The following is a 288358-nucleotide window of genomic DNA, read 5'->3' on the forward strand; positions in this document are numbered from 1 at the left end:
AGCCCAGCTGCCTCAAGAGCAGTCCAGTGGCTCTCACTGACAGACAGTCCCTTCCCAGCTGGCTGGTAACTTGTCAACAGGGCTTATGAGCTCTGACCTGCTTCCTCACTGTGCACACTCCTCTTCCTCACACGGTTGGTACCTCTCTCTTGGAAAAGGAGCAGGCCGAAAAGTGCTAGGGAGAAAAGAGGGGGTCCTGACTGTGGAGCCCCTCAGGATTTTTCCTTTCCTTGAGAAGGGAGTGGGGCTGTTAATTTAAAAGGACACCTACATGTTCCAGAGGGAGTTTACAGAGAATTTAGCGTGGTCTGTGTGTCAGGGTGGCTGGTTCCCATATGTCAAGAGAACATGCTACCCACCTTCTGCAAATACAGCATAGGAATTTTTGTCTGCTCTGTATGTGTTGCTGCAGGACTGAATCCACTGCTCAACCACTAGACCCACAGTGGCCCACAAAAGTATTTTAATTCATTTTTTTTAGACCAGACTTTGCTGCATTACCCAGGCTGGCCTTGAACTCTGATCATCCTGGGATTACAGGCTTATACCACCTCACTTCATAATCAGTGGTGGTGGGGGCAGGGGGAGGGCATAGTTTGCCTTCTATTCATAATTATCATCAATATTTCTATAGTGAGGAAATTGATTGCAGGAAGAGTTAGAATGTATTAAATTGCTTTAGAACTTGAAGCTAAAGTTTTTGAAAATGCAAATTATCCAGAATTTAATTGATTTTAAAAGACTCTGTCAATCCTTAAAGTCCTCTATGACATACCCCCCACCCCTCATCCCCTACCCTATCTCCTCCCGCCCCCCGGGAGGGACTTACTGTGTTTGTAGACCAGGATGACCTTGAACTCATAATTCTCTTTCCTTAACCTCCTACATGCTGGGCCTACATAGTTGTGCCACCGTGTCCCATGACATTTACTCTAAAAAGGAAAATGACAGAAAGTAGTAAAATTTACAAGGTTAAGGGTAGAGCCCTGATTGTGTTTTTCTCAGTTTTGTTCCTGTTGATGACTTCAGCCACAATGACTTCAGTTGCATGCTTTCTTCTATTGCTCACATTATCCTAGCAGCCTCTCTCATTTAGGGGGGTGTCGGTAACCTAGTCATCTAGCCCACTTTATTAATCTTCCAAAAGCTGGCATTCGGCCTCACCTAAAAACAAAACAAAACAAACTTTCCAGTTTGTTGGCAACTCATTGAAGGTAATTGACTGCTTTTCAAGAGAGACTGTTTCCTTCCCCTATTGTCACCTTTACCCTGAGCGCGTACTCCTCAGAGCTCTGGCTGAGTCTTCCTGTGAGTGCCAGACAATGGTTTCCTTTGGGGAAAAAAAAAAAAAAAAAAAAAAAAAAGAAGTAGTCAGTTTTAGAGACTTGAGGTATTTACTGAATCAGCATTGCTCTCCAGTCAGCATCTGCATCATAAACACCACCACAGAAATGGGAGAGGCTACAGACTTAGTCTTCTCTGATATTATGCAGGAGAAACTGGGGGCATTCAAGTGTAGAGCAATACTTCTCCTTTCCTGCATCATGGCTCATCTCATCTGACCAGGAAAGCCTTCTGGGTTTCTCTGGAATACTATTTTTTAAGAGCATAATACGAAGCACTTGAGGCTGAACCCTTTTCTTGAACTCTACACAAAAGCTTTCTGTGCCTACATGTGAGAGTCCAAAGAATTTCTTAGGAGCAACAGGAATGAATCTTACATTGTGGATTGTATGGGTTTTTTTTATTGAAATATAATTTATATATCAAAAATGCATCCAATTGAAACATAGAGAGTTTTTTTTAAAAAAAATATATTTACAAAGCTGTACAACCAGCTCTACGATCAATTAAATATAACATAAGACATTTATTAGCTCATCTACAGTTTTATTATGCCATTTCTTAATTGAAACTCATCCATAAACTATCCGAACCATCCATTTAATAAACTATTTTGGTAGATTTTGACATAGTGCCACAGTTGTGTAACATTTATGTATGTAGGCTGGAGAGATGGCTCAGTGGTTTAAGAGCATTTATTGCTCTTCTAAAAGATCTGAGTTCAGTTCTCAGCATGCACATGGCAGCTCACAACTGTAATTCCAAGATCTGACAGTCTCATATAAACATACATGCAGGCAAAACACCAATGCACATAAAATAAAAATAAATTTTAAGAAAAAAGATACTGCATCAAAAGTTCTGTCAATAAAAGAAAAAGCTATCTCAAACTTTAAAACATCCTTATTTATTTATTATTTTTGTGTTTGAACGTGGGATACATGTGTCACCATTCAGAGGCTAGAGAAGGCCAGAGGAGAACAATGACTATCCCACTCCATCACTCCCTGCTTTGTCCCCTTGACAGGGTCTTACATTGAACCTGGAGTTAGGCTGGTGACCCACAAGCCCCAGCATCCTCTATCCACCTCAGTTCAGAGGTTACAGACTAATGCAGGGCTACATCCAGTTTTTTTGAACAATGTGCTAGGGATTTAAACTCAGGTACTCTTTTTTTTTTTTTTTTAATGCATATAGAGTATTTTTTTATTTAATTTTATATAACAAAGTCCAATTAAATGAAAACAAACATTTATACACAATATTTGGGAATTTGGGCGTCGTTCTTTCCAAACTACTTCCTGCTGGTAAGGGGCGCTGTCTTGGGGGATTCGAAGAAGATTCAGATATCCTAGCTGTAGTCTGTAGGGCTGTTTTGTCCAGCTGTTTGGAATGTAGGATCAGCTTGTACTCTGTTTCAGGCGGTCTGGTGTGATCAAACCACATTAGTCTGGAAGGAATCCACATCTTTTCATTTTCTGTGGAAACAAAAATAGAAATACTTTTCCCCAGTAACTTGTTCTTCAACTTAAATTTTGGAGTCAAAGCGTTTTTTTTTTTTTTTTTTTTTTTTTTTTTTTGTTTTTTTTTTTATTATTTTACATGTCGATCCCAGTTCCCTCTCCCTCCCTCCCTCCCTCCCCCCAAGCCCTCCCTCCCTCCTTCCCTCCCTTTTGCCCTCTCTACCCTCTCCCATGCACTCTAAACACCCTCCCCTCCCAACCCCCCACCACAATACAATATGTAGGGGAATGCCATCCAGTTGGGGTCATGTAGATCTGACAGGTCCTGTGAAGTAGGGACTAGGGCTTCTCTCCTATCTCTAGAATAAGGCAGTTATCCCTCCATGGGGGATATGTTTGCAAAGTCCTTTTGTGCACCAGGGATACATCCTGGCTCCACTGTCTGAGGTCTCTTAGACTGCTCAGACCTTCTGGCTGAGACCCATATTCAGGGGGGTCCGAGTCAGACCCCTGTTGGCTTCCCAGCTATCAGTCTAGTGGCCCTTAGCTCCTCCTTGTTCAGGTAAGCTGTCTCTATGTACTTCTATAAACTCAGGTACTCTTAAGCAAATGCTCTTACCCACTGAGCCATCTCCTCATCCCACAAATTAAACGTTTTGCCTTTTTTTTTTTTCCTTTTGAGATAGGATTTCACTATATAGTTGTCTTTGGCCTAGACCGTGCTATGACACCACTCACAATGGGCTGGACTCTTTTCCATCCATCACTAATTAAGAAAATTTCAACAGGCTTGTCTGCGTACAGCCCAAGTTATTTTCTCACTTGAGGTTCCTTCATCTCTTTGGTGAGGACTCTGCTAGGCTCTGGTCCCAGAATACTTTCAGGCAGAACAAACTGTAGGACGAAGGTTTTGTGGATGGGTTGGCATCCCAGTCCCTCCACTTGAGGACTTGCCTGGTTACAGATGATGTCTGGTTAAGGTTCCATGTTCCCCATCACTAGGAGTCTTTGCTAGGGTTATTCTCATAGATTGCGTGGAGTTGCCATTGCACTAGGTTTCCATCTCTCTTCCGAAATACAGTTCTTGTCATTTCTCCCAGCACTTTCTCCCTCCCCACAGTATATCCCTCCTGTTCCCAACTCCACCTGCCCCCAGTCCACCAACAAAATCTATTCTATTTCCTCTTCCCAGGGAGATCCTTCCATCCCCCACTTAATCCTTCCTGGTTACTTAGTTTCTCTGGATCTGTGGACTGTAGCATGATTATCTTTTACTTTACACTTTAGAGCTAATATTCAATTGTAAGTGAGTGAGGACAGACCATGCTTGTCTTTCTGGGTCTGGGTTACCTCACTCAGGATGATTTTTTTTTTTTTTTTACATTCTATCCATTTACTTGCAAATTTCATAGCATTTTCAAATAGTTGAGTGATACTCCACTGTGTAAAAGTATTACAGTTTCTTTATCCATTCTTCAGTTGAGGGACATCTAGGTTGTTTTAAGCTTCTGGCTATCATGAATAAAGCTTCTATGAACACTTGGGAGACTTTAGGGATACAAGGAACATACCTAAATATAATAAAGGAAATTTACAGCAAGCTTATAGCCAACATCAAATTAAATGGAGAGAAACTCAACACAATTCTACTAAAATCAAGAATAAGACAAGGCTGTTCCACTCTCTCTGTATCTGTATATAGTGCTTTAAGTTCTAGCTAGAGTAATAAGACAACTAAAGGAGATCAAGGGGATACAAATTGGGAAAGAAGAAGTCAAAGCATTGTTATTTGCAGATGATATTATACTATATGTAAGCGACTTCACCTCATGTTTTAAGGCAGAATCTCTCATTGGACCTGGAGCTTACCCATTCAAGTGGACTGGCTGGTCAGTGAGTGCTAGAGATCCCCCAATGCTTAGAATTACAGGAGCATTTCACTGTGCCAACTTTTGCATGGATACTGAGAATCTGAACTTAAGTTCCAATGCTTGCACGCCAAGCACTTCAGTTAGAGTAATCTCCCCAGTCCTGTAAGCACCCATTTAATGTTTTGTATGAATGATTAAACTGTCAAGAGGTGGTATTTGATAGGCCCTTCCCTTATGTTTGACACCCTTCAGTGTGAAACTGCTGACCAAGCATCTCTGTCATTAGAGCTATTCTAGATACATTACACTCACCTGGAGTGTGCTCCAGCAGCAGGAATTCCCTACAGTTACAGCTGAATACACACTCCAGTCATAACCCCTACTGACAGCCCACATTGTCTTCTGAAAGATGCCTGCTAAGCAAAAAAAAAAAAAAAAAAAAAAAAAAGCCTTGGTGAACTTCATGTGACCCCGTGGTGCTTTGCACTCAAGCAATAGCAGGATCATTTTCATTTCCCTTGGTCTGTGATTGGTACACATTGCATGAAAGACTGTGTCACGATGGGTGCAAATACCCTTTTCTCACGATTTAAGCAAGGTCTTTGGCTCACCTTTTGTGTTCTGTGCTTAGCACTGGGGTAGCAATTGTAGGTCTACTGAAAGCTCCTCTCCAGCAGTCTTTCTTTCCTGCACTAACCCTTTAACATTGGTAGGGTGGGCTGAATGGATAACACCAAGAGGAGGCAGTGGAGACCTAGCAGCAGCTGTGGTAGCAGAAGTGGCAAGGGGCCAGCTGAATGGTTCCACAAAGGGACAGGGTCTGAGGGTAGGTAGTGAGTAGGTGGCAGAGTGACCAAGGCAGTGGAGACATGGGAAAACCACTGGAAGAGTTACAGGGAGCTGGTAAGACTCACATAGAGTTTGAGCACCCAGGATGTGTGCTTGAACAGCTAAAAAGTAGAAAGAATCAAACTGTCAAATGATGTAGATAAATAAAACACAGTATCATCACATAGTGGATTATTGTTTGGCAATAAAGGGAACTAAAGCTCTAGAGAGTAGAGAATGAGTTCCAAGTAGCCGATAGTAGGTGTAGGTTTATTTTGCAGTGATGAAAATGTTCCAATTAAGATTATAGTGCTAATTACATAATTCTGTGAAAATAGTAAAGTCCTTGAATTGAACCCTTTGTGGGACTGGATGGTGGGGATCATGGCTCACTATGTATCCCTGGATGGTCTGGAACTTGTCACACAGCTCGGGCTTGTAGCAATCCTCTGGATTCTGCATCTGAGGTGCTGCTATTACCAGCATGTGCCACTAGGCTGACTTATACACTTTAAATGAGTGGATTTTATATATATGTTTTTTCAATAAAGATGTTTTTCAAAAAATAAAATATCCAAGGGTCCAAAGGAAGCAAATTCTATCGAAAGCAAATGACTATTAAAAGCAACACTGCATTAGAGCAGTGATTCTCAACCTGTGTGTCGTGACCTCTTTGGGTCAAATGACCCTTTCACAGGGGTTGCCAAAGACCATCAGAAAACACAGATATTTACATTATGATTCATAGCTGTAGCAAAATTACAGCTATGAAGTAGCAACGAAAATAATTTTATGGTTAGCCAGGTGATGGTAGTGCAAGCCTTTAATCCCAGCACTCAGAAGGCAGAGATGGTCAGATATCTGTAAGTTTGATGTCAGCCTGGTGGCTGCTGAGAGAGAGAGAGAGGAAGAGAGAGAGAGAGAGAAAGAGAGAGAGAGAGAGAGAGAGAGAGAGAGAGAGAGAGAACTTTATGGTTGGGTTGGGGTTACCACACATGAGGAACTGTATTAAAGGGTCACAGTATTGGGAAGGTTGAGAACACTGCATTATAGGAGTAAGTGTTTGTTATTGGACTATGAGATGTATCAGCGAGTCTATTAAAATATGACACATAGTAGTGATTAGAGAATATGATGTTTTGAGATATGCACAATGAATAAAAAAGCCTCAGGGAGACAGCTCTGATTTCTCCTGGTGAAATCTCTAAGGTCTGGGGACATAGCATCTGCATTAATAATAAGGGCCATATGCCAGTATAAACCTGTAGATGAGCAGGTAAGGGAGGCAGAGGTGGGGCAGATCCTGAAGGAATACTGACTGGGTTTTAGGCAGAGCTAAGTAAAGACAGGAGGCAATTTTGTTTTCTTTCCCTGAATTCTGTTTATAGATTCCTTGGGAATCATCAGTCTCGGTTTACAGACCTCTGTAGAGAGGGAATAAGATAGAGACAGAGTGAGGTAGAGAGATCTCTTGGGGTAGAAGAGCTGTTAGATCGTGGAGGCTTGGCATTTGGTCCTTAGCACTTCGTAAAGCCAGGCATGGTGGCGCACACTTGAAATTCCAGTACTTAATCTTTGGCTACATAGAAAGTTGAGGCTAGCCTGGACTATATGGGACCCAGTCTCAAAAAGCAAAAATCTTGTCTCTTGACTCAGTTTTCCACCTCTTTGAATAGAGGGTTGTGGTGATATAAGAATGAGTTTTATTTTAACTGCTAGACAGGGTCAACTTTTAAAATGGGGCAGCTGGGATTGTAGGTCAGTAGTCTAACACCCGGGTCCTGGATTCAATAATTCAGGACTCAAACAAACAAGCAGACAACCTTTGGACTGAAAAGATGGTGGGAGGATTGTTTCCGGGGGCTCTGAAGGAGACTGCCATGGCCCTGCCCTTTCCCTCCAGCCTGCCACTGGCCCAACTCCTGCACCCCAGGCACCATGACCACCAGTGATGTGAGGTGAGGCTTCCCCTTTCATCAGGGGATATTTTCTTAGAGAACCAATTGCTGTTTAGGGTTCTAGTAGAAATAGAGATTTTGAATTCTCCGTAGAAGAAATACGTTCTCAAATTTGCCTTTGAGCACCCGGTGAGATGGAAGAGCTGCCAGCAGAGAGGGAGTTGGGGGGAGCACGGAGAAGTTACACAAATAAACACAGAGGGGCCTTCCTGCTCCAAGCAAAGACTCCTGGGAAGAAATTACATCTACAAAGACTAATTGACTGATTAAAACTGCAGTGATGTGGAGAGGTTGTGATGTTGCAGGTCTAGAGGTTGATTATCTTATCCTGGGACAGCCTTGCCTCCCCATCCCCACTGCAATATTTTATTCCTGTTGGAGCTAACATCCTGCGAGTAGGAAATTAAAAACTTTTGGGAATGTACTAACTTAGCAGACCTGTAACATGAAAAATAAAAGACCTAGAGACAGATATTGGGGTTCAAGCTCAAGCTGAAGATCAGAGAAGCAAAGCAGCCAGGCCAATAGCTCTTACCTCTACCCAGCTGAAATGACAATCCTGTCTCCACAAATCCTCAGAGGCAAAATGTTCTGAATTCCTGTCTCCTCCTCCTTATATTCCTTTCTCCACCCAACTATATCATTCCTGTCTCCACCTCCCTAGTGCTGCGATTAAAGGCATGAACTCTGTTACTTTTTACTCTTGTGTAGGCCAGGGTGGCCTTCAACTCAGAGAGATCCATTTGCTTGTCTCCTGAGTCCTGGGATTAAAGGTGTGTGCCACCATTTCCTGGCTAGCTAGTATGGCTGCTGGGATTAAAGGTGTGTATCACCCCTGTAGCTTGTGGCTGGCTTTGCTTTCTGAATCCTCAGGCAAGCTTTAACAAATCATAATATATCGCCACACAGACCATTAGCTTCCACTAGCTCAAAAGCTGAATGTTACCAGGTAGCGTATGATGCTGAGAGAGAAGATCCCCATCCTCCTACAACCACCTCTCCCATGTATGCACTAATGTATTTTAAACGTCTTGACTTGGGATTTTCTTTGCTCTGTAAAACTATAAAATGTTATGAGACTGCTTCCACATGGAACATGGACTTTGGGGTAGCTTAAATTTGAGCTCCTATGGTGTGGTCACTCAAAACTGGCCCTAGAATAAACTATTTCTTGTTATGTTTATGGAGAGAGCTGTGTTTTTCTGTGATTTGAGAAGTAAGGCAGCCATGTTTCTGGAGGCTTCTCTGAACTTCCCCACCATGTGAGAGGAAAGTAGTCCTTAGACAGTAGAATATGGACTGTGGCTTACAATTAGGAACAGAGTTATGGCACCTCAGTCTTAGGACTTAAAAAAGGTCAGGCAAACCTTTTTAAAAAGAATAATTGTTCATAGTAAAAACAAAAGGACAGGGCAGAAAGTGTGACACACAGTAGAGCACCTGCTTAGTGTGAGTGAGATCATGAGTTCAACCCCCAACCAGGGAGCACAGAAAAGGTTGTACTTTCAGTGTGGGATTTTGTATTTATAAAGAATTCATGATAAGTAAGGTGGGTGGAGCACACCTGTAATCCTACTACTTGGAAGGATTGCTGTGAGTCTGATGACAGCCTGCGCTACACAGTGAGTTCTAGGCTAGCCTGGGCTAAAGAGTAATACTCTATCTCGAACAAGCACCCTTTTACTCCTCAGATTACCAAGCAACAAAAAGGAGAGTACTTTTTTAAAATAAAATTTCAGTGTAGAAAAAAATGATAATCCTGTTGGGCACCAGGGCTCACACCTCTAATCCCAGCACCCAGGAGGCTGAGGCAGGAGGATTGTTGTAGGTTTGGGATAAACTGGGTGACACAATGTTAGGAGGAACAGCTGGGGCTTCTTTGTGGAGAATTTAGAACAGGTCCCAGGCAGTCTTATTATGGGTTTTAATGTAATTTATATTTATTTTATGTTTTGAGACAGGTTTCTCTGTGTAGCCCTGGCTGTCCTGGAACTTCATCTGTAAATCAGGCAGGCCTCAAACTCACAAAGATCTACCTACCTCTCTCTCCCTAGTGCTGGGATTAAAGGTATGTGTCACCACCACCCTGTATTAATTTTTATTTAGTAAAACATACTCATTACATTGTCTGCTTCTAGACTTTAATAAAATGTGCCCATGGGTTGTTGAAATTTTTATGGAACATTTCCTGGGACCCCAGAATAAAGTCCTCCAGATGTAAATTAACTCCCTTGCTCAGTATTTATTGTTCTTTCATCTGTACCGAAATGGGAACAAGAAGCATTTTGATATGTGGGTTGAAATGCTCCTACATCTCACTGTAGACTCTCAGAGTGAGTCCTGTTGTGATCAGTAATCTGATTTTCTTGTTTCCTATAATGAAAACCACATCTAACGAGTCACTCTTGCCACCTCATAGTACATGACAACAGTAGGCAGCGCTCCTCACCCTTATGCCGCCTACTGCATCCTTCTGGCCAAGCGTCAGAGTGTGCTCAAGGCCAGAGTGCTGGCTGGGGCCATGAGAAGAAGAACAGATGCTCCACCTGCAAGAGGGCAGAGTGAGTGAGCAGCTAACAGTGAGTGGGGCTGGATCCCTTTTATCTCAGCAAAACAAAGCATGTTAACTCCTCTCAGCCCCTTGTCACCTTCACACATTGTGTCCTGTATTTAACAATATGTACCTTGGGTGAAGTGGTCTGTACAGACAGTAAGCACATGCTAAGAGACTAAAGCCATTATATAACTGTCCTTTGGAGCTATGACTGTATATCTTCATTGAAGAGGACAGAGCTAAATACAACCAGCTTATTATTATTATTATGTCAAGTTTACATAAATGAAAAGGGTCATTACAGATGTTAGAGGCAAGCAGAGCTCAAAGCAGTGGCTACAGTGTGTGTTGGAAGCTCCTCACATCCTGGTGGATCAGAAAGCAAAATCCTTGAGCCAGAAGTAGAGCTGGGTTATTAATCTCAAAATTCTGTATCCAGTTACCCACCTCTGCCAACCATACTTTCTGTTTCAAAGGTTCTGCAATCTTACCAAATAACATCACCAGCTGGGAACCTAACACTGAGACATACAGAGGGTTGTATTTTCCATTCAGACTTAACAGTGTGTGTGTGTGTGTGTGTGTGTGTGTGTGTGGTGTTGAATCTTGAACCCTGAGTTTCATGCATACTGGGAAATTACTCTACCATGATCTATAGTATATCTCCAGCCTGTAAGGTTTTTATATTTACTTGTATTGTTTTGTGTGTACATAAGCATGTTGTTCTGTGTAGTTCTATCTGGCACATGTAGACATCCATATAAACATTACTGATCTAGATACAGCACCATTTTGTTACCTCATGCTATCCTGCTATGGGCACACCTCTATTTCCATCTCTTGCACCTCTAATTTGTTCTCCACATGTGCAATTTCACCATTTTTAGAATGTTGTGTAGATGGAATAACATAGCATCTAATATTTGAGTCCTGGCTTTAAAATCGATCTGAGTTGTTGAATCCCACTGATTCATTTATTTTCATCAGTGAGTCCATGGCATTAGATACACTACAGCTTTTGCCAGCCACCTACTACAGGATTATTTGGGTTGTTTCCAACGCCAGGCAATCCAAGTAAAGCCACAATGAGTGTTCTTATCTTTGCCTTTTTTTTTGTCTGATTGCATACGTCCACATAAATATGGAGGCTAGTTACAGCTTCAGGGGTCATTCCTCGGGGGTTTTTCATAATTTTTGTAATTATCTTTGACACTTGGCCTCTTACTGGCCTGGAGTTCCCCAGGTAGACTAGACTGGCTGGCCAATGAGCTCTAGGGATTCTGCCTGTCTCCATCTACTCAGTAATGAGGTTAGCTTGAGCCACCTCAACACCCAGCATTCTCTCTCTCTCTCTCTCTCTCTCTCTCTCTCTCTCTCTCTCTCTCTCTCTCTCTCACTCTCTCTCTCTCTGTGCCAGTTTTTAAATTGAGCTACACATTTCCCCCCTCACCATTCCCCCTCCCTTCTCTTCTTCCACCACCCCTACCCTCCACTCTCCCAATTTACTCAGGAGATCTTGTCTTTTTCCCTGCCTAGACAGACCCATGTAGTCTCTCTTAGGGTCCTCTTTGTTACCTAGATTCTCTGGGGATGTGGCCTTTAGTCTAGTTGTCCTTTGCTTTATGTCTAATATCCACTGATGAGTAAGTACATATTATATTGGTTGTTCTGGGTCTGGGTTACTGCACTCAGGATGCTTTTTTTCTAGTTCTGTTTATTTGCTGCAAATTTCAAGATGGCATTGTTTTTTTTTTTTTTTCATGAGTAATATTTCATTGTGTAAATGTACCACATTTTCCTTATGCATTCTTCAGCTGAGGGGCATCCAGGTTGGTTCCAGTTTCTGGCTATTACAAATAATGCTGCTGCTATGTACATAGCTGAACAAATGTCCTTGTGGTATGATTGAGCATCCCGTGGGTATATGGCCAAAAGTGGTATTGCTGAATCTTGAGGTAGATTTATTCCCGATTTTCTGAGTAACTGGCATACTGATTTCCAAAGCTGATGTATAAGTTTGCACTCCCACCAGCAATGGAGGAGTGTTCCCCTTATTCCACATTCTTTCCAGCATAAGCTGTCATCAGAGTTTTTTGATCTTGGTCATTCTGACAGGTGTAAGATGTCATCTCAGAGTTGTTTGTTTTGATTTGCATTTCTCTGTTGACTAAGGATGTTGAGCATTTCCTTAAGTGTTTCTCGGCCATTTGAGATTCCTCTGTTGAGAGTTTTTTTTTTTTTTTTTTTTTTTTTTTAGATCTGTACCCCATTTTAAAAATTGGATTATTTTGATCTTTTGATGTCTAGTTTCTTGAGTCCTGCCTGTTTTTTTTGGAGATCAGTCCTCTGTCAGATGTGTGGGGTTGATGAAGATCTTTTTCCATTCTCTAGGCTGCCATTTTGTCTTGTTGACAATGCCTTTGCATTACAGAAACTTCTCAGTTTCGGGAGGTCCCATTTATTCATTGTTGTTCTTAGTGCTACTGGTGTTCTATTTAGGAAGTGGTCCCCTGTGCCCATGCATTCAAGGCTTCTTCCCATTTTCTCTTCTATGAGGTTCGGTGAGGTTAATTTTATGTTGAGGTTTTTGATCGATTTGAACTTGAGTTTTGTGCATGGTGATATATATGGATATATTTGCATTCTTCTACATGCTGCCATCCAGTTATGCCAGCACCTTTTTTTGAAGATGCTTTCTTTTTTTCATTTCACAGTTTTAGTATCTTTGTCCAAAATCAAGTATTCATATGTGTGTGAATTGATATCAGGGTCTTTAATTTGATTCTATTGATCCACCTGTCTGTTTTTATGCTCATACCAAGCTGTTTTCATTACTGTAATTCTACAGTAGAGTTTGAAGTCAGGTATGGTGATGCCTCCAGAACTTCCTTTATTGTATGGGACTGTTTTGGCTATCCTGGCACCTCTTTTATTTGAGTTCTGGGAATCAATCTCAGGTCTTCATGCTTACAAACAAGTAGTTTATCAACTGGGCTATTTCCTCAGTCTACACAGTGAATATTCATATATTGTTTTTGTGTGTGAACACTTCATTACTCTGAGTAAATGACTAGGAATGTAACTGGGTCATATGCTGGTAAGCATTGGATTAGTTTTTAAATCAATTGTCAAGGTATACTGTAGAGTTGCTATACTATTTCACATCACCACGAGTGGTATCTGGAATAGTCAGTTTTCTCCATGATCTCTGGCATCTCACTGCTTGGGCATTGAGACACGCCAGCGGAATCTCATGGTGGTTTTCATTTGTGTTTTCCTAAGAGCTAATGGTGGGGATGTATTTTTACTTGCTCATTTGCCTCCTTTGCAGAAATATTTCCTTATGGTTTTTGTCCATTTTCTGGATTGTTCATTACTGTTTGAAAGGTCTCTATGGTCTTTTGTCAGCTGTCTAGTTAACAATGTTTCTTGCCTAGTGTGGTGGAGCACACCTTTGAGCACTAGGGAGGCAGAGGCAGGTGGATCTCTGTGAGTTTTTGAGGCCAGTCTGGTTCCAGGACAGCCAGGACTACACAGAGAAACTCTGTTTCCAAAAACCAAACAACAAGACTAAACAATGTTTCTAATGAAACTACCTTCTCCTCGGGTCTTATTTTTTCATCTTAGGATCTTTTGTAGAGCTTGATTTTGTAGAGTTTTAAGCTTGATCAAGTCCAATTTACCAATTTTTCTCAGGCTTCATTTTTGGGCATCAAATGTAAGAACTCCATTGAGTCATAGTCCTGAAAGGTTTTCTTCTCTTTTAACCAAATATTTTTATTCCTTTATTTGTTTTTTGTTTGTTGACAGTGTTTCACACAAATCAGGCTAGTCTTGTTTTCACTCTGTAGCTGAGGATGACCTACTGCCTTCATCTCCTGAATGCTGGGATTATGGTATTGGTCACACAGCCTGGTTGATGTAGTGTAGGGACAGAATGTAAAGCTTTATGCATGCTAGAAAAACACTCTACCAACTGAGCAACATCACCAGCCCCTACAAATTTTATAATTTGGCATTTTCCTTCTAAATCTCTCTGGCATTTTGAGGTAATCTTTGTGTGAGGTATGTGTTTAGGCTGAAGTGAATTTCTTTGCTTATGGGGATCCCTACTGTTTGGCACTATTTGCTGAGAGACTATTTCCTCCATTACACTATGAAGCCAGCATTTCTGTAGAGATTACATCTTTATTATTCTATTTCATTGATCCGTGTCTATCCCTCCACCAATATGTTTTCTATTGTCTTAAATAGAACTGGCCTGTTAAAAATGCATGTCTGAGTAATGGAAATCTTTTCGATTCTTTTTGTTTTGTGTTCATCTGAGTCTCACTCTGCTGCCTGTGGTGATCTCAAACTCACAGGCTAAAATGACCTTTCTGAATTCTATCCTTGTATGCTAGAAACAGGCACTGCCCAGGACATCCAGTTTGAGTAATGAGTATCTTATTTTTAAAGTTCTATTGATCTTCATAAATTCCTAAGAAATGATTACATTTAGACCCATTTTATAGATAAGGACACTAAACACACAGAGTGGTTACGTGATTTGTTTGAAAGATTTGGAAGCTGGGCCTGCCCTCTAACCACTAGACTTTACAGTGAACATGTTTTCATCTCCTCTCAGAGCTGTTTTCAGTGGACTCAGTGTTGGCATTTTGCCCATCACCTATGCTGTCACCGTTACATTTACTGTAGGCAGGTTGAGGGTGTGGTTGACTATGTCACACAGTGTCCTTTTAGGTGGACAGATGGGAAAACTGTCTCTCAGCCTCAGTACCACAAATAGATCTGTTTCTCCTGAGTAAGTGGTTTGCTTCTGTCTCTTGGACAGATAATTGCATTTCCCACTTTGTGCTTGCTGTTGCAAGCTCAAAATTGAAAATTCAGCTTCCCAGATGCAAAAATGTACCCTGGACCTACATTCACTCCTGATTCAGCTTAGTATTTTCTACCCTAGTATTTTCATCTCTCTTATTTCCCACAACACAAGTTTTTAACTAACAAACAAATATAGGCATACAATTAAAAGTCCCATCTGTGGTTTTAATAACAAGAAGCCAGTGGTCCATTGGCCAAGGCTTCTGACCCCTGATTCTGCCTGCCACAGCCAACTGTTGCCACGCTTCAGCTGCTTTTTCCTGAGGCTTGCAGTATTTGTCTCTTGACTTTGCACTAGAGATTATCTCTTTATTTCCTAAGCAGGTTAAGATTTGATTCTTATAACACCATTAACAACACATCCTCCCTCACCCATTCTTGCCTTCTCATTATATCATAATTGTGCTTAAATCTCTTTTCAGGGATTAGACTATTTAGATTGTGAAAATATTTTCATAGGTGACTACCTTCTGTTCTCTTTATATTGGACAGCAACCATTTTGCTTTTCCTTTGATTAAGTTTTTTAAACTTCAGTTTCCATGCATGGGTTTCTTCTCCCCAATGCCTGTGTTAGTGCTGTCCCAGACTCTCGAAGACATTGCTTTTGGCAGTTAGTGTGGACTCTTTCACTGGTCCAGCTCTGGTTAGAGACGGCTGGTTTCTAGTCAGACATCCAGCTGTCTGAGAGTTCCTTTTATTTATTTTTTTTTTTTTGTGAATTCCTTCTGCACCAATTGCTGTATTGTATATTGTCTAAGATTTCCTCACTTTTATCTAGAAGATATTTTGTATTAGTTTTAAAATTCCTGCCAACATACTTTAATTTTTTCCCACCTCCCCTCCCCCAACCCGAATTCCCAATTCCTTTATTGGGTCTTGCACATTGATCATCTACTTTACTTGCCTCTTCTCCTTTAATCCCCCAAGCCCCTTCACCCTAGTAATTTCCTAAATTTTTCTTCTAATACTTCCATTACATTTAAGTTTCTACCATAATACTTTTATTTGAAAATGTTTATTTATTTATCTTTTTTTTAAAAGACAGAATCTCATTATGTAGCTCTGGTTGTCTTGGAACTATGTAGACCAGGCTGGCCTCAAACTCACAGAGATCCTTCTTCTCATGTCTTCCAAGTGCTGGGATTAAAGGTGTGAGCCACTGCTGTCCAGCTCTACTTTTATTTCACAACAGCCTTCTCTGGTTCTCTAAAACTTCCCTGATGTTCATTTGCCCTTAGTTTGCTTAAAATGGTGCCCTGTTCTCCTTCTTTTTTCTGTCAGTTCTTTTATTCTCCTTGAGTCACAGCAGAGGCAATGGGAGTGGAGGAATGCATTATGTGAAACCCAAACTTACACAAAAGAAGTTAAAATAACAGTAATAACCTAAAATTCATTGAGAATCCAAACCTGCCACTTGGGAGGTTTATAAAGAAGACCCAAACCCTGAACGTTTTGACCCACCAAACAACAGTTTTTTTTCGTGTTTTCTCATGGTTTGTAACAGGAACAGCAACGAGATGACTTCAACTGCCTTCTAGCTGCCCCTTATTTGGGGAAAATTGGAAGGTTTGAGGATTCCCACTTCCTGGTCAGCTTCCTCTGAGGCCACTGCATCTTAACACGAAAGTGTGTGGTGGCAAAGAGGTGGTGAGGTAGCCTGGAAGATGGACTGTTATCATCTGACTTTGCTGTGTTGAGAAGATCTGGGATCTAACCAACTACTATAAACACTTGCCAACAATCTCCTCCTCCCACACTCACCCCATGCCCTTCTTCAAAGGCAATTGGTGCCTCCAGTCAGACTTTTCCAGGGTTCTGTGGTAACATTTATCTTCTTTAGTTTAGCTTTTCATTTTTTGAAATTTATTTTGTCTGTGTGAACCTGTGTGTGTGTGTGTGTGTGTGTGTGTGTGTGTGTGTGTGTAGGCCACAAGATAACTTCAAGTACTGTTTGTCAAGATTGCCACCTACCTTATTGAGGCACATTCTGGTATTATACTTGTAGATTTAGGGTACCTGCTACATTCTGAAAGGTGCCACTCCATCTTTACTGAGTATCAACTATGCAGTAACACTTTAGCTGGACCTTGAAAAGGATATTACATCCTCACAATCAGGGTACAACTCTGACAACAGAAGCTGGATGGAAAAGAACAGTTAGCCCATTGCCATATACACTGATGGTTTACGCTGCTGTAGTTTTCTGAATCTGATAAAATATTTATGCAGATTTTTTGTGGTGATGGGTCAGAGACTCCATATTTGTTTAGATATGGTGTGGGCTAGGTCTCCAAGGGTAACCTGGGTATGATGGAGCACACTGGTAATCTCAGTCTGTGGGATGCTGAGGCAGAAAAGTCACTATGAATTTGAGGACAGCCTTAGCTACAAAGTGAGTTTGAAGCAAGCTTGAATGCCAGAGTGGGAACCTATCTCAGCAACATCTAAAACAAAACAAAATAGCAACAAAATGCAAACCCATCAGGGAAGAAAAAACAAACAACGAAACTATGATGGAGTGACTCCCAAGAGAAGAGGCTTTCACAGGAACTACTCTTCAGATCTCCCCTTCATGAGGCAAGAGAGCCTGCCTTACACCTGTTTCTCCTGTCATTGACCAGTCATTGGAAGTTGCTGAACTCCAGGAAGGGGTTGTAAACTTGGGCAGGGGAGCTTTTATCAGTGGAGGGGAAATCTTAGAAAGACATGGGGCCAGGAGTTGGCTGCCAACTCCCTTATCAGGTAAGAGAATAGGTGCTTCATTGAGATGGGGGCATCTAGGTCAAGCAGCATAGGTTTCACCGCAATAACTAAACAGTAGGAATTTCTTTTCCAAATTTCAGCAGTTCTAGAATGGAGATGATTTGGGGGAGAGTAAGTTGTGAGATGAACTTTATGAAATGAACTATATGCCAGTCACAGTTAGTTATATAGGAAAACTTATTATAAATAGTACAAATCTATGAGATTGATGACTACCTTAAATGCCATCAGAGAGCCTTCACCAAGTAGCTGATGGAAGCAGAAGCAGAGACCCACAGCTAAGCACTGAGCTGAATTCCTGGAATCCGTTGTAGAGGGAGAGTGATCAGCAAAGGGGTTAAGACCATGCTGGAGAAACCCATAGAAACAGCTGACCTTATCAAGTAGGAGTTCATAGACCTCAGTCTAACAAACAGCTAGGGAACCACCATAATACTGAAACAGGCCCCCTGAATGTGAGTGTCAGTTGGGGGGCCAGGGAAGTCTATGGACCTCTGGCAGTGGAACTAGTATTTATCCCTAGTGCATGAATGGGTTTTGGGAGTACATTCCCTATGGAGGGATACTCTCTCAGTCTAGTTATGCAGGGGAGGGCCTAGGTCGTGCCCCAAATGATGTGATAGACTTTGATGATCCCTCATCAGTGGGCTCACTTTCTCTGGGGAGTTAATGGGGGGCATTGGTGAGGAGAGGAAGCTGGGATTGATATGTAAAATAAGATTGTTTTTAATTAATAAAATACTGTTCAAAATTATTTCTAAATAGGTCAAAGAAATGAAGACTGTCTTTGTCATCAAATTCATGTTAATTCCAAGATTCTGCTTGTTTCCACTTTATTGTGGAAGGCATCATATTTATTGTATGGGTATTATTACTATATAAATACCTTTATTGTGTAAGTATCATATTAACATGGTCCTTCCTACTCAAGACTCAAGAGGTTTTTTTTTTTTTTTTTTTTTTTTTTTGACAGGGTTTCTCTGTAGCTTTGGAACTAGCTCTGTAGACCATGCTGGCCTCTAACTTCCCAAGTGCTGGGATGAAGGGCATGTGCCACCAAAGCATAGGCTTCAAGAAGCATTTTAATTTGTGCTTTTGCTTTGCATTAGTACATAATTTGTAGACATAGTAACACATTTCCAGGATTATTTATGCCCTCTCTTTGGAGTGTTTTACCTATGTGCCATTTTACTATAGTATGTGGCAAAGCTATGCAAGTCACTTTTCCATGTTTTTCTTTCATCCTCCCTAGGATGGAGCTGTCTGCTATACTCTTTCCAGAAAGGCTGTACTAATTCTGTATGAACACCATCTTGCTCAAGACTAGGCTGACAGTGTTTTTTCTCATTTTTACCTTTGATGTAGAGTGAATTCTCACCCCACTGTTGTTACAAATTCTGCCTCTGAGGCTGATAACATTTCCAGGATTTTCCTTTTTTGTCTTTTGTTTTTTATATCTTTTTACTAACTCTTTAGAGAGCAATGACTTTTCAAACTTTCATCACACCTTTCTGCAGTTTAGAGAGTGAACTTTGTCATTTTGTTATCCATGGTTTCTCATTCCACGGTTCCTCATTTATAATTTACTTTTAAAATTAAATACTTTATTATGTTTTATAGTGTAAAACTCACTGGCCTTGACATTCATGAAAGTCATGATTTCTTTAAATACTTATACTTATCAAATTTACATGTATATATGTCAGGAGGGTGCTGGGAATTGAACCTTGGGCTTCATGTTTGTTTGCCAAATGCTGTATCACTGAGCTACACCTCAAGTCTCTCTAAAATTGATAGCATATTATTTGTCAGGAATAGCAGATAATTGTATTACCTTCCACAGTTTACGATAAATACTTAAAATTTTAATCTTCAAATGAAAAAGATTTTAATTTGATGCCTCTTAATTTTTTGAAGCATACAGTATAAAGTGTGTCATATAATCTTTCTTTTACTTGTGCCTGCATAATTGGAGTGCATTTGATTTAAACGAATATGCACATGCCTCACATGAAATCACATGGATATTCAAACAAAGAAAAAATTGACAGTGGGTAATGCTGGGTGCTTGGGGTACAGAGGAACTTATATTTTCCACTTACCTATCTTAAGATATATTATGTTCACAATTGTTACCACCTGCTCCTTCTTTGCTTATAAAGAGAGACTCTTTAAATAAAATGAGGAAAATAAAAATACTAACTTAAAGAAAATAATAGTAAGAAGGGGAGGTTGGAAAATATGTTACATTAAAGTAATTTCAGATGATGGCATTTGCTTGCTTCCAAGTGCCTTCATGTCATTCAGCAGGACACCCTCCGGACGTCTGTGTGAGCAAATCTCTCAACAGTCATTCCTTGGTATCTTTAAAATGTCCTCTGCTGTCCCCATCTGTCTCAGTTCTGTTCTTGGAATAGATGCCATTTACCTCTGAGTGGGCTTCAGCTAAGACTTCTTCCTCAACATTTCCCTTTAACAGAATAATAAGAACAGCTCCTTCAATTCATCTCATCTTTTTATTTTTCAACTTTTTAACTGTTTCATACTTGTATACTATGCACTGTGATTATATTCTTTCTACTAACTACCCCCTCTCTCTTTCCAACTCATGCCCACTCCCTTCTTCCCAGCTAGTCCCTTTCCTACCTTTTATGTCCTTCATCCCTCCCTCTCTTCATCCCTCCCTCTCTCTTTTTCTCTCTCCCTTCATCTCTTCCTCCCTCCTTCCCTTCCTTCTTCCTTCCTACACCACCTCCCCTTTTTTGAGCAGGTCTTGGGCAAGCATTCACAGCTACTGTTTGTTCATGATTTTAATGGTCATGCAGTAAGCAGAATCACTTCGCAGCACTATCCCCAATCCTCCAGATCCCACAGACTTTCCACACCCCCTTCTGTGATATTCCCTGCTCCTTTGAGGGGTGATATCCCTTTAGGGATGAGAATATAACTTACTTGCAGGATTTTTTGACCAGTTATGAGTCCCTGTTTTGACTGTCCTCCAATGACAAAAGAGGCTTCTTTGACTAAAGCAGAGACTGCACTGGACCATGGGTATAAATGTAAATACCTGAAGTCTACCTACATATATCCACTTAGCAAACATCAGTAACAGATTCCTCTATAGGGCCTGTGACCTCCTAGCCACAGGCTTTTGCCTGGATCTACAGTGCCAAGCATGAATGAATTTCTTCCCACAGAGCACACCTCCACCCAATCAGGAAGTGGACAGTTTATGCAGAGCATTTATGACACTTTCATACCAGTATGTCATATTTTGCCAGGTAACCAGTATGACAGCATGCAAGCGAACTAAGACTTCTGAAGGTCATTTCTAATTGCATTAAAACATCACAATGTTTTAACATCCACAAAAAATTCTGTAACATATTTTTCTTCCTTGCATAACACTATTGATATAAAAATTATGATTGTTTTGTTTTCTGTCTTATAAAACTCTTAGAGTCGCATCAATCAGTGCTTCGTTTTTATTGGTTACTTCTCTCATTACTATGACAAATTACCTGACATATATACCATAGAGAAAAGACTTATTTTACTTAGCTCACAGTTCTGTTGATTCTAGCCGGGGCATGATAGAACAGAGTAGTTCATATCATGACAGCAAGGACGTAGAGGGGACTAGAAAGGAGCCAGGGCTTGGTACTCTTGAGGACCCAGTCTACTGTGATGCACTTTCTTCAGCTAGGCCATATTTATTGGAGCATCTGTAACCTCCCATGATAGTGCCACCAGTTCAGAAATAAACATTCAGAACATAAAAGCTTGTGGAGACATTTCATATACAAACCATAACAGCATTAAATATGTGAGTGAACATGAGATGTGTCATATCATTTGCTTAGGCTTCCCAGGCAATGCATAGCAACTACAACCCAGCTAGTCTGAGTTTCTTTGGTGTGTCATTAGGTTTTGGAGTTCTCTTAATAGTTCTTGCTAGGTTGGCCCCAAAATATTTAATGGAGTTCTCATTGTGAATGGGACTGCCTTTTACATTTTTATTTCTGGCTTCTAATGATAACATTATAGTGATGGCTTAAACATCTGTTTCCTGGTGACCACTTGAGATAGCCATTGTGCAATATGAGTAGCAATGCTTAGCAGAGCTGGATTTTCACTGCCTACTCCTTCCATGTTTGTGTCTTTTGTGGACATGTCTAACAGTGCTTGCCTCTGGGAGCCAGGTGGGTGGTGTACCTTTATCATTTCCCTTTGTCAATAAGCCAAGTTAACTGACCCATGTAGGAACTAAATGTGAGTCTCTAACCCCAGAGGCACAGCACTACAAGCCTTTGCTTTCACCAGCTCGAAATTTTAACAGCTGAAGCTGCCTGGTTACTTTGGGAGTTGTTGGTTTCTATAATATTGAGGGCATGACAAATTACTTGAGGTTTGGTTACAGATTTGCAATCAACAGATGGAGTTCTAAACCATGTATTAAAGTGTGGTGCACTTTGCAATTACATAAACAGTGTGTGTTCACTACAGGAAAGAGAGAGAGAGAGCTGGGTGTTGAGGAGGCTCAAGCTAGTATCTTTTCTTCTAATGTGTTTCTGTGGGATATGGACAACCACACAGACAAATTTGCATACTTAAGGTATTTCCTTGGACTGGGAGTGTCTTTCCATGGTAGAGGGGCTGGTTAGCATGCTCAAAACCTTGAGTATGCCCCACAGAAGCTTGAACCCTCTTCCAGAAACAGATGGAAGCAGATGCAGATATCCACAAGTAACCAATGGGCCAAGCTCCTGGGGTACAATCGAAGTGAGGGAATATCAATAATATGACCAAAAGAATCAAGACCATGATGGAGAAACCCACAGAATCAGTTGACCCGAGATCACTGTCTCAGGTCTGACAAATGGGGACCCTGCATAAGACCGAACTAGACTCCCTTAATTGGCAGTGGATCCAAGAGCTAACACTAATGCACAAACTGACTTAGTGGAGCCCATTCCACATGGAGAGATACCTTGCCCAGTCTAGACACAGGGGTGTGGGGGTGGAGGGGACCCTTGGTCCTGCCCCAACGAGATGATGAGATAGACTTAGTAGACTTCCCTGGGGAAGCCTTTACCCTCTCCATAGAACAGATGGGAGGGAGGGGAGTGGGAGGAGAGAAGGGAGGGGGAACTGGAATTGGAATGTAAAAAATAAATTAATGAAAAAGAAAAGTGAATTTAAAATATCTACAGTGTGTCCCCTCAGCACTGCATATCTATGTCTACCTATCAATCTGTCACCTAGTGTGAAAGGTATGTTTTTATACATTTTAACATTTCTAAAACCGAAAAGCAGTTTTAAAAAGAAGTGACTTATTTATTTAAAATTTAAAAATTATTATATGTGAATGGGTACTTTGGCTGGCTACATGTCCATGTACCACATTCTCCTGAAGAGACCAGGAGGAGAGTATCAGATCCCCTGGAACTGGAGTAACAGATGGCTGTGAGCTGCTTGCTATGTGGGGGCTGGGAACTGAACCTGGGTCCTCTGGAAGAGCAGCCAGTGTTCTTGATAGTCACTCTCCTTTAAATTTACTATTGGTTATAGTGGAATGATTGTGATGTGTGTGCGACATGTAAAGCAAAATAGCACTGTGTAACTCAGGCTTAAAAAAAATACATCTTAAAGTACAAAGTATACAAAGTGGTGGGTTTCATTGTGGTGTTCTGACAGACATAAGCCATTCTACATTTATTCATCCCCCGTCCCCATCTTCCTGATACATTGACTAGTCCCTTCCTCTTACAAACCATGCCCTTCTTCCTATTCTATATCACCTTTTTTTGTTTTGTTTTGTTTTGTTTGAGACAGGGTTTCTTTGTGTAGCTTTGGAGTCTGTCTTGGAACTCACTTTGTAGACCAGGCTGGGCTTGAACTCACAGAGATTCACCTGCCTGTGCCACCCTAGTGCTGGGACCAAAGGCATGTGCCACCACTGCCTGGCTCACATTGTATTTTTAAAGGGAGAGAAAAATTAAAGAATTTATTACATCATCTTATACAATGCACCTGAAAGGCTGAGAAACAGCAATCCCAATCTGGAGCCAAAAATCTGGAGGGATCTCAGAGAGCCACTGGTCCTCAGTCCATGGCAGAAATCGGAAGTGCTGTTTCTAACACCAGCGACAGAATCAGCAGCAGCAGAGGGAAGGGCAAGCCATTAACAGCTTAATAATCATTCTTCTCTTGTGTTCTTTGTTATCTGGGCTGCTACCAGAAGGTGCAGCCTATGCTTTGTGTGGGTCTCCCCAGAGCAATTAAGGCAATGAAGATAATTCTTCAAGTGAGGCTCTCTGCTCAGGTGATTCTAAAGTGTGTCAAGTTGACATTTAAACTACCACATATGTGTATTCCATTGGTCTCTCTGTTTTCATACCCCACTCAGTGCCCCCTTTTACTTTTATGACCTACACCACACACACACACACACACACACACACACACACCAGAGAGAGACAGAGAGAGAGAGAGAGAGAGAGAGAGAGAGAGAGAGAGAGAGAGAGAGAGAATGGTTTTAAGAAAGAAGTATTTGGGCAATTAGCTTGTTGAAATCCTTAAACATATGTGGCCACACACCACATGCATCCTCTGACCCTTCCGATTCTACCCCTTTGGAGACAGTGGTAGACCCTTATCTAGGGCAGTGGATCAGTAATTTAGAGGGTGTCCTGGCAAGAAAGTTCCACCCAAATATGTTGTGATTAACTGTGCTTAAGAGATTTTTCTTTTAAGCATCTGAACTGAAGAGGGAAAAAATGTGAGCAAAGTAATTTACACAGCCAGACACAGGCTAAAGTAAAATCTTCTTTTAAAATGATTGGTATGCTTTTATTTTAATGGTATATCATTACTAAAAATGAGTACAAATAAAAAAAAATGTGAGTGAAGAAGCAGTCAGTATTCAGACTTCATGAGTAAGCAGAAACCATGAACAAACAGGAGCTCTGAGCAAACAAAGCCATGAGGCAGCAGAAAGGTACACACAGCAATGACAGAAGCTACAGTGACTAACCAGGTCAGAACAGACTCCTAGAAGAGAGCCAGGGACCAACGCTGGCTGGAGGCCAACGCTGGAGCCAGAGTTCATCTGCTACAAGAAATGAGAGCGGTGATAGACAGGGCAACATGACAGGTGTGCAGGAGAGCCTGGCTCGACGAAATCAGTGCCACGGAAGCCAAAACCACATGAGAGCCGAGGTTAGGAAGGTGCAGCAAAGCCAGAGAAAGCAGAGGAAGCCTGTCTGCTGAGAGGGGCAGAAAGCACAGCAGCAGCCTCTCCCAAGCCCAGGAGTACATAGCCACAGAGGTGGGGCTGCTTCTGTTTTGTGTCAGTCCCACTCAGGATGGCCTGGATGTGACCCTGGCTCTTAGGTGTTCTCTAAAGGTTACTTCTTGTGTGTATTTAAATGCCACCACCTCCTTTTCCCCTGGGGCAGGAGCCCTGTCTGCCCTGGAATTCACTCTGTGGACCAGGCTGGCATTGAACTCACAGAGATCCAACAACCCCTGCTTTCTGAGTACATGTAAAGATATGGACCACTGTGCTCAGCAATAGCCTCTTTTTCTACCAGAGCCAGAAGGAGTAGGTTTTTGGTCTGTGCTCCACGGAAAAAGATGATATATTTGGCAGGAAATTTCTTGGTGTCTACTTACCTCTTGTTTGGAGCTTGGCAGATGAGGTGCAGAAAGTGAAAATGCTCCTCCTCCTCCTCCTCTTCTTCTTCCTCCTCCTCCTTCTTCTTTTCTTTTGGTCTATACAGTTACTTGGCATCACAGAGACATGTTATGTACTTTTCTACCTCACCTGTAGGATGTGGGAGTACCATAACCGAGGCCCACCAAGGTTTTTTGTTAACCTATCCTCATTATTTATATTTATTTATAACTCTATAACTGCAAATCTGTGCACTTGATGACCTTTGTCAGCCCAAATCAATCCTTTTGTGGATCTTCACAGACACGTGAAGAGAGTTAAACAAAAGTTGTTGTTCAATGTGCAGCAGAACTAGAGCAAAGCGATGGCTTCTTGCTTTGTTGCTGCTCTTGCAAGTAAACGAGATTCTTTTTGCAGCCTGCTTCCTGCCGGTTCTCCCATTTCTGTGCTTTTTTGGTGGTGGTTTCACGTTTTAAAATGGTCCTAATTGTGATGCTAATGTGCCATGTTCTGTTCTTAAGCACAAGAAGGCTGTCTGTGCCTTACAGAGAAAATAGCATGTATCACATAAGCATCATTCAGTCACATTTTATATGCTTTGGGTCTCAAGCTCATTGCTGAGTCAAACATACCCACACTCCCTCCTTTTCTCTGGAAGACAGGATCTTGCTATATAGCCCAGGTTGGCCCTAAATTTGTGATTTTCCTGTCTTAGCCCTGAGCATTGATATTACTGGTGCAGAGTTACAGTTTAATATTTTTAAATGAATGGGATGAGATTATGTATTGGCTACTGATGAAAATGTGACCAGTGGCTTGCAGGCACCAAATTTCTCTTTTCCTAGGACTGAGATCATTTGCAAACATTCATTCCAAATTTACAAAGACTTCAGAGAGAACAACTAGTGTGAAAAACCAGAATAAACTGGGACACATCCAGGCTCAGTCTGTGGGAGGGCATGGCACTTCCCTGAGTGGCACTTTGTGCTCTCTGTGTCCCACCAGACCTTCTTTCAGAAGAGTTCAGCCTCCAGCCCTCCCTCTGTCCTTCAGGTAATGCTGCCATTCCTAGAACTTAAGGCAACACTGAGAAGTGAATAGTCATAAAGCAATGGTGAAAATGAAAAATTTTCAACATAAACACTGAGACAGAAGTGTGTAGTACTCTCATCTTCTCCCTTCTCTTAAACTGACAAAAATTGCCAGTTTAGCTTAGCTCCTGTGGAGAGCACGTGGAGTTTTATGATTCTTCTCAGCATATGACCCAGGCAACCATGCCATGTTGATGAGAATTGACCATACAAGGTGAAGCATTCATTCTTTCTTGCATGGTGACTCATGACTTTAGAGATAAGGATATATTTGGGAGTTGGAGTTGTAAAGCAACATTACCAATCTGTTTCCAAACCTGAACCTCATAGTAGCTCAGGGCATTTCAGCATCTTCCAAACACTGCTTTGGAAGGGCCTCATGGAGCCCACTGCATAAGACTTGGCTCCTATAATAGTATGATAAGAACATCTTCCCTGTTGATCTCTGAATCACCAGTCCAGTGTGCAGTTGGTGTTCAACATGTTTGTTGAATTAATGACTAAATTGAAACCTTGGTAGCCATACTTTTCCTTGCTGTTGCCAAATACCTGAGATACCAAAGGAGGATATTGGTTCATGGTGTCAGAGGTCACAACCTGCAGCCATCTGGTTCCTGTGACAAGACAGAACATCATGGTGGATGAATTTGGTGGAATAGAGCAGTTGGGAAAGCAGAAAAGACAGAAGAAGAGTGCATGACACCAGGGCCCTACTTTGTCTAACTAGGACCCACCTTCGAAAGTTTCTACTTCTCAGTAATGCCATCAAATTATGAATCTGCCAATGGTCTGATTCATTGATTATGTCAGAGTCTACATGCTCCTCCATTCACTTCTCAGTGATTGAATATACCAGCTGGAGACCAAATCTTGAGACTTTGGTGGTGGGGAGGCACTTCATAGCTAAGCCACAACACCGCCTTCCTGCCTCAGGAAGAAAACACTGGTAAAGGTTGATAACAGAAAGGGAACTTCAGGGCACATAGTAAAGCCAAGAGAGCCAAGGGAAAGTAACTGAATTGGACAATTAATCTATCGATCATCTCGGTTTCCTTCCTTTTCATTTTCCTCTTTGGCTCACCTCTACTTCTTCTAGTAAGATGTACCTGGGTAGCCCATACAAGAGTTGGATGGAAGAACAGTAAAAGAGTCAGGAGGCATACTGCTTGGGATGTGATACTATCTTGACTCTGAGCTAATAACTGAGCTGCAGCTTCCATACTTTCTAGGTACACAGTGCTATGCATGTCATCTAGAACTCTGGATTCTTACCCTTTACCCTCCCTAGCCTAGTTCCTCTATGGCATCTCATCCTTCTCTCCACTTTCTGTTAGCTGCTAAGTGAGGCGGGTGCCTTAGTGGACAAACTGGCAGTGCCCTTTCCTTGCTTTTCTGCTAAAGCTTAATGATAGTAAGAATGCCTAGTGGCCTTTTCTGTAAACAGTTTCAATCTTTTAAACACATGAGCTAAGTATGCCCAAAATACATCTACTACTGTTCCTTCTTAAATTAGGAACTGAAACTGAGCATACTCAGGAATGGGTCAACACCTATAAAATACATATAAGTTCCCTGAATAAAATCCTATGCTGCTGCTACTCAAGGAGATCACTATGTTATAAATAACTTGCTAGTTTTTTTTTTGCTGCAGGAAATGACTTCCTTTCATTGGTATACATGTTTGTTCTGGGTCTTGCCTGTGCCAAGATGAATACCCATCATGTTATACTTTCCTCTATCTCTTACGGCAAATGAGATTTGAGAGAAATAGGGGGGAGAGAGGGAAGAGTACCCAGGATGAAATGGGTACATTTGTCTGGAAGCCTAAGGAAGGGATGCCTCTCAGGGGGCAATATTAGCAGGAAGTCAGGGCTGAAAAAATGTGATTGATTTCTGGATTGTTGTTTTATTACCATAGGTGACTTTCTGTCCAGCTCTGTGTGAGGGGTGCTCTGGGATCTGGAGGTTCCTAGTGGCTGGAAGTAGTGTGAACACGAGGCAGTGGGTTGTGTAGCATACACCGGATATGGACTCTGCAGTAAGACTGAACTGGGTTACCACTTGTATCATGAGGGATGAGCTTTTTGACTTCTGGATTTTCAATTCTTATATATATACTTTGTGGAATCATAGTGATTAAAAGAAAGACAGGTAGTCTATAAAGGTGTGTGTGTGTGTGTGTGTGTGTGTGTGTATGAACTGGGTATTATTGTTCACACTAGTAATACTCTCATGTCTGGTATTTCCTTGTAGGTGGTCATGGCTTTTCCTTCTGGTTTCAAGAAAGCAAGCAAGCAACATACACCAAGTTTGTTGGAATCTATGAGGAAGATGAGCACACACACATATGATAGACTCCCATCTTCGCCACCTGAAACAATCTTGGTAGCATGTCAGGAAGTCTGCAGTCTTCCCCATCAGGGACTAAACCTGGAGAGTGGGTGCTCTGTTAGTTTCCAAGAATATGGAGGGACTTACAAGGAAAATTCAGAGAGGCTGACTTTGGGAAAGTTTGTTTACATTGTCTACTGCCCTACCTCTGCAGGCCTGGAGCATAAAATGTGGTCCTCTCCAGTTAATACAAGAAATGAGACAATAGATCAGAAAGACTGGGATGGATTCACCTTCAGCACTGATGTGTTTACCTTCACCTCCCCAGCTTCCCTGACACAGATGCCCATATCTTGAATTTTTCCCACTAATACATACACCATCTTGCATAGGAAGCCAGTGTCTGACCACCATCCATTGCTACTATTTCTATTGCTACTATAACAAAATCTCATAAACTTCAGGCTTAAACCACATTTTTAAAAAAATTACTTATTTTTCTTATCAACCACAGTTCCCTCTCCCTCCTTCCTTCTCTCTCATGCCCCCTGACCACCCTAACCCATTCACCCCCCCCCCAACTCCACAGGGAGGGTAGTGCCTTCCAGGAGGGGGTCAACAAAATCTGTCAAGTCATTTGGATTAGGGTCTAGGCCCTCCCTCCTGCCTCTAGGCTAAGGGAGTATCCCTCCATGGGGAATGTGCTCCCAAAGCCCTTTTGTGCACCAGGGATACATTCCTGGTTCCACTGTCAGAGGTCCCTTAGACTGCCCAGGCCTTCTAACTGAGACCCATGCTCAGGGGGTCTGAGTTGGTCCAATGCTGGTTTCCCAGCTATCATTCTGGGGGGCCCATTAGCTCTTCCTTGTTCAGGTCAGCTGTCTCTGTGGGTTTCTGTAGCCTGGTCTTGTCTTCCCTGTCTGTATCCAGTTCTGCTCAGTGTTTAGCTGTGGGTGTCTGCTTCTGTTTCCATCAGCTGCTAGATGAGGGCTCTATGATGGTGGATAAGTTAGTCATCAGTCTCATTATCAGAGAAGGGCATTTAAGGTCGCCTCTCCACTGTTGCTCAGATTGTTAGTTGGGGTCAGTCTTGTAGGTCTCTGGACATTTCTCTAGAGTCAGTTTTCTCTTGAAACCTACAATGGCTCCCTCTTTTATGGTATCTCTCTCTCCCTACTCCCCCTCTCATCTATTCCTCCCCTGACTCAATCTTCCTAGTCCCAAGTTCTTTCCTCTCCTCCCCTTCTCTTTCTCCTAGCTCTCACTCCACTCACTGCCACCCCACCCAATATGCTCAGGATATCTTGCTCCTTTCCCCTTCTGTGAGGGACCTTGTATGAATCTCTTAGGTTCCTCCTTGTATCCTAGTTTCTCTGGTGTTGTGAATTACAGGCTGGCGATTCTTTGCTCTATGTCTAAAATACATATATGAGTGAGTACATACCATGTTCCTCCTTTTGTGCCTGGGTTACCTCATTCGGGATGTTTTATTCAAGTTCCATCTATTCGCCTGAGAATTTCAAGATTCCATTGTTTTTTTGTTTTTTTTTTTTCCTCAGAGTAGTATTCCATTCTTCAGTTGAGGGGCATCTAGGTTGCTTCCAGGTTCTTGCTATTACAAATAATGCTGCTACGAACATAGTTGAACAGATGTCTTTGTTGCATGGATATGGGTCATTTGGGTATATGCCAAAGAGTTGGATTGCCAGGTCCTGTGGTAGACTGATTCCCATTTTCCTGAGGAACCACCATATTGATCTCCAAAATGGTTGTACAAATTAAACCACATTAAAAAAAAAATCATTTTACTCTTTTGTAGGCCGGAAGATCAGAGAAGTTACGCAGATTAGAATTCAGTTGTTCCATAGGACTGGTCTTTTCTAGAGGCTCTGAAGGAAACAATATCCTCCCTGCTTTTTCTGTCTTCTAGAGGCCACTTAGGTTTCTTGGCCTTTAGCCCTCTTCCATCTTCAAAGTCAGCCTTTTTCTTTTTTGCCACCCCCTCTCCTCTCTCTCTCTCTCTCTCTCTCTCTCTCTCTCTCTCTCTCTCTCTCCCCTCTCTCTCTTTTGGATACATGGTTTTTCTGTAGCTTTGGAGGCTGTCCTGGAACTTCCTCTGTAGACCAGGCTGACCTTGAACTCAAAGAGATCTGCCTGCCTCTGCTTCCCAACTGCTGTGAATAAAGGCATGTGCATGACCATCGTGTTTTCTGTGTTGTGGTTTGAATAGGCCCTTCCAGAAATCATATTGAAACTTAAACCTCATTGTGGCAGAATTAAGAGACAGGGACCAGTCAGGCATGGTGGCACAAGCCTTTAAACCCAGCACTAAGGAGGAAGAGGCAGGTGGATCTCTGAGTTTGAGGCAGCCTGGTCTACATATCAAGTTCCAGAACTATACAGAGAAATTTTGTCTAAAAAGCAAAACAAAACAAACAAAAAAGGAGTCAGGAACTTTCTGGATAATTAAGTGTCTTAAAAGAGGTCTGAAGAGAACTAGCTTATGTCTTTTGGGGACTTCTATATTCTTCTATGTGATGACATATTTGGCTCCTCCAAAGCATGAAGTGACAAGACGCCATCTTAAATAGCATGGAATGGAACCTCACCAGATACCCATCATCTTGATCCTGTATCTCCCAGCCTCCAGAATGGTGAGGAATGTCTACGTTTTATTAATGATCCAGGTATTCTATCATGGCAACATTAATGGACTAAGACATCGTGATTCTTCTGTCTCTCTCTTCCTCATTTAAGTATGATTATACTGAATGTGCTCACATAATCTAGAATAATGTCCTTAATTTTAAATCAGCTGACTAGTTACTTTAACTCCATTCACAACCCTTTCCACAATTCTGCAGTTTACACTGGTATGTAACATGACATATTCTTAGATTCGAGGGGCTAGGTTGTAGATTTCTTTGGGAACAATCAGTCTGCTTTCTAAAACCATTATCTGCATTCCTCATTCTTTGATTCTAGCATTAAGACTGATGCTAATAAATGCCTCAGATATCAGGCTTGTTCCATCCCTCTATGATGTTTCTGCGAGTCCCTGACCTGAAGGACTAGTCTCTATTTGGCTTGACTTTTTATATAAAATGATACAGTGCATTACATTGAGCATGAAGGTACTTTGGACTGTCTGATGAGCAGGTGAGTAGAGAGAAGATATTGTTTTTTATTTCTTCAACAATACTTATATTCTTTATTGTGATAGACAGGTTAATATGTCCCAATTGTTTTTTTTTAAAGAAAAAAGGACAGTAAATCTGCCATTAGTTACTTTTCTATTGCTGTGATAAAATACCATGACCAAGGAAACTGATACAAGAAGGAGTTTATCTGGGCTTTTAGTTCCAGAGGGGTAAGTGTCCATCATGGTATGGAATTGTGGTACCAGGTGGCAGATACAGTGGCAGGAACAGTGAACAGAGAGCTCATATGTCAAATCACAAGCAAAAAGCAGAGCGAGTAATCTGGGAATGGCGCAAGTCTTTGAACTCTCAAAGTCCACCCATTGACATATTTCCTCTAGTGAGGTCACACCTTCTAAACCTACCCAAACAGCACCACCAACTGGGTGCTGGCCAGGTAGTGAGCCTCAGGGATTCACAGAGACACCTTTAGGCACTTGTCACACTGTAGTAAAGGATTTTGGCAATAAGCAAACTGATTGTATTGAGCTTAGACTCTTTTGTCTACAGGACCAGCAATTCTGTTACAAACATTAAACCTTGGGAAACAAGGTACGTATCAGTGTAAATGGTGTATTAAAAAGTGGGATAAAGTTCTACTAAACTAGCTTTATTTGGCTTAATACAAAAGATATTTATTAGTAATTGACAGTTCTTTCCATCACTTTTAAACTAATCTAATACAAACTTATTGAATTTTTCTAGTACAAGTTAATGGTCTAAATCCATGAGAATATAAACAGATATAAGTTATGACTTACAACACTCAGGAGAATGTAATTTTAGCAAGAGAGATAATAACACTTCCTTTCAAATAATATAGTTCTTATTACTACATGTGTCAAATGTGATTGGCAATGTATTTCCTTGTCACAGACTTTATGAGACTGAATTGTATACATAGATTTCTATTAATATCATTTAATATAAAATATACTGAAATTTGCAATTTTTCCAATAGTACAATCTGATTTCAAGATGGAACAAATTAGAATTCAACTTTGTACCACTTCTGATTTCAACACTAGACTTTGAATTTTCAAAATTACACATCATATTTTTACAAAACCCTGAGCTATCTTCTCTCTGGATAGTTTTTTTTCCCCATATACAGATTAAAAAAAAAAACTAGATTATATGGTCTACTTTATTTATCTTACTACAATTATATATATCATAAGAACACATCATCATGGAACTATTATTATAAACAATTGTCATGAATAAAAGCAAAGAGACTGTGTTCACTAGTTTTCTTTGGTTAAAATCTACCATGTCAAAGCAGAATGTCGTAATTTTGACATTAGACCATTAGACCGGAATCTGACCATCAGCCCTGTGATTTGGAGCATTCTGTCCTAGTTTTCCCTAGTCAATCAGTGCTTTCAAAGTCTGCTTTTTACCAGATGCTCATGAGGGGCTCTGAAAGGACAACGGTTTGTGGAACAAAAGAGAGTGTGCAGTGGATCTCATTCAATGAGTGAATAATGCGGGAATTATATAGAAGAAACTTGGTCCTCCAAACAGTCATCTGTACCACAGACAGAGTGTCATCAGAGGGGAAGTCAGAGTTCTGTTGGGAATGATGCTGACTGGGCCACACAGTGGAAGCCCTTACAGAAAAGGAAACCCTTGCCGTGATGGGGCTGAGGTGTGCAAAAGTACACAGTGCTTTTGAGAATCATTGCTTCCAAAGATGTAAGGAGTTAGGCTATTTTCTCAGAGTCTGCCTTACTAGGCTGTCTTGTTATGTGAATGCTTGGCTCAGAGACAATGCTACTCTCAGAGCAAACAAAACCCATATTTGAATCTGTAAAGGTAATAACAACTTTGAAAAAAATTAAGTTGTCATCTAATAGTTTACAGTGCCAGAGTGAATCACTATTCCAACAATGAGTGAAATAAAATGAAAGTTGAATCTGTTTTTTTTTTTTTTTGTTTTGTTTTCTGTTTTATGAGATGGTGTGTCTTGTTATGTTTCTCAGTCTAGCCTCAAATTCGTGAGCTCAAACTCCCCTCCTGTCTCAGCCTCTCAATAGCTGAGACAATAGGCATGTGGCCGATAACTCTTAATCCTGCCTCCCTAAAGTTCCCTTTGGGTAGTGCTCAAAGAAGGACATGTAAGACAACCATCATTGTCCCAGGAAGAAGGCTCGGTGGGTAAGAACATTTGCTGCTCAAGCATGAGGACCTGAATTCATGTATGCCACACCCATGTGAGAAGTTGGGCATGGCCACAGGTGACTGTAACCTTAGTGATAAGTGAGGACTGAGCTTAGTACTAATAGCTTGAAGGGGCTGGTACAAAAAGGGACAGATTTCTGCCTTTGTTACACCAGAAACAGGAAGACTAATGCTCATCTGACTCAGTTCAGTAGCCACAGCGGCTCAAGAAGCAGCTTGCTCTGAAAGACAAAAAAAAGTAAAGTTAAAGAACCCCCCACTCCCCACTTGAAATGAAGGACTAACCTGGAAACCAGTATCTGTTCCTTGGAATTTGCTAACTTCCCCTCACAAGGCCCTGAGATAACAAGATACCAAGAATTCACACTGCCTCTCCTTTCTTGTGAGTCAGCAGGTGGTAAATAGGGTCCTTAGGAAACAAAGAGATAGCTGCAACTCTGGTTTGCCCAGACAAAATTAATTAGCACACCCTGAGGCCCTAAGGTCTGTTGACCCTAACAGCAGACCATCCGGCCTCAAAAGGTCACGTACTCAAAGGACAGAGGGTCCCACACCCTCCCTAAGCTTGTGGGTTTGCCTTTAAAAACACCTGTGTGTGTGTGGGGGGGGGGCAGGAGAGAGGGGGGTTCTTTCTAGCCTGCCTGCTGGAGGAGCCCGTTTGCGCAAACATTTCCTGTTCATTAAAGCCTCTTGCGTGTTGCAGCAACTGGACTGGACATTGAGTTCTTGGGGTACCGACCGAAACTGGAAGACTCCTCATTCTGAGGGTCTTACAGCTCCTGGTTCATGTGGTGGCTTTGCTACAAGAATCAGAATAAAGTCAAGAAGGCATTCTTAGTTTAGGTCCAGGGGAAAGCCAGCCTGTCAGAAACTCTCCTGCTCCTGCCTGGGGGAAGCAGCAATCTACATAAACAGGAAGTAGAAAAGGTTGGGGGGAAGAGGGTGGTGGTTAGTTGGTGAGAAACAAGAGCTGACAGCAGATGGGTCTAAGTGGTCATATGCAAAAGAGTCAGATACAGACCCAGGGTTTTGCATGTTAGATTCCCCAGTGCAGGCCTTGGAGGCTTTTCCTCACAAAGGTGTCTGGGAGTGTGTGTTGCAAAAGGATAGATCTTTGAACACCAAACTTTTGCCAAATGTCTGCTGGGTAGTTAATTTTATTTCATTACCTTTGGAACTAGTAGAAAAGTTGAAAAAAGAAACTAACTCAGAAAGAGTAAGTTACTTTGTTTAACTTCATTTACATGCTATTTTACAGCACTTTGGAAAATTGTCTTTCCTGAAAACAGTTAAGCATGACCTATTGACAGATGTGTAGCCAGTGATGTGGCTCTGGGTAAGTTGTTACCCACACAAAGGAAGGAGGGAACTGATTTCTGTCTGTTGTTCTCAGACAGAGCTGTAGCATGCATGTGCTCTGTCCCCAGTAAAATAAGTAAATTTAAAAAATAAAAATAAAAATTACAGAAGATGTAGCACCCCTCCCCACTGCTCTGTGTGTGTGTGTGTATGTGTGTGACTAGTTAAATGGTTGGTTACCTCAAGATGAAGCTGAGTATCTTCTCAGTCACCAGCTGTCAGGAACTCATTGATCTGGAAGGAGTACATCATATTTTTTATGAGAAGTGAAGGGACACAGAAGTTGCTGTTGAGAGTGTCTTTTAAGTCAGAGTCCAGTAGAAAATAAGAGTCTTTAAGAGTATGAGAAGAGGACTCAGAGAAGAGGATCAAGAAGGGAGAGAAGAAAGGGTTATGGGTGGCATTATAGAAGATTGGTATGATCAAAATATATCATATGCACATATGAACATTTCACAATATTATTTTAAAAATACTTATTTTTAAATTACATGTATGTGTGTATGTGTCTATGTATTTATGCACTTGTGCATTTGTGTTTGGGTACTTGAAGAGGACAGAAGTAGTCTTATCTCCTGATCTGGAGTTACAGGTATTGTGAGCTGACCAACATGGATGCTGGGCATTGAACTTGGGTCCTCTGCAAGAGTGTACCCAGGTTTAACTACTGAACCATCTCTCTTGTTGTGGAATATTTGTTTAACTATTGAAAGTTGTGTCACATTTGTTTAATGATTCAAGATGTGCTATTTTTGTTTATATTGAGTAATATTTGTTTAATTATGTAAAGATGTATTGCTATTTTACTGTGCCTGCCTAAGACATCTGATTGATTTAATAAAAAGCTGAACAGCCAATAGTTAGGGTGGAGGTATAGGCTGGACTTCTGGGCAAGGAGAGTAAGTAGGAGGAAAAATTTAGGCACAGAAAAGAAAAAAAGAGACGCAAGAGATATGCCAGGGGCCAGATAGCCAAATTTGGGAGATGCAGGAAAGTAGGATATACAGATTGAAAGAAAGGTTAAAAAAAAAAAAAAAAAAAACCCCAAGGCAAAATGTAGGTGAATAGAAAGAGATTAAATTAAGTTAAAAGAGCTAGTGGGACAAGCCTAAGCTAAGGCTGAGCATCCATAGTTAATAATAAGTCTCCATATCTTTATTTAGAAAATGGTTGACAGTCAAAAGAAAATTCTAACAACACTTTCTAGCTCCTCACAATGATATTTCTAGTATGACTAATTAATATGCACAAAATAAAAAATGAACAACAACAAAAAGAGATTAGATTTCTAGGGGACAGCAAATTGCCACAAATCTTGTGGTTTAAGCTACAGCACAAATCTGAAGGCCAGAAGTCTGAAATCCATGTGTCATCAAGGCCACACTTCTGATGGCAACAGCAGAGACTCCTTCCATATCTTGACTAGCTTCTAGTGACTCCAAACATTCTTTGGCTTGTGGTAATATAACTGTACTCTTGGTTTCCATCTTCACATGGCCTTTTCCTATTTGTCTGTCTCCATTCTCTCTGTTTGTCTCTCTCTCTCATAAGGATGCTTGTTCTTGGCTTTAAGGCCTACCTGGATGAGCTCATCTCAAATCCTTAAAATATAATTGCAAGGACCTGTCATCCAAATAAGGAAGCATTTTCAGAGGATAAATATTAGGATATGGACATATTTTTGGAGCTAACATTCAACCAAATATAAGGAGGATCATTACCAAAATATAAATGCTAAAAAATATATGTATAAGTGCTGATTTTTTAGTATTTTAGAAACAACCTTGGAATTGAAAGAGATATTATCTGGATTAAAATTTGCATTTCCACATCCATGAATTTTATTAAAGAACTGTTTAAAGACAACTTATTAGAATAAAGTCAATGAGTCATCACTGTAGTAGAAAGAAAGTTTGGTGGAGTAAGCTTATAAAGACCAGAGACAAAGTAAAACAGCGACACTGTTGACATTTCATTATGTTTTAACAGATACTCATGTATGCTTGCTAACCTAAGTGATAATTCATAAGTTTAGGCAGTTGACAACATTTTTAGAAAGTAGATAACAACATTCAAATAAAGCATTATAGGAACTTTTACAAGGAACAAAATGTTCATTGTAATCCTTTTAAAAGGCTTAGTTCATTTTGAAAGATCAACAATGAATTTTTTAAAAATCAAAAGAAAATTCCCATTCCTAATCCTAAGTACATAAGAAGTGCTTGCTGGCATTTGTACTTTACATGTCTGAAATAAAATTGGTCAGTGTTTTAAACACTATACAAAGCTTGATTCTTTGATTTAGTACCCTGTAAAATAAACATATATCTCATGGAAGATGTAGTTGTTTTTTAGTTCCACCACTCATATTCGCCTGCTTTTGCTAGCCCACAATGTCTATATAAGGGTACATCCATGTCCCACTAGGGAATCTAAAATGATCAAGGTTTTAAAATGATGGCTCGGGCTAGCTCTGGTGGCCTACCCCTTACTTCCAGCTTTCAGGAGGTTGAAGCAGAAGGTCATGAATGTGAGGCCAGGCTAGGCCACCTAGTAACCTCAAAGGCCATTTGGGCTCCAAGGCAAGACCCTGTCTCAAAAACTGAGGGCTGGGGATGTAGCTCAGAAGTAGAATGCATGCCCAGCATCTGCAAGGCCCTGAGCTGTAACCCTAGCACTGCTTAAACGACACCAGAAGACTTCAATGATCTTAGCCCCTGAGGGAAGCTGAGTCATGGAATATTGAGTACAAGGCCTTTAACCTAGGAATAAAATGTTCCCCCCAAGAGAACTCAGTTACTTTCATGGTCCTTTTTAACTTACTGTGAATTCCTTTTATTACTATACCTGTTTACTAATTAATTGGTATTTATGTTAAAGGACAACATGTTTTTTGGAATGCCTGATTTATTTCTTTTTCCTTAATGATAAACTGTCTACACAGCACCATGGGTGTGTTCTTATGCTTTTTTTTCCCCCATACCTTATTTATGAAAGCATGTTATATATTTGGATCAAAAAGAGAACTTGGTAAATCTGAAAACATGCTTCTGTCTCTCTCTCTCTCTCTCATTTTTTGAGACAGTTTCTCTGTATAGTCCTGGCTGTCCTGGAACTCACTCTGTAGAGCAGGCTGGCCTCAAACTCACAGAGATCCATCTGCCTCTGTGTCCTGAGTGCTGGGATCTCTGTGAGTACCAAAGTAACATCTGAAAATCCAAGTATTGATTACACTGACTGATGAAATTAACTCGGTGTTTTTCTAAAAATGTACAAAGTCAATTTTTAACATAAATCATACCATTCATGTAACTTGGAAGAAAACTAGCCATATATTTTTAAAGGATTTGTTAATTCATTATGTGTCTTTGTCAGTGTGTATGTTTATCACATTTCACCTGTGTGCAGGGGCTTATAGAGGTGAGAAGAGGTCATATGATCTCCTGGAAATGGAGTTATAATTGGTTGTGAACTGTCTGACTTGTGTGTTGGGAGACAGATTGGGGTCCTTTAAAGATCAACAAGTACTCTTAACTGTTGAATCATCTCTCTAGTTCCCCAAACAAGTCATATTCTCATACACACACACACACACACACACACACACACACACACACACATATATATATATATATAGTTTTTCAAGACAGGGTTTCTCTGTATTGCTTTAGGGGTTGTCCTGGAACTGGCTCTGTAGACCAGGCTGACCTCAAACTCACAGAGATCCACCTGCTTCTATCCCCTCCCCCCAGTCCTGGGATTAAAGGCATGAACCACCAACGCCTGGCAACAAGTCATATTTTAAATATAGTGATGGACTCATTTTTTTAAAATAGCAAATTGAAAATTCTGGTAAATTGGAGATCTGTCTAATGACAAATGCAATTTACATGTCTGCCTTACATGGTTTTTGGTATAAAAGAAGCAGTCACTGTACAGCTGTAGTATCTCCCCAAAAGATTGGGGGATTCTCTTATGCAAAAACCTCTAATTAGATATTTGCTCCAAGTGATATGTAATTGTATAACTTTTCCAGGAAAATATGAAAATTTTATTAATCATTTTTATGATTGGATAGAAGGCTAGATTACTTCCAACTGGTATTTTACTTTTGCTCTAAGAGATTAAAAAATTAGCAACTCTGATTTTTTAATTGAATATATATAGGAGACAAATGGATACAATATACTAGATGATTTTAACAAATTAGTCTTAGTTTCTAATTTAGCACATCCTTCATAATATCTGAAACAAAATCAGTAAAAATAAATAATATTTTTCAAACAATTCATACAATGTTGAGTCTTAGGAAAGAGGTGCTAAATGCAGAAAAGGAACTCCTGCTCATCCTATTAGCTATTGCCTCAGGGAGTAAGAGGGGCTTTCTGTACTGTTTGCCTATAAGAAAGCACTTTCAGGGCTGGAGAGGTGGATTAGCAGTGGAGAGAACTTGTTCTTGCAGAGGCCCAGGGGTTGTGTTCCAAGCACTGGTCATTTCTAAGTTCAGTTCCAGGGGATCTGATGCTCTCTTTGGATCTCTGTGGCTGCCAAACACACATGTGGTACACACACATACATTCATGCAAGACATTCATACACATAAGTGAATCTTTAAAAACATGAAAAAGGAAAGCAGAGGGTTTGATTGAGTTGGTTTGTGTTGTAAGTTTACCAGTCTCTTGATGGCAATCTCTGATTGTCTTCCTCAGATTAAGTCTGATGTCCTCCATCAAGTCAAATCATCACTGCCTAAGGTTCTGGGAGGGTTGAATCCCATGTTGCATACTTGGCCACTAACTGGACGGGTCTGCTGAGCAGTGAAGCGTTCCTTAATGATCTCAAAGGGCACATTCAGGCTTTCCACTTGTCTGGCAAGCTCTATGTGGGACTTGTGCTTGTGGACCCATCTTGGGGAAAGCATCCAACAGCCAGTCTCATAGGGAGAGGGTTTTCAGCTGAGTCATGAGTAAAGTCATACAATCACGTCTTGGCTTTTTTTTTTTTTTCTTAAATCTCAGTCCAGATTCCTTTTTTGCTATTTGTATTATCAGGCAGCTTCCTGATGTCTTTTGGCAGTGTCAAACTTACATTCCCATAATTTTTAAATCTGAACCTGGTAGAAGATCTAGCAAGAAGTTTGGCCCACAATTCTCACTAGCACAAACTGGATCATATGTTTATGAGTCAGTCTCTGTCCCCCTGATTGGGTAGACCTGGATCATGTGTCCAACCCTGGGTAGACAGAAGGATCTTATGACAAAGGCAAATCAAGGTACAGTTACCAGGGGAAAAGGCAGCAGAGGCAGATAGGGATAGAGTCAGATTGTGTAGAACTTAAAACTTTGTAATTCTGGTGTCTAATAAAAAATAATTTAGAAGTTTAAAAACAGGTATAAGAGTGAGTTTTATTTAGAACCAAAAAATACATTCTAACAAATGATCAGAATCTTGGTGATTTGGGTTATTGTCTCCTAAGGTTTAGTTATGCATTTTACCAGAAATGCTAGAATACTCACTCACTTTTGGTGACTGTGATCCCTTCATCTCACCTCACTTAAATGGTTCAGGACTCCAAGGACCCAGGCAAAGGAAGGACTCTGTGGTTGAAATCTTTTGAGCTTCACAGTTTATTCTTTTCTGGACACAGAGCAAATCATATGGGAGGTGTTCATTTCTTGGTTGCAGATTGCTTGCTTTAAAGAATGGAGGTGTGGATGTGTACCCTAGCAAGTCTGTCCTGGTCACCACATCTGGGAAACTCAGGTGTCGGCAGGAGTGTGATTATTATCTTTTACTTTGTGGGACTGGCCAAACCCAGTTGGATTTTTGCTACATTGGTTTTAGCAGCACTGCACTCATGTAACTCAATGCTGTAATAGGCCGTGTTTTACTTGGCACTGATGCTCCAGTAAACTTGTAGGCACCACTGGCCTTAGAAGCCAAATGCTGAACCTGTTCCAGCACAGCTCCTGGTTGGGTCCTGATCTCCTCTTCTTCTTTTCTGCCACCTCGTCTTTTCTTCCTCCTGTTTTTTTCCCACCTCATTTCTTCCTCTTTTCTTACTCCCTGATTGTTTTGACAGATCATTTAGTTCAGACAGTACATCACACATGAGGCCTAAATTATGAGTAAATTCCATTGACGTCAGGCCATTTGTACATCCAGTGAATTTGGCTCGGTTTTTGGCATCTCTAAGCTGTGTCCATTGCAGTCCCAGACAAGTGCCTTTGGGGCAACAGAGGCATTCCAGATGGTAGTACTCAGCCGTGAATACTCCCCAGCACACAGCCTCCCATCTGGACCAGCACTCAGCATGCCATAGGCCACTGTGGGCACATCCCTGCAGCTGCTGTTGACTCTTGGAAGGAGCACAGCAAACACACTGTGACTTATCAGGGGAAGCCTGCAGATGATTAACTCTGGGTTCATTATAGGGTGCATTTCCACCCAAGTGGACTCTAGGCTGGGGGGTAAAAGCAGAGCAGCAGAGAGGGCAGGGATAGAGTACCAGGAGTTTGATGGTGATTTTAAACCTATTCCTTAGCAAAGGAGACATAACAGTAGGGAAAAAAAATCTGAAGATCTACACAAATGGTTTTAACTTCTCCCTGTGTGAACCTGATGGCAGTTATCTGACCATTATCATTTTTTCCCCCTACGGTTTTCTGAAAATAGCAGTCCCTTGCCTTGGGGACACTCTTTTCCTGTTCCTCTTGACTGTAGGGCTCTCCCCTTCAACCCAAAAGCCCTTCTTTCCTACAGAAGTAGTGCCCCTCCCCCAATAGGTCAAGGGCAGCAACAGAGCATTTAGACACAGTGAATAGGTTGAGGGTTCATGCCAGCCCACTATACTCCTTTCCTGAAAGTTCTCTCAATTTTCATATTGTATCAGAGCTCCATAGGAATGTTGAAATGCCTTACCAACAGCAAAATAAGGGAGAGAGGAAAATGGCAGCCTCTGCAGCTGGGAGAAGTAGGGACACCCAAAGTCAAAGGCATGCTTCTCTTCTGAGTCATGCCAACACTGTCGAGATTTGTGGAGACAGTGAGTGCAGGTGTGAAGGGATTATACACATGTGAAGCTACCATTCCAGGGGCAACAGGACCTCATTAAGAACAAAACAAAACTGTGGTATTTGCAAAGTTTTCTAAAATATTGCACATATATCCCTTACCCTTAAAATTGATGACACCAGTTTTAACCTTTTCTGGATGGTTCAGGGCCATCAACTAATATGCTGCATGATAATAGGGCTTGGTTAGGGCCCTCCCTCCCTCCTTCCCTTCCTCTATTTCTCATTTCCTTTCTTCATTTGCTGAGGTCGGGGTCTATGGAAGGGCAGGTTTAATTATGGCTTCTGGGGCCATAATTAAGTTTGCTGGAAGCCTCACTGCCAAAATAAAATAAGGCCTTCCATGTCCGAGGGTACAACTCTCCTTCCTTCTTCCCTCTTCTCCCCTTCCCCATCCTCTAACTGTCCCATCCTGAACTTGCTAACTCTGGCCTTCTTACCTAAGCACACTGTAGGGCAATCTCCCAAGCAGAATGATCTTGATGTCCCTGGTCCCACATGTCCCTTCCTATCTTGAATCTCCCCTTCCTGAGGTACTCCTGGACTTCTGCATACATTCTGCTATTAAGTGGGCATCTCACCTGGGACTGGCCTTTGGTCCTTTTCCTTTTTGTACTTGGGCACAGTTTTACCTCCAGTTGTCAATTGTATTGAGCTAAGCAGGAGTCTCATTACAAGGGAACAGATGCTGGTGTTTCTGGTTCCTTTCACATATTTTCCTGGACTGGGATTATTCATTGCAGGAATGATAACCTTAGAGTACTCCAGAAGCCTCTAGGGTAAAACTGAATATATGTGGAACAGGAAAGGGTTATAGAAGATAATAGTATGGGAACATCAGTTATACCTTTTAATTGATTAACTCAATTACAGTTGCATTTCTGGAACTGTCAAATTTCAAATCCCCTCAGTGAAGATGACTACTGGCCCCAATTCTCTCCAGGCCTCACTTTCATTTGTTCACTCGCTGTTGATTCATGAACTAAAGGCTCCTGAGGTAAGAACATTTTCTCTTTCAATAGGTTAATCTCTCTCCTTACCTCCGAAAAGATGGCATAACAATAGTAAAACATAAATGTATTGGTATATGTGTTAAAATTGCATCTTAACACATCCCAAGACTTAAGGAATGCTAATATAGTCAAAATATCTTAATACATGGATATTCTTGTTTAAAACCACAGGAAGCATGCAAAGGATGGATGAACTATTCTGAATGAAAAGCTTAAACTATCAACATCTTAACATGGGGATTGAACTCCTGCTTACATGCCATTCCCCCAGGCATTGTGCAGTTAGTTCTCATCCCTGGATACACACTGGATCTTGTCTTGGGGGGGGGGGAGACAGACTATGAGTGCTGCCAAGGGTGGGCAACCCAACCCCTTTGGGGAAGCCAGAGGACCATGAGTGAATCCCAGATACTGGCAATAGAGTTGCTTGCACTGTTGGATTTTGGTTTTCCCTTGTCCAGACTGTGGCTGTGTTCTGTTTCTTCCTTCTTGAAGTAATAAGGTACTTAATTTATTTTTTGATATTGAGAGGTTTTATACTTTTTTTTTTTTTTTTTTGGAAAAGAAAATTTTGGAATTTTACAGAAAATTTCAATTTAAAAAGAAAATTTCAATTTTCTTTTAAAGGAACAGCCTTTAAAGTTTTAAATTTGATTATGGCTGCTCCTCCCCTGGGGCTACCGCCACTCAGGCTGACCTGATGAGAACCAGAAACTATGGATGGTTGTAAGCCTGGGATTCAGCCCTGACCATCCAACCCATAACAGGTTTGGAGTCTTTATGGCTGTCAAGTTGTGGCAGACGAGAGAATTCTCCCAGGAGGCCCTGTCCCACTTCTCCTGGTGTTTCACTTGTCTCTCAAGGATGTGGCAGTGACATTCTCTGGTATTATACTAGGAGACAGACTCAATGTTCTGGATTTTAGTGGACTATATCTGGATTGGCTACATAGAGCAAATGGCCCTAAAGCTGGAGGTTTGCATCGACTTTCTCTCAGAATTAAAAATAATAATAATAATAAAGTTTTAAATCTGTAAGACTATGGGATGCTTTAAGTTCATAAAAATGTTTTGTATGTCTTTATTAGTATGTAAGCGAACAGAACAAAACAAAACAAGGCTAAAGAGTCAGGGCCACAACTATGAGCACCAAACACTAACCACTAGAAACTGGGATATCCCTACCTTGGGATGCATCAAGACAATGACTTAAGCAGTCTGGCAAAGAGCCTATTGCCTTCTCATTCCCAAAGGCCTGTTGAGATCAGCAGAGACTGACTTAGGAGTGTATGTCTAGTCTCCATGTATTTGCTAACTTTGTTAAGCTTTAGATACTTTGATAAACTGAGTCATATAAGAAATTGTGATATACTATAATGGAGCAGTATGTAAGGACCAGGAAAGTTCGAAGTTCCCAGCCTCCTTATGGACTATATTCATAATTTAAAGTTTTATTTTGATATTAAAAAAGCTTTAATTAAAAATTGTTATTTTTAAGGCTAAATATAACAGGAATAAAATGCAAATTTTAATCTTATAAAAGTAAAAAAAAAAATCTTTTTTTTTTTTTTTTTTGAGATAGGGTGTCTGTGTAGCCTTGCCTTGGCTTTCCTAGAACTATAAACTAGTCTGGCTTCAAACTCACAGAGATCTGCCTGCCTCTGCCTCCTGAGTGTGCTGGGATCAAAGACAAGAGCCACCACCACTTGGTCAAATTCTTTAATGTGTTCAGAATTATACTGTAGTCATGCTAAATTCAAATGTAACGAATTACAGGAATAAGCTTTATTTAGCTTCCTGTATATGCTTTCATGGTTAAATCTAAAGCAAGTAAGTAAAACAAGTAAAGTTTATGTAAAATTAGGTATATTTAATAGAATATGGTTCTCAAACTCTTCAGAGATCTGCTGAATATGGCATTTACAATGTTTAATGGAAAAGCTTTTTGTGATAGAAATTACAGCTCCTAGTGTTGACCCTAAGGTCTCCAAAGAAGACTCTGGGTCACAGATGATGCCACCTGGATTGTGGTAATGGTAACCACTGAGAAAAACAGCCTCAGGCCTTGCCTGCTACCAGGATCCTGCCCAAACTGTGGATAAGCAAGGCACTGCAGATTGATTGCTCCATTTTGCCTAGACAAAATAAGGCCAGTACCCCAAGTTCCTCCTTTACAAGAAAATCTCTCAGCTCTGGACTTGGCAACTGAAGACTGCTGCTGCCCAACAAAAGCCAATAGAGACTACAGGAGCCCAGGGTAACTGTCTAGGTGGTGGGTAATTCTCTGCCATTTTAATTAATTCATAGACAATTTGGATTACACTTCCTGCTCAGATCTCTGATAATGTTGACAGCTAATTGTAGCTTTGTCAGTTTGGACAGCAGGCACCCAGTTTCTCCAAGGCTGCAGCTTGTTAGTTAATTTTATATGTAAAAAGCAGACCTTGATTTTTTTTTTTTCCTGCTGAGAAAAGCAGACATGTTTGCCTTGCTAAACGGGCTTCATATTAAGGACAAGCAGTTTTCATTTGTAATTTTACTATTCCTTTATTTAAAAGAACTTGCTTTGCAATGACTTTTCTCACTAATAACTACTCATGTCTCTGGTAATAGATTAGATGGAAAGAAAAAGGTTTAACGTTTAAACAAATTCTGAGGATCTAAGGAAGTGTTCGGAGGCTAATATAAGTTGTAAAACTCTGAGGATGTGAAAGCTTAAGTAATTTGTGAGGGTCTAAATGTGTAAATGCAAGTTATAAAAGTCTAAGGAAGTGATTTAAGGGGTGTAAAAAAATTAAAAATCTTTCAGATTTCTTTTCCCCTCTATGTTATTGTTATACTAAGATTTCAAAGGTTCTGAATTTTAACATTAATCAATGGAGTTCTGGTAAATTGGTAAAGCACTGAGTACTATTTTTAGTCACAAGCTCAATCTTTAAATTTTCTTTGGTTGTCTTCTAAGTATAAATTTACATGTACTTATCATCATGCTAAAAGCATCTCTGTCTACTCTATATATCCAGCTTTCTGGACAGAGGAAATAATGTTCCTGTTTTAAAGCCCAAAGCAATGGCTTTTGCTATGATTCAAAATCCATTCGCTGCTTTTTTCTACAATGTATATTTCAGTACAGATTATAAATGGTGGTAATGTTAATATATTTAAAATTTTTATATACTTGTGAACTAAAATATTCATGTAAGTATCAGGGAGTCAGGGGAGTTCTAAGAGTCGAATCCATCTGTCACAGGTCAAATGGACTTCAGATAAGTACTCCTGTAATGTCAACCAACAGCTTAAATTTCCTTACCTATTTTCTCTCTCTGAGGTGGAAGCTCCAAATGTAAGATTTTCCTTTACATTCCTAAACTTTAACTGTTAACCGTAGTCTGTATCTGTCCCAGCAGATTTCCAACTTGGCTGACAGACCCCACAAGGAAATCACTTTGAACTAACTACAAACTGCTCCTGGGCTTGGTGAAAACTGAGGTGAACCATTCTAGCTGCCGGGATTGCTCTGTTTCTTTAGCTGAGTCAGCAAACCAGATCCTTCTGAGAATGTCTCATTGCCTGAATCCCCTCCCAGCCCTGAGTGATATTCCAGGTCCCTGGTCCCTGACAATGACATTATAATTTCAGCATGAAATAGTTACAGAAGACAGCACATTACTCCTTATTCTCAACAGGCTGGAATGTTAGGTCAAAAAACAAACAGACAAACAACAATGGTCCCTGGCATATGGGAACAAAATGGTTACCTTATAGTGCTAACTGGCATACCAGGAAAGGTACCTGTTAAAACCAAATAGGCCAAGATCTATCAAAGGTAGATTCATTATCTGAAGTAGTTCTGTAATATGACAGTGCACTCAACCTACTTTATGTAGAATAAGGATGTTATTGTGTGGCTTTAAGAAAAACAATGCTGTTTCTATATAAATCAGTCATAATCTTTAGAAATAATTTGGCTGTATTAAAAATATTGCAAGTAAAGGGGGGGAAACCAGAGATAAAATAAAAATAATATGACTGGTCTCTATTCTCATTTCAGGCTCTTCCTAGATAATAACTTTGATGTCAGACATTACAGAGCTTTTGACCCATCTGTTTCTGATAATTACTATTGACCTTTGCAACACTGATGCCCTAACTAGGTACATAAATTCCCATCTGGGTGTCATTAAGCTGATGGTTATTAGATTCCAATATAAACAGATACTTACCACTGAGTCAAAGATTTGACACAGGATACAGCTCAAGGGGGAATGTGAGAACTAAAGTTACATTTTAAGCTTAAATTATTGTGCATAAGAGATATATAAAACAAAAATGCTTCTAATTACAAACAAAAACTTGCCCAAGGACAGATAACTTCCTGGAGTTCTGGGGGTTATTGTTCATATAAGGTAACAAGCCATGGTTTTTTTTTTTTTTTTTTTTTTTTTTGCTTTTGTAAAAAAGCTTCATTGTCCCAACTGCACAGGATGTGCTTGATCACCCATAGGCAGGAAGTAAGTACATCAGGATGTATGCTTGCCCCTGATTGGACATAGGTCGGAAGTATATACTCTTGTGGGTTTTGCCTTCATAAGCCTCTGACTAATGTAATTTGATACCATACTCTGTGAATCTTGGGTATGGACTTGGCCAGTGTAATAAAGGTTGCTTCAAATTTGGCTCAAAAATTGTGGTAGTGGTCTTTTCACCTGGTAAGATTAACACACGTCAGTTTCACATATATTTTTAATCAACAATTTCTTTCTGTAAAGTAAACAAAGATAATCATTCCTGTGCCTTGATAGCTATATGGTTGTTTTTCATTACTCTCTATACTGTGCACATATTATTATAGATACTTCATTTTATCTATGGAATAAAGACACTTAAAATGACTGAATATGTCCATGGGAAAATATTTAAGATGGTTTCTGTCATGAGCATTCTATCAGGTACTTTTTGTTGCTGTGATCAAAATATCTTACTGAGACAATTTAATGGTGAGAGATTTTGGCTTACAGTTTTAGGTTTTAGTTCATCCTGGTGGGGAAGGCATGACAATGTAGTTTATGGCAGCAGGAGTGTGGCTAAAGCTACTCACATCATGGCAGAACAGGAAGGAGAGTTGTGGAAGAAGAAACCAGAGGGTAATAACTTACTTCAGTCAGCTAGGCTCTGCTTCCTAAAGGTTCCCATTTCCCCAAATAATATCACTAGTCTAAGAACAAGTATCCTAAGCAGGAGGCTGTGGGAGATACTTCAGATTCAAGCCACAGTAAGCACTTACTTTTATTTACTCACAGGTCTTCTTTTCTGTGGAACTCAACATTGCTTTCTGCTCTCCTGCTACTGTTGCTGCTTCCCAAATTTACTCCTTTTGAATTTATATAGTATCTTTGTCATTCATCTGTTTCATTTGATAGTTCTTATTTCAACAACAGAGGGAGCATATGACTATTTGCTACTGATCCTGATTGTCTCCCACCATCCACTGCGCTCTGTGTTATTACATTCTACATGCTCTTTCTTCTTTGCTCCTTAACCCACCTAAGTAGTAAGAAGCACAATAAGGACACTGGCAGCAGAGAAGTGGGAAGCCAGGGTATTTCTTACTCTCTTTTTTTCTACTTTTTGTGGAGTATGGCCTTTTGAGTAGTTACCCTGAAGTTTTGTTTTGTCTGTACTGTGGGAACACCCTCTTTTCCTAGTGTCACCCATGCAACAAAAGGAATGACTTCCTGATTTCATTGATCTGTAGATTGCGTCATTGTTTTAGATTTGACTTCATAATGCTTCCATTCATCTGTAAAGAAAAAAGTAATTCCTGACAGACCTGTTTCTTTTTCTGGATAGATATTGTTTGGGCCGTGAACAGTGAAAAGAGCACAGGCTCAGAAGCTGGGAAACATAAGTATAAATACTATTCTATCTGGTTTATTGATTTATTTCCAGAATCTAGAAAAAATGTAAGTACTTAGTAAACATTTGTTTGGTAAATGAATGAATGGTTGATAATAGCCTCTGACTACATAGGTGTAGGATAAATTTTTTTCTCAGAAATGACATTCTATGATTCCTGTCTAAAACATCTATGGTGGTTTGAAAGAAAATGGCCCCCATAAGGTCATAGGAAGTGGCACTCACAGGAGGTGTAGTCTTTGTAGGAATAGATGTGGTATTGTGGGAGGAAGTGTGTCACTGGGGATGGGTATTGAGGTCTTAGAAGCTCAAGCTAGGCCTAGTGGCTCACTGCCTATTCTTGCTTCCTGTGGATCCAAATACAGAACCCTGATCTCCTTCTCTAGAAGCATGTATGCCTGCATGCCACCATGTTTCCTATCAAAGTTGCCATGGTCATGGTATCTCTTCACAGCAATAAAACCCAAACTAAAACAGAAGTTGATCCCAGGGAATGGGGTATTGCTATAATAGGCTACCATGGTTTTGTTTGAAGGAATGTGGGCTTTGGATTAGAAAAGCAATTGAACTCTTTAAATGCTGCTTAATGGGCCATACTAGTAGGAACATAGTAGACAGTGATGCTGAGGGTAATTTGAACTGTGTGGGCCTGGCTCAAGAGGTTTCAGAGGAGAATAACTATATGTGGCCTAGAGACATTTTTGTGGTATTTTGGCAAAGAATGTGGTTGCTTTCTGCCCTTGTCTGAAAAGTCTGACTGAGGCTAAATTGAAGAGATTTGTATTAGTTTTGGCAGAGGAAATCTCAAAACAGCCTAGTATTGACTGTCATGTGGTAGTTACTGTTCACTCTTAGGTAGATCTTTAATGAAAAGGCACAAGCCAAGTAAGGAAAAATACAAAATGTAAAGTTTGAGGAGAAAAGGGGCACCAGGAAGTGGAATGGAGCTAAGTCCTGTGTTCAGGTGATAAACATATTAAAGAAAAGCCTGACGCTAAGTGGAATAAAGGGAGTGGTGATCTCAGGGGAGACCCCACTCAGCAAAGCTTCCAACTCATGAAAAGGAATTAAAGGAAAGCTTAGACATGTAACCCCAGCTCTCCAGAGATAGAGGCAGGCAGATCACTGAGTTCAAGGCCAGACTGATCTATAGAGCTAGTTCAAGAATAACCAGTCTTAGGCAGTGAAGGAAATCACTGAAAACAGAAAGCAGGTGAAAATGTTTTTGAACAATGGGGCCATGTTCCAGCCCCAGCAAGAAGCAGAACTTGGCAACTTTGGCCACATGTTTCTGGCTTTTGAATCACAGGTATAAGGAAGGGTTTACAGAATCTTCCTCCAGGCATATGTCAGTGTTGTTTCTGAATGGAGGCCTAGAGAGGCCATGTGTGAAGCTGTGAAGGTGAAGCCTGGATTTCCTTAGAGACCCCAAGATGTTGGAGATGCCAGAGTTCTGGGATACCTGGCAAGGAAAGCTGCTGACAAGGAGTGGAACCAGTTCAGGAGAAAGAAGTGTGTTGCAGTCAGAGCTAAAAGGAGTTAGCGATCTGAAGAGTACTTTGACATCACGGAGAAGTAGAGTTGGAGTTTTCCCAGCTGATTTTTGGTCTTGCGTTGGTCCAATATTTCCTCACTGTGCTCCCCCTTCCCTACATTTTAGAATGGTAATGTATATCTTGTGTCATTATATGTTGTAAGTATATGATGTTCTATAAGCCTGTTTTTGCCAGTGAATGGAATGTGGTGGTTTGAAAGAAAATGTCATAGCGTCTCTTCACAGCAATAGAAACCCTAACTAAAACAACATCCTAGTCATGGTCTACAACAATGTTATGTTACATCCCCGCAGAGTATTCACAATCTGAAATGATTCCATTTGCTTTTATCTGCTTATCATTTGTCTCTTATCTTTACCATCTGATTATAGGCTCCTGGATGCCTGGGATTTTGGCATTCAGTATATAACCAAAAATATATTAAATGAGTGAATGTACAAATGATTGTGCTGAAAGCTTCTCATGGATATGTCACACAAATCTCAGTAAAACCAGTTAAGTTTTAAGTATCATTCAGTTTCTCCTTTCCCCAAATGGGAAACACAGGATTATGGAGCCTGCACAGCTGGAAAATGATAAAATCTTGATTTGAACACAGATAACTTGATTCTATGAACAAATTATGAGTTATTTAATGACAGGACTCCTCATAGCTTTTTAATGTACACATGATAAGAAAAAGAAGCATGTTTATCCCTGTCCAAACCTGTATGACCAGAGTCCTTTTAAGTATAATATTCCTAGGGATACATTTTTTAGAAATACTAACATTTTTTTCACTATCCTTTTGATTGGGAAGTTGGTGAAACATGTACAAGTTAAGAATATCATTCTATACTTAAGAGACAAGAAAAGATGAGTATTACCTTTGTTTCAGCAAAATCTGAGTCTGTTTCACTTGTGGTTCTAATAATTAATTTTAACATCAACCTGAATGAATAGACTTCAGTGTTGTTTACTAAGCATCTATTCTCTTCATCATTTCTACAAAACCATGATTCTCCCTTTATAACTCATTCTCTTTCTGTCAGCCTAAGTGGAGACACATTTTAAGGTGTGCTTCCTTAAACCATTTATGTTCCTCATCAATGAATGGTATTGAGATCAACAAGTTGCCTTCTGTATTTCTGGCTAAAGAGAACTCTAGGCATTGTTTGATTGTTCATGACAAAGATTCTAATTGGAAAGAGATGCCGTGTCTTCATGTGATGCTGGACTATGGAAGAAGCTGCACTACAATGAAAGACTCTGCATCTATAGTAAATTATTTAACTAACCCACAAACTTACTTGATTTCATATTATGTGAGACAAAAATGCTTTATAAAAAGTTACTTTCAAAAGTTTTCTGTTATTTGGTAATGACTATTACCTGTATATGTAACAAATAGGACCCATTGCATCTTCTGCATGTATTCTTTCAGACCATTGTATGATCACTGGACAGAAGCAGCACCTCTCCTTGGTAAGATATATAAATGAACTTGGGAAATAGTCAGATAGCAAAAGGGGAATGGCTTCTTCTTGTATTTTAATTATGTCTAGCTCAAGGCAGGTGGGTGTACAAGTTAAAAATGCATTTTTAAGCCGACATTCACAGGATACTTGCTCAATATTATTTAATAGGAATGAGAAATCTGACTTTTTCTCATTGAAATTATGGGCTTCTTTGTAGTGTTTGAAATAAGAGACATCACATATTTTTATTTAAATATATTTTAATATTCTTACATATTAATCCCAGTTCCCTCTCCCTTCCTCTCTCCCATGACCCCCCACCCCCTCTCATTCCATTCCCCACCCACTCCACAGGGAGGGTGAGGTGTTCCAGGAGGGATCATCAAACTCTGTCAAGTCATTTGGAGTAAGGTCTAGGCCCTCCCTCCTGTCTTTAGGCTAAGGGAGTATCCCTCCATGGAGAATGTGCTCCCAAAGTACTTTTGTGCACCAGGGATACATCCTGGCTCCACTGTCAGAGGTCCCATAGACTGCCCAGGCCTTCTAACTTAGACCCATGTTCAAGGGGTTTGAGTGGTCCAATGCTGGCTTCCCAGCTATCTGTCTGGGGGTCCATGAGCTCCCCCTTGTTCAGGTCAGCTGTCTCTGTGGGTTTCTGTAGCCTGGAGACATCACATATATTAACTATAATTTAACACTTTAACTTATTTGGAATTTTAAAAAGTAGCATAACATTAGATTCTAGCTGTTACATGTTAGTTAAGATTAAGTGTAACTTATATGGATATAGTTATGATTGAATAAACATACATATATATAATCTCTATTTCTGGTTTTACTTCTTACTTTTGTGTATTGCTTTTTTTTTTTTTTTTTTTTTTTTTGTCTCAAGACAGGGTTTCTATGTATTGCTTTGGAGCCTGTCCTGGAACTAACACCCCCGCCCCCCATGGTTGGGACTAAAGGCATGTGCCACCAATGCCTGGCAAATGCTTTTTTTTTTTTGTAGTTTTCTTAATATACTTTTCTTCAGATGAATATTCAGTGGGTCAAACTCCAATTTGTGTGTGTGTGTTTTATGAATATATATCTATGTACCATGTGCATGCAGTGTCTGAGGAGTTCAGAAAAGATAATGGATCTACTGGAACTAGAATTACAGATGGTTGTAAGCCACTATGTGGGTGCTGGAATAGTGGATAGGTGATGATGACATTTAAATATATAAATGTAGATAAATAAGATAAGAGGCTTAAACTATTAGTGTGAAGTGCAGAGAAAAGACAAAGACAGCTAAACCTATCTTGAGTATTAATTGCATTTATATCAAAAGCAGAAAAAGACGTTTTTTATGGGGTAGTAGAGGGCTCTGCAGAGCAGAACTAGTCCATAGTCACTTCTCATTTAGTTCTAGAGTTCCAATCAGAAAAGGAGAAATTACCCCAAACAGGGCTGGCTTATCTGATTGACTCTTCTTCAGGAGGAAATGTTAAGTGGCCAATAGAAGGCAAACAGCTCCCTTCAAAATGGGAGCTTCTGTAGAAATACTATGGGAAGAGAAGTCATCTTTGAATATTAGCCAGAGCTGACTGTAGACATTAGCTGTAGCTAGAAGCAACCATAGTGCCAGACAGATGCTTCCTGTCACGTTTTATACTTCTCCCCATTTCAATCCTGGATGAGGAAGAAGCAGCTTAATGGTGAGAAAGGAAGACTAGAAGCAATAGGTAGGGACAGAAACAGAGCTAACCAAACAGTCTCCTACCACCAAAAAGTACTTTCACAGGGAATAGGTTTCAACTAAATAAAATTAAGAAATTTACTCATATTTATGTTATAGAACATTTGCAATACTGGATTATAACAAGGTATTCTTAGAAGATGTGTATTGTTCTAGAATGGTCTGTTCTGGATTTCTCTTTAAGACTAATTCTTCTAAATGGGTAGCAAGAAAAAGGACAAGTTAGTTTTGATTGTTTATTGTGACAGTTATTCATTATTTTTTTTAAAAAGATTTGTTATTTTATGTTTATGAATGTTTAGCCTTCTGCATATATGCATATGTACTGCATGTGTGCTTTGTATGTTTGGATATCAGAAGAGGATGTTGGATACTCTGGAATTGGAGTTATAGATGGTTATGAGCTACCAAGTGAGTGTTTTACAAGAGTAGTAAGTGCTCTTAAAATTCTGAGCTGTCTCTCCAATGCATATCCATGCTATTTTAATATTTTTTTTTAAAAAAATTAAGTTTACAGGGGTGGAGTGATTATTCAGTGGTTAAAAACACTTGCTACTCTCTGAGCATCTGGCTTCAATTCTCAGCACTCATATGGTAGTTCAAAATAACCCTTAACTCTTGTTCCAGGGGACCAAATTTCCTCTTCTGACCTCTATGGGGCAAGGCATGCACATGGTACATAGACATATATCATCCAGAACACTTACACATAAATTAAATAAAAAGATTTTACACATGTGTGTGTGTGTGTGTGTGTGTGTGTGTGTGTGTGTGTATGCATGCATACTACAGCATGAGTGTGGATATAAGAGAACAATTTTTAAGAGTCAGTGAGTCTTGGTTTTTGAATTCAGGTTCATCAGGCTTAGCAGGCAGTGCATTTACCTACTGGACCACTGTTCAAGCCTGTGATGGTTAATCTTGATTGTCAATTTAATAAGATCTAGATTTGTCTATGAGAAAAGTCTTTGTGTGTTGTTTTATCTAAGTTGAGGTGAAAACCTGCTAGATCAGAGAAGTTGAGAAGCAACCAGCTGACCTTCCCTTTTGGCAGGAGATCTAGCAAGAGAGTGCTTCTCCTTCTGTCCCAAACCAAAGAGGACCATAAGTCTCTAAGTCCCTCTCTACTCCTTCCTGTGCATCTCTATCCATCTTACCAGAGATTTTTTATCTAGCTTAGGATCAAAGACATCCACATGTGCATCCTTTAATTTTTTTTCTACCAGAGTCATTTCCCGTCTCGGTTGATAATTTTATTGGACTATTTAAGTCCTTCACACCTTGTAAGGTTTGAAATATACTATTTAGCTCTTCTGCAGTTATTCCAATTGTGGGCCTCAGCCAGTTAATATCTCCCTGAAAAAATTCTGAAAATCATTAAGAGTTTCTAATTGATCTTTCCTGATTTGTACTTCCTGTGGTTGAATTTTCTGTAAACTTATCTTACCCTAGGTAATTAATAAAGTCTTCTTATTGTATTTTTTCCAGGAATTTTGGATTTCCAAACAAAGTAATTTTTTTTTTTTACTTCATCAAACATGTTTTCCTAAGGTATCTGTGTTTGAATCAGCTGGTAAGATATCATCCATATAATAGTAAGTTATAGATTGAGGAAACTGTTTATGAATTATTTCTAACAGCTGTTGCAAAATATATTGACATAAAGTGGGACTGTTTAACATCACCTGTGGAAAATTTTTCTAAAGGTACTTTTTAATAGGCTGGGAATTATTAAAAGTAGGCATTGTGAAGACAAGTTTTTCTCTGTCCTGTTCATGTAAAGATTTAATAAAAATCAGTCTTTTAATAACTATAATAGATCATCCTTTAGGCAACAAATAACGCAAGGAAATTTCAGGGTGTAAACGGCTCATTAGCTAGATCACTTTATTAATGGCTGTCAGAACTATTACTATTATCCATTTTCCATATTTCTTTTTAATGAGAAATATAGGAGAATTCCAAGACCTGGTCAATTTTTCAATATGTTGAACATTTAGCTGTTATGTACCAGCTGTTCCAGTGCCTGTAATTTTTCTGATGACAAAGGGGATTTTCCACCCAGATAGGTTTGTCAGTTAACCATTTTAAAGGGAGGGCTGTTGGAAACTTTGAAAGACCAAGAGCTGTTGTGTCCTGCTTATGTACAACCTGAATGGTCTGTGATGGTTCTTGATACTACCTTTTAATATTTCTCTCAGAAGTACTCTTTATTTTATGGGTTATTTCTGAGACTGGAGGAATGTTAATCTATGGTTTCCACTGCTGTAACAAATCATGTCCCCATACATTCATCACTATATTAGCAATGTATGGATTTAATTTTCCAATCTGTTCTTATGGCACTATATACACTACTCAACTTTGTACTTTCTTTTACCTTTGATAAAGTTACAATTCCTAAAAGCTGAATATTTACCTCCTGTAGGGGCCAATCTGGATGCCAAGATTTTGGTGACTATAGTTATATCTACACCTGTACCCAATAATCCTTCAATTTGTATCATATTTTTAACTGTGGTCTTTGGTTATTTATAGATGTTTGCCAAAATATATGGTTTCTCCTGAACTTTTTGTTTTATGTACTAAAGCTGTTCTGTCTTGAATCACATCTGGAGCAGTGTGGTTTTTAATAACAGGCATTAATTCTTTTAATTGCTCTGTAGATGAGCTTCTCCAATGCTGACAGGGATAATTGAATCAAATTTGATACTGGGGCATATAGGAGACCCCCTAAGGCAGTTCGTGATGGTAAAGGGTTACCTTACTTGTCCCTTATTAATCTGCATTCATTGGTCCAATGGTAACCTTTGGTACAACTCCTGCATAATCCAAAAGGCTGGAACCTTCAATTTAGATTACAGCTAGAAAACACATTGTTTCTACAAATGTCTTGCTTACAATTCCTTTTTGGATGACTTTGCTTACCAATTGAAACAACTGACACTTTTGATTTTTCTTAAAATTTTTAGAAGTCACATCTATCAAATTATCATCATAAACATGAGATCCACTATCAGTTGTATTTCTAGTCCATTCATCTATGGGTGCTGATCATCCTTTTGTATTATGAATTAGCATTTCAAAATTAAAAATTCAGTTACTATTTGTCTGACTTCTAGATCTGATAGTATTCCATTTACAGCTGAAGTTAATATTTCCAAAAAAATATTAAAGAGTTCTTTTGTGCTTTATATAATTTTAGTAAATTACTCAGACTACTCTCCTGATTCTTCATCCTTGTCCCAAGGATTCAAAGCTGTTAAATGATGAAGGACATTTAAGGTAGTCTCTCCACAATTGCCAAGGTGTAATCATCAAATTCAAACTGGCTTTGCAAATCAGCATACTGACCTTCACTAAGAAACTGGTCTTGGGAAATATCAATACCTCATGCCCTATTTTCTTGTTCTATACCCCTAGTGTCCTCTTCGTACCATGTTCTCCACTGTAACTGAGGACCATCTTCCAATATTGCTGTAGCTAAATCTTTCCAGCCAAATCTATCTCAGGGGATAATTCTATTCTGAGTTGCCCATGAATTTAATATATGTCTATCATATTCAATCACTCTTCCTTAAATCTAATATTTCTATAGGATTCCATTTAACTTCTGCATAACCTTAGGGATTCCTTATCATCTGCTAGTCATTACTGTATAGTAATTTGATAAACTAAGGTTAGTTTTCAAATAACCTTGAGCTGCCCCTCTTCAGTTTCAGCATGCAATGGTGCAGTGGGTTCTTGTCTAAATTCCTCTGTGTGTGTCTCAGTATTTTTCTTATCTTCATAGTAGGTCATTCTAATCAATAGCAAGTCTTGCTAGGGCTTGTATACTATAAGTTATTTTTTCATATTAGGCAAAGTTATCAAACCACTTTTTTAAGGAAAAAATATGAATTACCAAATGGATAATTTTTATAATCAGCAGCATGTCAATGCCAGATAAGTCGGTTATCCTTTCATTTATTTTTTTTTTCCATTTTCAAGCCATCCATTGTGACACTATACAGAGTTCTCACTCACTGCATTGTGGTATTTCCCATTCTTTTTAGAAAATTTTATTTAAATTTGCAGCAAGCTTGTTTTACATGTCAATCCCAGTTCCCTCTCCCTCCCCTCCACCCCTCCCCTCCCCAACTCCCATCCTATCTCCTCCCTGCTCCCCAGGGAGGGTTAAGCCTTCCATAGGAAGTCTTCAAAGTTTGTCATATCATTTGGAGCAGGGCCTAGGCCCTCCCCTATGTGTCTAGGCTGAGAGAGTATCCCTCTATGTGGAAAGGGCTCCCAAAGTCCATTCGTATACTAGGGATAGACTGCATAGTCCTCCTAACTAACATCCACATTCAGGGGGTCTGGGTACTAAGCTAGTTTCCCAGCTATCAGACTGGGGTCCATGAGCTCTCCCTTGTTCAGATCAGCTGTGTCTGTGGGTTTCTCCAGCCTGGTTTTGACCCCTTTGCTCAATACTCCTCCCTGTCTGCACCTGGATTCCAGGAGTTAGGCTCAGTAAATATTGAGCTAGTGGATGTCTGCTCCTGCTTCCATCAGCTACTGGATGAAGGCTCTTGGATGACATATGAGGTAGTCATCAATCTCATTATCAGAGAAGGACATTTAAGGTAGTCTCTCCACAATTGCTTAGATTGTTAGTTGGTATCATACTTGTAGCTCTCTGGACATTTCCCTAGTGCCAGATTTCTTTTTAAACCCATAATGGGTCCCTCTATTATGGTATCTCTTTTCTTGCTCTCCTCCGTTCTTCCCCTAACTCAATCTTCCTGCTCCCTCATGTCCCCCTATCCCTTCTCTTCTCCCCTTCTCTTTGTCTCTTTCCCCTTCTCTGGGGAGACTATGTATGTCTCTCTTAGGGTCCTCCTTGTTTCCTAGCTTTTCTGGCAGTGTGGATTGTAGGCTGGTGATCCTTTGCTCTATGTCTAAAATCCATATATGGGTGAGTACATACCATGTTTGCCTTTTTGTGGCTGGATTACCTCACTCAGGATGGTATCTTCTAGTTATATCCATTTGCCTGCAAATTTCAAGATTCTATTGTTTTTATTTCTGCTGAATAGTATTCCACTGTGTAAATGTGCCACATCTTCTTCATCCATTCTTCAGTTGAGGGGCATTTAGGTTGCTTCCAGGTTATGGCTATTACAAATGATGCTGTTATGAACATAATTGAACAGATGTCCTTGTATGAATGTGTATCTTTTGGGTATATGCCTAAGAGTGGAATTGCTGGATCTTATGGTTGACTGATTCTCATTTTCTTGAGGAACCACCATATTGATTTCCAAAGTGGCTTTATGAGTTTGCACTCCCACCAGCAGTGGAGGATTGTTCCCATTTTTCCACATCCTCTCCAGCATAAACTGTCATTGGTGTTTTTCTTTTATTTTAGCCATTATAATGGTATCTCAGAGTTGTTTTGATTTGCATTTGCCTGATATCTAATGATGTTGACCATTTTCTTAAGTGTCTTCAGACATTTTAGATTCCTCTATTGAGAATTCTCTATTTAGTTCTGTACCCCACTTTTTAATTGGATTAATTGTTGTTTTGGTGACTAGCTTCTTGAGTTCTTTGTATATTTTGGAGATCAGCCCTTTGTCAGATGTGGGATTGGTGAATATCTTTTCCCATTTTGTGGGCTGCTGTTTTTGTCTTGTTGACTTTTGACTTGTTTGACTGTTGCCTTTGCCTTATAGCTTTTCAGTTTCAGGAGGCCCCATTTATTAATTGTTGATCTCAGTGTCTGTGATACCAGTGTTATGTTCAGGAAGTGGACTCCTGTACCAATTCATTCAAGGGTCCCTACCATTTCTAAGAGTTTCAGTGTGGCAGGATTTATGTTGAGGTCTTTGATCCATCTGGATTTAAGTTTTGTGTATGGTGATAGATATGGATCTATCTGTAGTCTTCTGCAGGCCAGCATACAGCTATGCCAGCACCATTTGTTGAAGATGCTTTCTTTTTTTACATTGTATAACTTTAGCTCTTTTTTTTTTGTCAAAAATCAGGTTTTTGTAGGTGTGTGGGTTATTATAAGGGTTTTCAATTTGATTCCATTGGTCTACCTATTCTATTTTTGTACTAATAACAAGCTGTTTTCAAGACTATCTCTCTGTAATAGAGCTTGAAGTCAGGAATGTTGATGCCTCCAGAAGTTCCTTTATTGTACAGGGTTGTTTTGGCTATTTTATGTCATGTTTTTCCATATAAAGTTGAGTATTGTTCTTTCGATGTTTGTGAGGAATTGTGCTGGATTTTGATGGGGATTGCACTGAATCTGTAGATGGCTTTGGGCAAGATTGCCATTTTTATTATGTTGATCCTACCTATCCAAGAACATGGGAGATCTTCCCATTTTCTGGTATCTGCTTTCATTTCTTTCTTTAAAGACTCAAAGTTCTTATTATATAGGCCTTTCACTTGTTTGGTTAGCATTAGCCCAAGATATTTTATGTTGTTTGTGGCTATTGTAAAGAGAGATGTTTCTCTGATTTCTTTCTCAGCCCCTTTATCATCTGTATATAGTAGGGATGATGGGAGATGCCATTCTGTAAATGTTTCTCATACTGGTTAATGAATAAAGCACTGTTGGCCAATAGGAAAGGAAGATAGGAGGGACTAGGAGACAAGGAGGAAAGAGGAAGTGGTAAGGAGAGTCAAGATGGGGAGTCTAGAGAAGGTAGAACCACCAGCCGCCTCTCGCTGGTAAGACCACGTGGAAATACATAGAAATGGGTTAATAATTAAGATAGAGCTAGCCGATAAGAAACTAGTAACTGGCCAACAGGATTATATCATATACAGAGTCTCTGTGTGTTATTTGGGGCTGGCGCAGCGGCGGTACAAGACTCGGCAGCGGGCGGAAAAAAACGTACTCCTTACATAGGGCTACTGATTTTTTGTTAATCTTGTATCCTGCCACTTTGCTGAAGGTGTTTACCAGCTGTAGGAGTTCCCTGGTAGAGTTTTTTTGGGGTCACTTATGTAAACTATCATATCATCTGCAAGTAGTGAAAGTTTGACTTCTTCCTTTCCAATTTGTATCCCCTTGGTCTTCTTTTGGTTCCTTATTGCTATAGCTAAAACTTCAAGTACAATATTGAAGAGATATGGAGAGAGGGGACAGCCTTGTTTTGTTCCTTATTTTAGAGGAATCACATTGATTTTCTCTCCATTTAGTTTGATGTTGGCTGTTGGTCTGTATATTGATTTCATTATATTTAGGTATGTTCTTGTTATCTCTGATCTCTCCAAGACCTTTTTCATGAAGGGGTGTTGGATTTTGTCAAAGGTTTTTTTTTCAGCATCTAGTGAGATGATCATGTGGCTTTTCTTTTTCAGTTTGTTGATGGATTTTCATATGTTGAACCATCCCTGCATCCCTGGGATGAAGCCGCCTTGATCATGGTATATGATTTCTCTGATATGTTCTTGGATTTGATTTGCCAGTATGTTATTGAGTATTTTTGCATCAATGTTCATGAGAGATATTGGTCTCTATTTCTCTTTCTTAGTTGTTTCTTTGTGTGGCTTGGGTACCAAGGTAATTGTTGCCTTGTAAAAAGGGATTGGCAATGAACCTTCTGCTTCTAGTGTGTGGAACACTTTGAGGATTGTTGGTATTAACTCTTCTTTGAATTTCTGGTAGAATTCTGCACTGAAACCATCTGGCCCTTTGATGTTTTTGGTTGGGAGACTTTTGATGACTGCTTCTATTTCATTAGGGGTTATAGGTCTATTTAAATTGCTTATCTGTTCTTGATTAGATTTAGTAAGTGATATCTATCCAGAAAATTGTTCATTTCCTTTAAATTTTCAAATTTTGTGGAGTTCAGGTTTTCAACTTTGTGATCTGATATTTCTGGATTTTCTCTGTGTTCATTGTTATGTTCCCCCTTTTTATTCCTGATTTTGTTAATTGCATGTTCTCTGTGTGCCTTTTTGCTTATTTGGATAAAGGTCTGTCTATTTTGTTGATTTCTTGAAGAACCATCTCTTTGTTACATTGATTCTTTGTATCGCTTTCCTACTTTCTACTTTATTGATTTCAGCCTTCAATTTGATTATTTCCTGACATCTACTCCTCCAGGGTGATTTTTTTTCTTTTTGTTCTAGAGCTTTCACTTGTGCTGTTAATTCTCTAGTGTGACTATTCTCCAGTTTCTTCACGTGGGCACTTAATGCAATGAATTTTCCTCTTAGTACTGCTTTCCAAGTGTCCCATAAGTTTGGGTATGTCATGTCTTCATTCTCATTGAATTCTAGAAAATCTTTAATCTCTCTATTTCTTCCTTGATCCAGGAATGGTACAACTGAACATTGTTCAATTTCCATGAGTTTGCAGGGTTTCTACATCTTGTGTTGTTGTTGAATTCTAACTTTAAAGCATGATGGCCTGATAAGATACAGGGGCTTATTCTAATTTTTTTGTACCTATTGAGGTTTGCTATATTGTGGAGTATGTGGTCAATTTTAGAGAAAGTTCCAAGTGATTCTGAGAAGGTATATTCTTTTGTGTTTGGATGGGATGTTCTATAAATGTCTGTTAAACCCAACTGGATCATAACTTCTGTTACTTTGTTTCCTTGTTAAGTTTCTCTCTGGTGGTCCTGACTAGTGTTGAGAGTGGGGTATTGAAATCTCCAACTACCAGTATATGAGGTTGAATGTGTGATTTGAGTTTTAGTGATGTTTCTTTTACGAATGGGGGTACCTTTCTAATTGGGGCATAGATGTTCAGAATTGAGACTTCATCTTGATGGATTTCTCCTAGGATGTGTTACCCTGTGTGCAGTCCCCAGTCCTCAGGAGGCTCCAAGCCAGGCACTGGGAGGTGGACTCCTCCCATGGGTGGAGGGGGAACTAGGATGCTGGCAGACTTTTGGTAGGCTGGTCTGAGGGGATGGGTTCCCCCATAAATGTAAAGTTCCCAGGCCGCAGGAAGCTCCAAGCAGGGACCAGGAAGGTGGGATGGTAACAGGCCCACACTTACCTTCTCCCATGGGGGGAAGTGGGACTAGGATGCTGGCAGACTCTGGATGGCCTGTCAGCCTGGACGGGTTCCCAGTGTGTGCACAGTCCACAGTCCTCAGGATGCTCTGAGCAGGGCACCGGAAGTTGGGCCAATATTCCCATATTCCCATTCTTAATGTGGGAAAGATTTTTCTTTTGATTTCTAATGTGTCTTACCAAATCTTCTGCGATGTCTACAGCAGTGGGGCTGTGAGACACTTGGGGCAGGGATGCACAGCAGCAGTGGCAGAAGCCTGAGTTGGTGCTGTAGCCAGAGCAGGTACAGTGAATGCAGGGGGAACCAAAGTGGGAAAAGCTGCCTGAGGAAAGGCTGTGATGTTGGGGAGGATTGTTGGCCTAGAAGCCCCTGCATTATCTTGTGCCACATGTTGGAAGCCAAATGTTGTTTTTATCTACATTGTTTTATTTACCAATAAACATTCAGGAGTCAGATATTTCGGTGAAAATCTGCTAGATCAGAGAAGTTGAGAAATAACCACCTGAACTTCCCTTTTGTCAGGAGACCCAGCAACAGAGCATGTCTCCTTCAGTCATATACCTAAAAGGACTGTGAATCTTTAACTCTTTGCCTACTCCTTCCTGTCTGTCTCTCTATCCATCTCACCAGGTCCTACTCTCTATAGCTAATTCTTGCCAAGTAGTTGCTGGATCCACCCCTGATCCAAGGTTAATTTTATTAACTCAGTCTCGGAGTTTCCCAGTGTGATCAAATATTCTGCAACCTTGTGCATGCCTGAGAAGAATCGTTTAGATCAGATTAGTTGGGTAGTGCCATTCTATGAGGGTTCTCAGGTGGAATAAAAAGTAGAAAGAGCTCAGAATATCAGGCACTCATTGTTTTCTGTTTCCTAACTGTGGATCCAACGTGACCAGCTGCTTTAAGTACCATGACTTCCTTGCCATAATTGACTGTGTACTACAATGATTATAAAAAATAAGCCCTTCCTTTCTTAAATGCTTTGACATATACTTTGTCACAACAGTAAGACAAACAATTAAAACTGATCTAGTCCTTGAGGCTGTATATTTTTCTTATTTCCAATGGTTCCTATTCCATGCCATATATTCTATACATAGATTAAACATCAAGTATATGTAAGATGAATTTCCTTCCTTTCTTTTTCTTTCTTTCTTTATTTTTTTTTTTGAGACAAAATTTCTCTATGTAATAACCCCGGCTGTCCAGGAACTCATTTTGTAGACCTGGCTGGCTTCAAACTTACAGAGATCCTCCTGCTTCTGCCTCCAAAGTTCTGGGATTAAAGGCATGCACCACCAAGGTCCAGAAGATGAATTTCTTAAAGTCATGTCTTCCTTTAGATTCTATCTCTCTATGCAAGCTGCTGGAGGGGAAATATAGGAAATGGTCCACCTACCTGTAGATCTAATGAGATTAATAGTAATCTACCTGAAAAGATATGTCAACTGGCTCGATAGTGAAAAGATTATTATGGAAGTGACCAACCTTATTCTGATTGGGTTTGAGGCTTACTCCACAGAAGAACATTCATGTCTGGCTCTGGTTCTGTAAGCCTGGTCAAAAAGTTCAAATTCTGGTAAGTCTTAGGCCCTAGAGGAGAGCCTGCTACTGTTGTTTTACTAAATGGTCAGAGTGTTAAGCAGCCCTCTGAATACTTGTGTTTATCCCATAGGTTAGTGCCAAATTCTGTTGCCAATATAAGATGTTGCCTGCCCCATTGGACCACAGCTGTATTAGCTTCTGTGTGCCAACTCTGTGGAAACACTTCCTTAGGCAGTTGCTTTTGAGGGAAAGGGGCCCCTTTAGCTTAAGCTTTTTGCCTTAAATTAATTTATATCTTTACAAGATATATTGTTATGAGCACTTTCCTGCCAGCATAGTCCCACAGCCACATCAGCTCCAAATAACACACAGAGATGCTATATTAATTATGAAACTGATGGCCAATGACTAGAATTTCTTATTGCCTAACTCTGTCTTAACTGTTAACTCGTAATTACTAATATATGTATTTCTACATGGTCTTATCTTACTGAGAACACCAGACTCATACATTTTTCTCCTGAGATCGCATCACAACTCTGTCCTACATTTCCCATTATCCTCCCTCTCTCCTAGTCCCACTTATCTTACTTCCCATTTGGCCAACAGTGCTTTATTCATTAACCAGTAAGAGAAACATATTTACAGAATGACATCTCCCATCTATGTATCCTCCTTTGAGGGACCGGGTTTGTTCTCAGGATGCTTTCCCCATTGTACCAAGTTAGTACAGTGTGTTTCTATACAATGGTGGTAAAATCTTAATCATTTACAGCTGTTTCTCTTTTTGGCACCAGTCTGAATATCATCCTACCTTGAAATTTCTTTTGTCAAATACATCAGTCCATCACCTTCAAATGTAACCCCATTGAAGCTTTCAGGACATAGATAAGGTGTAGCCAGATTCTTGGCTTAAACACCACATAAATAACCTTATTCCAGTTCCAGATAAAGTCCTTGTTTTCTGTATAAACTCATGAGCTGGTATCTATTATCTGTGTTTCTTCCCACTTGTCTATCTTCCCTGTTTCCACTAGAATGGCCCATTAAACTGAGCTTCTAGTATCCAATAGCTTCTCTAGCTCTACACAAATAATGCTTCTATAGTCCTTCCATAGATTAATTTCAAGGCTTAAAAGTCACACAGACAAGTTCATCATAGCAACAGTCTCATTCCTCAATAACAGTGTCTGTCTTAGTTTTCTGTTGCTGTTAGAAAACACTTTCACAAAGCAACTTAAAGGAATGTGCTGATTTGTTGAAATTGTCAACTTTGTACAGTCTAGGCACAATTCATCATGGGTCTTCCAATGGCAGTTAATCCAGTTGAGAAATCCTTCATAGGCATGTCCACAGGTCAATGTAACAAATGAATCCTCATTGTGATTCTTTTCTCAGGTGATTCTACGTAATGTCAAATTGACAATTAAAACAAATCCTCACAATGAACATAATATCAAACTTCCTTCCCAACATTTATGTTCATAGATTAGTGTTGCTCTCAGTTCTCTATCAAAGAAGCTTCTTTTTGCAGAGCCAGATAATGAAGAATGATGTTTTCTGCATATGACATTGATCAACTTGTAGCAGCTATGGCTACCTGTCTAAAACTTTCACAATATTGGACCTATAGCTATTTCACAATGCCCCAACACTGACTGAGAGACTATGGTCAGTTACTGGTTATCTGGTTAAGGAGGTACCATTTTCTTCAGTGGTGTAGACTATGATAAGTTCCCCATGTTTCACATATAACTCCTGACTCATGTTTATGCAAGCAATCAAAATTAAAGAGTGGACCAAGAAACCAACCAACCAACCAACCAACCAACCAACCAAAAAGTCAGACATCAAGGTAGGGGACTTGTAGGAAAAAAGCTATCAGTGGGAGACAGTGGAATGTGGTAGGGGACAGGTAAAATGGCCCACATTCAGTATATACATGTTTGAAATTGTCAATGAATGTACACACACACACACACACACACACACACACACACACACACAATTCTATCTCTCTCAAAAGATATTTAGTAGTAATAAGAAGGAAGAAATGTATTTAACTTAGAAAGAGTTCTGAGGATGATTTTTCAGGGGATTTTGCAGAGAGTCAAATAGGATATCATATTCTAACATTAAGAGAAGTTTAAATTTTAGTTCTTATAAAGGAATCAAATCACATGCTTTATCCTTGTCAACAGAGCTATGGAAAAGAAGTATCTCTTTGCATCTGAATTCCTTCTAGAAAAGTTTTACATTTAAGGTTTTAATTTTTTCAGCATTTCATACATGAAAACTGAATCATTTCTCTCTTCTCCCCACTCAAACTCCTCCTGTGTCCCCTTTTTTCCCTCTCAAGTTCAAGACATCTTCTTTTGTAATTATTATTGTTTTACACATATGCACATACCTGCACACCCTAATGGGCCTATTTAGTTTTTATGTACATGTCTTTAGGGCTGACTTCCACAGATGAGAACCACAGGCAATCAATTCCTGCTGAGAGGGGGAGAATCAGTCTTCTCCTGGATGAGCTCCCTTCTCTTATACGTTATCTAATCCCAGCAGTCAGCCATAGAAGACTTTTTGATACTGATTTCTAAATAATATTTTTATGGATCTATGTTTTCTATTTTCCTATATTTTGTATAGATAGCTTAAATTTTTATTAGATAGTTGAACAGAGTAAGGGTAATTAAACTGAAGCTGAATACTTTCTACTTTGAGCATGCTTAATAATTCCCATATTTGTTCCACTTGAATAATTGCAAGTATTAATGTTTGGTTTTCCTGTTTTCCACTCAGTTTTATAAACTAAAATGTCTAACTTATTGCACAAACCAAAAATGCTTTACAGATAATCCAGGCAAAGCATTTGGTGATTGATAATGACTTTATGAAAACTGTGTCAATCAAGAAATATTTAAGAACTCCAGTTTAGATGCAGGGAAGGGAAGATGTCCATAGCCTAGGACATTTTTATCTCAAAAACACATTTGGATTAAAAAATTACCTGATAAACTTCTAAAGGCTAAAATTAAGGATGTAGATTAGATGTGTGGTAGCAATTGGCTTAATAACGGGACTAAAGTATTGCCTCTGGTAGTGTTGAAAGTACGGGTTTCCCTATGAAGAAGTGAAGAAGTTGCCTCAGTGAAATATGTGTGTCATCAGTCCTGAGTCTATGTTGAGAAGAGATTCTAAGGGGGCTCAGTGCAGAAGCAGGAAGATCATTTGGGAAGATGTTAAGAATCTAGAAACCTGGATAACGACATAGTTGTGGAGTGACAAATGGTTTAATTTTTATATCCAGTTTGATGACAGTAATTTCTAGTTTTCTAGAGCCAAGAAATTGTGGAATTATCCTGTATAAAAATCAACTAAAAATGGATCAAAGGCCTTAGAAATGGAACCAGATTAGGTATTCATCACCTAGTTAATGGATAAAGAATAAAGAAATTTTATTCTGTTGTAAAGGAAAGTGAAATTACATTTGCAAGTAAATGGATGGAGCTAGATATCATTATGTTAATTGAAAAAAGCTACACTTAGAAAAACAATTATCACAAACTTTTGCTCATATATGGAGCATAGATTTAAATTTTTGTTATATCTCCTATAGCTTTTGCATTTTTAGGTATGATGGTTCAATGTAGTGAGACACAACCAGAGAGAGAGAGAGACAGAAACAGAGACAGAGAGACTGAGACTGAGGGTATTTATAAGGCACTACTTTGGGTGAGCATATAAAGGATGAGGAGATCTATCTTGAATATAAGCTGCACTGTCCCTCAGTATGGGATTTTGATGAGTAAAAAGTAAAAGATCAAAAAGTCAGCTGACTGACATGATATTTTTCTTCTGCCTTCTGGTATACTAAATCATTTTCTGACATAATGGACTGCTATAACCCTCCACACCATGAATCAAAATAAAACCTTACTCCCTTAAGTTGATTCCTTTATGGTACCTGGTCTTGGCAGGGAGAAAGGTAATTACTACATGGGGGGCTCTTGTCCAGAGATTGTGTTAGTTTCTTTTTGGCAAATATTTTAGCAAAAGAACTTAAAAGGGAAAATGATTTATTGTAGCAGTTCGTGAGTCTCACCCTGCCAAAAGGTGCACACATGGTAACCAAGGAGCACAGAGTATGTGCCTATGCTAGCAAGGTTTTCCTCTATCCTTTTATTGTTTCCGGGTCCCAGGGTACAAATACTGCTACCCATGTTCAGTGTCCCCTCTTAGTTAATCCTGTCTGGAAGTCCTCATTGACATATCCAGAGATGTGCTCTGCTAATCTAGACATTTCTCTACCCAACCAAGTTAGTAATTGATATTAATCCTCACATATATGAACTATATGAATTTTTGTTTTTATTAAAGCAAAAAAATTCTCACCATCACCTTTTTGGACTTCCTAATATTCTCAGAAGATAGTTTCCTTGTAGATCCATATCCTACCCCTGAGCTTGACTTATCATTATCTTTGCCTACCCATGCCAGGCATTGTCTTTGCACTCTGCTGTTAGTCTTGCTGAGAGAAGACCAGAACACATGTGTTTTAGAGGTTGGAATATTTAAATGAATGATGTAGATAAAAAAAGATCAATGATGTTTGCTTTTGCCATGGGTCACATTCTTTACTCATAACTCAGGAGTGTCTTCTTTGCCTTAGTAAAGTATGAATATGTGGTTACCATAATATAGACCATCTTACACCACAGGAAACAACAGGATTGATGAATAAGTGCTCCTCTATAAAATAGGTAAAATTATCACTGCACCTAAAATGAAGTTTTTAACAAATGGTGACTAATCGATAGCAGGACCGAGAAGCTGAGATGAAAATTACTTCACAGCTCATTTACAGGTAAAGCCAACATAAAAGAATAATGATGCACACCTAGCCGACCATAGTCTGCAACATTACTACTCTCAGAATTATAAAATATTTTAGCCACTCTTTATGTGTATATATATGCATCTATGTGAGTTCATGTGCACCATGCATATGAAGGTGCTTGTTATGGAAGTCAGAGGGTGCTGGATCCCCTGGAAAAGTTGCAGGTAGTTCTATGTCACCTGATGCAGTTGTCTGGAAGAACAGCAGGTGTTTTTAACCACTGAGTCATCTTTCAGCCTCCCTCTCAGGTACTTAAAAAGTAAAACTCTATGCCTTAAATGGTCTTTCTTAATGAGCATCTAGTCTGATGAGAATTTTTTTAACGTCATAACCATAAATTGTATTAAACTTAATTTTTGGCCCTAGCACACATTTTTTTCATTGGTCCATTCCTTTATTTTTGTGCTTTTCTCTTTCTTCCCCTCTGGCATACCTTCATTCTAAATTGTTCACTTTCTTAGAAGTCTTCAACATTAGTGTTTCCAGATTAGAACTTTCAGATTCCCTAACCTTCCACCTATTGTATTTATTGTCTTAAATTTGGAATTTGAATAAACACTGAATGTGACAGGCTTACCACATCAGAAGAAAAAAATTGCTATTTCTTTTGATTTTCTAGAATTTAAATGCATCCCTAAAGCTCAACGGAAGGGTGTGGTTTTGACTCTAACTTTGCCCTATTGGCCAACCTCAGGGAGACTGGGTTGAGTTAGAGGGAATGTAACAAAACCTGACAGTAGACAAGTCTGATGTGGTCTGAAGTTTCATTATGAAACTTCTGTGTACTTCTGCTTTTTACCCAGTTGTGTCATAGGGAAAAAACCAAAACATTCGTTTCAGTTTTTTGCTGGTCATCTGCTTAGAATAACACAAATGCACAGTATTTAAATATTCTACATTGTCACTAGGAGTTTATGTTAAGATGTTGAAACTGATTCATTTATTCATAAGCCAGTTTAAAGCTTTGAAAATATTTCTTCAATTGTGATACAATGTACATATTTACAACTGTTTCATAGTATTCATGAGGGATTAGATTTGAGGACCTTCCTTGTGTACCAAAATCTTCAGATGTTCAGATGCCATATAAAATACAGTAGTATTTTCATATAAATTATGTCTATCATTCTTTATACTTTTGAATTATACTAGATTACTTATATAATACAAGTAAAGTGCTCAATATGGAGTTATTCATATTTTTTCAATTTTTTTCAACAATTTTGATCTGTAGTTGGTTGAATATAGGGTTGAGGAATCCAGATATGGAATGTCAACTGTCAATGTATAACATCATATATTTATGTAGCGTATTTACATTCAAACAAAATATTGGGAGTTTTAATTAATTTACTATACAGAAGTATGTACTTACAGAGAAATTGGATACTACAAAATGTAGAAATCAGAAAATAGGTGTGGGATAATTTCTTTATCATATTGGCAACTAATAATGTATTAGGTGCTCTAAGAGAGATACACTAATAAAATACATATATTTTAAATACTCAACCAAAGTCTAAAATTTCCTGGGCCTTTTTGACACTCTAGCATCAACCTGTTTCTTTTAGTCTTTTATATGCATAGGCTCAGTTTACTAAGGTATCAGTGATTTGAGTGCCTGGAACTTACCAAGATTAAACTTGAAACATTCAGAGAAGAAATTAGGAAGAAATCCTTCCATTTTTTTTTTTATGGATTGGAAGGGTAGGTGGATAAATATTAAAAGTGAAAAATTGATGTTTGTGGAAGGCAAAGAAACTGTCAAATTGGAGGTGGGGAAGAGTCATGGTTATGTGTGTACCTATAATTTTTAGAGCCAAAGCTGAGGCTCTGGCAGCCCAGTAGTATAGGTCTGCCCACCATCCCAACAACCCAGTTAAAGAGATGAGTAATGGTAGAAAGCAGTGGCCCTAAGTCCATTTTGGGATATTGTTATGAAGGGTAGTTCTGATAGAGGACATGATGTGATCTGGTTGATCCCTGACCTGATTCTTGTGCTGCAAGGTTTTGAAGTCCTCATGGCTCTCAACCCTTGAAGAGATCAATCTGACACCTACATAATGATCATTTCTGCTCCAGAGTACAGTCTTATCATAATGGCTTATTGTCCTTACCTGGGCAGTGGTCTGTCCTGTGATTTATTTTTTCCTGGAATCCCAGGCAACTTTAAGTTTAGTACAATTACTTACCGTGGTACTGTTGTGGAATAATTTGTTAAATTATGTAAAGATGCATTGTTATCTTACCTGCCTATAGCACCTGATTAGTCTAATTAAAAATCTGAATGACCAATAGTGAGGGAGGATGTTTAGGTGGAACTTCTGGGTAGGGAGAGTAAGTAGAAGGAATTTATGCTCAAAGAAGAAAGAAAAGGTGATGCCAGGGGCCAGCCAGAGGAAAGTAGAATGTATAGAATGAAACAAAGTTAAAATCAGCAAGGCAAAATGTAGGTAAATAGAAACAGGTTAAGTTAAGTTAAAAAAGCTAGTGGACAAGCTCAAAATAATGCCAAGCACTCATAATTAATAACAAGTCTCTGTGTCTTTATTTGGGAGCTGGTTGGTGGCTCAAAGAAGAATCCAACAGCAATGTGCCTTCAACACAGGAGACACAAAATAAAGATATGGATGTCAGACTTTGATTCTGCTTTTAGTTACCTGTGGTCCAAGTGAGGAGTCAATGCTTAAAAAAAAAAAAAAAAAAAAAAAACCAGCTCCTAAGTTCCTATTTCCTATTTCATGCAATTAATAATTCACTCTACACTTCACAGGATGCACAGCCACACAAAACATAGTATTTGTGAAGGTTATTTTGAACAAAAATTTGAAAGAATTTAGACAAAAAAGAGTCTAATCAATGGTTGCTGCTTCCTAATTCAGGGGCACTGTGAATGCTAAACAAGCACTCTGCCAGAGACACACCCTCAGCACTACACAATTTTAAGTAGATATATTATGTCACACAATGGTATTGAATAAAGTTAGGAGTAAAAACATCAAGAGGCTCTACTGTGTCTCATCATGCATGACTAATGGCAGACTTCCTGTTGGTTTTAGATAATCAGAACCAGGTTTGCAAAACTTCAGAACAATTATCCTGGGGACTACATAAAAGAAGTCGAGCTGTAGGACCATAAACCTATGTATTTAATCCATGGATTAGCAGGAATAAAAGCATTTCAGTTCTTAAATAAAGCAGTTAAGGCAGATAGACACAAAGGAGAACCCAGAAGTCCAAATAATTTTGCCTGTCTCATGGATGAAGTAAAACTGGACAGCTTTTAATTCCTTCTTGGTTGTTTTAAAATAAATTACCATGTACATATCTAGCCTATAATAAGATCAAAATGACTTTAAATCAACCTATTGCCTTCATTTATCAGTCTGTCTACTTATCCAACTACATCTCCAGTAAATATGTATTATTTACTGTTAGTACCAGTACTAGCAGATGCCTTAGTTGAAAATAATTATGTATCACTGGGATGTGGGCTACAATACAGAGTAAAATTGCTATGGAAAACTTAGATTTTACTTACAAGAGTGAATGTAGGGATTATGAAACAATTATTTTGTGACAGTATTTCTAAGTATGCAACAACCAAAAATGAATTCTAAGTGTGCAACAACTAAAAATTAATTCAAAATCAAATGCATGCACAGTTGAGTATACCTGCACACATATCTGCATACACCACACCACACACACAAAATTGTGCACACACAAACACATCATAAAACATTGAGCCAATATTTAATTCTTGATGTAAAAAATAAGCAAGCACATTTCTTTTCATTGGTATGCAAAACTTCCTTCATCTTTAATAAGTGGTAAAATTACATGCACACCAAAGAATTATTTTATTTTTCCACAAGACTTATTTTTTAACTTTCTTTTTACTTTTTTGTGTCTTTCACATCAAGCATCTTGATCCCATTCATTTCCTGTCCCTTTGTATCTGCCCTCTGCCCTTGCAGTCCCCTACCCCCACCCATAAAATTTAAGAGAAAAAAAAAATTTCGTCATGGAAGCTGTAGTGTGACATAGTGAGTCATGAAGCAAACCTTTTTGTCCATCTATCTTTACTTGCAAGTATTCATTGCAAAGTCAGTGGTCTGGTTAGGGACCCCTGTTTTCTGCTACACTATTGATATTGGGCCCTTGCTAGAACTCCTTTTGGTTATCCTGCTGTTGCCCTGTGTTGTGGAAATCCTACAGCTTTGAGTTTGCAGGACCGGTACCTTCATGTGCTGGCAGATCGTAGATGGGGTGGGCCAACACATAACCCTGGTTATGGGCCTGGATATTTGCAGGGTTGGTCAGCCCACCAGCTTTCCCTTGTCCTCACCACCGGGGTGAGCTCTCTTGCATTGTCAGTAGAACTTTCCCTTTGCAACTATGAGCAAGGGGTGGGGCCAATTCTCCTGCTTTCAAGTCCTCAGTGTCAGATCTCCCACACCTTCACCTTCAGAGCCAGCTCTACTCTGTTGCCCAGGCATGGTATAGAGGCCACTCTCCCTACTGCTGCAGCAGATGTGGGGCAGGGATAGCTCTCTCTCTCTCTTATGACCTCAGGGCCAGCTCTCCCACCTGCCTCAGGTATTGATGGGCAGAGGGTCATCTGTCTCTTGCCCATGCTGCCACATGACTGGTGCTCTTCTGTGCACACAACTTCAGGGCCACATCTCTGCCAACAGGATTGGCTCTTGTGCTGCCCAGGTGAGGTGCAGGGCCTGCTTTCCTGAGAAGAATTATTTTAAAACAAATATATATGATTTTTATTAAATTTTATTTATCTATGCCCCTGGGGTCACACAAAACTTTCGTTAAGCTAAAGGACCACAAGTGGGGCAAAGTTTGAGAAGCTCTGTTCTAATGGAGACTCTACATACCTGGGTCACCTTTTCCAACTTAACTATACTCATGCTACTTTCTTTCTAAAATCTTTAAGTGGACCCTTATTTGTTACAGGAGTCTTTACAATCTTTCCTTAACTCTTTCAAGATCATTTCTGCAAGTAGTATATCCATGCTTCTCCCAAATGTGGTAGTTACTTTTCTGTTTCTGAGATAAAATACATGACTAAGACAGTTTATTACGAATGAGTTCATTTTGGCCTGTGTCAAGGAGACACAAGTCCATCAAGGTGGAAAGACACAGCAGCATTCAAGCAGCAGGCTTGGTGGAAGAAGCAGAAATTTGACTGATAACACTTTTACTGGCATGTGAGAATCAAGACAGCAAACAGGAAGTACAGTGAGACGATAAACTTTCAAAGTCTGTCCCAGTCACATACTTCCTCCACCAAGGTCTGCCTCCCAAGGGTTCTACAACCTCTCCAATCAGCACCACCACTGGCAACTAATTGTTAGATAACTGAGCTTTTGGGGAACACTTCCCATTCAAACCACCACATATTGCTTATCTAAACAGACTTTGCATGCTCCTCTTATGTCTACGAGTGACTGAATATGCTATCTCTTTGCCGGGACTGTCTTCACTTCTTCACTTGGTAATCTCAGGTATCATCTCCTCTAAAGAGTTTTTGAAGTCCTCAGTTTGTCTGCTCTCTGTCCTAAGTTTAATATGGTTTACCCTTTTCATAATTTTCTGTTTGTCCTGTGTCCTCAGAGGTTGACTTTTTTTGTACAACATTAATCAGGTTTCTGTTCCTGCTTCCTGGTGGACTGAACAATCAGAAGCCCTGGAAGAAGTGAGGGGGACAACAGAGAGTGATAATGATAGTACTATTTTCCTAACCCCTCTTGGCAGGAAAAATATTAATATCATTATGTTAAATATCTTGGCAGGGCCTGCATTAATTTACTAATTTACCAAACAGAATTCTTCTATAAATTTATTTCTGGATTTTACTAATAATCTTTTTAGGCCTAGAGGGGTCAAGTGTTAGCTCTTTGTAGCAGGCATTCTTGGACCACCAACCAGTTCCCAAATCAAGACATGGAGACTTATTATTAGTTATGAATGCTCAGCCTTATCTTACATCTGTTCCATTAGCTTTTATAATTTAATTTAACCTGTTTCTCTTAATCTATGTTTTGCCTCAGGGTTTTTAACCTTTTTTTTCTTTCTCTAGATATCTTATTTTCATTGCTTCTCATGACTGTTTTTCTGGTGGCTGCCTGGTTTCTGGCCCTGGGGTGTGTCCCACTCCTTCTTTGTTCTCTCCCCCTTCTCTTTTGAGCCTAGATTCTTCCTCCTAATTATTCTTTCTGCCCACCAGCCCCACCTGTCCCTCCTCTGCCTAGTTATTGGCCATTCAGCTTTTTATTAACCAATCAGGTGCCTTAGGTAGGCAAAGCAACACATCTTTACATCATTAAACAAGTGCAGCATGAACAAACGTAACATATCTTTGCCTAGTTAAACAAATATTCTACAAGAGCCCTTCATTATCTCCAATTCTGTACACCTTTGTGAATAAATCTCTTATTAGACTCTCTTCAACTATTTCTTCTTTTCTACTTCTCTGATTAATTTCCCTAGAAGTTAGGTCAGAATCCAGAATAAAGAGCATTGTGGCTAAGCAGAGAAACATCTTCTTTCCCTAGGAGGGCTTTATAAAACATGGTAGCATATGTAGAGGCCAGAGCAAAGACAAATATGCAGAATGTGATGGATCTGGGAGTCATCTTTTGGGTAAAGAGCTAAATGACAGTTTGGTATGTACCTTGAATTATCTTCATCTGGCAGAAAGCAGTACAGTCAGAAAATACTGGCTTCAATGTAACCTGGTCTTGGAAACCCACTTTGCATCTTACTAGCCATGCAATACTGAGCAGATTATGTTTGCAGCAAAGGAACTATGTTCTAGTTGTTTTTAGGTCATTTTATCTGTGAGGACGTCATCTGATTCTCAGACAGATGGCCATTTCATTGCTTATTATGGAATTGCTCACGCCCTGTCTCATGGTTTTTTTCCCCCCATTTTTGCAATATGCCTGCTTTATCTTCCAGACATCAGATTATGCTGTCTGATAGCATGTGGCTATCCAGAAATATGATTATTCTTACTTCTTTAATTTTTCCTGTTTTTCAAGTTTGAGATTGTATCTCATTTAACTATTTCCTTAGTTACTGATTGACTTAATGGAATTCAGCATCACTGACATAATTTCTGAACTTTGTCTACCTCTAACATCTATTTGAACCAGAGAAGCTTGTCAAATGGCCCTGTTATTTTTATTGTCTCTTCAAGAACTACTGAAGCTTATTATCAATGGTCACTTCAAAATGCATCAGCTATTTTAGTCTCTCAAATGTAACACACTTTTCCTTGACTATTGAAACCTGTATGTTTTGTACGTGGCAGTGTGTTGTTCTGGGACTCCTCTATGGGATTCTATATGGAATTGTCCAAATCCTTAATGTGTAAATAAATAGCCATTTATACACCAAAACACAGACACAAGTATTTGAAAAAGCTCTCAAGGCTTAGTTTCCCATAATAAGACTTAATATATTATAGAGCAGCTTTCCGCTAACATTCTACCATTTCCTATTCTTTCCATTGCCCTCCTATTTTAATGAGTCATGTGCCTTTTTTTTTTTTTTTTTTTTTTTTTTGTCACAGACTGCTGATTCACAGATTGAGAAACTATTTGCTATAATCTACTAAGTAATAAGCAACAATAACATTTGGTCAACTTTATGCAGGACTTCAAAGTTTATACAGATTTTTTCCATTAGATTTGAGTCTAGAGAACAAGATTTTACATGAGTAACTTTTAAATTACTAGAATAATAAGTATTTTTTGATATACTGGCATGTTTCTGCTTCCATGGCAATTACTCATTAATTAATTAATTCAACTAATATTTATTGATTCTTCACTGTATTAGGCTCTATTTTAAAAATCCTACATGAGAGAAAGAGAGAGAGAGAGAGAGAGAAATACACAGGCACAGACCTTGTATTCAAACCATGGAAAATGATTTAAAATTAACAAGCAAAATTATGATGTTAAAATATTGTCATATAGTACGCTAGAGAGATGACTCAGTGGTTAAAAGCATTGGCTGCTCTTCCAGAGGACTCAGGTTCAATTCCCAGCACCCACAGCTCACAGCTGTCTGTAACTTTAGTTCTAGGGCTTCTGACATCCTCATACAATAACAATGCACATAAAAATAAATTAACAATATTGTCATATAAATTTCTATAAAGAGTTAAAAGAATATAGCAGAAGAGGAAGCTAATTCTTGCCTAAGATTTGTGGTGGCTCAGGCTTCAAACAAGATGTAATTATACAGACAACAACAAACAAACAAATCATAAAACCTTGAAACCAAATAGTATTACATTTATGTGTTCTTAGAATATTTATTCTATATTATATTTTTCTTTGAGGCAATTGGGCATCATACCACAGAGGGGATAGTTATGAAACCTAATAAACAAAATAGGATATTGCAATTCCAACAGGTGGAATGACTGTCTTATTATCCTAGACATCTAAACACTATATTTTCCAGACCCCATTACATTAAATTTCTAGGCAATGACTACCAGAGGAAACTTATGCCACATAAACAGAATTTAAGGGTTCTAACTGAATCACTTATTATCTTTAATAATAATGTGACAGTAACTACATGACATTACTGTTACTATTGGTAATAGCACTTTAAGTTTTATACTTGAATGATATTGGGCACACACCTTAAACATTTTTTTAGATGCTAGGAATTGAACCCAGATTCATGTACATTGTATACAGATACTTTACCACGGAGTTACAATCCTCAACCTTTGAGGTTGCAAATATTGTGTATGTGTTCTTAGGAGTGTTTTAGCATTGTAACACATTGAGAAACTCTTTAGTTCTTTTAAAAAAGCAACTACACAGAAAGAACAAACAGGATTCCTCTATAACTAATATTGACTTAACTTTACAGGGTCCCAAACCTGAATGCTTCTGTTTATTCATGAAATAGAGCCAGGCTATTGGTCCATTTGGATTCATTTCCAACTTTTGCAGTTCACACTGTTCAGCCAGTTTAAATCTTGGCCTCTCAGGTGAATTGACTTACAAATTTTATAGAAAAGGCCACAGCACTGCTGTTATGAAAGAAACCCATGCCCTGGAACACAGCCCAGTAGACTAGAGTCACTCAGCAAAAGAGTTTCCACTAGCTACACTTGGGAGTTACCCTTGGTTTTGCCTTTGTCTCAGACCATCTGGATGTCAAAAGTGCTAATAAGCAACTGACTCACTGGTGGAATAAATTCAATCTGTTGATTCTGTTCTGGAAAGCTCTGTAATGAAAGAAGTACTGGCAATAAAGGAACAGAGCAATTTCCCAAGTTTTGAGGTCATATAAGTCTAGTTGTGAGATGACATATTGATGGGCATGGGCACTGGAGACTTAGCACGCACGCACACACACACACACTTTAATGAAAGACGCCATGTTTAGATCGTGGCCAACAATCCTTCTTTTGCTTTCTTAATAGTAGCAAATGTGGGTTTCTTCTTAAGAGACCTTGGGTTTATTTCATAGCTCTCACTGTGACAATTACCAGGGAAGTTTTGTGAGACCTGGCAGTTCCCGGAGAGCTATCAAAATAATTTTTAAAGTTGACCACTAAGCTAATGGCAGAAGATAGATGCACTGAATTCTCTCAAGTCAGAGTATACAAGAATGATGATGCCTTAATGAGTAATCTTTTTAAAAATGGATTTTTATTTTTATTGATTGTACATACCAACCACACTTTCCCCTCCCTTCCTTCCTCCTGTTCCCCCCTCCCCACAACCCACCTCCATCTACTCCTCAGAAAGAGTAAGGCCTCCTATGGGGAGTCAACAAGGCCTGGTACATTCAGTTGAGGCAGGACCATGTTATTCCCCCTCCTACAGTATCAAGATTGAACAAGGCATCCTGCCATATAGAATGAGCTTCAAAAAGCCAGCTCATTCACCAGGGATAGATCCTGGTCCCACTGCCAGGGATCCAAAAACAAACCAGGTTACAAAACTGTTGCCCACATGCAGAGGGCCTGGTTTGGTCCCATGCAAGCTTCCCAGCTGTCAGTCTAAGAGTTTGTGAGCTCCCACAAGTTTGGGTGAAATGTGTCCTATCATCATATAATACTTTTCAATTTTCTTGTACTAGCTCTTATACTGACCCATGTCAGATATAAAAATGTGAATGTGTGAATGTATTTTTATTCATTAGAGACATTTTTTTTTCGGGGGTGGGGAGGTGGAAGAGACAGTTGCTCTGTGTAGTCCTGGCTGTCTTGGAACTTACCCTATAGACCAGGCTTGTCTTGAACTGAGAGATCCATCTACCTCTGCCTCTTAAGAGCTGGAATTAAAGTGTACATCACCATGCCAAACTATGGAATCAGGACTTTGATACATACTCACGCTAACCTGAAACTTGAGATAGTTCTACCTTGTCCTATTAAGTGTCTAGTTTGCTTATTTTTTCTTATATAGAAACAGACATTTAGGTATCAGAAGACATCACTTTGTGGGATGGTTAGTGTGTACAAATATATTCATTTTATTTCAAAACTATAGTTGATTTTATAATTACTAAAAAGAACTTATCAATAATTTCAACTGGGAGATGTTTATAAGGTTTTCTTAAAAACATCTGCTCACATCAACCACCAATCTCTCTCATATTTCTTATAAGCCTCTACTCAAGGAATTTAGCTTAATGCTCCATCTTCTTATCACATGTGATAGTTCTCTGTGACTTGGAAAAATATAATTGATAAGTTTTATCGAGTGCTTTTTAGGTGTCAGCCACAATTGTGAATGCTTTCAATTACTAGTTACTTAATGTTCATAATAAGTATGAATTAGAGGAGGTCATATACATTTACTTATATTAGGAAGCTTCTTCCTGATCTTCATACTTTGTTCACTAATTCATTTATAAAGCAATATGGCTGTTAAATATGTGCTCTAGATAAAATATTTAATATGGATATCTTCTTTGACTTTTAGGAGTTCAAGCTCAAGTAGTTGGTAGCTAGCTCTATTGCAGCTGCTTTGCTGGGCATTGTGTAATTGATAACGCAGATAAATAAGGCCTCAGGCACATAGTATGTGGTAACTGATATGGCGTGTTCTTTTATATTGTAATAGAATAATTAGAAGTAGTTCATATTTCTGTTAGTCACACACAACATTCAGGTCTATAAATTCTGCTGTCGTAATAAACTCTGGAGAGGTCTGGATTGTATAGACAGTCTCCTGACAGATTTCATTGATCATAATAAGCTGATTTTCAGCATTCACAGGAAGGGGCTAGGAAATATGGTGTTCAAAAAAAAAAATAAATTCTATGAAAATTTAGTGATTTGACATTTCAGTGAAGGTTTTAGGGATTCAGTAGTCAAAATATGACAAGATACCCCTCTAATGAAATGATTTTTTTTTGTATCTTCTATTCAATATAATAATGGAATGAAGTATCTAGCAGCTCTCTTTGCATTTTTGAGGCAAAACATTCTAAACTTATCAACCCTGCCCATAAACATATTTTTCTGATTGAGGAGATCCTGCCTATACTATAAACAACTATGTACGTTTAGCCCTAAATCCCAGCATATCTTATTGTGTTGGATATATCAATAGTGGGAAAATAGGTAGTGTTTTAAACCAAGCATCACTGAGAGAATAATGATTCAGGGCTCTGTGATTCAGCAGCAAGGCCATTTGCTTCATATAATTATATGTCTTTTGAGCAAAAGCTCTGTGAGTTGTTGGGACAAAGTGAGACACAATGGTTTCACACTGGACATCAAGTGATCATGGTCTACAAATACACATTATAAGCTGGGTTCTAATACATATGTCTAACACAAAGTTTTGTAGGCTCAGAACTAGACTAGTATAACACAGAAATGATGCATTTGGGATTAAGCCTGAGCAGAACAAAAGCCACAGTATATAGTTCAGCTTGGCCTATAACTTACACCAATGACAACAACAATCTTCTCAGCTTGGTTCTTTGTCATAGGAATGGAGTGGGAGCTGTATGACCAAAATAAGAAAGAAAAGTCTATTTTTGTTTTTTTTTTCTTTTTGAGTGGTTATGTTCTATATGTGTACAAGCTGAAAATAGGCCATGGCTACATTACAACCACATTCAAGGTAAACTTTGAAAGACTATAGAGAAGGAAACTCTTCCCAGTAAGAAGAGCCATGTTCTTAGTCACTAACTTTTGACAGGATGAGAAGTAGTCCAGTAAATATTTAACTGGCAAATGGGTAATGGCCAGGGAATGAGAATGAAAAGCTTGGAAGACTGGAGACAAATGTTTTAGGATGAAAAATGTAGATGAATTTCAACAGTTTTTTGGCCAAACAAAAAGTACCTACTATGAAAGAAGTAATGAACAACCAAGAGGATATGTTAGCTAGAACAGTTAGCATAAATATGCCTTTATCATTGGCCACATAAAATATGATAGGCATGTGAACAAAGTGGCCATGGTGGCAAAACAGACTAGGCCTTGAGCCCAGGAGCACAGACTTCTTTCTTATTACCAAGGCTGAAGTAGCTTCTGCTGCTTCTGAGTGTCAAACTTTAAAGCAATAGAGGCAAATGCTGGCATGTCACTATTTCTTCATGAAGTCAACTGACCATTTAGTAGTAAGTCAACTGTAAGGGCTAAGAGTTTGTCCTTACAGCTATAGATGCCTATTCTAGATACTAGCTTATATTTATTGATTACCTTACCTCAGGAAAATCCTGAAGCTTATGGAATGCTGATCCATGAATGTGAAATCTTACACAATATAATATATGAACAGGTGCCCCATCATACAGTGAAGAAATGTTGGACTAGGTCAGGATGCAGTTATAGGCCACCAGAAGCAGCCTTCTAGAGGCACAGCTGAAACAAGAGCTGAGAATTAGTACCCTAAAAAGAGGTGGAGTCTCTCTTCATTGAAAGGCTCAGAATTTTTCTTCTTGCTTCAGATAGCTGTAAGAGAATCTTTCTTCCTTAGCCCGATTTATCTATAGGCAAAGCTGGAGGTGGATCACTGCTGCAATTGTAGTAGATGTCTTGGAAATCTGGGCTAAGTCAGGTAGGTCTATGTTATGTCCTCAATAGGAAGAACTTAATGACCACTAGTAGGTGGAATGGCCTCATTTGTTATAACTCCTCTAATCTCCCATAGGAAGACTGTGCTTTCTGTTTCTTTGATACTAGGCTGCAGGTTCCCAGAGAATAGATTTTTTTTTTTTCAGGAGACAAAGCAAGCATCTCACTGACCTATAAGCTATGAATGAATACTACTAGAATGCTTTGGATTCCTTGTGTCCAGAGATTAGCTGGCAAAACAGTCATCATATCTTGCCAGAGGTAACAAACCCTGATCACAAGGAAGATACAGTGTTCTCTCCCTACACAATGGTAGAGTATGTGTGGTACTAAGCTGATCTATTTGGGAGTCTCTCTTGCCACTCATCTCTTGGCCTTTTGTGAAGGACAATGCAACAAATCTGCTTTGAGAAAGGGCTAAGGCCCATAGAAATGCAACTTTGAGACACAGGACTAGATAAAAGTATTGTGACTTGTCAAGGTAGTAGCTGAGGTTTTGAGAGAATTTGAAAGGATACCAGAGGACAAGGATGAGCATCAGTTGTGCTGGAAAACTACTGCAGTCCTGGTATCTCTGGTTTATCTCACTGACTTCTTTTGCAAGCAAGCATTCCTTCTAGAGGAGAAGGCTTACAGAAGATCTGTAAGCTAAATCTGCACAAAAGGAACCTATCTGTTCAGATCAAGGATCGGATCATTACAACCATGAAAAGGTGCTGCCAAATTCTTCTGCTGTGGGGAACAAAACTGATTGTTGGGGCCTTAGCTGTCTTAATCCATCCCTTGTTTTGCACTGGGTTACACTTCTCTTGTTCAGTGATAGCAGAGTTATAATACAGACCCACTGATATTTTAAAAGGACTTCATGACTTCAACCTGAGGACTCCACATTGGGCTGGTTCAAATTTCTTTATGAGCCTTTCTGAAGTCTAGGATGCTCCTTATTTTGCTCTCCTTCCTTCTTCTGCTTCTACTATTACCAGACTTGTACCACAGTCTGAAACTTCTTCCTACTTTCCAAATTTTACATTATTATCCTTCAGAGGTACTTCTCTTAGTAAATCTCTAGCATGTCTAAGTTTGTTCAGACATGTGCTTCTCAGAAAATACAAACTGACAGTGCCACTAGGGAAATCACACTTTAGCTAAAAAGAAAACATTAAGGTATGAAGCAAAGACTTAAGCTTACTTTTCTGTATTGGACCTATAGATGTATCCAATGCTGATCTTATTTTCTCTGAATATCATTGTTTCATATTTTTTTCTCTACTCTAATTCAGAGAAAGTGCTTACAAAAAGAAAAAAAAAAGGAACCACTTTATCTTTAACTATGCTTTCACCTTTTCTATTTACAGTTTTTAAAATTAGTCTATACTTCATTGTATAGCTAGGCATTCATAGCACTTAGCATTTAAAAAAAAGCAAGTCTACTATTAGACTATTCAAAAGTTTACTTGTAAGTTCCCTAAAGGATGAAAAACATAATTCTTTTTTATTTTATTTATTTTTCTTATTTTGCATATCGATCCTAGTTCCTTCTCCCTCCCAACCTCCCATGCCCCCGCCCTGACAACCCCCCTCATCCCATTCCCTATCCATTCCCCAGGGAGGGTGAGGCCTTCCAGGAGGGATCATCAAAATATGTCAAGTTATTTGGGGTAGGGTCTAGGCTCTCCATCATGTTGAAAAACATAATTCTAATCCAACCTAATCCAAACAAGTGGGAGTAATTTATTATTGCTCAGTCAGTTAAGATGAGAAATGAATATTAGAAATCTTGTATAGAATTGTGATCTCATCTTTGCTACTGGTGTACAGATTTGTCAGTTTAGTATATATTATATTTATAGCTAAACTGTGCGCTATGTGTGTGAGGTAGGAAAAATAAGATTAAGACTTGGGATCAAAAGCTCTTAACTTAGTTCCACATTTACAAAATCTGAACAAGTCCTATTGCCTCATTGACTTTTAGGTAGCTCATTCACGTACCCAAAGTTACAAAGTTCAAGTACAGTAGAACATGAAAAAAAAGCTTTGTAGATTATAAAATGGTGTATCAGTTGTGAACTTTTATGATGTGATGATAATTTGGGACCTTCTTTGGGGCAGTTTCTGATATATGACAGATATGTATGCTTTAGGAGAAGTAGGAAGTTAACTGGGCTTGAGGTATTAGTCTGCTAAGGCTGTCATGACAAAATACCAAAAACTGGATGGCCTAAACGACAGAAATTAATTTTCTCACAGTTTTAGATGTTCAAAATCAAGGTTTTGGCAGGTTTTGTTTGTAATGAGGCTTGAGAATTACAAGTCTTGAAGATGGCTGCTTTTTTTTTTTTTTTTTTTTTTTTTTATGATATCCTCCATGTCCTTTTCTCTGAGTGTGGGCATCCATAGTGTCTCTTCCTCATATAAAGAGTCATATCAGATTAGGGCCCTACCCTATAACTTCATCTAACCTTTACCTCTTTAAAGGGTGCACTTGTAAATACAGTCATACTGGGTGATAGGGCTTTAACATATGAACTGTGGAGTAATAATCTGCTCCCATAACATGCATTATTAAGTGTGTCCAATCAGTAAGTGTGGCAAATTCATTCAATGTTTAGGTTCTATTCAGAACTGCTGGTCTACCTCAGGAACTTGTGGCTCTTACTTCTTCTGTAAAGGGATACTTGAGGCATGGTAAGAATGAAAGTTCTTTATTCCCATCTTGGGTTTATAGACTCAGAATCTTCAATGATGAAGTTCAGAAATATGCATTTTACCATGTGGGTACATATTACTTTGGAGATTTTTACATGACCGTTTTAATAATTATTGATATAATGAAAAGCATACAGGAGCTTTGGAATCACACAACACGGGTTAAGTCTTGGATCAGCCTATTACTGTATGATTTTTGCCAAATTACATGTACTCTCTGTGCCTCAATTTCATATGTAAGGTGATGATTATTATTACCTCTGTAGTAAGTGGATTAGAGGAATCAATACATTTTTGCTATACATTTTGATTTTGATCATTAACTTTATATCTTGGGGAAACAATGTTTTCATGAACACTTTCTTCACATTTACACCTTTTTCTTATTTCTAAATTATATCCACTTCTTAAAGACAGATTTTATAGTGTTTGTGTAAGAGCCTAATACATGCTAGGCAACTGCTCTGCCAATGAGATAAACTTCCCGCCACACAGGTATACTCCTATTCAAGATTTACCTACTTCATGCATTCCTTTCTGATTCCCATTGGAATCTGGATGTCTTTTAGGGCAATTAATTTTTATCATATTTTTTTTGTGTGACCTTTTATTGCTGATCTCATCTCAACACATACAAGCATATATATTCACATCTTCATGTGACACATGTGACATACTCCTTGAGGGTGTCTGGGATAGGTCAAATTAACAAATATTTGCTTATTGCAACTTGCGAAACTGAGGCTTTTTATGACCATAAAAATAAGAAGAAATGGGTCATAGTTAGGGGTCAACAGTGTGCTGGAAAACTGAAAACACAATTTTGACAAATGTAAATGTATGTAGGGAATTACATTACTTTACTACATTCTTATATCCTGGAAAATGGAAATTCAAACTTTATTTTTATTATGAATAGATGGCTAGAGAAATTTCCTGAAAGGTAGTTATAGAAGACAGAACTTGAGAGCAAGACTGACGAAGGATGAAAGAATTCTGATTGTTAGAGAAACTTGGAGCCCATCGTTTATTTTGAAACTATTTTTAGTAAAGATTTAGTCAGGTTCATTCCTATGAACGTTTAGAAATGTCTGGTCTCTTTTATAGCACAATAAAACCTCATGGTTTCCTGGTTGGCTGGTATTTGTTTAAAGAGAGTTGGTTGCTGGTACTGACAACATTTGAGAGGTTATAATTGGGGGAAATCTGATGTAAACCTTTTCACCTGTAAAGAAGGGGTTTGCTAAGGATTAAAGCCAGCCATGCCTGTGTAGTTTTTTTGGTTTGTTTAAAATCCTGTTCATATTAAAGTAGATGTTAGTCATCTTTTCAAACATGATTAAATATCCCCCAATACAGTATTAAAACCTTGAATTTATGTAAGGGGTCTTGTTACTTTTCAGTTTGCACTTATATAAAGCACTAAGCCATGCTAGAGAGTTATCACTGGGAACAGTCCAAGTATAATTTGAGCGAAGATTGATGTTAGGTTCAAACTGAAGCACTACAGCTAATCCTGGTTATTCAGTGGGAAAAGGGACATAAAACACCCTTGGTTTTTTTTCTGAATTATCTAACCAAGCATTAAAAATTTTTCTAAATGTACAAATCTATAGTTTCCTTTTAATTAGTAGATCTAGTTGGCTGTTTGCTATTACCAGAGTGATGAAAATGTAGTGATTTTAAGCAAAGAACATTGAGCAAGACTAAACGATCTCATCTGAGTCTTTTATAAAATGGAGACATGTTATTGACTTCAAAGGGGTACATGAAAAAAAAAAAACCAACAAGAATTGGGCTCATACTGCCATACTCTTTGAAGCTGGATGGGTAATTGCTCAATTAAAAGACTTTCAGATCTGTTGGGGATTCCTTTTTTTTTTTTTGTATTATGAAGATTGCAGCCTCCCTCTCCTATTTTGTCCTCTGCCATTTGTAAAACATGAATATAAAGTTGTTGCTAATTTATAAAATGTATTTATAAAAATGTATCAAAATACTAGAATAATATCATTTAGTGAAATCTGTCAAGTTCACTCATGGTATGGGATTGAACTCAGGGCTTTGTGCAGACGAGGCAAGCAGCACAAAGCCAGCACTGTACTGTTTAGTTGTATCCTCAGACTTTTTTTTCCAAAATAAATAATTGAGAAGGAGTCTCCCTCAGTTGATCTGACTGGTCTTGAACTTGCAGTCTTCCTGCTTCAGCCTCATCAGTAGCTGGGATTTAAAGTTTGTGGTATGTGCTACCATGCTTAACAAATTTTTTCTTTGTAAACCAAAAACCAGAGGTATATCAACTTACTGCTTTTTCATTAAGTCATTTAAATTATTCTTGTAAGGCCAAAACTAAGAAAAAAAATAACCAGACAACAACTAAAAGCATTATTTACTGGGTAATTACTTAGAATTAAACTTTTTTTTTTTTTTTAAATTCCAACATAAGTATGCATTCCTTCTTTAAGTTACAGCCAATTGCTTTTGCTCTATATAAATGCAAGTGTGGTTCACATAATAACAACCGCAGTTTCTGGTGGGTGCTTTCCTGTCTTTATCTTTTTCTCTTTTTCAAACCTTCCTCATGCTGACTTGCAGCACTTCTGTTGCTCTGTTCTCTTTCTGTCATTGTTCCTTTCTCCATAGTCATCCTTTTTGTTCTCCATCCATTCCTGTTGGTGTTCTTCATAGTTAAAAACAAAACTGATCTTTGTTTTACCCACTCTACTTATATACTATAGTGTTCCAATCTGCCTTTCCAATCCAAATTGCTTGAATTTCAAATTCATACATCTAACAGCAAGAAACTTCTCCCTTTGCCTGCAATCTGCTTAAAATGAAACTTGCAATCTTTACTCTCTAATACTTTTTCTTAATGCCCATTGATGCCTTTAAATTAGCCTGGTCACTAGACCAAGAAAACTTTCTTCATAGTACCCATTTAAATCATTTGGAATTGATTATACTTATTATAATTTTTCTTAAATGGTTTTCCTGGTTTTGGTCTCACATTCTCCCAAAATATCCCTATGCAGTACTGGCACTGATTTTTAAAATGCATAATTAAAACGGAGCATGCCTTACTCCTGCTTTAAAACCTTTAACAGTTCCTTATTAACCATGGAATAAGGGTTTCCTACATTTGGTCTCCTTATTTCTATCTTGTATTTTTTCCACACCCACCTTCTTTCCACTCCACTTCACACTAACCTGCTTACAGATCCAGAACTTCTCATGACAACCCTCATGGTTCTGTACATCCTGCTCTTTGTCTGGATTCTTGTCTTTCTCCTTGTACATTTGGGAAGCCTTTATTTATTCTTGAATAATCAGGCGAGCATGTCTTTGCCTGAGAACTCCTCTTGTTCCACATTGTACTTGCTAAGAACTCAGAGCATTTCATACTATGCTGTACTTGTTTACATATTTTCCCTTCTATTAAACTAAGGGAAGCGGCTGTAATTTGTTTAAATGTATTCATAACTTTAGTGTCTAAACAGTATCTGGTGCATGTTAAATGAACGAATAAACTTCTGAAAAACACAAATGTTTTCTTGTTTTCAAGATGTTTAATGTTAGTAAACATGTAATAGTTTGTTAATATCAGATTTTTTGTTTCTCTTCATTATCATGAATAGGGCCTAAATCAATATATTGTCTGTAGCATACATTTCCACAGGTCTACAAGAAAAGACTAATAAATATGTAGTTATTCCATGGAAAGTAATGTATTAATTCTACATTTTTAGTAATTGGGACCCAAAAACCCTGCATCATTTGCTTTGTGATGAATGAGGGCTTGTTAATTTATCTATATGATGATGGACTTAAGAAAATAAAGACACAGAATGAAATTATGTTGAAAGTAGGCTTTGAGAAAAAGTTGAACAAATGGTGAGAGCTAGAGATCTCTATAGCAAAATTCAAGAATTAAGAGGATTATGGAAAGTCCTGAAGGGATATGGGAGGTAAGGAGCAGGAGCAGGATAGATGTAAGACACACACACACACACACACACACACACACACACACACACACACACACTATTCATTGTTATCTACCTTAAATATGTCATTTTATTTTATACATAATAAAAACTCCAAGAGCTGGACCTAGACATTTTATAGATGAGGTAGATAACATGAGATACCTATAAGCTCCAAGGTTATGGAGCTACAAAGTGGTATGTAGAGTAGACTAACAGTGAAGGTTCTTCATTCACATCATGCTGCTTTCCCTTTCCAATAAATTCCCAGAGCTGCTGTGCTGCTGCGTACAGCTTAGTTACCCACATATAAATACAATATTTGCTTCTTTCTTTTTGCAATGATCATGTATATGTGGTTCATTTACCAGTTCAGAGTAATACAACTATAATTCTATTAAATCCACACCATTAAATCTGTGAGACAATAGTTCACATTTATTGATGATGCCAGTTAATGCATCAGATGAATTCTCTTGAGCGTCTCTTGCAAAAAACAGCATGAATAAATTTTAAATAGGTTTAGCAGAACAAGCAGACTCCCAAGTTTTTCTTGGTGTGCTCCATTGCTGACTCTGTTTGGAATCCAGAAATGACTGCTGTCTGGTGTAAAAGGCATTTTGCTCTTGCTGCCTCCTGTAGATTGCTCTGCCTGGCAGTTTGTCACTCTCCTGGGCAAGTATCCAGTTTGTGGTAGTGAGGTGGTTTTGTGGCAGAACTCCACAATTAACCACAAGTTCAGTGTCAACGGTAGGCTGCCACCGTCGTGGCTGTGATCCTTCAGATCTGCTCGTATAGCCAGAGTTGAAGAAACTACTGCTTGTCTAAGGAGGGAACAGGAAAACTTGGAAAGAGTCTGCATTGCTGTTTATTGTTCAAGCTGAGCTTTTAGGTGTAAAATAAATAAAAAAAATTCCAGGAAATTTCGGATTAATAGTTAGAGATTTAAGACTTTTACCAGTTATTATATTTTAAAAACTCATAGCAGTGAATTTTTGGCATATATGTAATTGCTGTTCTGAAAATTGGAAAGTAAAAAAATAAAAAAGGGAAACTTTTCAAGTAGTAGAATATGGTCTTTTAGAGCTAAAGAAATCTAGGCATTTTCACTTTAATTACATTTTAAAAATCACCTACATTTCTTATAAGTGTTTAGTTTATACTATAATTTAAATGAAAAATAAGTGGGCATTTTTTGGTAAACTTAAAAGTGTCCATTCATTAATTTTGTGAAAATGGATGTTATAAATATTTCTAAAAGTATGGAATCTTGTTTCTGTTAAATCATTTAAGGTGTTTCTATTAAAATTCTTTGATGAAGCAAAAAGTATCAGAGAACATATAACTGAAAGTCTGATTTATAAAAACTGCATTGGGAAATACAAAATGTCTGATCATTTTCAGAAGGTGAAGACTACATTGGTCAGGAGACTGAGCTAATCTGAATAAGAGAATTTTCATACTTGAAGAGTATACTTTAGAGGTAGCCAGATAAATATATATCACAATGACACAAATATTTAACAAACAGTAATAATAACTCCAGTTCCATGTTGCACAGCATTATCTCTAGGCTACCTCATACCTTATATATACTTTATTTTGCCACCATATACTCTATAGGCATAAGGTGCTTGGAGCTAGCAAAAACAACAACAACAACAACAACAAAAACAAACAAAAACAACAACAATAACAAAAAAACCAAAAACAACAACAACAACAACAACAACAAACCACTAGGGTGGCGTTAATACAGAATGTTGTACTTGCTTGCTTCCTTTGCTGGGATTTTCTTTTCTTCCTACTTTCCACAGGTAACTTTTACTTGCTTTTCAATATTGACCCAGATATGACTTCCTTCAACTGCCCCCAGACCTTTACTCCTCACATGCTATTCCTAGAACAGTCAAGGTAGGTGGTCTTGCTCTGGCCTTCCTGAGTGCAAAGAACCTAGTTCAGCTTTCCATCGAAGATTCTATTCCTATGCTCTTTAGTAGTTATTTTATTCTTCTATGTTCCATTAGACAATGGATCATTATCATTACAGTATCTTTGTTATCAGGGAAAAGACACTTAATAAATGAATGTATCTATTAAGGATGGGAGAGTAAATGTTTGTGTAAAAGAATGTTACAGAGGAAGTGAAAATGAGAGAATTACAGTACAGAGATGAAAAACAGAAAGTATGGAGAAAAGTATCATAGAGAGGTAGAGACAGCCAGACAACATGAGAGAGATACATAGTGGGAGCATTCTGACAAGAATACTTTTTTTTTCATTAATAGTTGCCAATACTTGTAGCCAAGACTTTCTTTTTATTTTCTTTTTGAGACAAGGTTTCTGTATGAAGCAGTCCTGGCTGTCCTAGAACTCTGTAGACCAGCCTGGCTTCGAACTCAAAGAGATCTGTCTGCTTCTGCCTCCTGAGTGTTGGAATTGAAAGCTTGTACCACCACCGCCTGGCTGTAGCCAAGTTTTTATGTGATATGCTCTACTTTTTAATAGTTTATGTGCATACTCCCTGTTTCCCAGAGACAGCTGTAGCTTTGAGGAAATTCTGAAGAATTGTTTATAGTCTATTTGTTTTTATAATTCAGTGCAGTTAAGTATTCTGCAAATAGATACTTGGTGAATTAAGAGAAAGGGGTTGTGGACATAGATAAAGTAATTGCTGTACGAGAACCAAAGTTTAGAACTTTACTACCAAATTAAATATACAGTAGGCCTGGTATTATACCTGTAATTCTAGCACTAGGAAGCTGGAGATGGCATCCTCAGAGAAAGCTGTCTAAGGAGATTAGAATCGGTGAGCTCTGGGTTCAACTAGATATCCTACCTCAATTAACAGGATGGTAAATCTTGGGTTTCCACATGTATAACATATGTACCCCTACCCACCGCATACTCCTCACATGCCTACACATATGGATGCCACATATACAGAACATTAAAAAACAAAGGAATAAGTAAAAGGCAGACACCATTCTGAGGAGGGTATTAGAAGGAAAACACATTGTTAAGGTTTGGGCAACAGAATTGCTTGCATTTTCAAAACAGAATGATCTTTTCTATACTGCAGAAAAGTTAGTTTGTTTTTTAATTTTTCATTCTAAGTTAGTAAATGTTGATTCTCTCACTTTTTCAAAAATCTTACAAGGTTCACATGTAAACTTAAGGGAAAATATTAAAATTAGAAATTTGGAACCTCAATGACACTGGTTAATTTACTTATTTCTGAAGATTTATTTGATACTTAATATTTTCCAGATTGCTTTATATGTTTTTTCCCCTAAGAAATTTGGATTATTTTAATGAATTCTGTGAAGTTACATTTAGGAAGAACATTTAGGATTTTTTTTTTCTCCATTTTTCCAAGTTCAATTAACATTCCTTTTTCCAGATAGACCATTTCAGAGGTTTTAACTTTTTTTTTTTTTTTCCAACAAGGGCTCCACAGATTGTTTTAGCTCAGAATAGGATGTTCTAAATACCTACTGAGTGGTCTGAACATTTTAATTTAAAAAAGAGCAGCCTAAAGGCTGGGCATGGTGACACATGCCTTTAATCATAGGAGGCAGAGTCAAGTAGATCTCTGTGAATTCAAGGCCAGTCGGGTCTACATGGTAAGTTCCATAACAACCAAGGCTCAGAATGGACTCTGGCTCAACAACCAAACACCCAAACAAAATGAAAAGCATCCTATTATTTGCATAACACCTTTTTCCTGAAAAAAATGTTTCAAATTCACTGTTGAAAGTGATAACACAGAGTGGGAACAGTATTAAAAATCTTGCAGAGAACTAGTGAATATTATTCTGTTTTAAAGGCCTCTTAGTAAATATTTCATATTTTTTCTAACTCCACCCTTCTCTCTTTTTTTCCTCTGTTATTTTCATCCCTTCCACTTTCCCCCTTCTTTTCCCTTCTTTTGGTGTTTTGCGGCTCCCTGTGAACTAATGATCCCCCTGCCTCAGCCTCTTGAGTGTTGGGGTGATAGCCATATTACCACCATGCCTGGCTTCTCTCAGCTATTAGAACCTGAGGAGTTGTCTGATCATGAGACTTTTGTCTGACAATAAAGATCAGATTCCCAGGTCTTATTCAATTTCCTTTCCTGTTTTTCTACTTACATTCCATAATTGTAATTATAATAACCACCAGAGGTGCAGCATCCAAAATTCATTGAAAATAATTTGATTTTGGAAAGGAATTTCTGGGAATATTGTTTAGAAATGGATTGTCTTTATTTCTGCGTTTTAGAGTTAGGAAATGATCTTATCCAAAAACAACAGTTGAAAATACAAGTCACAAGGATAGGGAATTAGTAACTAGAAGATAGAGTAATTGGAAAAACGGTTGAGACCAAAAATGAGATATCTTTTTGGCTTCACTAGGAACCATTTTTGATGCAGAGACTTCATCAGATGCAAAAGGCATTCTAACAGCTGGGGAGACTCTAGTGCTGGAATGTCTCAAATGGTGCTTGTAAGGAAATACAGGTTGTAGATAGATATCTGTCAATGTTGAAAGTGTCTTTAGGCACTAATCTAGATTTTAAGGCTGGTTCTAGGTTCAGAGAATGAAAAGATCAGGATAGGTTTCCTCTAGAGTCAGTGGATACATTTGTGGCTTATTGGAGTAGGTACACCTTTAAGGAATATAGAACAAAATTCTCACCATTTGTGTATATAGAAGACAACTCTATATTATATTATTAGAAAAATATAATACATACAGGGTTGCATTCCTTCAGAATGATATAGGAGATGAGTGGCAAGCACTAGGATTCCATGTCATGGATCATCAAATTGAAAAGTGAAGATATTTACTAGAAAATAGACAGATAGGGATCAAGCCCAACTCAGATAAAGCAAGGTTGGTATACAAAGAGCTAAGAGAAATTAGGTGTATATATTAGGTGTTCTGGCACAACAGATAATGGTCATAGTTTCTTGAACCTCAAGATGAGAACTAAATAAATCTATTAGTTGTCTAAATTTGGCAGAAAAATAATTTGCCCTCTAAGAAATACAGCTTAGTAATCTTTGACAATGACTATAAATAGAGAAGGGAGCTATTATAAACACAGCTAGTTAATTCTTTTTTCTTAAGTAAACTTCTGATGGTCTTGTCACAATCCTTACATTTTATTTTAGAATCCTAAGATACGAGCTTGTTGTACAGAGGGATTTGCTCCATCCATTGGTTATTGAGATAGTTGGGGTTTAGACCTACAGAAATCTTGATGACAGCTAAAAGTTGTTTAAAGAATTGCAAAATGAAACAGTTTTGTGTAAGTGGCTTTGAATTCTATTTCCAGGCAACAGTCCTTCATACAAACACCCTCATTTTCATTTATCAACACTGAAAATTTGGGTGGCACAAACAATTCAAAGGTTGGTTTTGTCAATTTGAAAGTTGAAACCTAAAGATATCTTTATGGTATGGAATACAGACATTACAGCTTTTTAAAACTATAAGACTTTAAAAATCATCTAAATTAAAATATTAAATTGCATCTTTTTACAATGAAAAAGAATGAGGGTTTTTTTTTCCCCCATGACTTGCTTACTATTAGGGCATGAATAGCTGGTTGGAAACCAACTCACAAACAGCATAAAGTACATTACTGTTCTCATTACCATGTCTATTCTATCTCAGATGACAAGCTCTGATTTAAAAATAACAATACAGTAATTTTAATCTAAACTATCTTATAATTTATTTTAAAGATATCTAAAATGGGTGTTTTAGTAATGTTGATGTTTGTTTTGTCATGCCCTTCTATACAAATTTATAGGCTGTTTCCTATTTAACCTTTAGTTGATTGTGTATGTGCACGTGATTTCTGTGTGCAGGATTTAAAACAAATATTTGTTGATTTTAGTTAAAATGTGTCCCATTTCCATCTGTCTAGTATAAAAAAGACCCAATGATTTTTATCACTTAGGATATTTGGGTAACTATTAGGACATTCTATTAAATATCTTTTCCTTTATTCAATATATAGAAAAGCCAAGAAAATTCTGGTCTTTCCCTACATTTGTCAAATTCTTGTTTACTCAGTGATTTCTATTATATATGTGAACCATGACGATATATGAAAATAATCTGCTTTAAGTCATGATTGTGGGCTGAGATTAACTGGTGAAAAATAGGTTTGTTTGTGGAATTTACTACACATTAAGGTTTCTCATCTCCCTGGGAAAATGTGGAATTAGCTTTTTGAGAAAAGCAGGCCTGCCATGAGCTTGAAGGGAGTTTCACTGGAGGGAAGCAGTTCACACCCTCTAAGGCAGTTGTGCCTGGTTGGATTCCAGGGCAGTCCCTTTGGTTCAGCAAAGTTCTTTTCTCCCACTTTTAAGTCGCTCTTTCCTAACGCTGTTCTCACTTGTCTTTCTTCATGTCACCCGTCCCACCAGTCCTCTACAAAAAGCATCTTCTTTGGCTTCCTTCAAGGTCAGCCCATTCAAATTGATGAGAGGTTTTAGGACTATGGGACTCCCTTCCCTCCTCTTGCCCAGAATACGCTGTTGCACATAAAAAGTCTCTCACTTGGGAAGGGTTTTTGGGACAGCCAATCTATGCTGTGGTGGAGAGATTAGAGGGTGTGAAGCAGCGCTTGTGTGGCAAGGGTGCCAGGCATAGGACTTGACTATTTCCTAGCCTCACTGAAAGGTTTCCTCAGCCAGACATGCTTGCTGTCAGAGTGCTCTCTCCAGGGCCCTTCCCCCTCTTGAGCCTCTGGAGGGAACTCAGGCCTGCTCAGGGCCCCAAGAGTCCAGGTGTTAAGAGTGGAGGCCAGATGTAGCAGTGCTGAGTTTCTTCATCCTGGCCTCCGTGTTGGCTGTGACCCTCCTCCCCCTTCACATCTCCAATGAAGCAGTCGGAAGGCACACCACGAACCCACTCTCCCCTCCTTACGCCCATCTCCCCAAGACCTCGCAGTGACCTGACAAGAGTCTTGCAGGGCCTTGTGTGACTCACCTCCCGTGACTGTGCTTGGGGTCTCAGGGCTGCGGCCAGTCCCTCCCATCTGCCAAAGAGCACGTCGCTCTGTGGCAGTCGAGGTGTAGGTGCTCGGACTGCAGCGAGCGGTCCCACTCTCGATGGCCAGCGCGCGCGACCCTAAGAGTCGGAGCCTCTCAGCCTGACGCGAGGCGGGCGGGCGGGCGGGGGGTGGGGGTGGGGCGGTGGGCTCACGGGAGCGACCAGCCCGGCTGCGGGAGCGCGCTCACCGGCCGGGTCCCGGATGCGCATCCTGACGGGGGCGGCTGCTGCCCGAGTGGCGACCGGCCGAGTCGCGGGAGCGCGCAGGGCCGCCGGCGGGGCGCGCACCCGGCAGGGGCACTGGCGGGGGAGGAGCGCCCGACCGCGCGCCCAACGGACCGAGCTGCAGCCGTGAGGTAACCGCTGCAGCGCGCGGGAGCGTGGAGGCGACGCCGCCGTCTTCTGTCCCGAGCGCTGTCTGAGGCGGGGGGGAAAAAAAGAAGAGGCGTCGGCGGCGGCCCGGGACACAGAGCAGGCCCTCCCGCCACTCTCCTCCGCCAGCATGAGGCGGACGCCGCCGCCCCTCAGCCCGCGCGCCGGGGATCCCGGGCGGCGGCGGCGGCGGGCGCAGCCCTGACCGCTCTGCCGAAGCTCGGGACGCCCTGAAGGCGGAGGGCACGGGGTCGGCGAGCGCCAGCGGCCACCCGCGGCCCGGAGCCATGAGGAAGGACGAGCGCGAGCGGGACGCGCCAGCCATGAGGTCCCCGCTGCCGCCACCGCCGCCGCCGGCCGCGGCCGCCTCGCCCCCCGAGAGCCTGCGCAACGGCTACGTGAAGAGCTGCGTGAGCCCGCTGCGCCCGGACCCTCCGCGCGGCTTCTTCGTTCACCTCTGCCGCTTCTGCAACGTGGAGCCGCCGGCGGCCTCGCTCCGCGCCGGGGCACGCCTCTCGCTCGGCGCCCTGGCCGCCTTTGTCCTGGCCGCGCTGCTGGGCGCGGGGCCCGAGCGCTGGGTGGCCGCGGCGGCCGGGCTGCGGACGCTGCTGAGCGCCTGCTCGCTCAGCCTCAGCCCGCTCTTCAGCATCGCCTGTGCCTTCTTCTTCCTCACCTGCTTCCTGACGCGCGCGCAGCGGGGCCCGGGCCGAGGCGCCGCTGGCTCCTGGTGGCTGCTGGCGCTGCCCGCCTGCTGCTACCTGGGCGACTTCGCGGCGTGGCAGTGGTGGTCGTGGCTGCGCGGGGAGCCGGCGGCGGCGGCGGCGGCGGCGGGCCGCCTGTGCCTGGTGCTGAGCTGCGTGGGGCTGCTGACGCTCGCCCCCCGCGTCCGGCTGCGCCACGGCGTCCTGGTGCTGCTCTTCGCCGGCCTGGTGTGGTGGGTGTCGTTCTCCGGCCTCGGGGCGCTGCCGCCGGCGCTCAGGCCTCTGCTGTCGTGCCTGGTCGGTGGCGCGGGCTGCCTGCTCGCCCTGGGCTTGGACCACTTCTTTCACGTACGAGGAGCCTGTCCGCCGCGCTCTGCGAGTACCGCGGAAGAAAAAGTGCCGGTGATCAGACCCCGCAGGAGGTCCAGCTGCGTGTCGCTGGGAGAGAGCGCCGCCGGTTACTATGGCAGTGGCAAGATGTTCAGGAGACCGTCATTGCCTTGTATCTCCCGAGAACAGGTAGGGGTCCTCGGGCGAACCGGGGTTGCTGAGCGGAGCGCGGGTGGCCGGGAGGAGCGCCGGTGGACCGCTTGCTTGCGTGTCCCCGGAGCAGGAGCGCTGCCGTGGGAGCGCGTTGGCTCTCGGTGGAAAGCAAGGGGGCAGAACCGATGTTCTGTCCTGGAAAGGCTGCCCTTAATCCAAGGGGCTGATCAAAAGAGCAGAAGCCACTGGCTTTTTAAAATCAGTGCGTGGAAATGAAATAGCCCAGTCTCAGACTTGGCTTATGCAGGTGGAGAGTTTTCCAGGCTTGAGGGGACTGACTTGAGGTTTAATAGGTTGACTACTCCCACTTTGGACATGCTAGGCTCCTACACATGGCATTTGGGCACCGTTTATCTGTTTGCTGTTAAAAGTGAGGATGTCTGCCTGGAGGTGACCATCAGCTTTTAGAATGAGAGTATGTGCAGATTTTCAACAGCACGGGGCTTGTCATGAATGGTGATAACAGGACAGATGAGCGTTTTCATAATTAAAAGAACAGAAATGAACCTTGGAATTGAAACTTAATTTAGACGAGCAGCCAGCAGTATACACTAATGCAATTTAAAAAAAAAATGTTTTTACAGACTAACTCATGGGCTTGTGTATTTCTTGCATAATTAGGAGAAGGTTTTAGCAATTTAACCTTTAAACTTAGTAATGTGTGGAACGATGCCCAAAACATTTCCTCCCCCACCCCCATAGGATTTCATTTTTTTTTTTTTTAAGTTGGAATCATCACACGGGAATGAACTTGTATTTCTATAGCGTTGGGAAACCCACGTAGGACACCAGGAGACCCTTTAAGTTTAGCTACTCTGTATTGAACATTTACTGAGTGCAAACACTTTACGTTTGTTTCAGATCTTCCCAAGGACTGTGTTTGACTGGGTGATGTTAACATTAGTTTGGACAGGCATGTTGTGTTATTTAGGCAGACAGGGAAGATACAGGGCCAAAAAAGTGGCAGCGTTAGGGTCTGATTAGATTTTGTAGTTCTGGGAGGTGTGTTCTGTGCAACTTAGAGGGTAATTGTAGGAGCTGTATGGAGGAATGTATATACTTAGCTGTCAGATTTTGCTGATTAGTGATATTTTTCGCACAGTGACCTAGTAGACAGGAAACAAACGTTTCTTGTTCTTTACACGTTTGAGGCACTGGTCTCTCTGTGTCTTGTGTTCTTTTCAAAATAATCTATGAACCACTACATTGATTTTATGGTCTACTAAACACCAATCTATGTATAGTATGTAGTGTTTCATGAGACATTTTAATGCTGCTCCTTGATTTTTTTTCTTTTCCTTTTTTTTTGGGGGGGGGGCAGGGTCTTGTTTGTGTATTCTTGTCTGGCTCCCTAGGTGGGCCTTGAACTGGAGGACCTTCCTGCCTCCTGCTCCTGCATGTACCACTTTTCTCGACTTTGGAGGCTCTTGTGCTATTTGGCCAGACGCTAGAAAAAACAAACTAGTTACACCTTTTGTCTTCTAAATTTACTACCAGCAGTAATAGACAGTGTGTAGAAAAATGTTTATCAAGTGAAAGCTTGTTAGATGGTTAGGTGTCTATCAGATAATGTCAGTTATTTTCATAGATTGGAATACACTTGGCTTTTATGTGACTAGATTGCATTTTTAACGTTGGGAAAGTCTTTTAGCATAGTTTCATCACTTTTGTAGAGAAATTTTAGGAAAGCATTATAGTTTAAATATTTTGGTTGTAATTTTTGGTAAGTTATGAACAGTTAGGTCTGTTATTTTGTAAACTGAAAAAAAAATCTAGTCTTCTTTTCCTAGTGTGGTTCCCTTGCTATCAAAACAACTTTTTTTTTTTCAGCCTTTAAATGTATTATTCCAGATAATGTCACTTATTATTTGTATAAGAAGAAAATACACTTAGATAGCATATTTCTTTAGAGTAGAAAACCCCTACTCAGATTCTGCTCTTGAGTAGAAACATTATGAGCATCTAAAGTATATGTTGATAGTTCAGAGGTTTGGACTCAGGTACTTACTGTTTAGTGCTCTGCAGTGACACCATTTGGGCATTTCTTGATAAGGGTATTTTTAACCTAGCAAATACTATAATACAAGAATTTTTATTCTGTTCTTGAAGTTTATCAAGGAGGATTTGTGTATGTTAGGAAGTTAATAAATTAGTACTTTTATAGAAGTAGATCAGGTGGTTTTCAGGTTGTTCAAGTGTTGTATATGATAATTGTGAAAGCATTTTTCTTGTTTCGAAAAGTGACAAATAAGAATCTAGGTGAAACTTGACATAAAGGAAAATGATCTAGATTCACAGGCGGATCAAATCAAGGATCAAATCTTGGCCTTCCTGTTTAACTTCAGAGACATCAATGATTTTCTGTGTCTGAGTACCAGTAGACAAATTCTATAATTTCTGATTTCTAAATTAACTTCATTCGGTGATTGTATGCTTTCAATAGTATATAAATAAAAGTATATGGAATTACAAATGAATAATTTTTTAAAGTTTTAATATTGAAGGTTGTTGCTGCTGTCATATATTTTTTCAAGGTATGGTTGAGGAAAAATGTACAAAATTGCATTTTTGGGAGAACTTTCTTTTAAAAAGTGAATTCATTTTTGTGGTAAAATTATTGAAGTATTTTCTAGAATTTAAATGTCTTTATTTACATCTTTGAAAAACAATTGAAAATGCAAATCAACATACGTGTTTTTATTTACATGAGAAATAGAGTAATATTTGACTTTTTGAATGTTATATTGGTACAATGCTGAAAATAATAGCATAATTGTAAAATGTGTATGTTATATTTGTAATATTAAAATAGTGTATGTATGTCAGTTCTTAGTTAAGGTCCTCTTTTGAAAATATACTTAGGAATTTAAGGTTAAAATCTAATTATTGCTGACTATGATCTTTGGAGAGTTAATAGAAGCAGTAAGTTTATAGTATGCTAAGAGTAGGCTGAAACTAAGAGGAAGTTAAAAAAAATCAATTGTCTATGTGAAAGCTATGACGGGAATTGAACAAACTACTGGAGTTGAACTATATTTCTTTTCCATTTCAATTATATATTTTAAGAGTCTAGTGGTCAGCTTTATAGCACTGTCCTTGCATGTGTGATTACTTAAATGTGAGGTTTAGAAAAATGAAAGTTAGTGTGTAAGATATTTTTCTATACCTAAAATGACAAGTGCTTTCTAAATGGTTAGGTAAATATTTAAAAATCCTGTGGCCTTAATGGTCATAAATACTATTTAAAGTATTAATTTTATTTGAAAAAAAAAGTGTGCATATGTAATATGAAGACTTAAAAAAGGGAGTATGATTATTTGATATCCCCAAGTAATTTGCAAGGCATAATCTACTGTAAGCTTCTTTAATAATATTGTAATAGTTTTGAAATTTATTTCATAGCTTCAATAAGCATTTTAGTTTTATGTTAAAATTTGTTAATAATAACAGCCTGACAGTTTTTCTCTTCTTGTTTCTGTTGGATATGTGCTGCCACCAGGTATCTTTCAAGAATAGAGATTTGGATAGGTTCCTTATCCTCTTAAAAAAATAGTTAATGGCTTTTTATTATACACAAGCTAAAGTTCATGCCCTTGACCATTGCTTGCAAAGACCTTCATACATGTTTTTAGTCCTTTTCATTTTTTGGTTTAAACTCCTTATTATGCATTTATTATTCATTTTTAATTTTAGGATTTGTGAATCACCTTCCCAGTGTTCTAGCTATTTGAAAGTTGCTTATGGTTAGTGAGTTTGTTGTAGACTTTTTTCCTTTGTTTTTACCTTTCCTAATGGTTGAGTTCTCCTTTAGGGAATAAATAAGATTAAGTTTGGACAGATAACTGGCACTTAATATGTAAGTGAAGAACAAATCTGTACTGTTGCAGAGTTGACTGTATCTAAGAATAAAAGTTGGTTGTGGCAGAACATTTTCATTATATTGGATAGTAACATTTCTATAACAGGTTTTCATATATTGAGTGAAAGGCACCTTCAGTAAAGCTGTGAAGTTTGCTTTCATCTTCCTTAGGCTGACTTCCCCAGGGATGAGGCTCATCTCTCGTTCCCTTTTCCTTTTTCCTTTTCATTACCAGGTCAGCCTATTTCCTTAGCATACTCTCCAGACTGTCCCTTCTAAAGCAGAGAGAATCTCCACATGCTGGAAAGCTTCTTTTAGTGTAAATGTTTGTAGAGATGATATTGGAGAAATTTAGAGTTTAATTGAAATCCCATTACATAGAAGGGAGAGAAATTGATCCTCAGAAGAATGAGAAGATTGACTCCAATTTATGATGTAAGATACTGTGAGAGCGGGGCCTAGAACCTAGATATTGACTTCTAGTCCATCTATACTTTTCACAATGACCCTTTGTACCTGCCTGCAGTCAACGTTTCTAAAGCTACATTTAATTTTCCAGGCATTTTCAATTATGTGATAAAGAGCAATGCCCTTAGTTACAGGAAGTTGGGGGAAATAGTGGGAGATTTAGGAGGGTGTCGTGAAAATCAGAGTCCATAATTGTCTTAAAGTTGAACCTTATATGTTATGTACCTGACTTGTCAGTGCAACTAGTCTAGTGCCAGCCTGGTAATGACTCTTGGGAGAGGGGTGAGTGAAGAGAGAATAGAGAACAGAAGTGAGCTGACAGAGGGCTAATATGCCAGGAAGCCTGCCAGAGCTGACCAAACTTTGGGGAGTTGCATTCTGTCTGTGGGTACTTCTTGATGGCTTATAACATTGAGCTGCTGTTGACTTTGTTATTTACGAGCATACCTAGGGTAACGTAGGGGCTTGTTAGAAGCCTGTTGTTTTGGTAGACCTACCAAAATTCAGGAAGAGTATATATCCTAGTGTTTTTGTTTTGTTTTCTTCTGTAACCTAGAACTTTCTTATCAGCATTGATTTTTCTAGGGGGTATTCTATCTTTATAGGTTTCTTCTCTTTGATAACCTACAATATATGTTTGACTAGTTCTTCATCATGTGCATTTTATACAACTTGCATAAGCACATTTTAAATGTATTTAATTATAATTGGAATTTTAAGCGAGAACTGTCATACATAAAGGACTCTATATACCTGTATATTTTATATGATTTAAGGGAAACAAAACAAAACAGGTAACATGATTACTGCTTGCTTCTTTTGAAAGCCTTTTCTTTCCCGTCCTCTTTCAGCACATTCTTCTCTCTCAGGCATAATACACTTACCCTATTCTTTCCATTGCTTATCTTTATAGCCTTCTATGAATGTATAGCTGAATAATATCTTTACCTAAATAATCTGTAATCTTGCTTGCTTTTTAGCATTATAGCACATGCATTCATCTAAAACTTCACATTTTGCTTGACAATTTCTGAGATATATCCATGCTGAAGTGGATAGTTGTAGTTTATTTTTCAGTGTAGTGTATTATTTCATTGCTAGGCCATAGTAAATTTATCTATCCTTTTATTGCTTATGTGGCTTTTTTTTTGCTGTTATGAATAGTGATATTATGAAAATTCTTGTTATCATCTCCTGTTACAAATGTGTGTGTGTAAAAGTAGAATTGCTAGGTTGCAAGATGTGTTCATATTCAGCTTTGATGTCTATAAGGAGAGTAAATAGTACCGTAAAGATGTCTGTGTTCTAATTCCTTGCGTTTCTATGTTACTTTATATACAGAGTGAAGGGACTTTACAAATGAAGTCGTTAAGGATTTTGAAATGGGGAGATTAACCAGGATTATCTGAATGGGCTTTGTGTACTCACACAGGCCCTTAAAAAGCAGGCCAGAGAAGGCAATAGGGCAGTGGGAATGGTGGTGGAGTAAGGCAATGTTAGGCTTCAGTTAGTCGCTTCTGCTAGTTCTGTTGTTATAAGGGAAAGGCTAGCCAGGAAAGAAGCTGGAAAATGCAAAGGACAGATTTCTTCAGAAAGTAGTGAATCCCTGCCAACCTCTCAGCTTAGGTGGGTGAGACCTGTGTCAGTCAGATTTCTGTCCTGTAGAGCTGTGATACATTTACCTCTTTTATGTCTTTAAGTTTGTTCATTACTGGTATGTACTAGATGGCTAGAGTTGTAACAACAAAGTGCCACAAGCTGGCAATTTAAAGACTTAAATAGCCTTACGTTTCTAGAGGCTAGAAGACCAAGATCAAGGTGCTTGCCCTAAGGCTTGGTTCCCTCTGAAGACTTCTATAACATATTTATGACTTGCCATTTTGGATATGCCAAGTTCTGAAGATTCTAAAATGTACAAAGTATTTCAAAGAGGTCATACACTAATAATAGAAGACATATAAATAATTGCAGTTTGATGTGTAATTAATGTAATAAAGGTTCATATCTAGTTATCACAAGACTGTCATGCAAGTGACAGCCAACCTTCTGTACAAGTTAGAAAGCCTTCAAGAAGTATGCAACAATTGAGCTTAATTTTAAAGGACGTTTCTTGATATAATGAAAATAAAAACTAATTAAAATTTTACCTATGTGCTTTTACAAGGAAGTTTTAAAAGTCTCTTGTTATCTTTACTTCATTCAAAATACAAAATAAGTTATTTTCTTTTTAAATCGACCTAGATTCTCAAGTCATATATGATAGACCCTGTGAAATCAGGTGAGAATGTTTGTCATTCAGTTGCTAATAAAATACTAACAACCAAAACAAATAGTAAGTTATCCACCAGAAATGCTAACATCAATGGTAGGAAATAATACAGGTAATAAATTTTACCTAGGTTTAGAAAAGAGATTATTATAATATGATAGCATGAATGTAAAGTGCTTATCAGTCCTGTGAACTAAGTATTGGGCCTTGTTGTGGAGCTAGAAATTGAAGTGATACATTTATCCCAATCATTTACCTTGTATGTAGAAAACACTGTAAGATGCTAAGTACAGTTTCTAGTGTAGAACATGCCTCTGAGAAATATCCCAGATGAGATAACTCATTCAGTAAAGTTGAAGGGACTGGAAAGATAGTTCAGTCAAGTGCTTGCTGTACAAACAAGAGGACCTGGGCTTGATATCCAGAACCCATTTAAAGAGCCTGATTATGGAGGTACATGCTTATCATACCATTGCTACAGAGGTGAATATAAGAGGATCCGTAGGGCTACCTGCCTATCTAGCCTGATTGGTGAGCTCCAGGGTAACGAAATATCATCTAATAAAGGAAGTGGATGATGTTATTGACGATGACATCAGAGGTTGCCCTCTGGCCTTTACAAGCGCAAATGTCCCCCTGTGTACACACACACACACACACACACACACACACACACACACACACACACCACACATTAAAAACTCCAGTTGACACAAACTAGAAGTCAAACATTTAAAAATATCTTTTGTAAGAATTTGTAAAACTACAGTTTTTGAATTGGCATGATAAGAAAATATTAGGACTGGGTGTATAGCTCAGTTGTAGAGCAGTTGCCTTGTATATGTGAGGCCCTCAGTTTGATCCCTATCAAAATGAAACAAAAAACAAAAACAAAATCCTTAAGACTTAAGATACTCCACAAAGAAATCAAGTAGGAAGCCTGTGAGGTTATCAGACATTGAAGTCAACTTTCATTTGAAGTGTTTCTACCATCTTTAAATGTTTTCTATATTTACTTCTGTGCATACTGTGCTAGAATATAAAGCCTAGATCTGTTGAAAGTAAGGAATCCAGTAGAAAACCTCTATATAAAGCTAAGACCTTTAAAAGTGCAACTTGTTCCATTGTAAATGTAAATAAATTAAACATGGCCTTCAAGATTGGATTCCTATTTTGGCCTTGGCACAAGGGAATCAAGAAGGGTTAAGTAAATATCTCCTGAAGATATTTGTGTATTATCACAAGAGAGCTTCAGTGTGTGTGAATGTGTGCAAACGTGTATTAAATTTTAAACTTGAAGTCAGATATGCCTAATTTTATAATCAATTATTTTTATGTGCACAATTCATTCATAGTAAGTACATTCATGTAGACATTACTACCATTTATGTATAGAATGATTTTTACCATTCCAAATTGAGTATGACTTCATACCTGCTAAAATAATATCTCTCCATTCCTCTCTTTTCTCAAGCCCCCAGCAACCACCATTTTCCTTCCTGTCTCTGGATTTGACTACTTTAGAAACTTCATATAAATTATTGAACAAATGTTGCCCTTTTTTTTTTTTGACTGGCTTATTTTACTTAGCATGATTATTTTAGGGTATATATGTTGTGGCATGTCTTAGAATTTCTTTCCTTTAGGTGACTACATAATATTCTAAGTATTTGTCACATTTTTAAATCCATTCATTTGGAGCTATGTACCAAATTAGGTTGCTTCCCACCTTGTAGCTATGGTGAATATAAGATGATGTAAACATGGATGGTTCCTGCCATCAGTTCTTTTAGGGAATATTCCCAGAAGTACACTATTGAATTCTATCTACTGTACTATTTTCTACAAGTGTCTGCCTTATTTTATATTATTTTTCTGTGTTATTTGTATGATTATTTTAAAAAATTATTCTTTGTATTATAGCTAGGCAGCTAGAATAAGAGTAAATTATACTAGGTAATGATTTGGATATAGGGGAATACTCAAGGGAAGATCTAACATGCTTTCAAGTATACATATAGCTCAAATTAACTGAAATCAGACAAAAATGTTTTAAAAATTTGTTTTTATATATGTGCATTGGTGTTTTGCTTGCATGTATGTCTGTGTCAGAGTGTCAGATCTCCTGGAACTGGAGTTACCAAAAATTGTGAGCTGGTGTAGTGCTGGGATTTGTACCCTGGTTCTCTGGAAGAGAAATCAGTGCTCTTAACTGCTGAGTCATTTCTCCAGCCCCTGACAAAATCTTGATATAACCTTCCAAATACAATAGTCTATTTACTTTATTCTCCAAGTTTATGAAAATTGAAGCTTATGGAATGCATTTGATTTCCTTTTTCTCATTTCTCTTTGTACTTCATGATAAACTATTCCCAAGCTTCTCCCAACAATACAGTTTAAACGTTATCTTTCTTTTGCTTGTGTTTTTTTTTTTTTTTTAAAGAGAGAGTAATATAGCCTAGGCTGGCCTTGAACTTGGTGTGTAGCTAAGGATAATCTTGAATTTCTGGCCCTTTTGTCTCTACCCTACTGAGTACTGTGATTGTACGTATGCGTATCTTAATGTGTTTAACAACACTTATGCTGGAAAATGTGCCACGTTTTGCTCTATGTAAGTTTTTGCTCTAATAGAGGGTTAACAATTCTGAGAAATAGGAAGTAAAGTACAGCGAGATAGCTTAAGGTAGTTTGAGTACTGTTGGCTGGAGAAAGCAGAGCATAGCAGTGGATAGAGACATTAAGGCCTGGACTTGTGGAGGTAGAGGTGTTTTGCTGTTACTGAAAGCCTCTCTGAAGAGGTGGTGTTTTAACTGGCACATGAATGTTGATCAGGAGCTGTCATGCTGGGGAGAATCACATAACCAGGCAGATGACTAATAAAAGTAAAGGCCCTGTGGTGGGAAATAGCTTGACATGCTTTGGAGTTGAAAACTGAATGTCTAGGGAGTGGTAGAAGTGCTAAAAGTGATTCACAGAATCCCCTGTAGACCATGTTAGTGTTTACATTTCATTATAATTGAATCCTAATGAGAAGTCATGAGACAATTTCATGATATAATTTATATTTTAGAAAGACTTTACTTTATGGGTTGTTGATAGAAGTTATAGTGAAAGAGGGAAAATAGGCTGTTGCAGTTGTTCAAGTGAGAGATAACAGTGACTTCAACTATCTCAGGTAAATTTTCCTTTCTGTTTTTAATTTATTGATACTTAGAATATTCTTTTAAAAATAGTTGGTGGTGCTTATCAATATATAAAAATGCCTTTGGATGGCATTTTAGTTAGTTGTGCAACTGCTGTCATCATTATATTTGTGTTTTTTTAAAGCATGGTAAAATTTCATCCTTCCTCATATATTACTCAGCATTTCAGGTAGTACAAAGTTACCAATTTGGTGTTTGCACTGGTTAGTTTTTATTGTCAGCTAGTCACAATCTGAGAATCTCAACTGAGGGATCACCCAAATCAGATTGCCTTTGACATTGTCTGTGGAAATAGCCTTGATTATTGATTGATGTGGAGGGTCCAGTCCACTGTGAACAGTGCCACCGTGGACAGGCAGGCTTGAGACTGACTGCATACTAACTAAAGTCAGCACAGATTCAGTAAGCAGCTGTTCTCTATAGATTTTGCTCTGGATTCTTGCCCTGACTTCTTTCAGTGCTGTTACTTGGAAGTGTAAGATGAAATACTTTCCTCCTCAAGTTGCTTTTGGTTATGGTGTTTATGATAGCAACAGGAAGCAAATTTGAACAGCATGTAGTAGATTCCTACTAAATAAATTCATTGAAGTTATTGTTACCTAAACAGAGGGCTTTCTACAGTTAGTACAAATGACATAAATCAGTAGCTACAGCAACCTAAATATGCTGTGTGATAAAACACACTTTCTCATACTCTATATGGAGAATCAGTACACACAGTATGTAGCTAAGAAACATCTTCTAATAGAAAGCCAACAGGTTTTTGTAAGAGGTGAAACAAATGAGAAAGATATAGGAAAGTTGTTTCATTGCACTACTGGGTAAAGGTTGGCCTGGTATAACAAGACACAAACGTACAGTGACTCAAATAAGATCGATGCTTATTTCCCATGTAGCAGGACACATTCAAACTGGAAATTCTTTCATGATGTCCTTTTTTTTTTGTTATTATTAGGGTATTATTTTCAAAGATTGCTGGCACTATAAAGAAAATGATGTTAGTGATTAATATAATTTGTTTAGGTCCTATGATTAATTTGAAACTATTGAAATTGTGGTCAGTTTTTAACATATAGAAGAATAATTTTACTAAAATAATTGGAGGTATTCAGTTAAGAAAATATCCATGGGATGCCCCCATATCCAGAAGTAGGTAGACAGCACAGATTAGAGTCATAGTGTTATTAAATTTAAAAAAAAAAAGTTAAGTTAGTAGTACATGGAGGTAGGTGTGGATATGGGAGGAGTTAGGGATAATAGCTGGGGATGAGTATGATCAAAATACATTATGAAATTCTCAAAGGATTAATAAAAAATATTTATTAAACAAACTAGTCTTTTCTACTGATGACTAAAACTTAGAGAGGAAAGTTAAAATTGTGTGACCTTTGTACCTAATTAAAGATGTAAAATGACATCTGCTTAATTTTGTTAAGAATATGCCCCACCTTTATTAAGATAATTTTTAAAGTTGGACCAGGGGATGGCACACATGCAGTTTTGGACACAGGTTCTGTGTCTGGAGTCCATGCCTTAAAACAGCTGATGTTGCCTTAAAAAAGATAGAAGGTGAGAGCCTTCCTAAAAGTTATCGTGAGAGCATCACATGTGCACATGGTACATGTAGGCCTGCACACTTACATGTATATACACAATAAGTAGGTAATTAAAAATTAAAAAACCCCAAATATAAGCTTACCTTTTACATTGATTCTTTTTGGTAACATGCTACTTTTTAAAAATCCACTCCAAACATCTCCCAGGTACCCTTTTTGTTAATAGGTATGTAAGTGAATAGGCAGGGCTAAACAATGATCTTTGCTAGATTAAGAGGATTAAAGTGCATTTTAACTAGTATTTGCAACTTATGATGGGCTTACTGGGGTGTAACTCCATTGCAAGTCAAAATGTATATGTACTCAGAAATAGCAGAAGAATACTTGGATAGAGCTAAGAGTAGACAGAAGTTCCTAAAGGAACATTCCAATTTAGTCCATTAATTGAACTATGATTAGATTAAGGAGCTATGAAAAAAATAATTCTGAAGTTCCCACTTTTTCTATATTAATTTATCTAGCAGTCATTTACTTTCGCCTCTTCTTTTATTGGCCAGGTGGATTTACAGTTCAGTTTATAAGTATCCAATAGATTTATATTTAATCTTAAATTATGATTCAAAAGATAAAATATACACTAATTAGAATTCCTAGTCAGCATTTTTTTCAAATTATTATATAATTTCCTTTTACTGGACAATATATGTAATTTTTATTACGTATAATTTAATATATTAGTAGGAATTGTTAAACATTTTCCCCAAAAACCTACACTCAGAATTTTATCTCTGTGCTGGTAACCGTAAAATATGTTTTCATTTTTTAATATTGAAATTGTAGTGTTTCTAGTAAAGAAATTAAAATTTTCACTTTGACTTGTTTTTAACCATAGGGAAAACATGAGTATTTTCAAGAAATTTGATACTTCAAAACTTATAATTACTTTTTATGTCTCAAAGAATTCATTGATCCTTTATATGTGAAATTTTCAGGAAATCAGAGTTGCATATTTTCAGGCTTAGAGAAAAATGGACACTGGATCCTAGCAACTGAAAGCAAATAGAAATACATCACTACCTGTGATTAGGTGCTCACACTTATGTCAGCAGTTTGTCTTGTTCACTTGGGAACTCCTGTTCAGTTGTATGTTTAGAATGAGGTCTTTCAGTGGAGCATGGCTGCAAGACTGAATATGTTCTCTGTATTGTCTGAGTACGTTCTGTATACAAACTTTAAGATATGTGTACAGGCCCATTTATTGCTAGTTGGTATTGATATTTCATTTTATTTTCATTATCAAAAGCATATTACTGTTCCTTTTTGTTAGATAGCAGTAGGCTATTGACTGTGGTTCTAATACGGCATCTTTGTGTAGGGCACTGACTGTAATTCTGAACAAATTATTAAACTAGATCCACATGTCTAATAAGCTACATAACTTCTTTGTAAGAAGGACGCTTAAGATTTAGAGATGTAATAATTTGGGTTTGTCTTGATAAAGACTTACAATTCAATTGTGACATTTTAAAAATTATTAACTACTTATTTAAAATTTAACATTGAACATTAAAATGAAGTCAAGAGTATTGCACATATTACGGGATTGCTCTTGTTGTTTATATTTTTCATCTGGGTAGAAAAGGCCAATAAGCTGTTGGAAATAGTGTGAGTCAAGAGGTATACCTACCTATTCAGTATCTTTTGTTGAAAGCTGTTATCCATAGGATTTTGGCCTTGGAATTCATTCAGAATACAAGCTAGCCACCTTCGGTTTCTGTCAGGTTGGAAATATAGTCACTAGATTCTAGAAGGAAGGATTGTTTGTTTTGAAAGTCACAATTGACATTTAAGAATGGGTGAGATTGAAATTTTTTAAAAAGTATTTTAATTTTGTTGCATTCTTATCTTCATGGAATGTAGCATTGGAATGATATTTAGGCAGTCTGGGAATCCAGCTAAGGGGAGGTTGAGTTTGGGGTGTATGGGGTGTATACTTCATTTAGGTGGTACATACTTTTTTTTTTTTTTTCTGCTATTTCCAAGTAAAGATACATATTGATTTGCCATTGGAGTTACATCCCAACAAAGTTACTGTAAGTTGAAAATATAAGTTAAAATGCATTGTGATCAACATAAACTATCAAACAAACACCATACCTCATCATCATCAAATCTTGTTAAATATGTCTAGAAATACTACATTAGCTCACAGTTGGATGCGGATGCAGGGACCTAACAAAAAAGCCTGTTTTAAGATCAGGTATTGAATATCTTAATGTAATTTATGGAATATTGTACTGAAGGTGAAAAACAATGCCTATATGAATTTCGGAGACACAGATGGGCATTTTGTAGACAAGTAAACCCCAAAACAGTATCCCAAAACTGCTAATAATTTTATACACAATAGAGCAGTGGTTGCTTATATTTGTGATTCTGATGAATGGATGATGACCTAGTTCACTACTGCTGTCCTGTGTTGTGTAAGTTTTTCTTACACACCTGTGTGTCATTAGCTTGAATATAGGCAAAACTTCAGGATCCAAAAGTATTAGTTCTCTTTAGTTCATTACCATTTCATACCATTAAAAAGCTGAGTATTGTATGTTGAACCTTTGTGATTTTAGAATGTTTTTATAGAATGACATCTTGCAATATTTTTATACCCATTTTGCCATTCTCAGGGTGATGAAGCTGTTGTCCATTGCCTGACACTAGAAGAATATGGTAGAGGCGAAGTTTGAAATAAATAGGGATAGAAACTGGTCTGGGAATACCTTTTTGTTTGATACTGTGCAAATGAAAGAAACAATTTAAGTTTCCTTAAATTTGGCAGCAGTGCTGAAAGTTTACATGATATAACTTGTAACAGTTTGTGAATTCCAAACTATATTTCCTAAAACATGTTTTTGAAAATTTTAATATTTTTTAATAGAAAATCTGTGATATCCTTACCATATAAGGAGTGCTCACAACAGATACGTAATAAAATCCAATAAAATGTAGATGCAGTAAATAGAAGTCAGATTATTGATTTAAAAATCCTTTTTATGGATTTTGTGATGCTGTGATTCTTTTTCTTAGTGTAGATTGGTTTTACCCTTGCACCTAATTTTGATTTATAATCTTTTTCGCTTGAAGAATCTCCCTGAATTGTATAGTCTCCTGTCCAACAAACTGTGAGAAGCACAAAATCATTGTTTGTAGTTAGTCTTTCTTTGTCCCACTGGCCAGCTCCCAAATAATGGCATAGAGACTTACTATTAGTTGTGAAAGCTTGACCTTTTTTTAGCTTAGGCTTGTTTTCAACTAGCACTTAAACAACTTAACAAATTTTTAAAATTAATGTATGTTCTACCACAGGATTTTACCTCTATTCCATTTTGTGTGTCCAACTGCTTCTGTGTCTGGCTGGCATCCCTTGTGCTCCTAGATTCATCTCAAGTTCCCTTTCTCTACCTGGGAGTCCCACCTATCTCTCCTGCTTACCTATTGGCCATTTAGTCCTTTATTAAACCAACCAGAAGGTGCCTTAGGAAGAGACACACCTTTATGGTGTAAACAAATATTCTGCAACAATGGTTCAGAAAAAGTGGTTCATACCAAAAGCTGAGTATGCATTGTAGCTATATTCATTACCGATTCCCTGAATGAAAAAATCCAAATGTCCATAAACTAAAGAGTAAATAATGTGGTACATTTATGCCACAGAAAACTAAAATAAACTAGTGATACAATGTTGATAAATTTTACAGGCATCATTTTCAGAAAATAATGGATCTAAAAGATGATATATCACAAAATCCAACTTGTATGAAATTTGAAAAGTGGAAAACACAGAAATCAGAATAGTGTCAGTTGTCTAGACAAATAATGGCTCAAAGAATAAAAATCTCTTCTGATGTGTTAGGAATAGGTATTTCCAGACCTAGATTGTGACTGTACACTCCCATGAAACTATTCATGAATCATATATCTCAAATTAATATACTTAGAGTATGGTTGGATGCTCCAGTGTGTGTGTGTGTGTGTGTGTGTGTGTGTGTGTGTGTGTGTGTGGTGGGGGGATGTTATATATAGTTCTTCCCACTAGCCTTGTCAGCCCCAAATGAACACACAAACACTGTATTAATTATAAAGCTGTTGTCTGCTGGCTAGCTTACTAGATAGCTCTTTTTTAATTACTAACCTATAACTACTAATGTGTGTATTTCTACATGGTCTTATCTTACCGGAGAATGCTGACTTGCATCTTGTCTTGCTGGGCTCCTTCCTCCGGTGAGATTCTGTCTGGCCACACTTCCCAGAATTCTCCTCATCTCCTAGACCCGCCTATTTTGCTTCCCTATTGGCTACTAGCTATACTGTTTTATTTATATATACAGTAGGACTTACCCCAGCAGAAAATACCTCCAAACTGGAGAAAGAAAACAGAAGTTTCAGTCTGTAATTTGGAGGTGTGCACGGTAAGGTGGGTGTAAATCATCTTCTTCTTTGTTCATATAAGGCATACACACACATACACCAAATAATACAGAGCATTGCCCCCAAACAGAGGCTATTAACATTTACTTAGAGTTGTTATTAAATTGAGAATTCTGTCAATGCCGTGTAGATACAACCTTACAAAATTTTATTTAAATTATGCAACAAACCTATAATCAGGTGTTGATAACATTAAAGACAAGAAAATGGAAGTAAGTAGATGGTGCTCCATTTAAATTTTAAGCGATTTTTACCTTAATAAACACAGTTTGGTTTACAGAACACATTGTTTTTTCTAAAAATACTGACCAAATGCAATATTTATATGTCCTACCTGGCATTCACTACCCTATCTAAAATACCACCTTCCACATCCCTTGGTTATTGTCCCTTATTTTCCTTCATAACAAATACTATGTGATAACACATACGTGTGTGTTCATATATATGCTCATTGCTTATTTTCTATCTCTCCATTAGAATTTGAGTTCTATATTGAAGGCAGGCTTTGTTGATGTTGCCGATGGCTCTTTCTCCATGGCGTTCACCTATGCTTTACACATCATGAACAGTCACTGTATGTCTCAACACCCTCAATTCTACACCTTTTCCATATTATGTACAAAACTAAGAAAAAAAGAATCTTATGTCATATTCTCTATGTTATTTGATTTAAAAAACCCAATCAGCAAAAATCATGACATATGTATATAATTTTAAACTGTTCAAATAGTTTAAAGAATTTGTAAACTTAGGTTTAATATGGCTTTAAAGTAATATAGCTAATAGACTTCAATGTTTCATGAAGCAGGTACTTAATTTTAACTATACAAATATAAATTTGAAATGATATAATAGCCTAAGCAATAAGATGGCAAATTCCAATACAATATATTTTGAATGTGGGGAGATGTTATTTGTTTGTTCTGGTGCTAGAAATTGAATCCCAAACCTCACATGTGAGGAAAAAAAAAACCTGTAAAGATATAATTCAAGAAATTAGGAGGAAACAGTGACAGACAGAAGATATAGTTTTTTTTTTTTGTTTTTTTTGATTTTTGTTTTATAGTAACTGAGGTAGCTAGGGAAAGGAGTAGGATTTGGTGACTAGGAGTTGCTGATGATCTTCAGTGGTGAACAAAAATGGTTTCACAAGAATGGTTTCACAGAACAATGGAGTCCGGTGATGTTTTTGGTATGTGTATGTTTCAGAGATAGTTAGGTGGACATCCAAATATGGTAAAGAAAGCAAAAGTAGCACATCAGGAAAAAAAAATAAAGATAATAGCCAAGTAGGTTAAAGTAAAGTAGAAATAGTAGCCAGAACACGGAGATAATAGCCAAGTAGGTTAAAGTAAAGTAGAAATAGTAGCCAGAACACGGAGGAAAAAGAAATAGGATCAAGATGTAGGGGGAGACAAGACAGGCATAGCACTGAGCAGTGGGATTTAGTCATCACTGTGTCATGATTGTACTATGTCTCTCTGTGTGTGTTTATATATATGTAGTATATATGTACTTGTAATATATGTGTATATATAGTACTACTTGTAATATACTATGTATAATATTTGATTTTCATTATTTATTTTTGTTTGCTTTCAAGAAATTCTTCCTTGAATTTGTACATTTATTTATGTATTCCTCTGTATTAGCATCCCTGAGTGCATGGAGGCCAGAGACAGTGTTGTGTGTCTTTCTAAGTCACTTCTCCATTTTATATTTGTTTATTTATTTTTATTAACAAATTTTCTTCTTTGACAGTTTCACACATTTATATAATGCACATACAGTTAGTCTACCCCTACATTATATTGTTCCCTCCTACCCTGTTATTCTCCACTGTTTTCTTATAAATCTTTCCCCCATATTTCTTCTTTCTTTCTTTCTTTTTTTTTTTTTTTTTTTTTTTTTTTTTTTTTTGTTTTTGTTTTGTTTGTTTTTGTTTCAGGGTTTCTCTGTGGCTTTGGAGACTGTCTTGGGATTAATTCTTATAGACCAGGCTGGTCTCAAACTCAAAGAGATTCATCTGTCTCTGCTTCCTGAGTGCTGGGATTAAAGGCATGTATCCCCACCGCCTGGCTCCACATTTTCTTAATTTTGTTTGTTTCGTGGGCCACAGAATTTAACCTCGGTATGTGTGATCCTGGTTTGGAACTATCTGGTAGGGCCTGGTATGCTCATTAGTCAGTATACAACAGAATACTATGCCTCCCATCTCCTGTATTCTGTCAGTTGCAATTAAATCATCAGCAATAAGGCACTTTCCATAGCTGTTAGAAGTGTCTGACTTGTGTAGGCTCCTTTCAATATAATATGCTCCGTCTTATGTTTGTTAGAGTCTCTCACTAAACCTGGAGCTCACCTCTTCAGCCAGGTTGGCTGGGCAGCACACCCCAGGGATCCTCCTGTGTGCTTTGTCAGTTCTGGGTTGTGGCCTACTAAGCTAATACTTATGTGTTCATTTTTTTTTTTTTTTAACAGGTGCTGAGGATTTAAACTCAAGTCTTCATGCTTGTGTGTTAGGCAGTTACCAGTTGAGCTATCTTTTTAGCCCCTTCTGCTATTTTAGCTTCTTGTTGCTACAGTAGTAAGCTACTACAGTAGTAGCTACAGTAGTAGCAACTACAGTAGTTGCTACAGTAGTAAGCTTACCAACAATACACTGGGATTCTTTCATTTACTTTTTTGATGATTACCATTATGTCTGGGGCAAGATGGACGCTGAGAGTAGTTTTAACTTGTATTTCTCTGATGAATACAGATTGAACGCTTCTAAATTTTTATTTTTAATTTTAAAGAAAAAAGTTAAAGGACTTACATTACCAGAGTGAAGATAAAGAAAAAAGTTAAAGGACTTCCATTGCCAGAGTGAAGATAAGGCACAGACCAGTAAAGACAGTCCAACAAAGGCTTTATACAAAGGACACATAAGGGGTGTAAAGACCTAATATTAGCACATGCAAGACACACAGAGCAATTTAAATAAGCAAATATTTCAAGAGGAATATTCAAAGGGCTAGTGACCTTACATAAAATGTACTCAAGCACCACTAACATCAAAGGCACACACATTAAAGGAATAGGGAGATACAACCACACACCACACAGAAAACATAAACACATGTTGCTCAAAAGTGGATGTGAAGCAACTGGTGCACTCATGTGTGATCTTTGGGTTAGCCAGCTGGTATGCCTGTGGAAAATTGCAGTTAATCATGTACCTGGCCTTTGACTCTATAAACTCTTTAGCATGTTTATAGCTTTGGTTTTTTTACTTACCATTTTACTGTTTTATTTGTTGGCATTTGCTTTTTTGTTATTACATAATAATTGTTTCATAAATTTTTTTATTTCATTAGTTTGTACGTAAAAATACAGTAGGTAGGTCATGAACTTGTATAAAAATCTTTACTAAATGAACTTACTCTTTATAGCTTTTTATTTGTAGATTCCATTGGATTTTCTGTGTATTCATGTTGTCTGTTAGTAGTGTCTCTTATTTTTACCCCATCTTTGTACTTTCTTATAACTTTATCACCTGTTTTCTTTGTTAGAACTTGTATAAGGTTGAATGGAAATGATGTTATTGAATAATCCTTTCTTCACCTTAACAGGGGAAAATATTCTGTGTGTTACTGTTGAGATTGATGTTAGCTGTAGGTGGTTTATGTGTTACTATTGTTGGCACTAGATACCTTTGATTAGATAAGGAAAGTTTTTTTTCCATCTTAGGGCTTTTTTTTTTTTTTTTTTAAATAAAGGAATAGTGAGTCTTAAATCTTCCAATGCCTTTTATATGTTGATAGAGATGATTCTAGAACTTCTGTCCTCTATTTTGTTAATGCAACAAGTTACTTTACTTTTAAATGTTAAATCAAATGTTTGTTTCTGGAATAAATTCTAGTTGGTTATGATTTTTTACATATTGCTGTTTCTTACATTTTTATTCTGATTTAAACATTTTTCATCTATGCTTGTCATGCTTGTGGTAGATTCTGGTCTGTAATTTTTTTATGTTCAAGTCAGGTACTGGTAGTTTGATCATGCTAGTCTCGTACAGTGATTTAAGAAGTGTCCTCCTGACCTGAACAAGGGGGAGTTCATGAACCCCCCCAGACCGATAGCTGGCAAACCAGCATTGGACCGACTTAGACCCCCTGAATTTGGGTCTCAGTTAGAAGGCCTGAGCAGTCTAAGGGACCTCTGACAGTGGAACCAGGATGTATCCCTGGTGCATGAAAGGACTTTGGGAGCACATTCCCCATGGAGGGATACTCCCTTAGCCTAGAGGCTGGAGGGAGGGCCTAGTCCTTACTCCAAATGACTTGACAGATTTTGATGATCCTTCCTGTGGAGTGTGCGTGTATGTGGGGAATGGGATGAGAGGGATGGAGGGAGGGAGAGGAGAGGGAACTGGGATCAATATGTAAAATGAGAAAAAATAATAACTATATTTATGAAAACAAGAAGTGTCCTCATCCCCCATTATTGGTTGCTGTACATAAGATTGATTTCTGCTACTTTTGCTTTTTTATCATCTCTTCCATTTTAACATTGATGCAATAGTTATCAAAATAGGTCATAGCTTTTTTTTTTGTTTTTGTTTTTGTTTTTTTCATTTAAGTTTAGAGAAACTGAATAGAGAAATTGAGAAACACTAGACACAGGCCTACAATCCTATCACTAGAGATACTGAGATAGGGTATCAGATTTGATGCCTCCTTGGTTTATATAGGGAGACTGTCTCAAAATCAAACCAAACTAAAATCCTAATTCTGTTTTACTTCAAAGCCAGTGTTGTATAGTGCAGGTGGAAGAAACTGACTGGCTAGGTGGCTATGTTGTGTGAGCCTTAAGGCATATCAGAAGTTTTCTTTTGCATATTTAGCAGATGTCTCTGGAAATTTTGAGCCTGGATAAGAGGAGTCCTCTTGAGGAATGTTTCCTGGCTGTTTGTGGCTTTGCTAAGCTTTTGTGATTCTGCTAGCTCTGTCCAATAAAAAGTCCACCCATTCCAAGACTGAACAAATGGGTTTTATTTCTCTGCAAGAAACAAAGAGTTACTTGAAATTTGTTGGGATTCCCTTACCCCCCACCCATGAAACCCGAAATCCACATAGTCTTGGTCATACCTATTTGGATTTGTAGAGGTTAGGGCATCTTCAAATTTGACTGTTCCTGGTATATGATAGGATAAAGGAATCAGTTTATCCTACACTGACAGGGCCCTGGATAAGGAAAGAGGCTTCCTACAATGTAAAATGAAGCCAGGTTTAGTGAATCACCAGGGCACCTTTCTTATAAAAACAAATTGCAATAAAAACAAATTGCAGCTGTGGTTCTTATAGAAGCATCTTTTCCTTAGTTAAGTAAGGCATGCAAAACATTTGAAAAGCTTTTTCTTGTTTGCTCACTGTTTTAAAAAATTTAGCTTTCAGACAATTGATTAGCAATGAGTTATTCTTTAGTTATTTGAAGGTTTTTCTTTATATTGTATTAGACATGTTTGATTCCTGTATAACTTTCCACCAGGTCTCAATGCTGTAAGTCACTACAATTTATTCTGTGCCAGTGATATGATCTTATTTTCTTCATATGAAAGCCTTACTGTTTGTCTCATATCCAGTTAACTTTAGTAGAAAGTCTGTCTTTTTAACATTTTTTAAAAAAGTGTTATTTAGGGAAACCAATGAGAGTGATGTTAGCGAAGTGATGATACTTTAGAATTGCAAAAGTTCTATTCTAAAATCTTTGAGTTTGAAGAGATAATTTGTTTTCTAGAGGTTGTGATATTGCTCTTTCAGTAGGGTAACTTCCCTGACGATTGTATTAAATACTTAAAAGAAACATTTATATTTTTAGAAAATTGTTATTAATTTTGTATATCTCCAATATTTTGATGCTATTAGTTTCAAGAATTAGGCATTATGTGGGGTCACTTTACAGTGACAGTTTAGGACTTTTTCCTTCCTTGTAATTCTTGTAGTAAAGATTGACTCTCTCACTCTTCTGTAGATGTAATAGGCTACTATGTGGACCTGGATGTTTAGCAGGGTTAATTAGTATGAGAAGGATTTAATGTTTTTATGAAATGTTAGTTAATGGTCGTATTACTTGTGCTGAATGACAAGTTTAGTTTCAAAGGATCTGTACATTGGGATTGGAAACATTTGCTCAAGAAATTATTTAAAAAATCCAAGATATAAAAAGTTGATTGATTTTTGGTAATTGCTGTGAAACAGAGACAAGGAGATGCTACCGTCAGCTATCACAGATAAGTATGAGAAAGAAAGATTTGAATTTTAAGTTACCTTTGAGGTGTTATCTCTAATTCTGTGCTTAAAAATAGTATCATGCTTTAAACAGTTCTGTATAAAATTCTTCCATATTTAAGGAAAGTATTTCTCCATACTTAAGGAGAATTCCAGTTACTCCATATTTATGGAGATTATTTTTCAAGACACTTTCTATTGCAATTGAAGTTTTTCTCTTGTTCTCATTTCTGACATCCAGACAGAAAGTATGGGAAGCTGTTTGCAAGCAGTGTCTCCAAACATTAAATATATTTTACTCTTGTGCATGTCTGCATGTCATTACTTTCCTTTTCTGTATTTTATCTTGGCTTAGTTATTTTGTGGGAACCTAACAGAGAGGGTAAAAGGTCAAGTTGGAAGAAAATTGAGATGAAACTGAAACTAAAAGTGGTTAAATGTACACTAGACAGTTGTCAGTTCCTACTTGTGTATTACCCATAGGAGAATTTAGACTTGTACTGACTGCTTTTTGTTCTTTAGTGTTCCTCAGTTAAAATCAGATTCATCATCTAGTTAACAGTCCCAAGTCTTATTCTGTGACCATCCAGTCTACTACTTATGTGGAAGTGATGATTAATTCTTTTAATATTGCTATATAAAACACATAGAGCTTGATTTTCTTTACATATAAGATTTAATCTTCCCACACATTTTATTTTGTATATTTCAGTGGCAAGCTAAGTAAGCTAAGTGGATTTACTCTACCTGTAGCCCCCACTATGGGTGTGAATGAGCAGGTTTAACTGTTTTTCCTTTTAGCACTTTTATTGCATGAGATGAGTAATAAATACCAGTTTTTCTGGTTATTTTATAATAAAAATATTTTCAAAAATTTAAATGTATAATTGATGTTTAATTTTTATAATTTGAGTTTTTCAGAGGAGGATAATTACTTACTTAAAAGTTAATCATCACTAAAAGATATAAAATGAAAACTAACAATCCCTGCCTAGTTCTGCCTTAATATCTGATCCTGTTCCACAGAAGCAACCATTCCTAATTATTTTTCCTATTTATTATGCTGTTTTTTTCCCCCAGACATACTTATTTAAAGTAGTACAGGATTTTTATCCATGTCTTGCCTTACCTAATCCCTTACAATAATTGAGACTAAACTTTCGCAAACTCTCCTTCCCAGTTTCTTCAAGTTCAGTGAACTCTTTGTGTCTTCTTTAAACTTCTTGAATTCTTTCTGCAACTCTCATTCTTTTAAAATTCTGTGTTTTGGGGTTCATCTAGGTAATTCTCAATTGTGAACATTTCTATGGGACTGAATAATTTGTTGGGGAGATACTGTCTTGATCTTTTATATTGTTTGTATTTTTGTGTTGCCATCTAGGCAGTTCTTTTGTTAATCCTTTGTGGACTTTTGTTAACCTTGTCTGATAATGGACATACACATACATACATACATACATACATACATACATACATACATATCCCTTAGGTGACATGAAGTCAGTTGGATACAGGGGTCTGTTTGTGCTGGTGTGCAGAAAGTATTTCCAGATCTAATCTTGGAGTTTGGGGTTAATTTGGGGCCTGAAGAGGACCATAGATGGGAGGATCAGGTAGATTCACTGTGGTAGGTCCTGGTGAAGGATGTGCAGGATATGGGTGGGACGAGTTATGGATTGGTTGCAGCATGGGAAGGAGGGTTCTTGTGGAGGCCCAGAAGTTGTGGGCAGTGCAGCCAGGAATGAACATACTAGGATGTTGTCCTGAGACTAGATCTGAGGACTTAGTGAAAGTGCTTGCAAGGAAGGGTCAGTAGACCTTGCTAGACTCTTGGAAGTTTGTGCTTCTTTTCAGTTTTTTATTATAACTATATCAAAAAATTAAAATCTATTCTGCATTTTTATTTTTTGTTTATGAAATACTATGTACTTATGAAATGAATTGTTCACTTTTTCTCTAGTCATCCAAGATTATTATTAGAAAGTCAAGAACCATTCTGACTTCTCTTTGTAAGTGTTTAAGATTTCCTTTACCTTTGATAGTCACAATTTTGTTATGTTGTGCCTTGATAATGTGACTTTTAGGAAATCTTTATGCTGGTATTTGTTTTTTTTTTTTTTTTAAAGGAGACTTCTGTATTTTAATTTAGGATAATTATTTTCCTGTGTGTGTGTGTGTGTGTGTGTGTGTGTGTGTGGGTTTATATGTGTGTGTTTTGGTAATTTCTGTCCTCTTGAGCCTTTTTAGACTTTCTGTGGTTGGACATTGTAATTCCTAGATTAATTATTAATTTAAAAAGTCTCCCTGTGTGTTAGTCTATCCTTAGATTTTGTATTATTTTTCTAGTTGTTTCTTCTTTATTCCTATCTTCTTACTAAATGAAAAAATTTTTGTTACTCTAGTTTTAATTTCTCATTTTGTTTTTGCAGTGCTTAGCATTGGGTTTAGGGTTTCATGTAAGCTAAGCACGTGCTCTACCACTGAGTTATAGTCTAATGCTGTTCTCATTTTTAATATAATGCATTTCTTTCTTGAATGCAGTGTTTCCAGACAGCAACTCTTTTTTTTTTTTTTTTTTTTTTTTTTTTTTTGGTGGCCCTAGGGTATCAAATCCAGAGTCTTGTCTATGCTAGACAAACAATATCTCTCCTCGCCTGCCTGCCCCCATTTTTTGATATTTTTGTGTGGGTATGTCTGTGATGTGGAGGTCAGAAGTTAACAGTGGATATCTTCCTTGATCATTGTCCACTTTATTTACCGAAGCAGGATCTCTCTTTGAACTTGGAGCTGTCTACTTCAGCTAGTCTTGCTAGCCTGTTTGCCTTAGGGTCCCTTGTCTCCATCTCCCAGGTGCTGAGGGCAGCCACACCCACCAGCCATATTTGTGAGTGATGGGGATCTGACTTTTAGTATCAATACTGGCAAGCACCTTACTCACTGAGCCATCTCCCCTGGCTGCAGCATCAGTTTTTGTTTCTCTAAGGTTCTCAATAGTTGATTGACATTTTTCATATTCTTAACTTCTTTTGCCATTTGATCTTTGCCTTTTTATTGGTAACTCTTCATCAGATTCTTGGAGTTTTAAACTTCTCCAAAACTGACCTTAAGTTACTCTCCTTGATTAATTACTCCCAATTAATCATTTGTGATGTAAGCCAATGAGTTATAACATGAGTAGATTTTGAGACTGAGAAGGAGGAAAGACAATATAGAGTGTATGGTTTGAATAGGTTATTGCTATGGACATGTGGGGTTCAGTTCTATATAGAGCTGCACTGTCTACTCATTAGTAGCTTCATGTGATTCTACAAATTAAAATTAAATTGATTAAAATAAGAAATTGAGTTTCTTAGTCACACTAGACATATGTCCAGGACTGAGTAGGAACATGTGACAGGGACTAGTTTAGAAAATAACTCAGCATAGTCTCATTGAGCTACAGGAAACCGATGTCTGCATGTTGGCGGTTAAGGGTTGCTCCTGGATATAACTCTCACACTTCTGGGGTGCCAGATAGGAGCTTGGCCATTCTGTTACTGTACCTCAGGTTTCTGTTTAGTATTTAGTGACATTAATATTGAGACTCTTTAGTTCTCCCTCACCTCTTGTGGTCCATTCCTACTGGGGGATTGAACTCAGGACCTTGTACCTGATAGGTTAGTACTCTACCACTGAGATACATTGCTAGTTTTCTAGTTCTTTTTTTTCAGAGATCAAAAGTAAGATCTTTTGTTAATCTAAGGAAAGCAGTTCCTTAACTAAGTGTGGTAGAGGACAGAATCTTTTATTTAAAATAAAATTATCCAAACCCAATTAGTATTGTTAATTCTGAATCCTTGTAGGGTTCAGGGGAGTAAATTGACTTATTATTTTTTCCCCCTTTACCAAAGGCATTGTGGTTTCAGTTAGGTCTGATATGGAAATTACTAATCCTCATAGCTTAAGAAGGGCTATATTGGATAGTGTTTCAAACATAAAGAAAAGCATATGTACAATTTGTAGGTTGCTAGTATATATCCCAAGGTGAAAAAAGACCAAGAGTATTTTATTTGATTAAACTTTAGGGAATTGCCACCACTCTTTGACATCAAGGCTATATTTTCTCTTCTACTTTGTTGTTTAGTTGGCAAATATTTCATACTTATTTACATATGACACCTTGTTATGTTCATTATATAAAATGTCTACCCTCATTTATTTTTGATGTCAGGGTAATGCTAGACTTATGAAAAAAGTGTTACTTTCCCTCTGCTACCTAGAATTGAGATTGGTTGTTACTTGAATACTTGATTTAACATTTTTGGGTCTGCTTGTGTCTTGTGTGTCATAAGATTCATTAAAAAAATAGTCCTTTCAGTTAGGGTATGCTGGTGGTCAGTTTTTTTTAATATGTCTGAAAATTTCTTTTTAAAATTTAAAGCATTTAAGAATAATTATTTGGGGATGTATGTTCACACATGGTGTGTGCACATGTATGCATATGAGGATAGGCTTGGGAGGTTGGTTCTCCTGTGTTTACATAGGCTGGGAGGATCAAACTTAGATCATCAGTCTTGCATGGCCAGTACTATCCCTTGAAGCCATGTGACTGGTCCTGAAAATTTTTTAACTTTCATTTTTGAATGTTAGTTTAGCCGGGAATAGAGTTTTAGGCTATCCCCTCTCCTCTTTAAGTTTCTTTCTTACATCTTTTATTTTTTGAAATTTGTAGATCTTTCCTATTTTTGTTTGTTTGTTTTTGTTTTTTGAAACAGGGTTTCTCAGTGAAACAGTCCTGACTGTCTAGGAACTCACTCTGTATACCAGGATGGCTTCAGATTTATAGAGACCTGCCTGCCTCTGCCTCCCAAATGCTGTGATTAATGGTGTGCCAACACTGCCCACCCTTTTTCAAGTTTGGCATAATTACCAAGTTTTTTGATACTTATCCTGAAGTTTATTTATCATAGGTTTAAATAGAATTTAATTTTTATATTAGGTGTTCCAGTTCTCAGTTATATAATACCAATAGTTATGACAAAATATACTTAAAACTTCAGGTATCCTTAATTTTAATAGATGGAATTAACTTAAAAAAAGTGGCTATACCAGCATTTCTGAATCATGGCTATTAATGAAAATACATTGCTGTAATTAGTTTGGGGTATGGGTGCAGGCCTCAGTTTTCTTTCCTTTGTCTAGATAATTCTAAATTGCAAGCAGGGATTAAAATCAACATTGATCTTTAGCTTCAGTGAAATCCTAATACAATTCTAGTACTCTTTGCCTTCCTCTCAAAGAAATCAGAATTTTAATTTTATAATTTTAGTAGACATACAATACACAAAACCATGAAAGTATAAGGTTTCACTTATATTACTTTGAGATTTTCTTAAAAACAATCAGTGATATTAGCAATACGTGGTTATTTTTGCATGCACGTGTGTGTGTGTATGAAAATGCCAATGTAATACAAAAGAAATTCTTTCAAAAAATTTACCAGATCACATGTGTAATGTATGTGGAAAATATTGAACCCTGTATTTACATCATACAATATACAAATCTGAACTCAAAGTGCTTTGTAGTTCTGAATTTAAAATAAAATACCCAGGAGAACATAGATCCCACAAAAATCACAACTATAGAAGAAAAAATTAAAACTGATTTCTTGAAAGTAGAAAATCTGATTTTTTAGTACTTACCATTTAGAAAATGAAAAAGCAAGTTCCACCTTGTATAAGAACAGATATTCAGAATATGTATTAGAAATGATTTATATTTATAACATATAAATTACTGTTACAACTCAATAAAAAGGAATTAAGTAACCTAATAAAAAAAATAGAATACTTAAATACTGCCTATAGGAATATATAAAACAGTATATTTCCTTGGAAAATATTTCTGAGTTCAGTATATGATGGAATCCCTTCTAGATATTTTGCTCAAGAGAAATGAAACTTGTGCTGTCTGCAGAAATTTGTTCACAGTTTTTATAGCAGTTTTGTTTGTGATATCCCTGAATGGCAAACCACTTTTATGAGGAATGTAGATGAGCCAATAAATAAATTTTGTAATAGCCCTCCTGGCAAAAGGACTTTTAATTACAGGTATTGACAGCATGGGTGTATCTAAAAGCATCCACAGAAAGCCACGAACCACACACAATGTTGTCTAATACCTTTTATGTAAGATTATAGGAAATTAAGATTTATAGTATCAAGAAGGAAATTGTCACCTGAGGCTATTGGTAGGTAGAATCAACTTCAGAGGTTTTGTTGGTCATGAAAGCGTACTTTAATTGTGGTAGTGGTTACTCAACAATAATGTCTGTCAAATATTATCAAACTATCTGAGCCTGGTGATGAAGCCCTGTCATGCTAGTTACTTAGTAAACTGGGGCAGATGATTACAAGTTGAAGGCTAGCTTGGGAAATATAATGAGACCCTGCCCCAAAATGAAAATAAGGAAGAGGACTGTGGATAAAGCTCATTGGTTGAGTGCTTCTCTGCCATAGTTGAGGACCTGGGTTCAATTTCAAATACTGCATACAACACAACTCATCAAACTACACATTTTAAGCAGGTAGAAATTTTACTTTACTTTACAAATTTGATTTTAGGAAAGCTATCACTGGATTGAATAGTCTTATGTTCTTGCCTAAGTAGCATAATTTTGTGTCCTACATTATAAGAACAGGATCAACGCTTTGTTTTAAGAAAGATTCAATGTATTCTTTTTAACTTTGTGCATATGTGTAATCTTTACTATAGCGTATCTGTAGGAAAGGTCTCTCTTCTTCCTGGAATGACCCCTTTAGTATGGTCTGAAGGACATTGTGACAAGATAACATTTTTGTGTGTGCTTTGAATGATAAGTAGTCATTCTCTTGAAGGGCTGAGGATGGATTTTCTTCTAGTCAGTGGAGAATCATTTGCATATTTTTCACCTGCATATTAAATGTGGTGAGCTTGGCATTTAAATAGATCAGGAAAGAATATCTATTGATAACCTTCTTACCTGTATATCAGATGAGGGTTAAGACCCCAGAAATGTCTGTTTTCTCTAGCATGCACATATCTGGTCTTCACCAGTTACTACACTGGGAGTCTGGTAATTAATGCCAACCTGGAAATCAGTGGGATCCCACTCTTCAAACTCCATGGTATGATGATGATAGCAGCTTTCCTTTTCCTTTTCCTTCCTTCCTTCCTTCCTTCCTTCCTTCCTTCCTTCCTTCCTTCCTTCCTTCCTTTTGATAGTGATGTTACCATGGTGTAACAGGTAGCAAAACTTGTGCATTCTATGGTGAGGGGCATACTTTTCCGCCATCTCGTGGGATGGTGTCCAGAGGGCTGTTTTGAGTTCATGGGGGCATATGTTCTCAGAGGGTGGTGGATACAGGAACAGGGCATCATGTTAGTCTGGGAGTCCTGTCATTATGGCATGACATTCATGTTTCTATCAGAATGTTTTCATTATTATTTTCATTATTTCATGTGTATGGATGTTTTGTCTGCATGCATAATTGTGTATTATGTGAATTCTTGGTGCCCTCGGGGCCAAAAAAGGGTCTTAGATCCCCTAGAACTGGAGTTACAGATGGATATGAACCACAATGGGGGTGCATAGAATTGAACTTGAATCCCCTGGGAGAACACTAGTGCTTTTTTCTACTGCTGAGCCATCTCTCCAGCCCTAGTTCTATCAAATTTATAGAAAGTCACAAACAGATGTGTCAATCTGTTGAGATTAGTTTATATCAGCAGCATGGTACCAAAATTTCTTAACAAATATCATAGGTGGCTTCTTTATCTGCCACAAAAGCATAATAACTTTTCCCCTCCAGTTTTAATATGTTTTGTTTTTGTTCTCATTTAGGTCAACATGATTTCTTGAATTTTTGGTTCCTTCTTTTGTAGATTATTAGGGTTGTTGTTCAGTTTCTAAATATCAGAGAGATTTTAAATTGTATTTCTATTATGTATGGGTTAATGCTGTTGAAGTCACAGAATATGCTCTGAATAATTTGAAAATTCCTGAGGCTTTATTTATGCACAAGCATTTGGCTAGTTTATGGTTATATTACATGTAAATTGGAAGACAATTTGAGGTCTTCATTGTTGTGTATACTATTGTATATGCAATTGTTTGGTTCAGAGTGTTTTGTTTACTTGGGCTATCAGTTAAAGGGCAATATCTGTTGATATTCTATTATGGTTATATTTTGTCTCTCCATCTTGTTTTGTCAGTTTTGAAATGTTTCAGGTGTTATGTGATTTGTAGTTAACCTCTGTAGCTTTTCTTCCTGAGATCTTAGTCCATTATTACCTCAACTAGTCATTTTGCTGATTATTTTAAAAATATGACTGTTTTCAGGTCAGCAAGATGGCTCAGTGAATAAATAGGTGCTTACAACCAAGCCCCAGGGTCTTCTGATTTCCAGAATACATGTGGCAGAAGAGAGAACCAACTCCTGCAAGTTTTCCTCTGACCTGCATAAATGCACCATAGCACATGATCCCATACCCATATGCTTGCACATATGCAACAAATAAGTAAATGTAAAAGATAGGACCATTTCCTAACTGTAGCCAGCAGGAGCATTATTCAGCTGTGAACTTGTGCAATGAGCCTGCAAAAATAGAAATTGCCGTTTTAGTTTTATTGGTAGAATGCCTAGATTTACTATGGTAATGTCAATAATTAAATTGGAGGAGTGTTTTAGAAGTTATTATTGCTATTTATATAATTCCTGAAATGCAGAAAATAAAATTAAACATGCTAAATATATGAATATCAAAATATCAAACCAACATTTATTTAACTAACCATCAAAATAATATTTTTAAATGCTTATATGTATAATATGGACTCAGGATTTTCATATACTCTTTAATTTTCCTTAAAAGTATGCTTTCAAGATTCATGTCATTTTCCTCCCCTGGAAGTTTTCTGGCTTGTTTAATGTTTATATTTCTGGTTGGTTTGTTAAAAATAACTTCCATGATGATGATTGTCATGGCTCATATTGAGTGCTTTTGGTCACACTCCATGCTAATTACTTTATATACATTATCTTGGATACATCTCATCTATTGCCTAGTGCTGTAGCACTTAGGTGCAGAAGCAAGGGCTGGGTCTCAAGGAGCCAGTTCTTTCAAATTTCTTTAAGCCATGCAACTGGTATCAGTAAAACAAAACAAACCATACTTCATATTGTTTATGGTCTTTATCTTCATGTTACATTGCTTGGAGCCAGGCTGCCCAAGTGAAACCTTGGCTGCACATTTTAGCTGGTGAAATTTGCTAGTCACTTAACCTTTGTTTATTCACTCGTAATTTGAAGACAAACATAATATTAACATTATGATTGTTATATAGTTAAAACATTTAAAGTCTTTAGGGTAGTGATTACTACCTGAGGTATGCTTTGTGGAAATCAGCTGTTAGATGTTTCAATTTTAGTCTATTTTAACCTGTACTATTTTCATTTTTGTGCCTTGTTAAAATGCACCACCTCTCCAGTGTTAGTTATGCCTTTCTGCCTTATATCTGCTATATAGGTAAATCAGTTGTACGTTAGGATTAGATACTATAGTTTATATGGATATGTGTTACTTGAATAAATTCCAGAGAATCAGTATGAAACATGATTTTTCATATCTAGAAATTCCCCGAAAGAACATAATCTTTTTGGGAAATCCCAGAAATCAAAAGTTGGCGAGCTAGAGGACATGGAATTGGAGGCCAGTCTCTGCCACACATTGAGTGCAAGGCTAGACTGAGTTACACAGTGAAACCCTGTTTAAGTTTTGTTATTCCGAGAAAGGGTCTTTGGATTTAGTTCAGTATAGTTTTGAACTTAGTGTGCAGGGCAGGCTGGATTCCAATTTACAGTCTTCTCATTTGAATTTAATGAGTGGTTGGATTATGAGATTACAAGATTGTTCACCAAACCTGGCTTTTTAACACACACACACACACACACACACACACACACACACACACACACACACACACAAAGAGAGAGAGGGGGGGGGAAAGAGGGGGAGAGAGGGAGAGAGGTTCTGTTTTTTCACCCCCAATGAGAAACTTTAGTATAAAGTGACCAGAAAAGTATAATGGAGATGGTAGAATTTAAATCAGAGTCTGAGCTATTGTATAAGAAGGATTTCTGTAGTTAAGATGGCAAAGAAGAAACATTTCAGGTAGTAGTAGTATTCTGGGCAGCATAATTTGGTTAGACTTCAGGATGTGCGGAGGTAGGAGGAGAATACCAGAATTACCACAAATCTGGCTAGTGCTGGATAGTGGTAGTGGTGGTGAGATAGATTGAATACCAAAGAGAGGGATAAAAGAGAAGGTGTTGTCAAGGATGAGAAATATAATTTTGGCTTGTCTATCTGGATATGTGATGACTTAATTAAGATAGGATATCAGGAGAATAGGTTTGGTTGTACAGGTCATTCACTAGTTAGCGCTTGCTGAACTTGAGATGCCTTTAAAGCATCCAAGTTGAAATGTAATATGTTGAATATAAACTCTAGGTTGTTGATTAAAAATGTTCAAAATATGCAAATAAATAGTAATTAGAGTAAAGGATAAGAATGTCTTATGACAGGGGTTCGGAAAAAAGGCATTTGAAGTTAGAGAACTTGTGTGCCAACTGACCAGGCTGAAGCGACTATTGCCTTCAAAGGAGTCAGTAGGAAAATTCTTCACTATTCTCACATCCGTTTGACAATACAAAGCAGTTCTTGCTCCAAGGGGAGTAGGAGGTAGTCTGCTTTGAGCTAGATATGGGCAGCTGTGTCCCAGGAACTTGGATTTCAGTTGCCCTGAGGTTCATGATATATGTTGGAAGAGGTTACACAAACATAATCACAGAACACAGGGAAGTCATAAATCAATTCATTTATCAAATACATTGGTAGGGACATCATGTAGGCATGTTATAGAGGATCAGGAAATTTCTTGTGTAGGTTTTAGATACAACAGCATTCTTAGCTTTTCAGTTGGTGGAAGCTCATCAATTGTCAAAAAATTTTCCTTTTTAATAGTCACAAAGTATTACATCAGGTACAGAGGTTGGTAGTAAATGGGAGTTAAGGTGTTAAAAATAGTCCAAGATAATTTTGCCTCTTGATCTGTAGCATTCTGTTTCTTTCCAGTCATGAATTTCTGGTCAGTTAATCAGTGTGCAGAACTTCAATACAGGTGTAGCTTTTCCAGGAAACTTAAGTTCCACACATAAACCTACACTGTAGTAGAAAATATGTAAATAGCTAAACTTACTAAGATGGGGATGACTGCTAAAAGGAAGTATAAGAGAGTTGTGTGGTAGTTAGAGGGGGAAGGTTAGAAGAAAAAGGTCTTTTAGGGAAACCAAGAACTTTTATCCATACTACTTTTGAGATGTCTGAGGATCTAAGTGACTAATAATGCATTCTTACATTTCTCCTCCATTCTCTTACTTCCTTCTCTCTATCCACTCTTCTCCCTATAAGTCTTTCCCCACATTTATATCTTTTGGTTTTTGATTCAATGAGTTTAATTAGAGATGTCATTTGAACCATACATTTGGAACTATTTGATGCAGCCTGGTGGTCTCATCAGTGGTAGACAACTGATGGCAATGACTCCCCTTCTCCCAAAATCTGACAGTAAGTAGTAATTCAGCAGTGAGGAGTAGATCCCTTAGAGTCCCTTCCTCACCTGTATCTAACTTCTTATGCAGAGCCAGTACAGGAAATCTCATTTGGTTCTGATTTCATGATGTTATGCCTTGCCCAGGAAATAGCGTTTTTCAGCTTTTCCCTTTATCCTCTGGTTATGACTTTCTTGATCTCTCAGTGTTTCTTTAGCTATAGAGAGATGGCATAAATTTCTGAGCAATCATTGCCACTTATTTTCAGCACCTTGAGTAGCCATGGATCTCTGAATTCAGTACTGTTTACTAGAAAGAGGGGCTTCTCTGAATAAGGCTAGGAATAAGATTTGTTTGTGAGTATAAACAAATATTTAGAAAGCAATTTGATGCTAGGTTATTTTAGCCAAAAATCAGCATTAAGTTCTCCCCGAGGGCCATGACCTTTCTAGCAATGGGTTTTTATTGGGTTAATGTTTTTATTGGATTCAGTTCTATGGAAATGCCCTCATTCCAGTCAGAAAGAGTGACTGGGTACCCTTATGCAGTTGCGCCAGTATTGCTCAAGTGTAATCTGCTGTGAGCACTACAAACCACAGCACCAACCTGTCTACTTACTTTTAACATATGTACCAATCTGATTACTCTGATTATTTGTATTATCTCTGTAGTCCATGCCACCATTTCCCCTTACTAGACAATTGGAACAACCTCTTCACTTTACTATTGATAGAATCTTTTTGTAATCTGGTCACACATGACAGCCAGAGTACTCTTTTAAAAATTAAAACTCACCATTGCACTTCTTTGATCAATGCCTTCAGTTTCCTGTAATCTAAATACCTACAGTGCTCTTACAAAGCTCTGGCTACTTTCATGATTTCACATTGGAGTGCTCTTTCATTCACTGACCAGGACTCTCTGCTGTTCCATCCAATAGCAGTATTATTCCTGGTTTCAGGCCAGTTGTGTTTGCTGTTCAAATGTGACCTTAAGTGAGAGGTTTTCTTAGAGCTTCCTGTGTATACAAGCTTTTCTCTCTCTCAATTGTCTATTTTAAACTTATTTATTTTACATCCCAACTGCAGTTTCCCCTCACCCCCCCCCCCATCCTTTCGTCCTCTGTTTCTATTCAGAAAAGGGCAGGCCTACCATGGATATCAATAAAACATGGCATATCAAGTTGTAGTAAGACTAAGTACCTCCCCTTTTATTAAGCTGGGTGAGGTGATCCAGTATGATGAATAGTGTACCAAAAGCCAGTAAAGGAGACAGAGACAGCTCCCGATCCCACTGTTAGGAGCTTCACAAGAAGACCAAGCTACACAACTGTCACATATGTGCAGAGGGTCAGTCTCATGTAGGCTCCCTGGTTGTCAGTTCAGTCTCTGTGAGCCCTTAGGAGCCCAGGTTAGCTGATTCTGTGGGCTCCCTCCCTCCCTCCCTCCCTCCCTCCCTCCCTCCCTCCCTCCCTCCCTCCCTCCCTCCCTCCCTCCCTCCCTCCTTCCTTCCCTCCTCTTTTAAAATTTACATTCTTTATTGATTCTTTGGGAGTATCACATCATACACTCCAATTCTGCTCACCTCCCAGTACACCCATATCTTCCCCTCATTCCTGCTTCTCCTTCCTCACAAAAGAAAACAAGCAATGGGATGAGAGGGTGGTTGGGGGGAGGGAAGAGATGGGAGGGAGAGAGAAGGAACTGTGATTGATATGTAAAATAAGAAAAACAAACAAATAAATAAAAGATAAAAAGAAAGAAAACAAAGCAAGTAAGCAAGCAAGCAAGCAAAAACACCAAAAAAAAAAAAAAAAAAAAAAAAAAAAATCCCTGTTGCTTCTTTTTCTTTACCACCTCTTCAACACCCCTTCATTTGTCCTTGTGGCATTGGGGGCCTCTATGTGTCATAGAGGAAACCCTTTTGTCCATTCAGCTTTACTAACAAATGTTCATTGCAAGGAATCACTGGTCTGGGTCAAAGCCTCTGGTTTCTGGCATACCATCACCACTGGGTTTTCACTGGAACTCTTCTGGGATAGCCTATGGTCACCCCTGTTTACAGGACCAGTCCTTTTATGAGCTCCATCAGGTCCTAGATGGGGTAGATGTTAGGGTGGGCCAACCAAAGGCCCAGCTATAGGCCTGGGTGGTAGCTGAACTGGTCAGTCCATGATGTCTTTGATGCCTCTGGCTCCTACAATCCTTCCTCTCTCTCTCTTCAGCTGGATTCCCTGGACTTGGCCCAATGTTTGACTGTGGGTCTTTGCATCTGTTTCCATCAGTTTACAAGGCTTTTTATATACCTGCCTATCATTTTATATTTTCTGAACCCGTCTTTTTTAAAAATTATGCTTTTTTACTGTGCATTTATTATTTTACTCTCCACACTTGGATGCAAAAATTCTTTTGTCTTATTTATTTCTGCATCTTAGTAGCCTGAAATAAGGCCCAGTACCATAATTAATGCTTAATAAGTATTTGCTATCTGAATATATGTCTGGACACAGAAGAGCTTTGAGTCTTGAAGCACAAATCTGATATTCAATAACATAGAGGTGGAACCTAAAATCATATGAATAAATGAACAAAAAAGGGGACTCAGATGTAAGTCTTGGGCCATCATTCCATTGTAAACCCAAGGAAGAGGACTTGAGAAGAGGGAAAGCTAGGAGATGAGATCACTGAAACTGAAGAGGAAAAGGTTTTGAAGATACAACTAGGTTGGACAATGTTGAAAACCTGATACAGAGGTGGTTTGTAATAGCTATTGGATTTGGCATGGTGAAGATTGTTTCTGTCCTTTAAGTAGTTACCTCAGCAGAGTGGTTGGGATAGAAATCAGATCAAAGCAGACAGAACAGTTATTGGGGGGAGGGGGAAGAGAGGATTCTTCTGAGAAATTTAGCTGCTAAGTGGAATGATGCAAAGAATTGAGTGATTACTGATGGAGCAGGAAATGGATTCTAGAGATGGTTTTTGTATTCTTGAGGGTGCTACTGAACTTAGGATGTATTTATCCTTGCCATCTTCTCTTAAATTGAAGTCTGTTTTCATCAGTTAACTTGAAGATTGATTCTGAATGCCTTTTTCAAGAATGAAAGATTAGTTTCTTTTTCAAACTTTCTGTCTACTAAAGTTCCCTTTTCCATTTTGTTAGAGTCCTCAGCAAATGGCTCCTGTTTCTTTGAATGATAGCTCTTTATTGAAGCTTCTGCCTTTCTTGCTGATTTTATTATGTTGTATAGCTGTCAGAAAATTTCAAGTACCAATAAGAATGATAATTGTAATTAGATAACATATAATGACTTTTACTATGCATGTAGAGCTAGGTGAAGACATGTTTAAAGTTTTTCTTTTGATTTGTGTGTGGTACACACACACACACACACACACACACACATACACACACAATCAGGCATATGGTGCAACAGTGCACATGTAGAAGTCAGAAGACATCTTTCACATTTTTATTTTTTCACCCATATTGTTTCTGTCATGAAGTGGACTCCAGTCTGGATGGCCCAGGAGCTTCCAGGTGGCTTCTTCAGTTTTCACCTCCCTTCTTGATTTGCGAGTGCTGGCATTACTACATCTGCCCTTTAATGTGAGGTCAGAGGACTGAGCTCAGGGTTTCAGGCTTATATGCCATCTTTACCAACTGGCCCTTCTTGTTGATCCCTGGTTTTTAAATTTTAATATTGAAAGTCACATGAAAGGCAAGTATGGTTATTAACCTCAACAGAGAAACTATGGACCTCAGGGAGCAGCCTGTGTAGTTGTAGAGCTTTTCTTTCATCCACCTTGCTTACTGGGCTCTGCATTTACAAAAGCAAATGCCTCATCTTGTAATTATGTTAAATATATATTTCCCTGATGAATCATTTCAGCAGATAATTAAAGTGTATATTTAGTATTGGATTGTTTGTAACTGTTCTTGAAATTATCAAATTCTAGAACTAGATGGGATATTTAATTAAGTAATAATGAGAGTAAATTTACTAATCAGGTAGATGTGTTTGCTAATCTGCTTCATCTTCTTTATGTTGTTATATACTTTAATAGTTGTGAACTTGAGTTTTAAATGTATTTGTGCTTATAACAAAAAGCAACATTTATTTCTTGTTTAATTTATATGGTTTGCCATTTCTAGAATAGCAGAGTAGGCATATTAGTTTACCCTTCTTAAATTCACTCTTGGTTTTGTGACAGTCTATTCTGAAAGTGACAAAGAACATGCTCAGAGCCATTGCAGAGGAGTGCTGATGCTGTTTTTATGGGAGTTCTACAGGTTTCTTACATTTATCTCTTATAGAAAATTGTACTTTGTATATTAGTAAGCATTATAATGCATTATAATATGTATTTAAAGTTTTTTTGTTAGTAATATGCTTAAGTTGCAAATAGAGTTCATGGGTTTAAGTTTTTATGTTATTTTAATGTCAGAATTAAAAATTTTAAGTCCTGAACTTAAAACTTGTTCATTTTAGATATTTAACCAAAGTGTCTGTGCGTGATTGTATTATGAAGTAATTTTCTTTCTTCCTTCCTTCCCTCTCTCCCTCCCTCCCTCCCTCTCTCTTTCTCTCTTTCTTTTGCTTTTCAAGACAAGGTTTCTCTTGTCTTGCTAGCCTTGAACTTACATAGATTTGTCTCCTGAGTACTGGGATTAAAGGTGTGTGTCACCACCACCTGGCAATAGTTATTTTCTAATAATGATAGGATAAACATTTTATGCTTTTTCTGAAAATTATTTAGTTATAACTTAATAAAAGTATGTCTACTGCAACAATTTTAAAGGGTCACTTTTTTTATAATGGCATTATAAATTATGTCAGAGGCAGTGCAGAAGTCCTAGAGAGTTAGAGAAAATGAAATAGGTAGTGTTTTGTAGTACCTTTTGTGTTCTAGTCAAGTCAGTTGTAGGAAATTTACATATATTTTTTTATTTTATTCTCATAGAAGCCTTGCGGTGTAAGCATTATTTATAGATGTGGAACTTTGAAGTGGCAAAGATTTGAAACTATATAAAATGAAATACATAAATATTTAATATTCAAGTCCCTTGTATGTTCTTGGGGCCTTTTTAATTTTTTGGCACTTTTTAAAATTAATTTATTTTTTACATTCCAATTCCAGTTTCCCCTCCCTCCTCTTCTCCTACTCCCTCCACTTTTCCTCCCCCACCTCCCATTTGCTCCTTGGAGAAGTTAAGGCCTCTCATAGGAAGTCTAAGTCTGGCCCATCATCTCCTTGAGGCAAGACCAAGCCACTTCTCCACCCTCCACACATCCCTGTGTCTAGGCTGAGCATGGGCTCCATTAAGTCAGTTTGTGCATTAGCGTTAGATCTTGGACCCACTGCCAGTGGCCTCATATATTGTCCCAGTCACACCATTGTTGCCTATGTTAAGATAGTATGTTTTGATCTTATGCAGGTTCCCCATTTGTCAGACTGGAGCTTGGGTCATTTGTTTCTATAGGTTTTCCCATCATGTTCTTGACATTCCTTTGTTCATGTTATCGCTCCTCCCTGTCTTCTGTTGTATTCCAGGAACTTGGTGTTTTGGGCGTTTTTTGGGCCTGTGTGTCATAGCAGAATTTCCTTTTTGAACCAAGGCATTTAAATTTTGTTCTCTTGTTTTAAACTCAAAGTATTAAACTGCCTTTATATTAGCCTGCCTTTTTATTTGTATCATTACATATTGATATATGTATCAAAGTGCTATAGAATAACTAAAAACACTTAATGTAGATCTTTAAATGTGTGTTTTCCCACAGCTTTTATATGTAAGATATCTCTAGACCATGCTCCACATACCAAACAACCTCATCTTTGCTCCCATTCAGTTAGTTAGTCAGTTTAGTTAGTTTGTCTTGTAGGAGTTCCTGGGTTAGAGAACATTTCCTGCCTTTTCTGTCATAGCTTCAGATAAATTGGACAAGATGTTAACTGGACATATTTTCCCCACCATATATCTTAGCACACTAACAATAATGGCTTTATTCATTGATGTGATCAAATGGAATATTGTAATACTGCTACTGAACAAATTCAAGCTCATATGTTTTGAGCATTTCAAATTAAATGATAGTAATATATTAATATGATGGCTCCTTTCTGAGGTTAACTTGGATATACTGACTTTTACTTATTTTTTTAACATTTCAAAGATTACATTATGCTTATTTTCTCAGTGACCTCTAGCCAAAAGCAATAAACGTCTATCCTGTGTAGAACTAGGCTAGTTGTTTCTCAGATTTCCATGGTGAGATACTTTACTCTAATGAAAACAACTCACATTTTCACTGCTACTTTTGTTTATTTCTCCTGGTTGCAGAATTGAACTACTATATAATAAAATATACAAATTTTTATAATTTCTTGTATTTTAATTTTAATCAAAAAGGTTTGTTTAAAATTTGTTTGGTGAAACTGATGAGAACGAAATGATTGATATTCAGAAGTAACATCTAAATTTCAGTGCTGTGTCAGTTATGTAAAATATAGTTAATCTCAGTATGCTAGTACACAGGCAGAGATTCTGGGTGTAAAATGGCCCTTTCTTCTGATAGTTCTGTGTTGGCTCTGCTCCTTAAGTATTGAGCCTTTCCTTTTGGCCAGCAGCTCCACACTACTTGTGTGATGCCTACTGTGGTAGTTACTGGAAGATGGTTTTGTTCCTTGTCCCCTTTCCAACATCATGGTGCACCTTCTTTACTTGGGAGATTTTTCTGTCGTAAGTGGACATCAGCCACCTATGAACCAAACCATATCGAATATGCCTTACATTAATTTAGAGCATAAAAAAGTAGCCAGAAAAATTAACTCTCCTTTTTTCAGTGTAGATTTTTTTTTTCTTTTGTGGCTGGGGTCTTAATTTGAAGTTCAGAAGTTCAGGCTGGCCTTGCTCTCAACCTGTTGCAGCTCAAGATTCTCCTATCTCAAACTCCAAAATGCTAGGATTACACCACACACACACACTTAGCTTGCATAAATATTTTTCAGCTCATCCTAAGTAGGCAGTGAGATGGATAAGCAAGTAGACATTTGTCACCAATTCTGAATACCTGTGTTCTATCTGTGAGTTTCTAATTTCTGCCTTATTTACAAGAACAGCGAATTATATTAGTTCATTATGTCTCAGTTTCCTGGTTTTTGTGTTTAGAATTAGATTCAAGACAATTAGAAGGAATTGCACACACAAGAAATTAAGGATGTGTTTGTTTTTAAGCACACTGGCTAAATAAAGTAATATCCAAGATTATCACTTGGAGGTCTGAAGCATAGGTACCTATAAACAGAGGGAAAATAGAAAATAATATAATCCAAGAAAGGAACAGAAAGGCAGAAAGTAGGGGCAAAAAAGGATTTGTCAATGCATTACATCAAGGAAGTATCATTTGTTCTGGTTGGCCACAGAAGATTCTAAAAGTTGTGGAAACCAAAACTTTGTCCTAGCCCCCTTCTGTCAAACACAGGGTGACAAATTTGTCTCATCTATTGTTTTCTGAAATACGGTATTCATGCTTGAAATGTGCCTTTGTGGAACAAAGTTCATTTCTGATGTAATGTATCTGACCTTCTTCAGTTGTGACATTTCTGTTTTCTTGAACACGTGTTTGTCATTATTGTCTTTTAGAAAATCTGAAGGCAGTCGTCCAGGGAAAGAAAATGACAGTAACTAAAACTTGTGTATATTATTTCCTAGGCTAAAAAATACTGACTTTTTAAACTACTCCAGGATTTTATTTCTTTTCCTTCAACATATTTGTGTTAGAAAAATTTATGGAGAATACATACAGTATAATTGTAAAAAACCCTACTTTCCTCCTAAAATTATAGATTTGTCTATCTGTAAATAATTACATATTTGCATTTACACTTCAGATAATTGTTTTTTTTTTTTTCTGGGATCAGAAATTATATTCCTTAATTGTTGTAGAGTAGTTTTTCTTTAGTTAGGTTTTAAAGCTACTAGTTCATTTAATTGAATTCTTAAACTTATAAACTCTTAAATAAACAATTGCAGGTTGTGTTTAATGTTAGGATTAATTAATTATTCAGCAGCCTGAGAGATGGCTTCGAAGAGGACTAGGGTTTGGCTCCCAGCATCTACATGGGGATTCATAACCACCTGTAATGTCAGTTCCAAGGGATCCAGGTCTTCTTCTGGCTTCACTGAACACTGCATGTGTGTGGTACTCTTATGTACATGCAGTCATAATGCTCATAAACATATAAGGAAACTTCTGTATCATACTTTATGAGTTGTAGTTTCTAAATGTTCAACGCCTGGAATAACCTGACAATTTTTAAAAAGTAGTTCTACAGAAAAATTTTAAGAATTCTATTTCATACATGTCAAATTAATTTAACTACAATGTATTCTCTGGCATTTAATTTTTATGATTAAAGGTTTTAGGTATTAGTATTTAAACATTAAACTATTGTGGTAATATTTTTTTTAAAGGGTGGTGTTTTCATGTAGTTCTTCCACTGTGGTCTTAAATTTCTTATGTATCCACGGTTGTTTTTAAATGTCTCATCCTACTGTGACCTCCTCCCACATGCTGAGATTGCAGACATGCACCACTTCTACTAACAAGCATCATTCTATAGATGAGGAAAATAAGTGGGTATGGGATGACTCTTAAGTAGTTAAAGCCTCTTAAATAGTACCAACTCTCTGGACTCCAGAAGTACCGTACTCTAATATACTATAATTTATGAACACAATAGAAACATGACATAAATCAGCTTCTGATAATGGTAACATTTCTAGACTAGTTGTTTTAGGTATATTTTTGATGTAACTTTTCATAAAAGTAGAATGAAGAGTATGCATTTGTGTAAGCCATTTAAAGCTAGATCTGATTAACTATTTGTGTTTATATTGAGGACAAAGTACTCAGTCATTAAGAACTTCTGTATGTCACTATTATGCCAGGCGCAGAATAGGAACTCTGTTTTCTCAAATTGAAAACAAGTATCAATGGTGAGAGTTAGAAAAATCAATTCTGAAATCAGATGGGTTTAAGTCCTGATCTTGAGTATTTAGTCCCTGCATATTTAGCCCCTTAAAAGGCAAGTTTTTTGAACAACCTGAGTTTATTTTACCCAATTAAAAATTGGAAATGACAGTACTTTTAAACAAAATGTTCAGCATGCTTTTACATACTGTCTTTTGTGGGAGGTGGGATTAGCTATAGGGCAGTTATCTCATAGAGCAGAACAGAAGAGCAACATGAGGTAATTCTGTTGCTCTTCTCAATAGATTAATATCAGTTCTTACCAATTAATACACTCTTGAATCATAGTTACCAAACTGCTCAATTACAGAAAAGTCTGTTGTGTGTCTATTTAACTTATGCACCTACTAGAGTCTGTTAAAGGTTCTATTCAGTTTACAAATTTTGTTTTTGTTTTTAAGAACTTTGAGGAACATGCCAAATTGCAGACCACATGTGAGATAAAGGATGGTTTGAACTTTAAATAGAGGCTGAAACAACACATTGTAGGATATGAATTAAATGCAAAATAAGTTTTGAAACAGAAAAAAAACCAATTTGTTTTGTTATTATAGTATGAAGTACTTGATAATGTCCTAGACCAAATACATATAATTATGATTGGTTAGAAGGAGTCTGATACTGAGTGCTATGCATCATGTTGAGTGCTCAAAGTCATTATTTATTTTCTTCAGAAGCTAGATCCTAAAAGAGCTCTCTAAGAGTGAAAATACTGTATTTGGAAAGTGCTTGTTAAAAAAATATATAATCAGTAGAACACTGAAAACATTACAAGGCTAGTCATTATATATTTTCAGATCATGGTTCAGCTCAGGCAATATTGATCAACTTTCAATAATAGATATCTATTACTTACTCTTTCACAATTACAAAATACTTGTAAACAATATCCTTGAGCATATTCACTCCTGACTCACCCCATTTCCCTGCATTCTGGGATGAGGACAAATCTTGCAGGATGGATCCTGTGTTGGTCTTGTTTAGGTAATTAGAGCTACAGTGATTTCCTAGTGCAGTGTCTGTGTCATCTTCAGAAGATAGCATTTCATAGCACTTCTCCCATCCTGCAGTTCTCACATTCTTTCTGTCAATGGTCCCGGGCCTTGTGTGGAAGCTGATAGAAACATCCTATTTAGGGCTGAGTACTCAGCATTCATTTCCTTCTTCTTGACCAGTTATGAGTCTCTACACTGACTGTTAACTACTATAGAGAGAAGCTTCTCTGGCCTAGGTTGAGGGCGGTACTAATCTATATGCATGTAAAAATAAATATTTAGAAGGCAGGTTGACAACAGGTCCATTTAGAAAGACAATAACAATAGTTTCCCTCCTAGGGAATATGCCTTGCAGAGCCATGAGATTTTGACCAGTTTACAGTACCAGAATTAAACGGACTCTAAGTCCAGTTAGAAAAGCAGATGGGTGCCCCTTTAATCTTTGTCCTTTTTTTGTACCCGTGGGCACATCTTGTCTGGCAGGTCAGTGTTTTAACATTCAAGGTTCATCACTGGCTAATACCATTTGTAGCTATTTTGCCCTAGTGGCCTTGCATAGCACTCTCTGGTGCTATGAAATCTAGCCAGCAGGGAGAAAGTTTTCAGGTCAGTTTCAGCTTGTTTTCTCTATGTTTTCCAGAGTTATGTTGTGTCTTTAACAATAGGGTCTTACCATCAAGTTCTAGTTGGCAAACAAGAGCAATGACAATAGTCTTTGTTGTTTTGAGTACCTTTGTGGACTCTTTCACCAATAATTCATAGGGAGGTATGCTGTATCTAGCATTGAGATCTTCATTTAATAATCCATATCTTATCAGGGAAGCATTGTCCACCCATGGATAATACTTGCCAAACGCCTCCTTTTCAAAATTACACATTTTTAATTTTCTTACAAACTAGTGGATTAATATAAGGGGTTTTCATACATCCTTAGTTTTGGATAACTCACCTTTCGTCACCTGCCCCCTGCTACCATCCTTGTTTAATGGGCATTTTAATAATGATTATAAGAGTTACATAGAGTGTTAGACTTTCCATTGCAAAGAATGGAAGAGCAATCAGCTGTCTTCTAGTACTGAAATATTAAGAAAAACACTTTATTGACTATATGGAGATGGATCATAATTTTCTGTTAGTATATCTGCTAAACACAAAAGGCCATTTAAATGTAAACTTTTACCACTAAAATAACAAAAGTTCAGTGACCCTGTCACTCTGACGAGATTTCAAGTTCTCAGTAGTTTACATGAGTAGACTACATTGCATATCATAATGTTCCTACCATCAAAAATGTTTAATTGGGATGTTTAATTGGGCAGAACTGTAATATAGTCTTCTGAAGTTGTGCATATAATTAAGAGGCAGCAAAGAGATTTTTAAGACTAATTAAAGCTATGTTGTATATGTCAGTCTAGCACTCAGGCTGAGGTAAGAGGAGTGTAAATTCTAGGCCAGCTTCAGTTACATAGTGAGAACCTTGTATGTGCTGAAGAATAAAGGACATGCAGACATTTCTTCAGGGAAGGCCCCAGAACACAGAACTGTTTTGAAAAGACTGGAACAAACTTTTGCTTTCTTTTTCTTTTTTTATCATTTTTCTCCCTTTTTGCAATTCTCCATTTCCAGGTTAAAGAAAACAATATGACCATTAATTTAACAGAATACAGAACTCAGTGGTTGCTATGCAAGACAAATACTACAGACTTAACAAAAAAATAGTTTATTGAAGTTACTAAATAAGGTAAAAGCATTCCATAACAAAAACACCAAGTAAAGGAGAAAATCTGATCTCCAAGGTTGATACTTCTTAAGATGTTCAGTTTATAACAGAAAGTATGAGATATGCAATGAAAGAGCTCATTCATAAAAACAAATGAAATAACAAGCAATGTCTATGAAGAAGTACTGTATTATGCTTTCTAGCTAAAGACTATCATGTGTTTGAATGTGCTTAATCAGTTAAATCACACCATGGGCAAAACTTACAAGGAAATCAGAATAAGAATGTATCCACAAATAGAGAATATCAATAAAGAGAAAGAAAAATTTATTGTAATAGCCAAACAGCCTTGAGCAGAATGAGCAATGTTGCAAATACCATGATAACTGGTTTTATATTGTACCATTAAGCCATTGTAAAAACAACATGTAATGGGGCACAAGAACAGATCTGTAGACCAGTGGAATAGAATAGAGGAATCAGAAGTACACCTAAATGGCCACAGCCATGTGATTTTTGACAAACATACTGAAAACATTGAAGAAAGAAAGAAAAACAAAACTCTTGAGCTAAACGGTATTGAGGAAACTGGATGCTTGTATACACTATCTCAGTTGATAACAAGAATCAATCCAAAATAATTCAGTCTTAATGTCAGATCTGGGACTCTGAAACTGCTAGGAGTAAACAGTTGAAATTGTAGATATAGGTAAGGGCTTCAATAAAAGGATTCTAGTGGCTGAGGAAGTGATCGAAGATTTGACAAGTGGGATTGCATAATATTAAAAAAACTTATATGTAGCACTGGATTATCAGTGAAGAGTTTAGAAATTGAGAAAACATTGCCAACTATACAAATAACAGGTGATTAATGTCTAGAGTATATAGTAAAGCACAGAAATTAAGCATCAAAGAAAAGACTTTAATTAACAAATGGGCCAGTGAACCCACAATTCTCAAAAGAAAAGTACAAGTCATCAATAAGTATATGAAAAAAATCTGTTTAACTGTCTTAGCTGTCATAGAAATAACAAATCAAAACTACGCTGAGGGTTTATCTCACACAAGTTAGAGTGGCTATCAACATGACTACAGATGGACAATGAGAAACCTTTACACACCACTGATTGTAATGTAAACTAATATGTTCACTACTGAAATCACTGTGGAGGCTTCTCCCAAAACTTAAAATAAAATTTCCAATTGATTTAAAAGCTCTACCACTGCTAGATATATAGACCCAAATGAATTTAGACCAGCCCAAATCACACTGGTACCTGGATATCCATGAATAATTTTGTGACACTATTCTTTTTCAAATTTATTTAACATAATTTCTTTATTGAGTCTTTGGGAATGTCACATCATGCACCCCGAGTTCTGGCCACCTCCCAATACCCCCTATCCGCCTATCCACATGGGACCACACTGAGTCCCCACCTGCCCGATCTTTGACTCCCATCGCCTGGCCCCTGCCTGAGGAGAGACCTGTAGAGAGTTTGGACCACCCAGAGCTACAGACATCAAACTCCTGACACTATTATTAATAGCTAAGAGATAGAGTCAGCCTGGATATTTACCAACAGGTAAATGGGGTACATGGCCAATATATTGAAGTTTTATTTTGTCATTTTCAAAAACATGGATGGAACTAGAGAGCATCATGTTAAGGATGGAACTAGAGATCATCATGTTAAGTAATATAAGCTTGTCTCAGAAAGACAAATACCACATATTTTCTCTTATGTGGAATCTGTATTAACTGTACAATATACACACAAACAGAACATAAAAGTAGAATGGGAGAGGAGGAAGCCAACTAGTTGAGGGTGGGATACAAGGGTCTTCAGAATGAATAAGAGCAAAGTACAGTGCTGTATATGTATCAGAATGTCATAATGAACCTTGTTATTTTGTTTGATAATTTAAATGTAGACATTAAAGAAGAAAAAAGGAACATGGGTTTAATTTCTAGACTTTATTCCTATCTGAAGTTATTTCATTATCTATCTATCTATCTATCTATCTATCTATCTATCTATCTATCTATCTATCTATCTATAGATATATAGTCAGGACAAAGTCAGGACAACTTGGAATCAATGTCTTATCCCTTTGTAGTTTCTAATAAGTTTTAAAAGTTGATCACAAAATCTTACCCATGTGTGTTTTTTTTTCCTAATGTGAAATGATGTTTTAAAAATAATGGTGTGTTTCTGAGACATTTGAAAGGGTTTTAGATTCTCTCAGCCATTGTTTAACGTGTCAATAATAACATAGGTATAAACACAAAAGGTATTTGACCCAGAAAAGTCTTGAGTGTGTCTAGAAAGAATATGAGTGCATATTCATTGTTAACATTTAGAGGGTCTTGCTTGATGTGGCAAAGATTTAACTGTACGGAATTTCATTTGCTTCTCTATGGGGGTAGCCTCTCTGGTTCTAGAGAGGATGCTATATAACCACAGTGCTGTAAAACCAGTCAACTTGTCATTTTTGAGTGCACTCATACAACATAATGCAAATGTTATGTCTCAAGATTATGAAAAATAATATAAGTTACAAAGATTCGTAGGTCATCAGAAGGGTGAGTGCTGTTGTTACTTTCTTTTATATTTAGGACAGTCAGAAGTCACTGTATAGAACCTGTCAATAGTGGTTGAATGTTCTTCAGAAAGACAAATGGGAAGTTTATAGTTTTCATTTTGAGCCTTTATCTGATGTATAAAAATTTAAGAAGAAACACTGTATGCATAACTTCTATAAAAGTAAAGTCTAATAGTAGTTTAAGTGTGCAAACACTAGTGTATCATGGAGCTGAGAGCAACAGGAAATGGCTTTAAAAATAACTTCTTCAAATATCTTTCTTGCCCTTTAACATTCATATTTTGAACAAAGCAATTTTGGAAAAATAAAAAATGATACATATATAAATGTTAAGCAGCAAATAGCTTATATATATTTTATATTTTGAGACTAGGTATCAGTAAATGCCTGGGATGGCCTTGAACTTGTGATCATCGTACCTCAGCCTCCTGAGTACATGGGATTGTGGGTATGTGTCACTATGCCTGCTGTCAATGCCATTCTGTAGAATAGCACACGTTTTTTATATTCAGAATTTGAAAATTACATATGGATTGTAAATGAATCAGAAGTATACTTTTATTTTCAATGATTAAATTTTATGTTTAATAATTTTACTGCATGTCATGGTATGGTATTTTTAACATTATATTGAAAATGAATGATATCAGCAAACTACATAGCCTAAATTCTTTAATATACCACCCTGTAATACTTGTAAGAATAGATTATGCATCTTAACTGAGGAATCTGTTAAGATATGTTATTGTAATTTCATATTGGAGTCTCAATGTTGGAATTAATGGGTAGATGTTCTGTGCTTAATAATTGTTCTCATGTACACATAGATATTTATGTTTCAAGTTGGACACAGTCCTGTTTGATCATTGACAGCTGTTTTGATTTGAAGCAGATGGCCTGAAGAGTCAGCATCCATAAATTAAAATACTAACTCTTTTTCCTGTGTATTTTTAAATCTTTCCCAGAAATTTGAAACCTTTTTTGTACACAGTAATTTTTTAAATTTAATTTATTATTTTACATGTCGATGGTCCCAGTTCCCCCTCCTTCCCTCCCTTTTACCCTCTCTGCCCCCTCATATTCACCCTGACCACCTTCCCCTCCCATCCCCCCACCCCAATTCCATATGTAGGGCAATGCCATCCAGGTGGTGCCATTTAGATCTGACAGGTCATTTGAAGTAGGGACTAGGACTTATCTCCTCTCTCTAGGTTAAGGCAGTTATCCCTCCATGGGGAATGTGTTCGCAAGGTCCTTTTGTGCACCAGGGATGCATCCTGGTTCCACTGTCTGAGGTCCCTTAGACTGCTCAGTCCTTCTGGCTGAGACCCATATTCAGGGGGCCCTGAGTCAGTCCCATGCTGGATTCCCAGCTATCACTCTGGGGGCCCGTTAGCTCCTCCTTGTTCAGGTCAGCTGTCTCTATAGTACACAGTAATTTTAAAGGCATATTGTTCTTTAAATTTTCATGCAATTATTATATGTTAAATGGGATTTTGTATGCAATATTTTTGACTTTATTAAATAACTACTTCAAAATAAACTAAGATAAAAAGGTACTAAGTTTTTTTGCAATATACTTCTTACAACAAAGTAATATTAATTCATCTAACTAGAATGGTTATTATATTCATACTTTTTTTTTTTTTTTTTTTTTTTTTGAGACAGGGTTTCTCTGTGGCTTTGGAAGTTGTCCTGGAACTTGCTTTGTAGACCAGGCTGGCCTCAGACTCACAGAGTTTCACTTGCCTCTGCCTCCTGAGTGCTGGGATTAAAGGTGTGCACCACCACTGCTCAGTTTCAAGTGGACTTCTTATCATCTACTAATTCTAATCATTGCTTTTATAGATTTTATTTTTAATTATGTGTATATGCATATTTGCATGTGGGTATATGTGTGTGTTTGTGCATGTGTGTGTTTGTGTGGGAATGTGCATTTTAGTGCAGGTACACATGGAAGCTAGAGATCTCAGATCCCCTTGAGCTAGCATTATGGGTGGGGTGATTGTGAGCCACCCAGTTTGGGTACTGAGAACAAATTCAGGTCCTCTGCAAGAGCAATAGGTGCTCTTAATTGCTGAGCCATGTCTTCAGCCCCTTTGGTTTGCTTTTTAAAAAAAAAAAAAAAAAATCATTCTTTTTTTTTTTTTTTGGACAGTTTCTAAAGAAGTGACATTATAGTTGAGATAAAGTGGCAATAATGTTTCTTTTTACTTTTCAAAATAATAAAATGATATTTTAAAACATGCAAGCTTCATAATAAAGTTCTCTTTTTGTGTCTCACGTGCAAACATATGTGTTTGTGTGTGTGTGTGTGTGTGAGAGAGAGAGAGAGAGAGAGCGAGAGAGGTCACTTAAGAGAGTTGGTTCTCATCATCCATCATGTGAATCCTAGAGGTCCAACTCAGCTCTTCAGGATTCGATGGAGGCAAGTGCTTTACCCATTGAGCAATCATATTGGTCCTTTCTCCTTGTTATGCAACCTTGTTTAGAGAAATTAAGATTTTTTTTTTTGGATATGATATCTAATAGTTGGTCTTGTCAAAAAGGAAATGATCTGTAGTCAGATTTTTCTGTCTCTTTTGGCAACTCCCAAATCATGACACAGAGACTTATTAAATATGGAAGCTTGTCAATAGCTTAGGCTCGTTTTTAACTAGTTCTTATAACTTAAATTAACCCATTTATATCAATGTACTTTCTGCCTTGTGGCTTTAGTCCCTTTATTCTGTAGTACTCATGCTGCTTTTCTACATCCTCTGTCTCTAGCTGGTAACTCTTCTCTTTCCAGTGTCCTCTCTACCCTAAAAATCTTGCCTGGCTATTGGACGTTAAGCTTTTTGTTAAACTAATCCAAGTGACAGATTTTCACAGTGTACAAAAAGATTATTCCACAACATTTCCCCCTTTCTGTTTAAATAAAAAGGAAAGGTTTTTACTCTAACATAATAAAACTAAAAACAATAAGAACGATTATCAGGTAGGAATTATATTTACTGTGTCTAGTCAATTTGTATTTGGCATATTTGGAGAAAATATACCATTACTTATTATATCTTGATGGGTCCAAAGCTCTGCACTTAATTTACGTTCTGTAGTAACTAAGGAAAACTATAACTATGACTGTCTAGTCTTCAACTCCATCAAAGACACCAGAAGGATATCTTACTTTAGTAAGCATGAAGTGCAGAGCAAGCAACTTCTAAAACTTAAAGAAACAATGAAATGGCTGCTTGGACAGTCACCCAAGTTTCCTCTACAACAGTGGGGCACCCATCTTCAGCCTATAGGCCTAGAATATCTGACAAATTTCTGTGAATTAGGATGTGTTGAAGGACTGTCCTACTCTGTCTTGGCAAAGTTAGGCAATCATTTTTCTTTGTGTCCTACTGGTCTAGTTTGGATAACATACTTTCAACAGTCAACGCAAGGGCATTTCTTGCTGAAATGGCCATATGGAGGTTCTTAAATTCCCATCATCTGTTTTTGAAGTGAATTGGTGCTGCCAGGAGCAGACATGTCCCACTGTCGTGAAAAGCCTTATGCTTGAAGAACATCTGTTTATTTAAAATATGTGTTTAAATTTGAAAACATACCTAATACGACTATAAATTTTATGTGTTATAGATGACTAACTAGTAACTTGTATTTCTTAATTATCCTAAATAGTTTGTAATAATAGCTTGTAAGGACTAGAACTTTAGGTATAATGCCTTAAACAAGAATAAAAACATATATAGAGTATGTACACACAAAAATAACTTTAATTTGTTTCAATAATAAAAAAATCTATACCAATGTAAAATATTTGAGACTAGTGGTTGTTCATCAGTCCACCCTTTTATTCCATTATTTTCTATACTGTATCTCTCCTGTTTCCCTGAATCTAATCTTTAGTTTTTTTTTTTTTTCTGAAAACATTGCCAGTAGCAACTTGTAACCCATCACCAAACAATAGTAAACATCCATAACCCACTAATTAATGAAAAGCCACCCATCCCACCTCTTGGAAATGTGGGTATCATGTTCTTTTAGACTGCTTCCTATTGTTTAGGGCACTGGTATATTTAGGGGACTCTGGAAAAATTGGGATAATGGTCAAGTCCTGGGAGAGTTAGCTATATCAATTGTTGTCCAGGCTTTGTGCAGTGGAAAAGTGTAAGTATCTGAAGTCCTGGCTGGAATAGTCTTTTAGGCTGGATCATCTCCACTAGCAGCCTTAAAGCCATTCTGATTGTAGAGCTCTGAGGAACTACAACCTGTTTTCTTCCTCCTTCCCTCCTTCCCTCCCTCCCTCCCTTCTTTCTTCCTTCCTTTCCTTCCTTTCTTCTGTCCTTTCTCGAGACAGGGTTTCTCTGTAGCTTTGGAGCCTGTTGTAGAACTCTCTCTGTAGACCAGTCTGGCCCTGAACTCATAGAAATCCACTTTCTCTGTTTCCCAAGTGCTGGGCTTAAAGGCGTGTGCCACCACTGCGTGCCTGAGCCACTCATTTTCATTGGTGTGTCGTTCCCTTGCTCTGAAAACACACAAAGTTTCAAATGTAACATACATATTTGCATTAACACAAGTATAGACTGTGTGTGGTACACAAGCCAGTCAAAGATGATTTTTGTTTTATTTGAGCATGTAAAATACATGTCACCTGACTTGTAATTTTTCTAGTTTATTTCCTAATGTCTGTAGTCAAGATTTTCAGGGGTCTCCCTTATCAAATGTGATCTCTGTTAATCTGGAAGGAATCCACAGCCTTTTGTTTCACATGGACACAGAAGCATAACCTTTCCCCCAATGCAATACATTGTCTGACATGCATTTTGAAGTTAAGATATTTTAAAAATACACATGTTGTTTAATTTTGCAGTTTCTACAATTCAGTGTTTCTCAGCAGCTATTAATTTTTGTACATTAGCATTTAAAAAATTCAAAATTGACAAGATACCATATAGGATCTAGACTCCCTGTTTTTTTCCATCCTTATGTGATTTTTATATCACATTATTCTTTCTTTAAAGACTTTATTATTTAGAAACTATTTCCTTTTTTCTATGACTATATATACCCATTTGTTTCTTAAGCCTGTACACATTTTTAAAATACACTGTAACCTGTTTTTTTTTTTTTTTTTTCCTTTTAGATCTGTCTTTACTGCTTATATGTAACCTTTTCTATCTGCATGAGCAAAAACTTAAACTTGCCAAGTGGCTTAAGTAATGGCACACTGGTGACTCAAGTCTGCATGTAGCAGCCTGGAGATGCATCCCTATGGCAGCTGACATTAGAGACATGTGACTAGGAAGGTACAACTGTCTCCGTTTTTATGTGTTTAGAACCCTTTTTAAAGCTTTCTCAGATTTTATATGGAAATATGTACCATTATGGTGGGAACCAATTGTAGTTGGATCCTTTTTTTGGGACTGCTGTCTCCCTATTATAATGACATAGAGACTTATTATGAATTATGAAAGCTCAGATGATAGCTTAGGCTTGTTTCTAACTAGCTCTTATAACTTAAATCAACCTATTTTTATTAATTTGCTTTCTGTATCATGGCTTTATTACCTTTACTCTGTATTGCCCCTGCCGCTTTTCTGCCTCCTCCATCTCTGGCTTGAAACTCTCCGAGTCTCTGCCCTTCTTTCCAGCTTCCTCTTTACACTGAAAATCCTGCCTAGCTATTGGCTGTTAAACTTTTCATTAAACCAGTTCCAATTGGCAAATCTTTACAGCATACAAAAAGTTTATTCCATAAAGTGATCACTGGCTTTTTAGTGAGTTTATACAAATATCTACTAATTGCTACTTCATCTTTTTTTTTTTTTTTTTAATAAAATATTCCTTGTTTGTGAGCCATCAATATTAGCCCTGATGTTTTGATTTGGGGTCCTCTAAAAAGCAAGCCTGAGGTGCAGACATAGTCTTGGTAGTCTATTTGTGATTCTATAAAGCAGAATTATGAATAAAAGTAGAGAAGAGTAAGAGAGGAAAGTAGGGGAAGCCAATCGAAGGATGCATTACATTACTCTGATGGTTGTTCTGGATAGGTGACTGGTCTTTCTTTCTGCTCTTGTGTGACATTCATAAATGGTCACAGGCTCTCAACCTAGGAAGTTTTCATTTCCAGGATGTTCTTGCTTTTAGCCAGGGCACCAGTACATTGCTGTGGAAAGCTTTGCTACAGAAGGTAGAGATTGGCCAGATGCATGTGTGAAGTGATAATCTGTTGTGGGCTGAGTGTAGGAAATTCTGTTTCAGGTATTATTAAAAATGCTGAGGGGCTTTGACATGAGGCACTAATGACACCTGCTTATTTATCTCATAAATCATCATTTATATTTATTTCTCTGTCATCAAAGACCACTAGCAACCTCATTGCTAGTTCTATTAGTATCCTGTGACTGCAGTTTGTCCTGGAGGGACTTGAACTTTCCTGTTTTGAACTTTAGTTGTATTATAATATCATAGTATTTTCTTAAGCCTTTCTAGCCACTGCCTGAGAAAAGTGAGGCAGTCAACATACTAAAGAGTTTTTTTTTCCTTCTGTTTTTATTATACTATCTTCTGATATATACCACTTTTCTTCTATATTGGTTAAATCTAGAATTTTGTTAACTTTTGTGTTTTTTCCAAACAAAGGTAATTGTGAGGACTGACCCTTTTGTATCTTCTGGTTAAGTACTAAATTGTTTTCCTTAACTTCCTCAAATCCCTCCCATCCATTCTTCCTTTGCAAAGATTTTTTGGGATCATTTATGTTTTTTTATGAGGTGTCACAATGTCTGGCACATTAAGTTGGGGCTCATTTATGTTTTTTTATGAGGTGTCACAATGTCTGGCACATTAAGTTGGGGCAGGCCCAAGCCCCCTTCCCATGCATAGCTGAGCATGTCATCCCGTCATAGGGAATGGGCTCCAGCAAGCTAGACCATCCACTAGGGATATATCCTGGACCTACTGCCAGGGGCCCCTCAGATAGTCCAAGCTTTACAATTGTCTTCCACATATGGAGTGCCTAGTTGAAAGGACTGTTTATTTCTGACTATTTCAGCTCTGAGCTGAGAATGCCACTTTTGATTTTTTTGATTTTTGTTTTTTTTTTTCCCTCTTGAGTCTAGTGAACACTGTTTTTTCATCTTTGCTCACTGCGAAGGCCTCATTCTTCCTTTTTTCCTTCTTCTAAAAGCTGTCTAATATTCTAGTGTGTGTGTGTGTGTGTGTGTGTGTGTGTGTGTGTGTGTGTGTGTGTGTGTGTTTTCAGGGCTGACCACCCAAGGCTGGATAACTTATTAGGGAGAAATGACTGTTTTCTTTCTTTTAGCAGTCATTAGTTGGTGTTGTCATTGTTCAAGTCTTGTTTAGGCCACCATATTGATTCATGTTTTCAACTTCCCTGCCGTATATAGAAGATTCTGTCTCACAACAAGCATTCTTGTCTTCTGGTTTACAGTGTTTCTGCCCCTCTTCCTCAATGTTCCCTGAGTGTTAGGTATAAGGGTTATGTGGTAGATGTAACAATTGGGGTTGGGCAAACCACAATCAGTTTTTCTTTACATTTTGATCAATTGTGGATTTTGTGATGGTCTTCAGATGCTGCCAAAAGAACCTCTCTTGATCAGTGGTAATTTATCCACTTACTTGTGAGTAAAGGCTGTTTAGAATGTGGGAATGACATATTAGAATGTGGGTTTAGGGAAGAAGCAGTAGTAAAATATTTTTTGTAAAATTTAACTTTTTGTAAAATGTAAGATGCTTATGTAGTGGAGATTCATATGTGGCATAAATATGAATTATAACTTTTTCATTAAAATGGATTATTTTAGTCACAAGTTCAGTTTAAATTCTGGCTCTACTCATTTATTTGCCATATAAAGTCACATAAATTACTTAGATATTAGCCATAGTTTATTATAAAAAATCAGAAAGCCATACCTTGATTCTCAAGTTTTAAAGTGAAATAATAACCTATATAATGTATAGTAGGTCTTATGACTATTAGCTACCATTAATAACATTATTAAGACTTTATAGCCAAATCTTTAAATATACTAAATAGGACAAGTGGTATGTATAGATTAACTCATTATACAACTTCTTTTTTTTTAATTAAATTTATTCACTATTTTATATCCTGGCCAGTTTCCCCTCCCTCCTCTCATTTCCTCTCCCCACTGCCCTCTGCCCCTCCCCCCATCCACTCCTCCTCTGTTTCTATATAGAAAGGGGCAGGCCTTCCATGGGTGTCAACAAAGCATGACACACCAAGTTGTGTAACATGAATAATAAAACCCAGAGACAGATAAAGGGGTTCAAGCTGAAGATCAGAAAAGCAAAGCAGCAGGCCACTAGCTCTTCCTGTACCTCAGGCTGATAGGGCTGCCCTGTCCTCAGCGTGAAAGGAGAATAACTCTCTATCACTGAATGCTGAATGCCCTGCTCCTTTTGTATACACCTCTCTGGAGCTGGGATTAAAGACATCTCTTAAGTGCTAAGAGCTCCTTTATGTGAGCTGTTTCTCTTTTAGACTGATTCACTCTAATGTAACCCTGGGTGGCCTTGAATGCACATGGATCTATCTGCCTTTGACTCCTGAGTCCTGGGATTGACGGTGTGTGCCACCACTGCCCAGTTTCTATTGCTAACTAGTGTGGCTGGTGGAATTAAAGGTGGGTATCACCATTTCCTGGCTCTATGGCTGTGGCTAGCTTTGCATTTTGAACTCCAGTGCCTTTATTAAATCAGTAACAATATATCACCACAAAGTTGAAGTAGTAGTGCCTGGCAAAGTGTCAGGGACAGGCCCCATAACCACTGCTAGGAGTTCCACAAGTAGACTAATCTTTACAACTGTCACACGTATGTAGAGGGCCTAGGTTGATTGTATGTAGGCTACTTAGGTGTCGATCCAGTGTCTGTGAGCTGTGAACCCAGGTTATACAAGTACTTATTACACAGCTCTTAGGAAATAGGTATTCACCGTACACAAATCCCAGTAGGAAGAAACAGATCTTGGCCTCCAGTAGACTGTAGGTGCAGACTTTGTTTTCATTTTGTGTTACCCTTTGTTGAATTTTAAATAAGGCCTGCATTGACATCCATTGCAATAGGTTTATTTAACTATCCTTGTCGACTATCAACACAACACAACACAACAAAACAAAAACAAAAACCAAGCGTTCATTTTCTAACAGTTTTATGGTTAAAACAAAACAAAACAAAACAAAACAAAAAAACAAAAAAACCAGTCACCATTATAGACTGTTTAATTCTAGCAGAACACCCATTCCTGTGTATTTGTCTGCTAATGAGAAACCAGCCATAATTTAGAAGAAAAGGTCATCGTGTAATTTTTTTAAGTAGTTTTGAAATCTAAGAATCCATTGATTAGTCATATACCTTGATTACCTGATTATCTTTTTCAAGGTGATTTGGAGCTATAAATGCTAATTTTATTTGAATACTACTGCCAGAAAGTTCAGTGTTTGGAAAAATATATTTTTCTAGTTTAAATGTGTTGGTTGCAAGTTACTTGCAACATAAACTTGATTTGCTAGTTTCTTTAGTTAATTTCTTTAGCTGAGTCTTGATACACTGTAGTAACCATCAATACAGTGTTGAATAATTCCTAGGGTGTTACTATTTTGGTTTCTGTTATTATGGAAAATTAACATTTAATGGTCTACTTGCAAAGTTTTTCCTTCAAGTATTAAATTAAATAGTGTTAAATTTATCTGTAATTGCAAAGCTTCTTTTTTATGATAATTTTTTATTTACATTTGAAACAAGCTTGTTTTATATGTCAATCCCAGTTCCCTCACCCTCCCCTCCTCCCCTGTTCCCCCCAAGCCCATCCCATCCCCTTTCTGCTCCCCAGGGAGGGTGAGGCTTTACATGGGGGGGGGGAATCTTCATTGTAATTATAAAACTTCCAAAAGTTTCCTTACTTATACAAAATATAAAACTTTTAGCATAACTTGCTTTGTAATTCTTAAGTACCAAGACATTCTTTGGAGAATTTGATCTTTTTAAGCAATGGAGAGATTCCTGGTTTTCATTTTAAAGTTAGGTTGCTGTGGAGCTGGTATCTTTGTTTGCTTAAATTTAAGCTTGGTTACCATGACAAAATGTATTTACTCAGCTAATATCTAGCAGTGTCAAATAGATACTGCTGGTCACTTGAATAATTTTGTTTGACCAGTAGAAGTCCCAAATTAAAGTGACAGATTCTTATTTTAAATGGAAAATTAATTGGTTACAAATTGATTTTTAACTTTTTTTTTGGTTAATTAAAATTTGGTTAATGTTGTTTAATATACATTCCTTAAATTTAATAGTGAATTCTAAAATAAAGATGAGTGAGGGCTAAGTAAATTTATCTTTGTAAAACAAGATTTTTTTCCTTTGAAAAGTTACTGTTTAAACACCCACAAGTATTATAGATCACTCTTCTCTGGGCATATCCGTCACCATCTTCATCAAAACAGCCGTTACTACTTGTGAGCAGCCCCTGTGTTTAGGTTTATTAAAGTTTAGGGGTTGAAGTGGATTATTGTATGTTATCTGGAATTCTCTCTGTTTCCTTTTGTATCTCCTGATCTTGTGCATGCATTCATGTCACTCTGCCTTAACTGCACATGGTCTTGTGGTTGCCCAAGTACTGTGGAAGGTTAATGGGGACTCCTTATACATCTATGGAGAAATGGGTATTTATGCTCTGTTAAGATTTTTTTTTTTTGATGCTTTGGGGTGGAGCTTGCTTCTGTAAGCCCTTATTTATACTCTTAAGTAGCCTGATAAACTCACTGTTTCCTCAACCTGTACTCCAGCTCATTCATACTTTGGTTTGTTAGTGCCCTGTAAGGAGTGGGTAGATGTTTAAGTTTCTCTAGGGAAAGGGCTACCATAAGATAAAATGTTAAGAAAACATTTTTACATACTGTGCTATTTTCATACATAATCCTTTTTTTTTTTTTTTTTTTTGAAGGAGTGCCTTTTATTTCTTTAGAAAACCAGCCATTTGACAAAAGCAGTGAGCTCCTACCCCTTTTTATGGCCCACTCTTCATATTTGTTCAAAATGAGTAACCTAGTTTCTGATTCTCATATTATTAAATTTGAGGTGTTTAAAAAACTTTATAAAGAATACATGTTCATTGTGTTATTATATTTCTTTTAAGTGGATAGATAAGGTAATGAGAGTAAAGAAATAGGAATTAGAGAGTGAATTCCAAGGGAAAAGAGTGTTGTTAATAGGATACAGGAGCTAGACATGTTCCCATTAGTTTGGGAAACTTATCAGGTAAATGTCTGGTAAAGAAAGTGAATTGATAATAAATTTATATTTCTCTTTGTTGATTTCTTTACTTGAAGTCTGTCTGTAACACAATAAATAAAAGACCCAGAGACAGATATTGGGATTCAAGCTTCAAGCTGAAGATCAGAGAAGCAAAGCAGCCAGGCCAGTAGATTTTACCTCTACCCAGCTGAAATGGCAATCCTGTCTCCACAAATCCTCAGAGGCAAAAGGCTCTGAATTTCTGTCTCCTTATATTCCTTTCTCTGTCCAGCCATATCCTCCTGTCTCCACCTCCCTAGTGCTGGCATTAAAGGCATGTGATCCCACATGCTGAGATCACTTTTGTGTGAGCTGATTCTTTTAGGATTGAATCAGTTTCCTGTAATCAGTGTGGCCTTTTGAACCAACAGAGATCAGTCTAACTCTTAATCCTAGGATTAAAAGTATGTACCACTACTATCTGTCTCTGTGGCTGCTTGGATTAAAGGTGTGTATCAATTACTGCCTGATCTCTATAGCGTGATGATAGCTTTGTTTTCTAAATTATCTGGCAAGCTTTAATAAATCATAAATAACATATCACCACATCTCTCTATATACAGGATTTTCTTTTGGTTAGGCACAGAGATAATAAAGACAAGAAAGATTAGTTGTTTTGGTTCTAGTTTTATTTGTTTGTGAAGTGATCTTACTGTATAAAATTAATAATTAATTAATTATAAAATAATTAGAGGTTGTTGGCAGTGATATCATGTACAAAATATTGTGGTTGATACTGTTAAATGTGAAAAACATGGTGAGAATAGAGATCCATACATATCTGGCTAAATTAGAGTAAAATGGGAGAGAGGAATTTTTAAAATTGTTTGTTCATTTAACAAGTAATTCGCCTATATTTGATTATAATCCTCATAAAAAAATCCTGATACTGATGTCATGATTAAGGTTGAGTATGTGTGTGTGTGTGTGTGTGTGTGTGCAGTCTCAAGTGTGTATGCCTCATACATACATAGTGTATATAGATATACACTATGGTTTGCCAGACTGAATCCTTTCTTTGTGCTCAGATTTGTTTAAATAGAAATCAGACACAAACCTAAGGACACAGCAAGATGGAAATTGATTAGCATATCATTCATAGTGTTTTCTTTCAAATTCTTGCCTTCAATAATATTTAGATATTACTCACAGTTTCTTATATCCTGTATCTACAGATAGAAACTAGCAGTCTGTTTGTCAATTGTAACTAGCATTGATAATCTCATGCTAGAGAGGGCAAGCTGTAGAGAGTTATCCTTTTGCAGTTGAAACCTTACCAAGGTTTTTTTTTTTTGTTTGTTTTGTTTTTGTTTTGTTTTTTTGTTTTTTGTTGTTGTTTATTCCCCCAGGAGAGTGTGCTGTCCCTCTTCTGTACTGTGTTTGGGTAAAGACTGCAGATAAATCAAAGATACACATATCAAAAGAATTCTATCAGTAGAATTTCTAAGCAAAAGGACTTCTAGCAGATAATATTTGCATTTGGTGGGTTTATTTTCTTCCTTCTATAGGGATATGCATATTTTACCAGTACATTTGGTGGTTTTGGCTTATTAATCTTCAGGAAATCAACAGAAGTGTGTGCTATATGTGTTTTGAATGGGACTGAGTATACCCAGGTCAGCTAGTTTCTTTGTTTTACTTGATTGTCTGAGCTGTTTGTGGATGTTTTAGTTATGTGCATTGTGCAGAGCCTCCTTAGTCTGTTTGGACCAGTTATCAGTAGACGGTATAATTTTAGTATTTATTTAGAGAGCCTGGGTTATAACAGTAGAGTGACTGAATTATAATATGTATACTTGGAGCATCTCTACACTTATTTTTTGAAAGCAAGAATTTAAAAAAATGAATTATTACCTATTACCATAGTAGAAGGAAATGAAACTAGAGGAAATGAGCCTGACTTTATATTCTGTCATTTGTAGTGTCAGAAAAAAACTTAGTTATGATAGCTATGTTAAGGGCCCAACAGAACAAATAATTCAGTCATGGATTAAATAAAAATGTTTTAATTAAAAACTCTTCTAGTAAATGAATACAGTCAAGAATATGGCTAAGAGAATGCTAGACAACCAGAGACTTGAAGCAGTTAGAAAGCTGTTTCCTTACCTGTGGCTTGAAGACCACATGATATTTTCAGAATTTGGTCATCACTAAAGCTGAGACAGGAGAATCATCTAGTGAAAACTGTAATCACAAAAGACCAAGTTGTTGCCAGAGAAATGGTATGCAGATCCCAGGAAGCAGCATGGGAGAATTAACCTAAATTTCTTCTCCCGAACTCTAGTTTCCTGCTGTTGGCTCCTGCTATGCAAGTTAAGTCTAAGTAGAAGCCAGCTGTAATATTGCTTCGGTGACACAGAATATAGGACTTAATTTTCCTAAGGTTCAAGTGAGAACCAAGATTGGGTCTGGAAGGCAAGAGCAGAGTCATCTATACCACACCATGCCTCTTAATCTCGTACATACAATCAAGCTGTCAAGGTGCTGTATGTGCTCTGCCAAGCACCTGCCACATTGCTAGCAACAGTGGTAAATGATCCATGGAAGATGGTATTTCACAATAGCTAGGAATACCTAAAGCACCAGAATAAATCTATGTTATATCTTTTAACATGACTTTTGAAGTCTATTTTTTCATTTATGAAGTGGAGAAGGCCCAAAACATAGAATTACAGTAAAGATTCAGAGAGACAAATGTATATTAAGTATGTATCATTGCATTGATATATGCCATGGTCACCATGACCATATTCCTGTTGGTTAGTAAGAATAATAAGTAATACTAGTGTAATAGTAGACCCTTCCCTATCTCCAAGCCCCTCACAGACCCTTTTCCCTTTCAGATTTTCTGAATGGGGTTCTTTCTTTGTCTCATAGGGATTAAACTTTGTTTGCATATTAGAGTCTGTTATAAACTACAGCTTTAGTTAGTTTAACATTTTGTCCACTCTTTTATGTTTTTATGTTCAATAAACACTTAGTTAAATGATTGTCTCCACTGGGCCTAGGATGGAAGGCACAGAAATAGAAAAATTAAAGTACTGTAATGTTTTCAGTTTCAATAGTGGAGATGTGAACAAGAGGCTCAAGAAATAAAAATACAGCATGTTTTCACAGTTCACTTGGGAATGCACCACAATAAGTATTCTTTGAAATTTGCCATGTGTGTGACAGTTCTGTGAGTCTGATTTGAGGGTGCATATATGTTTTTCTTTTGGGCTTCATCAGGAAAAACGAAGTAAAACCTCATTGACGTAATTGAACTTGATAACATCTCCTGGTTGTACTGCTGATGATTCACTGTGGTTTGGGTGGTTTTGTAGGACTCTGTCAAGCATGTTAGACTTATAAACATATTCAAACAGAAACTTTTTTATCAGGATTCAACTTTTAGCCACAAAGAAAAGACGAATTTAAATAAATGCAGCTTTGGATACAACTTTATCAAACCGACTAAAGATTTTAAAAATCATATACATTTCATGTGTTACTTAGAGAAAGCAGTAGTGTTCTTTCTTAAATGTTAGCTTCATTGCATAGTCATAGTTTGTGAAAAGACACAGCCACTTCAGATAATGCAGAGTACTGACATTTATAAAGGACATAGATAAAGTATTTAAAGGTATACTATCGTCACTGAGATGTTATTATTGTGATTCACAATCAGCTTTATTCTCCTATTGAAGTTGTTTTAGTGTTATGGAAGTTGAAGTTTAGTTGCCTATAGCTTTGCTGACTTGGAAACTGTGCATACAGAAAATTGTCTACCTGGAAGCAAGATTTCTAAAGAGCTACATATTACATAGGATATCAGTAATCACACCAATACTTGTAAAACTTAAATTTTATACCTGTCATGCACTGTGCACTCAGTGTGTTTGAGAACCACTCAACAGTTTTAGACGAATGTATAAAAGCAAACATGTTTTTGTTTTATTGAGTGCTGTTTGTAGCAACAAAGGTATTTCTAGTTAATTCTATGACAGGTAAATAGGTTCCACGCTTTAGGTTCATTTATATCCTATCACTTTCTGCTTCATTTAAATTAAAAATTTAAACCACTATTATACAAGGGGAGACACTCAGGTTTATTACTGTTGGTTCTATATATTCAGGGACTTTGTAGTGATAAAATATTTCTCTCTAACATCTACTTTTAGTCTATTATTAAATTGATGAGCCATACCATGCTTAAATTTTGGGAAATTGAATTATTTTATATTTTATTTAAAATATTTTAATAATTGTTTCATTTTCTAAAGCATAATAAAAAAGGATCTGTAGCCAAAATATGTTTATGTTATGCAGTTTATATTAAATCATTCTTAGCATGTGTTAAGTACCAGTTGTTTTCATCAAGTGAAAGCAGTGGTTAGCTGGGCACGATGGCACAATCTGTAATAATCCCAACTCTTGGGAAGAGGGGCCAGGAAGATTAGAAGTTCATGAATTTGAGAACAGCATGGCCTGCTACACAGGGCCCTGTCTCACCCTCCCCTAATGAAAAGCAGCACACAGATTTGTGTTAGTATAACATTTTTTATTTTTTAATGAAGCTTTTTGCTTTTTGGATAACTGACACTGTCTAGGTACATTCCTTAATTCCAAGGCACATTTCCAAGTCTATACTGAAGTTTACAAACAATGACTAAAGAAGAACAAGCCAGCTTTTATAATGTAGAAAGTTAGTTGCTGATCTTCCTTTTGTGGACTGCACTTTATCTGAGTGTTTTCATCAGTGACATAAAATATCTGCACAGTTAATCCTTTGCATTTCATGCTTTTTCTATTCTGTGATGTCTTTAGCTGTCACATGGTCCATACTTTTTAAAATTGATCTGTTTTCCCTCTCTCTTTCAGCATAATGTTGATTATCTAGTGTCCTTTTTTAAGCTTTTTTTAAATTTTAAGTGGAAGTTCTTATTAGCTACGTTGTGGCGCCATATGTTACGAGTATGTTTTTTTCCCTGACGGTCTTGACCCACTGTGGTCCATCCCCAAATAACACACCAAGACTCTGTATTTGATATAATGCTGTTGGCCAGGTACTAGTTTCTTACTGGCTAGCTCTGTCTTAATTATTAACCCATTTCTATTAATCTAAGTATTTCCATGTGGTCTCATCTTACTGGAGAGTGGGGCTGGCGTCTGATCTCTCCAGTCTCTACATGCTGACTCCTCCTTCCTACTTCCTCTTTCCTCCTTGTCTCCTAGTCCTGCCTATCCTGCTTTCCTATTGGCCAACAGTGCTTTATTCATCAACCAGTATGAGAAACATATTTACAGAATGACATCTCCCATCATAGTTTTGTTAAATCAGCAATGGCTTGCTTTTTAATGTACTTTTTAAATGAAAAGTACAGAATCTGACTGGTGATCTTGATTTTTTTTTTTTTTCTTTGTTTTAATTCAGCATGTAAGTCCTTTGTTTCATCCAGGAAAACATTATTTTCCTATTCTAGAAAAAATAAATGTTAGTTTATCAAAGAGGTCTTCATGTTTTCTTCAAAACTTTCTATGTTTTCCTATTATTGTTTGATAAAGTTTCAAAGTAGACACTATTCAGAAGCATGTAGATAATAGCTGTGTTTCTAGATAATAGCTGTGTCATGTCTTAGTTGCACTTCTGCCTTCAGAACAGCTTGGGTGCTGTTATACCACAGATTTATAGCATTTAGATTGGGCATTTAGTCTGAGTTCTGTCACTATATTTATAATGTTATGAGTCTTTAGAAAGCTTACTTTGGGCCATTTTTTATTTCTACATGGGTTGTAGACTGTAACATAATTAAAAGAGCACAAATTTAAGACATATTTATAATATTTCAAAGGCATAAAAATAATTGTTACTTGTATTCTTATCAAATAAGCAGGCTTTGAAAAATGGTGTATTTTTAATAAAATTAACTTGTAAAATGATAATACTGAAATTTATGTAGGACTCAGAATTAAATTTATATTTCACAGTTATGAAAACACAGTATTTTTTTAAATTATTTTACCATTTTTTATTGATTTTTGTGGAATTTTACATCATGTATCCAGTCCCACTCACCTTCCAGTCTCTCTGTACCCTCCCTCACTCTATAATTATAGTGCTTCACCCAAATGAAATGTGATAAGTAGAAAAATAAACAATAATAAAAAAGACATCAGGGTCTATTATTCCAGAGCCAGGGAGGGTCAGGGTCATCATTCCTGGCGATGGGTGTGATACAGGCTACTTCAGGCCAGTGAGGAGTGGGTCCCTGCTTAGCAAGTCCCTCATACTTTAACACATGCTATTCATGGGCCTCCATGGTAAAGTGGGCCATGGACATTCACACCTACCCTAGCTGCTACAGGATGCAAATGGGGGTGGATAGCACCATGTCCCCAAGTGACAGGCCTCGGATTTGGATGGGCCCAGCAGAAGCATGATCCCTGGGTTCCAACCTGGTCCCATGTGGCAGTTTAGACCCCAAATATCTGTATTACCTTAGATGCTAACAGGAGACACAGACTCTGGCTGTGACCAGGACAGGGGCCCAGAAATGTCCCCCAGCCACAGCTTGGGTCCAGACAACACCATGGTAACTGGTGTCAGCACAGTCACTGAGGTTGGAGTGTTCCTGGCAGTGACGTGTCCCTCAGACTCCAACATGGCCACAGGTGGCAGCCCAGAGGCCAAGAGTTATTGCGGCCTTTGGTGGCAACATGGAGCATGGATATCACCACACAGCCAGGTTGCAGTAGAACCACAGACCCAGACATGGACTTCAGGGGCATCCCAAGCTTGGATGTCACCATAGCCTCATATGGCTGCACAGGCCACTCAATTTGGCATTGCCCCACTATAAGGTAGCTCTGGGACGACAGCATGACCTTAGGTGGAGGGCCAGATCTTGGATATCTGCCCTACCTTCAGTGGTACTAGAAGCCATGGATAACAGCATTGGCCATGGCTACAGCAGGACCACAGATCTACAGATGACTCAGAGCTAGAACTCAGGCCTGGGTGTCACTACCACTCAGACACTGAGGTTGCATGACTTTTAGACACTAATATGGCCCCAGGTTTCAGTCCAGATCTTGCGTTCCTTCCTTCCTTCCTTCCTTCCTTCCTTCCTTCCTTCCTTCCTTCCTTCCTTCCTTTAAATTTTTAAAAATTTAATGTTTTTTTCTTATTTTACATGTCAATCCTAGTTCCCTCTCCCTCCCATCCTCCTCACAGACCCCTCCCCCCATTCCACTCCCCATCTACTCCCCACGGAGGTTGAGGCCTCCCATGAGGGATCATCAAAATCTGTCAAGTCATTTGAGGTAGCGCCTAGGACCTCCCTCGTGTCCCTAGGCTAAGGGAGTATCCCTCCATGGGGAATGGTCTCCCAGAGTCCGTTTGTGCAGTAGGGATACATCCTGGTTCCATTGTCAGAGGTCCCATAGACTGACCAGATCTCCTAACTGAGACCCACATTCAGGGGTCTGGGTCGGTCCTATGCTGGTTTCTGGGGTTCATGAGCTCCCCATTGTTTACAGAGCCTGGGTTTCTGCATTGTCTTTGATAATAACAGGAATCCCAGACATCAACACAGTTCCTGTCTGCAGTAGGGCCATGGACCTTGACATGTAGCCTAGACCTGGATGTCTCTATGGCCCCAAGTGGCAGCACAGTCCACCCAATCTTTATGGTCCTAGTGGCAGCATGACTTTGGGGCACCAACATGGCCTCAGGTATGGGCCCACACCCTGGGCATCTGCATATTCTTCAGTGGTGATAGGAGCCACTGGAATTGACGCAGACCCTTGCTGCAGTACGGCCATGGACCCAGCCATGGCCCTGGGCAGCAGCATAGACTCAGTTGTTACTATGTTCACTGGTGATAGTGCAGACCATCCAGATTGTTATGACCCCAGCCACAGCAGTCCCTCAGTCCCTGCTATGGCCATAGGTGGTGATCCAGAACCCAGGTATCCATGTGTCCCTTCGTGGCAACATGGGCCATTGGCATCATCACAGACCCCCAGATACTATAGAACCATGGATCCAGACATGGTCCTCAGAAGCCGTTCAGGCCCAGATGCCAACATGGCCCAGGTAGTAAGCAGTGCAGGCAACTCAGATTAGCATCACCCCAGCTGTAGGGTGGCTTTTGGGTCCAAACTTGACCTTAGGTAGGGGCCTAGACCCAAAGCATCCACATGACTGTGGATGGTTAACAGGGACCATGGACATCAACACTGACCCTGGCTGTGGTAGTACCACAGACTCAGACATGGCCCCTGGCACATCTCAAGCCTGGATGATTCCATGGCCCTTGGTGGCAGCCCAGGTCATTCTGACCTGTGTGGTCCCTGCCCTGCGGTGACATGTCCCTTGGGTACCTACATGACCACATGTGGCATTCTCGACTCCAAGCATCCTCATGGCCTTTGGTGGTATCAGAGACTATGGGCATCCACAAGGATCATGGCTGGGATAGGACCATAGACCCAGACATATCCAGGACTGGGTGACAAGCAGCCCTCCCATATTAGCCTGTTCTTCACAGACTTCACCTTTCAGGTCTGTCTCTCTCTATAGGACTTGAACTTCTCTCTCTCCTGCTATGGATTATGCTCATTGTTAATAAAACACTGATTGGCTGATAACCAGGCAAAAAGTATAGGCAGGACGATCAGACTGAGGATGCTGGGGGCAAGAAAGGAGTTAGGGAGATGCCTGCCAGCCACTGGGGAAGCAGAATATGTAAAAAATGAGGTAACAAGCCATGAGGCATGTGGCAAAGCATAGATTAATCGAAATGTATTAATTAAAATTTAAGAACTAATTAGTAATAAGCCTGAGCTATTGGCTGAGCATTATAAATAATACTAAGTCTCTGTGTGGTAATTTGGAGATAGCTCCAGGATGGGAAAATGCCATTTATACTCTTTCTACGATACTTCACCGTATATTTGCTCACCATAATGGTGCCCAACTGATCTGTGTGTGTGTGTGTGTGTGTGTGTGTGTGTGTGTGTGTTCATCTCCACCTGCTTGATTTTAATGTAGTGAAGCAGGCTTGTGGCTTTTTCCCACCTGCCCAGAAACAACTCCAGTATTTTCTTTAATTTCTTTAACTATTCCAGATTCTGAGGAGCAAGAAGTCAAAGATCATAATTTGGTAATTATTGACTAATAATATTATTATACTTCCTAGCTAAAAATTTCCTCTAACATTATAAATATATATATGGTACACATACATAATCTATATTATAATAACATTTAGCAGTATTTTCCTCAATACTTTAATTACATACCTCTTTGGGTGTGGCTGTGACTCAGTAGTAGAGTGTTTGCCCAACATGTATGAGGCATGGGTTCTACCTAGCTCTGACAAAAAGTGTTTTGCTCCTTTGGCTGCCTCCCTAGATCTAGTCTCGTTACTTCTCCTAGCATCAAGTACACATATCCTGCAAAACTTGACGTATAAAATGTCTGATAGAATCCATTTCTACCTTAAATGTGTACTCTAATAACCATCTCTATTTCTTTGCCTCTCTAATGTCTTAACTTTTTAGCCAAAGCTGAGTAAGTATATTTAAAATGTGCATAAAATATAGACTAAAGACAAACATCACTTATCCACTGTCACCTTCTTTTATTTTTTTAAAATTTATTTATTATGTATATAGTGTTCTAAAGGGCACCAGGTCTTATCATAATGATTGTGAGCCACTATGTGGTTGCTGGGAATTGAACTCAGGACTTCTGGAAGAGCAGCCAGTGCTCTTTACCTCTGAGCCATCTCTCCAGCCCCACCTGCTTTTATTTTTAAGTTATGGTTTTGCTATGTATTGGAGCCTGCCAAGTATCTCACTTTTCTGGCCAAGCTGGCCTGCAACTTATAATCTTTTTGTCTTAGCTTTCTGACTGGTGCTATTAAGGACAATGCCATCTTTAAATGTTACCATTAACATTAGTGTTCCCTGTTTGCCATAGGTCTGACAGTTTTTCTTCTCTAAAGGTATTTACCACATTATAGCAAAAGATCAAGCTTTGGACTTTCCCCCTTAAATTTGTTGTGAATAAAGCTTTTGTAGAGGACAATAAAAACATCTGACTAATGCCAATTTTCTAAAGATTAAAGGATGGTGAGATGGTTCAGAAGGTAAAAGTGCTTAAATATAAGCCTGACAATCTGTGTTTAATCCCTGAACCCACAGTTGAAAGAGAACCAATCCTTAAAAGATATATATGGTTCCCCACTCCACACTGTGACATGTGCATGTACACACACACACACACACACACACGCAGACACGCACGCACGTGCCTACACATACCATAAATGAAACACAATTTTGAAATCTTTGTTTTTAAAAAATCTTACTGTGAATAGAGAGATAATTTCATATATATATATATGTATGTATATTTATGTATGTATATATATTCAGTATATAATGACTGAATCAAGGTAATTAGCATCTTGTCTTAGTATTTCTTTGAGTTGAAGTTATAAAATTTTCTAGTTCTTATAAAATATATAATGAATGTTAAATATAGGACATAGTCACTTTCTGTGCTATATAACATTAGAAATCATTCCACTATAATTTTACCTCTTGTTTAACTCCTCTCTTTCCTTCCTTTAACCCATTCTTCCTTTCCTGTTTTCCATTTTTATGAAATCAACTCTTTTCAGCTTCCACATATGGATGAGAACATGTAGTACTTGTCCTTCTGTTTGACTTGTTTCGTTTAATGTGATGTCTTCCAGACCCAACCCTGTTACTGCAAAAGACAGCATTTCATTGACTTTCATCCCTTTTCATGGCAGAATTATATCCCCTCATCCATATCCAATACATTTTCTTTATCTAACCATAAATGGAAATAAAGACTGAATGGCACTGCAGTAAACATGGGAGTGCATAGATATGATAAACTTATTTAAATTTCCTTGGATCAATAGCTAGTAATAGGATAGGTGACTTTTGGAGAAGTTCCATACTGTTTTTCTTAATTTCTGAGCTAGTTTATCTTGCCAACAGTGGTGTCTATGAAATTACTATCCTTGTATTTTCATCAACATTGGAAAATCTTTTATTATAGTTTCTCTTTATCCTTGAGAACTTTATACAAGTATATAATAAAATGATCATATCTACCTTCATTTCTCATGTCTGATTTGCAATGTATCCCCATAAAACATCTTCTTCCACCTTACATCTTTTTTTGGGGTGGGGTTAACCACTAAATCAGTTAGTTCTTCCCATTTATACATGTATATAGAGTCACCATTGGAGTGTGGGTAACTTACTAGTGGGAACACCAAAAAAGTGTTGGGGTTATTAGCATTGAGAACTGAGTGGGGAATTGAGTTGGAACCTGAATTACAAACTGAGTTACTATTATTCTTGGGAATGTTTGGCTCCCATAGTGCCAGTAGCTTCTTAGTAAGGATTGGGGGCTGGAGAACACCTTTGCCAGCTATTCAGATCTTAAGTAGTAGTACTAGCTCCTATGAGTTCACAAGTGTCATAGCCATGTCATGTACAAAAGACAGACTTTCACTGAAATCTTGACCATCTTCCAGCTCTTACATGCTTTTAGTCTTCTCTTCCATGATGTTCCCTGAGCCTTGAAGAGAGGGGAATTAAGTCTATTGGTACAAATATAAATATGTAGAATGCACTTTAACAACATGACCAATGAGCAAATAACAAGAGCAGGGTCTTCACTAATACTACCCATTTATGTTCTACCAGAAATACAGAACCAGGCTTGAATTCTGTCCTGTGGATAAAGTAATAGAGTCCTAACAGAAAAGCCATCCTAAATGGGAGGAGCTATCATTTTTCTCTGAAAGGGTCAAACCTTTTTTAAGGGGGTTATCATTGTTCAATTTCCATGAATTTGTAAGGTTTCTGCAATTTATGTTGTTGAGTTCTAACTTTAAAACATGGTGGTCTGATAAGATACAGGGGGTTATTCCAATTTTTTTGTATCTGTTGAGGTTTACTATATTGCCAAGTATGTAGTGGGTTTTAGAGAAGGTTCCATGTGGATCTGAAAAGAAGGGTATATTCCTTTGTGATTGGATGGAATATTCTATAGATGTCTGTTAAACCCAATTGGATCATAACTTCTGTTAGATCTTTTGTTTCTTTGTTAAATTTCTGTCTAGTGGTCCTGTCTAGTGGTTAAGTGTGGGGTGTTGAAATCTCCCACTATGAGTGTGTCAGGTTTTATGTGCCATATGAGTTTTAGTAATATTTCTTTTACTAATGTGGATACCTATGTATTTGGGGCATAGATGTTCAAAATTGAGACTTCACTTCATCTTGATAGATTTTTCCTGTGATGAATATGAAATAACATTCTTCATCTCTTTTGATTGATTTTAGTTTGAGATCTAGTTTGTTAGATATTAGGTTTGCTATACCAGCTTGTTTCTTGGGTCCATTTGATTGGAAATTCTTTTCCCAACCCTTAGCTCTGAGGTACTGTTTGTCTTTGAAGTTGAGGTGTGTTTCTTGTGTGCAGCAGAAGGATGGATTCTGTCTTTGTATCCAATCTGTTAGCCTGTGTCTTTTTATAGGCGAGTTAAGACTATTAATATTGAGGGTTATTAATGATCATTGATTATTAATTCTTGTTTGTTTTGGATTTGTTGTTGGATCCCACTCCCCCCCTTTTTTTCTTTTGGCTGTTGGTAAAGTGTGATTATCTATTGCATATGTTTTTGTGAATATAGTTAACTTCCTTGGGTTGAGGTTATCTTCCAGAACTTTCTGTAGGGCTAATTAGTGGATATGTATTGTTTAAATCTGGTTTTGTCATGGAATATCTTGGTTTCTCCATCTATAGTGATTGAAAGCTTTGCTGGGTATAGTAGTTTGGGCTGGCATCTGTGATCTCTTAGAGTTTGTAGAATATCTATCAGGGGCTTCTGGCCTTCAGAAGTCAGGTGTAATTCTGATAGGTTTGCCTTTATATGTTATTTGGCCTTTTTCTTTTGCTGCTCTTAATATTCTTTCTTTATTCTGTATGTTTGGTGTTTTGATTGCTTTGTGGTGAGGGAGACTTTTTTGTGGTCCACTCTATTTGGTGTTCTGTAAGCTCCTTGCACTTCCTTTCTTTGCATGCCTTTCTTTGGTTGGGAAAGTTTTCTTCTGTGATTTTGTTGGTTATATTTTCTGCAACTTTGAGTTGGGTTTCTTCATCTTCTATACCTGTTATTCTTAGGTTTGGCTTTTTCAAGGTGTCTCTTATTTCCTGGATAATTTGTGTTGGGGATTTGCTGGACTTTAGATTTTCTTTGGTCGATGAATTTATTTCTTCTAGTGTATCCTCAAAGCCTGAGAGTCTCTCTTCCATCTCTTGTATTCTGTTAGTTATGATTGCATCTATAGTTCCTGATCATTTGCCCAGCAATTCTATTTCTAGAATTCCCTCAGACTGTGTTTTTAAATATTGTCTCTATTTCAACTGTATGGCTTGAACTATTTGAATTGTTTCCTTCACTTGTTTGGTTTTTTGTTTTGTTTTGTTTTGTTTTCATGGCGTTCCTTGTTTTCTTTAAGAGATTTGTTTAGTTCTTACAATTTTTTCGCTTATCTTTTCCTCCATTTCTTGATTATTATTTTGTTGTTGTTGTTGTTTTTCTTCCATTTCTTTAAGGGATTTTCTCATTTTCTCTTTGAGGGTCTCTATCATCTTTATAAAGTTGTTTTTAGGGTTGGTCTCTTCTGTTTTATCTCTGTTGGGATGTTCAGGTCTTGCTAGTGTGGAGTCCCTAGACTCAGGTGGCATCATACTGATCTTTTTGTTGTTGAATGTGTTTTTATACTGTCATCTTCCCATCCTTTCTTCCAATGGGTGCTGGTGGGATCTCTCCCTCTCCTGGTGGGTAAGGGTCCAAGATTCTCTTCCAGTCAGTGGAGGTGGGACTAGCACCACAAAGTCTGTAGACTCCGATGGCTTCACCACTGGGATGGGCTTCCCTGAATGCAGCCTCCAGGCCTTAGGAGGCTCCAAGCAGGACACTAGAAGGTGGGCTGTAAATAGGCCCATGCTCACTTCCTCCGGTGGGTGGAGGCAGGACTAGCATCCTGTCAGACTCTGGATGGCCTGGTCTGCAGGGATGAGCTCCTCAATGCATGCACAGTTCCCAGGCTCTGAGCAGCTGATCTTTGTTATTTCTTCCTTCTGATTTTGGTGTTAGTTTATTCTTGTTTTTTTGTTTGTTTATTTAGGTCTTTCAGTTGCATCATTAGTTAGCTTGAAAGTTTTCTTTTTGAACTATTCACATGATTATTGCTATAAACTATCCTTTTTGTTTTGGCTCTATTGTACATAATGGGTTTGGTATATTGCATTTGGTTTATATATGGTTAAAGACATTTAAAATTATCCCCTTGAATTTTTTTTCATTAATCTTTTGTTTGTCCTAAAACATTGTTTAATTTCTATTTTATAATTTCTAAATTTCCCTTCTTGATTTCCTGTTTATTGTACAGAAGATCCATGTTATGATTTAAGTCTTTAAAAGTTTGAGAAGACTTGTTTGATGGCCTAACAGTAGTTTATTTTGGTAAACATTTTGTTGGATGATGAAAAGAAAGTAAGTGTGCAGTGGAATTCTTTGAGTATTGGTTAGGTATGTCATATTAAGCATAGTCATTTATTTGTTGGATTTTCTATTCCTTGAACATGGGGTGTTGAAGTTCTCTACTGTTACTGTAATTGATCTCCTTAGATTCAATATTGTTTGTTCTATATAATTGAGGTGCTCTGTTATTGGGTGAATATATGCTTATAATTATTTCGTCTTGTTGAATTGATCTCTTACATCTCAAATTATTTTGTTATATCAAATGAGCTTCATTGTGAAAGTTTCATTTTTATACATATCATAAGTATACATATGATTTTATACATTATACTTTGTTCTTGTTTGCCCTGTTACTGCTTCTCTTCCTTCCTTCCTCAAATAAGCCTCCCTGCTTTCATTCATATGTTTCCCTCTTTTGTTTCTTGTCCTATTTCCTTTAGATCTCTTCCTCCCCTCTCACAGTCTCCTTTCTACTTCCATGGGTTATATATAAATGCCCCTTTACAGTTTTTATCTTTAAGTGTATTTTATTTAAGTATTACAGTCTGTTCATATTTTGCTGTGCTTATGTGAAATCTCATTTTCTGTCCCTTCAGTTTTAGTCCTTATATGTGAAGTAAATTTCATGTACTTGTTTTTGTTTTTAAGTTTATTGCATACAGTCTAAATGTTTTAATTCAGAAATTTAGCTCATTTAAATTTATGGTTATTAATATAATAAGGATATGCTTCTATAATCATGATCTTTTTTCTGTTTTATTCCTACTCTTTAATTCTTTATTATTTGTTGTGTGATATTTGTTTAATGATGCAAAGATGTGTTTCATTTGTTTAACTCTCTAAAGCTGTGTTACTTTGCCTACCTAAAACACCTGATTGGTTTATAAAGAGTTGAATGGCCAATAGCTAGGCTGCAGAAAGAAAAAAGGTAGGGCAGCCAGGGCAGGAGAATAAATCAGAGAAGAAAGATGAGGGAGGAGTGAGAAAATGAGAGGAGGACATCAGGGGCCAGACACCTTCCCACAGCCATGGAGTAGGAAGGAAAGGAAAGATATGTAGCATACAGAAAGTTTAAAAAGCCAAGAGGCAAATGTATTTAATGAGAAATGGGAGAAATCAAGTTAGAAAAGCTGGCTAGAAACAAACCAAAGGTGGTGCTTTCATAAGTAACAATAAGTATTCATGTATTTATTTGGGAGCTGGGTGGCAGCAGGCTCCCAAAGAGTAAAAACAAAACAAACAGAAAACTACACGTTCTCTGTATCTTGTTATGTTTCTGTATTAGTAAGACTTGATTTTGTTTTTCACCTCTCCCCCATCTATGATGGTAGATATTTTTCTGTTTCTTTTACATTCTTGTATAGTGCTCCTGAAGTATTTCTTGTGAGGCCAGTCGGATGAGGTAATTCTCCCAACTTTTCCTTCTTTTATTTTCTGAAGAAAGCCCTTTCTGGATATAATATTACTGATTGGCAAGTTTTTACTTTCAAGACTTTATACATATCATCGTAGACTCTCTTCATATTTTCACATTTAATGTTTCTGTTGAGAACTTTACTGCTTTAAATCTGGATGTCCATATCTTTCTGAAGTTTGGGTGTCTTCAAATATTATTTAAATGAATTTATTTTCTATGCATTTCTCCTCCTGTTTTCCTAGTAGAGCAATAATGCCAGAATTTCTTCAATTTATGGTGTTGTATATAGATCTTGTGTTCCTTCCCTCCTTTCCTTTCTTTCTTCTGCTGCTTAGTCTAGCCTGTTATTAAAGCTCACAGCTATATTTGTTGTTCATTTATTGAGTTCTTTATCTCCAAAATTTCTGTTTTATAAGTGACCTCTATCTAATGAATTCTTCTAGGTCATGAATTTTGTAATTTCGTTAATTTGTTTGTAACTTCTTGTGTCTCTCTGAATTATCTTAGAATCATTAGTTTCAATTATTCATGTTGTCTGCCAATTTCCTTTTCCATCCTATTTGTTGCCATAGAACTTTTGTGATGTTAATTTAATTTTTTCTAAATTTTTCATCTGTTCATACTTTAATATTTGTCTGTCTGAAGGATTAGTTGCTTTTACTAATTTAATAAGGTTGAATTTGTAGAAAACTTCCTTGTGTACTTGTTTCTAGAGTGTTGGTTGAATACTTGTGTATCTTAACCAGCAGTGGTTAATGGTAGTCATGAATGTGTGTGTCTCTTTGCTCTCAGCTGTAGGGGTTTGTAGGATTACTCCATTAGCTGTGCTGAGAATGTCTTAGGCAGAGTGGTTTTTGCCATATGGCTGCGAGTATGAGGTATCTGTAAGATGTATGGGTTGTATGTGCCTGTAGTGCCACTCTAATGTGCTTGGAAAGTCATATCACAGTGAGGATGGAATGTGAGTGTGCAAGGGCCACAGACAATGAGATAGGTACTTATTAATTTGAAGTTTTATTGTGTTCCTTCAAGAGCCTTCTGGATCCAAGTGACTCAGGGTGGGCTTTTGGCTGTTTTCTGGGGTCAAAGGTGAATGGGTACAGCCACCAAACCACTTTTCAGTTTTGGCAGGCTACATGCATACTTCCTGAGGTTCTGTGAATATGCACAGGAGCAACCAGCTGTCTTGAGGCTATAAGATGGCATCCTGATAGCTTCCAGGGTAACTGGCAAGCTGATCCATTTTGGTAGAAATGTGCCTAGCAGTGTGTTGAATCTTTAGGAAGATGGGAAGTGTCATCCAGTTACTGTTTCAGGAGGTGGGCTGAATATCTTGGATACTTCCTGGTGCTGCAGGGTGATGAGTGTGATCACAAAACAGCTACTTTCTGATTATGTAGGTAGACAGGACTTCCTGGCTGGTTGTTATGTTTTCCTTTGAAATATGTGACCCTAGAGGTTAGCTGGATCAAATTTGTCTTCTCATTCTACATGTAGCTGCGATTTAAAGTGTGCACTACCATGCTGAATTGGTTTATGTGGTGCTGAGGGTTGAAGCTAGCACTTCATGTGTGCTAGGCTAGCATTCTATCAACTGAGCTATATATTCAGCACCAGTCTCCCACCTCTTCCCAACTTTTTAGGGCAGGGTTTTAATATTTACCACTTTTCATTTGTCTAAACTCAGAATATAAGCAAAGATGAGATCAATTGTATAAACGGTCAGCAGGACTACTTTATCCCAAAGTCTCTCAACCTATTTTCATTACCTCCAACTAAGAACATTAGTATGACTATAAATATGATGTTGGCAATAAAGTACAACTAGCTGAAAGGGTAATGTTGATTGATCAGATGAGTCAGTGAAGTGGGCAGAATACTTGATGTTAAGCTATCCAGATGCAAGTGTGCTTGCGTTGATAAATCAATTTATGCTTTGACTAATGCATCTTAGAAATGAGACATCAGCATTTATTTGGTGGTATCTTTGTGAAAGAAATATTGAAGCATGAGACACATGATATAGTAGTTTTTCAAACTTATATATCAGAATGCAAATTAGTAGATTATGGCCTGCCCCTTAAGAAATTTTTAGTTACATTTCATATGACTGTTTTCATTTATCTGTTATAGAGTTTTGTTGGTAAACTTGAAAAAAATATTAGATTTATAAAGAACATAATAATGAGAGGAATGGTGACTAAGCTAGTTGATATCCACAATCCCCAAGAAACTGTCAAACTAAAATAAGGCCAGAATTAAAGTATTACAGCTAGATCTCCAAAGTGAGTCCTATACAGATAGCATGCAGAGAATGGGCCATAGCAGTCTCAAGTATAAGAGAATCTCAGGAATTTTAGATTCAGTCTTAAAGTCTTAAACTGTATTATTGTTTTAAGAATCTAGGTTGCATGATCATTAAGTCACAACCTAAAGTACTTATTACAGTCCTACACTTAGGGCAATGAGAAATAACTGTGAAAGAGTAATAATACTGTCTTTTCAAATGTAACTGTGTGTAGCTTCACCATAGACACTGGCTGTGGCTATAGTATGTTTGGATTTCCTTTAGAAAGAAATAGATTTCAGTAGGAAAAAGAAATTGCTTTCTGAAAGGATATTGATGAGGAAATAGTAATAATAACCACAGCCCTTTTTTGAAAGACTAAAGGTAGTGTATTTTGTAAAATAGATATCACCAAATTATAGCCCACTGAGACTATCCTCCTAGCAGCCTTATTCTGAACTATTTTTCATATTTTATTTTAGACATTTTAAAGGAAAATAAGCAAGCAAACAAACACAAAAGAATCTGCTGTAAGGGCTATATTTGGTTTGCAAAGCTTGTACTCTGTTCTTTTACAAAAATAGTTTTACATCCACTAGTAAAACATTTGAATAGTAACCAAATGGGTAACACATTAAGATTTTTTTGCAACCTTTTGCTTTGTTGATTGCCATGAGTATATTCAGGCTTCAAAAGAGGCTTGCCTCATGTGTTCTCTGCTGAGACAAAAAGGAGGTCTGGTTGAACCCCAGTGATACCATTGCTGCTGCCCAGTGCTACCAGTAGATCTGGAAGCTGATCAAAAATGGGCTGAACATCTATCTGTAAGCCTGCAACTGTCCATTTCCGGGCCTGTTGCCAGAAAAAATACACCTTGTCTGGAGGAAGGGCAGCTAAAGGGTGATGCCTATTCTTGAGTGCCTGAGAAGGTGACTTGGATAAGAAGTACTGGTTTCTTAGGAGGTAACTGTGAACTTAAAATTGACCCACTGCATGTATCATAGCTACAGGGCATGTTTTTTAAAAAACCAAAAAAACGACGACCACCACCACCACAGCAGCAAAAGCAGATTCTTACACCCAATTTCTGCCATATATACCACATACAACACTAAAGAAAAAGAGACCATGAATTTTAATGGGAGAAAGGAGGAATATATGGGAGAGGCATATTGCAAATTCAAAAACAATTTTAAAACTACATTTGAAAAAGTAACTATTTAATGAAGACAAGATCAAGAATTCGGGCAGTGGGGCACGCCTCTAATCCCAGCACTCGAGCACTTGGGAGGCAGAGGCAGGCAGATCTTTGTTTAAGGCCAGCCTGGGTTACAGTGCCAGGATAGGCTCCAAAGCTACACAGAGGAACCCTGTCTCAAAAAAAAAAAAAAAAAAAAAAAAAAAAAAAAAAAAAAAAAAAAAAACAAAAAAAAAAAACCCAAAAACAAAACAAAACAAACAAACAAACAAAAAACTTCCCTCTCCTGGGTTCCTTTTCTTGTCTGCTTATAGTGGCTTCAGGGATATATGATATATAACATCAATCAGTCATTAAAATAAAACAAGCCTTTAAAAAAAGATATTTTTGCAACTAAAGGACTTAAGCCCAAGGGCAAGAACCAACATACATAGTATGCAGAACATGACAAGGAATTAGTTAAGCAAAAAAGAAGGGATGTATTCTCTAACTCAAAACAGTATAGAAATTTAGAGTAGATAAATGGTCATGACTGTGAAAGCTTACTAAATTCAAGTTAACTGTTTTGTTGAATGCAGTGAGTGCTGGACCAGACAAGCAGGTAACCAGGAAGCCATCTACAGAAAGGGCAGAGAAAGCAAGGCTGGGCTGACCAGTTGAAGGAAACGAAAGCAGTCACTACTTATTTGTGTATTGAAAGGAGTATACTTTGATACTTGTAAACCATTTAAGTATAATTTAGCCTAGGGAAGAAGTTCTGAAGGTTGTCCATGGGAGTGCCTTATTAGTAAGGAAATAGCCCCACACATAGACACCAATTTAAGATGATGATGATTCTTTGCAAGGGGCATCTGCTGATGTTTAATATTTCTTATATTTTCAGTGACATGATTTTATATCTCTTTTTCCTTTTTGATATTTTTATGCATGAAAAATTTAAATCTACTTATATGTATGTGTGCCGTGTGCATGTAATGCCTGTGAGTCTAGAAAGGGACAGCTGCTCTCCTCCAATTGGAGTTACAGGTATTCTCTAAGCCACCTGATGTGGGTGCTGGGATTTGAACTTGGGTCATCTGTGAGAGCAGTAAGGGCTCTTCATCTTTGGGCCATCTTTCCAGCCCATAATAAATACTTGAAGGTTAATATAAGTTACTATAGTGCCTTTGTTCTGAAAATGCTTTACCCTTTGGTTTACTCTGTAATAGATAAATGAAATAATCTATAAAGAGATTATTTTTATTCTCATCTTCCCAACTCCCTTTCTGATGCTCAAGCTGTTGTGGGCATTTTCAGTGGAATCGGGTGCAGTTTGTCTTTGTGTGTGTTTGTTCACAGCTTGTAACCCAGTGCTCTTTTACAGATGATTCTCTGGGACTGGGACTTGAAGCAGTGGTGTAAACCTCATTACCAGGTAAGCACAAAGGACAGTGATGTCTGTTCAAACTACCCATCCTTTTGATAAAGTTCACTCATAGGTCTTCTGTATAATAAAATGTTCTTTATCTGAGCTTGTTAATCCAAATCTTCATGGAAGTAGATTTTTGTAAAAGTTTATTAAATATAATAGAAAAATAAAATAAAAAGCAGTTGTTTTAAAAGTCCTTCTAATATAATCATGGCTCAAAATAAAGTGTTTTCTTTATATTAAGGCTGAGGTTTTTTAATTTCCCTTTTTCTGGTATTGGACAGTGATGTATAGGGGAGAGAAACAGATTTTAGGACATGTATGAAAGACTAAATCAACTGGTAAAGCATTTCATTAGGGAAGCAAAATGCTCTGCTTTCATTTTTCTGAAGTACTTCTTATTGATTTTTAATATATGTACAGAAAACTGTACAACTTAGTAGATTTTCACAAGTTAACCCTTCTGTGCAACATGTACCCATGTGAAGAAAAAGGCCATACCATGACCTCAGAGCCTCACTTGTACCACTGTATCCCCATAGAGAATCCCCATCCTAACTTCTAGCAGTTTTTCTTATTTGCATACTTTATATATGCATATTTAAATGTAAAGGGAATAATGTATACTTTAAGATCATTTTTGTTCACTTAAGTATCATATATCAGTATCAGAAAAATGAAAATAGAAGTATAAGTAGAAACAGAAAAATAATTTTAAAACACCATGAATTGTATGTTATATATTGTTATAATTGCTAATTTTTATTTTGATAGGTCTTTTTGAATTATAAATGTGCACATGTATATTTACTCTATAAAATTGATTACTTCATATGGCATTTTGAAATATGTTTTTCACAGTAATAGAGAAAACTTAAGTATGTTACAGGAATTTTATCATTCTCTTAGCTTTATTTCACTAGTTGTCTTAACACCAACTTTTGAAAAAAATGAATGCCCCTTTGAGTGGCTGATTTTTATTTTGTATTTAAATGTTTCTAGTTTATTTTTTATTGTTGTTGTTTTTGCCTTGTGGCTGTGGTATGCCTGTGCATGTGGTGCTCCCAAAGGCAAGAAGAGGATGTCTGCAGTTATAGGTAGTTATGACTCTGCCCTTTTTGCTTTTTTTCCTCTTCATTTTTAAATAATAATTTGTTTTTTTACATTCCAATTCCAGTTCCCTCCTCCCCTCCCCTCTCCTCTCCTACTCCCCCACCCCCACCCGCTCCTCTGAGAGGCAGGATAACTGCCCCCCCCCCAACCCCATGCATGCACTTAGGCTGAGCAGTTACCTCCCATCTGCTCCTCTGAGAGGGTAAGGCCTCCCTTAGGAAGTCTACTAAGTCTGTCCCATCATCTCATTGAGGCAGGACAACCACACCACCACCACACACACACACACACACACACACACACACACACACACACACGCTCATACATTTAGGCTGAGCAAGGTACCTCCCCATATAGAATGGGTTCCATTAAGACAGTTTGTGCATTAGAATTACATCTTGGACCCATTGCCATTGGCTTTATATATTGTCCCAGTTGCACCATCATCAGCTGTATTCAGGGAGTCTAGTTCAGTCTGACAACTGAGGAACCTGTATAAGTCCTCTTCTAACAAACCTTATCAAACATAGCATTCATAAATGTATTTTCTCACACTGAAGAGTTAACACTCTTTTAGGCCCTCTTCCTAGTTATTCAGCTTCTCTCTGGAGTTATGTCAATCCTGAATTCTACTGTTTCACTCTAGCTTTTTTTATATTTTAAAAATGGAAACATTGTATTTTTTTCTATTAAGTTGACTGTGAGATTAATTAGTATTCAATATAGCAGTAACCAGTTTATTTTCCACTTTTTCCGTTGAATGAATATATTACAGTATATTTATCAATTGCATTGTTTTGCCCCATTATTGTTTTATGCTCAGTTTTGGCTATTGGAAGTGATAATGCTGGAACAGTCTTTTTGTTGGTTATGTAACTTGTAGTGAATTGCTTACATGTACATATATATGTTCATTTTCAATTGATAGTGCCAGACAATTTCCCAGAGTATGTGTTCTTTTTATTCAATAACCAGCAGTATATAAGGGTTTTAGTAGCTTTTGATAGTAACTGTATAATGCTCTTACTGATAACTCATTAGGTTAAGGGATGTTTCTTATGTTAATTGGTCACCTAGATATCCAGTGATCAAGTCTTTTGTAAATTTTTATTTCCTCTTTAATTTACTCATCAGTAGGAGTTCCTTATGTATTTTGTACATGAACATATATGTACATGATCATGTATGTGTAGTTCATATACATATCTAGGGATTATATGTAAATCTAAGGTATACTGAAGAACTCCCTCAAGAGTCATGAAGATTTTTTTCAATGTTACCTTCTAGATGATTGATTGTTTAAATTTATACCTTTAGATCTGTAGTACATTTATTATTAATTTCTTAATTTGGATAAGTTTGACTTTTTATATGTTTGTCATATAGCTTAAGATATCTTAAACTTTTTTATTACATTTCTTTATTTATTTGAGTTGGGAGAGGCATATGGATGCTAGAGAGTTGGTGTTCTCCTACACCATGAGGAGTTCAGGGATTTCATTGACCCTAGATCCAATTCTAATTTGAAAGCTCTACAAAATAGAAATATTTTTAAGGATATCTGCTTTTTTTTTGGGGGGGGGGGCAGGGGTAGGGTGGGGGTGGGGATTAGTTCAAGACAGTGTTTCTCCATGTAAAAGCCCTGGATGACCAGGAGCTCACTTTGAAGACCAGGCTGCCTCAGACTCACAGAGATCTGCCTGCCTCTGCCTCCCGAGTGCTGGGATTAAATGAATGTGCCACCACTGCCTGGCAAAGCAGTTTTTAATTTAAGCTTGTTTCCTTATTTTCATCTGTTAGGATTTTGCTTGGCTTTTTAAGTCCTGCCTTCATAGAATCTTACTGTCCTTTAAAAGTTGCTTGAAATCTGAATTTGTTTTCCCAGACACCCAGTATTAGAGAAAGAGAAAGGCCCTTTCTGTTTCCTGTGAGTGCTCTACCTCCCATCCTCTCTGACGTCTGCCAATTATGAATCACTAGCAAATTCATTGACTAAGAACAGCACATACATATATGGCTGTGACTAATCTCAGAGACCTCAGACTAGAGCTAAAGTAGTTTAGAGTTGCTTCCTTCTCTCCCTCTCTTTCTGTCTCTCTTTCTATTTGTCTCTACTTCAGTAACATTTAAGATGCAGAAATAATTGTTAGCTTTTTGTACAAACTCAAGAATTTTACTGAATATAAGACAATGAGAAATGGAATCATGTTCAGCGTTAAAAGTTAGAAAATTATTTGAATATTCAATTGAATTCTGTGCTGAGTCATTTTGCTTCCTTGCTCATTATTTCTCTATCTCACCTAGAACTAAAGAGCAAGACCTTGTCATAGACTGAAAAGAATTCAAACACCTCAGTGAATTCCTTTTTGAGTTTTGGCTCTCTGACGTATCGACTATCTCCTTCATTAATTTTTCTTCCATTTGCCCTGGTGTCCATTTTTCTGGCTCAGATAGGCCAGGCTGACTTCTACTGCTACTCTTTGTATTTACTAGACTCTCTGCACCAAATATTTGTTTTGTATACTTCTTTCAGGTCCTGACATACACTTGCCTTTTAAGTGAACAATGACTATCCTCTAAAATTGTATTAGCTCTAGTCACCCTTTGTTCACTTTTTTGTGTCTTTGCATTTTGTGCTCTTTATGATATTCAAAGTCTATGTGACCTTACACTGACAAATAACTTGGGATCTAATGTTCTCAACAATTGTAAATAGAATTACCAAAGTTTTGGGTTCTAGCTCCAACTGTGCCATTCATACATTTTGTCTTAATTGTTTAGCTCAACTTATGACTTGTTCTTTTGAATCCTCATACCATTTTTCTATATTTTTTCCACATTTTTTCATAATAATGCTGATACACCTTATTTTATATGTTCTCCATGTATTTCAAATCAGCCTAAATGTTATCTTTTTTTTTTTTTTTTTTTTTTGCTTTCGAGACAGGGTTTCCCTGTGTAGCTTTGGAGGCTGTCCTGGAACTAGCTCTTGTAGACCAGGCTGGTCTCACACTCACAGAGACCCACCTGCCTCTGCCTCCTGAGTACTGGGATTGAAGGTGTGTGACACCACCGCCCGGCGATACTCTGCTTCTTAAGTAAGGTTATGAAAGAATGGCTTTCCATGCTCCTAAGTTTTGCCATGAACAAAAGGAAGTAATCAATAAATTATTGAAGTAGCAAGATTGTAGACTTCAAAATAAACACATACTTAGTTGTATGCTAGTTATAATTTAATTAATGATATTTATCATAAAATAGGGTAAAGAAAATAAAACCAGATTACAAATAAAATACCAAAAGAAATGAAAGGCTAAATCTTACAGTATCTGTTACATACATAAACACACACACAACACACACACACACACACACACCAAATTAGAATTCTGTTAATATATTATTCATGCTAGGTCCATGTGATTAAAATTTTGTAATTAACAGGATTCTATTATTTAAGTATTATAGATATACCTTAGTTTAAATCAGACCTTTTTTTTTTTTTTTTTTTTTTTTCTTGTAAATGTCAAACTTTCTGCTTATCAAATACATAATTTCCCGTTTTGTTTTCTAGAATTCTGGAAGTGGAAATGGAGTTGATCTTTCAGTACTAAACGAAGCTCGCAATATGGTGTCAGATCTTCTGATTGACCCAAGCCTTCCCCCACAAGTCATTTCTTCTCTGCGGAGTATCAGTAGCTTGATGGGTGCTTTCTCAGGTTCCTGTAGGCCAAAGATTAATCCTTTCACACCATTTCCTGGATTTTATCCCTGCTCTGAAGTAGAAGATCCAGTAGAGAAAGGAGATCGAAAACTTCACAAGGTTAAAATACAGTAATCATCTAGCCTTATTTATCTCATTTAATGATTTTTTCATTAAAAACATTACTCTAAATGGTACAATATACTTTTTCCCCCAAATAGTGTCTTTTTTTTTTATTATTATGTCATGCTGCAGTAGCTTTACAGAGTTACAAATGAAAGTAATTCTATACTTATTTTTTGTTAATTTCTTCACAGTGTTTAGGATTGAACCCAGGGCCTTACATATGCTGGGAAAATGTTATGCCTCTATGTGTTTTTATTTTAAATAATGCTGCTGTACTTAGCAGTTAAAATTTTTATGCTAAGGGCTATTTGGTATCATTGTAGTAAAAAGTAGAAAGCACCAAGAAACTTATTTCCAGGATTATGTAACTAGTAGATCATGCCATTAATCTCTTTTCTTTTATAGAGTTCAGGAATTACACTTGTTGAGCCAAGAACAAGTGACCATTATAACAATATATCATTTTTACTTAATGAATTTTACAGATTTAAAACCTTGCCTCCCTTTACTCACTGGCATTTTTATAGCTCAGTGGGCACTGATTTTTCCATAATTAGATGTAGAATTAAGTTTTTGTTTGTACTTAAAAAATAAGACTTTTTAGACACTAATACATACAGGGTATATTAACTTGATATATTATTTATGCTTGTTCGTAGTGCTGTTATCTGTCACTGTATTATGACATCTTTATTAATAGTCAAGATAATAAAGGTATAAAACTAGAAATAGTTTAAGGATTACAGTAGTTCAACAGTTAAGAATTTACCAAGAAAAAATAAAATTCAAGTAAGTTAATTTTGTCAAATTGCACTAGTTATATGGAACCTAGGAAAGAAAAATACAGGATTTTAAAGGACTTTTGACCAGTTAATTTCATTTTCTCAGGTCTTAGCATTAGGGTTTAGAAATGTTGAAAAATTATGCAAGGGCAGTAAGTAACTTGAAAACTATTGGTCATCAGAGTTGATGTTTTTACTTTTAAAACCTTTACCAAATAGTGTTTGTATCCTTTAGAGCTCATTTAACAATGGCATTGACTCCTGTGACTTTTTAATATACCATATAGTCACAAGTACCCAAAAGTGATGATAGTCATTTATGAAATGATTGTAAGATATTCTTGAGTTCTCACAAATATTTTTCTTTTTCATTTCCCCCTGACATTTATTGATCTAAGATAGTGATTTTTTTTAAAAAAAATTTATTTTTATTTTATGTACATTGGTGTTTTACCTGCATATGTGTCTGTGTGAGGGTGTTGGATGTCCTGGGTGCTGTTAACTACTGAGCTGTCTCTCTAGCCCTAAGGTAGAAAATTTTAAAGACAGTAATTATTTAAAGTCATAACCATGGTGTCCTCCTGTAACTATAGCACTTGGGTGGTGTCATCCAGGAGAGTTATCTACATAACAAGACTTTGCCCCTAAAGTCTAAAAACAGAAAATATTCTGATAAAAAAGGATCCACTGAAATCATTATTATGGTGCTGTATTTAGTGTACAGAAAAGTTTTTTTGTATATTTAAAAAACACTTTAAACATGTTATTAATTAAGCAGAATGTCTAAGTAGCTCATTTCCTAAGCATTGTAGTTAATTACAGTAATTTAGGTGCTGGAATCTAATGATATAAGTCATGTAAGAACTAGAAAGAGACAATCTTGCCTTTTCTTTGGGTTTTTAAAACTCATTATAATTTCATAACTAATTTGTTTCTGATTTTTGGAAAAGCATAAAAATACAAAGTCTTAATTTATTTTAGAAAAGAGCCACAGAATTGGTAAAAATAGATAGCTAGATAGATAAATAAATAGTAATCAAAAGGTTATAGCTACAGGTAATTAAATAGAATATTTAGACATATGTTAAGAACTAAGAAAAAAATCTGGGCGTTGGTGGCTCACACCTTTAATACTAGTACTCAGGAGGAGTCAGAAGCAGGCAGATCTCTGTCACAGGCCAGTATGGTCTACAAAGCTACACAGAGAAACCTTGTCTCGAAAAACCAAAAAGAAAAAGAAAAGAAAAAAAGAAGAGAAAATTCATAAAGCAGACATTATATTAGGTGTGTCTCAGGGACATAGTTATTTTTCAGTGGTCTAAGAAAAGTATTATTCCCTTTAATTGAACATTTAGGTCAATTGAGAATTTAATAAAAAATTACAGTAACATAGTGTTTAAGATATTCTGTACTTAATTTAATCATTAATTTAAAAAGTAACCAAGAACCCTGTCATGTACTTTGGATACCTTTTGCTGAAAATATAAAAAATGAAGGTCATCCTGGGCCCTAAATTTGTTCTCTAAAGTTGATTTTCAGTATCAGTCTTCCATACCCATTTTTAAGCTTCAGCTTCTCTTTCTCTCGAAACTGTAAAATGTAAAAATTAAAATGTGTAGTTTAAGTCATTCACTGGTTTTTTATTGGAAGTTGTTTTACCTGTACACATTATATTGATGTTTTCATGCATCCTTATATATGGTATATTAAAGGGTGATAATTCAGCCGGTTTGAAATTACTTGACAGGGACTGAGTAGTAGAAACAGTTTCCCAACTGCACAGCTGAGGAGGAGCTCTGGAACATCAGCATTGCTGGCTAAAGAGCAGCACTCAAGGTGGGAACGCAGCAGTGGCAGGCGGCCTCACCAGGAACTAGGCCTTTCAAGGTAAAATTCTGAGACCTTTTAAACTTGTCTGCTTTGTTTTGACAAGTAAAGTTTGAAATAGTTTTAAAACCAAAAAATAATTGTTGCAGTATTTTTGGATAACATAGGTAGAAATTCTTAAAGGTGTTAACGCCTGATGTGGTCCTAAAAGTAGAACCTGTATTGAGACCTTGAGCTGGTGTTTCAGTTCTTGTCTCTATCAAAGGGAAAAAAAAAAAAAAAAAAAAAAAAAAAGGAAAGATGAGTTTGAAGTAAGGTTTCAAAGTTAATTATAAGGCAGAGAAATACTACTCAGGGGATACTTCAGGCTTCTAAGGAGAGAGCGGCACTGTGGGATTTTGGCCAGCTTGATAGGCAGGCTTTAGGAGGGAAGTATTGCTTAAGGTATTGTTCCCAAGAAAGGAAAAATCAGGGAATTCCAGGAATGGTTGGAATTTTCTTTGGAATGGGGCTACTCCCTTTACTGTCCTTATATGGGGTGTTCAGATGTGGGGCATAACATCAGATCCACGGTGGGAACAGACAGTTTTGGGTTAGCCCTTGTTTTTATTAAGCCTGCATAGCCCACCTTAGCAATAATAGTTATAATCAAGAAACTGATTCTTAAAAAGAAGGCAGCAGTCTCTCAAAACTTAGGTCAGCAGGGTACAGAGAATGCTGGAAAGTTTAAAACGCAAAAAGCAACAACAACAACAAAACATGTCCATGCTGAGACAGTGGTTCTCAATCATCCTAATGCTGTAGCCTTTAGTATGGTTCCTCATGTTGTGGTAGCCTCCAGCCATAAAATTATTATTTTTGCTACTTCATAACTTTGATTTTGCTACTGTTATAAATTGTAACATAAATGTCTGTGTTTTCTGATGGTCTTAGACGACCCCTGTGAAAAGGTCATTGTATTACACTATTCCAAGAATGGGTTGCAATCCACAGGTCGAGAAATACTTGCTTAGGGATACCAAAATCAATTTGGCTTGTTTTGTTCCTGGACCCTTTGGCCTCTTCTGCAGAGGCTCAGGTTTCTATTATTATGCTGGGTGGCATTCAAATTTATGGAGGCAGTCACAGATTCATTTGTGTAGGGGGCCAAGGTTGGTGATTTCACAGTTACTGACTTGGAAAAAAAAGAATATTCCTCAGACGTATTACAGTTGCTAGTGTAAGGTAGCAAGACTGTTCTTAAGCTGAGACGTTGTCATTTTATATACTTTCTCGAGAACTGGCTTGAAATGAAAGACCCGCAGATTCGTGGACCCTCACCCCCCAACTCAGGAAAGGCGTCCCCCCCAATCACTCACGAGAAGCGGTCTTGATGCAAAAGCATGAGGTCTTTTTATATTCCAGTGCACTGGGGTCCACAGCCATACTCCATGTGGGGTAGAGGACTGGGAACCCTGGGTACAGGGTTTAGACAGCTTTTATAGGGTTACAACAAAGCCCGCGCATCATAAACCAATCATCTCATAGTATCCAGTGCAGACCAATCAATTTGAACTATCCAATCCCGAACTTAGCCCAGGAAGTCTGCTTTTGCTAGGGCTTCTGGGTGGTGTGACAAGGCTCATTTCCTGTGTTTACTCACTCACAGGTGCTGTTGTAAATAGCCCTGTCAGGTCAAGAATGTGACCTTTTACCTACTCACTGCTAGGGGGCAGGGTATAGGGAGAGTTAGGCTAAATTTTTCCATCCTTACAGAAACAAAACAGTGCTAAATCAGAAATCACAATAAATGAGGCTGGGAAAATACAGGAACTAATGTTTTATGAATAGTAATAAATACCATTTATCTGAAAACAAAGGAGTTGATACTTCATCTTTTGAAAGCCGTGAAAGATGTGGATCTCTTATATGGGTAGAAACTTGTTTTTAGTTAGTTACCAGGGTTAATAGAATTGTAATGAATGGGAATTCCATGTTAAGCTACTATCTTAACTACTGAGCAGGTATCAAGCTAAACTTTGTTTAGTTTGAGCTGTGTACAGTTACACATTTGAAACAGTAGATGGCAGGATTGGAACATAGTTGTTCATATGTTAAAAAAAATCTGTGTTAAGATATATATATATATGGGAAATATACTCAGATAATTATAATTTCCACATTCTTGTGGCTTATTTGAATTTTATATTATTTATTCAAGCTAATTCCTTTCTCATAAAACTTTAATATATAGTACATTGAATATTATAGTATTATGAATTATAGAATTATGAATAATTTATAGAACAGAAGAATGGGAAACAGTAAAAATTTTGTATTAAACTTAAGCATGATAGTTTTTTTTTTTTATTTGTTTTAAATGTAGGTATGATGTGGCGAAATGGGAAGTAGGAAATGGGAAGTGAACCGAAGATTAGGTTTCTTTGCCATAGGAAGGAATCACAATCTTGGAAGTATTGTTGGGTTTAAAAAGCAAGAAAATGGGGGCTGGAGGCTGCTCCTCCAGATGTCCTGAGTTCATTTCCCATCAACAGCATTGCAAACGTCTGTAATAGGATCTGACGCCCTCTTCTGGCATACAGCTATACATGCATAGCAGTCATATATAAAATATAAATAAATAAAAAAATTTTAAAAATGTTTAAAAAGAACAAAGATGATGGGGTTTTATTCTTCATATTTGCATTACAGCAATATATTTTCAGTTAGAAATGTTTGACATAGTAAATTCAAGTCATTTTTAACATAAATATAGTATAGAAAAATTTCAGTTTAAATCTCACGATGAAGGTAGATTCTCTGAATTCAGCAAACTTATTCAAACAAAGATTTAGAAATTTGATCAAAAGAATAATTGGTGTTAAGTATGTCTTCTTTAAAGAGACACATGCCTTAATGGCTAACGAGGATTTTTCTTGCTTGCAGAAGCTGGAGTTTCTTAACAATACATTTCCAAATGTACTTACACATAGTTGGGATAAAATAATGTGTTGGCCCATTATATAAACTCAACATAAGCCAGGGTCATCTGGGAAGAGGAACCTCAGTTGAGAAAATGCCTCCATTAGGCATTTTAGGTAGACTGATGGGGAGGGGGCCATTTTGATTAGTGATCAGTGTGGGAGGACTGTGAACCATCACTGTGGATGGTTCAGCTGCTTCTATAAGAAAGTAGGCTGAGCCAAAACGAGGAATAAGCCATGAATCAGCACTTTTTATGGCCTCTGCCTTCAGGCACCTGCCTTGAGTTCCTATCCTGACTTCCATCACAAATGGAATGTGACCTAACAGTTGAAATAAACCCCTTCTTCCCCAAGTCAGTTTGGTTGTGGTATTTAATCACAGCAACAAAGACCTGACCAAGTCAGGAATATGTAACATATTAGCAACCACCACTCTTTTCAAGTCTCTAGACACATGCTATTTGAAATAAATTTATGTAGAAACAAATATTTTATATCTGCATTGTCTAAATTGAAGCCCTTAGCTACATGTGAATAGTGAACATTTTGACTGTGTCTAGTATGACTAAATAACTGAGTTTTAATTAGATATTAGAGAATTTAGTTAAAAGTCTTGTGACCATCATCTAAGACATACACTATGTGACATCAGTTAATACCAGTGATACTTTTATCCAGGAATCTTTAGGGTTTTAATAGTTCCTCTGCATTCACTCTGATATTGTTATAGTTTCTCATCCTGGGTTATTGGGTCTTAATTTGAACTCAGCTTTGTGTCTGATTATAGCTTTCCTGACTATGAATTAACTTGATTATAGTTGTAAACCTTTCTGGATATAATTGAAGCCAGAGTTTTCATCCCTCAACTGTCCTTTTAAAAATTCTTATTACTGTTTGGTCTTTGTTTCTTGGCATAATTCTATCTTCCCCTGGCTTTGTGATTGTTTACAAAATTAATGTACCTAGAATGTTATCTTTGTACCTTCTACTTCATTATACAGATAGGAGTTGTCTCTGTAACATTGCCTTCTATTTCATCTTCTCCTTTATCACTATTTCATACTTTTGCTACAGCTGTCTTGGACTATTGAATTAGCCTCTTGTAGGCAATTTTAGTATTCTTTACCAGTTGTTCCATCTTCTTAAATCAAAGCTTTGATTGTATGGATTTCTGATCATTAAGTCTTGGGATCCCTTACTAATGCCTATATATAAACTCTGAGTCTGGAAGTTGACAGTCTGTTGTTACCTTATGACAGATCTGCAGCCTTAATTGGAAAAGGTGGAAATCCATGGAACAGTTTTTCAAAGAATTAGAGTAATAGGAGGCACTGGCTTCTGTTGCACTGGAAAAAAAAAAAAAAAAAAAAGTACAGAAACAACAACAATGTTGCTGATTTAAAAAAGAGCATTAAAAATTGTATAAGCTCCCTGTGTGAAAACGATAACATACAGCTTGCTTTAGACTTCCTGAAGCTTTCTAATAAGCAGTTAATTTCCAAATAACTGAATTATCAGCAAATGCTATCACATGAGGAAAAAAAAGGCTTTGTTCATTAAGGAGAAGTAACCAGTTCAGCTTGTGAATTTCCCTAACACCTTTTTTCCCCCCTATTTTATGAAACTTTTCACTTTCTAGCCATTCTCACCCATTATTATTGAAGTTTCCAATTTCAGTGAATGGTTTGTGATTACACTAACAGATATTTGAAGACAGTTGTTTAACTTTCTATATGGGTTTGGCATCCATGTTGGATTATAGTGTTGATGCTGTGAAGCAAAAGTACTCACTCAAAATTTCAGAGTAGACAAGATCTGTTATTTGTCGTAAAGTAAAAACCTAAAGAGTCTATTATTTATTTGTCCTTCAAAATACTTTGAACACTTCTATCAAGGATTGTGCTATATCTGTAGTGAATGTGGATATAAGAAAGATACATACCCAAAAGGAATTCAAAAATCAAGAGTGAAACTCTAGGGACTGGGTAATAACTCGGGGAATAAACTGTTTGCTATTTAAGTGTAAGGATCTGAATTTGGATTTCTAGCACCTATATAAATGCTAGATGGCAGAGACAAGATATCTCTGGATCAAGCTGTGTAGCTAGACTGGCCCTATCAGCAAGCTCAGGACTCAGTTGTAAAACTGAGTAAGGATGAGAGTAATCAGTGACAGTTCCCTCTGTCAGCCTCAAGCCTCCTCATGCGTACTTATATACATGCAAGTGTACCTGCCTATGAACACATACATGTGTCTACACACATATGAATGTGCATACACAAATGCCCTCATACTACATAAACATTCAGAAATATTTAAGCATTAAAATTATGAACAATATGGGACCATTTTTGATAGAAATATGAATGAATACCTCTGAGATCAAAACTTTTTTTTTTTTTGTTGAGTAAATGGAGTTTGAGCAGGAAGGGTGGAAGGACCTAGGGAGGAACTTACTGAGAACTGAGCCTACATCAATAAAAATTGAAAGAGTAGACTGAGAATGTAGTCCTGACACCTGTTCAATTACTGTGAAGGATTTGTTATACTTGTAACTATGAAGAAAAATGGCTGCTAAATAAATGTCTGACAGAAGTGGCGTTCACTATATCATTGAGGTCACAGCTGGAGTCAACTAATAGAAGAAAGTAGGCCAGTAAATATATAAATATATAAAGAAGGGAAGATGTAACATGTGTTTCATATACTGTGTATCTTAGTGTGCTGTGATTACATATGGACAGTATATTAGAACCTATAATAAATATTTCAGCCCTATAAAAGACTAGGTTAATGATAGTGTCTTAGAGAGAGGAGAACAGAAAATAAGGAAAAGCTTGACTTTAGATCAGTGGTACTCAGTTAGGGCCATGGATCACAAAGCCTACACTGTCTAAAACCTTCTTAGACAACCATATTACCTGGTCTTACCTGAATTGAAAATGTGGGGATGAGATCAGTGTCTGTTTCAAGAGGCCTTCCAGCTGCTACACCTGTTGGGCCTAATCTGTTCCATAAAGTTTTGTGGACAGCATTATGGAAACTTACCTGTGCCAGTTTATAGTATTTGTGGGTGCTTCTTTTCTACTGTGGCAGGATTAAGAAGTTGCATCTGAGACATGAAATGAAAAGTCAGAAGCATTTGTTATTTTTGCTCTCTTAATAGAAAAGCTTTGTTGCATCTCCTCTGGGGCTTAGGCAGAAGTTTTCTTATGTCTGAATGTAGAAGTACAAATGGATTAATTGGTTCGCCAAAACAAAAATAAATAAATAAATAAATAAATAAATAAAAAATAAAGGAACTTTTTATGAACTAAAAAATCGTACTTTTTTCTCTTATTAGTCATGGATGCCACCTAAATGGGCCTTTCGGCTTAACAGTTCCAAAGCAGAGATCATCGTCTGTGTCGCTGACTCATCATGTAGGTTTGAGAAGAGCTGGTAAGAATCTCGTTTTCAAAAATACATTTTTAAGAGGCAAATTGTTACTGTTGTACAGACTGGCTTTGAACCCTTTGTGTCAAGGGCTTTTTCTACCTCTGCCTTTCAAGTATTTGGAACTATAGGTGTACATCTCCTTGTCTGGCTTACAAATGATTCTTTTTGAATTAAACATGGGAATCCTCAAAGCATATGGTAATGTAAATTCTTATCATTTTACACTTTTTACTTTGAGTATCATATAATGTGTTGACATGGTTAATCTATTTGTGTTGGCTACTATTTGTCCATATTTTTAGCTTACTCAGTAAACACATTTTGGACATTTATGTACTATATAATTTGATAGACACTAGCCTTCAGATAGGAAATAAGGAACTATTTTACTGACTTGAAATAGTTTCAGATCCAGAAAAGGGATTTTTTTTAAAGGGGAATGTATTGATTTTGTCAAATGGTATTGTGATAAAAATATTTAGTATTAGAATAGAGCAATCCCTGCTTATATCCTGACAAGTCATTCTAACACAGTGATTCAACTTCCCTAATGCTGTGACCCTTAAGTTATAGTCTCCCAAATTGTGGCAATCCCCCCCACTATAAAGTTATTTTGTTGCTAATTCGTAACTAATTTTACTACTGTTATGAATTATAATGTAAATATCTGATATGCAGGATATCTGATGTGCTACCTCCGCGCTGGGGGCAGGTGGTGGTCACAACCTACAATTTGAGAATCACTGTTCTAACAGGATGTCCCTTAAACTAAAGATTGTAGGGATGGGGAAATACCATAAGGAACTTAGTTCAGTCCTTAGGTGGTAGTATACTGGAGAGGAAGAGGTAGGCAGGAGGATCCCTGGGGCTCACTGGCTATCCAGCCTAGTCTATGTGTCTAGTCAGTGACAGACCTGTTTAAAGGAAACAAAAAAAAAAAAAAAAAACCAAAACAAACAACAACAACAAAAAGATGGACAGCTTCCAAGGAAGAATACAAGAGCTTGTTTTTTGGCCTCTACATGCACATGTATTCAAATACATATGCATAAACATACACATATCACATATGCACATACATGTAAACACATACACATGCAATACAGATACGCACATACATAAATAAGTAAACAATCAAAAATCCCCAATTAGATAATTTTTCAGAACTTCTTGGGTGAAAGATATGGAATAATGGCTTAGCAGTTAAGAACACTGGCTGCTCTTGAAGGAGACCTGGGTTGGATTCCTAGCACCCACATGACAACTCAGACCATCTGCAACTTTTATTATGGGGCATCTGATATCCTTAGCTGGTTTCCATGGGCATGAGGTACAAAAATAGCACATAGACATGCATGCAGCTAAAAATCCATATACATAAAATAAAAGCATTAAAAAATACTATATAGTAATATCAAAGACTTTTTTTCATTATTCTTATATAACATAATTCTTTAGTGCATTTTAAGATATACATGTGAAGATGTGGTAAAATATTACCAATAATCAAGAGAAATAGGCACTAGAAACAGAAGATTTACATATGAGATTGTAATATGTAATAATGTAATATGTAATATGTAATAATGATATTTAAAAGTAATGCCAAAAATGCCTCACTACTTTAGACAGAGAATTGGCATGCACAGGAAAGAGACAGTCAAACATTTAGAACTGAAGAAAACACTTTCTTAAGTTAAAAGTCCTTGGGGACTTGCAACAGAAAATAAAAATACTGATCATAATAACTGAGAAATCGCAAATGTTGAAACTGAATTACAGAGAGAATGAAAATAGACAATAGGACCAAATGTGCAAAGTAGAAACACCATCAAAATTTCAAATATATGTGTTAATAAAATTACAAAGGAAAGGATAGTATAATTTTTTAGTTAATAAAACTGATTCATAAAAGTCAGTCAGCTCTCAGTAGCTAAATGTAGAGAAGTACCTCAGATAAAACAGTCAGTTTCCTGAATTGCAAAGATAAAGAGAAAAGTCTCCAGAGGATCCAGGAAAAGATTATTTTAAGGAAAAACACTAACAAGCACAACAGCAACTCTGGAAGCCAAAGACAACAGACCTATGACTGAAAATTTTTGAAACAGTAAAAAATAAATAAATAAATAAAATTCCACTGTTGAGCTCTTTATCTAATGCAGTAACAATGGAGACTTAGTGGTATAGAAATTCCTTTCCACTGTTTTTAGCACACACATATGCATACACAATAGGTGCATATTAATGTGTTTGTAATAACTGTTTCACAGTGTGTAGACTATCGGTACAGCTAGAGAAACTTGTTTTATTTGTTCAGGAAAGATGCTACATGCATATAATATAGAAAACACTGGCATTGTTGGTAGAGAGGTATGATTTTAAAAATTCAGAAAAAAATAGAAGGAATGATGAAAAATGAATTGCAAAATAGGTTAAAGACCTAAACAGAATGGCATTCCATTAAGAAAGGGGGGGGGGTGGAGATGGAGTTTCGTGAAGAAAAAAAGGAGACCCACAAGTCCAGTCATTAAAACTTATTACAAAGTTGTGGTAATTAAGAGTATATTATTGGCCTAAATAAACTCCAATTTTGGGTATTGTCAAGTTATTTTCAACAAAGATGCCAAGATGACTTAGTAGTAGTATTTTCATTTCATATGCTGCTTAAAGTGGATATGCAAAGGAATGGATCTAGAACCATGCCTCTCAAAAACTTGTAAGTTGTGTTAGAACTTTTAAAACATGATAGTAAAGTTGGAGAAGGTATAGAGAAAAGGCACCTATAGTTACATATTAGGGATTCAAATTGACATAGCCAGTCTGGAAACCTCAAAATTTATAGCTAGAAGTATATGAATAGGGTTCCCTCTTCTAGAGATAACCCAAGGGAAATTGGTTCTCTGTGGTTGTATATTTGCTTCCATGCCCATTGCCACATTATTCCAAGAGCCAAAATATGTAAACAACCTAATGTCAGTGAATACGTAAATACTTAAAATGTGTGATATATATTCATCATGTGCCTGTTTTATGGGATCTTTAATTCCTACAAATGTATTACTTCTGTATACCTCTCTTCAGATAACTCTTCATCACTTTAGCTCAAGGAGTTCACCAAAGATTCCACCAGTAATTTGAGAGGTCCTGCTACTTGGTCCTGAAGGATTTTTCTCTTCATTTTGTGTGTGTGTGTGTGTGTGTGTGTGTGTGTGTGTGTGTGTGTGTGTGTATGTGTATGCGCGCGTGCGCACACACGCATGTGCATTATTCTCTTTACTGTGTTCTAGGCTTGTTGAGTTGCAGAGATGTTAACTTTTCTCTCCATTATGGAATTCAACACAATTTTAGCATAAAGTAGCCTCTCTGTTTGTTGAATGAGCTAGAAATTCGTGCTTTTAATTTTTTAAAAGGCTGTGCTAGTATAATTTCATCAACTTGTTTAATGTTGTTAAGAATTTTAGTTCTTCAATATTAAATATTGGAAAATTAGGAAAAATTTCCAATACTTTGTCATGTGGACAATCAACTTTTTTTTTTTCTTGAAACCACCAACCAACAAAATGTAATGATTAAGACCAATTTGAATTTGAAAAATTTGTGCTGTGTAGTTCACATTATTTAAAGGAATTCTCAATATTTATCTAATATGTGTCATTATACCAGAGGTGATAACTACTAATTTCTTAGTAATGATTAGTAACAACAAATACAATACCTATTGCTTAAATTCTTACACTGTCTCAAAGCCCAGCATAGATACGAATTTATTACTATTTATTATTCTTTCAGAAGGCAAATACTCTTTATAAAAACTCAAAACACATAGTGAATACATATTTATTTATATATCATCTCTCTTAATTTTTAGGTGCTTTGCCCGGCCTTAGTCTTGTGAACTCTCCAAGCCATGTACCAGTGTCTGCTAGCTCTCTAACTAATCGATCACCCATAGAATTTCCTGATACTGCTGATTTTCTTACTAAGCCAAGTATTATTTTACATAGATCACTGGGCAATGTACCCAATGCAGCAGATTTCTATCAGTACCTTAGAAACTCTGATAGCAATTTGTGTAGCAGGTAAGTCCCCTCTCCTCCTTATTTCTGTTTCAATATATAGGTTCTCTTGAAAGGTATTGGTGGCTTTCTGATTCTGTATTATAAGTGCCGGGTGGTTTAAGACTATATCAACTGTACCTAGTAGTTTTTATTATAGTTGAATGTTTTTCCCAGTTTAGTGCTGTTAGTTTTCACGTAAATAATCTCCATCTAAGGTGAAATACAGTGGTATTCTATTCTTCACAATGTTTTAGTAAACAGAATTATTTAATGTACACTACCTAGATCTTATTTTGCAATCCCTTCTTGATTTGGTATTCTTATTTTGGCTCCATTAGAAATACATGTTTTATCTTAGATCCCAGTGTTGACTTTCAAAAACTTGTCATTCCTTTAAGGCCACAAAGGAGCTTCCTAGAATAAAATCATTTAGGTTTATGCACAGATTAGTGCATATTACACTATGTTACAATTGGGATCTTATTTAAAAATTAGGCAGATCTCCTAATTACGTTCAGGTAAAAAAATAAAATCTCATTTATTATATGTATATATATATTTATCTATTTTATTCTATAAGCTGCGGACATCAAATACTCAAATATGTTTCAACATGTGAATCGGATGGTACAGACCACCACAGTGGAAAATCAGGTGAGATTGCATTGATCATATTTATTTGAGTTCAAGGTTAGTTTTACATTTAACTTCCATGTACCTACTTTTACATTTCTGGGTTTTTTGTTTTCCATGTTGCTGGGGATGAAAAGAGAGCCACATGTTCTAAGTGAATACTCTACACTGATTATACATCATAGCTCACACTTCTCCATCTTCACAGTGAGGAATATAGTGTTTTTACTTATTCTCCAGGAATCACTAAGAATGACAGTGACAGATGGTGGGCCTATTTTGCATATGTGTTGCACAGGTGTATGTAGTCTTTGGTTATAGCTAGTATTGCTAAGTAGTGAAATTAGTAATGTTGAAACTTGTATTACCCAATTTCATTGCTAAAGGGATTACATACTTTTTATGGCATTGTGAAAAATGATTCATGTCACTATGAATTATTTTATACCCTCAAACGAGAAATGCTGTTGATGGTATTTTAGCTGTTCCATAACTTTAAAAAATTATCATGGAAGGTATAAACTGTAAAAAGTTGTACCCTTAGGAAAAAGAGTCACAGAAAAATAAGTAGGCTCTTGGCAATTTTAGACTATAAAATTCACTTTTAAAGTATAGGACTCAACAGTTTCTAAATGATTTATTATTTATGTATTTATGTAATTTACATTTTAAAAGGTTGTTTAAAAGGAAAAGAAGACTGTGACTAATCCTTTATACACAGTCTTTCAAGAACAAAGGCAGTAAAATTTCCTTGCTTACTCATTTGACTTATATTACTTGAACATCACATCCACACTAAATCATCACAAGAATAGGCAACAGAGTGATATCTCTTATGCACATAGACATAAAAATTCTTAACAAAATAATAGCAGAGTGAATTTAGCAAAGTTAAATAAAATGTAAAAATTCCCCACCCCCATGGTCAACTGGTATTCCAAAAATGTAAGAAATATGGGACATCCAAAGGTTAATTAGTGATGTACACTGAAGTAATGAAATACAGAGAGGTGGAAACAATCACATGATGTTCTCAAGAGATAGAAAAACAGAGAAAGAGAAAAAGAAAAGCACTATACAAAAATTTACAATTTTTGTGGTTAAAACCAAACTTGTAATAGCTAGGTAGTTCCTCAACTTGATAAAAGGTATATTTATAGCTAACATCCTTAATAGAAAAGTTATAGTTAATATTATTTTAAATTTTTTATTACATTTAATTTTTATGTTGCTGAAGCTTGAACTTGAGAGTTCTATGACTACTTGGCAAGCACTCTACCACTAACTACATTCCCAGCCCTCTTAAATTTGTGTGTGTGTGTGTGTGTGTGTGTGTGTACGTGTATGTGTACGTGCACATATTCTTGTGCTTGTATGTGTGACTTTATGCAGGCCAAATGTAAGAATATATGTATGAAGCACATGTGTGAAGGTCAGAAGGCAGCTTTTGGTAATAGAGTCTTGAACTCAAGGTCATCAGGCTTAGCAGCAAGCACCATTATTGAGCCATCTTGTGACTCATTTAACATTCTTTTTATATTTTTAAATATTTATTATTTTAACTGTGTATGTGTGGGTATATATACATGGAATGCAGTTGCCCACAGAGGCCAGAAATATTCGTCAGATCAACTAGAATTGGAGTTACAAGTTGTCATGAGCCTCCTGATGAGTGTGGTAGGAACTAAACTTGGCTCCTCTACAAAAACAGTATGCTGATGAGTCATCACACCAGCCCCAAATTGTTTTTATTGGAGAAACAATATTACATTCCAGAAGCTCATTAACAGCTGGGGAGAATATTTGGTCTCTGCAGTTCTGTTCAGCAGTATATTAAGGATTTACTGAGAGAAATGTGAAAGAAAAAATAAATGAAGGCATCTATAATGTAAAGGAATATCTTAATAGATCATTATCTATGAATTATCAATCATCTATTCATAGATAGGTCTTTTCAGTGGAAACTATGACTCTCTCCCTCCCCCATTCTCTCCTCTCTCTCCCTCTCTCTCTTTCTCTCTTTCTCTCTTTCTCTCTTTCTCTCTTTCTCTCTCTCTCTCTCTCTCACACACACACACACACACACACACACTTACACACTTTCTGCTCCCTCCTAGAACTGCTAGAATCAGACAAGTTTAATTCAACACTGTTTCTCCATGTTAGAAAAAAGTTGTTAAAAATTGAAGCTAAGAGAATATTTCATTTAAAGCAATATTTAAAAGAATGATGTAGCTAGAATAAATCTAACAGAATAAATAAATGAAAATTCATAAACTAAAAATTATAAAACATTGCTGAGACAATACCTAAACAGATAAACATTCCATAGGATTTGAAAACTCAGTATTATTAAATTGACAATTCTCCCAAATGGATAAAAAACAATTTAATGCAGCCCTTATAAAATTTCAGCTGATTCTTATTTTAGGGGGTGAAAATTGAAAATTAAGATGTTAAAGCTTATGTGGAAGTTCAAATAGCCTACAAAAGAAAATTGAATTTGAGGTGTTTGGTGTGGGCACAGAGATGAAGTTCCCGGGTCAATGGAATAGAACTGAGGTCTAGGGGAAGAGTTTTGCATTAATGTCAACTAATTTTGGCAGGTAAGCCAGATTGTTGAGAAAGGAAAGAATGGCTTTCCCACTAGATAGTGCTAAGATATCCACTGACTAGGAAAGGAACTTGAAACGTTGCTTAACTGCATGCTTTAAAAGTAATGAAATTACAGTGTTAATTCAAAACAAAACAATAAAACATAAAACTTACAGAAGTTATAGGTCAAGTTGGTATGCCCTTGATTTGAAAGAATCACTTTTAAATACAAATTTTGCCATCTTTCGAAGAAAAACAATTGACAAATTTGGTTTTAGCAATTAAAAATTTAACCAGACCTTTTGGGTAAGGCTTTTACAGCTCTTCAGGAGGCAAGTACACAGCCTGTTTGGGTTATAGAGTCAAAGCCAATTTAGCTATAGAATAAATTCAAGACCATTCTCTCTAACTCAGTGATACTTTTTTGAAATTTTCAATTTTTTTAAAAAAAGACTTATTTATGTGTATGTGTTTTGCCTGTATGTATGTCTCTGCATATGTGTATTCATTGCCTCTGGAAGCCAGAAGATGGCACCAGTTCCCCTTGAATTTGAGTTATGAGTACTGATTTATGGATAGCTGTGAGCCTTCATGTTGGTGTTGGAAATCAAACCCAGGTCCTCTGTAAGAGCAGCCAGTAACTGTTCACTGGTGAACTATTACTCCAGCCCCCTGCCCTAATATTTAAAAGTAAAAAGAGGGCCGAGGATATATCTCAGTGCTAAGATCTCCACCAGTAAGGCCCTAGATCAGTACCCACTAGTACAGAGAGAAGGAAGCAAAAAATGGAAATAAAAGAGGTTGTTATTCAAACGGTACTAATAAGAAATTGAAAGGACAAATCAAACGTAACAGGAAATAGGTACAATTTCTTTGTCTAAATAGGAATTGTATTCAGGCTATATAAAGAACTTTTAAAATTCAGTAGTAGTATGTCAGACTACTTAGTTAGAAATTGAGAAAAGTACTTGTATGAATGCGAAAAGTAGAGCCAAGGAGATAATGAATTTGAGGTCAGCCTGGGTACATAGTGAAATATCTGTCAAACAATAAAAACAAAACAAACAAAAAACACAAACAAGAGGGAGGAGGAGATATTCCAATGACAGTCATTTGGCAAAAGAGCTAACTGGATAATTAAAATAGAAAAAAGATGACAAACATCCTCAGGGAAATTCAGTTCTACTACAATGAGATAACACTAATAGTCTAAGTAGAATAGCTAAAATCAAAGGGAAAGTTACCAGTAGACGGATGCAGAAGAATTTGGACCCTTGTGCAAAAAATACTTTGACAGTTTCTAGAAAGTTACATGTAGATTTACCACATGAAAGTTACATGTAGATTTACCGCATGACTCACCAATACTCACCAGAGTATACTCAGGAGTAAACACATTCAACAGCATTAGTCATGATAGCCCAGATCTGGAAGCAATACAAACACAAGCTTGTGAGTGAATAACTGCTGTAGGTATAAGCCTACAGTGGAATTTTATTTAGCAATTAAAGCAATGAATATTTGCTATATAATTCAACACAAATGATAATGTTTTAAGAGAATGAAGCAATGCTCAAATATTCACATACTATATTATTACATTTATAAGAAATTATCAAAGGGTAATTTTATATAGTGTTGAGACCTAAGAGGATAGTGGAGACTAGCCGCAAACAGCATGAGGGACATTTTGGATATGATGAGACTGTTCTAAAAGTGGATTTTCATGACAGTTGTGTAACCTTACATTTACTGAAAATATGTAGTTGTGTACTTAAGATACAGGCTATAATTTCTTTTGTTTATCCCAAATTCAGATATTAAAACCCTGACCCTCAGTGCAATGGTATTAGAGTTTGGGGCCTTTGGGAACTAATCAGATTATGAAGGAGGAACTCTGAGAAGTACGATTATTTCCCTTAAAAGGGACTCACTAGAACTTTGTAACTTTCTTTTGTACTGTGTGAGGAACTGATATTATGACACCTGAGAGAACTTTCTCAGAACTCCACTGCATTGATACTCTGATCTACTTCTTGGCCTCACACTGTAAGAAAAAAGACCTCTATTGTTTATAAGTCACCCATTATAAGGTATTCCACTATAGTGTCCTTCATTGGCATGGTAGGTTTTAATAGCATGCTATTACACTTAATACAGCTTTTTAAGATGTGTGTGTGTGTGTGTGTATATATATATATATATTCATATATATCTGAGATTTATATATATACATATGTATATACACAGTATATATTACTCATATTTATCTGAGATTTTTATATATGTATATGTATGTGTATATATACACACACACACACACACACACACACACACACACACACACACACATATTTTCTTTTATCTACTTCTAGTTCTCTGCAATGATAAGTCTCAGTGGGGAGATTTCCCACTTGAATACTTTCCATGTGAGTATAATAAGATGTTGGCCAGGGGAGCAGTCATGTGAAGTATTACTGTATGGAATATTTTTTTTCTTGTTTAATGTAACATTCTGTCTGCGATTAGTAGACTTCCAGATGTTCATGAATTTTATATTCCACCTATATAGTCATTTCTGTTTCCCAACAGAGAACGGGGTGGTTTATGCTCTAGAAACTCAATTAAAAACATTTCTTCCAATGTGAACTTCAAGTGGCTAAATATTTCATAGTATAAATTCTAATTATAAATGTTCTCTGATACTAGAGAACTTTTATTTTTATCTGAGTAAGTTGGAATTTTAAAAATTAATGTTTTTATTTTAGTAAAATATTTTTTAAACTCAAATAATATATTCTGATTTTAGTTTCCCCTCCCTCTACTCTTCCCAGTTCCTACTCACCTTCTCTCCCATCTGGATCTACTCCCTTAGAAAACAGGCATCTAAGAGATAATAGCATAACAAACATAACAATATATCATGATGAAACAAAAACTAACACATTGAGGTTGGACAAGACAAACAAATAGAGGAAGAGCCTAAGACAAGATAAACAAATCAGAGACCCACTGCTTAGCACACTTAGGAATCCCATAAAAATACTAAACTGGAAGCCATAAGATATATGCAGAGGTCCCAGAGGATCTGGCATAGAGCTCAGAAGAACCAGCTTACTGGCTTTTACCTGTAACTCTAGCACTTGGGAGTGGGAAACATGAGGCTTGCTGTAAGTCAAGGCCCAGCTTGAGCTACATATTAACAGTTCTAGGCCAGCCTGTGCTACAAAGTGAGATGTGTGCAGCCAACCCCCCCCCCCCCCGCAAAAAAACACAACAAAACAAAACCCCAAACAAACAAACAAACAAACAAAAAACCCTAGTTTTACTTTTTAAAACAGCCAGAACTATAGTGTGGATGTGCTGAGGGATTGCTAGTTGAAGGGAGACTGGGCAATTTAGTGAGATGCCATCTCAGTAAATAAACAGAACTAAAGATGTAAAATCCTATGCATTGAAGAGCACACAGGCCATGAGTTTAAAGCTCAATGAATTTTTATGCATTGTGCCATCTGTACCGAGATCTAGAAACTAAATGTTATCTTAAAATTTCCCTTTATGCACCCTTGAAGCTGTGCCCCCTAAGGTAATGATTTCCCTGTCTTTCAGTGCTCATGTGTACCACTCATGCATATCATTAAATTAAAACAAAGTATTGTGTGTTTGTGAATGATGGCAGGTTGGGGCTAGGGAGGCCTTCATACCATGGTGTGCATGTGGGGATCAGACAGCTTTGTTGAGTTAATTCTCTCCACCTTTATATGGGTTCCTGGGATTGAACTCAGATTGCCAGGCTGTGTGGCAGGCACCTTTACTGGCATGGCCATCTCCCTGACCCAAATATCAATTCTGAGACTTTTAAAAGAGCATTTCATAAGGAGAATAACAGGGTATGGACCTTCTCCTGCATTTTGTCATTAATCATTTTGTATTTAAGAACTCACATTGTGTGTAATTGCATTTATTCTTGTTACTTACTAGTGTGTGAACCCACCACAAGAAAAGTACCTGTTTAGAGTACTATAAATAAAATGAAACATGAATAAGTACTGTTTGGCTACTGCTGTTACTCTTTTTTCCATGTAGCCCAAGAAAAAGACTATTATTAATCAAATAAACATATAAATAACTTAGAATTCATCATATTGTGGTTTTAAAATTTACATGTCACTTAATTATATTTAGTGTTTTTGTATCTGACTCTCATATGAGGATTGTTTACACCAAATTGGCAAGAAGCGTATGTTGACAGGGATTGACTTTTTCTGTTTCTCGCTTTGATAAAGGTATCTACCCCTTTCTGTCATCCATGAGTAGATATATAGACTGAGTCCCATATGTGAAGTGTTTGTGCTGTCTGAGCATAAGACCCTATACACAGAGTCAGCGAGATAGAGCTTGATGGTATGAATAAATGATTTAAACTGAGTTGTATTCTGATAAAACTATCAGAATAGTTTTAAATCAGGAACCAGTTTTTGTAAGAAAGTTGCATATTTAATATACATTTTGTTTCTATTTATTGCTGTGTATACTTTCTGAAAGGTGAAGAAGACAACACTGCTTTCTCAAAAGAACCATTCAACATTGTGGAGTCTCAAGAAGAAGAGACGGCCAAGAAAGACAGCAAGGAATTACTTATGGAAGGTGATAATCACCTAATGGAAGAGGCACAGCAACCAAATGTAAAAGATAAACTTTCAATATCATTATGTTAAGGTGAAATATGATACGAGTTAGTACTGACTCCATTGTTTTTACACAGAATATAATTATCAATATAATGGCACTTTAATTTTTCACTGAGAAGTCAATTACTGAAATAATGCCTGGGTCATAAATAATAGTCATAAACCTATCATCCAGGAACAAACAAGATTTATTTTTGTATGAATATTTAATTTTTTAGTAGATGTGTTTCTGTTATTACTTAATTATATTTAAATGTAGAGACCATAAGCAAAAAAAGAATAATAATTTGCATGGGCTAGGAAGTTGGCTTAGTTGGTAAAGGTGCTTGTTGACTAGCCTGATGATCTGAGTTCAATCCCAGGATCCACATAGTGGAAGGAGAGAACTTTGACTGAAAAATTATCTTCTGACTTTCACAGACACACACTGTCACATGTGAATGCTCACACACAAAATACAAAAAACATAACAGTTACTTCTAGTAGTACCATTTTCCTGAAGTTCAATATGTAAATTTGCAGGACAAAATTCCATTCATGTACTTGGGGATACTATCTTAGTAAGAAGTATTACTGTTATGAGACAAGTTTTTTTTTCTTTCTTTTTTTTTTCTTATACTTTGTTACATATACTTTCTAAAATGAAAATAGATCTTTAGATTTACATAGTCATTTGGAAATAAAATACTTATATAACCAATGTATCATGAGCCTTCTGATGCTAAGAAGACGTGTTTAAAGTTGTCTCAAGATGGCATTTAACAAATAGAAGAAATAGAAGGCAAGATCAAGATGAAAGAATATTTGAGTTTAAAATATCTGTGCTCAAACACATAACATACAACAATAATCCTTTAGAATGCTTTTATACTAATATATTGAAGTAATAATATTTTAGATGTATTGTTTTGAATAAAATAAGTGACTTAAGTTCACGTTAAAAATACACAAATATTTGTAAAACATAAAGTTGTTTTTTCTCTTGTGTTCAGATTGACCAGGAAGCATTATTGGACCCGATGTTAGTAGAAGATTATGACTTGTTAATAGAAAAGATGAGCAACTGGAATTTTCAGATTTTTGAGCTTGTAGAAAACATGGGAGAAAAGTCAGGAAGGATTCTCAGTCAGGTTTGTTTTCATATCTCTACTTTATTACTACAATTTCTCTCATTTATAAAAGCAAAATCTAAATCATGATACTGGTGTAAGTTCAAGTTCAGAAATGGCATTGTCATTAAATTTATCTTTCAGGTAAAGCCTCAAAACATACAGCTAAATGTACATGATACACATGTTACATATTGTATGCTATTATAAGTTTATAATTATTTCACATATTAAAAAATCATTTATTTGATTATATTAATAGATTTAATTTAGGCTAACATAGTAACAGAGTTTTGAAAGGACCTTAAAAGTGATTTAGTTCTAACTACTGAAATGTGAACTTCATTTTTTTTTTTATCTGCTTTCCCTTTCTAGACCTTAGCTCAGTAGTTCATCTCGTAAATGAACCAAGAGTCAAGAGTTCCACCTAATCAATCTGTATAACAGTTGACCTTCCTAAAATAATGATTCTTATTAATTCCCTTAATATCTTAGTTATAAAATTCAAGACAAAAATGGATACCATGTGATGGATGTAGAAAGTCCTTCCATTGAATTCTTGAGAGCCAAAATTATGATAAATATGTTTTTGGACTTTTTTTTTAAACATTAACAACAAAGTAGAATTTGCAATGTGTTTCAGTAAATTTGGAATAAAAAACTAAAGAGAAGTCAAGAAAAAAATTAAATTGGGACATGATGCATGTGATAAGATTTCTTTGCTTTTCTCCCTTTTTTATTGTTTGGGAAAAATAATTTTTGAGACGCTTTCAGTGAACTAACTTTAAAAATGCACTGAGAGATTTGGAGAGATGTCTCAGTGACTAAGAATACTTGCTGCTCTTCCAGAGGACCCAAGTTTGAATCCCAGATCTCCTGTCAGGTGGCTTAAAACTGCCTGTAACATCAGCTCCAGGGTCTTCAACAACCTCTTCTGCCCTCCACAGGGCCTTCACACACCTGGCACCTCACATCCCACTAGCATTAAAAAAAAAAATAAGTTAAATATGATGAACCTGGTACCACAGTCTATAATCCCAGTTATTTGAGAGGCTGAATCAGGAGGATCTCAAGTTCAAGGCCATACTAGACATCTTAATAAGATTCTACTTTACAAACCAAGATGAACTGTGGACTTAGTGAATAGAGTGGGGATCTCAAAATTCAATCCTAATACCTCAAGAAAAATAAGATATATGCGTGGTTATATTTCTAAATATATCACAAATTAAGCTACAGAGAGACATTCTGATTTTTAAAGTGAACTTCATTTTATTTTACATTTAGGTTATGTATACTTTATTTCAAGACACTGGTTTATTGGAAACATTTAAAATTCCCACTCAAGAATTTATGAATTATTTTCGTGCATTAGAAAATGGCTATCGAGACATTCCTTGTGAGTATTGGCATACCTGGTTAAGTTCTAATAACTTGTCTTTCTCTTCAGATAACCCCTTGTATTTTTTGAAATACACATCTGAGAAATTTTTAAATAGATATTTTTAAAGTATCTTTATATCCTATTACCTGATATTAACTGATAGGTTAATTCTGATATATGTCCTTCCTTCTTCTAAATTCATTTTTTGTATATGTATGTGTATGCATGTGTGTGTTTGTGCACTTGTGTTGTAGGTGTACATGGGCATGTGTAGGACAGACTAACTAAGGCCTTCTTTTTCCTAGAACTCACCAAGTACCCCAGGCTTACTGGCCAGTGAATCCGAAAGATATTCCTGTGTCTGCCTGCCCCAGCACTGGATTCACAAGTGTGTACCTCAGGGCTTGGTTTTTTCTTTTTATCTGAGTTCTGGGCTGAAACTCAGGAAATATTTTACTGATTGAACCTTTATTGAGACAGGGTTTCTCTGTATTGCTTTGGAGCCTGTGCTAGAACTAGCTCTGTAGACCAGGCTGGCCTCAAACTCACAGAGATCCACCTACTTCTGCCTCTCAAGTGCTGGAATTGAAGGTGTGCACCACCACTGTCCAGCAAGTGTCTTACATTTTTAAGTGTTTATTAATGTTAAATCAACAAATTCAAAAAATTGTTCATTTAAAAATATTTAAAACTTACCCATAATTTCCTATTTTATTTTGTGTTTTCACTTACAGAATGATTTTTAATTTTTTATATTCAACATAATTGGAACTTCATGTTAGGAAATATATGGTTTTCTTTTATGTGTTACTAATGTCCCTTCATATGAACATATTAGTAAATTATCCCTAAATTGGCATAAATAATAATACTGCTTAATAGTTTAAAGTAAATTTCCATTTACTCTTTATAGGAAATCTAAACGATGACTGTTTCTCAGTTTTTTGGCAAAACGTAGGTATGCAGACTATATAACTGTTCAGTGAACAAAACTATTTCTGTGTGTGTGTGCACGCGCACATGCATGCACGCACATGTATACAGGTGGACAGGCCTGTGTGCACACAATGAGACTAGAAGATGATTTTAGGTATACTCTATATCACTGTCTTTGAGACAGGGTCTCTTACTAAACCTGTGTCTATGATGGAGACTGGAGAAGCTCCCACAGTCCTGTCTTCTCAGCCCTGTCCCAGGTACTGGGATTGTTGTTCACATTCAGTTATGCCTAGCTTATTACTTGGGTGCTGGGATCTGGATTCAGATCTTCATGCTAGGATAGGAAGTGCTCTTACCTGCTGGGCCATCTTTTCTGTTCCCAAAACTATTCTATATTGTCTCTACATAATCCAGATACCACATTACAAAAGGCATAGAATGGAATCTCAATAATTTTTCATGACTTTTAGTTATCTTCGTCTTCACCATCTGCTCTTTGAGGCTTTACTGTTGTTGTTGTTTTTTTTTTGGTTGTTGTTGTTTGTTTGTTTTTTGTTTTTTTAATCTGAAAACTTTTTGAAGTGTTTTTTTCTTAATCTTTTAATATACCAAGATACCTTAAAAATAAAATAAAATACAATTGTGTGAAATACCTTTAACATGTCTTACTTGTTGGAATATAGTATAACTAGAATTTTTTTTTCACATTTTAAATGTCTTATGCCAAAGCTAAACAGAATTATGCTATAATAAAATATTTGGGTAATTTCAGATCACAACCGTGTACATGCCACGGATGTACTGCATGCTGTTTGGTATCTAACAACACGACCGATTCCTGGTTTACAGCAGAGCCATGACAACCATGAAGCACAGACTGAAGCAGGTACTTTCTTTAACTATTTAATTAGAAATAATCAATCAAGCTGTCTTATGTAATAGCTTCTAATCTCTAAAATTTTTCTTTAAGTAAACTTTGGTACATAAAAGATTGTGTAAGTTACAATGTTTAACATAACATAAAAATTTTAAACCTGTTACTGTCTTAAGAAGTAGGTTATGGTCCTGAACTGCTACATGCAACATTTTCCCTTCTCTTCCTACTGTACCAAAATAGCCATTATTTTGAATATTTTGATGATTTTTGTTTCAGGTCTATTATGTATGCTTAAAATGCACAGTAACACCAAACCAAAGGAACATGTTTAAAATTTCATGGAAGTATTTAAGTGATACTTGAAAACATTCACAAACATTGTAATGTAAGTTCCAAAAACAATACTGTCCCGTATCACAAATACCACTGTTTAAATAAGCTCGATGTATTATAAAGTTTCTATATCTATTTGAGCTTACAAAAGAGTGAAAAACTCTAGTAAAATACATCTACTGGAGTAGAGGTTTATGAAATACAAAATTGCGTATTCTGTAGTCTTATTTTCTTCCAATCTAACATTGGTGAGATAGTGCTAAGTAGTTCCTGTTGATTAAGAAGTAATGAATGGCTACTGGAGAGAGAGCTCAGGAGTTAAGAACTCTTGCTGTTCTTCCAGAAAATTCAGGTTCATTTCCCACACTCCTGTGGGTAGTTCACAGTCCACCTCCAAGGGATCTTTTGGACTCTTTTGGCTTTGGCAGTCATTGCACTTATGAACACATGCTTGTGCACACAAGTACACACACAAACACTGAATATTTTAGATGCTCAGTAAGTTAGGAGAGAGTGGAGGGAGAGATCATCTCTCTACTTGGCAGTTTTTTTTAGGGAGTTAGGGGTCTAAGCTCTATAGAGATTTCTGGTGCAAAATCGTGGACAACTGATGAATTTGTACCTAGTGATGTTTGAGTTCTGATGGCAAATTACCACATCTGAATACTGAACCTTCACATGTGTGCATGCATGCACACACGCACACATGCACACCACAACCCGATGACACTAAGGCTGTACATGGATTGTATGGATAGTGTGTGTTATTCAAAGTATTAAAACTATATGAAATGTTTTTCACTTGTGTAAATTACATTTCTAGATGACAGACCAATCCAGTGGTGCTCATGGTATTTTTTGCAGATAGATTTCCTTTCTGGAGACTGTAGACCACTGAAAGGGATTACAATGTATAAATCTAAAGGTTTTAGATAAACTGAAGCTATCTTCCTTGGATAGCTATTCTCCTTTGAGTAAAAATTCCTAGATTATTACTGTATTCTGGTGCATTTAGAAAACTGGCCATGGGAACTTTGTTAGTGCATATTGTATTCATAATGAACTTTGGGCCTTCTGTGCCTCTCTTTCCTTTATTCATATTTATGGCTTCATGGGAATGTTTCTGGAACCAGCTAATTGAAGGACCAAATAGCCAGGCTTATTATTAATCAGCTTGAGCAAGAAAGCATCATCCTTGTGTCAGGATTCTCTAATGACCTGCAAAATAAACAATGGGGAAAAGTGTAGACTTTAAGTCCGTTGAGTCTATTTATGTTCATCAAATTAGTACTGATTTAGGAAATCCCATCCTTAGCATCATTGTCAAGAAGTTACATTGTAATGTTGTCTTCTCCCCCCCCCCCCCCCCCAGATTCAGATGGTAGACTTGGTTCTGGACAGATTGCTTACATTTCTTCAAAGAGTTGCTGTATTCCAGATGAGAGTTATGGCTGCCTGTCTTCAAACATTCCTGCTTTAGAATTGATGGCTTTGTATGTGGCAGCTGCCATGCACGATTATGATCACCCAGGAAGAACAAATGCATTTCTAGTGGCTACAAATGCACCTCAGGTAGGAAAGAAATTTTTAGAAGCTTAAGGATAATTCTGAAAACTTTTATGACTCATTATATATCTCTCTATAATCCATCCTTCCTGTGAGTCATGTTGCCATTAGACTTTTCTTTGTAATTAATTGATGAAAACACATGATGATGAATGCTAAAGAAATTTAGGAAAATCAGTTTCTTCAGCTATAAAAAAGAATAAATACTTTATGAAATAACTCCATGTTTTATGAATTCTAGATCTTGATAGAAATATTTTTGTCTTTTATAAATCAGTAAAATTCTGGTTGGATCTTTGTTCCATCTGACTGGGTACATTGTATGGATAAAAGAATAATGTTTTTTTAGGTATAAATATATAAGTGTACTAACAGTGTTTTCTTGTGCTGGTGAGACACTTTACCAGATAAAGGCACCTTCCTCCAAGTGTGACAACCTGAGGATCACATGATAGAAAGAAAGAACCAGTTACTACATGCTGGCCTCAGACCTCTACACATGTGCCATGGCATGCATATGTATACCCACCCTACATATACAAATATGTGTGTATACATCACAATTGTGATAAAAAGATATATAATAATTTACTTTGGTGTAATATTTATTTGTATTTTGTATGGTCACATCATAGTTTAAATCAAGTAGTATGAGTTTACAACATGAATACTGTAACTGCAATATTTTTAATCATGAGGGTTTGGAACTAAACATATACCTTTTAGAAGCATTTAATGTGATTTGAGGTGTTTATTTGTGTAGGAGATTACTGCCGTGGTGCATGTGTATTTATAACCACATGCCTTACATAGGGACTTGTTACTGTTTCTGGTGAATTTCTGTTTTCACTTTAGCATTCTATTTTATTCTAAGTTCTTACTTTTCATTATTTGTAGCCATTTTCTGTTTATCTTTTTACCTATATTCAAGTAAGCTGCCCAACTGTTTTAAATATAGGAGATACATTATTTTAATCTCAAGTTGAGTGATGTAGGTATGTGTGTGTGTTAGTCCTACAGAAAGAGAGGCGGAGGGAGAAATGAGTTAGGAGGACCACATAATTTATTTCTCTGTTGAGTCTTAATAGCTCATGATTTCTATAGTAAGTTTCTGATAACTTTAAATGTGATCACTGATATTGTTCACTTTGTGTAATTTGGAAGAAACTACCTACCCAGGGATACATACTGTAGTACCATTCTACAGATTCAGAGGCCATTCTAACCTTCACATTATGTTTGATTGACTTTTACATTGATAAATCACAATCCTTTGGGGAATGGTAAATCACAGTCCTTTGGGGAAAGCACTAAATCTGATATAAGGAGACTTGTTTTTGATTTCTCGTTGCCCACTTGCTCCTGAGGTATATGAATGAAGATAAAAGTTTATTCTTCTGGAGCTGATAGAGGGCTCATTTCTTAAAAGTGTCTATGTTGAAAGCATGAGGAACTGAGTTAAGATCCCTAGAACTCATGTTAAAAAGCCAGGCATAATGGCATGCTCTTGTAACCCTAGCATTGGACACAGGAGGACTAGTGGGTGTCTTAGAAGCTAATTATGGTGAGGAGTATGTAGTGAAGCAAAACTCGCGTCAGGGCAATCACTCTTCTATTTGTGACACTGAGTTATTAAACTCCTATAAATAAGATGCTTGTCGCATTTTTCTTTATTCCTTTTAGGCAGTTTTGTACAATGACAGATCTGTTTTAGAAAATCATCATGCTGCATCAGCTTGGAATCTATATCTTTCTCGCCCAGAATACAACTTCCTGCTTAACCTTGATCACGTGGAATTCAAGCGCTTTCGCTTTTTAGTCATAGAAGCAATCCTTGCCACAGATCTCAAAAAACATTTTGATTTCCTTGCGGAATTCAACGCCAAGGTTTGTTATGTAAAGTAGTGCCTGACTTTAAAAGGGAAATTGTTATTTTTAATGTTAAGGATAAAAGGTAGGTTTTGGTGTTAAGTTGGAATTACATTACTACACATGAAGTAAGAGCAAATAACATCAAATAATATTATGCTATTTTAAATAAATGTTTTTATTATTGTGGCAATATGTCTTAAAATATTGTTGCTTGCTATGCTTTCTTGACAAATAGTGATTTTCTTTTAAATATTAACAAACCAATCAATTATATCCAAAGTTTTTATAATAAAGTTTGAGTTACTTAGTGCCAAGTATGACATTTTATGAAATTAAAGTGTGTTTCTAAGAGGCCTTCTTTGTATTAATAATTTTCTACTGGTGACCTGGCAGAAGAACAGTGTCTCTTCTCTTCTGTTTGGCAATTATTTCCTCATCTGCAAACTACCAGCTGTGTATAGTCACTGTGCTGTGGATTGGGGAAGATCAGCTAACAGCCTTTCCCCTCAGAAAATTCATATTTACGGTGGCATGTAGAATCACTAAACTGCTCTGACAATGATAAAATGGCAGTGAGTCCCATGTAGTAAAAGAGTTGAGGGCCATTGTTTTACTTTCCTCCAGTTATGTCCTGCTTCTTTGTTAGCTAGCAGGAAGCTGCTGATTCCTCAATTTTTATTCCAAGAGGAAATACAAGGCATACTGAATTTGCCTATCTAATAATGATAATTGCATTTACTTAAATAATGCTAATTAATATTTATATAGCCTTTATTATCAACCAGGCACCTTGATTATTAAACCTATGGCAATATTTGACAAGATTACCATCACCTCTTTATAGAGAAAGAAATGGTTTTGAATAGGTTGTAAATGCTGAATTAATATCCTTGTGAGTTAAGATTGGGACCACAGAGTTGAGTTTCTAAAACTCATGTCTTTGAACTGTATCTGCCTGTTACAGCTAGAATTGATTTTTCCTTAGCTCTTTTAAGTGGCCTTTCTTTAAGGTAGAAATAGTTAACAATTCGTATGATTTATAGATTCACATGTACATATATTTAATACATATTTTGTATACATACATAAAATATATACTTCATTATTCTCTATAATAATTACAAATAATAAAACCAAAGCCAGCTTTTTTTTTTTTTTAAATAAAAAGCTTTGCCTCTTTTAAAACAAAATGTTATGAATACTTCAGTAGGACATTTTACCACATAGGTCTATGTTATAACATATTCTGATTTTATGGAAGCATTTTCTGTCCTTTGGACAGGAAACAATTTTAAGGTAATTGGTAAGAACAAACAAACATTAGAAACTCTTTGTGACTCAGAACCTAAAACAATTCTGTTTGTCCAAAATAGGCAAATGATGTAAATAGTAATGGTATAGAATGGACCAGTGAAAACGATCGCCTCTTAGTCTGCCAGGTGTGCATCAAGCTAGCAGATATAAATGGCCCAGCAAAAGCCCGGGATCTGCATTTGAAATGGACAGAAGGCATTGTGAATGAATTTTATGAGCAGGTAAGATGGAACATGAGATTGGTGGAATTTTGAAGAGCTGTGTTATAAAGAAAGCACCTTTGGGGTCTTCAGTTGCCCTGAAAGGGGTTAAGCATTGCATGTACCCTGGCTCTTAGTGGTTTCTCAACTCTACCTTTACTGCTAATATTTTTTTAATCTTATTTTATATGTATGGACGTTTTGCCTGCATGTATTGTCTGTGCACCATGTGTGTGTCTGGTGCCTGTAAAGGCCAGAGAGGGCTTTAGATCCATTGGAACTCAACTTATAGATGGTTGTGAGCTGTCATGTGAATATTGAGATTTGAACTCAGGCCCTCTGGAAGAGCAGCCAGTGCTTTTAACAACTGAGCCATCTCTCTAGCCACTACTGCTAACATTTAAAGTAGCAAGCAAAAATATTACCTGCCTAGAAGAGGTTGATTGTACTCTTGGATGAATAGATAAGGATAGACTCTGGTTTCCAAGGTTACTTTTAAACTGAGAAACAGTTGATTTCCAAATGAAGTAGTTTTTTTCCTCACCACAAATTTTTTATTAATTATTTGGGAATTTTGTGCAGTGCATCCTGATCACACTTGCTTTCCATTCTTTCCAAGTCCACCCTCCGACCTTGTGCTTCCCCAATCAAAACAAACAAAAAACCCCACCAAGTCCAATTTGGGATGACTGTACTCATTGGAACATGGTGAAACTTCCAGTGTCCAGAAAATTAATGACTGTAATTATAACTGAGAATGAAAGACATTGAAGGCTTCTCTGACACCCCCCGAAAAAGGAACAGTCCAGACAGGAAGCTATTGATGAGAGTTGATGGCTTCTGGTGGAGATTGGAGTAAGACCAAATGAAGTAGTTTTTAAGTGATTTTATGGACATATTTAATCATCTAAAGATATTTTCAAGCCTGTTATAGAAAGACTACCTTTGCATTGGAAGCATCTATTAGACAAAAACCTGACAGAAAATAAAGGATAGAATTAAGTTCAGAGTAGTTACTGAGTGGTTTTCAGACACTTGAATTATAAACATTTTATTTTTTTCATGTCTTTTAAAATCTTGGCTTTAAAATATTCTTACCCACTAACATAATCTGTGCCATACTATGTAACCTGTTATTGAGAATGGGAATAGAAATACATAAATTAGATTATAATCTTAAACTAAGTAAATATTGTCTTTTATTACCCAATCAAAGAATTTAGCTTTAGTGTATTAATTGTAAACTATTAATGTTGATATTACAGAATGTTGCAGGTTGATGGTAAAATTATTAGTATTTATTTAAAAAAATATATATAGCTTCCCTGTTAACTGAATATCAGCTGTACTAGTTGATATAAGCAGAATATGAGAATACAAATTAGTTTAAGATTTCTCAAATGGAGAAAATATTTTTCCTGTGCTGGTAGTTGATGCAGGTCTCAGGAACACAAAGTGAACATGTACTCATCAAGCCATACTCCAACCTAACAATACTCACAGTCATTTGTTTTTGTGTAGATTATTTTGATGTATATTGTGTTTTTAAAACCTCAAGATTTTGGGTGTGGTGTTGCATACCTTTAATTACAGCACTTGGGAGGTAGAGGCAGGCAGAGCTCTGTGAGTTCAAGGCCAGCCTAGTCTACCCAGTGATTTCTTAGACAGCCAAAGCTATGTAGAGAGATCCTTTCTCAAAACACCAAAAAAAGAAAGAAAAGAAAAAAAATTCCAAGATAATTTTAACAATATACTTTAATATTGTTGGATTTTTGGTAAATGCATTTTTCTTTCTTAATTGCTCAGGGAGATGAAGAAGCAACCCTTGGTTTACCCATTAGTCCCTTCATGGATCGGTCTTCTCCTCAACTAGCAAAACTCCAAGAATCTTTTATCACCCACATTGTGGGCCCCTTGTGCAACTCCTATGATGCTGCTGGCTTGCTGCCTGGCCAATGGATACAAGCAGAAGAGGATGATGATACAGAAAGTGGTGATGATGATGATGGTGAAGAATTAGATTCAGATGATGAAGAAACAGAAGATAGTCTAAATCCCAGTAAGAATAGAAGGAAACTATGTTTTGTTTAATGTTATTAACTACAAATGTTCCTTAATTTGTATTTAGATTTTTGCATCTTAGGTACAGGTACAGATATGTTAACTCCTGTCAGAGTGTTCAGATTGAATAGTCAGGTTTTAGATAATTGCTGTGTGCTGCTACTGTGTTACTTCCATGTCACAATTGGTACTCTTCATTAATGAAAGCAGCATTTCTCAAGATGCTATCCTCCTGCAAATGCTCATCTGAACATCTGAAATGACTCCTAGCAGTTAGACTCACCTAACCCTCTTCAAATAGCAGAATAGCTAGAAAGCACAACTTGAAAGCAGATCAAAACAGTGGGAACAAAATGAGAAAAGAACCCCTGGCTCTGAGAGAACAAAGGTTTTAATACTAAGATTGAGTTATATAGCAACACATTTTTCTGAACAAGACACTAAGTGGGAAATAAAAAAAAAAAATCTGTCTTTGAAACTTAATGAAAAGTCACTTCCTGTTTATTTTAAAGTAAGATTTAATTTACACCTAGCTAGACACTTTTTTCTAAGTATACCAAGAATCTGAACTGCAACACAATTAAGAGTTGATTAAGAGTTGTGTTTTTATTTAGTGGAAATACTTCTCTGTAGATGCTGTCCCCCAGCTAGTGCTCTTCAGTGTGCTCCGTTTGTATAAGTAACTTCTACCCACTGCACACATCAATGCTTTGTGTTTATGACTAGCATGGCAGAGAATAATCTTATGCCTACTTGAGGTTGGTTGACTGGCTTTTCAAAATAAATAGTATTCACCAGAATACTGATAATTACATTTAATTTACTACATTGGAACAATTCAAACTTCAATTTTTTACTTTGGATTATTAAGATTTTCATCTTAGATTTCAGCACTATCTTCTCCTCCAATCCAGTCTGTGTTCCTCTTCTACTTTGTTTCTATCCAGAACAACCTCTATCACTCATAGCTTTGTCTATATAGTTCTGTTAAGATGTGATCTCCATAGTGTGGATAATTTTTTTTTTCTTACTGTTCACATTTATAACCTTAGAGCTTGCATAACTACTTAGACTAGAGTGGGCACTGAGGCATATATTGAATGAGCCATGGAATTGTGTTTGCTTTGATATAAATGTTTGTTTTAAATTTCACAGAATCACAAAGAAGGAAAGGCAGACGGCGGATATTTTGTCAGCTGATGCATCACCTCACTGAAAACCACAAGATATGGAAGGAAATCATAGAAGAAGAAGAAGAAAAATGTAAAGCTGAGGGGAACAAACTGCAGGTGGAGAATACCTCCTTATCTCAAGCAGATGAGATTCAGGTTATTGAAGAAGCAGATGAAGAGGAAGAGCAAATGTTTGAATAGAAGAAACTCATGCTGAAGAAGCCCTGGGGTCCTATGCCCAGGGTCAGCAGTCATTACCTAATTAATGCTCACTGTGCTGATTCTTAACTGACCATTCCCACGTGGACAGGCCTTAATACTGTGAGAGAATCCTTGCTACCCTGGCTGTTCTCACTCATAAACACTTTGATTGTAAACTAGAGAATGAGTCTTACAGTTGGCTGCACTTGACCCATGTCGCAAAGCCCTTCCCCAAAGCCTTCACTGGTGTGTAAATCCTTTGTTATAATGCTGCTTTGCTGGGTAGTGAACTCTTTATTTTTCATGGTGAGGGAGGGCTAAAACTGAAAATTCTAGAGACTTCAGCTTTCGAAGTGGCCATAATGCTTTTATGAAAACAGGATTCATCTTGTTTTTCCAAGTATTTATCTTTTATGTCTTTGTTTTGGGGTGTGGGTGGGAAAACAAACTTCTGCCTAATCCTAAAAGGAATTCATTGTTGCCTTTCTTGAGTGATTTCTGCTCATGGCAGTACACTGTTCAATGTGGTTCTCCCAGCTTTGTCCATGAAGGACTGAGGACCTTTGTTATACTTAACAAAATCCAGGTGCATCAATTTCTGATGCTTTTTATTGTTGTGTATAATCTATAATCTACTTGTGTGTTTTGTTTTATTTCTGCCAAAAGTATTCAGGTTTGCTGTGGACATCAGAAGTCTGATTTTAGTCTTACTGATTTTGTTCCATGGTTGAATTTTTAAGGTGTTTAACAACGAAGGAACTTTATTCTTTAGTCAAAACTGTTCTTTTTATTTTTTCTCAGGATAAGTAATTTTAAATATTTAGTTATGCTAAACATGGCATAGAATTGCCAGAAAAAAAAATATCCTAATATCAATGTTACCTTTTATAAAATAAGCGTCATTTTAATTAAAGCAAGAAAAAGGAGATAGCTATCTTTGGCCTTAATGCAAAATCAGATGAAACCAATCCCATCAAAGATGTTGCCTAAATAATTGGTAATCTTTAAATATGTGTCTTGTGTCCTTGTGTCTGGTTAGAGTAAAACTGATATTTTTGTTTGTTAATTTCTTTGTGCTCCAAGAATATATTACAGAGATGACTCATTACTATATATTAATACTAGAACCCCACAGAAAGACTGAATTCGCAGGTAAAGTTCATGATGGGAATACCTACTAATTTTTTACATGAGAACTCTATAAATATTTCAGTAAATAATTCATACAAATGCATATAAATAGCTTACTAAGAAAACAGACCACATTTGTAATGTTTACATAATCTCATTAGAGTGTAGCTATATGCCCTAGTTATGAAATATTAAAGTTGTACAAAAGAACCAAATTATACAAAAATGGTACATTGATTTCTCATTATCCTTGAATACTGTACAATGTTTTGGAGCCATTCAACTTTATGCACAGTTAACTGTCAGTTTCCAGTGTAGTTCCTATAGAGTGTAATGCTAGAGTTTCCTACCTACCTAAGATATTTAGATCTACAAGGCAGCAGTTAAAGATCTATTGAAGTACTAGGGTTTTTGAATCTGCAGATGGTATATTTAATGAATCACTACACTTTATTTATTAAACATGTTTAGTGCTGAGTTTCTTCCTGTTACTTTTGCTACTACAACCACATCATTTGTAAACTGGTCACCACATATTACTGAGTAATAAAACTTTAACTGATAATATATTAAATTTGCATTTATATATATCTTGTGTGTATATTTCTCTAAAATGTATTTTATCCTATGAAAATGTATTTATTATGTTGCTTTCTTTTCCATGCAGAAAACCGTATACATGTGGGTATAGGTTCATACATGTGTAGGCATGTATTATGAGAAATAAGTCTCTAAACTATTATGTTACTTAGATTTTTTTATTGGAGTAATTTAGTTTTAAATTATATCCTGAAGAAGCACATTTTTCTTCTGTTAAAAATGTTAGTAAGAACTCATTTGGAAATAATTCTTAAATTATTTAACCATTACTTAGTAAACGTAGAACATCCCAAAGAAATTGAAATTTTCCATGCAAAAATTTTAAATATTATAATTGAAAGTCATTAATGGGATACTGTATTAAAAATGTACATGCTACTGTTAGATGGGAGTCCTACTTGAGGAATTGTCTTTAGCCTTATAAATCTTTCTGTGGGGGTATGTTGAGGATTGAACCCAGGACAACTAGCCTGTGTGAGCACTCTACTATTACAGCTTATAGTTCTTATTTTGCTTTCTGTAAGATCAGGTTAATTTTTATTAGGATTTTATCACAAGTCTGCTATTGTAAATCATTGGTATTATAAATATATCACTGAAATATCTGTGTGTTTTCTGTGTAGAAATATAGTTTTTGTAGTTATTGTTATTTATTTGATTATTTTAAAGCTGTTTCTGGCTATTCTTATCTACTTTTCTTTTGCTGTTGACCTTGTCTGCTTATTTTTACAAGAGTCTGACATTACTTAAGTAATCAAAAATTTTCCCTCTTGATTATAACTAATAGAAACAAACATTCCAAAGAGATGAGCAGAGCTAACTCATTCCTTCATTAAAGTTGATGGGCCACTATGAACAGCTTAGAAGGCTTTGTGGGTTAGTAGAGACAGGTAGTTCAGGGATAGAGAGCTTCTCAGGAAAGCAAATTATTTTACACTGAACACTAAATAATTTGGTTAATTTTGATATGATTGGAGTGAGAGAGAAACAACACAATAGAGGCTATAACAGGAGAAATCATCTTCACATTGGACAAATCAAGAGTTTTATGCTGATTGGACCAAAGTGGAAGAAGAGAGACTGGTTAATGAGAGATGGTCATTAATGAAGTCTCTTCTAAAGCATGGTAAGGCACTTAAATGCTGCTTTTAAGAAAATAGGAACAAAAGGGTTTTGATCTGAGTGAAGTAATTAAATTTGTATGTGGGAATCATTACCACACTATTTTGAATTTTTAAGAAGTATGGGAGCCCCCCTACCTCATTGAAAGCCCTTGAATGGGACACATAGACCCATAGTGTACACCAAATGCCCAGATACCTGGGAGCAGACCAAACCATCCAGCATCTGCTGCTATCAGTCCCTTGGTCTCACACCCACTGGGAGAGGCCACACCTTCACCCCAGTGGAAGAAAACAGTATAAGAACACATTCAATATAAAGAGTAATATGACACCACCAGAGTCTACCGGTTCAACATCAGCTAGATCTGAACATCCCAACACAGATGAAGCAGAAGAAAATTACCTTAAAAACAACTTTATGAAGATGATAGTGGCTGTTAAAGAGGAAATGAGAAAATCCTTTAAGGTATTGGAAGAAAAGACAAATAGACCCCCCCCAAAAAAAAATCAAAGAAATGGAGGAAAAAACAAACAAACAAACAATAAAATCAGCAAATCTTTTCAAGAAAGCAAGGAAAAACAAACGTGAAGGAAACAAACAGTTCAAGACTTGAAAACGGAAATAAAGGCAATAAAGAAAAGACAAACTGAGTGAATGCTGGAAGTAGAAAATCTGGGTAAACGATCAGAACTATAGATGTGAGCATAACCAACAGAATACAAGAGATTGAAGAGAGAATTTCAGGAGTTGAAGATACACTAGAGAAAATAGATTCATCAAGCAAAGAAAATCTTAAGTCCAACAAATCATTAACACAAAATATCCAGGAAATATATGAGATGCCATGAAAAGAACAAACCTAAGAAATAATACGTATAGAAGAAGGTGAAAAAGTCCAGCTCAAAGGTGTAGAAAGCATATTCCAGTAATATCATAGAAGAATGCTTTCCCAACATAAAGAAGGACATGCTTATGAAAGTACAAGAAGCTTACAGAACATCAAATAGACTGGACCAAAACAAAAAGTTCCCTCACCACATAATGATAAAAACACTAAACATACAGAATAAAGAAAGAATAATTAGAGTAGCAAAGGAAAAAAATGCCAAATAACATATAAAGGTAGACAAATCAGAATTATACCTGACTTCTCAGTGGAAACTCTGAAAGTCATAACGTCCTGGATGGATGTTCTACAAACATTTAAGAGACCGCCAATGCCAGCCCAGACTACTATACTCAGCAAAGTTTTTAATAACTACAGAGGAGAAAAGATATTTCGTGATAAAACCAGATTTAAACAATATGTACCCACAAATCCAGCCCTACAGAAAGTACTGGAAGGAAAACTTCAACCCAAGGAAGTTTGCTACACTCACAAATTCATAAACAATAGATAACCTCCCATTGCCAAAGAAGGGGGCAAAACGATACCCCCACCAACAAGTCCAAAACAAGAATCAATAATCAATGGTCATTAATATCAATGGTCTTAATTCACCTATAAAAGGGCACAGGCTAACAGAATGGATAAGAAGACAGAATCCATCCTTCTGTTGTATACAAGAGATACCTCAACTTCAAAGACAGAAGTTACCTCAGAGAAAAGGGTTGGAAAAAGATTTTCCAATCAAATGGACCTAAGAAATAAGTTGGTGTAGCTATTCTAATATCTAACAAACTAGACTTCAAACTAAAATTAATCAAAAGGGATGAAGAAAGTAATTTCATATTTGTCACAGGAAAAACCCCATCAAGTTGAAGTCTTAATTTTGGACATCTATGCACCAAATGCAAAGGCACGCATGTTTGTAAAAGAAACATTATTAAAACTCACACATAAACCCCCATACATACTTAGAGTGGGAAACTTAAAACTCCACTGTCAGCACTGGAACGAGCTACCAGACAGAAGCTTAACAAAGAAAAGAACTAATGGAAGTAATGACCCAATTGGGTTTTACAGACATCTAAAGAACATTTCATCCAAACACAAAAGAATATACCTTCTTTTCAGTGCCATATGGAACCTTCTCAAAAATTGACCACATACTTGTCAATAAAGTAAACCTCAACAGATACAAAAAAAATTGGAACCCCCCCCCCCTGCATCTTATTTGCTCACCATGGTTCAACATTAGAATTAAACAACAATACAAATTGCAGAAAGCCTATAAACTCATGGAAATTAAACAGTACTCATTTGCATTACTCCTGGGTCAAGGAAGGAATAAAGAAATTAAAGACTTCCAAGAATTCAATGAAAATGAAGGCACAACATACCCAAACTTATGTGACACTTTGAAAGCAGTGCTAAGAGGAAAATTCATAGCACTAAGTGCCCACATTAAAAAACAAACAAAAACGGGTAATAGCCACACTAGAGACTTAGCTGCACACCTCTAAAACAAAAAGAAACAAACCCAGGAAGAGTAGATGCCAGGAAATAACATTAGGGCTGAAATCAATAAAGTAGAAACAAAATAATACAAAGAATCAATGAAACAGTTGGTTCTTAAAGAAAATCAACAAGATAGATAAACCTTTGTCCAAACTAACCAAAAGTCAGACAGAGAACAATCAAATTAACAAAATCAAGAAATGAAAAGGGAAAGATAACAACAGAAACTGAGGAAATCCAGAGATATGTCAGGTCATACTTTGAAAACTTGTACTCCACAAAATTGGAAAACTTAAAGGAAATGGACAATTTTCTGGATAGGTATCTCCAAAATTAAATCAAGAACAGATAAGCAACCTAAAAAGACCTATAACCCCTAATGAAATAGAAGGAGTCATCAAAAGTTTCCCAACCAAAAAGAAGCCCAGGGCCAGATGGTTTCAATGCAGAATTCTACCAGAAATTCAAAGAGGTAATACAAATCCTTTTCAAACTGTTACACAAATTAGAAGCAGAAGTGTCATTGCCAAACTCTTTATGAGGCTACAGTTACCTTGGTACACAAACCACACAAAGACACAACTAAGAAAGAACTACAGACCAGTCTCCCTCATGAACATTGATGCAAAAATAATCAGTTACTGGCAAATTGAATCCAAGAACACATCAGGAAAAATCCACTATGATCAATTAGGCTTTATCCCAGAGATGAAGGGATGGTTTAACATACAAAACTCTGTCAATGTAATCATCCACCACATAAACTGGAAAACAAAACAAAAAACCAAACAAACAAAAAACCAAAAAAACTGTATTATCCTTTCACTTGATGCTGAAAAAGTCTTTGACAAAATCCAACACCCCCTCATGGGAAAGGTCTTGGAGAGGTCAGGGATAACAAGAACATACCTAAACATAATAAAGGCGATATACAGCAAGCCAACAGCCAACATCAAACTAAATGGAGAGAAACTCAATGTGATTCCTTTAAAATCAGGAACAAGGCTTTCTACTCTCTCCATAGCTATTCACTATTGTACATGAAGTTCTTGCTAGAGCAATAAGAAAACAAAAGGAGATCAAGGGGATACAAATTGGAAAGGAAGAAGTCAAACTTTCACTACTTGCAGTTGATAAGATAGTTTACTTAAGTTGACCCAAAAAAATCTACCAGGGAACTCCTACAGCTGATAAACACCTTCAGCGAACTAGCAGGATACAAGATATACACAAAACAAAACAAACAAAACAGTGGCAGATGACAAAGGGGCTGAGAAAGAAATCAGAGAAATATCACTCTTTACAATGAGAAATCTAGCACTAAGGAAATGTCCAGAGATCTACAAGGATGACCCCAACTATGAATCTAAGCAATAGTGGAGAGGCTACTTTAAATGCCCTTCCCTTATAATGAGATTGATGACTACCTTAAATGCCATCATAGAGCCTTCATCCAGTAGAGGATGAAAGCATAAGCAGCGATCCTGAGCCAAACTCCTAGAATCCAGTTTCAAAGAGGGAGGAGTGACAAACAATGGGGTCAAGACCACACTGGGAAAACACACAGAAACAGCTGACCTGAGCAAGTGGGAACTCATGGACCCCAGTAAGACAAGTGGGGAACCAACATAAGATCAAACCAAGCTCTCTGAATGTGGGTGTCAGTTGGAGGGCTTGGGCAGTCTTTAGGGTCTCTGGCAGTGGAACAAGTATTTATTCATAGTGCAAAAATGGGCTTTGGGAGCCCATTACATATGGAGGGATACACAGGGAGGGCCAAGTCCTGCCTGAAATGATGTGATAGACTTTGATGATCCCCCGTGGGAGGCCTCATCCTCCCTGAGGAGTGGATAGTGGGTGGGATTGGGGGTTTGGTTTGGGAAATGGGATGATGGGAGGGAAAGGGAAATAGGATTGGTATGAAAAATAAGGTGGTTTTTTAATTTAAAAATTAAATTTTAATAAGTGTGGGAGGCCATTGTTTGGTTTGAATTTCTGCCCTTGGAACCAATAGACTAGACAAAGCCAAAATGGAGTTGCCCTTGCTAAATGCCATATAATGAGACTGGAATGTCAAGAGAATAGAGTCCTAATATATGTTTTGCTGAAAGACTGATTTCAGTCTGAATGAATTGAGCACAATAAGGAAGTTTCTTGTGTTTTCACCTAGAACAAAAGGAAAAACTAAACCTATGTTAACCAAGCAGTGCTATTTTAATTGTTTTCTTTCCTTATTCCCACCCTAGAAATGCCCACTATTCTGCCACAGTCTAGTAGAACAGTTCTTTATATACTTTGTACACTTAAGAGTGTGTTGAATTCTTTTTGGCAGATAAAAACCTATGAGATATGTAATTGAATGTGTTATATATTAGTTTCTTTAGACAGTTCTAATGTTTGCTTTTGATGGAATGGAAAAACACGATTTAGAGACAGGAAGACAGACCTTGTGGGTTTTGGCTATGTAAGGTTGTAGGGTAAAAGAGAAATGATTTTGAGATTTAGGACACAGTCGATTTCTCTGATGATTAACTGGATTTGGTAGCAAGGAGGATGACAGATTTCTGATTTGGAAACTCAAATGTCAGACTGAGAAAGAATACATTTGAGGAGTAGATTTTAGATGCAATTGAGGGCAAACAGATGAATTTAGATTGAAACTGAGGTAGAATGTTTTGATAAATTCTAAATTCTAATGTGGCTCAATATAGTTGGGTTCAGATGAGCAATCAGATTAATAATGTCTGGATTCACTTGATAATGAAAATTTGAGGTGGCATCAGAATATAGAAAGAGTAATAAGCCTGGATCAGAACTGAAACTACTAGATAGAGGAGGCTTCTAAGAGAAAGTAGAAAGAGAAGGAGGGACACACACAATTAGATAGAAGTTCAAGTAAATGAATCTGTTAAAAAGGAAACCTAAGGGCTGGTAAGATGACTTAGCAGGTAAGGATACCTGTCACCAAGCCTGAGGTACTGAGCCTGATATATATATATATTTGTGTTAAATGTTAGTGAAATAAATATTGTTAACTATAGTTCTTGTTTGATAGCTGTTATATATAGCTTTACTATGTTAAAGTTAAAACCTTCCTTTTTATTTAGACAGAAAAGAAGAAATGATGGGGATTGGGGATGTCCTTTTGTATGATGTGAATGTTTCTCTTATTGGTTGATGAATAATGCTGTTTCAGCAGGATGTAGCCAGGCAGGAAGTATAGTTTGGGCTACAAGACTAGGAGAATTCTGGGACAAGGAACATAGGGGAGGAATTGAGAGAGAGAGAGAGAGAGATGCCATGTAGCCACTGAAGGAGTAACATGCCAGAATATTACGGGCAAGCCACGATTTCCTGGAAATACATGGAAATGAGCTAATAATTAAGAGAAAGCTAGTCAATAAGAAGCCTGAGGCATTGGTAAACAGTTTATAATTAATACAAGCATCAGTGTGTTTATTTGAGACTAAATGGCTGGTGGACCAGGCAGGACAGAAACTTTTATGTACAGAGCCTGATCCTCCGAACATACATAGTGGAAGATAAGAATTCTAAAACTTTTCTTCTGATCTTTCTGTGTGTGTTAAAGAAAATTTGAAGCCAGCCTGGGCTATAGTGTGAGACCATGTTTCAAATAATTTTTTAAAGCATGATCAGGAATTTATGTTACATGCTGCCTGAAGATGAAATCATCATTATATGAAAATGTTTTTATTTTAACAAGAATGGTATCACCTGTGTTGTTTGCAAAAGGAATTCAGTTGCTGTGATGGAACATATGGCAGAGTACCCCAGGTTAAAACATGTTGGAAACTCAACAAGGTGGTGCTATGAGAGATTAAAGAATGTACTGTCTGATCACAGAGCTGCTCTAGAAGAAATTCTACTCTGAGTTTTACATATTTTATCTGGTTGTGCTAAAGTAGCAGTTGTCCATCTTTGAAATTATTGTCTCCTACAGTTCTTTGGTCTTCATGACAGTATAGTAAGAGACTGCCCAGAACAACCATCAGCAACGTGAGAAGTGCCCTCCTCTATGGGATATCTCCAATCAAGTAAAACCTGATTCTTGACTAGGCTGTAGAAAAGAATTTCAGATGAGCCAGTATGAAGCAGAGTTAGTGTTTATTAAAAATATATTATTAAAATAGATTTATATATTTATTTATTTTTCTTATTTTACATATCAATCCCAGTTCCCTCTCCCTCCCACTCTTCCATGCCCCCCAACACTCCCTCCACTCCCATTCCCATCCCACTCCTCAGGGAGGGTGTTGCCTTCCAGGAGGGATCATCAAAATCTGTCAAGTCATTTGGATTAGGGTCTAGGCCCTTCCTCCTGCCTCTAGGCTAAGGGAGTATCCCTCCATGGGGAATGTGCTCCCAAAGTCTTTTTGTGCAGCAGGGATACATCCTGGTTCCACTGTCAGAGCTCCCTTAGACTGCCCAGGCCTTCTAACTGAGACCCATGTTCATGGGGTCTGAATTTGGTCCAATGCTGGTTTCCAAGCCATCAGTCTTGGAGTCCATGAGCTTCCACTTATTCAGGTCAGCTGTTTCTGTGGGTTTGTTCAGCCTGGTCTTGGCCCCCCTTTTCTTACCACTCCTCCTTCTCTGCAACTGGATTCCAGGAGTTCGGATCAGTGTTTAGCTGTGGGCGTCTGTTTGTTTCCATCAGCTACTAGATGAAGGCTCTATGGTGGCATGTAAGTTAGTTATCAATCTCATTATCAGGGAAGGGCATTTAAGGTAGCCTCTCCACTGTTGCTCAGATTGTTAGTTTTGGTCATCCTTGTAGGTCTCTGGACATTTCTCTAGAGTCAATTTTCTTTTCAAACCTATAATGTCTCCTTCTATTATGGTCTCTCTCTCTCTTTCTTTCTCTTCCCGCTCTTGTCTATTCATCTCCTGACTCAATATTCCTGATCCCACATGTTCTCATCTCCTCCCCTCCTCTTTTTCCTAACTCCCTCTCCAGTCATTGCCCACTCTCACTCCCAATATGCTCAGTACATCTTCTTTCTTTCCCCTTCTGTGAGAGACCTTGTATGAATCTCTTAGGTCCTTCCTTGTAGCCTAGTTTCTCTGGCAGTGTGAATTATAGGCTGGTGATCCTTTGCTCTATGACTAAAATCCACATATGAGTAAATACCCTGTTCCTTTTTTTGTGACAAGGTTACCTCTCTCAGAATGGTTTCTTCAAGTTCCATGCATTTGCCTGTGAATTTCAAGATGCCATTGTTAAAAACAAAACAAAACAAAAAAAAGTTTTTCTTTTTTTGCTGGCTGAGTATTATTCCATTGGGTAAATGTGCCACATCTTTATCCATTCTTCAGTTGAGGGGCATCTAGGTTGCATCCAGGTTCTTGCTATTTCAAATAATGCTGCTACGAACATAGTTGAACAGATGTCTTTGTTGCATGGATGTGGATCATTTGGGTATATGCCAGAGAATAATTGCTGCTCCTGTGGTATACTGATTCCCATTTTCCTGAGGAACCGCCATATTCATCTCCAAAATGGCTGAACAAGTGCACTCCCACCAGCAGTGGAGGAGTGCTCCCCTTCTCCACATCTTCTCCAGCATAAGCTGACATTGTGTTTCTGATTTTAGCCATTCTGACAGGAGTAAGTAAGATGGTATATCAAAATTGTTTTGATTTGCATTTCACTGATGACTAAGGATGTTTATCACGATCTTAAGTGTCTTTCAACGATTTTGCATTCCTCTATTGATAATTCTCTATTTAGTTCTGTACCCCACTTTTTAATAGGGTTATTTGGTGTTTTGATGACTAGTTTCTTGAATTCTTTGTATATTTTGGAGATCAGCCCTCTGTCAGATGTGGGGTTGGTGAAGATCTTTTCCCAGTCTGTGGGATGTTGTTTGGTCTTGTTGACTGTGTCCTTTGCCTTACAGAACCTTCTGTTTCAGGAGGTCCCATTTATTAATTGTCAATCTCAGTGTCTGTGCTACTGGTTTTATGCTCAGGAAGAAGTCTCCTGTAACAATTTGTTCAAGGGTACCTCCCACTTTCTCTTCTAAGAGATTCAGTGTGGCTGGATTTATGTTAAGGTCTTTGATCCAATTGGACTTAAGTTCTGTGCATGGCGATAGAAATGGGTCTATCTGCAGTCTTCTTCATCCAGTTGTGCCAGCACCATTTGTTGAAGATGCTTTCTTCCTTCCATTTATTTTAGCAGTTTTGTCAAAAATCAGGCATTCGTAGGTGTGTGGGTTAATATCAGGATTTTCATTTAGATTCCATTGGTCTACTGTCTATTTTTGTGCTAGTACCAAGCTGTTTTTAGGACTATAGCCTTATAGTAGAGCTTGAAGTCAGGGATAGTGATTCCCCCTGAAGTTCCTTTATTATACAGGATTGTTTTGGCTATCCTGGGCCTTTTGTTTTTCCATATAAAGTTGAGTATTATCTTTTCAAGGTCAGTGAAGAATTGTGCTGGGATTCTGATGGGGATTGCTTTGAATCTGTAGATTGCTTTTGGCAAGATTGCCATTTTTACTATGCTTACCCTACCTATCTAAGAGCATGGGAGATCTTTCCATTTTCTGGTATCTTCTTTAATTTCTCTTTAAAGATTCAAAGTTCTTATTATATAGGCCTTTCACTTGTTTGCTTAGCATTAGCCCAAGATATTTTATGTTTGTGGCTATTATAAATGGTGATGCTTCTCTGATGTCTTTCTCAGCCCCTTTGTCATCTGAATAAAGTAGGTCTACTGATTTTTTGAGTTAATTTTGTATCCTGCTAATTTGCTGAAAGTGTTTATCAGTTGTAGGAGTTACCTGGTAAAGTTTTTTGGGTCACTTATATAAACTATCATATCATCTGCAAATAGTGACAGTTTGACTTCTTCCTTTCCTTGATCTCCTTTTATTGTCTTATATCTCTAGCTAGAACTTCACATACAATATTGAAGAGATATGGAGTGGGAAGCTTTGTCTTGTTCCTGATTTTAGAGAATTGCCTTCTCTCTGTTCAGTTTGATGTTGGCTGTTGGTTTACTGTATATTGCTTTTATTATGTTATTATGTTCCTATTATCCCTGATCTTTCCAAGACCTTTATCATGAAAGGGTGTTGGATTGTGTCAAAGGCTTTCAGCATCTAGTGAGATGATCATGTGGTTTTTCTTTTTCAGTTTGTTTATCTGGTGGATCACATTGATAAATTTTCGTATGTTGAACCATCCCTGCATGCCTGGAATGAAGCCTACTTGGTCACGGTGTATGATTTCTCTGATGTGCCCTTGGATTCATTTTGCCAGTATTTTATTGAGTACTTTTCCTTCATATTGGTCAGCAGCTCTCTTTCTTAATTGTGTCTTTGTGTGGCTTGGCTGCCAATGTAATTGTAGCCTTGTAAAGAGTTTGGTAATAAACCTTCTGCTTCTATTTTGTGGAACAATTTGAGGAGTATTGGTATTAGCTCTTCTTTGAATTTCTGATAGAATTCTGCGCTGAAGCCATCTGGCACTGGGCTTTTTTTGATTGGGAGGCTTTTGGTGACTGCTTCTATTTCATTATGGGTTATAAATCTATTTAAATTGTTCATCTGTTCTTGATTTAATTTAGGTGATAGCTATCCAGAAATTTGTCCATTTCCTTTGAATTTTCAAATTTTGTGGAGTACAGGTTTTCAAAGTATGACCTGAAAATTCTCTGGACTTCCTTAGTGTCCGTTGTTATGTCCCCCTTTTCATTTGTGATTTAGTTGATATGCATGTTTTCTCTCTCCTTTTTGGTTAGTTTAGATACAGGTTTGTCTATCTTGTTGATTTTCTCAAAAAAAAAAAAAAAAAAAAAAAACAACTCTGTGTTACATTCTTTGTATTGTTTTCCTAGTTTCTACTTTATTGATTTCAGCCCTCTATTTGAGTAGGCATCTACTCCTCTGGGGTGGGTTTGCTTCTTTTTGTTCCAGGGGTTTCAGTTGCGCTGTTAATTCTCTAATGTGACTATCTTCCATTTTCTTCATATGGGCACTTAATGCAATGCACTTTCCTCGTAGCACTGCTTTCAGTGTCTCATAAGTTTGGGTATGTTGTGTCTTTATTCTTGTTGAATTCTAGGAAGTCTTTAATTTCTTTCTATTTCTTCCTTGACCCAGGAATGGTGCAATTGTGCATTGTTCATTTTCCATGAGTTTGTAGGGTTTCTGCAATTTGTGTTGTTGTTGAATTCCAACTTTAAAGTATGGTGGTCTGATAAGATACCTGGGACTATTCTCCCCTGTATCTCATCCTCCCCACAATGGATGAATGGGGAGTTTAAGGTGGTTCTGTGTGGATAGGCGGGTTCAGTATGCTCAGAGCTGACCCAGGACATCCCACGGAAGTTGAGGGGTTGGACCCACTATCTGACCCAACACTCACATTGAGCAGTGGGCCCAGCAGGACCAAGGGTGAGGGAAAGGCAGGCTCTGGGTGGTATATGGACCAGAGTACCAGGACTAAACCACTTAGGGAAAGGTTATAGGGGGGAGTGAGATGTGTAGCTAACTCAGGGAATCCCAGGGAAGGATGTGAGGGGCATTCGGCCTGAACTGGTCCCTGACTCACCTTCGGCAGAGAGCAAGCGATGGGGCCCAAAGATAAGGTGAGTATGGATAGGCAAGTCAGAGCTGACCGAGGAAGTTCCAAGGAGGTGGAGGGGGTGTTAGACTCACTCTCTAGCCCCAAAATATGTAGCTCAGGCTGGCCTTGACCTCATGATCCTCCTGCTTTTGCCTCCTTCAGCAAATCCTACTGACGTGTGTCATCACAACCGGCTAAAATAGATTTAAGCATTGGGGTTAATTGAAAGAGAGGCACCCAACTCAGGGAAAGGATAGCTAAGTGTGAATGGGCTTCCTAAGGAAGACTCACTCACACACACACACACACACACACACACACACACACACACACACACACACACACACACAAAATTTTGGTTGCTTTCATGTTACAGATCAAAGTGTTGTTACATAACTTTTTACTTCCTTCTTTGTTTCTAATTTTTTACAAATAGGATTATAGTGTGGCACTGGAGGTACTTTGGGTAGAATTACCATCTGATAAAATAAAACCAAGGATTGTAAGAATTACACAGAGTTTAAGTCATGTCCTTCAGTATAAATGGAATTTCTTGTGAGATTCCCAAGAAAAGTAATTTTATAGCTGGGAAAAGGAAAAGGTCTTATACACTTATGCCTTAAGAATGGTTCATTGTCATTTGAAAATTATTATTTGAAAATATACATGGTCTGAAGAAGAGATGGTTTGGCAGCTAAAGCTTGTACTGCTCTTGGAGAGGACCCAAGTTCAGATCTCAATGCTGACAATATTTTTGAGAAAGCCTGCCTAACTCCAAGACCTCGGTAAGATAAGATGTTTGAATTTTTGAGCTCTGTGACTGGTTTTAGAAATAAGTGGAACCAGGAGAGGTGTAATGATTGTGTCTACAAAGAAAGAATAAATAGCCAACTGCATAGTATATTTCTTATATATTGAACTGCTGCTTTGTGGATGAATGCTTGGTGACACAGAAACTCTTGTTTACAGGAAGAATGACACAGTTCTTATGAACACATAGTAGAGAGGAATACCTGAAAGCACTGGAAGGGTCTGTATTAAATATAAAGGTATTCCACTGCCTATCATCATATCTAAAATACTTATGTAGTAAAAAAATCATTTATGTGGGTTTTATTTCTTCTTTGGTCCCAGAGTAATATCACAAATTGCTAATCACAACACTTGATCATAAAAGAGTCAGTTCTGGAGCAAAACATAAAGTTACCGAGGATGGAGCCAGATCAGAGAAACCTTATATTAAACAACAGCTCTGTTTGGTGCATCCATGGCCCTTTTTAGTATCTACATAACACCTGCAGCTTTGTGTCATTCAATACAATTTTACAACAAGAGTTTGTGGAAGTTAGAAAAATAACATAGCTAATGCTTGTTATTACTCTAGTACTATTTTAAACATGTATCCATGTTCACTTGGCTTTATAAAACTGTGGCTTTGGCCCAAATATTATTATTGATTAAACAAGGTAATCCTCTAATACAGTGTGTACTTTTAGCGTCTTTCTGCACAGATGAGGTAGGACTGGGGTTGCAATGTCATGCCCAACCTGGGTTTCAGGTTTGGAACTAGCTCATGTGGAAAATGCAAATGAAATTGCTGAAGCAATGCTGTAAAAAACAAGAACATTTCCATCCGAGCCAGTTGTTCTCCAAGACAGTGTCTTCTCCCTGAACAGAAAGGAAACAAGTTTAAAGACCATTTACTAAAATATCTAATATTTGGCTGTCATTCAGGAAATCAGGATTTTAGGTTAAAATAGATCATATTATGATCTAATCTCAAAGATTAGAAACTAGCACTTCATCATGGAAACACATTCCTTTATTTCCTCACATCAGATCATGAACTTTTTAAGATTTTGTTCCCATCTCTGACTTCTCTTACACAATGCAATAGAGTTTATGACATGCTATAGAAGGCCTTTGTGATGTGACATTTTGTTCATATAGATCCAAGGGAAGCCCATTTCAACTGATCTATTGAGTGCTTTCCTTAATGATGAAGATGTAGCCCGTCTTCCAAGCTCTGTGATTCATGTTGTATTTTATAGCAGAAGCAGTATTTATTAGTTGGAGATGACATGATAAACTAGAGGCAAGATTCTAGGTTTACCTGGAGTTGTCATATCTTTCCTCTCCTTTATATGGGTTTCAGTTTCTCATACTTGTTACTGAATTTTTGCTCTAGAAGTTTGATTACAGATAGCCTCCACATTCATAAGTTTCTGAAGTAGCCAGCCACAGCTTCTCAACAACTCTAGCTTTATTTAATAACCAAGGCATATTTTGAATTGAAACAGGTACTCATCACTTTAATGAAACCATCCCCTCCTGTAAGAAGTAATGTTGTATGTAAGAGCAGGGATGGAGGACACCAAGAAAACAAGGCCCTCTAAACCAATATGATTAAAGCTTGGATGGACTCAGAGGTTGAACATGCTCAGGGTCTGCACAATGGCTTCCAGTTTAGTGTTCTGGATACCTGAGTGTCTGAATGAGTGGGCCTCTGACTCTTGTGCCTTCTCTTTCAGTTCCCATTGTTGTTGTTGTGGTAATTTTTGTTTTTTATTATAATTTACTCTGTTATATCTCATTATTATCCCATAGAAGCCTTTTGTTTTCTAATGAGAGACAAGAAAAGGAGTGGATCCATATGGGAGGGGAGGTGGGAAGGAACAGGGAAGAGTAGAAGGAGAGACAACTGTAATCAGAATATGTTAAGTAAGGGGAAAACTCTATTCAATAAAAATAAAAAATTACTAAATTTTTTTTAAGTATTCAGAACTAGCTACTCTGGAACAGGTTGCTTCAGAATGAGATGGTATGAATAATGAGTCATCGTTATACTTTAAAATTATATACATGTGAATGTTTTCTTACCTAGAGAAAAAGGAATGAAAGCTTCCTTTCGAGTAAAATGTCCACTACTGTCCAGAAATCGCTCAGGACAGAACATGTCTGGGTCTTTCCAGTACTTCTCATCAAAGTGAACAGAATAAAGATTTGTAATGACTGTTGTGCCTTTAGGAATGGAATAACCACGTACAACTGCATCTTCAGAGGTTGCATGGAAAATCCCCAGTGGAACTATATTACAGAATCTTAAAACTTCATGTAAAACTGCTTCAGTATAAGGCATTTTGCACTTGTCTTCCCAAGAAGGCCTCCTATTGTAGCCTATAATTAAATCAATTTCTTTATGAACTTGTCCTGTCAGAGAAATATGTTAAAGTTATTATGGAATTCTTAAAAGTATATGTAAACTTATTTCTTTGGGGTACAATAAATGATAGCCCATAATAAGTCAACAAAGTATGAGTATCTTTAGATTTGAATTTTCCATCATCTGGTAGTTATATGAATTAATTATATACCCCTATAACTTGCATTAATAATAACCAAACTCAGAGTAAGTTCAATAAAAGAATTATGAATAAATGTGTAATCAGCCTAGGATCAGAGTAGTATATAACTGTCAGCAAGAAAAATAATGAACATTAGACCTGAAAAAGCAGAGTTCAGATTCCAGCTTTGTGGTTTCCAAACATTCAACCTTTGACGTCTTTTATAAAATATACATATTAAGGTCCATTACTTTTTTTTTTAACCATAGTGCCATGATACATATCCAGCTTGGTTTTAGGCTATGGTAGCCTTGAGCTAGAGAGTCTCCTGCATCAGTCTCGAGTTCTGAGATTAGAGGAATACCATTAGCATGCCTTGCCTTGCCTTTCCTTCTTTCCTTTCTTCAATTTGCAACAAAATACTAGATTTGAAAACTATATTTATGAGATATTTCCCTTCTTGGTTCTCACAGTTGGAGTTACTAAAACTGCTTTATACATGGCCAAGCACTCTAAAGCATACATGAGCCCTATATGTTAGGAAAGACCCTGAGGTCAAGAATATCCTCACCTTGAATATTAGGATAAAGGGCCATGAAAAGAATTGCCCAGCGTAGCACATTGGTCGTAGTTTCAGTTCCAGCAATGATGAGTTCACCCACTGAAAAAATTAGATTCTCTTTGGAGAACATAGATAAAGGATCATTTTTACTTTGATCCATCTCATCTAAATAGGCATCAACAAAATGCTGAGGTAAATGGGGCTTTCTGTTGACTGCAGCTTTTTCAATAAGTCCTGAGAGGAAATCATAGACCACATCTGCATTTCTGAATAGCTTCTGATGTTTTCCAAAAGGTAAGATGCCAATCCATGGAAATGCATTATACAGGAAGACTGGAGCACTAGCAGCTAGTTCCACATTTTCACTAAATAATTCAATCATCTGCTGAAAATCAGTGTCTTCATAAGTGAATCGTCCTCCAAAAAGGATCAGATTAGTTATGTTTGAAACAGCATTTGTTATTAGTTGCTTGAGGTCAAAAGGTTTCCCTTTGTATGTTTTAATAGCATCAATTAAAAAACAAGTTTCTTCTATGATTTTAGATTCAAAAGATTTTTGGCCACATCCAAAACAGTGAAAACTGTTAACAGCCAATCTTCTGTGATCAATCCATCCTCGGCCATACCTGGAATTGAGTAAGCCTAAAAGAACAGTATTAAAAATAGTGTGTAATTTGTATTACTTTGTAAATTGGTATGGAATAAAAAACAAAGGAAAAATTCAAAGATGGAGAGTTAGTGATTTTAGCCCCCAATTACCTAAATACATGATGAGGTCCTAGTTGATGCTGCTCAAAAGCATAAAACGTTAGAAAAACCTATTCTTCATGAAAGGACTGGCAGAAAAGACCTATAATTCTCATTCTCCTATCACAAGAAACTGTTCAGTCTTATGTAAAGTCAGATAAAGTAGCTCTACATAAATCTATTACTCAGCTTTCCGTGTGTGTGTGTGTGTGTGTGTATCTTGTAAAAGTCAAATAATTGTATGTTCTATGAACAAAATTTAATTTGGAATTAAACAAATACCCCCAAATCTGAAGTTTCTGTTTGAAAAAAATTACTAGATTTTTACAATATGAATTTCCTTCTGTTGAAGGTATATGATGCCCAACAGGGTAACTATGCCAAAGTCAAGAGCAGCCTTGAATTGTTCATAGAAATGCTCATGTAATAAAAAAAGAAAAACATGAATTCAAAATTTGCTAATGTTATTATTACCTGTCATATAACCTATTTAAACAAGACACAAATTCTTTTGAAAGGAAGTGTGGAGGTCTCATTACAGAATTTAGAATATTACTGTTTAAAAGAATCAGATACCAGTTCTATCTGGTGTCAACATTCTATTTTGGACATTCTATTGCTGCTTTCTCCTTGTATTGTGTCAACTTTCAGCTTTTCTTCCTTGCAGAATATGTAGTCATCCAAATCTGATCATGACTAAGTCCTACAGAAAGCTTGTCCTTTGTATAAATTCTACAGCTTTCCATTTATACCGCTTAATGATGACTAGTTAAGAAAGACTGCTTTAGTCTGTGGGACCTCTGACAGTGGAACCAGGATGTATCCCTGGTGCACAAAAGGACTTTGGGAGCACATTCCCCATAGAGGTTTACTCCTTTAACTTAGAGACAGGAGGGAGGGCCTAGGCCCTACTCCAAATGACAGATTTTGATGATCCCTTCTGGAAGGCCTTACCCTCCCTGTGGAGTGGGTGGGGAATGGGAGGGGGAATCAGGGGGCATGGGAGGATGGGAGGGAGAGCGAACTGGGATAGATATGGAAAATAAGAAATATTAATAATAAAAAAGCAACAGGTAAACAAACAAAAAAAGACTGCTTTAGTTTCTATAAGTTTATACATGATAATATGTCTTTTGCCAAGTAGGCAAGATTGTGACCAAAAGGAAACTTCTGGTGTATGTGTGTGTGTTTTGTGTCTGTGCACTCCTAAACTGTTTCAGTACTAATCAAGTACTAATTCTTTTTTTTTTATTTAATTTATTATTTTACATGTCGATCCCAGTTCCCCCCTCCCTCCCTCCCTCCCTCTCTTCCTCCTTCCCTCATCCCCTCACTCCCTCACTTTTACCCGGGAGGGTGGTTAGGGTGAATGTGAGAGGGCAGAGAAAAAAAAATCTTTAAAAGTTTACTTATGTTTCTTAGAATTGAATAGCAATAAAACTAGCATGTAATGGTCTAAAACATTATTGAATGTAGTCTGATGGCTCCTCAAATCCAGGTTTCACAAATTACAAAACAATCTGCCTATACTAAATTATTTAAAATACGAAATATGATTTAAAATAGATTCACTGAACAGTTGGGAAAAAACATACCTCCCATTTTTGTCATCTTCATGAACAAAGGAAAGCATGGTCTATCTGCAAAAATTTCACTTTGATGAACAAGGCATTCTTTTACTACATCATAGCCATTTAGAACCACAGTTGATATGCCTCCAAGATCTAAACTGAAAATCTTTGAGAAGAAAAACAACATCAAACACCAAATGTACAGTGAAACAATCACATAATCCACATGTTCTAAGCCTATTATTTGCCACTTCTCTAAAAACCATAAGAATTTGTTACTTGACAATATCTAGACAGCATGATTAATTATACAACTCCATGCCTGGAATCATCTTATAAGATATAATGGAAAGAGTACTAGATACAGGAGGCCTGCATTCTACTTTAAGGTTTGCCATTACATAGCTTTAAGGTACTAGGTGAAACAAAAACAAAATATATTTGATTTAGATACTCTATTAGGATTCATTCCATCTCAAAATATTTATTATTTAGGAATCTCATTTTATTTCCAAGACAAAATTATAACTAGCTTTATAATTAGCACCATTCATCTGTTGTTATACCAGCTTGAAGTGTGTGTGTGTGTGTGTGTGTGTGTGTGTGTGAGAGAGAGAGAGAGAGAGAGAGAGAGAGAGAATATTATTTGCCTTTCAAAATTCCAGTATTGAAAGGGAACCTAACTTTAGAGAAAAGATATTTACCATGTATACATAGGTAGATAGCTTTCATCCAAGGGAAAAGCAAAGCAGGATAATCCACCCAATAACTTGTTGAGTTGTTTGCCATATGTTGTAATTTAATTTCTTTGGCTGGGATAAACACCATGACAAAAAACAACTTAGGGGAGGAAAAGGTTTATTTCAATTTACACTTCCAGATCATAGTCCATTAATGATGGAAGTCAGGACAAGAATCTGGAGATAGAAACCATGGAGGAACTCTGCTTATTGGCTTAAACTCTAGTTCTATCTCTTAGCTTTGTTATGCAGCTCAAGTACAGTTTCCAGGTTTCTGCTGATGTGATAAAACATCATGACTAAAAGCAACCTGGAGAAGAAAGGCTTTATTTCATTTTATACTTCCCCACCACAATCCATCATTGAAGGATGTGAGGGCAAAAATATAAGCAGGGCAGGAACTGATGCAGAGGCCATGGAGGACTGTTGTTTACTGGCTTCATCCTCATGGCTTGTTCTTCCTGCATTCTTGTAGCACCCATGACCTCCAGCCTAGAAACTGCACTGCCTATAGTGAGCTGGGTCCTCTCACATCAAGAAAATGTACCACAGGATTGCCCACAGGCCAGTATAGTGGGGGCAATGTCTCAATTAAGGTTCTCTCCTCAAATGACTCTAGCTTGTGTAGAGTTGATACACAATTAGCAAGCACAATAGGGATCGTGCCCTAACCACAATGAACCTGGTTCTCCCATATCAACCATCATCCAAGACAATTTCTTTTGAGGTCCTGGGACAAAGTGATTAAGACAATTCTTCAAGGAGGTTCCCTTTTCCCAGGTGACTCTTGGTTACCTCAAGTTAATAAAAACTAGCCAAGACACCATAGAGCCACCTCAGGTTCATTTACAATGTCACTCATCCTGAAGTATATTTTTAGCTAACCTAATGTAAAGGCCTAGCCCAGTGAAAAGCCTGTTTATCAATAGGTCACAAAGACTGATTATCACTATCCTCTCAGGAATTGCCCAAGGGCTTCTTACAACTAAAATACTGAGATAAGCCTTATCTTGGTGCAAACACCAAAGGCAGATTCAATATATTGATTCAATATATTCAGCTTCAGAAGAAAATAGGAGGTCTTAACTGATAACAAAAGTTCTTCAGTTGGTCAGCAAAACTGATAAAGATTACCAAGAGAACAGGGAAGTATGTACATTTAGAATGTTGGGGAAAGAGTATAGATTTTGTATACATTGATATTAGTTTTAGGCCATGGGTAAGACTTTTAGCACAAAGGGAATTGCTGCCAGATAAGCAAATGGGTGATCTTTTCCATTCCCAAAGCAGTATTAGTGTAGTCAAAGAAAAGTCTTCCCCCAAAAATGTATTCAGTGAAAATTTCACAAGAATGGCATTAATTTATAGGAAGTGGTGTAGCATGAATAATAAAAATCCAGAGACAAATATTGGGGTTCAAGCTGAAGATCAGAGAAGCAAAGCAACCAAGCCACTAAAGAGTTCTTACTTCTACCAAGGCTAAGATCAAAGGGGGGCAATTCTGTCCTCAAAATGAGTGCAGACTGAAATGCTCTCCACCAAACCTCAGACTGACCTAAGTTCCTGACTTTATTCCTCTCTAGTGCTGGGATTAAAGGCGGGTCATCCCAAGTGCTGGGATCAAAGATGAGAGCTCTGTTTCTCTTTTAGACTGATTCACTCTCTGTAGCTCAGGGTGGCCTTGAACACAAAGGTCCATCTGCCTCTGTCTCCCAAATGCTGGAATTAAAAGTGTAGCCACAACTGTCTGGCCTTATGACTAACTAGTGGTTTAGGTGTGTGACTGACTAGTGGCTTAGCTCTTAATAGGTATGTGGCTAACTAGTGGCTTAGCTCTGCACTCTGATCTTCAGACAAGCTTTTTAAGGTCATAAAATATCACCATAAAGTGGTACTGGTGCAGAAAAACAAACAAACAAAGCCCCAAAACAAAAACTTCATCGTTTTGCCAGAATGGTGCAACATTTTGGTGTTGAAAGCTATGTGATTATGAAGGCAGAAGAGAGGTAGAATGTATTTCAAAGAAAACCTTCAGACTGTGGTTACTGGGGATTATAAAAAAGGTCTAATCACTTAAGAAAGCTATTATATAATCTACCTTTACTTAAGAAATTAAGATAGTTGTTAAGAGAGTTCAATTGGGGGAAATTTTACTTGATCTAGTTGTATATTCTACTTAAGAACTTTTAGTAACGTTTCATCAATCAAACTACAAAAACTTACTCTTAAATTGTTTTGATCTATGGAAGGGTCCAAGATTAGGTTTACTCAATCTCTGATTTATTGGGCAGTTTTTAAATGTCTATTATGAGATAATTGTGCTAGCAGAAACATAAACAGGAATACATCAAATATTCTTGCCTTCTAAAAGTTTCTGTATCTTTTTATTATTTCTTCTCTACCCAAACTAGCTCTATATAGAAAATAGCAATTAATAATCACACTTTTTCATCCTTCAACATTTGCATGTCCTGCTTGAATGTGAAGTGTTTTCCCACAGACTTGTGGTTGAACACTTTGTCCTCAGCTGCAAACACTGTTTTGAAAGATAACAGAACCTCTGGGAAGTGGAAGCTAACAGGAGGTAGTGGGTTGGGGAAGTGGAAGCTAACAGGAGGTAGTGGGTTGTTGGGACAAGGCAGTGAGGGTCATATCCTGACCCCAGTTCTAGCCAAGTCATGTCCTGCTTCCTAGTTGGTACAAAGTGAGGAACCACTGTAAACTGACAATGATAAACTGTACCTTCTGCACCATAAGCCTAAATAAATCCTTCCTTTCTTAACTTGCTTCTGTGAGGTGCTTGAGCACAAGAGAAAGGTCTTGGACCTATGTAGACTCAATTTCCTCCCAAACTACACATTCTACTGCTCAGCATGTATACTGTTTGTACTGTGAAGTTATAAAAGAAGTTGGCCAAATATCACTTCAGATCTTAAATGTATCCTAAAGGCTTATATATTAGAGTCTTTAGCTTAATGCTACAGAGAAAGGGCAGAAGTTTTAAGGGACCTAGTGGGAGGTTTTAGGTTATGGGTATTGCCCTTAAATGAGGGATCTTGGCCCCTCCTCTTCACTCATTTTTAATTCTTGGCTGACATGTTATAAGCAGTCTTGTTTGCCACACACTCCTGCCATGATACACTGCTTCACCACAGTTACAAAAGTAATGAGGTTAACCTAATGACTTAAACATCCAAGACAGACTCTACAATAAACCTTTCCTTTTTGTAAGTTTATTATCTCAAATATTTTGTTTCAGTAATGCAGAGCTGGCTTTTACAACATCTATACTCTGGTTCAATCCACCTCCATTTCACCCTTATGATAGACCACAGAATGCTGCTTCTTGCCCTTGGTGTTTTCTCTATTCCTGTTGGGTTTTCCCTAAGATGTTCTTATAGCCTGCTTCTTCATCTCCTTTCGTGATGCCCTTGCCACGATGCCTGTTCTGACTAACTTAAAATTCAACCTTCCAGTGCTGTCCATGTCCATTACTCTAGTTTAGTTTCTGCTGTGCTTCATATAGATCTAATATATAATGTACTTGTATTTATTTTGTCTGTCTGCCCCCACATAGAATGTATACTACAGAGACAGATCTCTGTTTTGTTCACTACTATATCATCAGCACTGATGATAGTGCATAGCTTTTGATAACAATTGATGCATTTATGCTGAATTAATGAATTTTGGCAGAAATATATTTAAGCATGTTATTACAACATAATTGGCTAAGCACTAACAACAAACAAATATACATAGTAGTAGTACTGATAAGCTACTGCCACATTTTCAACCTTTGCTTGGTTTGTTTCATCATTTGGAATGGCTCCCCTGATTGACATACTACCTAAACCATATTAAGTGTTTAGAGACAGTATTCCATGTACTTTTTTTTAAAAAAAAAAAATATGCATTTTTATTCTCCTTTTTTTGAGTAATCACAGCTCATATAAAACCTTCCATGACATTAATTGAATACTAGTTTGAACCTGAAACATTTTCTTCTGTCTGGTTTCTAAATTATAAATAAAATATAAATGTCTTCTTTTTCCATTTTTAAATTCTCCACAGAACCCCACTCAGTGCCTCGAATAAGTTCTCAATAAAACTAAATTAATAAACTGCCAGTTTTGCTTGCTGTAATGCAAAACAATCTTCTTTATTGCCCATAAGAGTATTGCCTGAAACGGTCTGACAAATCCACTTATATCAATTTTGCTAGCTATGGCATACTGCTCAAAATCTACTTTAAAAATCTAATCACAGAAGAAGCTAAAACTATTAAGAGTGACTCTCCAAAGAAATAGCAATTTATGCTGCAGCACATTCTATATGAGACTGCTTAAAAATAAATATGAATCTTGGTCACTGCAGTTTTCCCTTTAAAAATTATAAAGGATTAAACTCATAGTGCACAAATTAGGAAAGTTCAGATTTATTTTTTATTTGAATACATATCTAAAATTAAAAAGGGAGATAGAAAAATAACTCCTATAAACTGCTTCTTACAACCTTTCTGAAGTACAGGAGGTAAGTCTCCTACTGTATAAAAAGTGGTTAGTATTTTAACAACTTACACTAATTTTGACACTTTCGGAATTGAGAACTATTTCTAAGATAATGGGAGATCTTCAGGGATGTTCTAAAGCTAGAATAAAGATCAAATGCAACAGTAGTGTAAAAAGAGTTAATGTTTGGTGGGTATTAAATCTAACAATACAATATTTACTCTGCAATGGATACATTTTCAGTTTTGCTCCTTGCAGTTGAGCAGCTATCAGCACAGGTTAGCCTTATTTGATATGTAATAAATATATAGTCATCGTTGTAAACAATGCAGTTTCCTCAGTGTACCAGAAACAAAGTAAGTATTTTATGCCAAATTCTAAGCAATTCAATCTAATTAACCTATTCCTTGATGATAGTCTTCCACACACACATTTTAATTTTAGCTTACTGTAATAGACTTACCTATATCACTTGTCCTATATGAATATTTATAGTAACTGAAGAATTCCTTTCAGCTCATATATTTATGTATAAAAATTTTAATTTCCTATTCAATGTGAAACCATTTCAAATAACTGGTTTAAAGATAATTTTTAATATTTAGACATGATAAGTTTCTATTAGGCCAGTCTGTATGGTCAACTCCTAATACCACTAAATAAAGGTATCTGTCACACAGAATAACCAAAATCGTATATAATAGCCAATATATTTGGGTAGCATTTTACCGTTTTGGTTATCACTATTCTAAGTATCTAGATGAGGCAAATTTAAGGTTCAGAACATTAAAGATCAATATTTTAGTGTTAAATCTTTAAAAGAAAAAAAAAGGTTTAAAAGTCAACCTGCAATACTAACCACTAACTCTGTCCTAGAAAACTCACAACGTTTTTATTTCCCCCATAAGCTCAGGGGCCACAAGCCTAGAAATTTCTCAGACCGCATGGCACACGCGCGCATGCTCGCCTGTGGGCGGGAAACTCAACCCTAAGCGGCTCTGGTGTGGCAGCGGTGGGGCGGCTTCCGGTTGGAGGCGCGGCTTTCCCTAGACGGGTCGGGCAGGCGGGCGGGCGGGCGGCAGGCCCACGAGGGTCTCCCGCCGCTGCTTCTGGCCGGAGGAAGGTCTGCGCCGCCGCCTACCTCGCCATACACGCGGCTCTGCCTTCTCATGTAGACGTGGGGAAGCTCGGTAGACATGGCCAGAGAGCAGATGTTGCCAATGAACGGCAGCCGCGGCGGCCCCGGGGGGAAGCCCACCGGTCGCCTTTGCCTCAGGAGCTGGCGGACCACCAGCACGAAAAGCGACAGGAGGAGAGCGCCCGCGAGCGCGGCGGCACACACCCGGGCTCCGGGTAGCTCCAACATGGGCCCGGGCGAAGCTGCTAACCTGTCAGTCCGAGTCGCCGAGGCTGGGCCGTCCTTTAGCCCTGCCGCACTCCCATTGGCCCAATGCCCCGACAGCCCGCCCTATCTCCACGGCCATTGGTCCGTTGGGTGTGGGCTCAGCGTCTTTTGGGTCAGCCGCCTCCGGGATCTTCCCTGCTCAGAGTTCCATTTGCAAACCTTTGGATTTGGCTTGGCCCTCGTTGAGCACCACCGTCGTGGGCACGGAGCCCAAGGGCCCATTTCCAGAGTGATGTCAGTAGGCTGGTCATGTGAGCTTCGTTCTCTGGCCTAGGTGCTTCTTAGGTCTCTGGATGCCTGTCCTTAAAGTGTTATTACAGTTGCCAGGTCTGTTTATTTCAGTCTATGGATGGTGAAGAGGTTATCAGAACTGCATTCTTTAACTGAGTCGAGTAATATTCCAGAACTTCCATTAGAGAGTCCACATAGCAATAGGAAAAGGAAATAGCCTCTCTGTACTTTGCTTCTGCACTCGTCTACAATTTCACCTTTTGTTAAGAGGCGTTTCTTTGTGGACCTTAAAGGATTCTCACCTATCTTTTCGCCCTTCTCTGGGCCCCCAAACTGATTTCTAATTAGTAATCTCAGAGGCCTCTCTTATCAGGAATAGAACTGACTACTTCAACTTTCTGTCTCCTAAGGAGGCAGAAGCAATGACTTTATAGTGTTAGTTCAGCCCATATTCCTGTTGGGTAATTGCTTGCAACACAGGCCTGACAAGCTGCCTTCTGATTATTATTTAGTTCGGGCAAAAAAAAGTTTAATGATCCTCACTAGCTTTAAGTTTTATTCACACAATTATTTGTTGAATGCATACTCTGTTTACATGTCCTATTCAGAAAAGATACTTGGGTGGATAAGAATAACCGTCCCTACAGGTTTTTTGTTTTCTGTTTTTTCAGGATCTCCACCCCTGGACTACCCATCTACTGCTTGTTCAAAAGCTTGATATTTTATCTTGAAAGATTACTTGGTTTTATTATTAATTTCCTAGTAGGTTAGAAAAGTAATAGTGAGGTGTTATTACTAAACTTAGCCTTCAGTGTCACAGGACAGTAGATATGGAGGTTGCAATTGGGGAAGAGTAATATTGGGGCACAGGGAGCAGGGTAACATTACTTGCTAGATACTTGATATAAGCTCTGCCTCTCTTTCTGGCATCATTTTAAAGATTGAAGTGTCTAGTTTGGCTACAGTGGTTGTGCTATACAGGCACTCCATTCAAGAGGTTTTCTCTTTCATTGTTTATTTAACAGATTAATTTCAATCCTAGAAATATTCTCCAATTTGCATTGATTCTCTCCCTATTACCTTAGTAGAAAATGCAGAATCACCTGTAACCACCGCATCTGATTGACAGTCCTGATAGCGTGTCTCTCCCACTGATGCTTAAGGAATAAGAGCTAAGGGATAACTAAAACTCAGGGCACAGAACCTTCTCTGGGACCATTTATTTTGGCAGTGCTCTGTAAAGATAAATAGCTCACTGCACCATTTCTTTCATTCCATCTCACAGTATTTGCTCTTTGAATGGTAGACACTGATCAATACGTTTTTTTTTTTTTAATAAACAGCTTTTATTACTACAGAGATGTTTAGGAGTGGAAGATTTTAGTGTTGCACAATGGAGTGAGTTCTTGGAGAAATGTGAACACCGTATACTGGTATTCTGTGTGCAGAGTGATAATAGTGGTATCAGAGAAGAGCCTGTGCTTCAATGAGAGCCTCTTTTTATTGACCTATGGGAACTATTATGGTTTGTCATCACGAAAAGTCATGTTGAGGCTTAGCTTCCAGTGTGGCAGTGTTGAGAGCTATTGGGATTGTTAAGAGGTAATTGGGTTGTGGGTGCTCTATACTCACAAAGGGATTAATGTAGCCACCTCAAGGATGGGTTGCTTATCCTGTGGAGGCCTGTGAATAAAAGTAAATTGGCTTTCTGTTGCTTCTTTTCTGTCCATATCAGCTCTTCTGTAAGAACCTGCTAGTGCTTCCCTTGAATCTTTTCCTTGTGGAGCAGCATGTAGCCCTCACTTTAGAAGCCCCACACAGAAGCTGGTGCCATGCTCTTGGACCTATGGAACTGTAAGCTACATAAATGTCTTTATAAATTACTGGACCCAGTAGGAAACAGAAACAGCCTAAGACAGGAACCAACCCTCCTTATCCTGAGAAGAGCTGTCTGTTGAGTCTTAATGCTGAGGTCTGGGTGCTCACTCTCCCTCCAGTGTTTCTCTGGCTCAGAGTGATGTAGCAAGCACAAACTGGCCTCCTTTGCATATTCCATTGTGCTGATGCATGGTGTCTTATTCTAGAACAGAAGAAAGTGAGAAAGTGTTGAGCTGCACTGTAGTGGAGCCTAAGGCAAAAGGAAAAATCAATAATACAGATCCTTCCTTATTAAAAATTTCATATCTTGTTCATGAGTTTTGCTTTTTGATCATAAAGTGTCATATTGAAATACTATTTTGATTACCAGGTTTTATGATGCTCCTTTAAATTTTGCTCCCAAAGTGAACTCATTTGCTGCAACTGATTCTGGGAGAAAGGATATCCAAGTTTTGACTATAACGTGGTGTGCAGGAACTAGAATTGTGTATTCATTTTCCCCTCCATGGTATTCTAGGGGACTGGAACTGACATAAGGATGATAATTATATCTGTAGGTGGGATTTGAAAACCCCTTTGAGCCATAAAAGCATCTTCCCCTACCCATTTCCAGAACCTTCATTTTTACAAAGTTAATTTATATGACTTAAATGTTCTCACAACAGATGGTTGTGATGGTGCATAACCATCATATGCTGATGAGGCAGAAGTAGGAGGATCATGAGTTTGAGGCTATCCTGGGCTACACATTTACAGGCTGGAGAACTTGCTCAGCAGTTAGGAGCACTGGCTACTCTTCCAGAGGAGTCAAGTTCAATTCCCAGCATCCACATGATAGGCTTATAACTGTCTGTAATTCTTGTCCCCGGGATTCTGCTGTCTTCTGGAGCTACCATTGATTTGTAGATATTAAGGCCAACCTACAGCTGTAAGATGGTATGCTTTCAAAGGACAAGGCCTTCACTAAAATGTGCTCCTTTGGTCAAACATATCTGGCAAAGGATCTTTTTTAGATTTCTTTTTTTCCAATTCAAAAGGCAAATTTCTGAAAAATAAAACATATAAATTTAAAATACAAAGTCTGATGAATGAGAATATCATTCATAAACTTGGTGTGTGTTAAATTCTCATACAAGATGCAGGGAAGGAAAGTAGAGTTTCCATAAGAAACTTCTTTCCCTCAACACTTTCCCAAAGAAAATATCAATTTAGAAGTAACCTTTTTTTTTTTTTTTTTTTTTTTTTTGAGAACTGGGAGCCAGTCTTGCTCTTTTCTGAGACTAAGCAGCCCACCTTTGGTATTCCTACCCTGGTAGTTTCCCACTGGGCTTATGTCCTTGACATCTGGTATTCCCTTGGTTGGATATAATGGAAACCTAAGAGCGAACAACACACTTAGCATCATGTTGAAGATTCTTCTGAATGTAGTAACTGAGAGTTAGAGAAGGTTTGTATTTGTTCAAGATCATTCAAGGCAGCACCAGTGAGAAAAGAATTTTGGGCTTTGAACATGCCATGTGTTATTACTTCAGTCATCGGTCACAAAATGAGTGGGCACTCTAAAATGTTGGGTATCTAGTGGGGTTATAATGTGAGCACAATTTGTTGTGGTCCCTGCTTTCCTGGGGTTGGCAGTTTAGTAGTGGAGGATACAAACATAAAATAATCACAAATGGGTTTATGGCTATAGCTATATATTCTGAGGTAAAGAAACAGTTCTATATAAATGGATGGCATGGGAAATGTGACTGGTGTTGGGTCAGTTACTGTAGTCTGGAGTCCAGAGTCAGCTTCCACCTTAAGATCATGGCAAGTATTACTCAGTTCTTGGGCAGAAATTGGTCTTAGATGAGAAACTGAACTCTTACATAGGAAGTAAAAGGAAAGTATATGTGACAAACTTCAGTTTTTTAAAATTCATGGATACCACTCAGCCTTCAAAGTCTTATTTTGATAGCTTCTTTCTATATCTTTGCAAATTTTTTTATGTGTGTTCCCTTTAAAAAAAAAAAAGGTAGATTTGAAGAAACAATGTGGACAATAGGTTAAAGTAACATTAGAGACAGCTACATGAACGTGACTGTAGGGGTGTCAATATCTTATGATGAAAGTGAGAAACAATAATTATAAAATGTCAGTGCAAAAAACCAAAGGCACAGCAGTCTGGGCTTATTTAGAGTGGAAGATGTAAACTGTGCTCCTCTCCAGGGCAGAGACCAGCTTGTATAGAACATCAGGACATGTTTATGTCCTTCCTAAATATGCTTCCTTGTCAGAGAAGGTTATGACTTAAATTTTTTTTTTTTTTTTTTTTTTTTGCATATAGAGTATTTTTTATTTAATTTTATATAACAAAGTCCAATTAAATGAAAACAAACATTTATACACAATATTTGGGAATTTGGGCGTCGTTCTTTCCAAACTACTTCCTGCTGGTAAGGGGCGCTGTCTTGGGGGATTCGAAGAAGATTCAGATATCCTAGCTGTAGTCTGTAGGGCTGTTTTGTCCAGCTGTTTGGAATGTAGGATCAGCTTGTACTCTGTTTCAGGCGGTCTGGTGTGATCAAACCACATTAGTCTGGAAGGAATCCACATCTTTTCATTTTCTGTGGAAACAAAAATAGAAATACTTTTCCCCAGTAACTTGTTCTTCAACTTAAATTTTGGAGTCAAAGCGTTTTTTTTTTTTTTTTTTTTTTTTTTTTATTATTATTATTATTTTACATGTCGATCCCAGTTCCCTCTCCCTCCCTCCCTCCCTCCCCCCAAGCCCTCCCTCCCTCCTTCCCTCCCTTTTGCCCTCTCTACCCTCTCCCATGCACTCTAAACACCCTCCCCTCCCAACCCCCCACCACAATACAATATGTAGGGGAATGCCATCCAGTTGGGGTCATGTAGATCTGACAGGTCCTGTGAAGTAGGGACTAGGGCTTCTCTCCTATCTCTAGAATAAGGCAGTTATCCCTCCATGGGGGATATGTTTGCAAAGTCCTTTTGTGCACCAGGGATACATCCTGGCTCCACTGTCTGAGGTCTCTTAGACTGCTCAGACCTTCTGGCTGAGACCCATATTCAGGGGAGTCCGAGTCAGACCTCTGTTGGCTTCCCAGCTATCAGTCTAGTGGCCCTTAGCTCCTCCTTGTTCAGGTAAGCTGTCTCTATGTACTTCTACCGCATGGTCTTGTCCTCTCCATCTGCTTCTGGGTTCTAGTTTGACTCAGTGTTTATGTATGGGTGTTTGCTCCTGTTTTCAACAGGCATTAGTTGAGGACTCCATGGAGAAGTTAGTTGTTGATCTCACTCTCCGGGAAGGGCATTTATGATAGCCTTTCCACGGAAGCTGAGATTGTTAGTTGGGAGCTGACTTAAATTTTTAATATTTTGAGATTACAACATAATTATATCATTTCTCTTTCCCTTTCCTTCCTCCATATCCTCCCATGTACCCCTTGTTGCTCTCTTTCAAATTCATGGCCCCATTTTTATTTCAAAAGTATTTGTTTTAAAATCTGTTATTATCTAACACAATTGCTTAACACAACATGAGCCAGAGGGAATTTGTTTTCTCCTACCATGTAGGTCTTGGAGATTAAATAAACATTGTCAACTTGGCAGCAAGAACCTTTATTCCCTGATCTATCTCACTACCCCCAAATTAAAGTTGTTAAAAAATCTAACTTAAGCGTACAGTGGAAGTGTGTGGTATATATTTGAATATTTTGACATGTGAAATTATAAACAATTCTGAACATTTAAAAGATTAATGTCAGTTATCTAGAAAGTGCTGTTAGTGGAAGCAAAGAGTCATTTAGCCTTTGCCTTCAACTAAAATAGAATTTTAATTATTGTGGAACAAATTGAGAAATCTTTTGTGTTCCACTCTTAGAGCAACAACTTGGACTTGCAACTGAGCATTGTATTGTACCATTGTACTCAGCCCATTTTCTCTACTAACTTTAACAATATTTCTGGTTTTCATAAAGGACATTCAGAGGTAGCTGGTAGAATGGAATGTGTGTTTCTCTGGATCTGAAAATAATTTTGAGTGTTGGATGGAGTGGAGAAGTTTCTGGACTTACAGAAGATAAAGCGTAAGACTTCTCAGAGCAATGTCTAGCTGCTTTCTCTTCCCTGTCTCTCATCACATCTTCTTTTGTCAAGACTGTGCCAGCTGCCTCTATGTACAATGTTCATCACCTTTGAGACTTACCAACTCTTGTTCTTCTCACTGAGCACAGCATTCACTTTGTGATACCTTCTTTTAATTTTTTTAATTCATAATTTCATGGAAATGGCCTTGGGTTTCTGGAGACAGGACCCTTATCATCCTCCTTTTGAATCACTGCAATGTAGTGCATGTTGAGGCACACCCAGAACCCTGAACCCATGCTAAGTGGTTGGCTGGGTACACCTGGAATAGTATACCCTGACAAGATACCACCTTAGAGGGTTGCATTTTACCTTCAGGTGGATTGATTGTGTAATGATAGAGTGAAAGCTTTTTTTTTTTTTTTCTAGAAAGATACACTATTATCCAGAGAGAATTTATTCTCAGAGTAGCAAGATTCCTGACTCAATATAAACTTATCCCCCTCCTCTTTTGTTTATTTGAGACAAGGTTTCTCTCTGTAGACCTGATTGTCCTGGAACTCTCTCTATAGACCAGGCTGATGTCAAACTCTCAGAGATCCACCCGCCTCTGCCTCCCTAGTGTTGGGAATAAATGCCTATGCCTCCTGGCTATGCAGGGCTCTTTCAAGGAAGCATGAAAGCTAGAAGTCATGATGCAAGCTTGTAACCCTAGCTGTTGGGGAGGATGAGGCAGGGGGATCACAAGTTGAAGATTTTTATGGCCAACAGAGTGAGTTAAAGGTTAGCCTAAATAATTTAGTGAGATCTTGTCTCAAAATAAAAGTTTGAAAGGTGTAGATGCACTACTCAATCCCCAGCACTGAAGTAAGCAAACAGGAACACATGGAATGGAGGTCGTAGTGCTCCCTCCCTCCTTTCCCGTCCACTGAGAATTGTTCACAATTCTGTCTGCAGTTAGGTCTGAGAGCTGTTCACTAGTCCTCTCAGGGATGGCTCTGTAGTTTTCCTTATTACACCTCACACTGTGAGCTCTGTCCCGTTCTGCTGTATTTCTGCAAGGCAGAAAACAAGCTGGTGGTCTAAAAAAAAGCAAGGTAGAGGTAGCATGGCAACACATTTACAGCAACTCTGCAGTATTTCCAAATTGGAAGGACTGTGAAGGAACATGCTTCACAAACCATCATGGAAGCTGAAGTTGTAAGTGATAGGTGACTTGTTCATCAGCACACAGAGTTGGTGACAAGAGGGAAAGTGCTGCGTGCATTTCTGGGACCTCTGTGCCCTGTCCATTTTCTCAGGCAACCATGTCTATGTGGCAGTAAGCATATGCCTGCGATCTACTCCGTGAGGCACTCCAGTCTGAAGTGGTTTACAAATTTCAGTCCCAACTGAGAAAAATGGATTGATATTTTTATATTTTATTTAAATGTATTTTATGTACACTGGCATGACAGTGTCAGTTACAGACAGTAGTGAGCTGCCATGTGGGTGCTCGGAATTGACTCCTGGTCCTCTGGAAGAACAGCCAGTGCTCTTAACCACTGAGCCATCTCTCCAGCCCCTGGATTGATATTTTTAAGGCATCTTTAACACAGAATAAAATGAATTGTTTTTTTCTTTAACTCTAATTTAAAATTTTAGAGTTTTGTTTGGGGATATACTTTGAATAAAACGGTAAGCATGCAATTTTGTGCTATAAAATTGGAAATTTACTGTAGTTTAGGGTAATTTATATGCTGTCCTTCTATGCCTTTTATTATGAATCAGTTTTCTTACTTTGAAGTCTGAGTAGAAAGAACGAGCTATATTTTCTTTGAACATATATATTGTCCTAGAGAACCCACTGTACTAGCAAATAACAGAAATATGGCTGTGGGTAAGTGAAGTTTTGCAAAAAGTCTATGCTGGAATTGTATAAATGTTGATTTATGGATTTGCAAAAATTGAGACTATTATTACTAAATTCAAGTTTAATAATTTATAGTTTGGGATTGAAAGTCTCAGTTTGTACTTTTCATATTTATGTGCTAATTAATGTCCTTAGAATACAATCTTATAATTAGGTTTGGAGTCAAATCCTCAGAATTTCCCTGTATCTGTTTATGGTAGGCTGTATACATACCGTTATATGGGAATCACTAGATCTGAAACAATTTCTTTTGTGCAAATTTCCAAACAGAATGATTTGACCATGGCTAGATCCCTAAGCAGAATCCTCCTCTGGGCACCTTTTGTCCAGATTGGATGTCTGTCTAAAGGCAGGTGCTCAAGTGTTCTCTGATGGATTGCAGCTTAGCAATCCTTCCCTTTCTTTTTCTGGTTCTTTCTTGTACAATATCACCTATGACAGAAGGCCTTTGGATCTCTCCTTGAAAACCATAATCTCTGTTCAGTTTGGAATACTTCAGATAATTAGAGGTTTTCAGGTCCTGCCAAGATAGAGAAAGGGCTCAGCACAAAAAATATTATCTAAATCACACATGGATTGATCCAATAGCAGTATTTTAACCTGAGCTCTGAAATATTTTTCAGCAAATATTGTTTTAGGGAAAGTAAAAACTTTGAAAAAATACATTGTGGTGAAATGATGTATTGCTATATATCAGAACTTTATTACTTAGCTCCTAGCCATCAATCTAATAATAGTTAGGAACTATTCTATGAATTAAAAAAATCTAAAATATCTATTTCATTTCTGTAAAGTGTTTGTGTGCATGTGAGTGTAGTGTTAAATTTTAAAAAACAAGTTTGGTAATATGTATATAATTAATGCTCTGTGCTTATTTTAGAATATAAATATAACATGGAGTTTTTATTATAAATACATTTTGAGAATTTGCCTATTACTAACAAATAAAAGGAAAATAAACAAGATAGGCAATACCTTTGCAAGTATAAAAATATTTTAACAAGTTCAATATTTGTTTACTGATATTTTTATTTAACTTTGAAATATATAATAAAACTTTTGAAAACCCAATAAATAATATAACAGAGGCCATAGTATTTCACAAAATGCATAATATAAATAGCCTCTTGATTATTGTAAAATAATACATCTCTGAAATTTCTAATGTATTTTTTTTTTTAGAAAAGTAAAGTTTGGACAAACCAAGGTATTTATTAGCAGGAGAACAATAAACCAATAACTGGTTCATTAATGCAGTAAAGTACTACTCAGCAATGAAAAGGGGAAAAGGAAATGTTTTGTGCCTGAAACAACATAGATGCATTGCCCAAACACGTAAGGGGCTAGAGAGATGGCTCAGAGATTAACAACACTTTCCACTCTGCAGAGGACCTGGGTTCTGTTTGCACCTAACAATCTCTAACTCTAGTTCCAAGCTATCTAGTGCCCTTTTCTAGTTTCTGTGGGCACTGCACGAATGTGGTGCACAGACATAGATGCAGCCAAACACCATATGCATAAATTTTAAAGATAAATCATAAAATAAACATTTAAAAACAGTGTCCTCTGTGGACAATGGAAGAGAGACAGAAGCCGCTCAGCTTCAGGTATGAGAACAAGTCAGGTATGAGAACAAGGAGCTGAGTTCATCTCAGTTTTCACCAAGGCTTCTGCTATGCCTTTTCTCTTGCAGAGGAGAAGGATACAGAAGCCAGGACAGTCAGATTGGGTGCCCTCTACCATTGAACCTTCCCTGAACATTGTCTGTGTGGGTAGGGGTTGGGGGGGTCAGGGGAGGAGGAGATGAGTCCTAAGAAAGCATCCATTTTGGGAGACGTTTCATTTGCTGGTGTGTGTGTGTGTGTGTGTGTGTGTGTGTGTGTGTACACTTTAGTGTTCTAAAAGATATGATTGCCAGCACTACTCTGTATATGTTGCTGGCATATGCATGGGTCCCAGCAACAGTGCCTCAGGGCTCCACAAAAGCTAGCAGAAGACAAGGACACCAAGAACCCCTGAAGGGTGCATGTTTCAGATGGGTTTCCAATGAGGATGCTTGTCCTCTGCAGAACACAAACACTTCTTAAAACTTTGGGCCTGCTGTGTATCCTGTGTTCCTCTGGAGGGTGCAGGAGGATGGGCCACAGTGTACCTGACCCTTTGGCCCAGAGAACCTGGCAGCAGGTGAACTAACCTTGCCTTGCTTAACCTGCCCTGTGGTGACTGCTGTGTAAACAAGTACCCAGCTTTCAGCAGCTGTGAAAACAATCTGGATTTCAGTCTCCTGAAGGGCTGCCATTACCCTGATGGATGGGTGGGAAGCATGAAGGTGTGTGTGTGTGTGTGTGTGTGTGTGTGTGTGTGTGTGTGTAAGAGAGACAGAGACAGAGGCAGAGACAGGCAGACAGACAGACAGACAGACAGACAGACAGACAGACAGAAACACTAAAACCTCAAACCTGGACTCCCTGTACTTTCAAGCCTGCAAACTATTCACATTCATTGGCACTTTTGAAATTTCAAAGCAGTACTGTTGTTGCAGGAAAACAAGCCCAGAGAAGCCCCTGCCGCAAGTGATGTCACAGACTTTGATGATCCCCCATGGAAGGCCTCATGCTTTCTGTGGAGCAGAAGAGCGATGGGATGGAGGTTGGTGGGAGGCCATGGGAGGATGGGAGGGAGAGGGAACTGGGATTGATATATAAAATAAGATTGTTTTTAATACATATAAAATAATAATAAAAAACTAATCAAAAGAAAGAGAGAGAGAGAGAAGAAACTTTATTCACCTAGGTCACAAAAAGACAGAAGCAGCACTAGGAACCTGGCATGTGGCACTCTGTAACACCCTCTTGGGAAAGAATCCTTCAAACCATGGGGTTCTAGGAGACACTGAGAGTTCCCTGCACAGATGCACAACTGAAAAGTAAATCCCTGTGAAGAAGGTGGGCTGCAGCCTTGGCGACTAAGTCCTCCACATGGGCATGGGTGTTGCCGTCTACTTGTAGATGGGTAAGGAGCATGAGGAGTTACTTTATGGGGGAGGTTGGAATGACTGGAAAGACAAGAAAATGGGACTTGAAACAAGAAGAAATTCGGAAACTCCTAGCTGGGAAATTCCATTGGCTCTAGAAATCCGAGGAAACCCAGAACATTGGTCTAAGGATTTATAGGCGTAGGGGAAAGGAAGACCTTCTGGATCTGTTTAGGATGGTGCTTTGGTTTGGCATGGTAGGGGCCAACCAGGTATTCAGGCAGAAGCTGTCCAGAAATGAGTATGAAAATTTTGGGTTTAGCTGTAGAAAACATGGTGAACATAGTGGTAGCTGGCCTGGATCAGTTCTTCAGAAAGCAAGAGACCCATGAATAAACAGGTTAGTGCAGTTTCCAGCTGGGGACAGGCTGTATCTGGGGAAGGTCTCCTCTGTTTTCCAAAGTCATTTTCTGTCACTAAGGGTCTTGGTCCATGGGAGGCGGGCATCCTTCAGGTGAGTCAGAGCAGTTGGAAGCACCTACTCCTTCTTTGCTCCTATAATCACTATCTCACTCCTCAGAGACAACACCAAAGCTTGGCATCTTGTAAAAGAGTATTTGAGTGAACGGAGGAATGAAGCCCCGAGTCCTGGGATCCCTTGTTCAGGGCAGCCAAATCCCCAGGGATAGAGGTGGGGGCTATGAAGGCTGCCTGTCTGGAGAAGGAGGCAGTGCCTGCAGTGGGTTTGTTTCCCTGACTAGGGACTATATGAAGATGAAAGCCAGGGAGCTAGAGCAGGAAGAGAAACAGAAGTCATCTGAGAGCTCCAAGTAAGGCTCCTTACTTGGCCATGGTTTAAGATGATTAATTCCAGAGATGGGGATAAAGAGAGAAAGAACCCAGAAATTCAGCAAGCTGCTCGTGATTTCTAGGCCCTGGGACCCAGATGTTCTCAGGCTTCACTGAAGATGGAGGACAGCTGTGGTTGGAGTAACTGTTCAGATTATAGAAAAAGTCTGCTCATGAAAGTGTTAGCAGTTGAAATAGGAACACATAGATTCTCCTTTTACTTTCAACTTCCAGGGGAGATTACTTTAAGGCTAGAATGGATTATGTAATATAAGGCAGGAGGGGAGGAACACCACTGATCTCTCAAGAGGCCCTGGCTATGAAAACAAGTGGGCATCTGGTCAGCCTAGTTTTCTTTCATACCAGCAAGATGACTTCATTTCACATTTGCTAAGTGAAGGTGAAGGCTTGCCAATGGGTGGGGTCAAACAATGCCGAGGTTGATCCGGGACAACTAGAGAATGCATGTTGTTACAGGGTCAGGGAGAACACTCTTCTCTGACCCAAATCTCTGTGCACCTTGAACCTAGAAAAAAGACCAGCTCTGGTATGTTCTAGCACTGATAGCAAGAGGCAAAGGATGCCCTCTGGTGAGTCAAGGGCTGGTGGAAAACCGGAACATTTCACAAGTCCCTGTGCCTACCTGCCATCACACACACACACACACACACTTGAAAGTCCTGAAGTTTTACCTAAAAGAGGATCCCAAAACCAGACCTTTCGATGTCCTCCCTCAGAATACTTCCTGAGCTTCTGTATACTTCCTTGCTGCATGTAGAGTCACAGCGAGCATTTGTCAAGTCTATTGCTGCTCCTGAGCACACTCTCAAACTCTGAAATGTAGGCTAGACTCCCAAAAGAGAAACCATATTCACCCATTTGAAGGTAGGAATCAAGGAAAGAAACCAGTAAAAGAGGAAGGAGCTTAGCTGGTATCGGTAGGCACCCCAAACTGAAGGAGTCCCACTACCAGTTGCTACCTTAGCTGTTCCTTCTCTTGCCAAATGTTTCAAGCCAAAGTTGTACATAGAAGGAGTGAAATGTGTTTCAGTTTTATGAATATATGTTCATGAAGCAGATACCGAGATCCCTATGCTGCTGAGAGATAGGGTGATCTAGTGTCAAGGAAAGAGATGTACTATGAACTGCGTCCTGGCCTTGTGTGCAGTCAGCAGAACCAGGTGCCTAGGAGCTGGGGATCAGGAATTGCTGGGAGTTGGAGAGCATTCTGTAAGGGTGATTCTTGTGATTATTGTTTTATAATTATGTTTAGGAGAAACACTTAATTGGTTAAATGCTACAACTTATCCATAGGGACTGTCTATGGAGATCCTTGGCCTCTCCTAACCTTACTGTCATATTTTTTCACTCTGCCATGTTGATCCCATGGGGTAGGCTCCTTGCCAAACCTCACATTGACAAGTTTTGTCACTGTCCAAAGGAGAGCTAATAACACTGCTCTTTGTTGACCATGAAGTAGGGCTGGCTGAACAGATCTGGGATTATGATGGAGACTTATTTTATGATCATAGTGTGGGTTCCAAGGCCTTTGTCTGGCACTGCAGGACCCTTCAGACATAAACAGTTGGACACTTCTAGAAGAAAGTGACTGCTATCTTGGTCACAGAAGAGGGCCAAATGAGACAGGGGAATGATCCATATTTCAAGCTCTATTAGGCATGGGGCCATGTCACATGTTTCTGGAAGGGAAAATCCAATATTATCTTGTGACACTGAGTTAATACATGTAGGATGCTTAAATGGCATTATTTATTTATTTATTTTGATTTTTTTATTTTTCAAGACAGGGTCTCACTGTATAGCTCTGGCTGTCTTAGAACTCACTAAGTAGATCAGGCTGGCCTCAAACTCATATCTGTCTGTCTCTGCTTTCTGAGTGCTGGGATTAAATAAGTTTGACAATATACCTGGCTAAATGGGTCTAATTTAAAGTAATGAAATGTATTCAATGTATGGGACTTGACCTTGGGTTCACTGTTCATCCTTTTAACTGGCAAGATGTAGGAAAACAACTTGTGACTTCCTTGGATTTGTGAGTGAATCATTTTCAACTAGAAACACTTCCATGAAGAATATACTTATTATCTCCTTTTAATTATTATAAAATATCCTCTTAATCTAACATTTTTATGCAAAACAAGCTCATTCCAGTCTACCCTGTTCTTTCCTTAAAAAATTAACTTAATTTTGGTATAATCCTAGATTCACAGCCAAGTTATAAAGGTAGTTAAGAGTTCCCATGTACTTGTAACCTACTTTTGCCATCTTATATAACCTGGTCACATTAGTTGGAATCAAGAGAGTGATGTTGGATGCTATTAGCTAAATTCTAAGCACCATCCCAGTTTTTATTTTTGTGTCCCAAGATCTAATCCAGGATGCATCCTGTTTTCTTTGGTCTATAACAGTTTTTCATGTTCCCCTCCCTCCCTTTTTAGTGACATTAGGATTTAGAGGAGTTCTGGCCCAGCCTTTTGTAGAACTGAACTATTTGGATTGGTTTAATATTTCTCTCATATTTAGATTTGGATTGGGGTATTTGAGAAAGAGCATCACAGAAGTACACTTCACATCTCATCATATTGTGGCCATGCTCTCAACAGGACTTGCCACATGTGATCTTAACTTTCTTTGTTTCTGAAAGGTTTCTGCACTGTCAAGTTGTTTCCATATTGTATCCTTTGGAAGGAAGCCATTAAGTCAGCCCCACATAAGAGGAAACTTTCAATTCCTTCTCCTGGGGTTAATATTAAAGGAATTAAAGGAGCTATACAGTAATGGTCAGCTGGGTTTTGGGTTTTTTGTTTTTGTTTTTGTTTTTCATATAGCATTGGGTTTGTTTGTTTGTTTATTTATTTTTGAGACAGGATTTCTCTGTGTAGCCTTAGCTGTTCTGGAACTCACTCTGTAGATTAGGCTGGCCTCAAACTCACAGAGATCCATTTGCTTCTGCCTCTAGAGTGCTGGGATTAAAGGCGTGCACCACCATCTCCTGGCTTAGAAAATTGTGTTTTAATGTTTCATCTGATTTATAGCATGTATTGAAAGGTCCTAGCGGGCCTGAGCACAGCAAGCATGGCACCGTAAGGTTTTGTTTTTTTAACTTTCTCTCCCAACCCCTCTTCCTTGCCAAACTGTTAAGAGTACATTCCTAAAGATAACCCTTATTTGGCCACTTCCTACTCCTAAGGCTGACCACCAAAGTCCAGCTATCAAAGTATTAAAGTCCAGCAATTAAAGCCCCCTCTTTTGACTCCCCTAATTAACATGCCCAATCAAAACAAACCAATTCATCCTAATGAGGGGGTTTCCCTTTTTCCTTTTATAAACTGTGGTTTGCCTGTGGGCCACATCTGTCTCCCCTGTAACCAGAGGCAGTCCTTTGTCCTTCTGGCAAATATCCCTTCTCCCTCTCCCTTGTTCCTGACCTCTTCTCCCTTGTCCTTTCTGCTGTCTTTGTTATTTCCTGCCCTTTGTCCCTCTGGGGCAAATAAATCTCCTTTGTGCTGAGAACTTGGTCTCGTTTGTCCTGGGCTGTCCTTCATTTCATGTGTTAGCATTTTATTATTTTTAATGGATGAATAATATTCAATTGTATAGACAAATCACATTTTGTGTAGCCATCCATAGGTCTCAGTAGACTTGAGTTGTTTCCATCTGCAGCTGTTGTAGATAACGAAGTTGTGAACATTTATGCACAAGAACTGGGATTACTAGTGTTATTAGAATCAGGGTGACAGACCTAATTTTATAGGACTTGCTAACATGTTTTTTCAAAGTACTATGTCCTTCAAAGTACTGTGTTCTGAAAACTTCTTTTGTATTCCCTCCAAAGTCCACAAAATTCAACAGTACCTTTCATTAGCTAGACTGGTTGTACAGTACACATCTTTATTCAGTGCTGGTGACAGGCAATTTGGATCCTTACATTTTCACAAAATAGATACTATTAATATTCCCAGTTTATGTGTGTTGAAGTTGAGACAAGCAAGGTTAGTCATGTTTAAAAGCCCAAACCTAGTGAGTCCCTTTTCTTAATCGGTACTTATTGTGCTCATAGTGATACATAAAGATAGAGCAGGGGCTGGGTAAAGTAGGTGCCCCGACTTGACGATGGGTCCTGAACTTGCTCTGTGTTCCCTTTCTTGGCCTTTCATTTAGTTTGATTCCTGAATACTGCTTTTTTTTCCTCCATTCTTTCTGAGGTAAAGGGTAAAACCGCAGGCTGGTTGTTTATCACCACTAGGTGGCGACAGAAAGCTGTCTAGATAACAAGTAGGTGCTCTTGCTAGAGTGATTAATCCCTGAAGAGGAAATCAGCGTGAAGTCATGGAAATGTTTCTCATTCCTGAATAATTAAGTTCACAGGAAAATCGCTAGTGCTTAATTGATGTAGAAATGCCTTAGGGACATTTGTTGGTATTCTGCACAATATTGAAAAAGAGCTGGTGATGGTGCATGCATTTGCTCTCTGCAAACCCAGGGGCAAAGAATTCACTGTTAGCACATTAAATGTTGACAAGCAATGCCAGATTTTTGTTTGTTTTTGTTTGTTTGTTTTCCAGAATAAGAAAGTTCCAGTTTTTAAAATGTTATCAAAGTCTTGAGACATTGAGACAATTCAATGTAGTGTCAATTATTCTGTTAAAGTGGCAAATTAAATTGACTTTTGGTTGGAAAAAAAAATCTGTATTTCAAGTATAAACACCATGTACAGATGAGAAAGCAAAGAAGGCCAAGCATCCCCCTCCAAGCTGTGAGCTAGTGAGTGGCAGAAGCGGTCAAGGCCAGGGAGTCTGGTTCTGGGATTGCCTTCCTATTGGTTTTGGTGTTTATCTAGGATTACAGCTCTATATGTGAGAGACTTTTGCTTTTGTTTTTCTTTCTTGGTAATGTCCTCACAAGTTTCAGTGAGATTATCTGGGAGATCCATCAGTTGTCCCCAGGTTTTTGGTCAGGTGTATTCCTTTCTTGCAACCTGCTTTGCAGGAAGGACTCAAGCGACGCATTTGTGTCTTTATCAGATGCACAATCATTCATACTTGCTGATGTGTGAACTTTGGCAATGCATCTGCTTTTCAATGAAGCTACTTTGTCAAAATTGGAAAAGTTATTGATAGTGTGCTCTTATTACCATTTAACATCTATGTGATCTCTGCTGGTTGTACCCCCATTTCTGATGGTGGTAATTTGTTTTCTCCTGCTGGAAGTATGAGAATATTAATCCAAGAAGCCACTTTGGTGTTGTTGATCTTTCTTTCTGCTGCTTCATTAATTTCTACTTTTATTTTTCATTATTTCCCTCCCTTACTTTTGGTTTACTTTATATTGTGTTTTTCTAGCTTCTTGAAATGGAAGTTGAAGTAAATCATTCTTGAACCTCCATTCCATTTTTTCAAAATCTTTGTGTTGAAATGTACTTTTTTCCATTATCATCATTTATTGTTCCACAAAATTCAAAAGCCCACATTTGCATTCTCAGTCTAAAATATTCTCTATTTTCATTATGATTGCTTCTTTGATACATGAGTTATTTAGAACTGCACTATAGTTTGCAAATATTTGTGTATTTCTTACTTTTTCTTTGATTGACTTCTAAATTATTTTTACAATGATCAAAGAAATACTCTCAACAATTTTAATTCTTTTAAATTGAGAGTTACTTTATTATTGGTATATATTTATTTTTGTAAATGTTCTATGTATGCTTGACTAGGTACATATTCTGTAGTTGTTCAGTTAGGCAAAGTTGCTTAATGGTATGGTCCAAATCTTCAGAACACTGTAATCTGGGGCTGCCTTTTGCCTTCATAGTTGGCTACTGAGAAAGATGTGTTAACTTCCTCAGCAATGTGAATCGCCCTCTTAATTTTGTATTTGTTGTTGTATGTATCTTGAAGCTACAAGTCTGTCCTACTAGAGACACTAAAAATGAAAGGATTTTTCTGTTTTACCGTTTTTAGGATTTTGAAATCTCCTGTATCACTTCTAATACTTCATGTGTCAAGGTTAGTTTATCTGCTATTAGGTAGCCATACTCTGTACATTGTGGTGGTGTTTTCATGGCAAGTCTTTTCTCATTCTTTTACTTAAAACATTTTTAAACAGGATATAGTTGTGCTTTTATTCAGTTAATCATCTTTTTTTGCTTGTTTAACACAGAGTATCATGTAGATGAATCTGGCATCAAACTCTATGTAGATGCAAATGACTTTGAACTCATCTTCTTCCTGTACCTCCAAAGTGTAGGGATTACAACTCTGAGCAGTCATGCTTGTTCTGACTATCATCTTAATTGGAATGTTTAGTCCACTTACTTTGAAAAAAAATTGAGGTAGTCTTCTGTTTATATTGGGTTTGATCCATGTGGTCTGTGTTCCTTTCTTTGTTTTTATTTTTAAAAATGTTTGTTTACTCTTTCTTTTGTTCTTTTGCTTCTCTTTGATTTTGGTACTGATTTTGTTTGTCAAAACTTGCCAAACTATTAATTAAAATGAATGCATTTAATCATATATAAAATATAGTCATCAAGTTTGTATTTCAGAAAAACAAATAGAAAAGTTAAATTTATGAAAGAAAGATCCAGTTTTAATTTGTTTTACTTTTTAATGTTTTTTAGGTCTTAATTGATACATAATTTTAATTGATATATACTTGTGACTTATGGTGTGATATTTTGAAGCATGTGTATTATATGTGATGATCAATCAAGTCAGGGTAATTAGTATATCCATCATTTCAAATAGTTATCATTTCTCTGTCTTGGAAACCTAAAAATTCCCTTTTTTAGCTATTTTGTAATACACAATAATTTCTTGTCAACCATTTCAGTCATCTTACTGGAAAAGACATTAGAATATACTGTTCATATCTGACCGTATGTTTATAGCTGGTAGCCAATCTCTTTTTCCCTCTTCTTCCTAGGTTTCCAGCCTCTGGTGACTGTTTTTCTGGGCTCAGCATCTGTGAGATCAGCTTATTTAGCTGATCCATGAGAATGTACAGTACCTTTTTATGCTTGGTTAATTTAACGTCATATCTTCTAGAATTATCTCTCTTTGAAATACTTTTGAGATGCTGACTCAGTGCTTTCCATGCAGGCATGAATACTTGAGTTCAATCTCCCAGAGTCCATACAAAAACAACTAATTCAAGGCTTGAAGGGCTGGGCATCTGTTTAAGAGAAATGAATGAGCTCCAAGTGCAGTGAAATACCCGTTTCAAAAAATAGGGTGGAAATTCATTAAGGAAGATAGATACCCAGTGTTGACTTGCAACCTCCATGCACATGCATGTCTATACACATATGTGCACTCAGTGCATGCATACCTACATGCAAACATGCACATATGCACACACAAATAGCATCAGATGACTTCACTTTTGTTGCTTAATATATTGTAGGATTAGAGAAGAGAGGAGTAAAAAGTTTCTTTCATTGAAAGAAAGAAGCTGAGTAAAAAGGTTATTAATTTCTGACTACTGAAGAAGTTTCAAAAATGTGACTGGTATTTGTCAAGGGCCATATGTATATGTACATGTGTGAATATATTGTATATTTATATATGAAATATAAGTATTAAAAAACAAGTGGCCCATAATCACATACTGTCAAATTTTAATTTTACTGTTTAATTCCAAAGAAAATTGACTTTCATCTGATTCAGTACAAAAGGTATTACAATAATCTAATAGGATATTGTAAAAGAATGGACCAGAATCTTGGCATTTAGCATAGAACAGACATTACCTTGTAGGTATTCCAAAGGGAGACAAGGGGAAAAAAGAAAGCCAGAAGAAAAGAATTAATGACTATGTATTTTAAAGAAAGTAAACACATAGATTAGTGTCTTTTTCTTCAGACAGTTTCTAAGTTGTGCTCTCAACCTGTGTATTCCTGAAGGCTTGCTGAGTTTAGAATTATCTGATACGTCAATGGTATCTCAGTCTCCAGGGTCAGGTATTAGTGTTGCATCTTTATCTGGGTGACTGTGATGGGGAGCAAGTTTTGAAAAATAAGTGTTAGAGAATGTAGGCCATTCCTTCTTCTTCATTGCACAGGTCAAGTCAGCTTTCTAAAATGTGCTTTCTGTGATTTACTCTTTTTATCTATTGGGAAGAATACTTGCCTGTTATGTGTGAGACTCTGTGTTCAATCCCCAGTAACACACATGAGCAACATTAAGTGCTGTGATAGATGGAAAATGAATGGGAAAACAAAATTGTTTCTCATCCACCAAAGATGTGTTAGTAATTATGCAACTACCATAGTTTTTAGTTTTCACAGGGACTATCCTGATGATGACATCTCTAGGAAAACAAACAAACAAACAAACAAAACAAAACAAATCTGTAGTTCTAATGAACTTCAGTTTTAAAATCTATATCCAAGGAAACCCACTAAAACATGCATGTCTTTGTTTCACAGAAACTCCACAAAATATTCTGTTAGCAGCTATCTGTTTGGAATTGAAAAAGATGTCTTTTGTGTGCTAGGCTATATTTTTCAGGAGCAGCTAGAATAACATTTCCCATTACACATGCTTTTTGAGACCTTTGCCATGTGTGCATTAAGAAATAAATAGGGATGGACTTTTTTGTTAATTCAATTATTATAGTATTGCAGGTGGGACACCATATTATAGCTGAGGTAAAGACTTTAAAAGGAGGAGTACAACTTGTGCCTTGCTCTGTCTTTCAGAATTCTTGCCCTTGGAGTCATGTTACTAGGAGACTCAGATGGACTCCCTACTGACAGCCAGGATCAGTGGGTTGCATAAAGTGTCTTGAGATGATACTCTAGCTTTTCACTGTATACCATCAGACTTTTACAATCTTTCCACTTCCTCTTCTGCATAAATTCCTGGGCCTTGACGAAAGGGGTTTGATAAAGATATTCCATTTAGGGCCGAGTGCTTCAAAATCTGTCTGTGCACATTGCCCAGTTGTGGTCTCTATATTAATTACCATCTACTACATAAAGCGTCTCTGATGAGGGTTGAGCTATGCTATGATCTATGGATATAGCAATATGTTGTTAGGGGTCATTTTGTTGCTATTGTATTTAATATTAAGGTCCATGACCTACCTATTATCAGGTTCTTGTCCACTTTAGCAATGTTAGGTATAGGTTCCATCTCTTGGGGCGGTCTATAAATCCAATTTTAAAATGTGGTTGGTTACTACCATAACATTTGTGTCATTATTATACTAATATGCTTTGTGGTCAGGTACCTATTTTAGATTGCAGGTGTCACAGATAAGTGCTATTGATGGTTACTTTTCTCTGCTGGCATCATGCATGCACAATACCTTCCAGCATAATGGACACTAGCCAGTATGCTCAGGAGAAGTTGGCCAACACAACATGATCTCTATGATTTTTTTTTATGTGATTGTATTTTGTTTTGGTTTTTTTGCATTTTTTGGTAATTTGTATCTGTTTGTTTAGATTTTTGTGGGATTTTTTTTTAGAGAGAAATTACATAAATTTGGGTGTATAGGAAGGTGGGGAACATCTATGAAGAATTAGGGGAGGGGAAATTATATGATCAAAATTTTATCACAAAGAGTATTTTTTTTTCCTTTTTTAAAATGTAAAGTTGAAACAAGATTATTTTACATGTCAATCCCAGTTCCCTCTCCCCCCTCCTCCCTTGTCACCCCCAAAACTCCCATCCCATCCCCTTTCTGCTCCCTAGGGAGGGTGAGGCCTTCCATGGGGAACCTTCAAAGTCTGTCATATCATTTGGAGCAGGGCCCAGGCCCTCCCCCATGTGTCTTTATATGGAATGGGCTCTCAAAGTCCATTCATATTCGAGGGATAAATACTGATCTACTAGAGGTCCCATAGACTGCCCAGTCCTCTTAACTAACACCCACATTCAGGGGTTCTGGGTTGGTCCTATGCTGGTTTCCCAGCTATCATTCTGGGGTCTATGAGCTTCCCCTTGTTCAGGTCAGCTGTTTCTGTGGGTTTCTTCAGCCTGGTCTTGACCACTTTGTTCATCATTACTCCCTCTCTGCAACTGGATTCCAGGAGTTCAGCTCAGTGTTTAGCTGTGGGTGTCCCATATTTCCTGGATATTTTGTATTAGGGATTTGTTGGACTCAATATTTTCTTTGTTTGATGAATATATTTTCTCTAGTTTATCTTCAGTGCCTGTGATTCTCTCTTCCATCTCTTGTATTATGTTGGTTATGCTTGCATCTGTAGATCCTGATTGTTTATCCAGCTTTTCTATTTTCAGCATTTCCTCCGACTGTGTTTTTTGTTATTTTTGTTTTGTTTTTTATTTTATTTTATTTTATTTTATTTTTTTATCTTTATTTCAGTTTTCAAGCCTTGCATTGTTTGAGTTGTTTCTTGCAATTTTTGGTTTGTCTTTTCCCCCATTTCTTGAATTTTTGTTTGTTTTTTTCTCTTCCATTTCTTTAAGGGATTTTCTTATTAATTTTTTGAAGGTCTCTATCATCATAAAGTTGTTTTTGGTCATTCTCTTCTATTTCATCTGTGTTGGGAAGTTCAGGTCTTGCTGGTGTGGAGTTCCTAGACTCTTTCTGTTGTTGGCTGTGTTCTTATACTGTCATCTACTTATCCCTTCTTGCATCTCAAACTAGTGGAGTCTCTCCCTTTCCTGGTGGGTATGGGACCAAGGTTCTCTTTCTGTGGGTGCAAGCAGGTCCAATAATCCGATGGCTCTTCTCTTCCAGTGGGTGGAAGTGGGACTGAGATATTGGCAGACTCTGGATAAGCTGGTCTGCTGAGATAGGTTACCCTGTGTACACTTCCCAGTTCTCAGGAGGCTCCAGAGGCTCCAATCAGGGCATTGGAAGGTGTGCTAGGAACAGGCCCATGCTTACCTCCTCCCATGGGTAGAGGTGGGTCTAGGATGCTGGCAGACTCTGGATGGGCTGGTCCACCAGAATGGGTTCCGCTGTGCGCAGTCCCCAGTCCTTGGGAGGCTCCAAATATATGAACAAATTTTAAAGCCAATAGATACACAGAAAAGATACTTTTTACAATTAATTTTATTTCCAAAATATAACCAGTAAAGAGAAAAATGAAAGGACAAGTTAATGAGTGAAGGGATACTAGAGAAAGGTAGGAGAGTTTCGTGGAAATGATAAGCAGGAGATAATGTGATTAGGAAATTAATTATAGGACTATGATAATAGATGAGTTCTTTGAAGTTTAATTTGATGTAAAGGTGCAATACATAATACATTTAACATCCAGGCTTTGGTTTCTTCTCTCCACCTTGAAACCTCTGTATTGATGTCAAAGTTTCCTGTAGGAAGCTTTCTTATGCCCAAAGTTAAATACTTTGTCAAAAGTGCCACGTGAAACAAGAAAATCAAAATAAGTTATGTCTTTGGTATTCCTAACCTACCTTGCAACCTAATAAATCCCCTGTATTGAGTATAATCCACACAAGCTGAGCAGCCAAGAAAGTTTTATGTCTGTTCACCTTTCTGATTCAGATAGGTGCATCCTTTCCTTTTCTGTGTACTTCACAGTTCTGCTAGGCAGAACTTGGTTATGTTTTTATTGTTATTTATTTTTATATGGTGGATTTTCTCTTTGTGTAGGGCTCCTTTCCCATGTGTGGCTGCTTGTCTGTCTACCATGTGTTTGACCTCCATGCTGACTTCAACAACAAGGCTGTTCTTTTTTTTTTTTCTCCTCTCTACTTTTCCCTTTCAGGCAGCTGCTGAAATGTACATCTTACCTGACCTAGGCTATCACCTGGACTCTAATAAAACTGTCCTCAGACTTAAAAAAAAATGCACCCCCCCAAAAGTAAAACACTTGTGGATTTTCTTTTATCTACAGCTGAAATCATCTTCTACTGATAACTTCCAAAATAAATTTTATTTGATAGTCAGTGAGTAGGCTAACCATATGGTTTATAATTGAAATCAAGAGTGTTGTGAGGAAGTAAAGAGGTGTAGTCAATGATTATGTGGGCCAACTGGTATCAACTTGAAATTCCCTGAAAAAAATGAGATATTTGGGCAACCTACTTCCAAGATAGTTGCAATTGTGTCAATAGATGAACTGTGACGCTGTAGACAATTCATTTCAGATATCTGGACATCAGCTTTTCCTTGTATCAAATGAAATATGGCAATCTATGAATTTAGGTAGTTTTTCTGCTCACATCATATTCTGACTTTTTATTCAGTAAGGCTCTAAAGGCTGAAATGTTCCTTGGAACACTAATGTTTCTTGGGGTCTTATTAGTCAGTCCTTGCTATAAAAATTTCAGTAGCTTGCAACAACTTCTATTTTTCCTCTCGATAAATATGGAGATAAGGTTGTGGTTTGGCTGAGTTCAACTGGGCTTGCTTGTCTAGTATGAGCTCCAGTCTTTGACTTGGATTCGAGATGTTCCAAATGTTTCCTTTCTCATAGTAGAGTGCTAAAGCTTCCAGAGACCAAGGAAAACCATTCAAATATTTAAAGATCAGTGGTAGAGTACCTGCCTAACAAACTTTAAGGCTCTAGATTTAATCCAGAGTATTACAAGCCTGAAGGGCAGAAGCAGTAACAACAAAAGTGTATGGCCTGATATGGAATATTCTGTCTGTACTTACTATTGACTCGAGCCAGACATATAGCCAAATTCACTGTTAGAGCAGGGCTGTAAAGTTGAACCAAGAAAAGTCACGTGGTAAAAAGCTTAGATGTATAAAAACATTAAAGGGCAGAAGTGAAGACTTGGTGACAGTAATTGTACATATTCCGAACAGAGTCTTCTAGCTACCTTGCTTGTTCTCCAGCCAACTGAATCTCAGAAGTAATTTACAAGGTAACCATAATACATAGTCCAACATGTATACAATAGGTAAATTCTCATTCATATGAAAATAAGTAAAAGCTCTGTAAAATCATTGTTCTGGAGATGATATATTTCATGAACCTTGTACATAGAATGTCCAATAGATGGTACAATTAATATACTTTTTAATCTTTTTTCATTTTAAAATTTATTTTACATATCAAACACAGTTTTCCTTTCCTCCTCTCCTCCTGCTCCTGCCCCCACTGTCTCCCCCCTATATTTTCCTCCTCTATCTCTACTTGGAGTAAGGTCTTCCTTCCATGGGAATCAACAAAGTATGGCAGGACCAAGCTCCCCCTCCCCGAATCAAGGGTAAACAAGGCATCTCACCATAAGGAATAGGTTCCAAAGAGCCAGTTTGTACATCAGGAACAGGTCCTGGTCCCACTACTTGGGGCCCCATAAAAGGCCAAGCTACACAACTGTCACCCAGATGCAAAGGGCCTAGGCCTAGCTGTCCATCCAGAGTCTGTGAGCTCCCACAAGCTCAGGTCAGTAGTCTCTGTGGGTTCCCCATCATGATCTTGAGCTCCCCTTGCTCATACAATCTCCTCCACCCTCTCTTCAACTGGACTCCTGCTGCTCAGCCCAGTGCTTGGCTGTGGATCTCTGCATCTGCTTCCATCATGTACTGGATGAAGGCTCTGTGATGACAACTAGGACAGTCACCAATCTGATTACAGGGGAAAGCCAGGTTAGACACCCTTTCCACTATTTCTAGGACTTTAGCTGGGGTGATCCTTGTGGGTTCCCAGGAGCCTCCCTGGCTCTAGGTTTCTCCCTAATCCCACAATGGCCCCCCCTTTAAAGATATCTTCTCCATCACTCTCACCTTCTGTCCTGCCCACAATTTCACCATCCTGATTCCTCCTATTTCCATCTCCCATCCTCTTCCCTTTATTCCCCCACCCCCTCCACTGCCCCTAGTTTACCCAGGATATCCCATCTACTTCCTCTTCCCAGGGTGACCCATGCAACCCTCTTAGGGTCCTCCTTGTTACCTAGCTCCTCTGGGGCTGAAGATTGTAGCCTTGTTATCCTTTGTTCTACATCTAATACCCACTTATGAGTGAGTACATACTGTGTTTGTCTTTCTGGGTCTCAGCTACCTCACTCAGGATGATGTTTTCTAGTTCCATCCATTTGCCTGCAAATTTTATGATGTCATTTTTTTGTTTGTTTGTTTTTCTGCTGAGTAATACTCCATACTCCATTGTGTAGATGTATCACGTTTTCTTTATCCATTCTTCACTTGAGGGGCTTCTAGGTTGTTTCCAGGTTCTGGCTATTACAAATGACGCTTACAAATGAGCAAGTATCTTTGTAGTATGATTGAGAATACTTTGGGTATATGCCCAAGATTGGTATCACTGGGTCTTGAGGTAGATTGATTCCCAATTTTCTGAGAAATCACCATACTGATTCCCAAAGTGGCTGTACAAGTTTACATTCCCATTAGCAGAGGGGAGTATTCTCCTCCACATCCTCTCTAACATAGCCTGTCATTAGCATTTTTTATCTTGGCCATTCTGACATGTGTAAGATGGTATCTCAGACTCACTTTGATTTACATTTCCCTGATAACTAAGGATGTTGAACACTTCTTTAAGTATATCTCAGCCAGTCAAGATTCTTCTGTTGAGAATTCTCTGTTTAAATCTGTACCCCATTTTTAATGGGATATTTGGTATCTTGATGTCTAGTTTCTTGAGTTATTTATATATTTTGGATATCAGTCCTCTCTCAGATGTGGGGGGGGGGGGTTGATGAAGATCTTTTCCCATTCTGTGCACTACCGTTTTGTCTTATTGACATAATATACTTTAAAAAGAGGGGACAGGAGTTATTTCTTTAGCTCATTTCTTTAGAAATGATTCCAGAGGTTCCAGTGGAATAAGAACCCTGATTTAAGTAGAAATAGAATTTCATGTGAAAGTTAAGCTTATATTCTCCAGCACCTTCTGTAACCCTTACTCTGCAGTTATTTTCTTAGATAAGGTCTCACTGACTTTTGGTTCTACCTCCTTTGCTGCCCAAGCATTTCTCAAACTCCTAATGTCAAATGGTCTTCCTATCTCAGTATCCTGAGTAGCTGTGGCTACAGCTCGATGCCATCATGCCCACCAATATATCACCACTGAATACTTTATCATACAAGCACAGCAACAGTTTCACAGGTTAATCCACTGAAAGTTAGTTGAGATTTTTGTTATTTTTGTATTCATACCAGCCTTTACAAAAACAGTTGAGAATCACTAATGAACAGTAATTCGCAAACCACAATAGACTATACTAAACAATTAGGAGATGGTATGTTTGACTGCTAGGGTTCTTAAAATGAGATTCCTAACATTAGGGAAAAGCCTAATGAGTGGAAAATCTAGGACAAGGATGACTTCCAGTCAGTGTTCAAAACACTTTTCCTACCACTTCTTCCCAAGGCCATTTTCATATCATAACTCTGGAGTCTGGATCCTAAGAATTTTGCCAAATCATTATCCTTTAAAAGGATGGGTGAGAAAACACATCTTTCTTTTTAATAAATAATGCCTTCTTGTAATTAATACAGGATGCTAGGATACATAACAGTATCTCCCCCCTTACTTTACTGACTATTTACTATGTTCCAGGCAATACACCACTGCTGTGACAGTTTTGGTGTTGGGGACACTAACCTATGTATAAATAAGTACATGGTACATATTCTAATAAAGTGTTGGCAGTGATGGGTTTGACATCATTAGATACAGAAGAATGAGAGAGTATTCCCTTTTGGTAGGGAAAAGCAAAAAATGCTATCAAGTCTGAGCCTTGAAATTAAAGAAAGGAGGGGAAGAAGAATTAGTTAAGAAGAGGATAAGATCTTTGGCATGGAAAATGATAGATCAATAATAGAATTCCTTTGCTTTCCATATAGACTTGGAGTAATGCATGACTGTATCATGTGCTGCTTCCTGGTAGGAAATATTATAAAGCTGGATAATACTTCTTCATAAAAATTTTAATACCTAGCACCTCAAAATGTGGTTTCATTTAGAATTTGGGTCATTAGAGAGGTGATTAAGTGTATTGTTAAGCTGAAGTCATTAGTTAAGGTAATTAGCCAATAGTTCATTACTACTGGTGCCCTGACATAGAGGGGAGATATAGACACAGACATGCACAAAAGGACACAATGAAGGTAAACAGAGGATGAAGAGGATTAGAGTAAACATTCATAAATCAGAGAATTCTGGCAAACCAGAAAAGTCCAGGAAGAGGGGAAAAAAAAGCATTCTCTGCAGGCTTGAGAGCAAACATGGCCTGCAGACACCTTGGTTCCCATCTCTGAGCCTAAAGAACCATGCATGAGAGAGTATATTTCTATTAGTTTTGAGCCAGACAGATTTGTGGTTGGTTACAGTAGGCCTAGGAAATGAATACAGATAATTAAGAAGACACTCTTAAGATTCTGGACTGTCAATCCCTATCTCAAACACAGTGACTCCCCTTTTGTGTTTCTGCTTTAGACTCTTTTGTAAATAGGATATGGGAATGGGGCTAGGGAGATGCTCTTCCAGAGGATCCATATTCAGTTCCCTACACCAACTTGAAGCAGCTCACAACTACCTGTATCTTGCATTCCAGGTGGTCCAATGCCCTCTTCTGGACTCCATGGATACTGGCTCACATGCATAAGCACACACATTAAACTTAATTTAAAAGTAAATAATTTAAAAAGAATTACTGACAGTCACAATTATAAAAAAGAGAGAGCATGAAAACTACATAGGCCTTTAAGAACATGACAGTTGTGTGCTTCCAATCTCAGCATGGATCATAACTCAAGTGGCCTAATTACCCTAGATGATTCATGCCTTATGTAATTATGGAAGTCTTATGGGAATTGGAATTTTTGTGTAATTTGGTAGAGATTTGATTGAGGTCTGACTCCATGTCTCTGCTTCCAAGTTCTGTAGACTTCTCATGTAATAGTTTCTTCCTCCAGCTGGCTCGGGCTATGATAGCCCAGTGATGGTAGTGGTTCTAAGCTTCACCTCATAATACACTATTCAGAGTGAGGAAGAACAGTTTTGACCTGGTTGTTCCCCAGCAAGGCCTGAAGGTTCTTGCTTACTGGATCATTCCTAAACCAATTTCTATGTGCACTGATTAGGATGGGCCTATGCTATGGACCAGCTGTAGTAGTATTTACTTTGACTGGCTTGTTCTACATTTCCCTTGGTTTTAGCTATGTATGTTAAAAAATAAAGAAATAGAATTAATTAGCACAGAGCCATAGAATTTACTTGCTCATGGGTCTTTGGGATAGAAATTTTGCAAGGATCAGCCAGAGTAGCTAAGCCTCTACTGTATCACATTGTGTGGATTCACTTATCTTTTTAGGGTTACATGGACATCAGCTAGGAGCTGGCTTGTCTTGCTGTATGAGTATCTCAGTTCTTTTCTCTGTCCAGTGAGTTATCTTGGGTTTGTGTACATAATATAATGTTTAATGAGTATGGGAATGGAAACTGTAAGATTTGACAACTTAACTTTGGGTTCTCGTGGTATATTTATCATGTCATATATTAGTTAAAAACAAATGACCAAATAACCATAATAAAAGCTGTAAAAAATCTGTGATCATTTAAAATTTACTATTCCTATCATTCCTTTCCTTACAAGGTGGGGGAAATAGTAACAAGTTCCATGAAACCACAGTCCTCCTAAATGGAATGTATATCATGTAGGAAGCTGGCTGAAGGCTGGTGGGGGACATAAGGTCGGTTTAAATTGTGGCAATTGCACCTTAGCAGTTTTGGAAAGGGGTTGACCTTTTTAGAACCATGGTTCTTACCCATTTTTCTAGGATGACATAGCTCATAAATATTATGCTTTCCATTACTAAATGCAATTTAGAAGTGATTTACTGTGGTCTTGCATCTCAAACTACAGAGTGGTTTTAGGAAGGCTTCTTATAACACTTCGTGCGTGCGTGCGTGCGTGCGTGCGTGCGTGTGTGTGTGTGTGTGTGTGTGTGTGTGTGTGTTACTGTTTTGTAAACCATACTCCTGCGCAATGAAAAGACACTGATGTCTTGTTCTCAAGTGCAAAAAAAATTTCAGCTCAGCAATTAGGTGTCAAAGACTTCCCGTAACAGCTTGGAGTTATATTTATATAACTCTTCATCATTTCCCACAGTGCACACACATCCTGCTCACTCGGGATTTTCCTATTTCCAGTGTCATACTACCCTGTAAGGGACCAGTCTTCCTGATGGCGAAGTCCTTGACTCCCATTTCATTCCCAGTTACTCATTTACCATTCTCATTACTTTGACTTTAACCTGCTTTCTAGCCTTAATAAGAAAATTCCAGTTCATTTTATGTGTGTTTAGATCTCAATCAGGGAAATGGTCACAACCCAATAGGCCTTGCTTCTAGAAGTCTTCTCTATGCATCTCCATCTGCTGTGGTCAGAGTGCCCAAATTCAGATTAACATAGAGCTAGGAAGGATGTAACCCCTGAGCTAGAGCTTCAGTGTTCTGTCTTAAATGCTGGGATATGCACAATTTATAAAACTAATATGAGTCAACTTATTTATGGTGAAAATGATTAAATTAAGGAATATTGGGTTGATTAATTAATAACAGATAAATAAATATAACTTACACCCTATCCCCTAGAGAGAAAAAGTGAAGTGACATGGAAAATATTAGCTAGTGGACAGTTCTTCTCCTCAGAGCCCCAGAGTTCAGGAAGGTGCAAGTGGAAACCAGCAATCTGAATACTGGCTTCTCTCATACAACAGGGAGGAAACCTGAGGAAAGAGGGAGAGTTTAGCACAGTGCAAATGTTAGACTGGGCAAGAATAAGGCTTTAGAGCTCCATCAGCACACTGAGGCAAGCACGGAAAAGAACTTTCTACCTACTGGAACAAGCAGGGCTTAGGATAGAGCAGAACAGGGAAAATGATGCAGATGAGAAGATTGTAGGGAGTGAGCAGAGAAGAGGGAATCCTCCCATCTCCTTTGCTGGGGGCACTCCTCACAGAAAAAAAAATCTCACCATGAAGCTTTCAGTAGTACTTCTGAAAGAACTCTCAGTACCTTCACAAGAACAGTTAGTTTACAAGAAGAGCCATAAGCTGTGTTTCTTGTTTAATTCAACAGATGCTGTGACTACCACTCCATTTGAACAGCTCACTTGTGCTTCCACATCCCATTAGAGGCAGCCCACATTCACCCTCGTTTGGCCAACTACATGGTGCTGGGAAACATGGAGGCCATTTACAGTAAATTATTCAATTAGTACATGGAGCATGCCAGCTTCTGCCATCATCTGACAAGCCAATCCAAGGGCAGCTCAGAATTGCAGGACTATTTAATCTGTGGAGTCTATGAGGGCTGTCAGCAAAGGTGGAGCAGTAAATACTATGGAAAGCCATTTAGAAATACAGCCATTGCAACTTCATTATCAGCCCTAAAACTAACTGAAAGGAGGGATTTGGAGTCCAGTGATGAAGGTGAGGAGGGAGGGTCAGGGCAAGACACATCTGGTTAGCCCTTAGGACTGCACTTCCAAGATATCTAACTCACTGACCTTCTGACCTTGGATGCTTGTTACACTTTCCTGATAGCCTTCCAAAATGATGCTGGATCTTGTGGTAAACTGATTCCCATTTTCCTGAGGAACTGCCATACTGATCTCCAAAATGGCTGTACAAGTATGCACTTTCACCAACAGTGGAGGAGTGTTCCCCTTTCTCCACATCCTCTCCAGCATAAATTGTCATTGGTGGTTTTTTGTTTTGGGTGTTTTTTTTTTTTTTTTTTTTTTTTTTTTTTTGATGGTGTAGGAGGAGGAGCAGAGATAAAGTCAAAAGGAATAGTGTTGGCTTCATGAGGATGCCCATGGTCTCTGCCCCTGTCAGAGGCCATGTTAGTGTCCATGATCCATGCTGCCTCTGGATGCCATGTTGATTCCATGATCAGGGCTGCCACAGGAGATCATGCCCCTGCATGAATCCATATCGAAATCCATGGTCCATGCTGCCACTGGCTGTTATGAGCAGGGAAGCTTCTTTTGCAGTGGTATTGACTATCGACTGCAGACTCATAATGGAGAATGAGAGACATTGAAGTCTTCTGAAACAACACTCCCCCAAGGGAGGGGGGCAGTCCAAACAGGAAGTAACTGAAGAGATTCCTTAAAACTGTGATAAAGATGCTAAAGTATAGCCCTTCACAGTTAAAGGCTTCTGGCAGAGAGAGGTGGAGGCGTGGGGGGTGGGGGTAGGTGACTTATCTTTGAAAGGTTGGTCCATGCTTGACCCATGCTCCAGTGAGTATGTGGACAACACAAATTGGAATATATATATATATATATATATATATATATATATATATATATATGTACAAGGCTGGGAGGGTGGACCTGGGAGGAATGGCAATTGAGTGTGATGGGGTGCAGTCTAAAAATTCCCAAATAATCAATAAAAATGTTATGGTGGAGGAAAAAAGAATAGACAGACTATTCCATAGAATTAGAGCAGAAAGTTTACCAAACCAAGAAAATGAAATTTAAATACAAGTAGAGAGATATTTAGAACTCTACATAGATACAACTAGAGAAAAATCTCTGAGTCATATAGTCAAGATGTCAAAAAGTAAAGAAACAATACTAAAAGTGGTATGAAAAAACTGACAATTCACACACAAAGGCAGAAATATCAGAATAACCTCAGACTTTTCAATAGCCCTAAGAACCAGAAAACCAGGGGATAGTGTATTTCCAGCTCTGAAAGTAAATAGCTGCGAACCAAGAATGCTATGCCAAGCAAAGTTATCTTTTAAAATTGATGGAGAAATAAGGATATTTCAAGACAAACATTAAAATATACACCCAATGAAGGAACAGATGAACAAAAAGCTGGGAAAAAATTAGCCATGTCTAACACAACAAACCAGCAAACCTCCAAAATCAATAGCAGAGAAGGAATAGAAATAGTAATAATCCAATATATACTTAGGAAATAGTAATCTTTTTCCTCAATAACCTTAAATATAAATGCCCCCAAATCACCAATGAAAAACCTCAGGATAACCTCCTGGATTAAAAAAACAAGCAAACAAACAAGAAACAACAACCAAGAACCAACTATCTGTTGTCTTTAAAAAACACTTATCTCACAAAGACATCCAAAGGATGGAAATAAAATTAGCAAGCAAACAAACCATAAGCAAATAAGCAAAGCTATCTTTACATTTTCCAATCAAAACTAATCAAAAGAGATGAAGCAGGCACTACATGTAAAGGGGACAATTCATAAAGAAGATACAACAATTAGAAATATTCCCACATTTAATATTGGGGCCTCCAATTCATTCAACAAACAATAAAAGATATAAAAACCACATAAGTGCTAAGACAATAATATGAGAGACTTTAATACCCTATTCTAATTTTCCTATAGGCTTTCAAAACTAAAAATAAGCATAGAAACTTCCAAGATAGATATGCTATATACCAATTCGACTTACCAGATATATACAGATATATACATTCTCTACCCAACATGTAGAGGGTGACCATTCTCAGTGTCACATGAAACCTGATCTAAAAAGTTCACATTATAAGTTTGAGATCAAGCCTTAACATATACACAAAATGACATCATTCCTTATATCCTATCAAATCCCAGTTTAAAGAAAAAAAACTGGAAATCATCAGCAAGAGAAACTACAAAAATATTTGGAGACTGACTAATACTCTTTTGAATGAACAGTGGGTCAAAGAAAAAATATGAGAAGACATTTTTAAATTCCTAGAATCAAATGAAAAGGGTAATGCAACCCACCAGAGCCTAGGGGGAACAGCCATGACATTCCCAAGAGAAAAGTTTATAGCTATAACCTCTCATATAACAAAACTAGAGACATCTCAAATAAACAACCAAATGATACACCTGAAGGTTTTAGAAAAACAAGAAGCCAATTTCAAACTTTTATGGGAATTTTGTTACCAGCAGTTTTCCCGCCAGCCTGGTCCCACAGCCACATCAGCCCCAAATAACACACAGAGATGATGTATTAGATATAAAGCTGTTGGCCAGTTACTAGCATTTCTTATTGGCTAGCTCTGTCTTAAATATTACATTTCTATCAATTTGAGTATTTAAATGTGGTCTTGGCTTATTGGAGTGAGGGTCCGGAATTGTTCTCAAATCTCTACATCTTGAATCTCTTACTACGTCTCCCAGAATCCTCCTTGTCTTCTAGTCCCGCCTATTTTGCCTTCCTATTTGCCAACAGTGCTTTATTCATTAACCAATAAGAGAAACATATTTATAGAATGACATCTCCTATCAGAATTTATTCAGCCAATAACTTTTGAGGTACTTGCCCTTTTGGACGTGGTCTGAGGTGCTATGCGTGAACTGATATGTGGAGAGACAAAGCATGCTTGCTGTGTTGTGTGGTGGTCAGAGATCTGATGGCAGCTTCCAGTGCCCTGAGCAGAAGACTGTGGTGGCCTTCTGCCTTATTGTCATTTGTGAGTGTTCCCCAAATAAATATTTAATATTCCTTTATTTTGGGCTTTCGTGGACTCCCATACCATCCATTTATACCTGGTACCCAATGTGGGGCCTGAACCCATGACCCTGGGATTAAAAGTCCCATGATTTTAGTTTTCCTTTTATTAATGTCTCTTGACTGGCTGAGGATTATTTTAGGTAGGCATTGTGAAGGCAAATTTTTCTCTGTCTTTTTTTGTAAAGGTATAAGGGAAAAAACCATCTTTTAAGCCAGTAACTATAATGGGCCACCTTTTTAGGTAACAGAGAAGGCAAAGGCATTTTAGGTTATAGAAAGCCCATCAGCTGAATTTCTTTATTTGTGGCTCCCAGGTCTGTCAGCATTTTTCATTTTTTAGATTTCTTTTTTAAAATAACAAATACAAGAGAATTTTAAGGGCTGGTAGATTTTATTAATATGTCCAACAGTTAGCTGTTCCTGCACCAGCATAATTTAAAGCTTGTAGTTTCTTTGATGTTATAGGCCATTGCCCAATCAAGATAGGTTTGTCAGTTAACCACTTTAAGGTTGGTCCCTCTAAGAGTTCGACAGTTATTATAGCACTTGGAACACAGAGGCAGGCAGATCTCTGTGAGTATGAGGCCAACCTGGCCTACGCAGAGCTAGTTTCAGGATAGCCAAAGCTACACAAATAAGCCTGTTCCAAAAACAACAACAACAAAAAAAAACAAAAACAAAAACAAACAAACAAAAAAGCACACAAAACAAAACAAAAGAGAGAGATCGAGGGAGAGGGAGCATGGTATTCTTAATCCCAGGATTGTGGATTCAGGGCCAATGTTGGGCAGTAGGTGTAAATGAATGGGGTAAGAGTCCATGAAAGCACAAAATAAAGGGATGTCAAATATTTATTTGGGGAACACTCACAAATGACAATAAGGTAGAGAGCCTCCATGGTCTTGGGGCACTGGAAGCTGCCATCACATCTCTGACCACCACGTAACAGAGCAAGCACACTTCTCTGTGCTTATCAGTCTACATGTAGCACCTCAGACCATGCCCAAAGAGCTGGTGCCTCAAAAGCTATTGGCTGGATGAAGTCTCACAACATCAAACCCTTTGTATATCAAGAAATAATAAGACGAGGGAAGAAATTAATATAATAGAAATGAAGAGAACAATACACAAATGTAATCAAACAAAAATTGGTTCTTTGAAAAAGTTAGATTGACAAACCCTTAGCCAATCTAACAAGAAAAGAAAATTTTGTTACATCATTTGAAAGTTTTTACTCCAGTGAGCTTGAAGAGATGGATGAGTTTCTAAATGCATATGAACAACTCAAAAATAAGTCCGAAATATATAAATGAGTAGATACATGTCTCTTCACAAAGAAAACCTAGGTGCAGATGGACCCACTGCTGATTCTATAAAACTTTCAAGGAAGATCTAATACCAATGCTTCTCAATTTGTTCCACAAAATAAAAAGAAACACTACTAAATGCATCCTATAAAACTGGTATTATCCTGATACACAAACCAGATAAAGGCGTGTGTGCACGCGCGCACACACACACACACATACACACACACACACACACACACACACACACACACAAAGAACAACAAAACAATAACAAAAGTAAAACAAAACCCACAAAAGCTATAAACCCCAGATAAAAACAGATGCAAAAATTAGCAGCAAAATACTTATAAACTAAATTCAAGTAAACATTATCAAAATCATAATGATCAAGTGTGCTTTATCCTTGGTATGTAAGTTTGTTTGAAGAAATACATATCAATAAATATAATATCCCCAATAAATGTATTTAAGGATAGAAATCACGTATATGTTTTCATAGGTTCAAAAACAATGTGCTTGACAAAGCTCACTATATCTTCTTGTTAAAAGTTCTGGAGACAGGAATATATAGAGCATATTCCAAAATAATAAAGGCTATGCAGAACAAACAGTCCATAGCCAAAATTATGCTAAACATAAAAATTGAAATTATTTCTTCTAAAAAAAGTAGGAATGAGACAAGGATGCTTGCTCTTACTTCTTATTCAATATAATTTTAAAACTCTCAGCTATAACAATGAGACAAAATAAAAACACAAAATAGATAAATACAGGGGGAAAATCAGCCATTATTTAAACTAGGAAATACATCATAGAGAATGAAATTTAGGAAAAAAAATATCTCATTAATAATAGATTGCCCTAAACTGTACTTATGTACCTAATCAGAGAAATGAAAGACAACTACAATTAAAACTTAAAGACATTCAGCAAGGAAATCAAATAAGAAACTATATGGTAGAACTTTCATACTTCTTGATTATTAGAATTAATATCATGAAAATATCTGTATTATCAAAAGTACTGTAATGAACAATTAACTCCAACAAAAATTCCAGTCCTCCTTCACAGAGCTATTAAAAAAAAAACTTCAATAAATCATATGGAACTACAAAAGATCAAGAATAGCCCAAGCAGTCCTAAGGAGAAAGAATACAGTTGGAAGGTCACAATACCTGATCTTAAATTATATTAGAGAGCCATAATAGCAAAGACAGCCTGGGCCTGGCATAAAAACAGACAGTTAACTTAATGGAAAAGAATAGAGAACCCAGAAATAAACTAGCAAAGCTATGCTCACCTAACTTTTGACCAAGGTGTCGAAAATATGCAGTGGAAGATAAGCTTACTGGCAAATGGTGCTGACAAAACTGGATATCCACCTGCAGAAGGGTGAAATTAGATCCACGTCTTTGACTGTGTTCAAAAATAAACTCACAGTCAATCAAAGGCACGAACTTAAAACCTGAAATGCTGAAATGGAGAAAAGCGTAGGGAAGTACATTTTAAGACATAAGTCTAGCTGGACTTTCTGATCCTAGCACTTCCTGATCCTAGCTTCAGTAGCACAGGAACCAGCCCCAAGCATCAACAGATGTGGCAGTGAGATTAGAAGGCTCTGCACAGCAAAAGAAACTACCAGCAGAGAAAACAACAGCACCACAGAATGGGAGAGTTTTTGTCAGGTACACTTCAGAAAAATGACTAGTACCCAGAATTCACAAGAGGCTGCAAAAATTAAGCACCCCAAACCCAAAGCTGCCAATTAACAAATGAGCTAGTGAAATGAATAGACTTCTCAAAAGAAGAAACACAAATGGCCAGTAAATATTTTTAAAAGTGTTCAACATCCCTAGTCATGGGGGGGGGACTATTTTGAGATATCACTTCACCTCAGTTAGCATGGCTGTCATCAAGAAATCTGACAACTGTTGGAGAGGATGTGGAGGAGGGGTGTGAAGGAGGGGTGGAAAGGGAGAGTGTGAAGGAGGACCCCTGTTCACAGCAGTGGAAGTGATGATATGGACATCAGTATAGGATTTTCTCAAACAATAAAATAGAACTGCCATGTGACCCAACCATACTGTGCCTGAACAAACACCCAGAGGACTCTAGTGCACTACAGAGACACTTACACATCTGTGTTCATTGCAGTTCTATTAATCATAGCTTTGAAATGGAGCCAGCCTAGTTAACAGATGAATGGTTAATGAAAATTCACTACACATACACAATGGAGTTTTAGTCAGAGGCAAATAAAAATGAAATCATGAAAGTTTTAGGAAATTGTGGGTCTGGAAAATATATTAAGCTTAGCTAAAATTCAGAAAGGTCAGAACCTCATGTTCTCGTGTGTGTGTGTGTGTGTGTGTGTATGTGTGTATAAATGTAAGTAAAATATAAAAAGTTAGAAAGGAGACTAAGAGAGGGCACAAATAGGTGATGGGAAAGGAGCAAAGGGAAGGAATATATGGAAATTGAACCAACAAAGTCCTTGGGGAAGGGAATTTCAAGGGAGGATCACAGGTGGCTGGAGGGGAAAGATGAAGGGAAGGAGAATCTACTAAAACACACTTTGTTTGAAAATGACATCTGACACTTTGCATACTAGCTTTAAAGATAAGAGAAATAGGTTTTAACATAAAGGGGGAAATAAGAATGACAAAAAGAGAGTCGTTTTCTTCCTTTAACTGTGTGGCTCCCAGGAGTTGAACTCAGGTTTCAGACTTGATGGTAAGCACCTTTACCCATGGATCCATCGTGCCAGCCTCAGTGTCATAGTTCTTTCATATCTCTCATGCCAACTTACCACTCCAAGTAAGCCCTAGGTCCCTTCTGTTTATCATCACAAAGTCTCTGGAAGTCATGTGGTGTTTGTAACTTATCTCATAGAAGTGTGGCATTTTTATAAAGTCAACCATTCTATACTCTGCTTCAGAACAATGCAATTATTACACTTAAGAGAGAACTTAAGAGACATTGAAATGAGAACTAAAGTACCTGTGGTTTATCAGGTGAGTTCCTAGCTAGGGGTGCTTGTTGAGATTGGGACTCTTATGAATCAAGAGAGCCTCAAAAATACATCTCAAGCCATTACAACAAATATTTATTCTTCAGATTAGAGAAAATGAAATGAATGCTCCAGGCAGAGGCTAAAGATCTTTTGTCCAAACTTACCTTGATGAAGCTTAGTTTTCTAAAGTGGGTCATAATTTGATAATACCCAATAGCAGTGTTGTGTACAATTAAACAAGAAGTTTTGGTTTTTAATGCAGGTGTTTTGGAGAACAATAAATAGTGTTGGGGAAAGGGAAGAAAGCTTAGAGGTCAGAGGCTGACTAATATGACACTATGTTGAAACATCACTCTTTATGTGAGTGGGAAATGTTTTATTCATCCTAATAATCTTCTAACTTTATAATATTATACTATGAAATATAGTTATTTTAGAACAGCTTAAAGAATTCCAAAGCCCTTTTCCCTAAGTCCAAGACATTAATGTTGAAGATTAATAAGCATTATACTTTAAGCAAATGACTCACAGGTGTTGTAGCTATGAATAGACATAACTCTAGTACAAGAACCATTAGAGTAAATTGAATAACTTTAATGTAGAGAGAATTTGGACATATATCAGGTTTTATAAATCACATGCAAAAGTTATACTTGGCAAGATCTCTGAATTCATTTTATTGTATAGTTCCAGGCTGGGAAGGTATCTGTGCATCTCTGAGAGAAAATAAAAGATGTGATTTGAAATTTAAATTTAAAATACAGTATTTTACTCCAGTCTTAATATATGGAGTATCTTGTTTAAATTTTTCCTGCTTCCTCTACATAACCAGAAAAGTGCAGTTACTTTTATATTCAAAGTAATTCTCATACCCCACATAAATAATAATCTCTATACTTACCAGAGGAAAATACACTAGTTTCTAGTTCAAATTCTTGTTCAGTGTCTATCAATTGAAACACTAAACCATCCAATATTTGAATATACATGAGTAAACTCAACAGAAGTGTATATGAATAAATAGGAAAAGTTTTATTAATAAAGTTGATTTCATTTTATTTTCAGTGTAAATTAATTTATCATGAGTTGGCCATACTCCCAGAGAGAAAATAGATGCAAATGTAAATTAACACTTGGAGATCTAACTTGGGCCAATAAAGTTCCCCGTGATTCAGAAACAAAATAAAGTTTTTTAACATCACAAAAAATGCATGGCATTGTAAATCATCATAAATACTAAATAATTCATTTTCTTAAAAAAGAAAGAAATTTATGCACCCACAAAGACTAGTTTTCCAAAACACAGTAGAGTAGTCCTGTTAGCCAAAGGCACAGAGAAGTATTTGATGCCTTCAACATTTAGGGTATCTTTTTATTGTTTAATGATTAGAGAGACTTAGAAAAAGGAAATAAGAAACTTCAAAATCAGTTACAATAATGTGAAAGTATAGAAGTTATTGGATTTAAAGTCAATTTGTCGCTTCTTCAACTTCGGGAAAACACCAAATGGCGGATGACGCCGGTGCAGCGGGAGGGCCCGGAGGACCGGGGGGCCCAGGATTAGGAGGCCGCGGCGGCTTCCGCGGAGGCTTCGGCAGGGGCCTCAGGGGCCGCGGTCGTGGTCGAGGCCGTGGCCGCGGTCGAGGCCGTGGGGCTCGTGGAGGTAAAGCCGATGACAAGGAGTGGGTCCCTGTCACCAAGCTGGGCCGCCTGGTTAAGGACATGAAGATCAAGTCCCTGGAGGAGATCTACCTTTTCTCTTTGCCCATTAAGGAATCCGAGATTATTGACTTTTTCTTGGGGGCATCTCTTAAGGATGAGGTTCTAAAGATCATGCCAGTACAGAAACAGACAAGGGCTGGCCAGCGGACCAGGTTCAAGGCTTTTGTCGCTATTGGGGACTACAACGGTCATGTTGGTCTTGGTGTTAAGTGCTCCAAGGAGGTAGCCACAGCTATCCGAGGGGCCATCATCTTGGCCAAGCTTTCCATTGTCCCTGTGAGGAGAGGCTACTGGGGGAACAAGATTGGTAAGCCTCACACTGTTCCATGCAAAGTGACAGGCCGCTGTGGCTCTGTGTTGGTGCGTCTCATCCCTGCCCCCAGAGGCACTGGCATCGTCTCTGCTCCTGTGCCCAAGAAGCTACTGATGATGGCCGGTATTGATGACTGCTACACATCAGCCAGGGGCTGCACTGCCACCCCGGGCAACTTTGCCAAGGCCACCTTTGATGCCATCTCTAAGACCTACAGCTACCTGACCCCTGACCTCTGGAAAGAGACTGTGTTCACCAAGTCTCCTTATCAGGAATTCACTGACCATCTTGTGAAAGCCCATATCAGAGTCTCTGTTCAGAGGACCCAGGCTCCAGCTGTTGCCACCACATAAGGGGTTTTATACAAGAAAAATAAAGTGAATTAAGTCTGTTTAAAAAAAAATAAAGTCAATTTGTCTCATATTTTTACTTCACAGATATTTATTGGCTTATGTCCACTGTACATAGTGATGGCTTTCATAAAGACATTCGAATCAAGTATAACATGGATTTCTGTCACTTGTTCCCACTTGCTCTTCCATTTTGCCTCCTCACTGTTCTCACTGGTTCTACCTTTATGTCATGTTTTTATCAATAACTTGTGCATCTATATATGTAAGATCCATGAATAAGAGAAAACATGAGGCAGTTGTTTTTCTTTTTATTCTGACTTACTCCATTTATGAAGATTTTAGTTGTGTTCATTTTCCTGCAAATGACATAATTTTGTTCTTTATGACTGAATAAAATCCCATGGCTCATATATTTTCTTTACCCACTTTTTTGTTGACAAACACTTAAGATGATTCAATAACTTGGCTTTTTTGATTACTGCACAACTATAAATATGCAAGAGTCTTTTCTGTGCCTAGAGTCCTGCAGATGTATACTTGGGGATGGGATCACTGGGTCAGGTGCCAGTGTTAACTTCAGTTTTATGAGGAACCTCTAGAATGAGATTTTATCTTCCAGAGTGACTTTAGAGAGTGAAGACTCCAAGGTTGTCCACTAAAATCCTTTTTTCCCCCTGCTGTTCACTAGGAGCCCTCATAGCAACAGCCCCCTTTACCTGTTCACAGTCACAGCCACAGCCATGAGCAAGATCTCATCATGTGAGATCACAGTCACAAGCTGGGCCACACATGCTTGCACCTGTGTTGCATCCTCCTGATCCTCAGGAAGCGCTTTCAAATCTGTCCTGAGCTGCCCTGAAACTAGCCCAGTGTCTTTCTCTGGTCTAGGTCCTGAAGGGATATAAACTATAAAATATTACAAAAGATTTATCTGTGAAGCTTGGTATGTAATGAGTATGGAATATTTAGTTTACAAATAATAATGAAATATACCATAATATTTATCATAAATTTTCTAGCTAATAGATTATTACAGAATACTTTGTTGATTTTCACTGGACTTCTGTACAATAGGCAACCTATGTTTGTAACTGATAAAAGAGAAAGGTTTCAATATGAGTGTGAGTTACTGCATTTTTATATAAATAAGAAAAGTGAAGCAGTGAAGATCTTCTGAACTTCATTTATTCATCAGTGACTGAGTTTTGTTAAATTGGACAGTAGTACCTGTCAGATCTACATGACCCCAACTGGATGGCATTCCCCTACATATGGAATTGGGGTGGGGGGATGGGAGGGGAGGATGGTTAGAGTGCTTGTGAGAGGGCAGAGAGGGTAAAAGGGAGGGAAGGAGGGAGGGAGGGCTGAGGGGAGGGAGGGAGAAAGGGAGGGAGAGGGAACTGGGATCAATATGTAAAATAATAAATTAAATTAAAAAAATGCTTTGACTCCAAAATTTAAGTTCAAGGACAAGTTATTTTTGTTTCTACAGAAAATGAAAAGATGTGGATTCCTTCCAGACTAATGTGGTTTGATCACGCCAGACCACCTGAAACAGAGTACCAGGTGATCCTACATTCAAAACAGCTGGACAAAGCAGCCTTGCAGACTACAGCCAGGATTTCTGAATCTTCTTCGAATCCCCCATGACAGCGCCCTTACCAGCAGGAAGTAGTTTGGAAAGAACAATGCCCAAATTCTCAAATATTGTCTATAAATGTTTGTTTTCATTTAAATGGACTTGGTTATATAAGATAAATAAAAAAAATTGGGCAGTAGTATAAAAACATTAAATGCTTACTTCCTTCAATCTTTAAACTATTCACTATACAAAACAGCTGCAAACATGAAATACCTTAATCTCCAATATAATTATTTTCTACAGATATTTAAGTATAGACAAGTTTACTAGTTTAAATCTTAAGAGTCGGCAATTAAGAAAATAAAATAACAGCATAGAAGCAAGCCTTGATTGGTTCCGCTTGCTGATTTCTGGGGTGTAGATCCTCCTGTGTATCAAGTTATCACTGTGGCATCATTAAATGAGGGTTTAGGAGTGTTAATGAATAGCACACCTTTGTGTAACAGCCTCCACACTGAAATCATCCACATAAAGAACTTCAAGAGCACAAACAGCAGTGATGAGTACTAACATTAACAGGAAATGATAACTTTTGCATGTTATCATCAACTTTTAAAGTTTATGTGGGGCAAGAGAGATAACTTAGTTGGTAAGTGCTTGTCTCACAAGCCTGAAGATCTGAGTTTAATCCCCAGCATTGATGGGAGGAAAAGGCCAGGTGTAGTCTCCCTACCTGTAATCTTGGTGCTGGGGAGATGGGAACAGGGAGGTCCCTGGTGCTTGCTGGCTATCCAGTCTGGACAAATCAGTGAGCTCCAGGTATATTGAGAGGACTTGTTTGAAAAAAAAAATAATGAAGTGGAGAATGATTGAGGAAGATACCCAGTGCCGACTTCTGTCTTCTGTACACATATGAACACATGCACACATATATAAATGAATTTACACAATTCAACTGTACTCATGGCTCAATGGCATTTAATAATCAGTTTGATCTTTCTGAAAATTTAGCAATCAACTCTCAAAAGCCTACATGAACCCATGCCAGAACACCGCTATCTACTACTTCCTTTTATTTTCTTATTTTTATTTTATGTGTATAGGTGTTATGCCTACAAGAATGTCTGTGTACCACATGCATGCCTGTTGCCAGTGGTGGTGTATCAGAGGTTCCCTGGAACTGGAGCTACATGTGGTTGTGAACTACCATGTGGGTGCTGAGAGTCAAACCTGGGTCCTCTGGAAGATCAGCCAGTGCTATTAACCACTGGGCCATCTCTCCAGCCCCTGAGTACTACTCATAATAAAATGTCTATTATCTAGTGATTTCTCAGAGGCAGTATGACCATTAGCACCCAAATTCTTCTCTCAGGCCATCCTTGTCAAAATGGCAGAGGATAAGGCTAGGTTTAGTTTGTTGCTTTGACAAAAAGCTAGACATTTGATGCTTTTCTCTGTTTTCCTTTAG

At 37.5% G+C, this 288358-nt stretch overlaps 3 protein-coding genes and 1 non-coding gene across 5 annotated transcripts; 3 read left to right on the forward strand and 1 right to left on the reverse strand.

Annotated features, from left to right (window-relative positions):
• Positions 1 to 24432: 24432 nt before the first annotated feature.
• LOC127228966 (small nucleolar RNA SNORA15) lies at positions 24433 to 24555 on the forward strand. The gene has a single exon (XR_007835065.1). It is a non-coding gene; the product is annotated as a small nucleolar RNA SNORA15 (small nucleolar RNA).
• Positions 24556 to 97240: 72685 nt separating this feature from the next.
• On the forward strand, positions 97241 to 219187 carry Pde3b (phosphodiesterase 3B). Its single transcript, XM_051192719.1, has 16 exons — positions 97241 to 98173; positions 178480 to 178530; positions 183212 to 183460; positions 185996 to 186135; positions 192383 to 192480; positions 196346 to 196556; positions 197116 to 197189; positions 204309 to 204448; positions 205447 to 205584; positions 206851 to 206962; positions 208659 to 208772; positions 210469 to 210668; positions 212346 to 212549; positions 213908 to 214069; positions 215855 to 216107; positions 217265 to 219187. The coding sequence occupies exons 1-16, from the start codon at positions 97241 to 97243 to the stop codon at positions 217480 to 217482; spliced, it is 3297 nt and encodes a 1098-aa protein (XP_051048676.1). The 3' UTR covers positions 217483 to 219187.
• Positions 219188 to 232744: 13557 nt separating this feature from the next.
• LOC127228219 (vitamin D 25-hydroxylase) lies at positions 232745 to 244178 on the reverse strand. Of its 2 annotated transcripts, none has more exons than XM_051192725.1 (5): positions 243954 to 244178; positions 237586 to 237727; positions 235253 to 235885; positions 234218 to 234547; positions 232745 to 233005 (listed from the first exon to the last, which is right to left on the reverse strand). In XM_051192725.1, the coding sequence occupies exons 1-5, from the start codon at positions 244176 to 244178 to the stop codon at positions 232830 to 232832; spliced, it is 1506 nt and encodes a 501-aa protein (XP_051048682.1). In that variant the 3' UTR covers positions 232745 to 232829. The 2 variants fall into 2 exon arrangements, with proteins under 2 accessions (XP_051048682.1, XP_051048683.1); XM_051192726.1 differs by lacking the exon at positions 243954 to 244178 and adding an exon at positions 238266 to 238329.
• Positions 244179 to 284405: 40227 nt separating this feature from the next.
• On the forward strand, positions 284406 to 285342 carry LOC127228222 (40S ribosomal protein S2). The gene has a single exon (XM_051192730.1). The coding sequence runs from the start codon at positions 284427 to 284429 to the stop codon at positions 285306 to 285308; it is 882 nt and encodes a 293-aa protein (XP_051048687.1). The 5' UTR covers positions 284406 to 284426; the 3' UTR covers positions 285309 to 285342.
• The last annotated feature ends 3016 nt before the right edge of the window (positions 285343 to 288358 follow it).

Source organism: Phodopus roborovskii, unplaced genomic scaffold, assembly GCF_943737965.1.
Source record: "Phodopus roborovskii unplaced genomic scaffold, PHOROB, whole genome shotgun sequence".
Taxonomy (NCBI): Eukaryota; Metazoa; Chordata; class Mammalia; order Rodentia; family Cricetidae; genus Phodopus; species Phodopus roborovskii.

Coding starts and splice junctions, on each gene's coding strand:
- Pde3b (XM_051192719.1), top strand. CDS start 97,241: ATGAGGAAGGACGAGCGCGAGCGGGACGCGCCAGCCATGAGGTCCCCG. Junction 196,557..197,115: donor GATAGCAATTTGTGTAGCAG/GTAAGTCCCCTC, acceptor TTATTCTATAAG/CTGCGGACATCAAATACTCA. Junction 204,449..205,446: donor AAGAGGCACAGCAACCAAAT/GTAAAAGATAAA, acceptor TCTTGTGTTCAG/ATTGACCAGGAAGCATTATT.
- LOC127228219 (XM_051192725.1), bottom strand. CDS start 244,178: ATGTTGGAGCTACCCGGAGCCCGGGTGTGTGCCGCCGCGCTCGCGGGC. Junction 234,548..235,252: donor CCTTTATCCTAATATTCAAG/GTGAGGATATTC, acceptor TTTCTCTGACAG/GACAAGTTCATAAAGAAATT. Junction 233,006..234,217: donor TTTCATTCCTTTTTCTCTAG/GTAAGAAAACAT, acceptor CTTTCTGTTCAG/GGAGAAGACACTGTCTTGGA.
- LOC127228222 (XM_051192730.1), top strand. CDS start 284,427: ATGGCGGATGACGCCGGTGCAGCGGGAGGGCCCGGAGGACCGGGGGGC.